Raw genomic sequence first — 209,799 nt, 5'->3', positions numbered from 1 at the left:
GAGGGAAACAATGGTAGAATAAGCTTCAATATCATTTTAAAAGAATTCAGTATGCTTTGTTGAATAAACTGCCAGTGTGATTCAGTGGAACTTTGATCACTTACTGGCCTACCATCAATTTCACCATGATTTACCTTGGCAATATGAAGTATGAAACATTTCCTCATTGACAGCTTCAGTAAATCACCTTTAATTCACCTTTCCTTTTGTAGTAGGGCCAAATATTTCCTTTTCTTTAATAAACATACTTGATGATAAAGAGAAAACATTCCCATTAATCCTGCAGTTATTATCTGGACTGTTTATATTTCAAAATAAAAATTGAAAAAGGTGCCCAAAGCCTTTACAGAAAGCCTGAGTGCTGTTGCCTTTTGTACAGTCCTAAGGTACAAAACCTCATTGTAAGAGATGTAAAACCTAAAAGGGGGGATTGTTCTCCAAAGAAGCCTATGGAGTACATTTCAAATACTTTCATACATTTTTCAGCAAGTTATTTTTATACCAGAGTTTATCATGAAAGCTAATTAAAAAGGCAAAATACCACCATCTATGAATATGATTTAAATTCTACATGATTTTCTGAAAAGAAATACTTTATACTGTATTTTATACTTAAAATTACTTTGTTTGAAATATCTTCTATGAACCTATGAAAGTTTAGAAGTGTGCTGCAGAAATCTGATACTAAGACTTTGCGCTGGTTGCAAAGATATTAACATGGCTATGAACAGCCAGACTTAAATGATATCTTGCATGGTTTGTTTTGTAGGTAATTTTTTTTTGATTCGCATTCATCCATTCCCTCAGGTTATGAACTGGAGTTGTACCTGCAGCATGCTAACCAGTGCCAGCAGAAACAGCATTAGGCTGCCAGAATCTACATACAGTAGCTGTTATGCTTTAGTATACATTTCTGTTCTGAACAACTTGGAGAATTAAAAAAATATATATATACAACTCAGGGAATTACATTTCAGAGAGCTGCTTGGGAGACTGAAAATAATATTCTCTGAAAGACAACTCCCGAAAGCCTTTGTTTCAGGGAGTAGCACCTCAGTGCTGAACAGCAACAATGACATGAAACAGTATTATAGGACATTTTTAAAAGCCTGTGAACTACTCTTGGCAAGTAGTATAAATTTATATGATAGTGTTTTAATTTAGCTGTAAGACAAGCTAAAAGGAGAGCCCACAAGTATGCACACCTCAGCAATATTTATAAGCACCATGTGACACATGCAATATGGAAGACAAAGACCTTTTATGCTAAGTTAAGAGGCCAGAACAATTTTCAAGTTATGTGATAATGCATTAAAAAAGTAACTGTTTTGTGTCTGATACAGCGCACATGCAGTAATGCTGTGAAAACAAATCAAATTCATAGATTTTGGCCTGTATGCCAAAGACTTTTTTATCAGTAAGAAAAAGCCATTGGGCCTCCTAAGGGGCTGTTCTCCTAAGATCTGTTTTTCCAGAAATGGTAGGCTGAGCACACTTGTATTACCTGTAGAAGGCATTTCTAAAGAGTTACATTTTTTGAGGCTTATCTCAAAGCTTGTTTATTTTAGCTTTGTTAAAGTGTTGATCAGCAAGGCCTACACGTAAATCCCACTTTTCTGGCTATTTTAAACTGCTAGAGTGTGTATGACTGAAATTTTGCAACCCTTGAATTTGATCAAAGCATAAATGCCATTTAGAAGTTTGAGCAAAAGCTCAGTTTTACATAGAAAAGCAGAATGGTGTAGGTAAGGTGTTCCTGGACTACCCCATCTCACTTAAGTATTCATAACTGAAATAGCTGAATATATGGGATTTAAAACTAGGCACACAGATTGATCTCCCTGAGAAAGAGCTTTTAAGTGTTCTGATATACACTAAAAACAACCTTTGTTTTCCACTGACCCTGACATGGACATAAACGTGACCAATATTGAAGCAGTTGGCAACGGTTCCAAGAGCAGAAAAGGGTACTTACATGGCTTCATGAGTACACTTTTAATTGTCTCCTAAAGATAAGGAAAATAGTACAGCATAGGACTGTAACTATTTGCATTGTGCAAGCTTATGTATTAATCACCACATAAAAATTATTTTTATTAAAATATAATTTTTAAAATAAAATATTAATTGCTCCTTTAAAAAAATGCCAGAGGTTGCATATGCATTATCTATTAGAAGTAGATATTGCTGCATAGCGTCCTTGGAAAGGCTACATTTTTCTCAGGCACTAGTGAAAATAAAGAAAAGATGCAACCTGTAGCCATTATAGGATGCTGCTATACATCTGTTTAGAGTTAGCCATTAATTAGCTTTAGCTTAATGTTAGAAAAGTTGTTACAAATTGAGTGAACACAAGTCACCAACTGGAAAACTTGAAAAAAATTAAAAAATCTAGAGGGGACAACAGCATTAGCTGTTGGACCAGGAGAATGGTTGTCACACAGAGCAATCATCTGGATAACTGCTATGTAAAATGTTACATTAAAAATGGTAAAAATCAGTAAAAAAATCTGTTTAAATAGATGGGCCGAAGTCTGTTCTCTTGGTAAGCCTGGAGAAGCTGAGCCCCTAGTTTAAGCTGCGGTAGCAGTACCTCAAAAGAGCATCTTCCTCCTCTTTTACAGATAGGTAAGAGAGTGCAGAAAAGTTTGGCTGAAGCAACAGATTTTCAGTGCTTACATTGCTGCTGTGTATTGAAGCCACATAGCATGAATTTACATATAGACATCACAGCTTGAAGACGACAGTCATGGCTAAGCAATGCTGCCAGTCATTTTGGTACCCTGCCACTGCTGAACAAAAATTGCAGTCTGACTCACAAGTCAGGAAACACCTGGACTAAAGCCAGGGTTGTGAAAATGGCACCTGAAGGCCGTGCCGGGATCAGCTGGGGGAGCCATTTGCTTAAGGAAAGCATTCATCTTTTTAACTTAATCCCTGTCCTCCCGAGTCACACCGTACATGGTATCACACGATGAGAGAGGGGGGAAGCTCTTGAGGAATCGCCGCTAAATATAAAGCGGATGTTGCAGGCGTTTTCTTGCTAAGCTCTCACAGAGCCAGACGTGAAGGCGCGAGCGTGAAGTTAACGGCCACCTTTGTTCAAACCACCGCATACGCCGCCACTTTCTGCACGAGGCCGCGGCCCGTCTCCGCGGTGACGGGGGCGGGGCCGAGCGGGGCCTCCCGCGCGCACGCGCCGTAGGCCCCTCCCCGCCCTCGCCCAACCCAGGGCGCTGGGGGAGCCCTTGTGCAGCAAAGCACGCCGGGAACTGTAGTCTTCCCCCGCCCGTGCCATGATGCGGGGGGGCGGGGCTAGCGGTTCCGGGTTCCCTCGCGGGCCGGAGCGGCCGTCGCCGCGGCGGGAGGAGCCATGGCCGGCGCCGAGCGGAAGAAGCACGTTCGGTTCGCCGGCCCGGGGGAGGCGGGCGCTGCTCCGGGGCCGGCGGCGCCGCGCCTCCTCAACGCCCCCGACGCGTCGCGCGCGGAGGTGGCCGTGGTCGGCGGCAGCTGGCGCAGCGGTCGCGGCAGGGAAGGAGCAGCCCTGCGGTGGTGCATCTCCGGGGCGCTGTGCGCCGCCTTCCTGGGGCTGGTGAGCGCGGCGGGCGGCGGGAGGGGAGCGCTCCTTGGCGCCGCGAGCTCGCCGCCCCTGCGCCCTCCCTCCGGCCGGGGAGGGCCCCGGGCCGGCTGCCACCCGGCGCTTCCTCGCCCGGTCTCCGCCGCCGGTTGCCCCCCGCCTTGCCTGTGACGCTCGCCGCTCCGGTTTGTCCCTCGAGCGCTCGGCCCGCCCCTCGGTCCGGCGGGCGGCCGCGCCCGGCCGTTTAACTGCTAATGCGGCGCCCGCCGGGCTCCCTTGGCCGCTGCTGGGCCGGGCCGTTTAACTGCCGCGCGCGTCTCCCGCGGCGGTGGCGGCCGGCCGTTTAACCGCCGCTGCGGTGCGAGCCGGCAGCGCCGCCCCCCCGGGGGCTGCCTCAGCCCGGCTGCGGGGCCGCCGCCGGGCCCCCAGAGCCCAAGCGCTCGCACGTTATTTGTAGACAGGACCGAGAAAGCTTCCGGCTGCTTAAACATCACGCGCGAAATAAACCCCTTTACAATGTTTTCCAGGGTATGAGTATTGCTGTCCTCGGACCTACCTTTCAAAATTTGGCCGACAACGTGAATAAAAACGTCAGTGACATTTACTATATTTTCGTGGGTCGCTCGCTGGGCTACCTTGGCGGGTCAGTGCTTGGAGGGGTTCTCTTTGACTGCATGAACGCACATCTTCTCTTAGGTAAGTGTGTGGAAAAGAATAGATGTCTCTGAATACACGCTTTGCCCCCTTCCCCCATGAATCTTGATGTATTTTAAAGCACTGTTTTAAATTATGCTGCAGCGATTTGATGGTATGATCACTGGCTATGAAACATTATTTGATGGGAAACTTTTACCTGCTGTTAAAGAATTCTAGACAGTTAATTCTAGACAGTTTCGGTCCAATATTCTTTAACAGTCCTCCCTTTGTTTTTACTAAGCATTCTTGCTAATATATTAAACAGAGTTTCCAAAGTCTTTTGAGGCATACTAATATTCTCCATAATTTTATGTACAATATGACTGTAAATAATAGGCGTAACAAGGTTAAACTTAACACAACTACTACTGGGTGCAACATGGGATTATAAATCCCTGTTGCAGTTGGTGACCATCCCAAGAGAGTTTCCCACCAATGATGTTCTCTGTTCTTTATTACCCTTTCGAGTACATGATGTATTTCTTTTGTATCATGGTGGACAGTAATTAGAATTTTTTGTCTGTTATTCTGTATATGTTTTAACAATTGATATAAATCATCATATTGTAGTGTTTCTTTACCAAAGTAAGATTCATTCCAATGGGATTAGGCAATAAATCTTGACTTAATGCATAATTTGATTGTAACAATTGATAAGACGTAACAGGAGCTGAATAATTAAAATCGCATTCAATAATTGTAGTGAAGTTAAAAACACAAACATTTGAGTGATTACTGGTATCTACAGTAATGCTATCTGCTGATATAAAATCACAAAGGATTCTCATACAAACACATCCTTTTGCAATATATACAAGTACAGTTTCAGGGGTTTCATAGGGATGTATTTCAAAATGACAAACATTTTGTTCAGTGTCAAGACAAACATCTTGAACTTTGATAGTGTTACTCTCACAAATAAATCCTTCTTGTTCTCGTACAATGCATGTGTTAACATCTACAGTTTGCCATTTGTTTCCATTTCATTGGGCCCATACTCTATGTTCTAATGGATATAGTTCCATTTAGGTTCTAACTTGGATTTTCCTGAAAATACTTTAATTAAACTTCATCCCCAGGTTGTATATCGTGCACTTGTATTTCAGGCGGTGTGGATTAATACCATTGAGAATATTTTTTAAGATTTTTAAACCTATTTTGCATACCTAGGACATACTGGGTCAGCTGTTCATCCCCATCCAACAGGCTGGTCTTAGCTGGGATATAAGTCCCTGGTATGGCTAAATGTCTCCCGAAGATAATTTCTGCTGGTGTTAGTCCTATGGGTTGTCGCGGAGCATTTCAAACATCCCATAGAGCTAGGTTCAGTGCTTCTGGCCATTTTAGACTAGTGTGTGTGCATATTCTTCTTATCTTTTCTTTTAATGTTCTGTTCATTCTCTCCACCTGTCCTGAAGACTGTGGGTGATAAGGGGTATGTAGGTTCCTTTCTATTCCTGATGATTTATATAGTTGATCAATTATGTTTGCTGTAAAATGGGCACCCCTGTCTGACTCAATTGATTCTGGAACCCCATACCCGGGTATAATTTCTTTTAGTAAGGCTTTTGCTACCCCTCCTGAGTCGGCCTTCCTTGTTGGGAAAGCTGCTACCCAGCCTGATAACTGATCTACTATCACTAACAAGTGTTTGTACCCATTGACGGACGGCATATCCGTGTAATCTATTTGTAGCCTTTGAAAAGGGAAGTAAGCCCACGGTCGTTCCCCTAATTCTGAGCTTGGTTTGCTACTTGAGAACTTTTGGCAGGTCGGGCAGCTGTTGGTTATTCTTTTTGCAGCAGTGTAAATTCCTGAAGCTGCCCATACTTTTTGTTCCTGGTTAGCCACCGCCTCTGCTCCCCCATGAGCTTTATCGTGAAACCACCTAGCCACAGTAATTACTTTTTTTTTTTTTTTTGGTAACATTGGTTTTCCTCCAGTTGTCCATATTCCATCGTCATCTTGTTTTGCTTCCCACTTTTCCCACTGTTTCTTCTCTTCTGCTGAGCAGTCCTTTTCATACATGGTTTTGGGGTCTGTTAAATTTGGCCATTCGTTCTGGTTCCCCATTGGAATTGCAACCATACATTCCTTCAGAGGTTGTCGGCCTGCAGCCTTTGTGGTGGCATCAGCTAAAGCATTCCCTTTACTAATTTCTGTGGTGTCCTTAGTATGGACTGGGCAGTGTATTACAGCAGTGTTCTTGGGAAGTTCAAGCGCCTTTAACAATTCTTGCGCTTCTTGTCTGTTAGCAATCATTTTCCCAGCAGATGTAAAAAAGTCCTCTTTCCTTCCACAGCATTCCTGTGGAATGCTTCCATCCCCTTATGTTCATGTACATACAAATTGAAGGGTTTTGTATAATCTGGGAGCCCGAGAGCAGGTGCAGATGCCAAAGCTCCTTTTAGGGTTTTAAAAGCTTGTTCTCTCTGGGGGCCCCATGCAACGGTTTCTGCCTCTTCGTTCCTTGTTGCCTTTGTCGGGGGGTTTTGTTAATTCTCCCAGTCTACGGATCCATGGTCTGCAAACTCCCACAGCTCCAAGGAATCCTTGTAACTGTTTCTTTGTTATTGGAGGGGGGAGTTTTATTATAGCATTTACTCTTTCTGGGTCTACTAGTCGTTGCCCTTCTCTCAAAATGAATCCTAAGCATTTTACTTCCTTTTGACACAGCTGGAGTTTAGACAGAGATGCACGGTGACCTTTTTCTGCTAAAGCAGTACATAGATGCACAGTGTCTATTGTACAGGCATTTTCATCCCTACTTGTTATCAGCAAATCATCTGCATATTGCATGAGAGCTGATTTACCTGGTAATTCTACATTTTTTAAATCATTTCCTAATATTTGTGAGAAAATTGTAGGAAACCCTGTGAACCCTTGGGGAAGGCATGTCCACATTAATTGTTGTCCTTTCCGTGTAAAGGCGAATAAGGGTTGACTACTTTCATCAAGTGAGATACTAAAGAAAGCAGCAGTTAGATCAATTACAGTAAAACATTTTGCCCAATGTGGTATTTGTAAAAGTACTGTGGAAGGATCAGGCACCACTGGGTGAGGAGTCACCACATGGTGATTAATTGCCCGCAAATCTTGTACAAAGCGGTATTCTGGATCTCCATCTTTGTCTAGTTTGTTCTTTTTTACAGGGAGTATGGGAGTATTATATGGCAAAATGCATACTTTTAGACAGATATCTGACCCAAGGGGTTCTATCTGCTTTTGTATGCTTTTTTTGGCTCCTTGGGGAATAGGATACTGTTTTATAGCTGGTGGTGCTCCTCCCTTTGTTTTTATGAGTACGGATTGAGCTGAGACTAACAATACAACATCAGTATCAGTTTTACTCCATAGCTTTGTTGGCACAGATTTTAATGCTTTTGGTACTTTTACTCTGGGGTTTGGGCTTTCAGTGATTACACTCATTCCCATAATTATTAGATCCATTCCTTCAGGTGATAAGCGTAATTCTACATCTAGGGCTTGCAAAAGATCTCTTCCTAGCAAATGTGTTGGAGATTCTTCAGCTAATACACTTTTGTTCCCTATTGTTACCAACAGAGGTTTACTTAACCTCTTTTCCCCTCCTCCTGTGACTCCATGTATTAGAACCTTATCTTTAGTTTTGGATCCTTTTGGGGTAAAATTTAAAAGAGATAACATGGCTTCTGTATCTACTGAAAATTCAACCTCTTGGCCTTCCACTTTGCCCACTATATGTCCTTTCTGGTCTGAAGGAATTCCCCACATACAAAAAAATTCCCGACCCTACTGCCTCCTCAAGATCGTCAGGGCTCCCTTCCTCCTGTCATTGTGAGTGGTCATCTCCTCGGACTAACTCTTCGCATTGGTAGTTCCCTTCTCTAGTCAGATCTCGCAGCCAAAGGGGACATTCCTGCTGTAGATGTCCTAAATCCCCACAATAATAACACTCTCTCCCTTCGCTTCCCCCTGTCCTTCTTCCTTTGTTTCCTGGCCTCGGCCTGAACCCCGGGCTTGACCTTCCTCTTCCTTGACCCCTAGCTTTCACTTGCAAGTTTCTTGCTAAAGCTGCTGCCAGCAGATTAGCTTCTTGTTCTTTTGCTCTTTCTTTCTTTTACTTGCTCAGCTTTCTGTTTTTTCTCTTGTACATCATATACAAATACTGCTACACTTAAAATCTTCTGTAAAGTCTCTCCTTGCCAATTTGGCATATGTTCTTTAAAATACTTTCGTATATCCGGGGCTGCTTGATCTATAAAAACACTAATTGCAAATGCATCATTGAAGTTCTGTGGGGTCATTCCCCCATATTTTAGCAGGACTTGCCGAAGCTGTCCCCAGAAGTCACTGGGGTGTTCATCTAGTCACTGTCTACATTCTTGTACTTTAGTCCAATTTACTCCTAAATTGCTGCATGCCCTAATTGCTTCTATTAAATTTTGAAGTCCTGTTTGGCACGTGGCTCTATCTATCTCCTGCATTATTATAATCCGGATTTGGATCATTTGCTGGTCAGGGGTTTCTGTTTCCCCTCACTTGTGCTAGTTCTGCATCTTTATTGATTATTTTATCCCGTTCATCTGGTTGCAATAATTCTCTCAAAAGAATTTGGGTATCTCCCCAACTCGGGTTATACCCTGTACATATGTTGGAAAATAATTGAGCACATTGCTCAACATCCTCCCTTAACCTTGGCATTTTGCTTCCCCACAAGGCTAAATTGCTAGGATTCCCAGGTTGATCAGTAAATACCATGTAATACAGCAGGAGGGGGATTGGCTCCGCTCATTCCCCCTTGCTGTAAAGCAGCAGGATTAGGCAACACGTTAGAGACCATAGGATAGATTCCAGCAGCTGGTAAAGTAGAGGTAGATGGTAAAGGAGGAGAAGGAACAGCAGATAGATCATCAGGCATATAAGGCAGGGCAGATAGGGGGTATTAGCATCTGCTAGCGCTAGCGTCACCTTTGGCAGGGTCTCTCTCTCTTTCTCTGGGAACTGCGCTCACACCATCCGAGTCTTTGACCACTAGGACTGCTGTCCCTTTGCAGTGGGTGGCTTTATCAGCTGACGGGTGCCCCCTTCGGTTCCCAGGTTACATGCACTCACACTAGTCACGATACCTGGTACCCCTTACAGTGCGCTTTGTTGCGAATGGCCAATCCTCCTGACATAATGTAACTGCGTGCTTTTTTGACAAGACAACTGTACCATTGATCTTTTTCCAATTTTCCAGTACCTTGGCTAAGAGCGCCCCCTTCTTTATGCCAGGTACATTTCCTGTCGTTTATAGTCTATGTGTGCCTTATGCTGGTCAGGCTGCGTCCCCTTTGAAAAAGCTGCAGCAGGGGAGAGACTCCAACTCACCCCTATATTTTCTACTGAGAGGAACTCGAACCCCCTCTAAAGCTTTCACTGAATCTGCTCAGGCAATTTTAACACTTGCCCTTCCGCAGGCTTCCTCCTGCTCCAGAGGTCCCAGATGAACTCACCTGCTGCCAGCAGTTGGATGTTTGGAGGCGAGAAGATCCGGTGGTGGTGGCCTAGGGTCCCATCTGGGGTGCCAAACTGTTAAAGAAGTTTCTTGACCCTAGGTTTCCCGAAGCAGAGTTTCAGACACAGTGTCACAAACTGATTTACTGTAAGTGGTACAGCAGCAAATAACAGCTTGAGCTGGGTGCCTCTGGAGAGGGACCCCATTTGAACAAATCCCTGGGTAATTACACCCTTCCTGTCTAGTATCCATCCCATAGTTCAGAAATCAATCATAATAGTAGAGTTTAGGGTCTTCTAGCTCCCAGTTGGTCCTTTCTGTAGTTTCCAGGTGTATTCTTTACTACTTATCGCACTTCTGCATGTTTATCGATGGCTCTTTTACTCCCTTATCTTGTCCCTGGGAACCAGTCTTTGTGGTTACTTCTTTCTTGCTTAGTCATCTGGCTCTTCTACTCCCTTATCTTGTCCCCTGGGATCAGTCTTGTGGTCCCTTTGTTTCTTTCTTCTGTGTCCTAGGTTAAAGTCCATCTCCCTGCTGGTGCTCATTAATGCTAAACTGCTTATTTCTCTCTACAGTCATCCTCCCCTCCTTATCTCTCCGGCTTGAACCGGCTCTGGGGCCTTCTAGGTAAAAGTTCAACATATCTAGGGGAAAGTCCACAGCTTGTGGCCTAAGGGCTTCAGCAAATTTAGCTACTAACGCTAACTTAACGCTAATTTGCTAAGCCAGTTATGCTAAGCGATTAATTCTAGACAGCTTCAGTCCAATATTCTTTAACATCCGCATGCAGCTGAAAGCTACTGCAGTCATGCTGAGGTACTGTTCTGCACGGAAAACTGTACTGTAAAACTCTTCTTTGTTAAAGCTCAGCAGAAGTGTTCACCTTTGTGTACCTGGCAAAAGCAGAGAGATTCTGATTGAATTTAATTAGGACTCATTTAAAGTGAAAGATTTTAAAAATTATTTGTGATCTTGAGAGCTTGCTGCTCCATTGCTGCCTAGCCATGCAAATATTTATAGGAAACATGGTTTATGATCTTAATGTTTTTCTGGCCACATGTAACGTGGTTATTTTAAAATAACCATGTAATGTAAGTTATTTTTTTCCTGTACAAGCATAGGACTGTCCCAGTTCTGGTGAAGCTGGGCTACTGAGCAGTTAAATTGCTGACTGCCACACTTACAATCCAGAAACTAAATGCTCGTTTCGGAGTCACATTAAGAGGCTTTTTCAGGAAGAGATTCTCAGAACACACCTGAAATTCTGGAAGCCCATCTTTTTCCTTTCAGGGGCAGCATTGGCAACCAGTTTCTTTTAAAATATACCTAATAATGGCAGCACGTCCATTTGTGCCGTAAGTTAGCGGTTGAAGAAGATACTGGGATTCTTCCTATTCCTTCTCCTCCTATATCTTTCCTTGGGGAGATTCAAACATAACTCTGCCTCCCTTAAGGACAGTGCTGTAATCGCAAGATTGGTTTGGAGAATATGGGAAGGTTCATTTTTCATTGCTAGCATTTGAACTTAAATCTCTTCTTACCCTATATGCCTACGTTCTGTTATCATGAACAATCATGTCATGTAATGTCTGTCTCTTCTTTTCCTCTTCTTGTCTTCCCCTCCTTTGGTCAGTTCCTCTTGTTCTCGTTCTAAGATGTCCTTCAGCTTTATTTGTTCTCCCACCTGTTTTTTATTCCCCTGCTCCAGAACACCTATAAAGAATGTTCCCTTTAGCTTTCTGGTCTTTTTTGCACATCTGACATGGTCAGAATTGTCTGTCTCTGACATTTGAGATTTTACCTTGAATAATGACATTAATTCATCTGTGGAAATGAGTATTAACATGAAGTAGTTCAGTATTTTCTTAATCTGTCACATAGGATAGCTCTTTGTCAACAATGCTTGCAGAGTGTATTCCATCTTCTCAGGCGCTTCCAATTTGGTAGCACTTACATGAAAAATACAGTCTGAACTACTGAATCTTCTCCTATTTCTATACCTGAGGGCTGCTTATAAGGGATGCTCTTGCTCATGTGGTTAACATACCTCCCACCTTTTCTCTGTACAGTAGCAGAGTTTCAACAGTTGAAGAGTTGAAAACATAATCTTTCTTTGTCAGGAAGTTTATAAGTACCGATCTTCAGGTGAAGATCTGAAGTGGACACCTGGGAACTTACTGTGAAGTTATTTTTCAGCTCTGTGTGAGGCATCTGAGAAGCTGGATTTAGTGCACCCCATCCTTAGCTTTTCGCCTTGCAGTTCAGTATGCTAGCCGTTAAAATTGTTTTGAGGCATGTGTTTCAAGTATCTCACTAGGGTTCTAGGGTGCTGGGTTGCTTTTTGGGGGGGGGGGGGGAGGGAGATTAGCCTAAATTCTTAATTGCATCTATCTCTATTGATTTTTAGTATCTGCCAGAATTACGATTAAGCATTGATCTGAAAAATAATAGTCTAAACTAATACAAGCTTTCTAAAAATCTAACACTATATATTCAAGATATTACTTGTAGAATATTTTAACTGAAGGTGATCATAAACATAGAAGTTAACTGTTGAACTTCTTCCCAAATTTTTAATAATAATTTCCATCAGCTCTAAAATCTTTTTCAAATTGATATATTGTCTATTTAGTGAATAAAGCAAAACAAATACAGTCAATCAATTTCAGCTCACGTTATGGTCTGAAATACTGTAGTTATGTCTCTTGATAATCTAGAATTCATTTGGAATATGTCCCTCATGTGGGAACGGAATATCAAGGAAAACTAACATTTTTATATAGAGGTTGCTTATTGACCAAGGGGCAGTCACTTTAGAGGATTTTAAGAGTTTAATAATTTGGCTTCCTTTTAAATGGAGTCAAATTTAATGCTTTGCAGTTCTCAGAAGAAAAATTTTATATTGTTCAAAAACACTTTTATCTTCTTTTGTGATAAAGTATCTAAATCAGAATGTTGTACGGGATGTTATTCTACTTGCAAATAAAGCTTTAGCAAAATAGTGCAGTTTCATAAAGTATTTATGTTTCGATAAAACTAATTTTCCAAGTAAAAAATGGTTCTGTTGTGTGTGTGTATATGTGTGTATATATTTCTTTTTTTTCCTGACTGCTTCTGCTGATAATTAATTAAGGTAGTTGGGTTACATCACCTAGTAGGATCATCTGCAACTTTAAGAATTACTAATGTATTTTTGTATTTTGTGGTTTACTGTATGTTTTGTATTTAAAATGGAAGCTGTAATATAAGGTGTGTGTGGTTTTTTTGTTTGTTTTTATTTTTTATTTTTATAGCATTATCCATGCTTGCAACAACGATTGGTCTTTATGGCATACCTTGGTGTAAGAAATCCCTGCTGTTAACTGTCTTGATGTCAGTTATTGGAAGTTCCATGGGAATTCTAGACACAGGTAAGTGACCTTTCAATCCATTAGTTCCTTCAGTGAACTGAGTGAAAACTTACCAATAACAATTTTGGTGAGCTTGAAGTATTTCATTTGGCACATCTTGAACTAAAAGAGGGGAGCTGTTGTATCTGGCCAGGATTCTTGGTGGTTTATTCTGCTCCTGAGACTTCCAGAGTCTGTGTCTCTGTAACAGACCTACTTGGTTTTGGGGCTTGGGGCAAGCTGGCTTGGGAAGCTGGGTATCTCTTGGCTTCCTGTAGAAGACCAATATGCACTTCAGGAGGCAGTTATAGGCTTAAGGGAAGTGCCATGTGCTGATGGCTCTTAAAACAGTGTTTTCTTAGAATTACGCATCTATAAGAAGCTAGCTGTTCCTGTTCATTAGTGCTAGATGGAACAGTTTGTCCTGAGCAAGCCCTGATGTTTGAGAGAGGAAGATGCTCACAGCTGCTGTATCGGAGAGTTGGCTACTTCAACCTGGCCAGGCAGCATTTTGAGATTCACACCAGACGTTTACTGCTATAGCTCACTGACAGCACATATCATTGATCTCTTTGAATTAAGGGTGCTGGATGCCTTTGGCCAGCATCACTTAAGTGTTTGGGAGTCCAAATTTATTCTGTGACCCCAAATTGCATGTGCACACTGCTGGAGACAGCCCCGATAAAACACCTTTCTTCAAAACCTGTTCAAAACCAATTTCTTAGTAGAGGCTCCTTATTGGAGGAACATGTACTGATGCAGATATGAAGCAAATGTCATATAGGTGCAGTCAGGAAGGTCAATTATATTAGAGGTACAAAAAATTCTCATACAAATTAGGTTAGTTCATGGGGTATGGCTTAGGAAAGGTGAGTTAGTGGTAGGGCTGTAGCAGGCAGTTTGGGTCAGGAGGCAAGGCCATGGCAAGAGACATAAGCATGAATAGGAGATGCCTGGGCAACACTGGTATGCTTGCAGATGGAGGTCAGGATACAATCAAAAATAGGCTGGTGATGGACTGTCCTGAATTTTGAGTAGGAGGTGGTGGTAAAGTTGCAACAAGAAGCCAGTCCCTTGGCATCCTTCCTGTGCTGTGCCAGCAGTGTGCCAACTTTTCTGGCTTGCTGAGGAAGCCTGTGTTTACTTACTAGTGAATATGATAGTTCTGTATCTGGCTGACCTGCTCTGGGGAAGGCTTATTTCTGAGTAATAATTGGCTAATGTACTGGCCTTCCCATCCAAACACCTGTGAAAGAAGCCAAGCCAGGGATTTGTTTCAGTGGCTTGGCTGATAGGCAACACAGTGGAATGATGGCTTTGCATGTGAACTGTCTGTCATAATTCTGTGGTGTTTGAGAGAGCTCTGTAACATTAAAGAGAGCATGACATCGGATCCAGTAGTGAAAAAGATGGTTTGCCATGGCACAGATTATGCTAAATAACCTGAATGCAGAGGCGTATTTGCTGCCCCTGGTAGGATCATATATATGGTACTTGGTTTAAAAATTCTTTATATGGGAAAATCCTGTGGGTTTATTGTAAAAATTCTTTGAGTGGGTTCTGCCTGAAAGCCAGACCTTTTGGACAGGGATACTTCCCAGCCTAAGCAACAGTAGTGGGAGAAGCTAAAGGCAAGGCAGCAGAATGGAAATGAATTAATCTGGAAGAACATTAGTGATGAGTGACAAGGGTTGCTGTACTGTAGCACAGGAATTTGATTACTGTTCTTATTTTCCCACATTCCTCTTGAGCTATTTAAAAATGTCTCTCAGATCTTATTGTCTAGCATTGTTGTTGAGCTGAGGGTACTGTAGTTTGGCCTCTGCAGCAATATTATGGTACACCTTTCTGCTTCTGGAAATGCCACAAGTCATCTGAACGCAGCTGGGGTAGTCCCTGCCCATCGGAATCAAGTGATTCTTGATGTTTCCTTGGATGTTGTTTAATGAGAGCTCTGATTCTTAGGATTCTGCATTGTTGTTTTGAACTGATAGAAATGAGAAGCAGTTAGATTTGCTGTTTCGAAAAAAGGCTGAGAAATGCTACAAATTACAGGTGAGTGCGACTGATGATCTGGGAAGACAGTAGTAGTGTTACTGGAGACTGCTGGATGTGCTGAAGAATCTTCAGTTTAAACCCTCTGGAAGAGGAAAGAGAGCTGGGGAATGGCTGGCCAAGCCAGCTACGGCTATACTGGGGCATAAACAGATAAATTGTCAAACAGGATAATTAAGTACAGCCGTTGTTCCTGGACTGAGCTACTTTCTGGCTCTTTTATTTTGACTGCTGTGAATACCCTCCTAAAACTCAACTATGCATGCAGGTTTAAGGTGCTTACATGCAGAATTTTAGTTAACCGCAATTTTTGCACATTGTATTTGCTAAAGCTGGGATTATTGCAAATTAAATACATATAAACTGGGTCACAAAAGGTTGTGCTGGCAGACTGATTAGCAACATATTCAATTTGTGTGTTTTTTGTTGTTGTTTTTGGTTATTTTTTAAAGCAATATCTCGTTTCAGACTGAAATGAATGAATTCTCCTCTCTCCAATCTGCAGGTGGCAATATACTTGCATTGAATACATGGGGAACAGAAGCTGGACCACATATGCAGGCCTTACACTTCAGTTTTGCAGTAGGTGCGTTTGTGGCTCCAATTCTGGCCAAAATGGCATTGGGAGGCTCCGTATCTAAAGACCTTCCAGTAGATGAAAAGACAAACCAGTCTGTCTTGAAGTCTGTGCCAACAGCATCAACTACATCAGCACTGAAACACCATCTCAGTGCAGATTTTTTGTGGTCCTATGTTGTTATAGGGACGTGTCTTCTGTTTGTTTCTTTCTTCTTTTTTATTTTGTATTCAAGGAGCAGCTCAGCTCAAGACAAATCAAAGGCTTCTTTGCAAAAACATGTAACTGCCAAATACCACTATGCCCTTATTTTTCTCCTTTTCATATTCTTCTTCTGCTACGTGGGAGCAGAGGTCACTTATGGCTCTTACATATTTACTTATGCAAAGGTCTTTGCTGAGATGAAAGAAAATGAAGCGGCTGCTTTGAATTCTCTCTTCTGGGGCTCATTTGCTGCTTGCAGAGGAGTGGCAATATGTTGTGCTGCTTGCTTATACCCCGGTACTCTGATCGTGTTGAGTATCGCAGGCTCTGCTGTCTCCTCTTTGTGCCTGGCGTTCTTTGCGAAATACCCGGTTTCACTCTGGGCCGGAACGGCTGTATATGGAGCTTCAATGGCTACCATCTTTCCCAGTGGCATTTCCTGGATAGAACAGTACACTATCATACAAGGAAAATCTGCCTCTTTATTTGTGGTCGGTGCTGCTCTGGGTGAGATGTGTATTCCTGCAGTGGTTGGGTACCTTCAAGGGAAGTTTCACCATATTCCTGTGATTATGTATACTGCATTGGGAGCTTCTGCAATGACAGTGATACTGTTTCCTGTGATGTACAAATTAGCCAGCTCTCCTGGTGAGAATGATTTGAAAGACATGAGTGAGAGTGAAGACCGGAAAGCTTTGTTGTCAAGCTCTGGACTTAACGAAGATGAAGAGGATGAGGAGGATGCAGGTGAATGGAATGAAGCAGACTTTGAGGTAATAGAAATGAATGATACACTGAGAAACTCTGTGATAGAGACCTCCCGTAAGATACCAGGAGACTCTCCAGCCAAAGTCTCTCTCCAGCCACATTCAGATGATGTATTGGGTGGTTCTCTAGTGGTTGCTGGTAGCTCCCCTGGCATAAAAAATGTGAATGTTGACCGGGAGAAGAATGACTGAAGTTTAAAAACAAAAAAACAAAAAAACCCCAACCCCCCCCCCGACTTTTTCTAAAAGGGAAAAGCAATTGAATTGTAGCTGTTCTTGTAAAGTGGTTCAAGAATCTTTTTACAGTGGTGCAGAATTATGTGTTTCCACTTCTGTTTATCCAGTCCTTTCTCCTCTTTCATTTCCAGTCTGCAGCTATGTCTTGGAGTGGGAAAGTCCATGGTGAAGTGGTTGGGGTAATATGTGATTAAAATTTATAGATGATACTGAAAATGTTAAAATGTAAGAGATGTTTTCTAAATGGGAGGCATGCATTTAAGTAAGTGATGCTGTAATATGAGCTAACTTGGAAAAAAGGGGACTGTTCAGACCACTTGCTTTTTTGGGTGTGGATGAAGTGTGCAGTTCTGAGGTGCTTGGTCATAAAATGTTCTCATCAGAAATGAGAAAAATCTATTATCTGTGATTCTGAACTTTCTTACCTCATGGGAGAAGAATGTTCCTACTGCACTGAAAGTTTGTGTGTGATATACATAGACCAGGAAATGAGGTTAAATGCCAGGTGATGTCCAGTGGCTGTAAACTGGATATCCTGCTGGCAGACTGTAGAATTTCTGGTTCTGTTACAAAGACAAAAAGTATTAAGGATTAATTCTTAAGAGTAGAACCCTGCTTCTGCATCATTTAAAAGCAGTGTATGGGAAGGGGGACAAAATTGGTCATATTAGTCTGCTATAATGCTCAAATCTGATTTACTGGTTAACCAGTGATAACAAATCTAACTAGTCTAAAGTATTTGTGATTGATTGTCTTAATTACTGCACTATCACTGAAATCACCAAATGTATTAAGATGGTAAAATTATATATAAATAGATAACAATCTATGATATTGACCTAGGAACTTAGTATTTTTAAGCAAATTGCTCAAATTAAAATTACAACTTTTCGGGCTTCCTGTGCTAAGACTTTCATATAGGGATGCGTTAAAATGAAAATTTGAAAATGAGAGAGAACTCTTGACGAGACAATCCTTTCAGCCCGCACTGTACCTTGTCGTGTCCTGTACGACGTGGATTGGTGCCATTTGCTTTTTGTTTCTTTGGAGAATGACTTACAGGCAGATTCTTCCCAAAGGAGAAGCAGTGGTTTATATTTGTGGTTTGATTGCTACTAGCCAGGAGGAACGCAGAAGGACCGATCATGTCAGTGAGCCCTCCCCAGTAAGAGTAAAAAAGAAACTGCTAATCGCAAAATCTGAATTTGAAATAAGTGTTGCAGTTTGTCTACTTGAAAACCAAAACTGTTAGGTTCGTATTCTTAAAGATGAGAATATGCTAATGTTTTGTTTTCTTCTTTGCACTTTTCTTAGTACTTTTCTTGCTAAAAGAGCTTTAATTTACTAACAAAATAGCTTTAAATGTAACAACACAGAATCTTAGCTGTTTAGTGTATTTTCAGGTCATGGGATTTTTTTTTTGTTCTCTATCTTGTCCTATGAGTGGTCAACCTAGAACATAATGACTTCTTGCTGTCTTCTGAGAAGTTAATAAGCAGGAATCAACTTGCAGTGAAAAGTTTCATACTTTTTTTTTTTTTTTTTTTTTTTTGCATCTTGCAATGTTGAAGGGCCTCCCTCTCTCTCTCTGCTGTTGGTATTTAAATGCCATCGTATATTTGCCTGTTTTTAATGGGTGTGTGCATGCATATGTGCACTTCTGTGGCATCTTTGCCAATGATGTCATGCATGACTCTGCACTTACTTAAAAACAGTTTTGTTTCACTTGCTACATAAGGGTTCTCTTTGCTTAAAGCAATGCTTTTAAATATCAAACCAAATCCTGTTTTAGCTACATTTAATCAACAGGAGTAAGTCTGTACAGACTTTTGTGTTGACTTAGTCTTCGATAATAATAAATGAAATGGCATGGCTGAGATGATAGATACTGTCTTAAATGAGTGTAGATTAAGACTGCCTTGCTTGAAGTTTTTCTTTTTCCCTTTTTTCCTCTTCCTCCACTTTGTAATATGCTTTATATTTAGAAACTAGGGAGTGTTCTCTGATGGTATGGACATATCCTGCTGGGGAGGGGAGAGGGGACGTGACAAGTGCTTCTACTCTGCTTTTATGGGATTTCCCTCTCCCCAAGGGATGTCACATATTGTCCTTTGGAAAAAAAACATGAGTTCAGTACAGGACAAACACAAAAAGATAGAGAAATGGTTCTGAGCCAGCTCTGCTGCTGTAATTACAATCCATATGCTTTATCTGAACAGAGAGAGAGGCCTAACAACAGGACACCAAGAATTTTCTAGTTCGAATATTTACCAAAAATACTTGTAAGGGCTTTGGCTGGATTTCTGTCTATCTAAAGTAGAAGGAACTGGAACTAGCAATTTCAAAGTAGAGCTATGGTGACTTCTTTTGTTGCAGAGACTCTTGAGTGATTTTTATAGTTCCCTTATACCTGAGATCATGTTGCCAAAAGAAAATTATCCACCTGGCAACCAGGAAGATTTTTTAAAAATCCCCAATTCCTACTCTACTTCTTTTGAATGAAATGCCCAGTGGGAATGTAGTGCAAGTAAGTATTCTCAGGGATAGCTAGGAAGTGTTACATAATCAAGTAGTAAAATGGGAAATGAAATTAAAAAGCCCTGTAGAGAAATGTGCTCTAACCTCCTTGAACATAATATACAGGAATGTGCTTATTTGTGTTTGCCTAATGTCTTCTCAACAAATATAAAAATACTGTGCAAAACAGACTTTACAGGTTGTATTAATTGATGCATGAGGCACTTACTTAAATTCATAACTGGAACATTACTATTCTTTTTCCTTAAAATCATGAGTAGTAGAAATGGAGCAACTGTCTGGCATGCTAAGGTAAGAGTTCTTCTCTTTTACAGCAATTAAAGGCGCTAAAAAATAGTGACAGGAAGACCCAGTAGAACTTGATTAGGTAAATCATCTTGAACAGCATTGTATGGAATTATATTTAAGGCTACTCAGAAGCTTTTGTCTGGATGACTTCTAAATTTTGAGTTGTCTTGGCCAGCGTGCTTGAAACTGTAATGTCTTAATCATTTCTGGCCTCAAACTGGAAATGGAATACATTTTTATCACTTGTTTTTCTTACCCTTAAAGCATGCTTTTAATGTCAAGGGGTTGTCCCTTAATGAAAATTATATATTTTAAACAATTTAAGACATTTCCAATGAAGAGTCTAGTTCATAGTTCTAGTTCATAGCAGTTAGACAGCCTTGATGTTCAAAGTAAGGCTGTAACTGCTAGAGTTACTGGATTTGGGTGTTCCTCAAGGCTTCTTTTAGAAAATGAATGTTAGTTTTAATGTTTAAATTTTGACAGTAAACTGTTTATTGGCATATACAGTTGCAGTGAGGACCTATTTACAGTGCCTTTTAAGTTAAAGATCCTCTATGAAACTTAAACACTTAGTTTAAACTAAGTGTTTAGGGTTGGAATTACTCGAGTAAACTTACCTTCCTATTGCCTTGATTATGCTAGAAAAACATCAATACAGAAAGTCATCTATGTGTTGAGGACGAGACTTGTGATCAATGGGGTAGATACCTGAATTCAGGTAAGATTCATGTTTTTGTCTATAAAAACAGGAATGGGTTTAACATGCCCATTTACTTGCCCATTTACTCAAGTGTTAAAGGTAACCTTTTACAGTTAAGTGTCATTTATTTATTTATTATCCCTGAAGCACTGCCAAATGCTGGACTGTACTACAAGCACTGAGGAGGCAGTCCTGGCATTTGCACTTTTATTCTATAAATGATCTTACAATGCTGGAATGCAGAAGTTGGCAACATTTGGTGCCTTGATGGTTTTTAATTACCTTGCATAAAGCTCATAGCAATTGGTGCATGTCCTATTGTATATTAATAGTTTTTATTCTGCTTGGTGTGGGTTTACATTGTACTGTATAATGTGAAATTTAATAGACTGACTTGTTTCTTGAATGTAATAAATTCTTAATTGGAAAAGGCGCTTCAGTTCCTTTTTCTAAATAAAGTTTTGTTCTATTTTTGAAGGCTATTCTGGATATCTCAATTTAACACTTACTGCTGCTTAGACTAATGATAGTAAAAATAACTCCTTTCTGTTCCATTTGGGGAGGCCTCCAAGAATTGATAACCTAGGTTTTAGACCATGAAGTGTATGCTGGAAGCTGAATTGCAAGTTCTTAAATCTTATTTGACCCATCTTGTTTATGCTACTAACTATTGGTGTGCCAAAGGAGGGAGACAAAGCCTGACTGCAAATGTGAGTGCAAAAAAAAAAAGTCATATAGATTTTTACCATATCATTTTATTCAACTTTAATATGGTTTCCATTATTAACTTCTAAAACAAAATGATTTCCAGTTTAGAAAACAATGCACTGACCACATAATTCCTTTTCCATTTTATACAGTTATACAAATATTCTAAATACACATTTTGTCAACATGGTGGCAAATAAGATTTAACTGTACAGTACATAAGGAAAGAAAATATTTTAAGCATATTTAGAAGCAATAGAAATGCCTATACAAAACAAGCAAAAATGGAATAAAATTTTATATTTAAAGTATTGCAACAGTCCCACAGGTTTGTAACAAAAAATGTCTTTGCACAGTTCCTCACAATGCCCCCATTAATAGCTAAAGCAAGACAGCAATTTTTAGAAAATAATGTTTCAAAATGCTACACATGATACTACTGTTTGCACAGTCTGATCAAAATAACAATCTACTTGGAATCAAGCAAAACTTAGAAGGAGATATACCAACCAACTTTAAAATTATCTGTATAAAAGTCATTGCACATTATTTTACTCAGTTGTTTGAAAAGTAAAAAAGTGTATTTACAAAATATTTCGCAGACAAAATTATAAAGTGAATGGATAATATATAAGTAACACGTCTTGATACTGACAGTCCAAGAACACACACTAATGGTTTTATCGTTTCAAGAGGTTTTCAGTGCTCCTTCCTCTGGGAAGTAAACTTGACTTCTACTTTGAAATGGATTTACAAGATGTTACACATAGCTATTTCAACATCAGCATTATAAAACAGTATGTTAGAAATGAGAAAGAAAAAAGGAATTTGTACATCTTAAAAAGTGAGCTATTCATAGATCAACAAATGCATTTTTTAATTTAGTTATGATAAATGTTCATTATTCTTCAGATAATAAACCCAACAGTTAGAATGGAAATCCTGGACTAGATGAGAATTGAAAAAGCACCATGCACAATCATCTTAGTGTGGTAAACACTGAGAAAAAATAGCACCTGGAATCCTGTAACACAGATCATTTAAAACTGGTCAAGTAGCTGGCGGAGATAGGGTGCCTTTGATAATTCTCTGCTTACTCTGGATAGCTTGAAAAGTACTGGGCAGTTCAGAGAGACGCACTGGATCTGTCGATCAAAGCAGCCTGTACAGTTCTTGCATATCTAGATCATATATTAAAAAAAAGCAAAATGTTATTTTTAACATAAATAAGGTTAACATAATTCAGTTATCATAAATAAGTCACAGAGGACTACTGCGTCCTTGAAGGTTTACCAACAGAAGAGGTGCAGCCCCACAGGCAGCCAGCCAAGCTTCTCCCTAGCCCAGAGGAACCCGGAGCAGCTCCCTTCTCCTCCGCTCCAGCCTCCCTCCTGCCAACGCCGGCGCCTGGCAGGCAGGCGTCACCTACCATGAACTGGGCAGAGAGCAATGGCTTGACTGCAGTCCTACCACTTACGTTCTACTCATGTGTGGTGGCACTTGGGGAAAAATGCTAAATAAATGAGTGGATTTAAATGGGACAGTTTTTACATTTATGATAAAATTGATCCTATATAAATGTTTCCTAGTGAAAAAAGGCATAATCCATTACTCTGCAGTTACTCTCCATGTAAGATAGAGACTTAATAAAAATGTTCCAATTTCAAGAAAAGCTTCAATTAGAGTTTGCACTTTCCTAGTCAAAGTTAATCAATCCCAAGACAGAAATGTATAGGCAAGCAGGTTACACTGGTTTTCTTGTTCATGAAACTACTTAGTATTGACTATCTACTTGAAAGTGCTTTTGATATGAGATACCTGACTGAAAAAAGTAACAGCAGGCACAGTTTCTCCAAATGTAGCTATATAGTCCAATTAGTTAACAGAAGTCCCTGCTTTGCTCTTTTATTTTTAATCTTTTCCAGTATCTGCTTGTCCCAACAGTTTTTCCAAGATCTCATAACCGTTTCCAACCACATTCCTGTTTTTTTGTAACACCCAAGTTTTGACCTCCCCTGCTGCACTCAGTTGTGCAGTTTCAACAACTCCAAGTCAAAATTGTATCAATGAATCCCCTAATTCCTTTAGAATTAATTCTGTTTTTCCTTGTTAGATTAATTGAGTACCAGCAAGCCTCAGCCAGAACTGTATCAGGATTAAACCACTGAAGAACTGAAATGCAAACTAACACTAGCTGTAGAGGAACAGCCACTGTCACTCAGACCTCACACACTGCACTGGTAACCTGCCCTCTGACCTGAAACTGTAACAACAGGAACAGGATTTAAATTGGATTTGTTCTAGATCTGTAATCACTAGAAGAACCTCAGAAATCACAGTCTGCCCTAGCTCTTTCTAAAGAGATTGTAGCTGGTTTAAATGCAATGGAACCAAACTATATAGTACTCGAGATGCTTTTTAAGTTCAATTTGTGTGTAGTGAGGAAGTCTATAGCCTTATTATAGGGCAAATAATCTTTAAGCCAAGCTTTGAATTACTGTATGATTCAGTGGCACTTAGCTGGCATATCAGTTTTCTGCTGGCTCTGGCATGTTTATAATTTAAGACAGCCAAGAATTTAAGCTATGAAGGATATATAGATCTTCACATGCTCTTACGCAGGGGCTGAGTAATCATATACTGACTAAAATTGGATGCCGGGCCTTGCTGATCTGTTGCATTTTGAAGAGACAAGAGAATGTTGTGATCAAAACCACTAATCCTTTCATGGCGCTGGACCAATCTGCCAGATTTTGCTAAATTCCAGAACAAAAACAATGTAGAAGGTTTAGAGCACCACAGGAAACTGCAGAGCATGCATCGCTTTTCTCTACTGCCATTTACAGTGGAGGTGAGAGCAAATATAATGAAATAGAGCAAGAAAATAAAGTCCAAATCTCAGTAATATAATATTTATGAATTGTGAATTATAGTGGTTTTCTAGCAACACAGCCCCATGGGAACATAGCTAATCAATGCCCAGACTACACGAACATTTATATTCCTGCAATTCAGGCAAGTCTTCAAAATGTTTCAGTGCTAGTGGTAAAATCAACTTTAACAAAAATACTTACTAATTATAAAATACTACAGCACAAAAGGTGAGGCTGTGCATATGCTTCTGCTAGGGGAGGCTTTGTGCCTTGCTTTAATATATTCACGAGCACAGCTGGCTACCCTGCTACCCTCTTAATTGACTTCTAGCTCAAGGGAAAAAAACAATTTGGAAAATTTCTATCAAGAGGAATTGGAACAAAAAACAATTAGTTTCCTGGGACAAACATGTTTTGCTACTACTAAACTAGAACATCATTACTTATTTTAATACAACAAAGGTGGAATTTTTCAATGCAGTTTTATAACTTCCCATCATTGTCATTATATAAAGGAACCTACAAAGCCTATAAGACACTTTTAAAGGAGAAAAAAAAAAAAAGAGAAAAGCTTCTTTTGTTGTGATTTTTTTCTCCCTTTGGTTTCAATGTTATGCAAAGCCAAGGTGGATAACAGCTGCTAGGCTGCCTTTAAGAGCAATACAGGTATGGGAAAAATGAATGAGTTATAACAAGTTTCACACCAGGACTGTGCTTCCTATTTCTGTTGAGGGTATTCAGTAACAGACTGCTTTGAAATTCCAGCCTCTCTCTGTATCCTCAGCTGACAGACATCTGCCAACGCTTTCATCATACCTTGACCAGCTGTTCTTGCTTATGCTCCAGCTCTCGGATTTCTTGGTTGAGAATCACTGCCACATGCTGTGGTTGGCTTCTGCATTTATTACAGATCCCATGCTGGGTCAGTTCATCACACACGGGACAGTGTAAGGTTGTGAAATACTGGGAGATTGTGCCTTTTCGGCCTTCCAGCTCACTGTGGGCAGCAGAAGCAGTTTTTTGAATCTGTTGAAAAAAAGAGGTGAGCAACTTTAAGAGAGCAGCTTGCTTTACTGCTAGATTACATAGCTGATTTTTTTAAAAGGAATATGAAAGGCTAAAATAGCCTGCAGGGCATGGGTTTATTCAGGAATCACTAATATGAATTGCATTGGTCTGAAGAGCACAGCGCTTGCCCTGACATGATGGGCTGAACTGAGCCCACCCACGGACTGCAACCTATTTCACAGTAAAGCTCACCAGGAGAGAGAAGCAACTGGAAGTCACATGCTGAAGTCCTGCCCTCATCTCACAAGCTCTGCTTCCTGCTGGTGTTATTTTGGTAGGTGCTGATCCACTTCACATCCCAAGATGCCCCTGGCTGCACCTCCCCAGCTGCCTCTGAATCCTGCCTCCCCTCCCAGAGTTTCCGTGGTCACAGAGCTGCCGCCCGTCGTTTTGCGGCTCCCCAATCTCCTGGGGCCAAGCTCCACGACTGCCCCCCACCCAGGGAGATTCTTCCTCCGCACTCACTTCAGGTCCTGCGTGATTTTTGTTTTATGCTGCTCCTTGCTCCCTGTCCCCCTGGCCTCCCATTCCAACACCCAGTCGCTGCACTCTGCACGGCCGCCTCGAAGCCCCCAGAAGTGCCCTGGCCTCACAAGCCAGGACTGTTTTTGCCTTATTCAAGCAGTTTGTTGGAGGTACTTAAAGTGACTGTTCACAGTGCAATCGGAAAGGTACAGGAAAGAAGCAGAATTGAAATAAATTGGGGCTATATTAAAAGCCTGCAGTGGGAAACATGATGCACCACCCTGCTGCTGAAGGGTAGTGTGTAGTTTAGTGTAGACATTAAACACATTAATCAAACTATACAATACACTGATTTTTCAATATCCATTTTGTCAGTGGGACTGCAAGCTAAAATCCAGTTAACTTTTCTCCTCCTGCATCTCATCAATGATTTTTTTAACTTCTGGAAATAGCCAGTTTAAAACTCCTGGTAATATTAATTAAAGTGTTCCTGCTGCTTGGGCATTGCTACCTTTTCTGTGAAAGATCTTTGGAATATCTTGGAAAAACAAGAGTTCTGGCATCTACTATAGACAGATTTAAAAGGTGACATAGCTAGATGGATGCATATATGAGTACTGCTAAAAATAAACAATTATAGCAAAATACGCTTTTGAACTGTGGAAGGGGTCAGAAAACAGAAAATGACAATGTGGCTAAGACCAACCCTGAGCAGACTGGTTAGCAGGAAAAAAAAAAAATTTAGTAAATGAAGAAATCACCCAAAAGATCTAATGGTTAAGTCTGCGTGTCTGGACATCAAACCAGTCCCTTGTAAAATAAATAACCTTTGCTGTTACCTCACATAAACTTCATATAAAAAGTATGATACAACCAAACCCTATATAGATACATTGTGTTTGTAATATATTTGTTTTTAAACACACTTACCCTTGGCAATTCGTGATACCAGCTGAAGACATCTATGCCAATAAGTGAGAATACCCTAGCCAACGGTGGCAGGATTTGTTTGGTAATATAGTAAGTGGCGTTCAGCCGCAGGTTGGGATCCTGCAGGACTTCAATGGGCCGTCGCACCAGCTGGATCAGAGGCAGTCCAGGCATCCCATACACAATGACATAGGGTACTCGCTCCCCAACTCGCGGTTCAGAGCGACGGTCGTAGGCAAGCATTCTCCTGTTTAAAAATAGCTTTTATAATGCATCCAGAGATAAACTACAAGCAAGGAAAACACCTGCGCAATTTCTGATATCTGATCATATTAGCAGATCTCCAGAAGAGTGAAGTTGGCCCCTATTATGAAGCAAAGGAACAAGCTGTGTTAATCTGGCTCACAATCAGACCCAGATTTTAGAACCTGGAACAAGAGCCCTACAGCTACATCCCATTTCAGGTCGCTTGGCTTTGCATGCAGGCTGCTTTCTGGTTACCTCTTCCTTAAAGGAGTATCTTAATAAAGAGCAGCTGCAGTACTAAAGTGAGCTCAGGTGCCCAGAAAGCAAAGGACTCTATTCAATTAGAAGCAGAGATCAATCTAGAACATCACTTTTATTTTATTAGAAAAAATAGAGCGTAATTTGAAGATGTTTTGTATTAAGCAAGGTGAAACCAGCAAAATGTGCCAGCTCATATTATCTGTTAGTGATAAATAACAACAAAAAATACTAATAGGATGAAATATTTACTCTATGTTACATTTTTAAAAATGAAAAGTTATGCCTGATAACGTATTTCACAGCACTAATGCGATGGACATCGCTATTATTATTTTTTCTCTAAAACGTCTAGTACCCATGAGCAATGGGTAACCATGGAGAGTCAAGCCCTTGAACATAACCAAAAATGTAGATAACAGCAGGGAACGCTTTGTCACCCTGTCCTGACAAGAGGTCTTATTCTTGATCATGTGTGGCTCTTTCCAGCATTAAGAAACTGCTTCCAGGGCTGTTTGATTTGCGTGGTTTCTCTTCACTTGCTGCGGTAGTTTCTGAAGATGACATTGCATTGGTATCTCTAACTCGGCAGTACACAGGTCAAGAGAAAAACCTATGGTTAGCACTTCTTACTCTCAATACCTTGTGATTTCCAGGGCTGGCACGCAGGACCCGGGTTTGTAAGCAGAACTCCCTCGGTACTCTTTTGCAAAGATGAAGTCTTGCATGCTGGCTTTTCCTTCTAATAACTTCATGCATTGATTCTGAACGTACTGTTTGATCTGACTTATGTCACGAGTTTCAAAGAGCAGCTTGATAGAACACTCAAGTATCTTTAAAACCAAAGGAGAAAGGTGAGCAAAACATGTGCATTTAACTCAAAATCAGTAATTCCATATAATTCAGTGAATTATATGGAAATATTTATATGCTGTTTAGAAAAAACTATCAAATTTGAACTAGCACGTCAATATGACACCACTCAATTCTCTTCCACTCAAAGACATTCATAAACACATTACTGGAACAACTTATTCTCAGTTTGACACAAATAGGACTCTCCAGTTCACATATTCTCCTCTCATAGTAGTTTGTTTTCTAAGGAAAGAGTTATGTATTATTAACAGTAACTTATAAATATAAGGATTAATATATCTGGGATAGTGGACAATATTAAAGAAATCAATGCAATCCCAATTTCGATCAAGTCAGCTTTCTGATATTTCATATCTTACATGACATTATCCATGCCCAAGCTTAGAGGCTGTTTCAATTTCTCTCCAGAGTAAGAAAGAAAACAGTTTTTCCTGTCATTTAAAGTGTTTTGCCATGATTTTCTGGCCATGTCAACAAAAAAATAGAAATTAAAAAGAAGAAGTAAATCCTCCTAAGTGCGTACTTTTCTTACTGGGATAAATTTGTTTTGATTTGATTAACAAGAGCCTTTTTAATGTGCCTCACTTGTACTTATTACTGTGTAAAGTGGACTTGATAAAGGATAGTGTTCTCATGAACTTACGTGGGGCTGAGATAAGGGTTCTGGGCACTCTGATAAGATTTCTGCAGGTTTTTAGAGGCTGAAAGATAAGCTCATAAGGTGGAAACTGCAAGGCCTTGTAATGCTGTGCATGATCTGCAATTTGTCTTTCAAACTACTTGCCAGAAAAAATAAACAAAATCTTAGACAACTCTCAAGGGCTAGAAACTTTGAGAAAGCACAAATATACAATGAAATAACAGCATACTATATTTTTACTCAGGAAGAAATGCATGAGTATTTTACCTTGGAAACAGCAGGACAGGAGTCTCTTCGGACTGTCTCTATGCCTTTTGCGTCAAATACTGGATCCTTTTGGTCCAGTGTTTCATACATGTAACCCACATACCTCTTTTTAGTTTGCAGGACACATGGCAAGTAGACCTGGAATGTTTAAAAAGAAGATAGCCCAATCTAACATGTGCTGGGAATATAAGGTGGCTCTGAACACAGAGAGTTTTATGAAGAATACTTTGGTTTTTTTTTTTTTTAAATTATTAAAACCAATAAAATAGTTCAAAGTAACGTTAAAGGATAGCTGAAGAAGTGGGGATTCAGCAGTGTTCTGTTCTTAAATCACTTTATTTTACTTAGCTGTAAAGGATAAGCAACTCAAAGCTCAGATTAGAAGTGACACACAGGGTAATTCATTTTAAGTATCCTTACTTTTCTGGACTGCAGCTGTCAGCATTTTTAATGTAACTGCATTCTCCCACTCTTAAAAGAAAAGTTCATTTTAAGCATTAGAAAAGAAAAAATTTTCTCATCAGTAGCGGTGGCTTTTGAACCTCCTATTTTCAAACAATCTAATTATGGGGTGCCTAAAATCAGTTAGTATCTTGATTTGGGGAAAGCACGTTCTTTAGATGCCTGTGCTTGGAGAACAGTTTCCTCACGAAAGGCCGTTAGAGCCACGCTCTCTCGTTTGTTCTCTCCAACCTCTTATTTCATTCTTGGTTGTGTCAGCATTCCTTGGCCAGCTTTAAAAGCAAGAATGAGGAACAGTCCCTTTCCAGTATTACTGGGATAATGCCACATCTTGCCGGGTCTCATGGGAAGCAGCAAGGTCAGACTCCCTCTGGCAGAAGAGGGCCCTGAAAGTAGCTGTCTCACTTCTTGAGTGGATGCTCCAGCTCTGAGACCACATATACAAGGCGGTTTCCTCATCCTGTGTTAGGAAGCCACCCTAGGAGAGGACTCAATTTTCTGACCACAGGTGGATAAGGGCACTTGAAAGGAAGCACTCAGACATGTACTGAAGTGTATCTTTGTGCTTGGTATTGTTTCTGACTAATAACTCCTTCAGCTTAATGACATAATTACCTAAGAGAAGTGGGAAGGGTCCCTGTACATTAGTGAGGAAAGGTAGCTGCATCTTCCACAAGCATCCTGACTTTTCTTGCTATTATTTTTCCACTGTGTTCTCAGTGAAAATGGGCAGATTGCTTATGAATTATGATTCAACAACTGTTGAGTCAGGTATGTACTTTGGAATGCCTAGAGCATCTGAACTGATTGCTAATGATTTTCCAATGATAAACTTCCATCAAAATTATTATCACATTGCCTTGCTCTTCTATAAAGGTCTTGATGTCATTCATACTTGTTCCAAAAACCTATTGGATGAGTATTTATGGTTTTTCATTTTATATGTATATGTATCACATGGACATATCCTGAAGTGTGCTAAGGTTTGCTGAAGAATAAACATCAGGCTAGTGATTAATGCATTGACACCACTCCAAGGGATAGAGTATGTTTTATCTACAAAATTGCACACATTTGTTTGATTTGTATATATACAATACAAAACAGAGAGACAGATCCAAAACTTGATGAGTAGGGAATTTCAGATTGCCTGGTGCTGCCAGGGCAAGGGCCCCGAGGCATCCTGACGTGGAAGTGAGAATACTTCTTTCTGTTCATTCTGCGACACTCCTCTGACAGGGCCATTAAGGCACTAAGAAGGAGCTGGCAATATGCCTGCAGAAACAGTAAAGCACATGACTGTTGTATATCATTTACTAAGTCAGTGTCCGGAAAAATCTTTCATCTTCACATTTGTTTAGGACAACAACGTTTTCATCCAACAAATTTAAAGTAAAATATTTTCCTTTTACCTTTTCAAACTTCAGTTTTACCGGTTTGGGGTTTGTTGCTGTTACAGCCTCAGCAATTTCTTGACCAATCTTAAAAGACTGCTCCTTAGTGGCTCCTTTCAACAGTACAAACATGCTAAAAGAAATTAGACGTAAGAAATAAGAACAAATCCGTTCAGCATCGTTCCTGAAATTTTAAGGTACAGTTTCCTGATGACAAAGAAAAGACACATACTGCTATCAGTTCTGTTCCCTTCCTGTATGAAAGGCCAAAAACCTGAGAAACTACAGTGTTCACCATGAGATCAGGAGAGCCAAAGGCACAGTGAACACCGTGGCTCTCTGGCAAGGCAACTGTGACCATTCCAGTCACTGAAAAATTTCAGGGTTTGCATCTTACTAGAACGAGAACCTGCTCAGGAGAGAACTGCAGAGATCTGGGTACACGGCTTCTTTCTTCCAGCAGGGGCAGTGATTGATTTTTCTCGCTTTCTCCATCAGGTGTCTTTTTTTTTTTTTCTTATGAAACTGCTATGAATTTAGTATCTTTGAAACTTCAAGTGTCTCATCAAATTTATCTAAAATTGGCCACTGGATTCACAAGTTATTAAGAAGGATCAAGCAGACAGAGAACTCGTATTCATTCATCAGCTTTGTTTCCCACAACTGAAAGTGAGGCAAGATCAGAGACGGATATGCATGCAGCATGGCTATTATTAAGATCAGTGATTGACTAAGAAAGGGAAGATATATTAATATAATGTATTTTAGGCATTCAAATCTCATCTTTGTATGCTTTGGTGGCTGCTTCTGAACTGATCCACTTTTGAAGCTTAAAATAGTGCAGTCCTCTAAGTATTAACATGCAATGTCTACTAAATTATAAATATTCTACTTTCCAAAATAAAAATGGTATAAGAAACAGGCACAAAAATTGTTGTTCAGTAAAGAAGCCTAAAGAAGTCTTCACACACGAAAACAATATGATTTTTTTCTCTCTTCCTGTTTCTCATAATTTAAAAGGAAAGAAGATCCTCAGAGCACTTTCTTAGAGTCCTAAAAGGAACTCCAGGAAAATAAATGTAATTTACTTTGCATTATTCTGCAAGACAGTAAGCAGCATCCCAAAGAGGGACCTTGTACTCTGTTCAATATCACTTGTCCGGTTTCAAAAACCTATGACTAATAATTCTGGGGTAATGAAAACCACACAACTCAATTCCTGATGATTCCTGTCTTTCAAGACAACTGACAAGCTAAAATGCATCTTATATGAACAGCACAGAGCAGCATAGTGCCAAATGAGAAAATACATTATTAAACAGACGGAAAGAACAGCAATCTGATTTCTTAGCAGAGGAAGTTGAAAAGCTAATACTGCATTAGGCCAAGCAGCCTGGTTAATGTTATTGTGCTGAACCTCAGCACCCCATGAACAAGAAATTAATTAGATAAAAATGCTGAACTGAGTGCTGTCAAAATTTCACATAAGAAAAATCTTCTTCCTACTTGCTCTAAATTATCACAGTGCTTCTGACTGGTAAATTTGTTTCCATATTGTGTATTTTTCCTTACTGTAAGCCAATCAATCAGAGACGTACTAGACTTACTAAGGATATACACAATGATGATGTTCCTTGACTGCAGAATAATTACAAAGTGCAATCTGTTTTGAAGTAACATAGCAATATTCCACACGGGAGCAGTATTATGTGCGGATCACAGAAGTGCCCACTCTGATCTGGCCGCCGTCACATGGGGAACCTGCCAGCAGAGCTCTGACCTTCCCAGCAGCAGAGCCGCATTTTGAGGGCCCGGAGGGACTGGAAACAGCCCTCTGAGCCCAGGATCAACAGCTGGAGAGCTGCCGTCCCACTCGCACTTTCCCCAGGGAACGGCTTCACAGACCAAAAAGAGGAAGTCTGGATCCAGCCTGGATAACTTGGGGTAACTTCGTAATAGGTCTTAGCTATGCATTTATTACAAGAGGAAATCCCCCATCCCACCTAGTAAGACAAGAGAAAAATATATCTAGACGACCTACTACAGTTTTAAAGCATCACAAGCAGCAGACTGCTGATTACCTGTCAGTATCACCATACACAACGTGAGCACCCCATTTTTTTGTATCATTCACCAGTTTTATAGCACGCTCCAATGTTTCTCTGGCTTTGTGGACAATGCTATCTCCGAGCTGCAAAGATAAAGATAAACTGTAGGTTTTTATTCTACTGCTAAAATCACTACTGGCTCTTAGTAAACATGGCTTAACCCTGGCTTGATCTATGAAAAAATCACTGTTTTGAGACAATGTAATCTATTTCATGGTTTAAAAGAATTACAAAAAAAAGTTTGTTTACATTATCCAAAAATAGTCAAGAATTAAGGAAAGAGCAATCAAAAATTAAGGGAATTAGAATAAAAGAAAACTTGGTTTAGACTTCTTCAGCCATGAAAAATATAAGCAGCAAGAGAAGATTGATTAGGATTGTCTTCTCTAGTTTTTGGATTCTGCTGATTCCTTCTTTTATAACAAGTAGAAAACAACTACAATATTTAGTTTACTTCCACTATTAGAACTCTAATCCAAACTTTGGAGAGAGTTCTAAAAAATGCTAACTCTAAATAATCTTTTCTGGGAAGAAGAAGAAGAATTACTTTTTTTTTTTTTTTTTAAAGGATCACAAATAAATCCCAAGTTGCTGATTTTCAGTACTACAAATAAAGCCCATGCTTTTATGAGGGCATTTAGATTAAATACATTTCAAATAATAACACTGTGTTATCTGATTACACTTAATTAATAGCTTCCTTTCCACACTCTTCCCTACATTTTTATCTGCAACCCTTACCTCAATGCATGGCATTCTTCCAGAAAAATTAGCAGCAGTATAACCAAATGTAACATTAGCTATAAATTTAAGACCCAACTGACGGGCTTCGAGCATGCGAGTTATAGCTTTGTCATGCTTATAAGCCTTCATTGACTGCTTCACCATTATCCTTGTCTTCAAGATTTCTTCTAGCATTCTTGGCAGCACACCCTTTCTTACTGAAGGCTGCCAAAAAAAGGAACAAAGAACAAAATTATGTTAAAAAGCCCAACCTAAACAGTTAAGAGTAGAAGCAAAACTCAGAACTGTTAGATAATCACCGATAAGAACATAAATTAATTAGCAAGGTGCCCTAAGCACCAATGTTGTGGCTCTTCACAAAGATATTAAAAGCAACCTGGAATTCAGGCAAAGCTCTTAAGGACAGGGTAAAGAATTTTTTGTTGTTTTAACCAGCCCTGCCAATGTAATATGTTTAGATAACTGCATTAATTACAATGGGACTTCAATATTTAACACTATTAAATCTCCCCGTGTTAAATACTGAAGGAATACCATCTTTTAAAAATTCCGCAAGCATTCTTTACCTAAAGTTTTTGTTTTACATTAAATATATTTGGTGGTGGCTGGCTGATTACTTGCAAGAGCTCCAGGCCATGTTTATTAATTCATTAGAAATCAGCTAGCAGTACCCATAACATAAAAGGAGAACAATAGATGGCAAGTCAGGGAGTTTCCTCTCCCAAACCACGGCTCTTTTTCTAGCAAAGCAGTCTGCTAATCAGCTGTAGAAGAATGAAGTGTTACACACAGATAATTACTGTTTGATCCCCAAACTGTGCAAGTAAAATACAGTTTAACTATAGATGAAATGAACCCTCAGTATAAATGAAAGCATAAAGATGACATTTTATTTCCTGAACTGCCAGAAGTTCAGCGCTCTGAAGAATATCAACAAACACTGGGAAATGAGAGACTGAACTCCACCCCCCCCCGCCAACCCTTCTGTCTGTTCTTAACGCAGCAAAATGCCACAGCACACTAACATCATTACCTTGACGAAAGCCACTCCACTGGGTGACACCGTGATATCGTGCCTGATCTGGTATAGTAAGTCAGGAGGTACTCTGAGAGATGAACAGCCAAATTTGAACTCATCATATCTAATAAAGAAAAGAATTAAATATGGAGATGATTCATCCACTTACAGCCCAATCAAGCAAAAGCATCAGCTCCCATTAAAATACTGATAATGCCAACAGGAATGGAATCAAAATTACTATCTCCAGTAGAAACAAACATACTGTCACTTACAATTTCTTAGCTACATGCAAAATGCTCTAGTAAATGTGAATAAAGCAGTAATACATGGCTAAATTCCACAGAAAGTAATTTATCTGTTCAGTTCTGTGTTATTGATTATTTCCAAATGCCGAGTTAGTGATGCAGCACACAATCATACCATAATCCAACAGGGAAACCAGGTATGTTTACCGAGTAACCCATTACATATAGTCTCTTCCTAAGCATTCAGAATTTCAAGTCAGAAACTTGAAAATCTGATGGTGACACCTAGCAATCATTGCATGCATCTTCCAATTCTTCCACGTATTGTTTATAAAGGTAATTATAATGAGCAGTGAGATTTTTGTTCTTTTTTTCAATTAAAAAAACTACCATTATGTAATAAGACGTGCTACACAGAATAACCCAGTCTAGCTTTTTGTTTTGAATAGTTAAGACAAGAGTGAACCAAAACTCTTAGAAGAGAAAAACAACAATTTATTAACATATAGTGGAATAATACCAGTCCAGCTTGGAAAATGTGTAGTGGATTTATACAACTTTTAACTTAGTTTGAAGCAGTATTAAAAATTAATATCACTACAGTGATGGAAGATGCATACACTCATCCATGCACACACAAAGCACATGCATACAGAGTTCAACTTTTTAACAGAACAGAACATGGGATTCCTAGCGCTATATTTAAAAACATACATATATTGGCATATATATATACACACACATATATGTGTGATTCTGCACATGGCATATCTTTAGCATCTCTGTTTTGTAACAAAAAAATGGCACTATTAATCTATGTCCACTGTTTCCAATGTCAACTGAGGGTTCTCACTATCTTTAGGTAAGATATTCAAGTCTCTACAGAATCAGTCTGCAAGAAAAGAAAAATAACTTACTTTCCCAAGTTTTCAACGTGTCCCAGGCAGGTTGAAAAACAGTAGTTGTATGCTATCACAATAGAAGGATATAATGACTGGAAATCTAGTACAAGAACGGCATTGCTGTAAAAACGGGATTCTGGCTCCATTATTAAGGGAACACATTGTGGGGCTTTCATATGAGCTCGCTGCTGGATACTGGGTGTCACAGGAATAAAATTCATTGGCTTTGCAATACGCAGCATCATAGACTCCACACGATACTGCAAAACAGTTTGGATATAGTCATTCTAATCGCCATTTAAAAAATGAAGAATAAATGTTGGTGTATTAAAACTGAAGGAATATACACTTATATTTTCCTGAATTTAAAGCTCAGACAACTAGTCTTCCAAAATACATAGCCATATTCTCTTACTTTTAATGTATACTCTCCGTCACATACAATGGAACTGTTCCTTGCCTTTCTGCATCATTTAGCCCTAATTATTGAAAATCTAGTACTTCTGCTTTATACCTGTGTGCAAAATAAACATCCAGGTCAGTATATAATGTGCAACAAGACATATTGCTACACTACAGCCAGTGAATGAGTATTTGCTGAACCAAGGTTTTGCAGAAGAATGAAAAAAATGAGGTATAGCATGTAGTTACTTTGCTTACCATTTTCCATAGGAATTTACACTGAAATTTATGTCAACATTTAAGAAAAAAGAGAAATGACATGTGAGTCGCAGAAGTTACTAATTGTGCCCTCCAAGTTTTTGGTCATGTGAGGTTACCAGAATGTACTTGGCAGCAACAGAAAAAAAGGAAGAATTTAAGTCCATTTCAAAAGTCTCCTTCATTCCATTGGGTATCACGCTCACTCCCCGATGATGCCACAGTTAGTAGAGGAAGGATAAAATAACACAAAGATAAGTACTTTATCTTGCTCAAGACATCACAAAATGTCACACAGGGAGGTAGCCACATTTTTCAATGTTTCTAGTCAGGCTTTAAAAGCACTTGCAGCCAGAGACTCACTGTTCCTACTCATGATAAAAAACACAACAGCTAGAAATTATACACATAGATGACAAAGGACTGAAGATCCTGAAACACCAAAGAACAATCCTACATAAGCCTAAAACACACTGCAGAGCAACTAAGTCACTATTCAAAAGCACTACATATTCAGTCATTGCACTGAATGGGTTAGGCATCGTTTCATTAACTTTGATGTTGTAACTGAATTTACAGAACCAAAAGTTGTAACAAGACACTGCCATCTTACGAACAACTAACGCAGGCCGGGGTGTGAGCACCGGCAGAGCTGCAAGTGCAGCCCTGCAGTACCGTAAGCTGCTGCTGCCTCCTTGACTCCAGCTGCCCGCTCTTGCCAGCCCTGTGTGCCAGGGATGAGCTCAGGAGGGCGAGGAGCCGGTCAGGGAGTGCATCTGGGCAAGAGCTAATCTCTGTTCTCTAGTTTTTAGCAACATCAAGTTCTTCAACCATGTGACTAAGAATCCAAGTGGCTACCACTATTCCACATTAGACTGGTTTAGGCTGCTATGGAGTTGCATCCCAAGACAGCTTAATCAAGAAAAATAATAGAAAATTGCCTGGGTGAATAGAAAATAATAATAGAAAAATCACCTTGAAAAAGTTTTGAAAAACTTAATAGAAAATACAAAAAAAGGAAAAAGAAGGAAAAAAAATCAGTTAAAATATCTGAAAACCTCTCTTAGTACTATTCCATTTTAACATCTTTTTCAGGAAAGGAGAATAGGAATGTCTTCAAAAAGGCAGTGATCATTCTTCTGAGTGCAAAAAAATTATTTGAGGTGACTGGGAGTTGTTGCAACTGCCATTTTGGTGGTCTTTAAAAGTTCAATGAAAAAAAACGTACGTGCACAGAAGGGAAAAGAACAGTCATGATAGAAATGCAGCTTGTTTCTGTTGCTCACTCCCACTCGCAGTCATTTGAGGAAATGACAGGCAGAACAGAGTCTTCCCGGGCTGCAATCACCACACTTCAAGCAGCTCTATGTTGGCAGGACGCCAGTCCCACCCTCCCGCTGTCCCTAACTGAGAATTTCTCTTCCCTCGTTCCGACAGTGGTACTTTTCCGGTAACATGGTAAGCCAGTTCAGGGAGCTCACCTGGCCTAAAGCTATTCAGCTCCCCACCGTGCCACCCCCTAAAAAGAAAGAAAGGGCTTACATGAAGCCAGGAAAGCAGGCTAGTTAGTCTAGTCTTTCAGAACTGGCGCAAGAAAAACCTTTTGCAATTACTGGAGTCTCCTGGGGTCCCGAAGAAAGAGTAGCGTAAACCTCACTCCGCCCTGTCCCCTTTACTTCTGATAAGAAAATATATAGAATATATATTCTCTATAAGAAGAGAGTCTCTCCTAAGAGTCTCTATAAGAATCTAAAATGGGTGACAGAGAAATACCACATTTTCTCATTGTCTTACAGAGCAAGGCTGCCTGACTGCTGGTGCATTAGTTTTGGCCCTTTCTTTTGCTTACCGAAGATGTGTTTTGGCACAGTGCTGTGGTGGCACCAACAGGCTTTTTTGTTTGTTTTTGCTGACTTTCATAAAGAATTATTACGAGACACACCAACCTGAACAAGCTACTATGTAAGATGCAGAGCAGTTCCCCAGAAATGTTTCCTTGGCCTTAACAGAACAGTTAACACATGCACATAACGAAGACCTTCTTGTCTTAGGGTAACATCTCAGCCAGATGTCTGCTTCACTGGAAATGTCAGTTAAAACATATTCTATATAGCTTTGCATATCATTGATGAAAATAGTTTCAACTTTCCCAAACATACTTGATTGTATTTCTCAATGTTAAAAAAAGAGTTCATTTTCAGGCTCTGATGAAGTGTGAAAAATATCAACCCAAAAGGAAAATTCAGTGCTCCTGAAGAGACTTACTGGAATGTCTACATTTGGGGCACTCTTAGTAATTTTTGACTGATATACCTCTGAGACAAATTATTCAGTAAATTATTACTGCTTTTGAATTGTCTGACCTTATTTAATTTCAATATCGTGTTATGCAGAACTGTCCTCTGTGACCTTACAAAAATACATATACTGACTGAAAATATACTGAAGGACTAAAACATTTTGTAAAGACTATTTTGCTTTTGGGAAGTGTAAGGAAAACGAAATCTTACCTGGGAGCCTCTTGTTAATACATGTAAGAACTGAATGCCAAAAAGTCTTGCCATTTCACTTGTTCTGCCAATCAAATCCAGTGTTTCTAACAACTGGAGATTCCCACGGACCCGGCTAATATAATGATCAACCATTTTCCATCTGTGAAAGCAAACACCTAGTTATAAACAGTCAGAAGAATGCTGCTCTTTCTCCTAAGAAAAATATATTTTTATGATAGCTTGTTACAGACCAGCAAACAAAATTTCCCACAGAACATTTTCATATGGTTCTTTCAAAAATGTGACATACATAAACACACACTTACATGCTCTAAGGCAGACACAAAATGTGACTTACTGTTTTCCTTACTGCCGTAAAGGATTAGTAAAATAGAATCTGGAGTTTTTCTTCACCTGATTAAATGTTTCTTTAATTGAGCAGACTTTTGTGGAAACAATCTTCCATATTAAAAAAAAAAAAGCTGAACATAAATTCATAATCTCAACACTAAATTAAATTTCCATCTATGCAAGAAGTATTTAAGTTTTAAAGAAATTATTGTATGTCATGATCAGTACTCTCACAGTATTATGAATTGTTCATACCACACAATACCAAAATGCTCCAAGGAAGACTAAAGCTCAGTGTGAGACATGCTGTGCGTGAGCGCGTGTGTGTAACATCTTGTATACTGTTTTGTACTATACTTAAAGCTTAGCTTTGTTGCTTGGTAGGAAATAAAATGGAAACCCGACAGTTCATTAGAAGCCCTTCTGATGAATTATATACAAAATAATGTACAGAACTTACAGAACTCAAAAATAGTAGTTCTATTCGAATACCTTGAAACCGTAACTCAAAAATCGATTTGTTTTTGTATATTTTAAATGGAAAAATAGAAGAATGATACAATGTTGAGGGTGTAACTATACAATAGAATGCAGCAGAACAGACAAGCTCGTCTAGACTGTTGCATCTAGACTGTTCCAATGCCTGAGCTAAATTCTATGTTGATTTTAGCCTATATCTATCCAATGTTAAGAATCTTGCCTTAAAAAAAACACACCCAAACCCCCCAAACCCAAAACCCTCTTAAGAATGATCAACAGATCACTACCTGTAGACATCTGTTTTGTTATCAAACCAGTCAGACAGAACTCGAAAAGTAAATAAAGGAAAACGCTGATGAAGGACATGAAAGCCCACATTTTCAAAAGTATAGTTCGTTAAATCCACCTAGAAAAAAAACAAAGGATGTGGTAAAAATCTGTAATATCTTTCACAGTCAAGGAAAGCTATGCTTTTAAATTTTTTTAGCAATTAATTTATGCCTTTTTAAAATTAATATTCTTTTTTGAAGTTTATAAGTCCATAACTATTTACAAGTCAGGAAAGAATATCCCTCATCAATTGAAAAGAGTATGTGGAATTACATAAGCAGGTTCTTCTTCACTGTGAGAGTGCCTGAACACTGGAACGGGTTGCCCAGAGAGGTGGTGGAGTCTCCATCCTTGGAGATATTCAAAACCCGACTGGACAGGGTCCTGGGTAACCTGCTCTAGCTGACCCTGCTGGAGCAGGGTGGTTGGACCAGGTGATCTCCAGAGGCCCCTTCCAACCCAACTACTTTGTGATAGGTTACCAAGACGAAATCTGAATTTGGTCAGAACAAAGTTTGTTAGGACTGAATCAGTTAAAGATTAAATGTAAGGTCATGAACAGCAAAACAATGAGCAGGTCTGACAGCTCAAAATAAGTTCAAGTGTTTAATTAGAAGAAGCACCATACTAGCTGCCTTGCTGAAGCAGGTAAGCTGTTCAAGACCAACACAGAAGTGAAAAGGGCTACTATTAAGAAACATTACTGAAAGACAAGCGCTTCAGTATTTTACATTTTAGTGATATATAAAATCCATGTCTCACAAAGTAGCAGACAGCTCTATTTGGGAAATAAGAGTGTATGAATAAAGAATAAAATCTACATAAATTACATGAAAAATTCAACTAAAAATCTACAATAATTAAAGAAAAAAAATCAGGTACATTAAATTGGTTTTAAACTTTACCTCATTTCTCATCATTCTCCAAATATTTAGGACAATTCTCCCAACAATATTTATTTCACTCATTGTATCCGACCCATACTCATCTAGCTCAGCTGCAAATCTGTTCTCTTTCTTATCATCTAAAGACATTAAAAGAGAATATATTTAGACAAGTTATAGTACAGTCAACATCAGATCAAGCTATCCCTTTGACAATTTGAGGTCTCTAGAAAAATAAGAATTCCTAAGGGCTATTACTGATTGTACAAGATTATTTGTTTACCAGTGCCCACAAAATCTCTAAATAAAGTTCCCCCATGTTGTCACTCTCTTGCATATCCCTCTGAAGATAACTCTTACTCTGGTTTCACTGAAGTTGTGTCCATGGCAATATATTCTCACAGGGAATGTATTGGTTAAGCGATGCTGAATGTTCCTTGAGAGCTAGCTGCACGCACATTAGCGCACAACACACAGGAAGAAAAAAAAAAAAGAAAGTGAAAAGTGATCTCTGCCCCAGAGAGACTCAGGGCTTTACTTGCGATGATCTTACACAACCAGAACCAGGTCCTGAGAGAGAAAACTCAGTGCCTTTTATACTGTGAAACCACCACAGTGGGAGCAGGTAGACAGAGATCTGCACAGCGCAAAAGGAGAGAGAAGGAAATAGGAAGGAACAAATGCAGAGGCAGAAGTAGTACTCTGATTCTTTCTGCAAGACACTGGTGACTACAGCACAGGAAAGAGACCCTCTTTTTGATGCTTTGAAATACAACAACAGCACAAAAGAGACAGTCTTTTTGCTGTGTGTTTCTTAAAACTGTCTTTTTTCAGTGAACCTATGGCTTTGGAATTTTTTCCTGGGTTTAGATAGATATTTTTAAAGTGCATAGCACAGTTTAAAATTCAGTATCAAAAAAATAGTGTGTTTTCATATAGCTATCGAGGTGCTTTTAGGGCTACCTCCACAAACTATCACCTCCAGTCTTGTTCCTTCTTATTAATTTAAGAAAAGAGAAAGCATTTTGAGACAACTTTCCCACAAATCTAAATTCATACCCCATTTTTCAAATATTTGTTGTGTTCTCTGTCTGACCTCATTTATCAAATATCCTTGTACAGCATCCTACTAACAAAAAACAGATAACATTTTGGGTAGAGAGTATACAAGTGTTGATACACAATGCTGTGCAATAATGATCAGAACTGGGCAACTAGTTCCTCAGATGGCCACAAAGCATATTTACCCTTGATGACAAAAGTGAAAATTCTCTGAAATTCTGCAAGGCTGCTATAAAACAACATAATACAGACCAGCATCTTTATTCTGATCTTTCAAATGTGTATCATATCTAAATACAGTTAAAAAATTTCCTATTCCTTATTGACTCATCTTATCAATAAGTCACAGAGCCATAACAAAATTTAGCAGGCCTTTCATACTTTATCAAAATACATGCGATCTTTTTAACTTCCGTATTGTTTCAGATTTTTAAGCAGAAAAAATCCTCTATGTGTTTGAATGGAGAAGAATCCCACAAGCAGCAAGTTTTTCTTCTGCTCATTTTACATGCTTGACCTTCTGCAAAAGTGAGGACTTCCCCCCCCCCCACAAATTTTTTTCTACTGGTAGCAGAAATTGTCCTATTTTGTTCATGTCCACTTACTTTCCCCAATGTCATCCTGGTTCTGCTCTTTCGATTTGTCTAGGAGATTCCCTGCACTTCTGCAGTCCGCTTCGTGTCTTGCTGGTAAAGACAGCTACTTAAGTGTGCAGCAGCCACAGAAGAGAGCTGCTGCCCTGATGAGTGAGAGACTGCACACAATGAGTTACAAAAGCCTACACTGTTCTGCAACTGATGTGGGATATATGTCCAAAGCCTCTTTGGAAACAAAGTACTGAGAAGCAGAACTGGACGTTCTTCCCATCTTTCTGGTGTGTGAGATGAAATAAAAAAAAGTATCCTCTCATCCTCTGTTACCCACTCCCTAACTTTGAGCTGTGATGTAAAGGAGGAAACAGGAGGCCACAGTGCACACACAAAAAAATGCCACTCGCACAGGCACAGTACTCACTTCTCTTGTGGTGTGTCCTAATGACTTATGAATAGTTCACTTCTAAATGGCAGAGGGAGCACCAGACTCAGCCAATAAAGCAAAACCAGAGAGAAGTCCAGCTTTCCTTTGTTAGGTTGAAATCACAGGGAAGGGAAGGAAAAGTACCTTCCATCTTTATTTCAATAGGAGGAAAGAGGAGCATGCTGCTTGAAGGAGCAGGAGTTTCCTGTTCTGAAAATACAGCATGTGAAGAAGGGAGGGAAATATGAAGCATAGGGGTTGGAAAAGCAAGAGGAACACAGATGGGGTCAAAACCATGGACAAGGAAGCCACAAAGCAACAGAGAACACAACACTTGTATGTTTATGGTCACACATGCAAGATCACATTTATGGCACAGCATTTTCAGAAGGATCTCATCAGTGTGAACATCTCCTTATCTTTCCCCTGCTGTTCAGTCAAAAAAGAATAGTTACTTACCTTACAATAACACTAGTTCTTGGAAATATGTTATTGTTATGTATTCCACTTCTGGGTGTATATCTACCACCTAGAACTTGTGTATTATGAATACCATGTGGAGACCATGCCTATGTCCTGCATGCCCTCTTTAAACTTCATAGCCAAAGACATTAAGGGTTATAATCCTCCATTCCTCCACTAAAACTGAATCCGGGTTGCATGGGACTCCGTATTTTTTAGGGAAGGAAGACTGACTGTGAAATACATAGGGACATCACCTCTAAGAACCATAAAGTTATGAGAGAGAGAGAGGGGTAACTTTTCTTCTTGGAGGAACTGCCCATGTGTATCCCACTTCTAGTAACTCAAAAACAGCTTTGATAATGGAGGCGGGTACCGAGAGCTTTGCTGATACAGCTGCTGGTTCTGCATCAACTGCAGTGCAGACATGGCTGTCCTGCAAGTCAAGAGCTGTGACTCAGCCTTGGAAATGAAGGCAGAAAGATATTAGTTAGCTGTCCTGAACTGGAGAGATTATCTGTTGAGTCAGACTTCTTCAGTAGGGCAGTACACTTTTGCGATCTTCAGAGGTTTAGGAAACCTTTCAATATAATCCTTACCATTCCTCTAACCAATGACTGCACATCTTGAAGGGTAAGAGGTCAAAAATTTTTCTGAACCTTCTTCATCTGAAGACTATACCCAAGGGCATTATTATTGCAACCAGTGCACCACCTCAATTTGAGCCATCAAGGGAATTTAATGACAAGGTTCATGCAATTAGCTATTCTTCCTGCAGAACAAATTTGAGATCTTTGTGCTGAAGAGGGAAACTTGTGACCTTGGCTGGCCAATCCATAATTAAACTATAACATGTTCTTGCCTTTATGAATTAAGCATTTAAAAATTCACTGACACCCAGTGGCTGACAACTTTCAACTGAAGATATTATTTTTTTAATATGTTCTCTTGTCCCTGTGTATTGCTTTGGATGGTATCTATTAGTTAGAACCTTTCTAAACAGGTCACAGGTATCAGAGGTATCAACAGATTTTGAAGGTATCAAAAAATTGAACAAATATTCAACCTCAAGAAAGAAGCAAGTAAACTCAGCAGAATGTTTAAGCCATGAAGGTAAGGGTCCTGCCACAGCTCTAGATGAGTCTAAAACTTTAATTTCCAACCCTGAAGCTACCAGAAATTACTGAATGAGTGGAGAATTTTATGCACTTTGTGAGAATACTCCTATTCTAACTTGACAGGGATTTTCAAAATTATTATTAAGAGTTAACAGAAGACCAAGAAGTTGTAAAACTTAAGAAAACGAAAAGAGCTGGAACAAGATGGAATCACTCACAGAACATATTTGATATCCATCTTTTCTAAAACACCATGCTCTCCTAGCCAGGCAGATATTTTTCTTCCAAGAGTTTACCTCCTCTTGAAGCCATGTACACTTTAAGCGTTCATACTCCCTTGTGGCAACGAGCTCAACAGTTCAGTAACCCGGGGTGAAGCATCCACTCCAGTTCTGAATCTGCCATTTGCTAATTTAATTGGATGCCTTCTGGTTTTTGTATTGGAAAAGACCATGAACAATCAATCGCTATTTCCCTTAATATCCCCGAAGATTTTATAGGCTTCTATCTTCCTTTCTCAGTTTTGTCATTTCTGGAGTCCTAACTTATTTAGTCACTAGCCACCTTTGGATTACCCTTCTCATCTTTCCCAGTTCTCTTATATCCATTTTGATTGGGGAGAGGTGAGGAAGAGGCCAGTACTGCAGTATTTAAGGTGCAGACACACTACAGATTCATACATACAAATTCTGCTTTCTCTCTTCCTTTCTCCATAATTCCTAACATTTCATTTGCTTGTTCAGTCATTACTGAACAAGAGGATCAAGTTTTTAATAGGACAATCACAGGCAAGCACTTCTTATGCCATGGCTACATAGTTCCTGTACAGATCTTCAGCAAGAGCCCTGTCAAAAGCTGCTTGGGCGTGGGGGGGGGGGGGATTTTGATTTTTAAAATCAAATCTCCCTCATCCACTTCTTTTCTGATAATAATAATAATGAGAGACAGTTCTGCACTTTACAAAAGCGATGCTGACTCTTCTCAAGTGTATCGCATTTATACAGCAGTTCACTAATTCCACTCTTCAGCATTATAGTTTCTATTAATTTGCTAAGTACAGACATCAGCTTGCCATTCTCCTGGATAACTTTCCTCAAGTTTGCAAGGAAAAACAGATCTTTTCCTGAATGTTGGAGGAAAGCATTCAACAGTCAGGTCAGGAATGTTTCCCCCTAGTACCAGAACAGCTATTTAGGCAGAGTTTTTATTACAGGGTTGCTGACCAGGAAGAACACTGCTCAGAAACATTTTTACGTCCTCATACCCCAGTCACAGAAACTGTCTATTATGATTATGGTAGGTACCTTGAATAACATATCTGCATATGACTGAAGCCAAGGAGAAGGAAGAGAAGGTTTTGTAGCAGGAGAACCTCCAGGAATTCAAAACTTTCTGTAATTTATTTGTTCTATGGAATTACAATTAGAAGTAACACTGAAAAAATGCACAATGCACAGAAAACAGAATTGTTTGTCAGTGATGGTAACAAGATAGCACTGGGGAGCAGTTTCAGCAGCTCTACTTAAGCTTTCTGCTTTGGGATATTGGCATGCAAGATGGAGGCCTGGAAGAAACACACACACAACTATTCAAAATGAGTCTAGATTCATGGATACAGGACATACCCAGAAGTGGAATACACAAGGAATTTCAAAATTCAGAAAACAGTGAAAACCAGTACCACACTGGAATTTCAATTTTTTTTTTTTGTAATTATACCTGTAACAGTGTAACAGCAACAACAGCATTCCATACCAAAAATTACCCTGCATTTATTTTAATTTACTTGCATATTTCAACTCATTTCCGTTGGAACTGAACTGAAGCCCTATGCAGTAACTTACCTGGCACACGAGAAATCATCTGGCATAAACCAACATTTAGTGCAGCAGCCCTCTGTAAGAGATAACCCCAGGAACGCATCTGGACTTCATAGCCTAGCAAAATGTCTGGGTCATATCTGGAGAGGGGGAAAAAGGAAAATGAGCTTCATATTATTTAAGAAAACATTTTCCATGAGCAGAGCATAAACAGAATTTCATTCTAGTCATGGTGATTTTAACCAAAAAAAAAAAAGCCACAGTGAATTTCTATGAAAGCAGCATCTGGTCTAGGAGACAATATTTAAAACACAGACAACTCTCTTGCAAACTTGTAGGATTTTCTATAACGTACAACCGAAACATTCTTTAGAAAGAGTATTTTCATTGGGAAAGCAATCAATTTTTTTATACTGTTATTTCTGTCTTTAGAAATAAAGAACAATATCTGGATCTAATCAGCTTTTAGATATGCTATATTGATCATAACTACAGCCTGACTACTGGCACAAGACAGATTTGCAATAAAATATAGTCCAGTAGCTTCAAACTTTGTTGTACTATTTTTGCTTATAAAATAGAAAAGTTCACCTTCGAGGAAAGCGTTTCCATGCTTTTACTGTTGCTGCCTGAGCAACAGCCCTGTGAGAAAAGACGCAGTTTGCTACTAAGATAACTGAATACTTTGCAAATACCAATGTGTCATGCATACTGCAATGTAGTTTATTATAATAATTATAATCAGAGGACATTTCTGGTCCTAAATGGTAACTCTTCTTATTGAGAAAGTTACAATTTGCAGTTGAGTAATTTGTCAAAAATGAAACATGGATAAAAGCAACCATAATTACTCGTTCTATTTAAATTCCTCTAGTTTTAAGATAACAACTTCTTTCTATAAGATGCACAAGAAAAGCTCATTTTATGCTATACCTCATGCCAGGTGGAAAATTTGATTGGGTCAGGTATAAGACACAGAAAAGGCAGTTTTCTGACACAGTCACTGCCTATCTTCCAACTCAGGCCTCAGAGAAGAGCTGACCAGACAGGACAAGCAAGGTGACTTTGAAGTCAACGCTCAGGTAGGAGTTAGCTTGGAGGAGCCTGTATCACCCACCCTTCGAGTAGGCATTATTAAAAACAGAAGTCATGGCCTAGGAAGCTGGTCACTTGCAGGATAAGAGGCTAAGAATTTTCTTGGGCTGTGCAGAAAGCGATTGACCAAAGCAACATCGTATTTCTATTATCAACGACCTGGATGAAGGGACAGAGTGCACCCTCAGCAAGTTTGCTGATGATACAAAACTGGGAGTGACTGATAAACCAGAAGGCTGTGCTGCCATTCAGAGAGACCCGGACAGGCTGGAGACCTGGGTGGAGAGAAACCTCATGAAGTTCAACAAAGGGAAGGGCAGGGTCCTGCACCTAGGGAGGAATAACCCCATGCACCAGTACAGGTTGGGGGTTGACCTGCTGGAAAGCAGCTCTGCTGAGAAGGACCTGGGAGTGCTGGTGGACAACAGGTTGACCATGAGCCAGCAACGTGCCCTTGTGGCAAAGAAGGCCAATGGTATCCTGGGCTGCATTAGGCAGAACATTGCCAGCAGGTCAAGGGAAGTGATCCTCCCCCTCTACTCAGCCCTGGTGAGGCCACATCTGGAGTACTGTGTCCAGTTCTGGGCTCCCCAGTACAAGAGGGATGTGGCACTACTGGAGCAAGTCCAGCGAAGGGCTACACAGATGATTAGGGGACTGGAGCATCTCTCTTATGAGGAAAGGCTGAGAGAGCTGGGCCTGTTTAGCCTGGAGAAGAGAAGGCTGAGAGGAAATCTTATGGATGTATAAAAATATCTAAAGGGAGGGTCTCAAGAGGATGGGGCCAGACTATTTTCAGTGGTGCCGAGCGACAGGATGTGAGGCAACAGACACAAACTGAAACACAGGAAGTTCCATCTGAACATGAGGAAAAACTTCTTTACTGTAAGGGTGACAGCACTGGAACAGGTTGCCCAGAGAGGTGGTGGAGTCTCCTTCTCTGGAGATATTCAAAACACGCCTGGATGCAATCCTGTGCAACGTGCTCTAGGTGACCCTGCTTGAGCAGTGGGGTTGGACTAGATGATCTCCAGAGGTCCCTTCCAACCTCAACCATCCTGTGATTCTGCGATTAATTTTATACCACAAAAAGAAAGGTGGCTTTACTGGGAAGGATAGCTGCATCTTTCAATGCAGCTCAGTCAGGGGGTTTTGAGTCCCAGCAGGCAGGATTCAGTGCAACTGAATGACTACACGGCAGTCCTCAGGAGGTAGAAGACAACAACCTGAGGGTCCTGTGCCACAGACAATGTCCAACCCCGCAACAAGATGCACGCTTGCAGACCTTGGGTTTTGGGAAAAGCAGGCAAGGGCGTCAGCTTATGGGCAGGATCGCCATACCTTTTGATCCTTAAACAGATCAAAAAATGCCAACATTCGTTGACTGTGAGATATAGGAGAACACTCTATCCTCAAATCCTAAGTTAAAGTTATATCATAGACATGACAAATGATGCTTCAGACTTTCATTTAATGGGAAGGTGTCTTCCTTGCTTGTGTGTCCTGGCCAAAGGTATTTGACAACTTAAAGTCGCAACTACTCTAAGAATAGTTTCAAAAAAAAGGTTCTCTGCACTTCTGCCACGGACACTAAATTTTTGTTAAAAATAAGAGAAAAAGTATCATCTGACTTTTTATTCAGCAGGGCTAAGTCTTTATTACAATTTGGGATTTTGCATCAGCTAGCGTAAGTTACAAAATCCATATTACGACCTATTTCCACCTGTGAAGGGATGGCTTTAATACAATTTTTGGCTAAAGCAAAAGATATAAAGTAATTTTTAAATTTATAGCATTATAGAGATATTAAAAGACTAGACCTTTGAATTTGGGGGCTATTTTGCTATTTGCTGTTCAGGTCAAATGAATGGTTCTTTGCTTCTGGACACAGCAAACTGATCAGGAGTGAAGGAAACAGTTACTCATTTCTGAACTCTATTCTACCCATAGCAACTGGTACAAAAACAAAGCTGCCTGGAACTTTTTACGAACAAATGAATAAAGCTAGCCTGCAGTTCCTTGCAGCAACAGAACCACGATGTCAAAAAGGGTTATCACCACTTGCTGCTCCGGAAAATACAAAATGATTGCCAATTAGGGTTCCAAAATTATGAATAGTCTCCATCTAAGCTTTGAAATAAAAAGGAATTATGTAATGGTTTAAATAGTCATAAAATAAACTTGAAAAATTAACACATTTTCACATTAATTCTTGCAACTAGACTATTCTGGTACTAGCATATTGCAAAATGTTACTGATTATTCAAAATGAAGGAAAACATTACAGAAACAGAAATTTATGTTCCTATTTGAAAACTGGTTTCATATGGAAATGGAAAACACTTGTAGATTTTATGCAGAGCAAGACATTATGCAGACAGGTGCCATGACAGATGTGTATTTGAATGAGAAACTTGTGAATAACTGCTTACATGGTGCAGAAAACAGTATTCATTATGCCATGGGTGGCTTGCTCTTTTAAGTCGTTACCAAATAGATCCCATCATACTGTTGGAAGCAGCAAGTTGCCAGAAGTACACTAGCAATTACCATCTGTGATGAAGGAAAGTTGCTTTGTATTTTTTTCCTTGCAGAAGAGGAGCATTACCTACCTCACTCCTTACTTAACCAAATTTTAGTGGGCTATTGTATTATTCTTGCAAATATTTCTGTTTGTATTGCACCTGAATACAACATTTCACCACTTCTCAAGTTAATCTTTCTATTCACTTTTAAGCTAATGGATAAAAAGACCTCTATATCATCTGCATATAATCTTAAGACTTGTTTCTCGTCTGCTTCAGATGGGAAGAAGTTTTATAAGTCTAGACATAAAAACACTAATTTTTTATGATGCTTTCAGATGCACGCCTTTTTGTGAGAATCAACTGTTGAGCTTAACTTAAATTATGTATCTTAAACAATTCTTATGTAAATCTACATTTAGGTTTCAAAGTTTACCACTCAAAAGATGGAAAGTGGAATATGCTAGTTCTGAACTCAGAATCCTGCTTGTACAGGTCATTTAAGGACTGCCTATAATGGCAAGTTACTGAATCATATAGCATCGCTTTACAGTGCATTACTTGTTCTGCTTTTCCTTCCAGCTAGACACTGCATGTACATTAAGGGAAGGGTTTCATTTCAACTAATTTAGGCATCTCAAGGTTTATAAGCTGGTCTCATCAATGGAGGAAAAAAAGGCCCTTTCAGGTGAACCATCCATATGCTTTAGCCTCCTTTTGCAGAATGAGATGTTATTCTTTCCATTTAATATAAATGGAGATCAGAGTTACTACTTAGACAATGAAATGTAGATGTCTAAATTTCAGTCAGACAGCTCTCATACAAAGTTATCTACATGGAAAATCAAGGTAGAGTAGCTAGTAAATGGTAAGTCAGACCCCAGTGTATTGCCCACAACTTCCCAGTAAACACAGACCCTTAGTTTCCATGATTCAGTTTCCCATTTGGAAAACTTGGATCCAAGTGGTATCTTTCCAAAGGCATGAATAATGATAAACACACCACCACCAACTGAGCTGCTCAGATACTGCAGTAACAGTTTCACGTATATGTATTTTGTTTGTGTATCTGTATACATTCAAAATGTATATGCAAAAAAGACTAGAATTAGTATTAACAAATTTATGGATACTTACATATTTCCTATCCTAACTGCTTAACTTTATAATCAAAATAACAATTTTTATTAAAGTGTTTGCATGTATCTCCGAATTATCTTTGGAGGAAAAAACAAAACAAATGGTATTATATACAAGTAGAACGCCTTTCTATCAAATATCTGCAATGTTTGGACCCCAAACTCCTGCATTACAGTGCTCAGGTCTACCTTATGCAGCAGGATTAACAGACCTAGCAGGTCTCTTACACATAGCATGAGGCACACAACTGTTTCCTGCTTCTCATTTCCTCGCAGACCAACTTTGTCTCAATTTATGCAGCAGAAGTGCCCTCTCCTCCAGCATGACCCCATGTACCAGGCTGCACAAACTGGCCAGCGTGTCATCTCTTGAGGCCTCCTGTGGTATACTTTTTGCTATTAGAGAAGAAGAGATGTCTGGAGCTAAAAGATGACATTATTCCAAATGGCAGTAAGAACAGGTAGGCCCAAGGTTTAACTCGTGTGGGGAGAGTTCAGCCCAGGTCTTTTTCTCTTTCTCTCTCTCTTCCATCAGGTGGTGGGAAAAGCCCATTTCATGTGGTACCACAAAGAAGACAGGCTGTGAGCTGAAGAGGGGACAAGTTTTATATTTTTCATCCTCTCTTTTTATAACTTTATACAGTATACTATCCAGCTGGTTTTCATCATCAGTTAAGCTATCTTATTAAAATAAATTGTGATGAGACCAGCTTCTACACCTGCAAGAAACTAGTACATTGTAACACTGATATTCAAAAGCTGTTGGCTAGGACTAACATGACAGGATAAGAGGTGTGCCTGCCAGCATAGAGCACTCTCGTCTGTTAAAAGGATGGGCACTGATACTGTTTTGCATGCTGTTGCCAGTCTCTCCGCAAAGATGAAGAGCAGCATTTATACTGGCAGGATTTAAAGACGACAGCATTAGCATTCAACTCATACATACTGCAGAGAGAAGAAATATGATTATTTTCCTTTCTAGCTAAGTTGTATGTGCCATTACACCACCTCCTCCTCTTTCTTGTTTGATAAGAAAGATTTGATTTCATGAATGGACAGTAAAGCTCACAATAATGCCTTCCCTTCTATCATGCGTCTGCTTTTCCTGATCGCTATTTCTCTTCCAGCTAAAATTAAGAGAAATGGGGGGAAAAAATTAGGCTAGACCTATGACACAGACAAAAGCAGTAACTGTGCATGGCAGCAGAATACTTGGTGACTCAAGTACATAACTGAAATCTCTGAAAACATTTTTTCCAGTTTGCTTTGGACAATAAAAATCCATGAAGTTGATACAGGACATTAAGTAGAGATTTCTACAGGAAAACTCCTCAGAAGATGATACTAGCCTGAGAAAAGAAGGTTAGATTAAGACATCTCTATTTTAAATTGGAAACGCTGCTAGAACATTTACAGAAGAACAAATATAGCACTGCGTATCTAATATAAAAATTTGGTTAGCACCATGCTTTACAAGAAAAACATTATATAACATATTTAAATGTTAAGTATTTAAAAACAATTAAATTACAAATGATTTACCCCCAAAGACTTTTAAAAATCTTATACCTTTATACTGTGGTGTTAGACTTTTACCAGAAACTACTTCCATGGGGACAAAGAGCAGTGGGTGGCTGTCGAGTCTCATGCAACAGTGAATCTACTAGGTTTTTGCAAGCCCATTCTGTTTTCAAATCCTCTGCGTGTCACAGAGATGGGGACTGTGCAATCCCACATGAATTCCCCAAATCTCCTCTCATGCTTGCAGGACCAGCTTTTTTCTGCTGTCTAGTGGTATTTACACTTACAGAAGAGGGGGATAACTTGCCCTAAAACTGAAGAGGCCCAGACATTTAATTTCTCTTTCATGGGAATCCACTGCTCCATCAGGCTTGGGTAACTCTAGTTTTCCTGCTTTTTTTGAATCTCCAAGACAAATGCTTTTCTGTAGCTGTTTTCCCTTCTTCCTCCTCCTCCAACAGCCAGCTTTCCTATCTTCTGTACTGACTGGTTGATGGAGCTATGTGAATGTATTTACCCATTCTTCTGCTTTTATGTTCAGACAGAAAGATAGTTCTGTTTTATTTTGTTTTCAGGTAGACAGATTCTTCCAGCTTTTCTCCAGCTCACTGCAGCTGACTCCTCCTGGTAAAGAGAAGGTCTGTTCAGGGACCTAAACAGACTTCTGGCAGCATGAGAGAATCCTGTAGGACAGCTCCATATCAAGAAAAAGTGAATCTCCCCTGTGGCAACTCTGAAGAGTTTACAGTTCCTGCATTCGTAGATCGTCCTCACTGGCTGCAAAAGATGGCAAGGAGGTTGTTTTTCAGCTGATTTACACGAGTTTTGAGCTCAAGTCCTATTTTCTTGTTTACAGCCAAGTGGACCGCTCACCAAAGAAGGGAAAACTAGACTTGTGTAGTGCAGCGTCCTCTCAAACTCCAAGACAGCTGTCCATGTACCAAGGAGAAACTTAATAATTGTGCTTTTCTTTGTTCCAAATCCATGCTGTTTACTCTTTAGTTCCTCTGAGAATTTAACTCTTCCCTGTCTCCTCCAAACTCACCTCTTTGTTTCAGACTGTTCTCTACCTCTCAGTCCTCAAGCAGCTCAATATTTCCCTTTAGAATCAAAGAGAATTCTAAAATACCCTTTAAACTGCAGTGCTTTCTTTTAGCTGCCTCTACACATATTTTGGTACCCACATTTATGAGTGCTCTCATTTCACAGCTGAATCACTCTCACTAACAATCTCCTAGAAATAAAGGTGCTTATTGCCCTTACTATTTGTACAAATCTGGTAGTTTTCAGCATAAATGAAATCACAGATCATGATCCAAGAGAACAGTTCTGTTGTTCTACAGACCTCAAGATGACTTATTTTCATTTGCCAATTGCCCCAAGTTAATTGGAGACAATGTCTATTAATTTCAAGAATAACTTTTAAGCTAGTATTTACTTTATGGGCATCTAGGAAAACCATGTTTATCTTATCATGGTCATTCAGATTTAGCACTGTCTGGACAACTTCACAGTGGAGGCATAACTGGATCCAACTTCAGTTCATCACTTCCACTGAACTTTCTGGAGCAATACTGGTCTTCAACGAAGACAGAAAAGAGTAACTTTAACTCCACTATGAAAACTCTGATTTGGAAAGCACTCTTCATTGATACAGGGCTAATGGTATAGCCTGCAAATAAACCATTAGAAAGCATTAAAGCCTATTGATTTATAGGTATAGATCTATAGTTCTACTTTGCTTCAACATCTCTGTTTCTCAGTATCAACCAGTATGCTGTAAAGATTATTAGTGTAGATACCCTGGGTCATTTGTTCAAAGGCAATAAACTTGCAGATTTCTGATTGAAAAGAGACTGTTGAGCTAAGAATCTCACCTCAAACTAAAAGTGATACATTTTCCAAGAAACACCTTCTCCTCTTCTCACCTGTGTGCTGGGAACAAAGGTCAAGACTTCTCTAACATGCTCCTCCAGAATTTACAGCTATTGACAAAAAGTGACAGAAACAAGCATTTCTTGCTTTCTATAACCAAAACAGAATGAAAGCAAAAGCCTACACAGAGAGATCTGAACTTGAAACAAATTAATATATTCCGTAATGTCAGTAAGAATTAGGCCAGTGCTAAGAGAATGACTAGAAATGGGAACTGATACAAGAAATCTTCAATTGGACTGCATGAAACAATTTCCCACAGCTGATAACAAGTGTACCAACAAGCTGATGAAGTCTGTTCCTGGTACCGACAATCAAGATTGAATAGATATTCTGTCATTCACCTTGCTAGGTATCTGCAATTACGCTCTTCCACCCTTCCCTCCAACATCCAAAGAGGCCAGAAACATAAACCTAAAGCAAGCTGTGGTCATGCTGAACATGCTACTTGGTCCCAAGAACCTACTATCCTCCAGCCTGATGCATATATCAATATGCAAAACACCAATATGGTCCTCTACTGATAAATTAAAGTGTTTCTGAGTATTGTTTCATGGACCCTGAGTAGTAATACTTCTTAAACAGGCCTGATTGTTTTCTTTCTCTAATCTAGCAGACCTACTATTAAGTGGACCTACCAGAACAACTAGAGTACCTAGCTTATGACAGAGAATACAGTAAAAGCCCCACCTCCCTCCTGCCACCCCAATGCTAAAAACAGCAACAAAAGGTTGTTTTAAAAAGAACTCCTGATGCTGAAAGTTTTCATTAAAGTTCCTTGTTTACTCTGGGAAATATATTGTTTCTCAATCTTCTAGTTCATTTTCCACTTAGGAAGATTTTTGCAGTCAACTACTTTTTATCAAGTATTATCTTGCTTTTTCTTTCAGTTAAACCTGTTCTGAATCTAGACCCTTATTTTGCACCCAAGAAACAAAAAACAGCTTTCATTTAATCCAGAAAAAAATTATTCTCGTCTTGCCCTAGGCTACACAAAATAAGGTGGAAAAAAGCTGCAAACTGTAGATGTGGTCCAAGCTTTAAAAATACATCTGCAGAGAGTTCACTAGAAGTCTGATCCCTTATGTGATATTGCATAGATGGGAGAAGGAAGTAGACTAGGAAGAACTGTAAGCAGCAGTAGTTCCCTTCCCAATGAAGGGATCAAATCTGTTATCTTCTAAGAATAAAAGTTACCTAACTGAATCTTTGAAGATAAAGTTGTTGAGTCCAAAAGGCATGCTAGCACACTGTTGAAAGAGAAGATCTCTTAAGAGGAGACTTGTCAGTCAGCAGCCTGGTGGTTGGTACATTCCATCTTGAAGTACTACAAAACTGGCATGCTTTTTTTCATCCAGTAATGCCTTCAGACGTAGACTTCTGGTGTTCTTCAGTGACAAACACACATTCTAACTGCTGAGTTCTCTCGCATGCTCTTTACATACTGTCCCTTTAAAAACAACAACAACAACAAAAAAAACTTCCTCCCAACTGCTGGAGGATTCTTAATTTATTGACAGCTTTTTATTGTCAGGAATTTTCCTAAGTTTGATGGAGCATTAGATTTCCACAAAAGAGAAAAATAAAATTAGCTTCCTTACCTGAATTTTGTCTTCTCTGAACAGGGATCTGCTGCTCTTTCAGGACCCACCCTGTGTTGGTTGCATTCAGCAACTCTTTTTGTATTCTGGCTTCTTGGGGTTGGTCAATGTCTTTCTCATCAGAAGTTTTCTGCTTGGAGAGAGAGAGAATTGCAAATGTACTCTGCCTAGTACACTTTTTTTCTGAGCCTGTATTCCAGCAGGGTGATTCATAGTTTAAATCTGGTTATTTTTCCTTGTAATTTTATGGCTTCGCACATTTGTCAGTAGGCCCTGAAGAGACGTCTGCAGTTCCACACACTCACCAGCAGAAAGGGATACCAAACAGGTCTCCCAGCCTTGGCGGAGATGGGGAAAACCAGAAGTTTTCCAATCTGATGGAGCAGGGAGTTTCCATTCAGAGAAGACAAAACTAAGGAAGGAAACTAATTTTCACCTACTTGTTACTGTAATCTGTCCATACAAGTTTCAGTATGAAGTAGGTTTTTCTGGGCTTGCTTGCAAAGTCCCTAGAAAACTTCTTCCCATTTGAGGGGGGTTCTAAAGCTCTAAGCACTGTTAATATCTCCTACACTGAGGGTTTGAGAGAGAGATGTGTAATGAATTCTAGGATTAATGGAAAAGGTTATATGTTAAAGAAGATTACTTATATGGCTGATTAGTTTCAAGACTGTAATTCAGCTGCTTAAGAGGATCTGATTGTGCTTGCTGTCAGAGAAAAGGAAAAGCAGAAAATATTTTTATTCAAGAGACCATCATGCTTGTCCATTCTAGAAATAAGCCTTTGAGGGAAACAACAACAACAAAAAACAGTATTTGAGAGAATGGCAAGGGTTGAAGGAACTAAATCTGCTGTACCAAGCCTGAAAAATAAAAGCAGAACGTACAGATATGCTACCTTTTTACAATATTCACTACTTCCTGGAAAAGAGTTCTTTCATCAGTAGTGTAACTGACTTCTAGTCCTGTAACTCCAGATCTTGTGAGCAAGGGGGCTTGGTCTCTGCTCCCTAGAAAATAAGTAAAACAAATCATTAAATTTTAGAAGGAATTTCATTACTTTGGTCAACACCATTGCTTTAGAATAAAACATACAAATGAAAAAAAATTGTATAGAATACATCCTATTTTTATCTTTAACATTAATTATTAATACAATTAATCCCATGGAATTATTTTGTTCCTACTGGGTGGAAGAGTTACTTCCTTTCACTTTGTAAAACTATACCACAGTGGTAATCTTGCAGAAATTCCCACTGACTCAAAAGAGAAATGTCACCATTTTATATATTAAAGAATCCAGCTATGAGAGAATTAATTTTGAGGAAGAAATATTAAAGGACTATATGATATCTCAAACAATGTTCTTGTGCAAAATATATATTTTAATCACCAAACTAAAATAGTGCTTTGCCAAATAACATAGAATAGTTTTCTTTTTCAGTACACTTACTAAAAACACTGCTAAGCCACTAATAGAAATGGAAAATTAACCCAGTCAAATATAAAGACTTATTTAGACAGGAAGGTTAATACACAGCTTTCAGCACACTACCAACTCTGCACACTTAGTGTGCAGTAAGAGTGTCTACATTGATAATGTATGTATAATAGCTAAATTCACATGCATGCAGGAACTGAGCATTTGCCTTTCTGTATAAAGAAACCCTTTAGATGAAGTATAGTGTGCAACACAAATACTTTGTTTTTTAATTTTCTTTATACAACAGATTGTAATATCTCTGATTAAGGTAACAATCTGTGGTTTTTACAAGGCATTCCACTTTGACACATTCTTAGCATCTTCATAATTAAAAAAGTGTGCTTTCAGAAATAGATGTTAAAATGAGTACTGTAACTTACAAAGCAATAATAATACAAAAAGGGAAAAAGGTGTATCTCAATGCCAAGTCACTCCACAGGGAACCCAACAAGTTCTAACCAAGAAAATATTAACAGCACATATCAATTAAAGCAAGAAATGTCACAATAGCATGTAAACAGCATTTTATTGCACTAACAAAGCCAGATCAGAACCTTCGTTTTTTTCAATATATTATTGGACCTCTTTACAAAAAGCTTTCTTGATAATTTATCATAGTGGCACACACCTAAGGAGCCATAAAATTCTATACTGTGACAAATCTTAGTAAGGTAATGGAGGTATTCTTTAAAAAAAGATAGTAACAAGCATATACCAGAATAAATTTTATTGAAAATAAATAGGGACTTAGCCTAACATCATAAAATATCTACAATACTTTGAAAAATAAACTGGTAAAAGAAGGAGCTGTTGCTTTGATGCTAAATTTGTTTTTGATAGGTTTTTGTCCATGCTTTTTAATTTTAGACAGTATTTTGTGGTTTAGTACACATTCGCAATGCCAAAGAAACCTTAAAATAAAGACAATTTTTTTTTTTTTTTTTACTAGCCTAAACCAGTGGTACTCAACCTTTAACAGCTGGAGAGCCACTTCTTTGTTAAATGGAGTTGTAGAGCACCATAAAAAAATCAAGTATCAACAGTGTGATTTTTTTTTCCCATCATGACACTTCAATGTGTGATGATGCTGCCTCATCATCATCACATATTGATACATCACGACATGACACATTAGCATCCCCTCTCCCAGCAGCATTCTGTCTTCAACCCCTTCTGGCTGCTAGGAAGAAGGAGTGGGGAGGAGGGGTGGAAGGGCAAAAGGGCGAGTTTTTCCCCATTCTGCCCCACGGCTGCTGGGTTGGAGGTGATCTCTACTCTTACCTGTGGGGGGATCCCAGCAGCTCCTTTTCTTTCCCCCTATGGGAGGGGGAACTTCAGCGACTCCCACACTGCTGGTCCATTTGCTCAGTGCTCCCCGCGCTGCCTGATAGAGTGGAGCGCCGATCAGATGCCTACATTGCGAGAGCCGCCTGTAGGGCCATGAAGAGCCACATCCGGCTCTAGAGCCACAGGTTGAGTATCACTGGTCTAAACAAAGCCAAAAAGGTACAATAGAATAAGGGCCCCTGTTTAGATCCTGAAAGGATCAGATAAAACCACAAAAATAACCCTTAAGTAAAATATAAAACATACTGTCTTGCTTTAACATTTTCTACTTGTAGCTATCCAGCAGCTTGAGCAGGAAACTAAGGCAGGTTTTCCTCTTTATACTTTTAGAACACTGCAGGAGCTTGTCCACAAATACGCAAACATAGATATTTTCCACAGGCGTATAATATTTGTGGTTTACAGCCCATGCAATGGTTCTTAGGAAGATATAAGCAGGAAAACTCTATGTTTAATATGGCCATTCATCCAACAGTCAACAAGACAAAATTAAATGAGCTAAATAGTAATACACATACTCGATTATATTTTGCTTGCTACTGTTTGATTATTATGAAATAAGCATTTTTGTAAAGTACATAAAGAAAAAAAGAAATAGGAACCTTGGCTTGAGAGTATCCTGTCTCTATCAATCACTATAGCACCAATGATTTCCTTTTTATCAGTATTTGGCAGTGCTGTGTCTGATGAGATGCAATAGAATAAAGCACAGATAGGATCAAACTCTGGGTCTGGCTCCAAATCGCGTCTGGTTCGAGCATGTAACTCCATACTGATGAGGGTAAGGTGTTGGACCTACCAATAAACAAATACAATAAATTAGTATGTTTTGGAGCTTTCTTCAAACAAATTTCAGAGGAGATTATTAATGCAAACAAACTCATTGCAGACAAGGGCATGATATATTTATATGGTCATCTTATACTATAACCAACACACCTGAAAAATTAAGAGAAGTGATTAAACATGTATCTCTCTCACTTTTTCCATAAAAAGCGCTTTTTTGCACAAAAAGATTAATCACTAAATGCTTTTTTATACTCAATTATTAAAATTCAGTATTTCTTTCTGAGTTTTATCAAAATCAGAAAATACAAATAAATAGAAATACTAAATTTTAACAAATATTAAATTCTTACAGCATTTTCAAAGAGCTTTGCATATTGTGCTGAATTCAGTTTCCACATTGATGAGAAAAGAAGTATCACTGTCAGTCTTTTTATTTTCCTTTTCCTCCCTCCCCCAAGATATGGAAACAAGCATGAAGAGCTTAAGTCACTTATGAAAAGATATGGAGAAAACCTATCTTTCCCTTCACTGTCATTAATGAACTTCCATATTATTCTGACATACATTTTTGCAGAATGGTTTGCATTAAGAAAATGCTTGTTACTGTTTTTTTTTCTTTTTAAAACAGTCTTCAAAATAGCATATCATACTGTTTTGACACTATGTTGTTGCTCTGCTGTCTTGAGTAATATGGTTGACAAACTGGACTACTGAGTACCTGAGGGGGTTACAATGGAAAGTAAAGAGTTATAAAAAAATTTCTGAGTAAGCTACCATGGGGGCAGACTGATTTCCTCTAGATTTGCATCCTGAATCACTACAAAAATCATAAAATTTTACTATCAAACCGTATCTTCATTCCCTACAGTATCATTAGTTCCTTGAGACTTCTCCTATGTCATTTACTCAGCACATAAAACTTCTGTCTCCCCATCTCATCTATAAGCGGGTCAGGAGCTAACCCCAAGCCACGGATGCGATGACTGCCTGCGAGTGCACACCTGCTAGCTGGCCAGTTGGCAGCCAAACACAGCAGGACTGTATTCACACTGCATCCCTTCCTCCAGCACTGATTTTGATCCCTCTTCTCAAACCAACCACTGATCTACATGAAAGATGAAGAAACACTCTTTCAGACATCTACCGTTCTGTTAAATGTGGTAGAAAGTGGCCAACAGGTTCAGAAGGTAACATGTAGAGATATGGAGAGGGGCTGATGGAATGATGCCAGAATCCTCATTTCTTAAGGAAATGATCCATAAAAGTTATGATCAACTAATTTTCTCAGTAATGTTTTTATACAAAAGTTATTATTTCTTCCTTCTGACTTCAACCTTTCCCTTAGCTGTATATATTTTTGTAAAATGAGGTTGACCACCTTCTCAACAAAATTATTGTGAAATTTAGCTCAATACTAACAAATAAAGGCACTTGGAGATTAAGCTGAAACTAGCACAGCAACTACTTCGAGTTGCAGACATCACGCACTGACTAATTTAAGCCAGGGAAGGACTCAGGAGAATAAGATTTTTTAATTCTGCTGTTGCAAAACAGGTCTGATAAGCTATCATATAATAACATCTAACAGTCATACAATAACATGTAACAGTAAGTTACCTCATGCAAAGATTTTGCTTCTTGCAGGTTTTGCACACTGACTTTAAAACCATAAGTGTTATTTAAAGATGGTCCTTCAATTTGAGAAGTCTCTTTCTTTGGAGCACCAAGGGCAGCAAACTGATTCTATTGAAGAAAAATACACACAGTAAAGTATTGAAAAAATCTACAGGTTGCTAAATTCAAATGCAATAATGTAAAAATTAAATACAAATTTATCAAAAATGTAAATGCTATACTATAATTACAAAAAGGAGGTTTTCACTATCTCCTCATGCCATTTTTCAGCAGGAAGACAACAGTTGTATCATTCTCCCTTTCAGGAATAATTTTAATGAAACCTCATGGTAAAGCAAGAGGCAGTTTGAAATACTGATATTCAATTTTTGTAAAAATTCACATTGGCTTTCTTAGAAGCCTGAGGACGGAGGAACCAGTAAGTCTCTATTCCCTCTTGAGCCTGTTTCAGATAGCACTTTTTAAAGGTACTTAATTAAGGGTACGCTTAAGTACTAGTTGAATTGGGTGATCCAAGTACGTTAAGAAACAAACAAACAAACAAACAACCTCCCCTGCCAAAACCTACAGGTCAGACCAGTGATACACCTAGCACAGTAGGCTGTCTTCAGTAACAGGAGGAGAAATGTTATTTAAGGAAATCACGCAAGTGTGATATTTCATGCGATCCATTCCCTTTCTACTCTGCCAGCATACCAGTGCCATTATCGCATCACTGCCTATTAATTTTCCAGAAAATGCTTGAACAATGTCTGAAAAGTAATACATACATATATCTATACATACACATATGCATACATATGCACACATAAATACACACATGTGTGTATATGAAAAAACACCACAGAAGAAAACTGCCCATCTTTCAGAATTCTAAAAACAAAGTTCCAAAATAAGTATGTGTTAAAGGTACCTAATTAACCCAAGGTGGAGATTATTTTATTTAGAAATAGAACGGAAACTTACAAGTAATGTAATAAAAACACATTTGTATATTAAATCTTTATTTACCTTCATTTGTGTGGTTAGAAGCACTCTTCGAAGACCATCAGCATTATTTCCTCTCTTATGACTCAATTTCTGGGTTTTTGGTTCTGTAAACATACAGTAGTGCAAAGCTATTTAGCTCCCCTAATATTGTCCAGACATTAAACAATAAGCTGGAAACAGCCAGAGGCTTTTGGCTAACATTGCAAATGCAAACTATTCTCTGCCCAATTCAAAGCACAACTATGATGTAATAACATGGTGCTTAGACACATTTAGGAATGTATAGTACAAGGTCAGTAAGATACTGAACCTCACATGATTACCTTGAGCACTGCAATGTTATTTACGCTCTACATTGAAACTATGTTTGGAAAAAAACTAAGCAATTAACCAACAAAGTTTTAAAAAAACCTCCAAACCAAAAATACTGTACATTTTAAATTACGTTTTTAACCAGCACTTCAGAATTCAGACACTAGACACCATCAGGAACACAAGCATGTTCTGCTTCTGGACTTAGTTTCATAATTAGTTACTTTAACAATAATTTGTAGGCCTTTTCCTTACCAAAACCAGTTTTAAGCCCATTTTTATGTGGATGTCGGCATTTTTTCATTATGTCAAAAGAAACATAACATCCTTCCTTATCATTTTCAGGAAAATTTTCTGTGTATCAAGCTTACTTAATGCACTTACCTGTTGTTAAAGGAGTAAAACCAAGTACTTCAGGTACTTCATCTTGATTTTTATTCTGCATGATGGGTGTACTATGTAGGCAGATGGATTCTGATTTTCCATGATCTTCACCAACCGGAAACGGAGATGTGTCAAAGGGCATCCTAATGTTTTCTTGGGTGGATGGAGAGTTCTGTGCACTTCCAACAGGTGCCACGTCATTTTCTTCCACAGAAGACAAAATAACATCCTGACTTTTCCAGTCTGCATCTTCTAAACCGGACTGCTTAGGATCTGGAGATGCTACTTGCTGCCAAGGAGGAAGCACCGGCGAATCTGGTGAACTGTAACTGACATAATAATCTTCCTCTTCCTCCTCCTTATCATGTTCTAGTGTCGAAGTAGTAAGCATCTTGCTTTCAGATGGAGTTTTATTGGGTTCTGGGTCACTTCTAGTATTTATAGAAGTTCCTACAGTGCTTATAGGTTTATCACAGGTTTCCTTGATTTGTGTTGCTGTGGGACCTACCACTGAAGCAGGAGAATCTTTCGTAGGCACAAAAGGTCTTTCGTCTTCCAGGCTAGATAAATTTAAATTTTTAGCTGCTTTTACTACTTCTATAGACTGCTCTTCAGACAACACTGTAGAGCTGAAATTCTCGGCTGCTTTTTCCAGCTCAGCAGGATGATTCTTAGGCAATTTCTTGAAATGCTCATACTCTTCTTTGGCATGAAGCCACATCTGAACCTGCTGTTGGCTTGGAGCACACTTGCATGGCATTATGACTATTTTTTTGTCTTCACTAGTTTTATGGCTATTAGTTTCTCTTTTGTTAGCAGTAGAGTGACCATAACGGGGAGGAGACACTGGTCTAGGATTTTCTGTCATTGCTGAAAACGCAGTCTTCCAGAGTCGTAGACCTTCTAATGAGAAGTCTCCCTCAAACTCAAGCAGGTCATTTGGAAGTCTAGTTTCTACTGTGAGAAGCCGTCCTCCAATCTCCCTGTAAAGAAAATAGTTTAAATAATTGTTTCACTCCAAACTGCATTGCAGGCAGTCCTCAAGATGATATACAGATAAGAGTCCTGGTAACTAGTTTTCTCGCAGTGCAATTCATGTGGCCAGTATCTTTTTTTTTTTAAATAAAGCAAGAAGGCAGACTCCCAGTTATCACAATAGTATCAACCAATAAAAACAACTGTGAATGAAAACGGATGCGTGAAAGTACAGTAATTTTGGACTTCAAATTTATGTGCATGAGACTGAATCTTTCATGCATGTGTGCTACATTATAGCATAAAATTGTTTACAGGAATAAATTAAATTTAATATAATCACAAGCACATGTAGACAGAAATGCCTTTAATATACTACCTTGGCTTTTCTGGAGCATCGGAAGGATTGCTGCAAAATGGTTCCTGATAAACTGTTTCTGCAAGATCATGATCCAGCAAAGTTGCCATGATTTCTTCACGACTGGGTGGGGACATGAGAGGCTTAAGAATGTGAGCAGTACGAGGTGTAAAACTTCCATTCTTCAACTGTGAGGGAGAACTGGTTGATCTTGGTGAACTATCTGGAGTTGGAGTTAATGCTTCGTTATTTCTTGAAACATATAATTCTAAATCCTCAGAAATTGCATCTATAAGTTCACCATCAGGAGAAGACAATATGGATGTAAAAGAGGTATTAACTGAATCAAGTGGTTGACAGGGTTCAAAAGTGGTTTCTTTTCTAATGTGGCTTTGAATCCAGTCTGAATTGGTTGGCTGAGGAAGGTTAAGAAATCTCTCTTTATTTACTGTATTTCTATTTAATTTGAATTTTTCATTTAAACAGACCTCTGCCTCTTGTGTACAAGAGGTATCTACAGAGTTTGATCTAGAAGTTGAAGGATGAACATTTTTCCTCCACTGGCTATGGCAGTGGTTCTCATTATTATCCAGTGAGGTTTTCTCAAAAAGCTCAGGGCTCAGAGAACCAGATCTCATCCACTTGCTTGCACTTGAAGCACGCTGCTTTTCTTCTTCAGATTTTTGGTCATTGTGACATAGAAACTCATTTTCTGTTGTTTGCCCAGAACCAAGATCTTGAACTGCGTCACTCAAGAACTTCTGGGGCAAATTTTGATCTGCTGGGACAAACTGGCTTGCAGAATAAAAACTGCAAAATCCAGTTTGCCCTATAGTATTAATATCAAAGTTGTAATTGTGGTCTGGAGACAAGCTATCTTCAAGTGAGTAACAGCTTTCAAAACCGGGGTCTGAAAAAAAAATGGGGCTGTCATCAGACACAGAGTGATCAATATGACCACTCATCTGCTGACTTAAAGACTCCTTTTTGGAAAGTTTTGGTGCTTTTTCTTTAGGTTTTGTATTCCTAGGAGCACGAGATTTCCTTGGTGATGTGACTGATCGTGATCTTTTGATTGCTTTATTCTGTTCAAGAGGGCAAGGTGTGCTCCTACTCAGCTGTGTTTTAACTGATAATGGTTCCTGTGTCACAATTGCATTCTGAGCTTTCTGCTGCCTCTTCTGGAGTAACTCCTTCAGAACAGCTAGGCCAGACTGGCCTTCACTGAAAGCTGATGGGGTCACTATAGTCCTGTTTTTATACTGGGAGATGGGTTTTGGTTGCATGGTTGTTTCCGACAGAGGTCTTTGTTTTACTGTTTCAGGTTTAAAATGTGACATATCCAAAATAAATCCTCTCTGTTTTTGTTCCCAACTTAACTGTTTCACTGGACTCTTCAAAGAGGTTACAAAACAGTTCTTAGGCAACTGAAGTGGCCCAGGGCTTTCCTCAGATGACTTAAGCATAGAAGAATAAGGATCAGAATGCTTGGATGCTTCTGGTAAACACAAAATCTGCTGTTGATTACTGTCTTTACAATGCAAATAGTTAGTGGCATGCAATTGATCCATCTTTGTTGTGTCCAAAGGGTCACGAGTTTCATTTAATTTTTCAACTGGTGGTAAATATTTGTTCTGCAAATTTTTAATCTCGTCCACTTTTGCAGAGGTCTTATCTTTAGACATACGCACATTCTGTGTTACCTGAGTTGAGTGACTGGATGGGTCAAATATATTTTGAATAAGAGCAGAATCCTTCATTCTAAATAAAGCGCTTTGAGTCCTGGGCCTTTGAGAGCTCATTTTTGTTACTTCCCTTCCAGATGCCACAGGAGTAGACGTCAGAGATGAAAGAGGGTCTTCTCGTGGAGTAGATAAGCACTGTATATCTATAGCCTTATCAATTTCCATCAATGAATGAAAACAGCCTGATGAATTACCTTGGGTATCAGGTGCTGGAGGGAGCTGCGCTGATGGTAGATATCCTGTTGAATAACCAGGAAGAGGACCATCTTTCCGATTATGAAGTGGCTGTGAGGTGCCAGAGTTGTAAGAAATCTCAGGCATATCTTGATGTTTGAGCACAAACTTAACTTCCGCAGCAGAGCGAGTATTTCCTTTTTCATCTTTAAATACCATGCGCTTTCTCGATGACACTTTTTCAGATGTTTTTTGTCTTTGTTTTGTTCTGGGTTTCTTCTTTCCATCATCTGCTGTTTTGTCAGCCTGATTCATCTTTTTCTTTTTCTTGGTAGACACAGTGGGGCTAGCAAATTTCTTTTTACATTTCTTAACCTGAGTTTTTGCTCGACTATTTTTTCCAACATTAGAATTAACAGTCTTGCTGTTGTACGTATTAGGGCCCTTACTAAGTAAAGCTTCTCTGTCCAGGCTGGTCAAAATTTCCTCAGCTTTTGGATCAGTGGGAGACCAGCAGCGAGGTGGAGATGCATTTACTGGGCTTGTGCTTCTCTCAGAAAGAAAACCTAATTTAGACATAACATCACTATAGTTATAGTCACAGTCTTCAGCTTCAGCATTATATGATGGTGATGGAGGAGAAAGAATTGTATGAGTCCTTTTCCTAAAAGATAAAGTTCTTTTAATATTTTTACTACCTGTTTTTTGTGGTTTTCCAGCTTTTTTCTTGGCTGACTTATGTTTTGCTTTCCTTTTGTGACTTTTCTTTGGTGTTAGTGGATAAATAGGATATTTGGTTGCAGGAGAGTCAGGAACTTTTGGCCAAAAGTCCTTTAAAGGTGCAAGCTTTTTATATAAGTTCATCTTTTCCTCTGTGAGTACTACTCTTTCCTCACTAGAATCTACTTTCCCTAGTTTAACAAGCATATTTTTTCTCCCTCTAAATCTATTGATGATAATATATTTAATAATAACAGGTGGCAATTTTTTAGACAATTTTCTACGTTTTCGAGACTTCTGAGATCCATCCAAACTTTCAATACTTTCTATGGGCTGAGGTAGATTAATTTTTGAGTTGTGTGCGACAAAGCTTGATTCACTGTCTTCAGTCTCATAAGTTACCTTCCGTTTAGTTCGTAGCGTGTATTTATTCCCACATAACCCAAATGACTGCTCAGTTTCAAGGGATCCATCTCCAAACTGGCAGTCAGTACAATTAGCAGTACTTGTAGGCATTTTGTTTTCAAAAGCCTCAAGAGGAACTTGAACTAAGTCACTAGGTAAAGCACTATCCTTATCAGGAATGTTACTACAAGCATTACCTTGTGTATAGCAGCTTTCCTTCATCGATGCAACATCATTTACACTTGCAGGTTCCTGATGATTTATAAAACTGAGTTTCTTTTTATTCAGCTTCAACCTGGACTGTTTGTTGCCTTGCTGTAATTTATATGTCACGGGAGCTAATTTTTGTGGTCGACTGAGACAATTAGAAAGAACAACACTAGGAAAGAACATATAATGTGCTGCCTGTTGACTGAGGCTTGGTTTTTCTGCCTTATGCTCCTGAAATTCTTCATACCTAATTTTAAGCTTATTAAGGCCACCTTCATCAGTGTTATTTTCAAGTGAATGTACCATAGTTCGACTGCCTCCTGAACAAGACACCAACTCACAGTTTTCTGTAACTGTTGCTGGAAAAAAACTATTTATACTTGCACTGCTGGATTTTTCATTTACTTCAGAGGATATTTTTCCTTTGGAGTGGCTCAAATCAGAAAAGTTAAATGAGTTTTTACTCAACATGCTGTCACCAATGTGGCGACCCATATGCATAAAAGAGGCATCCTTTTCAACCTTTCTGATGCTAGTATACTTTCTACTAGGTATCTGTCTGCTCACTGATGAAATATCATCTTCATACTCAAAAATATTATTTTCACATGAAGGAACCGGGAGAATATCTTTCTTGTTACTTTCTTTGAGTGAATTTTCTGCATGGGTACTATTGCTGAATGACGTCGGGTACTTTGCTGTGTAAGTGCTTTCCTTTGTAAGAGAATGGACTGAAAGTTCAGGTCTTGCTTCTGTGTTTGGTTGCGAAAGCTCTTCTACTAAGTCTTCATTGTTCAACACGTGGTTAGAAAGGGCACTTGTGTGTTTACACTGAAAAGTAATTTTAGCAGAAGATGGGGGTTCTAGCGTAGCAGCATCTTTGTGAAAGATTGAGGTCTTTACAGACATTTTGCTTGTTGCAATGACGGAGGAGTGAGTTCGAGAACTTTCATTATTCAAGGGATTGTCTGAAATGGAAGACAAGCAATTTTACTCTAGTTTTCCCTTAAAAAATAATCCAAGTCATTAACCATTTTAGTGATATTCTTATGAAGGTCATCCCACACAAAGAAGAAACAAACCTCTCCTAAATTACATTCCATTTATGATCATGACAACTACAAACCCTAAGTACATGAGTTGCCTTATCAAAATCACATCATTAGTCTCAAAGCCATTCTGTCAGTTACTCATAAAGAGTAGACTTGCATACATTTGCCAAAGATTTCATGCTGGCTTTCTGAAAGAAGGCTTCTAAGTTCACTTTTAGATAACCAAATACAAACAGACCAATTTTTAGAAAAAGCTAGTATCCTGCTTTGTCCCTGAGAAGTATGCATACTCACTGGCTCTGGAAAACAAGGAACCTGTTCAGATGACTCCGTTTCTCTATGCAGAAAAGGCACTGCACATAAAGCTAAAGTATGATCTTAAAACAAAACAAGTACTTTGTATTAACTCTCCTGTGTGCTAAGCGTAAGGTAGTTTGCTGCACTTTTAAAGCACAGCAAACCACCACCCATTCAGGTGTTTATGTAAGAAGCTAGCACCATTTAGTTACCATAGCATAAATTCATATCCATGCATTGACATTTCCACATAGATCTGCCAGGAGCATATGCTGTGATAGCTATCTTGTACAGACTCATCACATGATACATGGGATGCTTTCTCCCTTTCATTGATAAGGTCATATTTTCCTCACATTTACTGTAGGGTAAGGGTGTGCACACAGGTGGCAGTTAACAAATTTACAACTGCTCTTCAGTAACCATGTGCTTGTTCATAACCACAATAAACAAGTAATTTGAAGGAGTTTTTTACTCTTCAGAGATCCAGTCACCACAATGTCCTGGCATATAGCAGTTCATTCATGTGTCCATACCTTTAGCTGAAATGTTGAAGGGGGAGAGAAGCTACAAAATGTGATGTGCGAGTTGGAAGCATGTGCTGCACACTGTTGTACTAGATGGGGTATCCTTTAGGCTTTTTTTTCTAACCTAAACCAATTCTGGGATCATCTTAGATTCATATTGCCTTCAGTTTAGCAATTTTTTTACTCCCTGGTGATAAAAATAAAAGAAAGTCTCAATCTTTTCCTAACAATACTTTCTAGTGCACACATGAGGTCAATGAGCTGTGAAACACAACTGGGAGATGCAGCCTATGATTCTTTGAGGGTAGTAGGTGTCCACACAAAGGAGGAAGATTAACCGAAGAGCAAGAAAATGGGAGTTCAATTAAACAACAAGGAACACTTGAAAGACACCTGACTATTCAGATATGAAACCTAGAAAAATACTTAGAGTAAGCAGGTCAGATGTTAGGGACACAGAGATTTGTGTGTGTATGAGCATTTTGGATTTAGATGAACTGGACTGAGATCTACTACTTTTGAATTTACAATATTTCCTATTGTAAGAAGCTGATGTAGTACAAGTTATTTTATGTCTGATTAACTGGACAGTAAAACTTACTTTAAGCTGACATTCTTTTTCTCTTGCATGTGAATATTTCAAACAGTTAAAATATTTTAAAATTTAAACAATAGTCTCATTAGCCAAAAGCACCCATTTTTATATTAAGTTACAAAGTACTGCAAATAAAGAAATTACAACTGTGTATTTCACTAAACCAGATCATGCAAGTAGTACATCAAGTCACGTACCAACCCTACCATTATACCCATAAAAGCAAAGGAAAAAAGCACAGTACTATGCTTTAAAAAATGAATGTGAAAGAATGGCTGTGATTGTCTACATAATAAGACCATACGTCTCACTTTCCCCAGTACAGAATTGCTTATAGATATATTAAGATGTATACATTTATATATTAATATGTGTTCGTTTGTTATTTTTATCAAATAGCTTCAGGAGCTGTTAATTAATACAGAACTTTCGTAAAGGATTACATTCCTACCCATAAGAGCAAATACAATAACAGGAAATTATGTACTTTCAGAACACATATAAGTTTTTACACTATCCAGTTTGTACTATGGATTAAAAAAAGAAGTTTCTGCACAAAGTGATGTTAACCACAAATTTCAAATTTTAAAGTCAATGAAGTTGGACTAATTTGCTGTTTCAAAAACAAAGAGGAATAATTACTGTTGATTAGACTAAGAACAAAAATGAGCCTAATATTGAGAAAACTCCAGATACAGATAAATGTTTTTTCCCCCCAAGATCCATATATTTTTCACTATTTCTCTCAACAGAATTTTATAAAGGTGAAAATAGGTAGCTTGTATAATTAAACAGATAATATCTATGTATTTGTCTAATCTCAAAGTATGTATTCTATTAACTACAGTTATTTCAAGAGAAGACAACAGGTTATAAAGAGAAGGCAAGAGATACCTCAACAGATTAAATTACTTTTTTAATAGATATTGAATGACAGTTTCTTCTGCATCAGCCTTGCCACTGCGCAGTTTTAACTCATGCAATCCCAAGATGTGAACATGCAATCCACTGAATGAAGCACATGCTTAAACAAAGGCTCACTGTATTTTTAGCATGGGTGGCAAATACTTGCAAAACAAAATTAATCATCTAGATTTACACAATTAATACATTCACTATTTATAATGAAATCCTAGGAGAATAAATGATCCTACAGAATCATTAATTTCAACACCATATTTGCAATGCAAATATTTTAATACAGTAACAGAAAAATACTTCTGCCATAAAGTTAACTTTACCTTTTTCATAAAAGTAATTAAACAATGCCCTCTTTTGGACTCTTACAATAGGAAAAGCAATTTTGGTAATCTGTAGAGGGCAGGGAAATTAAAATATTGTTGGTTTATATGGAAGATATTTTGGGCCTGCTACTGCAATCTGTTGAGAGCACTTCCTTCCAATTAAGACAGGAATCGAAGATGACGAGCCCTTTCCAAAATTAGTAAATTGATCTGAAAATTAACTGTGACCCAAGTAGTAATTCAACTTCCAAAGCTGTTTTACTATTTACTTACCACCATTTTCATCTGCAGTCCCATCTAACTGAGGTATAGAGAGATTAGTTAGGAGCATATTGTTACCACTCCATTCCATTTCTTCCTCTGAAGATGAATCCTCTTCCGTTGAGCTTCGATGCATATTTTTGCCTGCTGACCTAGAGAAAACAATGGAACTAATTAATGCAGAATACATCTATTGGAAAATACCTATAACCACAGGGAACCTCAAAATCAGAGAGGCCTGGTGCTACATGGTTGTGTAATTTGAGGGAGCAGAGGGGAATCAAAATATTTCTCACTGAGAAGCTCAAAATATTATTCAATGTTGTTATTTTAAGAGGCAAAGGTAGTCTTTTTAAAATTTGTAGATAAGATCAGTAGTATCCAATAGTTTAAGAAGTTAGAAGGTGTTTAGATACTTATTTTTGTTTCAGTTTTACTGAAAATTAATTGCATTGCTTGAGAGTGCTTGAAATTTGATGGCTATGCAACATGCTTTCAATTTAGTTCTTTGAAAATGAATGTTAACTTTTTTTTTTTTAAAGGAACCTTTACTGTATTGTAACAATTCTCTCCCAGCAGGCTTAACTAAAATACAATCACAGAAACTGAAGGTTTGTTTCAATCCCTCCTCGATCATTCTGAAGAAGCTCCTATTGCTAACTTCTAAGCCACCCTATGTTAACTGTTTTGCTCTGCCATTTTTACAGCCATAAATCTGCTAAAAGAAACAGAAAAAACTGAAAATTTCATCAAACTTTAAGGTGGCATGGATATATTGGGTGGAGGGGGAGAGGAGAAATAGAAAGGCCTAAATCCCAAGTCTATCCCACAAATTACAACTCTAGAAGCCCTGAGGAATTGGATTTCTTTTTATTTGAAATAAAGTGTGAGGTAAACATGATTCTTCATAGAAACAAACTATTCTGTGGCTCTAAGAGAGAAGTCCAGACAAATATTCAGGAATTTAATATATTTTTTAAAGATACAAAAATCCCTTATCCTAGTAAAGAAATTTTCAAACTGTTGTGTAGTTCAGTGTATCAGTATGTTATTGTGCAGTACCTTAAAAAGTGTAAATACAAAGGATATGAAGTCACAGGAACGAAAAAACAAAAGCCCAGACCTGGAGATCCTACTTTTGAAGAACAAACATCTCTTATCTGTGGAGTTTAACTAGACACGGATTATACGTATCATAACAACACAGACATCTGAATGCTCTCAGCACAGATCCAGCTTGGATCCAGCCATGCTTATTAATTCAGGAACAATAGGCTCAAATATGACTATGTTATTTCCAGCCTAACTCAAGTCTGGAAGCAGCATGGCTTGGAAGTGGGACCTAACTAACAAGCCCAGCTGGGTCCACAGTGGCCACAAGCTAAGTCAGCTTGGTCCTCCCTTTTCTGTATTCCCAAAATACAAAACACGGGGGAGTACTGTGCAAAGACATTCAGGAGTATATGCATATGGATAACAAACTGGGGAGCGGGGAACACTCAATACTCTGGAGGGCAGGGCTGCTGTTCAGAGGGACCTCAACAGCCTGGGGCAGGAGCCTTGTGAACTTCAACAAAGGCAAATCCAAAGTCCTACCTATGGGATGGAATAACCTGATGAACTGGTCCAGGTGGAGGGCTAGTTGGCTAGTAGCTTCGTAGAAAAGCACGCGGGAGCTCTGGTGGGCAACAAGTTGAACCTGAGTCAGCAGCGTGCCCTTGCAGCAAAAAAGGCCAATTGCATCCCAGGCTGTGCTAGCAAGGGTGTAGCCAATTTCAGCAGTTGTGAGGCTTCATCTGGAGTACTGTGTTAGTTTTGGGCTCTCCACTACAAGATATACATTTACGAACTGGAGCAAGTCCAACAGAGTCACCAAGATAACTGAGGGCTGGTGCACATAATGTGTATGGAGAAGCTAAGAGAACTGGGTTTGTTCACTCTTGAGAAGAAGCTAAGGTGAGATCTTACTGCTATTTTCAACTATCCAATATGTAGGAATAAAGAAGACAGAGCCAGCTTTGGAGGTGCATGGTAATGTGAGGAGAGTCAATGGACACAATTTTCAACAGAAGAAACTAGATATAAAGGAAAAATTCTTTGCCACAAAGGTGGTCAAACACTGGAACAGGTGACCCAGAGAACTTGTGGAATCTCTATCCTTGGAGATATTCAAACCTCGACCAGACAAGGCCCTGAGCTATCCAAAAAAGCTGCTTTGACCAGGGCTGCTTTGACCATTGGACTGGATGACCTGCAGGTGTCTCTTTCACCCTGAATTATACTATGATCCTGAGCATGAAGCAAATCTTTGTCAACTTTGGTAAGCCCAGTAACACTTGCGCTGTCTTTTGCAGAGGGCAGCCTGGACCTCTCTGCACTCAAGCCCATCACTCGAGATTCCAGGAAGACTTGTCTCTAACACAGCATGATACCTCCATATGAGTGATTATTCAAGAACCAATTCAAGCCTAGATGGGCTTTTAGCTCCAGTTCAGTGCAAATCAAACCCCAGATGTTTAATTCAGTCACTACAGCTTATTACTCCAGCACCGTATACTATTTGAGATAATGGAAAGCTAGGAAATTCCCAATAACAAAAAAGTGATAGTATGGATATTGCAGGATGCATTAGGAAGCAATACAAATTGCGAGTCTGAGCAGAATCAGATTGGATCTATTGTCAGTCTCAAACTGGCTCTTTACGCATGAACAGCATTGGGTGGAGGCTAGAAATAACCATGCTCTCTTCTGAAGTTAGTCCAAATTCTGCAGAGATCACAGTGATGCAAAGCTTGTAATTCCCTCCAAACATGAGCTGACTCCATGTGGAAGCACCTGGTATGTACATTCTCCCCAGTGCTTTCTGCCTGTGACAAAATGTAGGCATACATGAGCTAGTTATACCTGAACCAACTCATCATGTCTGATGAGTTTTTAAATTGGATTCTTTATTGCATAAAAACTGTTAACTGCTTCAGGATCTTACTTGACTCCAGAAGTTGCACAGTCATGCTCATGGAGAATTGTGCCTGAACTAATAAATTCTGCAAGATCTAAGTTGGTTCTACACAGAAACTGCCATTAAACTGAAGCTTAATGTTAAGTGTTTTAGATGAAAATTTCCAACTTCTGTAGAAATGGTACAATACTTTCAGAGTACTGTGAGGGGAAAAAATAAAGAAAATCAAAGGTTGGATAGGAAAAGGGTCTTTACAGATTAAGTATTTCTAAGGAGGCCACCTTTCTGTATGGCTTCAGGAAAGAAAAATTCTGAATATTTCTGTGCCTCTCTTCCTTTCTGAATCAAGAGTATATTTACAATGTCTGAAGTAAGGAAAATAAATATGTTATGTGTGTTAAGTTCCTCACATCTCTCAGATGGAATTCTAAATACTGGAAGGTCTGTCCAAAGCATGGGTGACAGGAAACCGAATACGACTTCTTTCAATGCCTCTCAGTGCAGATTTGACAAAAGGTCATTACGACCTGAGAAGGTGTTCCAAGAATCTTAGCCTTAAAATATTCAAGCTGCTGACCTTTAGCAGTCCAGCAGAGTGAGCAGTATTCATGTTTTGATTTAAGCCTTGAGCATGGAGACAAAAGGGTGCAGTTATCAGACTTCTGGGCCAGTCTTCACAAAAATATTTCTTAAACATTCACTTCAGTGAAAATTATAGACACGTGAGATGTACCAGATACATCTTATGTTTGTATCATATCCAAGGTATGACTTTAAAGGCAATTTACAACTAAAATTTTCATATCTGGACTTGTAGAAAAAAAGCTACTCGATTTTTCTCAAACAGCAAACTAGAAGCTTAGGTCTAGTCAAACCTAAACACTTCATCCATATTTGCATGTAATACTGATGATTCACAGCACCAGCTGAACAGCTGTGTTCTATCCCAGATATGCAGGGATTTTTCCAGTGTTTTCAACAGAGATCCCTCTATAGTTCACAGAGATCATAACTCACTTGAAGATGGGGGCAGGGAGGGGGCTGAGGGGAAGGATCTGGCGGGTAAAAAAAAAAAAAAAAAAAAACACTTTAAAAACAGAAAAACACATATATACCTTCTTTTTGGCCCAGGCTCTTCAATGCTACTGTCCCACCTTTGGGACATTAACAAGCTAAGTTCCATTTCTTCCTTCTCACACTGTGGCTCATTTTCTTCATCATCACTGTTCTGAGAATTTCTACAGCTTCCAAGAGAACAATGGTGAGAGACTGTTCTGTGATGTCCCATCTGATACCCATCATTCTCCAGTCCAGCTAACAGATCAATCAGGGCCTCATCAGCACTACTGTCCGCTGCAGAGAAAGCCCACACAAACAGAATCTGTATTTTGTTTTACTTGTAAATGACTAGTTATAGTCGCTCATTAAACAACTACTCAACATTTTAAAATCTACTGGTTTGTTACTGTCCAAAGCAAGGTAGGCTCCAGAAACACAGCTCTCTTCATACCTGTCTTATTTTTCCAGTTTTATGATTTATGTTATCTTCTCCAGCTGTTTAACTAGAATCTTGACCACTTGTTTTTTCATTTCCGCCCTCCTGCTCCGAGTTAGCGGAAGCTCTTCTCTCTCTCCACCCTCCTACTACCTCCTCACATTCAGCAATGCCTCACTACTTTCCTCTTTTATTTCAGCACGAGTGCCAATTTCTGAACTATCACTGCTTTCTCTTGCTTTCTCCATTTCAAGGGCTACATTAACCTTGTTGAACACTTCTCTCTATATCACTTTCAGTCACTGCATCTTGTGAAAGATGATGCTGATTTTTACCAACTGGTTCTTCTTTCTTCCTGTCCATTAGTTTAATGCTTTATTTCTTCACCTCCCTTTTCTTGTCACTATAACCTATTCCCTTCCCAAGTTCCTCTAATTTCCACACTGAAAGTTTATCTGATTTCACTCCTCTCTTAAATCCTATTTTTAATTTCCTTTATTTGACCCAAACTGTAAACTGACTCATGCACTTGTCTTCTCAGTCTTCACTCTATTTCTGATCCCTCTATTGAAGTCATAATGATTTCTTGCTCTCTTCCCGCTTACCTGCTCATCATCTGACCTGATTACCAATTTATTATTGCCAGTCTACCAGGCATTTTTGATACTTCTCTCTCTCCTCCTCTTCTGGCTGAAGAACTACAATCTCTACTCTCCTTCCTCAGGAAATATCATATGATTTACAATGATCCTGAGAATCATATAAAGTAAGTCTCAACATCTCTGTGAGGAAGGTATTTTCCATACTTTACAAAAGCTTCACAAGACACCACACCACTCTTCAGAACAGAAACCATCCCCACTGCCAGAGTTCTAAAGTAACCCACGTTCAACTCCACTGTCTCTTATTGTCTTCTTTGCCCTTTGTGAGGTCCATCATTAATCCTCAGCCTTTACTTCCAATTAATATAATCCTTGTTCCTTTTTTCCTTTTGGCCAAAGTACTGCGTCCCATGGCCCCGCTGACACTAGGACCCTACCAAGGCATAGTAAAGACTCATCTATGCCATGAGAAGCTACTAAAAGAGAAAGCACAAAAGACCCCAAGAGGCAGCATGTTACTTATGGTCACACAAGACACCAGTAAAAAGTAGCCATCTGATTAAGAAAAACAAACAAACAAACAACCACACACACAATAAATAGTAAAATCTCCATTTGATTTCCTAATCACTGGACAAAATAGCGTCTTTTAACAGTTCTGCTCTGTTCAGTGATTCAAACACAGTAGTAAGACTTATGTATATTTTTTTAACCACTTCTCATCCTCTCAATATAAACTTCTCTCTCCAAAAATTAATGTCTGCATTTGCTAGCTACCACATACCTTCTTTACCTATAGTCCTCTACATCCAAATCCTTGCCTGTAAGACTATCATACCAAAATCTTGTCTACTTTCTGCAAAATAAAACATCACTGGAAAATACTCTTTTAATTTTATTCCATCCATTCCTTCTTTCTATGCAAGAAAAGGAAGCTACCAGAGGACTTTGGCTACCTTTGCCAATAAACATACTCGCACTGTACATGTATCAAAAGCACTGGCAGCTAGGGTTTGTCAGGCTTCCCGCCACCCCCATACAAACTTTCTAGCATCAGTTTGAGAGCACACTAATCTTATACTTTCTTTTATTTACATAATGATGTATATATAGGGATGGCATGAACTATGTTCATTTCACCTTTTCTGAAGTATTTTAACTATTTTCTACCACAAGCAACTTTTCATGCTATCATGTTATTTTATTGTTTTTCTTTTTCTCATGCCATGGTCTTTCGCCCTTGCTTTAATAGTTTCATTCTTCTGGTTTCTTTGCCTTCAACCATTCTTTTGTATTCATACATTTTGGGAAATATTTCTGCTACTGCAATTTGCCTCTCATTATCAGCTTACTATCCCCTGGTATCTCCAGAGAGTTGGACATCTAAAGATAGTCTAAAAGCATGTTCTTTATCACGACTATGAGAAAGACACAGCAACTGCAAGAGCATCATGGATAGGCAGCCAAAATGCTGTTTATTCTGATAGTTTTAGTCCTATAACCCTAGGAGTACAAGGAAGAGCTATACCCAGAAAATATTGCATTGAGCTGACCTGGCAAGATGTACCTGCTTAGTGGATCGGTAAAGCATAGTTGCCTCTACAAACGTACTCTTCTGGTGACATGATTAGAAAATATAAGAGTTTTTTCTCCCACAGGGATGAAGTCTTAGTCTGCTTTACACACCCCCTGAGGTGAAGTACTTATTTTCATGACTGGTAACATAAGTGAACACAAGAGTGTGGAACAGTAAAATAGCCCAGAAGAAAAAACAAATCCCAGTCATACTCACTAAAAACTGTAGTCTGATTCAGTCTTTGAGACAAAGGCTGAAAGCTCTGACTATTCTCCACAATGTTTAAAATTGCTTCTTCATTAATAAGTGCTTCCTCTTCTTTATCAGTATGCATCCTATTAGATTCTTCAAAAGAAGACAGAAAGCAAAAGGATAGAACTTGTAAGAGTCACAGACATCAATACATTATGAAAGCAAGCCACTTAAAAATGGATTTTATTATTCAAGTATGTTTCCATTATTTACTATAGCAATTTTCAAAAGGCTTACTCTAACAACTATGAAAATAAAAGCAGAATAACATTTCAGTGTTAACATTTCATAACTGACAGCCAAATTTTCCTTGGCTTACTTCTGCTAATAGTTTAAACAGCCAAAGCATGACATAGGTTTATGCCTAAACAATTATGCTGTTAAAAATACTCACCTTTATTCATCTTTTTATCTTTATGCACTTCTACGATATTAGCTGGCGTACATGGAAAGGCTTCAGGAGAAAGTACCTCGGAATGTAGTGTTAGCTCAGCAGAGAACTCCTCTGATCCATTACTGTAGTCCACTGATCCTGACAACGTTCTAGTTAATTGAAAACCAATTTTAAAATGCGTATTTAAGGTTAGCACAGAATACTACAGTTTATGGCAAACGGCTAAACACTTACACAGAGAAGTCATTTTGCTTGAGGATTTCTTTAAGTCGCTTCTGAAAAAATTTTTCACTCTCTGTTGCTGGCACAAATCCACGGTCTTTAAAGTTTAAAAAATATTTGTTACTCAGTTTTACTTAAACTACCAACATAAAAAGAGAAAGATACGTATCACAGCCAAAATTACTAATTATATTAACAAATAGTTCAAACTAGAAGTGTCCCTTAATTTTAAGTGCCAAATTTGAGGGCTGATTTTTTCAAGTGTATTTAAAACCTTACAATATTTCACATATTCCTGTTGATATCATTTGCAATTGCAAGTATCAGGAGCATCTCCAAATCACATTGTAATTACATCAAGGTTAGCATCAAGAAAAAGAAAATTCAGTTAGAAAACAATTTTGAAAATTCTGGCTCTGAATAGCATTATGCAGAGACACAGGAAAAGAGCACAGTCAGAATGCAGTCTGCCTTAACCAGGAACCTGTCTCCTCCCTCTTGCAGTCCTCAGGTTTACCTGCCAAATATTGTCCACCTTTTAAAAGGAAGATGGCCTTGGTTCTACAGACAAGAGTCTTGTTCATTACGCAGTCAATTCATAGAGAAGAGTCCTCCCTTTGCAATGAATTTTAAATAAAAATACAGGGATTTGTTCATCTTTTTATAATTTTCACCTAACATCACTTTAGTTAAAATTTCACAGAAATTCAAAGAAATTGGCCTTGTGCATAATCTACCATGAAAAGATTCAGGATAGGGGATTTAATTTTACCAGTGTTTAAACATTTAAATATCTTCCATCATAAAGCATGCAATCTTAATTCTCAGTATCATTCATTCTTCCTATAATGCTTTGCAGCTTGCTGAATCAAGATGTTTTTAGGCAAGGTTTTATGTTCTTAAATTTGCAATACACATACTGGGCAATCAGTAAGCTTAGAACTGCAAAATAATACATTTAAAAAGCCCTGAAACTTGACACATCAGTTTCAATTTTGTCTCCTGCTTGCTTTTTGTTCAAAGCTTTTGATAAACAACTGCACAATATTTTTTACCTTGTGAATCAGGTGGCTTAATCTGAGAAGATTCAGCTTTCTCTCTCCGTCGTTGCTTTTCATCTTCCCATATAGCTTGCAAACCAGGGTTCCTGCCAATCTGGGCTGAAATATGCAATAATACATGAAGAGAAGTTTGTCATTTTGACAAAATGTGTACTTTACAAACCCCCCCCCCAAAAAACCTGACACACTTTTTCATCTAACACCTTTTGTAACTCTAACTTCTTATTTTTATTGCAATTCTTGCCTTACTTGAGGATTCAGTGTTATATAAAAGTTCTGGTGCAAGTCTCCTATTTTTTTTTTGCATCTTTGGCTTTTGCTGGTTTTCTCATGAAGTGTGTGCATATGCATACACACACACACTTACATAAATAAATAAATAAATATTAAAGTGGAATGAGTGCCAAAAGAAGCCAAAGTTATCTCAAAGATCAGTAAGCAACAACTCATTATGCCGATATTTCACTTACTCTTCTTATAGGTCTAAAGCCTTCTGTTATGCATTAACAAGAATCTTTTTCTATTGCTCTGATAACAGGCTATTCTCATAATCTGGTTTCTTCCAGTGTTCATGTAATTCATTTTTGTATTTTATAACTTTGTAGATTAATAGATCGTTTCAACACTGAAATCTGGACTGACGCTTTACTAAGTTGAGCTGTTAAAAAAAATGTATATAACAACACAGTCCCTGTCCTAAAATGTTTTACATGGGAAATTATCAACACTTTACCTTCAATATCCAGTTGATTTAAAATATCAGCAGCTACCGCATCCACCTCCAATTCACAGGTACTCTGTGGCTCAACATCCTTCAATATTAGAGAGCTATGACAACATAAATACCATAAGTTAATGTTACCATTATGTTCCTTTTGAAACATGCATATCATCACTCTTTTCTAATTGGACTAGCATCTAAAATACATTGCGAGAAGGGGGAATATTACATTAATTCAGAATTACCAGTTCTCACGATTACCTACAAGTTCTTAAATTAATGGCCATATTCAAGTCTAATTAAATGAGAAATTTGTATCTCTGATTTAAAGGGACTGGGCTTTTGTAGGGAGAAGAGGACGAAATGGTAAATAACTCTAAATACTATGGTAATTATAATAATAAACTCCTCCTCAAATACAATACGAAATGTTCCACAGATCTTTCCACCAACAGGACCATCTGCATTCATATAATTTAGCATCAAGAAAAACTAGCAGCATGGATTTTCCTTCTTCATTCACAGTTCCAAACAATGCAAAATAGTTAAAACTTCCTACTAAGAAAAGTGAAGCAAAAAATGTTTTATTTTTCAGAAACTACACTTTTGGGAGGGCAGAGAGGAAAGTGGGGAAGGGTCTGGTGAATATAAACATGCTATTAGCATCCCAAACACAATAGCAGAACTAAGGGTAACTGGCTTGGCAAAGTCTTCACATATTAGAAACAGATTCAAGCTTATTGCATGATGATCTGGTCAACTTTCTGCTGTCTCTTTTCTGTAACAGAGCTGCTAAGATCAGCGGCCCGTCCCCCTGTCGCTGTCAGCAAACTACTTTTAAGGAGTCCATGGAGGAAGCTAAGAAACAGAAGTCCTCTCTCAGGTTTAAGCAGAAGTCTGTTTCCCCTTGAACATTTTTAGGGAAACACTGAAAATTTCCTCACAGCTTCCCAGAGTTAAAGTACACTAGTCCTGAGGACCCTCTGTCTAGGTCAAATATCTGCTGACTTACAACACCTGCTTGTATGAAGTTCCCTGACAGACACACACACGAGTGAAGAACTCATCCTGTCAAAGCTGCTGGATAGCAGCGACAGGCCCAGGTGACTCCTGTTTATTTTTAGGTAGGTTTTGTAGGTTCTAGTCTGATAACGCTGGCAAGTATTGTACCTAAAAGCCTTAAATCAAGGATTCCTTGGCACTAATGGCTTTGGACATTTGCCCACTTCATAACAGAATCACTCTAAACTAGATTAAAAGAAAAAAAAAATCAGCCCCTGGCTTAGTACAGTAAGCTAATTATAGCAGCAAGTTAATAATTCAGAGACTTGCCAGGAGCAAGACAGGACACGGCTGGGGTAAATGCTCTTCTGGAGAAGCAGTACAGTAGTAAAGTGCAAGCGAATACTGAACAGTGAGTTCAGTTACCAAGAGACCTTGGCATAGTTCTCAAATGCTTATTGAAATAAGGAACCACTACTGCCATTTACTCATCCAAAATGCTGCTTACGTTACATACATAACTTTTGAATAATATCTTGCATATCACATCCCGGGCATCCAGCATTGAACTTGTATGATACAGCAAGTGGTTTTCCAAAGTCAAGAAATACCAAATCAGTGGCACTGGCTTGGTCAAACCAGAGATTTTTGTGTCACTTGCAGCAAGGAATTGGCAGATGCATATTAGAATCTTTCTCTAAAACTGATTCTGGATATACACAAGCCAGGATAATGGGTCTAAACAGACATCCTCACCACTAATAACACTACAATATACTATAAATACTATAATATAATAATGCAATTATCTAGTTAATACAACTATATAGCAGCCCTACAATTTTTGTGTTCTCAAACAACATTTGACTGTGTTGTCTCCTTTTGCTTTTTCTTCAAAGACCAGCCAACAACCTAAGAAGTATATGAGGAAAAGATTGGGAGCAATTCATCAGATATCCAAACTTGATACAAAGGAAGAACAAAGACTTTAAAATTTCGGTACCGACAGGTAGAAAAAAAATGAAACATTGCTGAGAGTAGCAGTCAAATGGTGAAATACAGTAAGTAAAAGTTTAGTATTAAACAATTCACAGTGCATTCAAGCATCTCAGCTTGAACTCCAGAAGACTGGACAATAAAGTGCAGGGACTACAGAATAAATTTTAAAGGAAATAAAGTAGGAAGGTAATCTGAAAGTGGGATAAACTGCAGTATGGGTTTGATATAGAATCTGTGTAGATTTGGAATAAAGTCAAGTTCAGAAAGGAAGAGTTTAGTTTTGTTGCTTTGCAGTGACACGTAGCTCCTACAGCACATGGAAGACAGTCGTGCTAGAACACTTTTAATAAAATAATTCATTTTCTATACAAAGGAACATATAACACTATCAAATACAAAACAGCTTAAGCTGGAGGAGATGTAAACTAGTATCTAAATTCTTAAAGCATGTAAAGAGCTGGCTAAAGGTGAAATTTCCATAGGTTATAAAAGAACAAAAGACTGCAGGGTTGATGGAAACTTCTTAGAATTGAATACAGACCAGCTTTGGGGACTGAGTTTATTTCACATCTCATTAATATTATTTGCAGGAAATGCAGTAGTGTATTAATGAAATGTGCTGATAAGGCAAAGCTGGTAGCCATACTGGATACACGGCCAGATCATAACATCATAAAATGAAAGCTGGATAACTGAGAACTAGAATAACAGAAACAGGATGAAGTTTAAAACAGGATCCTACATGAACTTATAAGGATTTCTGAATGAAAGATCATCACTTGGAAAAAAAAGGAAGAGGAGAAACATCTTGTATTAAATAAACCTAAAATGACTATGAGCCAAAGCAACACAGCAAATGAGACTGTAAAGCATACTAGACAAAGTAGTTTTTGGTAAAAAGTGAACTGCCAGTATCACTGCATAAGGTACCAGAGAGAACTTGTTCGCTGTATTATGTACAATTCAGACTTTACATTCAAGACAGAAAGTCCTACTGGCACAAGCACAGAAGAGGAATACTAGGGAAATGGACAGTTTTGATAGTAACCGCGTTACAGCCAACATCCCACTGCCGCAATGCGCGTGCGTGCAGGAGACAGGGGAATGGCACGAGTGAGATGTTGCTCCCCTGACTGTAAGTTTAACAGCAGTGACGTGGGGGAAAGAAGGCTTTTGGGTACAGCCATAAGCACGAGGGCCTGGAGAGAGGACACCTACTGCTCCTGCGGTGCTGTGCTCATCCCCTTCCAAGTTTGAGGGCCAGAAAGTGCTACTTCCCTTTCTTTTTATCAGCCTTCTCCAGATCTGCATAAACTAATACCAGATAATCCTGGTCTAACTTATGTCAAAAGAAAAGAAAAAAAGAAAAAAAAACATGCAAGACAAAACAAAATACTAAGTAACTTGGCTGACATAATCCCAGCCAAATAAAGGCTGAAATGGACTATGAATGAAGTATGCAGCAAATAAGGACAAGTAACAGCCCAAGAAAAAAATGGATATGAACTGACCATGAAATATAATCAGAGGACAACCATCAGATGAATGCTGTTTCAAAAACTCCTTAAAGTAGGAGTAGTAGAATCAGAAAAAGCTAATTTGTTTTATGATAAAACTGATTAGTTTATGAATGGTATTTTATGACATGGTTAGTCCAATGACCCTACCCATTTCAATCCTTATTTCACTGTTTAGTCATAATAGAGCAGAAAAACAGCAAGGAAAATACAGAGGCTACACTGGATAATCAAGCTTTTATACACTAGAAAAACCTGAAGCAAAGGCACTTGCTTCCTGCTGGGGAAGTGAATGATCCCAGCACATAATGCTAGCAGCATGGCATGCAGAGCCTTATAAGTGATTCAGAGAAGAGTGGCAGGATCTACACAAAAACTGAGAAGACTGCTAGATGTTTTTTACTATTTACAGGACCTGTTAAACATCAGAAAAGTAGCTTAGCAGATGAACTTGCTATGGTAAATTATGTAGATCTAGGTAGCACCAGCTATTTTCTGTACCCCTTTCACCATTTTTATCTGGCAAATACACAAATATATTCCTATTATAAATTACAAACTGGCAGAAGAGGGACATGAAAATTCTAAGTTGAGATTCTTATGTAGCTGCTACTATTCAAAAAAAACTGGAGTACTTTGATAACATGCTATTCACGTTAGTCAAGGGCAATTAAAAAAGCTGTAAGCTGCTATGTAAATATTCTCTGTAACTATTAACTTGTTTAACTTCTCATCAGAAGTCAGTAACTAGAAAGATATTTTTTCAAAAAACAGAAAATTGAATTTGATGTATGCATTCCTAAGGTTATATGCCAGTTAGATTTTTACAACCACATACTAGAAACACAAAGTCTCAGATGACCAAAACCATATGAAGAAACAAAGTAATGATTGCCTATATCATATTAGCTTTTTTTTTTTTTTTTTTTAATATAAGGGTCCCACATCACACTTCAAATGAGAGACTGGAATCCTGTAGTATATATAAGTTGCTGCTAATAAGAAAATACAGGATGCTTAAAAAAAAAATTAGGCATGCTGACCTTGGTATTTCATCTTCTTCCCACCGAATAAAAGACACACTGTTTGAATTTTCTGGCAAATGATTTTTATGACATCCACTTCCACCTGATGTATCACCTAGGAAGAAAAATAGTAAGAAAATGAATGCATTAGCTATGCTCCAATATTTTTTTACATGTATAATAATATAATTGCACCTACTATTTAGTACTAGAAGTCCAAATGCTTCTAAAGAATAAATAATACTGCATGACCTAGGCTTCAAAAAGTAATATGCTATCATTTAGGTGATTTAACTTTCTTAAATATAGACACATATAAAAAGAAAAATATATTCCTAGCACTCTGGCAATATTAGAATTAAATTTGCTGTGGTCTAGTCATGGCTTAACCTAAATTCCATCTTTTCCTTTTTGAGCAAGTTTCAAAGGAAAGCACATGTAGTCCGACATAAACTTAGGGATTCCCAAGTGTCTGCTTCCTCAGATCAGATCCCAACGGAAATCGTCAGCCAAACAAAGCACTAAGTTCTACTTAGCACTTTTCTCCTTTCTTATCCCTGAACTGAGAGCAAATACACAATATATCCCAGACAACAGCGACAGCAGCAGTAAGTGGAACCTGCGATGAAAGTAGATGCTGTCTGACTTGCAAAGAAAGAAAGGACTGTAGAAGTTTGCTCAGGGGTCTCGGTTTAAGGAAGTGTGCTCCCTGCGGCTTCCTTTTGAATCTTAACTCTTCAAATGAAGGGAAGACAAAATACACAGGATGCGGCACAAGGAAAAAGAAAAGCCTGTCAAGGGAGGAGAGGAGGGCGGAAGACTTAGAAAATTACTCAGTTTCCTACTTTCATACAAAAGACCACCTTGAACATTGAATTTTCTCCATCATTTTTGGTTTGTCACATACCAGTAATTTTTTGTATTAGATTTACCTTTCAGCAACAGCAAAGGCTTTTGTATTTGTTAAAACCATACTAATCATTGACTTCAATTGTCAGAGATTGTTCATAAATATTTATAAAGAACATACATTTGTAGTCTATACTTTTAAAAGCAAGTTTCACAATGGAGTCTTGAACACACGCATAGCCAAATGTCCACTGCTTGGAATAACAGGGATTGGGTTATCTCACATAGCAGAAATAATATAGGTACTACAGAAGTCACTGGGAAATACAATGCCAAAATGCCTTAGAAGCACTTAGAAACAATCAAAATTCAGCAGGCTTATTAAAATTGTTCTTGTTCACCCCTGCTGCACCCAGACTAGCTCCTGCAAATGCTGCCCCTACATCAGACTCCCAAGTGTGCTGACCCACAGCTACACTCAACTACTAAATAATTATTAAAAATGTAGCACTGAAGTGTAGTGTAAAGACATCTCCATGTTTATGCAGGAGCTAGCTCAAATTCAGTCAAACCTATGCTAAAATGGTCTGTGCACTGCAATTCCTAAGCAGGAATTCCAGAAAGAAGATACAAATTATCTCATGTGGCTTTGCAATAATCCAGCTCAAACCTTACACAGCTTAATGTCCGTGATGTTCAGAAGTGACTACTTGTCCTTGGGCAGAGCAGGTTCAGGAGGAAATGCAGCCATGTTTTCACCATGGGGCATCTCAGCTAATTCACCACATTAAAATGCAAGCTGACTCTACACAGGGACATCTCTTGTTTTTTTTCCATCTGCAGCTTGGCTGTTCTAAGAGTTGACTAATCAACTCTTAGCTTAGAGCGGATGGCTCTTCTACATTCGGGGCTGTTGTGCAAGGACTGGGCTCTTGACAGCATTGCCTCTATCGTGTTGTGCAGGGTACAAACCGTCCTTTGCACAGCTTCTGCGCCAGGAATGGTAGATAGTGTTCCTATGCCTGGGGACAGCAACAGAGTGAGGCAGGCTACTTACACAGCTGCAATGTGGACCCTGACACCAAATGGCATTAATCTTGCTAGGAGCACTGCTGCTCTTATGTGATCAAGCCAAGACAAGGTAGTTTGCCAACTTCTTGCTTTTATCCTATTGGATTTCCCCCTATAAGAACACTTAAAGACCAGCGGTCTCAGCCCATGCTCTTCTTCCATCCCCTTCTTCCCGCTTAAGTTCTACATCTTTGATATCAATGGCTTACGTCTTGCTTTCTTCTCCTTTTCAAATGATAGAGTTTAAAAAAATGATGGAAAAAGAATGGGAACAGCTGTTCGTTACAATCAGATGGTACTTCTCTAGGAGGCCACTTTGGGGTGTTTGGAAAGCTACAGATACCTGAACATACTTCCTCAGGACTGAAGATCCTGAAGCCTGAGCTTGTTTCTTCCTACAGTTCTGACAGCAGCACAAAGTGTGGCCTATTGCTGAGTATGGAGAGCTTCCAAATGTCTTCTGAATGTTTTTCTAGAGATTAGAATCAGATATGAAACCCCATGCACTAACCTATTGCTGTCTAAATATATACATGTAAAAAACATGTGGAAAAATAAGTCATTGTGATTCTTATTTGCTGTTTTTACAGAAAGATATTTTACCAGTTCTTTTAAATTCTTGCTTTGTTTATCTATCAGAACAATTATGATTTAACTAAACAGTACTGATTTTTCTTTTACATTCAAAATGTCAAACCAATTTTTCAAAATGAAAATTAAAAATACCTCCTTTGCTCAGACATTTATACTTCAAATTTTAGCCTGGAGCAAGTACAGTAGTACAAATGGAAGCATTTTAATTAAAATGTTATTTGTCAGAGGACCGTAACATAATCTAGCCATAATTTTGTCGAGGCATTGGAGCAGCAAAAAATGAATTATAATTGATTTAGGGTTCAAAAACAAATGTCAAAAAATGTAAAACAACACTATTCACATATCTCTCACGTAAATTCTTCAGCTAAATATCAACTATTCTAAAAATACAAAATTCCTCTAACTTCTGAGAGAGGTGCATATGTCCTGTGAAAATGGTCAAACCCATGCTACTGACAGAACACGTGGTGTTTGACATGTAGCACCTCAGTTCAGGAAGCAGGTTATTCCTCAATCCCAATACACAGGCACAAAGAGGAACAATGATGGAAAGCTACACGTGGACTTGGATGCAGAAGGCAAACTGTAAGGGAACAGCACAATACCCACGCAGCCACAAAACAATCGTTTGGTCTTAAGAAATAAACACCTTACTTTTTTTCCTTGCCTTTCTGAATTTGACAGCAGCCAGGTTTATTAAATTCATTCCATATAAGTTGTAGTCTATAAAGAGTTGAAGGAGGTAGGGAATATGGGCTTCATGAGGCTGGTAAGATTTGTTCATTATGGCTCCACCTTGCAGAAGCTCACATACCCTAAAATTAAAGACAAATTAGAGCATAAGACAAAAATGTTTCCAGTACAATAATATTTAGAAATGTTGGTTTTGATTTTATTGAAACAAATATGTAATGTCTTAAATACTGCCTCAGTTGTATTTTTAACTTGTTAAGAACTTTGTTTCCACAATAGCGGATCCACAAAAAAGATTTCTGCTAATAGTAATTCAATATATAGGTGTTAATTACAAAGGAGTGTAAATCCTCCAGCTTAAAAAATAATCTCTGAAGAAAAATGGTACCATGTAGTATTACTGCAACTCATTCAAAGCCATCAAGATCCATCAAAATCTTTCTACAGAACAACTGTGGCAGTGGTATGCCTGCAGACCAGTAATAACTTTGCAAGTCACTCCAGGTCTCTTTGATATATATGTAAAGAAGTCAAACACAGTTTTAAAGGTACATACTGTACATACAGAAGCAGTATTTTAACCGCCTACAGGAAGCATGACAAATCTGATTGTTTAAACATCTGTACATTAAAAAAAAAACCAAAACTGCAGGTATTTGGATAATTATAAATTGGCATGATAAATGTGTTTGAAAGTAGTACGATATCTACAACTCAATGAAATGCACTAAGCGTGTCTAAATACAACAAAATGTTGTTCAAAAATAAGTTGTACAAAAAAATTAAAGGAATAAACCATACGAAATGCCATTCCTTATTTGGATAGAAGTAATTCAAACATGAGAAGCTCCAAAGTGAAATTTCAAACAATTGTCACTCAGTTATACATTCATATATCCCATATTAGGCAAAAATTTAACACCATGCAGAATTTTACTAGTCTAGAACGAAAACCAGACAATCCTATCTTATGACCATGTATAAGCTTTTTTTTAAAAAAAAACAGTTAGGGTAGGTAATATTACACACTCAAGGGATTTAAATTCATCTTTGATGAATAATTCTTAAGAATTCCTCCTTATTTATTCCTGAATTTATTGCAATTAATGTGCCGTAAAGTTGAAACCAACAGTGCTTTCACTGAATACAACATTTCTCTATTGGACAATAATTTTGCTGCTTCTATTGTTAAAATGTACATCAATCTTTCTTCAAAACTTTCTTTTTCATTCAAGATACAAGGAAATCAGCCAGAGTCCTGATCCAGAGTCAGTATCACCATGTCCTTACCTTTTTACCATTGCAGGATTGTAAAGATAAATCTTCATAAACTGTCTCTCCTTTTCATGGTAACCATAGAAAGGCCTGGAGAGAAAGAAGTAAAAGCAAGAAGCTAGCCAGTTATGCAGCGGAGTTTATTCAACTACAGTTCACCATAAAAATTATTAAAAGTGGGGGGGAGGGATGGAACTCCACATATCCAGGAGAAAATTGCCACGTGTCAGGCCAAAAACCATTATAATCCAAATGTATTTCTTAAAAATAAACTTTCATTCCATTTCAAAACTTAAATGTCCCTTGTGCAAATGCCAATTCTTTACAGACATGTTCTGTGGAAGCTTAACCCATCATCTTTAAACATTATTAACACATTGCACGTTTCTAAACAGGCAGTTCCTATAAGATACTGACTCAGTGGGGTCAGAGTTGGTACACGTACACATACGTGAAGCTGGGGAGGAAGGAAGGGAGCAATGGAAAAACGAATGCAGAAGACTGCAAGGGTACTCAGGACTAGAGTGCAATAGAAATTTCAGACTAACACTTTTGGCTAGGTGGCTTCAGCAACAATCTTACATAGTAGATCACAAGCTTGCCAGAGATAGATGACTATGTAATGAGAGACAGTAAATATTGTTTAGAAGCTGCCACTCATTTTTGACATGACCAATTTGAAATATTTTTTTCATTTTATTTGGAGAAATGCCATGCAGTCAAATCAAAGGGGAGCACTACATTACTATATAATACTAAATACACTATATACTAATATAGTGTATATACTATACAATACTAAACATGAAAAGAATAAGCCCTGTACGTATCAAACTATCAAAAAAACCACAACCCCCCCCCCCAAACCCAGAAGGCTTACATTCTGTTTCTCAGTTTCCCCACATGTAAACACATTGAAGACATACCATAATAAAAGTACTTTTATTAAATTTATTAGTACTGGACTGCTTCAAAAAAATAGCGTTCAGCTCTTCCGATGAATGCTATAAGAAAGTCCTTGAGGAAATTAATTTTGCTGATCAGGTGTAAAACAGTATATCAGTTGTGTAATATAAATAACTGGACAACGAGAATAGCTTAAGACAGAATAGCTGCCCCTTTTCGGTGATTACTAGTTGTCTTGTGGACCAAGTAAGACACGGATCCTGAAGAAAATATGATCTGAGAATGCAGTTAAATAATATATATCATAATGAAACGTCAAGACTAAAATGAAGTTGCACAGGCAACATTAATTCTGGTATTACTTGGCTGAATTACTGACTTTTTAACTTTAATAATATTATTCTAACATACTTATAATACAGCATGCTAAGGAAACAGGCCATAATTCAACACAGTGAATGAATGTAAGAAGCCTACAGTTTGCAGTAGTCATGACTGTGAAGTCAGCAAAAGTTCAGGAAGGCATACTTTTAAATGTTACCTCTACAAAATAAAATCAAATCTCTTTGTAAAAAATAGTATAAAAAAGGCTACCGTGAAACTTAACTGTCAAATCTAAAAATGAAGTTCAGTAATAAGAGGGATTTCAGTCCTAAATTAAATGCAAATTTCAACAGAACTGCACAGCTACTGCGTTAACACTGCTCTCCTTAGTATGTGTATAAAGGCACACGGTTGATGCCTCTAAAAGCTAGACTGAACTGTTTTAAAAATTGTTTACGACATTAAAACTAAGCTATGTTGAAATAACAAACTTAACATAGCGGTTATAATGAAAAGGAGGAGAACAGATCTGCTTGTACGGTGAAGCAATCTTTGCTTCTTTACTATAAACTTAATGACAGAGTTATAACGACTCAATATGCTGCAGGTAGGTAAATTAAAAGTTATCTAAAAATGTCAGCATTTGCATGGCAAATGATCCATATTCATGTTGACATGGCAGCAAGGGGAGTAAGATTTGCAACACTTTCAAGGTTAAATATGGATGCCTACTTTAACATCACAATGCAAAAGGACAGCATATTTTATCTCTTTTTATTCCTTGACCTCCACTACATTTGGAAGTTAATGCAACAAAAGTCCTATTCTGCTTGGCAAACACATCTATTACATAACAATTTTCCTATTAATTTAGAAGGGCAAGGATAAAATAATCTCCAAGATTTAAAGAAAAATCTACCTTTCTCACCACAGAGACATATAACATCTATGACCAGAATTTGACTTGAAGCTGAAGAAAGAGAAGAGAGAGATTTCTGTCACTACATAATCCTGTCTATCCAGCCAAGTAAAAGATGAAGATGTAGTACAATTTCTGTTAGGTGCTTTCCCATTAGCCTTTTACGCAAACAAACAAAATATATGAAACTCTCTTTTCTAGGCCTCTTTGAGGCAGTGTGCACCTGACTTTCTGTAGCCACTGCTCTGAAGCTCTTGGGTAAGAGAGGTGAAACAGAGGTAGATTTTCCTACTCTATGTCTGCTTTCTCTCTGATTGCCTTCAGCAGTTTACTCTGCCCAGCTTTCATTGTTGGATTACTCCTCCACAATTCTCTTCTTCAGCCACAGTTGAATGAGATGAATACCTATACTACTATTCATTTAGTTCTCACAGAAATAACAAAAATAAGAAATACTGTGGGTCAGCTTTCCCACTATTGCAAAAATGGAAAGTTCAGATTAAAAATAAAAAAGAATATTGCAGCCACTTTGTTGGTAGTATCTAGAAGACAGCACTACAACTGGCTGCAACAGAACGGACATATTTTGTCTTCCTAAACTTAGAAGTTAGAAAGGACATGTTTTTCAAAAATGCATACAAAAAAATAGTTAAAAGGTATTGTTGCACACTGCTGAAAGTTAGTATTTTCATTGCTTTGATATGAAGCTGAAAAATTCAATGCATGTATAGACTATGTTCCTCCAGGACAGCTTCCTATTATTCACCATGATTTGATATATTTTTCAGTCCTTGGTTATGCAAGTCAAATATGGATTGAGAGAATCCTTAAAGTGTTAATATCCCATAATAATATACAATTCCAGGAGCAGCAGAAAGCTACACCAAATAGAAACACAACAGTCAGCTTGACAGATAAATAAATGAATATTTAAAAGCCACTACTTCATTGTCTGTGCTGCTAGGAGAATCGGATGGATAAACACAACCTGACGCTCTCTATGATGTACTTCCTAAAGGGGCCATCCTAGATAGTAAGGCGGGGGGAAGGGAGGAGAAAGGGAAAAAGGAGACCTAGAGGCTGGCTCCTGCATGACCCAAGGAACCTAGAATAAATCAGACAGGTAGAAAATGCTGGCTGGAGAGCAGTACCTTAATAGAAGAGGCAGAAAAAGCTAACAGGAAAAGATTTGGAAAAAAGTAGCAGGATTCAAGTTTAGAAAGAATGGTGGCATCAAGCATTTTGGAGGAAAAGTGTTAATTATGTTAAGTCACAGTGAATGAGAAAAGGTACTTAGTAGCTGCACAAACCTGTATGAATTTTTATTCATAAAAATTCATTCAGGGGGTAAGGGGGGAAAAGAAGCTCCACAACCACCCAAATCCTTACCAGGTACTTCTGAATAGAGCAATCACAAAAACATTTCAAAGCACATAACCAAAAAATCTTACCATGTTATACTTACATTCCAGATACTAACGACACTTTGAAAACATGTTGGACAGTAGAAGATGGATTGCCTAAAGCCACATTAAGTGCTCTGTCAATGCTGAATGCCACTTGATGAAGATAGTGTTCTGGATGCTGTCCAAAACCATCATACGGTACATAGAGGTAAGGAAAGATACCATGTAAGTGGAGACAAGTCTTCTGACCTAAAAAGAAAAGGTAAACGTTTTTTTAAAAGATGTAGTCATTAAAAAATTAAAGTTCCTGGAAAAAAAATCAAATCTAATCAATGCAAACAAAAAACTCAAGTTTGATCAGGCAGAGGAAGATTCATTTAAGGATGTAGATGTTTACATGTTAGATGTCTACATATGACTACTGCACGCTTCCTTCACAGTATAATCAAAGGGACAATTCCCCCAGACATCCAAAAGAGGTTAGATGGATCACATGCTACAAGAACTCACCTATTCATTAACTATAAAGACGGTGAGGGGTGACTGATTTAGTTGTAGGCATCTGCAGTTAGGCAAGATGAATCCTACTCCTGATAGCTTAAAATAAAGGACAACAAAGCACTGCAAGTCTATGGGTATGCAATTTCTGCCTGTTAAACTATGGGCACCTTCTCACAATTATGGAAAAAAAAGGCAATATAGTTTATTCTTCTTTCACAATATCAACCGAGAGTTTGTAACAGCAGAGCAAATATTACTTCCCAGCTTTTTAGATTACTAAGTAAAAATTGTTTATAAATAGTTAAAGGGCAGCTGAACTTTTGAAGCTCAGCAATACCATGATAAAATTTTAGCACTCTAACTAGCATGCAAGAAAAAAAGCTAGATATAAAACACAGAAAATTACTTCCAGTCTTACAAAGGAAAAAAAAAAAGCAATCAGAACAAGTGAAAAAATATACTCAATACATTTCATAATATCAATGCAGCTATCTGAAAAAAAAAAAACTTTGAGTCATGGTGCTACTAATAACAATTGGAGTATTTCCCGAAGATTTTCTACATAATAAAAATCTGTAAAACTTCCATTCTACACCTTTGTTCTCTAAAAGTTGATGTTTTCAATAATCTTTATCAAATTCAAAATAACTAATACACAGATTCAATCAGTAAAGTTGTTTTGTAAAGATCTAAATAACAAGAAATGTTAAACTCTGTTAAAAAAAAAAAAGTGATAAGCACCTGACCTTGAAAAAAAAAAAAATCCTGAAAAGCTTAATTTATTTTGTAATTTAGATACCTTTGTCCACCTCCAACTTCAGAGATTAAAAAAGCTTTATGGGTCTGAGTTTCCCTGCAGAATTTAGAAAAAATTCCTAACATTTACAGTTGCGTAGCTGTTACACAAGATTCTGTACACATCTAATGCTTGTCCCCTGCTCATGGACGAAATGAGCTAAGTGTGGGTACATCAAAAAGCTTTTTTCTTTATCTCTGTATTTTCCATTAAGACTCGTAATTTTCATACAATATAGTTTGATTTCCTCCAGCATGGAGGCAACAGAAACACTTTACTGTGATACACTTCTCAAATTTAACACAGTACTGATGGCCCTGTTTATTTTTCAGTCTTCAAATCCCTGAAAAAAACATGGAGTCAAAAAAATCAGAGCAAATTATGCAGTTCAGTTCTGATTAGCACCGAAGATGTTCAAGTTCAGCATAACTTCAAAAGTAACAGACCAGATTAAGTTCTGGTTCAAGAAAAATGAAAATGGTTTTCCACTAGTTTGATTCCCCATGCATAACTTAACAGTGAATTAAATACAGCTACAATTTAAGTTATCATTTCTGGTTTGCTTTTATTTCCTCAGTACATTAAAATGTACTCCATTCTGTTCATGAGCTTTTTCCTTATTTTTCTGTTGTTTTAAATTATTTCAGTTATGACTGTTTATCTAAGACAATGCATTCAAGAGCTGTAACAGAAGTCAGTCAGTCTGTCTGTCTGTCTCATTTGCTTCTGCTCACTTGTATGCCTTCTTCCAAAAAGAATTATGTAAAAACTACCAAATTACTTTAATCGTTCTGAAGACTACTGCAGCACGGAGAGCCGATGCAAGCTTTCTTTGGTTTTCGTAATGAGTAAGAGAGCAGCAGCTTGTATCCTCGGCTCTTGCAGTAGCCACCCTTGGGTTACAGTCCCACGGAAGTGTCCTGCAGGACAACATACCGCCTTACTGCTAAAACAGCACTGCTGCTTCTGCCAACAGCTTGTTCCAACTCACTTCTGAGTGCAAAATTTCTGATTTCAGTATGATCACCGTCACATCTTTCTTACTGGTTTCATTTCTGCTGCAAGTGAAAGTTATCCATTGTAACTATGCCCTGCTAAACCATTATAGCTTAGACACTGCAAGACAAAAAAATCCCAGTAATTCTATCAGTTGACTGGTCTCCTTCAATAAAAGGACTATTTTACTGCTTGTCTATACTATTTCACCCTTTTGATACTGCACAGAAATTACAATAGATGACAACATAGCTCACCTACAGAAGCTGCACTGGCCGGTAAGCCCACAGCATTAAACAATAAAGAGACTGGTTTACATATAAAGCATGCAGCGAGGAAGAAGAAGAAAAATGGCAAAAAAGACATTTTTACTCTCTCTGAAAAAAATTCTTTTCTTTTTTTTTAAAAGTCACACAGCATGTAAAACATGATGATGGACATTCCCTGCCACTTTCTCTAAACCTTAGATTTTTATCATCTTTTCTAGAGGTAAGACACAAGCCCCAGTGTGTATGCCAATTCAGTTCTCCTTTCCTGCCAGAGGCCAACGAAGACCAAGATCGGCTGCTGGCACGGGCACTTCCATTACAAGAGCAGCTCACAGCCACTGTCCTCTCCCCCTCCACATACTCCCTTCTCCCAGGATCCCATGCTGATGTTTTCATCCCTGCTGGGACGTTACAGGAGAGAAAGGCACAAATACAACCTACTTGGTGGCCAGGGGGGCTTCTACCTTCCTCTCCCTTTGCAACAAAGTGCTCCCAGCGTCCCGTGGCATGAGCTCTCCGTTCCCCCCTTGCCCAGCAGCAGAGACGCCCGGGGCACAACAGCCATGCGGGGAGATGGACAGAGCATGGGCGAGCTGCGGACAACCACTGCCATCGCCTCGTGCCCTGGCTTCGTGACTGGTGCATCCAGGAACCGGTTGGGAACTGGCTGGTTCCCAACTACGCACCAGAACAGGACAGACACCTACAATTCAGTCACAGACTCGAGAGATGAGTAACAACTTGGGGAGTTTACTGAGCTGGGCTAGGCTTGAATCCATGACCTCGAGATGAAAAGCACACAATTTATAAACCGATAACAACGAAAAACCCAAACAACAACAAGTCTTCCATAATCCGGACAGTTTCCCAGTTCAGGGGTTGTTTTTGTTTCCAGTATCAGGGAGTCAAGCTAGTATGTATTTAGCTCTGGTCAGGTTATGATTAGTGTGTTATAAGGGTCTGGATTTAGTTCCAGTTTAAAATGTGCTTTAATGATCAATTTGAATTGCTTCCATCTTCAGTGAGATGCATTTTAAGATGAAGAAAATTTAAAGTTCGCACTTTTTCTTTATGCCCATTTTCCTACAGTTTGTGTCTTGTTTTAAATGAACAACTTTTAAAAATACAGCAGCACTGGACTTTTTTGGGCATCAATTTAAGGCATGGGAAAGTTGGGGTGGTTTTTTTTGGCTTGTTGTTGCCTGAATTCTGAGATTGATTTTTGGCAGTTGATGCAGATGAAATATGACATATGACTTTGCCAGTGGTTTAATGATTTCTTTCTTTTAATTGATATGTGACTCATCTGTAATTAAATCAATAACTGATCCAGTGCATTTTGGGCCTTTCCTCTTACCTTTTAAATATTTAATGCATTTTAAGAAGTTAAATTTCATCATTTCATTTTTAGATGCATATCTGTCCACACTGCTTGTAGGACTTCAGTGTTTTCAACTTTGGATTAAAGCAAATCCATTCTGTACATGTCTTAGGTAAAATTTACCTTGACCTTGTCCTCTTTAGAAAATAAGAGTCGGATCTACAAACATGTGCATGATTGGGGGTGTGTGTGTGTGGAAATGTTCAAGCAGATTTTCTTCATTTTGTTTTTTAATTGAAACCAGCAACCATTAAGCAAAAGGGAAAGACTTACTAGCATTCTAATCAATCTAGGTAGCAAAGTCTTTTATTAATATTTTAAAATCCTTCACATGAGCAGGCTCCATGCATTTACAGTGATTTCAACATTTTATTCTACTCCTGTCAGGGCAAACCTACGTCCTGACAGAAATCTCTAAACTTCTAAAAATTGTTCAAAAATATCTCAAATTGAATGCAACTATGGAAAAACAAGGAACAAAGCCTTAAATTGCTAAGTCTATATTAGATCTGTATCTACATATAACAATTTTCTGGTTACAACCAATGAATGTTGGTTTATCTGCTGCTTTACAGATATACTGCACTTCATGCAGGCTTCTTCAGCAAGTCTTCAACTGCCAGCTGCATCAGGTGGCTTGAACAGCTTGTTTCTCTCAAGTTTACACCCTGGGTCTCAGCACAAATATAAATTCAGCTTCTTCTATCACAGAAATCAAATCACTCCAACTTCTGACTTTCTTCTCAGAAGAATTTACTTTTGGGGGAGAAAAAAAATGCTCATCTTCCCTGTAACCCAAGTTTGTTGTTCTGCCCTTCAGTTTCCTGATGTCCATTACTACCTACACTGCTTTTCTATATTAGCTCAATTATTTGTGTGTGTATGTTTGAAGTTAGTGAGTAGACATAGTTTTTCTGACGGGCTGAATTTTCATCCTCCTTAATTTTACAAAGCAAATGGAACCTAACTGAATCACTATCTTCAATCACCCTTCCCCTTCCTCTTGCCATTACAATAACTGCCCTGTACCAGCAGTTTTCTAGCCATGACTGTTTAAAGGTTTTAGGGAGACGTGATCTCTTCACTAGGCTGAATTAAGTAGAAGAAAGCGGACAAGATGTTGGGTGACAGGTTCTCAATCAAGGCTACATTCTGAAACTTTTAAAGTTTTTTTAGTTGCAGTCATGTATCATTTATTGTCTTCTTGTGAAGTGAAAACAAGGTCATAAAATTCATTTTAAAAACTTTTTTTCCCCTTATTTTAAGTAATAGTCATAAGCTTGATTTTTAAGCTCATTTTCAGGTTCTACAGATAGGACAAAATAGCGCCACAAGTTCAGGACTAATTAAAACAAGTTACCAATTCAGAACAGCTCTCACATTTGATTCTTTGAAAAAAGCAAGACAGAACAGATGGGGGCACAGGATAGACAGTGGCAAGTTCTGCTGTTTTACAAGCATACTCCTAATGCTTCTCTTTGTAGTAATAAGACAACACCATCTCTGAGAATAATTTTGCATATTGCATTAAAGCTGGATGTTTAATAGTTTCCCAGAGCTTGTGAAAATTTTGCAGTATCAAAATTCTTCCCATTCCTCATGGGGATGAACATACGACTGCTCAGAAATTAAAAAGAACATTCAGAACACATACCAGATCATTCAATATTCTAGTTATTAAGGCGTAAGCTGGGATATGGAAACAAAAACCCATGTGATTTTCAACTTTTTTAATTTGCAGATCCCAAAGAGCTCTCTACTGCATATGCAGGTCTCCAGCCTTGTAACACGAGGCTTACTTTTCACGGTTAGCTTTCATGAATTTCTTATAACAGCAAAATGAAAGAATGCATCTTGAAAACCATTGTGCTGGACTGTAGCTCAAGTTTCTGCTGCAGACAAGGTAGTACAGGGACGTTAACTGGGACATCCCAAACACTAGCCACTTTTCTGGCATGTTCTCTGCTCTGCCTTCACCATGAAACTCCAGAGTGTGCATTCACTGCTCAAACTAACACGAATTCCTGCCCCTGCAAAGTGTTCATGACTTCACATTGGTCAATGGTAAAATTTCACAGAAAAATTCCTAGTTTAAATACTACAAATACATGTTGCTTATTAATCCCCCTTCCCCATAATAGGCAAAGTGCATCATCTTGTACTTTATCTGGGAAAGAGTTCACATGCAGATCGCAAAATACCTAAGGGCAGTGCTTTAATGAACCAGGACATAAATATTACAGACAAAGAGACAGAGCAACTTCACTGGCTGTTAGGAATAGCAAGCACTGCTTTGGCCCTCGGCTGGAGGTAGGGTCACTGTGACGGCTACTGAATGGGCTCCCCAAAGTGTTTATTCTTTCAACAGAGAACGCTTCTCTTCAGCTGGACCTGGCCTGTACTATTTATACTCACTCTTCTCCACGTTGGCACACCATTAGGCACCCAGGTAAGGCAGCTGCAAGGCCATTAAAGAGCAAACAGGACAGAGGCCCAGAGTTGGGATCGCACGCAAGCGCTTACACCTGTGACGCGCGCCTCCAGAGTCCGTAACAGCACAGCACATTTCTGCTGGGGGCCGGGCATGTTCTTCTTCCTTCAGATATTTATCAGAGCTTCATGTAGTGTCCAGAAGTGAGAGAAAATGCTCAACGGATGCTAGGACAAGTCTATTTTCCAAGGTGAACTTTGTGTTTCCTAAAAGTCAACCCCATCAGTTTCCTCATCAATATTTAAATACAATCTATATACACATTCACAATGTTGAAGTCATTATCTATGATGAATTCTGCCCATTCTCAAACTATTTCAGGACAAGAAATTTCTTATATTAGTCACATATTATGTACTTTAAATAATAAAATAGTAGGAATAAAAGGGAAAAGAGAAACTAAAAAAATATGAACTAAAAAAATAATATGGCAAAGGAAAGTACGAAATAAACAGCTTTATATGGAAGTAAGTTTCCTGCCCCCCCCTATTGTGGGGGAAGTCATTTATTAGTAGCATGTGAACTGAGTGTGTACTGATCTGTGTAGTGGTAGCAGACCCATTACTTTCTGTACCAGGTCACCAACAAATCTGAGTATCTCAAAGTCAATCCAAAGTAGAGATATGGGGAAAAAAAAGATATTTTTTTTTCCCCCAGATTTAACTAACAGAAAATGAATAATTGTCTAAACCTCTACAGTGTTCAATTTTTTATGTATGTTCAGGAAGAAATTCAAGTTTTAGTGGGATCTACGATTTGCCTGAATGCCTACTGAGGCTAAACTCCCTCCTTCTCCCCCTAGTTTGATATTGTAACTGCACCCAGACAGGAATTTCTGGCAAATATCTAGATCTATCCCTCCATGAATTTTATACATCCAGATATTTGTTACCTGTAAGTTGTCAAACAAAATCAGTTCTGATCTTTTTACATGAATAGGTATGAACTCTTGTTCTTTTTGGTAACAGTTAAAAAAACCCTTCACTTTAAGGGTTGCCAAACAAGACAGAAAAAATGACCTCAAATTTTAGCTAAATTATATTCACCACAAAACAAAATTACAAAGCGTCAGGATAAATAAAGCTACTGTTAAGATGACAACCTAAACTCACTGTATATACACTCAGGATCCTTCCAAGTTATGCAAGTCAATTCATTAATAATGCTTTTATAGCTAACACTTGATTACTCAAGTTAAATTTAAAAACTGATACATCCATTTCATTTGCAGTTATTTAACAGTTTTTGCTGAACTGAAATATCCTTTTATAGTTCAATTTAAAAAAAAAAAAAAAAAAGATGTACCAAAGAAAGCTTCCTTCTATTTCCTTCTGTCCCCTTTCCCTGCACTACCTTTACATGCAAAAAAACAAAACAAAAAACACCATAGCATTCAAATAACTGAAGAGTCAAATTACCACCTAACTCCGGGGAAACCTTATAAAACTTACACACTGAGTTACTTTTTATTTTTCTTTCTGCCAAGAAAGCAAGCAAGCCACTGCTGATCTAAGGCTCCTGTTAAGCTAGCAGCTGTCAAATTACATGGGTTTATGCAACTATTCACTTTGATCCTTGCTAGTATTAACTCATTTACCATGATATTTGATTACACTACAATTTTTATTTACAGCCCATATTACTAAATATCCTTCCCTACTAGTCTAAGAACAGAGTCATTTGCTTCCGTCATTTAAGTAAAAGCATCAAATTGCACCAAATGTTGTGGTGTTAAGAGTCTGAAGCCCAGACTGCAGTAATAACAACCACAGTTTGCACTAAGCCATTACAGATTCTAGTGGATTCCTTCCAACAGAGCCACAAGAAGAAAACAGATCTACCCATGAGGACCTCGGACCACACAGACTCATCAATTAACATAAATAAATTAAAAGCTTCACTTGGGATAAGGTTAAGAAATACCAATTTTATGTTTCTGCTTCTTTTCAGAGGTACAGACAGAAGCAAATTCGTACACTGCAACAGCAACCCCCTACAGTGACCAGCAGATGTTATTTCTAGGTCTACTCATCAGTTGCTTTACATTTACAGAAGCATGGAAAGCAGTACTCTAGAGCGGCTTCTGCAGAGAAGAAATAAAGTTCATACTAGCGCTCTCCTCAGAATTTCCTGATGCAAAACTGGATGCCTGGTAGCGATTCCCAGAGGTTTCGGCTGGGACACTTACCTTTCCTTACTTAGAGAAGCGCTTCGTGGATCTACCGTGCACGTGCATCATAACCATTCTGTATGTGAGCAGCACATATGATGCCCCTATTAACAAAACAAACGCCGTGCGCATGTAAATGCTGTGGGATATCAGCCAGGCAGAGGCTGCTGCCCAATTTCGCTAGCCCAGTCTTGCCTAAAGATTTGGGTCTGCACTGGTTGAGTTATCTGCAGGTCACAGATGAAGCAGCCCAGTATATGACTTTTAGGGGTTGTTGAGTAAATATATAGAAATCTATAGGTAAGGCTGCAACTTATTTACAAGATGTTTTCAGGCCCAAATAGCACCGAATGAAGTGCTGAATGAATATGAAAAGTGCTGCTGAAACATAGAAAAAGAGGTAATACACAAAACGGTGAGATATTATAGGATAGCCAGCTTGCAAGCTGACTAGTTCCTATAAGAAGAAGAAGACGACCAACAGCCAGACTAATGATGAAGCAATACTTCAAAAATAATATGGATTTAATGGCTTATAGAAAGAAAACTCCCCCCATCAGCCCACACTTGCAAAAAGGAGCTGCATGAATATTACTAAGGTATTAAAATCAAATAGACCATTTTGCACACTTGAAACCCACAAGACAGAGACTAAGAAAGCAGGCCTGCTGATTTTTGAAAACGGTTGCCAGGTGCATTACTATTAGCAACATGTACCAAGCATAATCCCTGCCCTACTTCATCGTTTCAAACATTCGAAGAAAGAAATGTATAGCAAGCCACAGACAAAAAATTCAATACAGTGAGAATTGAAGCCAATATGACAGAGGAACTGCAAAGTTACTTAACTCTGCTTCTTAATAAAAAGCAAGAACTGATGTTTTCTGATCATGAGAATGCTCAGCCGTACAAGATGATCTGGTATAGACAAAATTAAGATACAATCCATAGAAATATATATCACAGTACAACAAGCTACAGAACGTAAGGATTATTATTGCACTGTCCTCAGAGAACTTTTTCATCATTTGAAAATAAAATTGATTTTTGCTTACAACTGCTAAAAACATCTCTGAGCTGAGATCAATTTAGACCAATTTCAGTCCAAAATAAAAACGTGAAATGGCATCGTACAGTTCAGGAATAGAGTTTGCAAGCACATTCCTGTACTTTAAACTACACAAACCTAAGGATTCACCACAGCTCTTACATGAAGTCTGTGTATATGCTGGGGGAGGAGAAGACAGAAGTCCGTCTGTTCTGGATTTAATCCCACACATATGGGACTAAATGTTGGCTCATACTCCAGGAATGGGAGAGCTGATGCACTTACTGCCTCCAGTTATCTCCTCCAAAAGACTTCCACTCTCACAGCAGAAACGTCTGAACATAACATGCAGATGATCCTAAATCACTGCTGTTTATAGCCAAGAAAATTAAAGTAAACTGGAATCTACTGGGTCCATAAGTCAATACTGAGGAATCTGCAAACAAAAATTGACGCTTTCTCTAGGCATTTAAGAGCCTTCTTTCAATACACGATTGGCTCATTCTTTTCCCTTTAAAATACATCATGAGCAGAAAGGGGTGTCAGAGTTTCCATTTCAGCCTGGTGGCTAGAGGCTCCCAAAAGAAATTCTACACTAGGTTCTAGGGTCTATTCTACCTATGAGTAGCCAAACCCACAGCCTTCCCATTAGAGACTGACTGAACCATAGGGCTCCAGGCAAAGCTGTTCAGCCTGGAATTTGTGCTACCCCGCAGAAAGGAATGCAAGACTCCTACAGTAAGAATAAGAGCCTGAGTCTGCAACTCAGGGACATTTCAGCCTCTGTTCTCAGTATTGTTCAGACATTAGATAGGATGATTCTAAAATATTAAGTTACTGCACCTGAGATTTCTAATAATGAATCAGAGTACGTCTTACAGGTGTGATACAATTTAAATTTTTTTATACATGTTACTCAAAGCCATTTAGCTCCCAGCCTATAGTTCTTAATTTACAAACCGACTATGCAACTCTCACAGACTGAAATTAAATGTGAGAAACTGGAAATATTTCAAACAGACATTATCTTATTTTATATCTAGAAAACTAAGTCTAGATGAAGTATGGCTTTAGAAAAAAAAATCTTAATACTGGTCTAGATGCAAGCACATTTTGCCATGATATTTCTTCCACAGAATGAGATGATGCCATTATAATAAGCAAAGCAAATCCATGGGGAAAAACTGCACTGAATACATTCCTATATTAAATGAGCTTTAAAAAAAAAAAGATGGGAGAAGGAGGGCTTTTTGTAAGCTTGCAGTGTACTAAAAGTACTTTAAGTGCAGTTTTGTAAAGTGGCAGGACTAATTAAACACAGATTATATTAGTGGAAGAATACATTTGAATGTACCAAGCTTGCCATCGCAGGATGCAGAAAAATCTAGACAGTAATAAGGGATTTGCTTCCTTTAATGGTAAAACAAAGTTGCATGAGAAACCAGAAGACATGACACTTACATCTTTAAGAGATTACTAGGTATTTTCAAATAATTATTGAACTAGCTCCAGATTAAAAAAAAAAAAAAGATCTGGAAAACAAACTGTAAATGATGATGACTGCAAAGAGTTGGGAGAAGTAACAATCCTGTTGGAAAAAAATAATTCTAAAAAATGAAAATTTACAAGTTATATAAATATTAGAACCTAATTCCAAAGCGCAATTTCTTTCCCACAAAAAGTTGCCATACCACATACAACTGCACTTAGTATTTCTCTAGGAAAAGTCTTCAAAGTGTAACATGAAGTTGTAACAGAAGTATTTACTCCAACCTGACTGCTAGGTAGACACAAACATGAGCGTTTCCTCCCCAAAATATATGGTGCTTTAAATTTCAGCCATCTCACTCACTGGAGTGGGCTTGTCAAGACACAGATCATGGCATATCACTCAAAACTGAGCTATTAAAAATGGACAGGATTCAACTACTTTACATTGCTAATACAGCCTATGAAATGAAAGTCACCAATCTTTGCCTCTCTCAGAAAACAAATTAATCACATATATGAATTCAGAAAAACGTATGGCAATATTGTGATGAAGACAAATCCCTTCCCTAGTGTAACTTGCTAATATCTTTCCCTCTTAAAATGTTTGCTACATCATTCAAAAAAATATAGCCTCATCTTCTAATGTCAGAGAGTTTTTAAATAGTGTATTACATTTGTGTAACTTCAGTGACAAAAGGGAAAACTCTTAACCTTTCCCCAAAGAGACCTGAATCAAGTCAGGTTTTCTTTCTTGAGGTGTGAGAAGAAAGGGAAGAGCACCCATACTGTAGTCTTAAATACTAGATACTGAAGAAAGAAAAAATAAAGGATCTCGAATGAGCGAGATATCCTCAAAACAAAATCGAGACCAGAGCCTGAAGATCGCATTTTATATATAGTAGTATAGTAGTACATATTTGTGCCAAGACTTTCAGTTTTTCCCTGGCACATATGAAAACACTTATTTCAGTAACATTCGTAGTAAAAGGGACAGAAAAATAGTTTTTAATTAAATTTGTTTGAATTTAAATGAAGCATTTGGCTAGAGACTTGCCACACTATTTATAATTCTTCAGTCAGTAACTACCCCTTGCAACATGTAATACCTCTATTCTCATGAAAAGAATGAGAAAATAAAAGCAAGCTTGTCCTTTAGGAAAATGAGGGTCTGTGATTCATTACAACTAGATTATTCCTCACTCTTCATGTAAAGATCCTTAGAGAGGGAGAAGGGCTGGGTTTTCTATTTGCAAATTAAAATTAAAAATCTCTCTACTGCTGGGTGCACACTGAAGTAATAGCTAGCCTAGAATCAAGAGAGATGAGTTCAATTCCCACCTAGGGAGACTTCATGTGTGGCCTAGGGCAAGTTACCTACCACAGATGATGCACTTTGTCATTGTGAATGGATGTAACAGCACTTTCATACCTGAAAAATCTTCTAAAAAGATAAATATACGAGAAGAACACTCTAAGGCAAAAAGATGGGTTCTAGGAGTACACAAACTCTAGGAAGCTGTAGGACAAAATGTTTGAATGAGCAGCAGTGTCTGAGACAGGATACTGCCAAATGTCTGCCTCAGCAAGCCATCATGAAAGGAAAGCAAACTTTCACGAACAACCTGGAGGCCCAGACTCTCACTACTGAATATATTCTTAAAATAATAGACTCCTCTGCATTGTTTTTTTTTACCTCACACTCACTCCTGAAATTATTTCTGGCTTTCTTCAATGATTACTTTTGCATAAGCAAAATCAAAACAGCTGGACTGTATGAAAAATATACAACCTCATTCTTCCAGCTGTGGAATGGCTTGATGTGGCAAGCAAAGTAAATCAACAGATGTGTTCTTCCACTTGAAATATGAGGGGAAAGGAAGATGAGAGAGGAGAAGCAGAATATTCAGGTGTAAAACTAAAATACAAAAAAAAAAAATCCAAACATGTGAGATGCCTAAATACACAGTTAAAAGAAAAAAAAAAGGAAATAATTAGTATGCAGACAATTTCTCTATATATTCAAAAAGAAAGGTCAAAAATCTGGAATAAGCATCACATACTTTAATGGGCTCCTAAAAGCAGATAAAGAGGTCTCACAAAATTAGATTAAAATGCAATGTATCACTGTTTGGAGGAATGGGGATACAGGACCCCCCCTCCAAACCCAGAATTATAATGAAGTTTTTGTGCTTTTGAAAGCAACACAAAGATCATCTCTCCAGAATCACAGATCTCTGGACAGTTTCTAAACTTGAGCAAGAAGTCCACAAGCTTCCTTGAATCCACTGTCTTTTCAAAAGATGAATTCCCCTGAAGTTCTCTGCCAAAGAGGTCGGGTTCCAGGGTCCAAAAGTCTGAGAACCCCAGAATAGATGTTTTTACCAGGCAGAGGTTCAGGTACTGCCAAGTGCAACAGTAAACAAATTTACACTGAGAGCACTCATTTTTACAGAGCACTTAAGTACGTATTTTAGTTGTCACATCTCCAACCGACATCCATTCAATTAATTTTCTCTGAGGCAGTTTTCTGTATCAAACATAAGTTGTTTTAATCATTTGATGCATGAAACTGAAGAGACCACCTGGATCACCAAGTCTTGTCTTCTCCAGTCTAGGAAGCCATGCAATCACACAAAACAGAAGTCCATTAGATACTTTACACTGAGATATCTACAAGAGAAATAATCTTTGAAGCCTTTCAGGCCACAGTACAAATGGGCATTACTGTCGGTGAAAAATATCAACTGTTAGCCCCCAAAGCAAGGCAACTATCTTTGTCTTAGTCAGGATTTTTAATATTGTATTTTGTTATTTCAATCTGGAAATACACAGAGGCTCACCTATTCCTTTCTTGTTAATAACAAGCAAATCCAAAGCATAAAACTAGAAACAGTATATTTAACTTGTCAACTCAGTGAAGCTGTTCTGATGATCTTTATAAAACTACCTCCAACTACCTTGAATTACGAGGATCTTTCCTGAATCCCTACAGTGATGTTAGAAAACAATCTGGTCTCCAATTTTGGAAGTTCAACTGATAAACCTAACAGTTTATAGGAGATAAAGATACATCATCAGAATGGAATAGCTGTTACCTACAGTTACCACCAAGCAAAGAAACTGCAAGTCTTCAAGACTCATCCATATATTGAATACCGTAATGAGTGTACAGCATGCCAATCACAACCCCCTTCCTTTCCTCACAGACAAAACCAGCAGAAAGATGTGTGCTTAACTGGTAGAAAACAGATGTTTTGTCACCTAGACAGCTAGCTAGAAAACAAATACATATATATAAAAACAAAAATATGTAAATACATATGTATATATTCACACACACACTCTACTCTGTACTCTAAATTGCAGGCAAAAAACTTGACATTAACTGTGATAAAGTCAGCAGTGTTTTTGTCAGTCTTACCCTCTATAGACACTTTTCAGAAATGCGGAATATTTATAGGTTTAACAACACTGTCAAACTTGTGTAATCCCAGAGAAATGATACACCATAGAGTATAGACACATTTATGAGTCAAATTCATTTACATTAGCATAAATAAAGGATGTCTCATTCTGTTCATTCTCTCTTCCCATATTATTCTAACAGAAGTAACTAATCTTACGAATATTTCTTGGAGATTTTTTAAATTGCATTAAGATTTTCCATTCTCAGCTAACTGCCTCATGTCAACTCATTCTTCTAGCTGATGAGAACTAGGTAACTTGCTCCACAGAAATCAAATGTCCTTCTTAGGATACCCATAGGCAAACTTGAGACACATGATACTCCCTATTACACATAGCCTTTAAGGAAATACAAAAGGGTTTAAGAACTTCTTTTATGTTCTAAGCCTACTATTTTTGGACACGGAGCAACTTAAGGAGCAATTATTTATGTTAGACACCTTATCATAAATTCCTAAATAAGCTTCTGAAAGAGTTACACAGTGTGTGACAGTAATTGTAGGGAACTTAACTTCATGATCTAGAAAGGGAACCATGTTTTTAATATCCTACTAACTCTGGTTAAAAGAAATGAGCTCCTGATCATCAGTATCTGGAGTAGGCAAACTATTTGAGTGTTTGAAATAGGTAACTAAGAAAAGCAGTCTTACTGCTAGTAGACTTATCCCTGCTACACAGCTGTCTACAACTTCACCTGAAAATTTCAGAGGCTGTTAAAATTCAAAGTCTCCAATTTAAACCCATACTCACCACAGTGGGAGTTTCAGTAGATCCATATTAACAACAAACAAACAAACCCCCACAACCACACAACTGTACAACCTTTCAATGCCACATATAACCACAAACTTTCTGTAAATTAGTTATATTGCTATAACTTACACTGTTAAATTATATTAATATATAGTAACTGGGCAATTTTACACCATAAAGGTATTTAATGTGGGAGAAACTATTATCCTTTAGGAGCAACTATTTTAAAAATACAATGAAAGATATGCCTGCTCATGAGTTTTCCAAGAAAGACTATATACCAAGGTGCAAAATATTCAAGACATTGAAAAAAAAGCTACAGTGAGCTGAGAGGGTGACAAAATGCTCTAATCCATTGTAGCTTTTCAAAAAGATGCTATAAAATGAGATTGCACATACCTCAAATACTTTTTTTTTTTTTAATTTTCCCTAAGCCTCCTGGTTATATGACCCTACAACCAGTTACATAGGGGAAATGGCTGTCAGCTGATACTGCTACATCAGCCTTCGGTTTGCTATGAATCAATCCCCAACCAAATTCAATTCCATACAGCCGTTACAGAGGGAGCAACCCCACAGATGATTTACAGAAGCTGTCTTCTTGAAAGCTGGTGGTTTGAATCTTGATTCTTCTTACAGAAGTGTAAATCCTGCAATTCAATAGTTTGTACCACAAAGGAGAAAAAAAAAAAATAGTAAGATTCTCTCCTACTCCCCCCTTTTTCCTCGGGTCATTTTTAATCTCTTTGCTCTAGTTTAGCAGCTGCTCAATGACTGTTACGCTCATCTTCAACAGATATTCAGGATTAACTATTGTAAAATATATTCTGAAGCTTAGGTGAGAGGATTGTTCAAGTGTAAGAGAAATAATCGTTTTAAACAGTAGAAATAAAAGCAACATTAGAAAAAAAATCAAGTTAAAATTAGGGTTTTTTTCAGTATGTTTATTTTTTGTATTGATGAAAGATTTCTCTTTCTCCTTTACCCTACAATAACTTGGTGTACAGAAATCACACTACGGTAAAATTTCTCCTTTTGCTTGCCATCCAGTTATTAGATAGCCCACTTGTTAGTCAAAAGACACATGACGGTAATAATAAGAAAAAGAAAGTCACACAAGGAAAAAAAGCCCTAAAAAAAAATCAAAAATATATGAAACAGGTTCTTTTCAGACTTACTTTCTTCCCACTGATTTATCCATGGTATTTTGGAAGAATCTCTATTTTATCTTTCTGCCTTCTGCTATGACCACAGTCATCAGAACTCCACCACACCCTCAGCTGCGGTTTCTAACAAGCTGTTTTTTCATTACAGGTAAACAAAAACCTTAACATCCACTAAAGTCAATAGATGCTAAATGCATGTACAGCATCTGTCACTCTTCAAATATAATCTTTTTATGCTTTCTTCTGTTCTTTTATATATTACAAAATATGTAAATGAATGCTCTTTCAGTAATACAGCTGGCGTTACTATTTTATTCTGCACATTTTGCAATACTATTAAGTATCTTACTTCCTATTTTGGTTTCTTTTGTAATATGCTACTTCACTTCCTCATCTGGAATTAGGCATCCATCTCTCTCTTTTCATCTTCTGTAAAGTCTGCTGTCTCTTGGCAGCACTTGAAGGGTTTCATGGCTTTTTGCCTGCTCTAGCCTTCCTTTGTGCAAAGAATGCCCAGTCTTTGTAGCACTCTTATCTTCGACTCATTTCAGGCATTACTTGATAACGTACACACTGTTCTAGTTCGTCACATAGAAAAAGGCCTTGCAATTCTAATTATCTCAGTGCTACAGCAAAAATTTTAAATGTTTTAACACTGTACAGAAAGCATGTATCCAAAGCTTGCTTGCCTTATACAGATCATTTCATATGGTTGCCTTGTATTTACTCAGTGACCTTCAGAGTGTCTGTGAAGACTATATAGACTGCACGTTTCATTTGCCAAGATTTCAATTTGCTACTTACAGCAATGCCTCTATTCTTTAAAAAATACTTTTAAGAAGTGTTATTCAGAAATATCTGTCATAGGTGTAACATCACCCAACCCAGATATTACTGTTTTTCAGGGTTGCCTCTCTGGCTATTAGATTTTAAATTACTGAAATCCTCTACATAGCACGACTCAAATTACCGATTACCTTTCTGCACAGAAGACAAAAGCTCTCCCTCACATATAATTAAGAAGAACAAGGGGAGCAAGACAGCTAGCAATCTAGCTTCACATTTTAAACTAATCCAATAAATGCTCGCAGAGAATACTTTATACCAGGTTCCCACTTTTGCTTGGTTCAGATTTCTACACCCCCCACCAATACATTTTTCCAACTCAGTGACAGGAGTGATATGTAGACAGTATGTTAAAACACTGACACTTTTTAATCAGCCTTGATGAAAATGACTTCTTCATATTTGACCTTAAAAAATTTAAGACCAAAACTAAAACATTATCAAAAGTTACAGAAGTGTGACAAACTTCTTCCAGCACTGATATGCTGTCAGAAAGGACATTTAATTTTCATTAACAGCCCATAGCTTTTTATATAAAATGTAATTCTGTTAATGCTTTAAGAGATGTCCTGTTCTTTTAAGACTCAGGATACCAAGCTTTAGAAGTTATTATCATGTTCCCCCCCCACCCTCCCCCCCTCAAGTCTTTGAAAGGTCCATAGAAAACTGAAACCGGAGGCAGAGACTGACTAGACTATACATATTTGGGGTATATCAGCATCATTCAAGTTCTTGAATGGTCACTGTGGAATAAACTCATGCGCTTGGCTAGCTCACTAGAAAGTGCATTCAAATCTTAATAGCACAGATGCATCCGCACCTACTGAAAGATCCTTGTTATTGCTATAATCACTGACAGTTTAACAGTCTGTGTACCCACACATTTACGATAGCAACTACATGGATAATCAGACTACTTTTAAGCACTACTATATAAGGAAACCGTTCACGTATTTAGCTTTCTTTCATATAGCATCTTGTTCAGAGAAAAATTAATGGGGAAAAGCCTGGATAACTATAGGAACAACTAGAAAAGAGAAGCTATACTTTGTGACCCACTGACACACTACAGATTACTAATAAAATGCTCTATAAATTATTTTGAAAATGCTGATTTGCAAAGATTCTAGTCTTTGGATAAGACTCTCTTTCTAACAAGTCAGCATAAGAAAAGAAATCTGCTTGGATTTCTAATTTTAACATGTATGGCATGTTATATTTTAAGTCAAACAAGTTTTCATGTGTTGTAGTTCTTAAAATCACAAGTCATCAAAATTACTGGGACAACCGGACTTTTTTCTGAACTGCATTTTTCTCATACCATCATTAGTGACTGAAAAACACCACATAACAGATTCTAGGGCCAGTGAAATTAAAAAAAAAATTAAAGTATCATGGTATCAAAGTAACATCAACTTTCGATGCTTGATTTATCTGTTCTCAAAATATGTGATTATAGCACTCAAATACACTTAAAAGTATTTCTTAAAGAATAAAAGCACAAAACAACCTAAAAGAGTTTTAATGTCTACCACTGTACAAAAATACAGTTAAAGACCTCTCCTTCTAAAGAACATTTTTGTTCCGTAAGCAGTCCCACAGAAGTTAACAATGCAGAAAGACAAGCACACACAGAAATTTTTTCAGAATTAAGGACATCGTGTTGCAACAGGATGATGTCAAATTTAGCCACATGATTTTTACACCAGAGTGCTGAAGTTTAGCTTTCTGCTCAAAATTTACCATACATAAAGTGACCAACCATATGTATGTAGCTACTCCAGTCCGTAACACATTTAATGAAGTCTAAAACTAAACAAAGCCAAATACGGCCACCTTGCCAGTACATACTTGAAGTAAAACTTTCCCTTTAAAAACAAAATCTGAGAAATAATGGGGATTTCTTCTGTGGTCTTGCCTATGCGCATTAATAAAGCGTATACTAAGAGCAGAATAACTGCAACCAAATACCAAGACACCCCCTTCCTTGGTTTGCGATAGCCCTACTGCTGGTATCCTGCTAGCATAGAAAGAGAAATGTAAAAAACTGCATGTGGTTGGGGGCAAAAAAAATCTCAGAGAGAAAACAGGAAACAGGAGTCCGAGGATGACAAGAAAAATAGACAAGTGCAGTCTGGCAGATTATAACCAGTGATATCAAACCAAATTCAACTGGCAACTCAAACAGCCAATTTTTTGACAGAAATGTTAGTCAGTGCCAGAACTAAAGGGCGCGCGCGTGTGTGTGTGTATGTGTGTACAAGCTACAGTTTAATTGTTCAGCTGACTGACTCTTTCACAGAGCCTTCGCTTCCCAGGAGAGACCGGGTCTGGAACTAGGTCAGAACCACGCGCTGAAGGAATTACCTGCATAACACCCCTCTCACTTGTCACAGCAGTTAGACATCTGTGCAAACAAAGCAGGCACCAACAAGTACAGAAAGACTGATTTTACGGTTGAGGCAGATGAATATCATTCTGAAAAGCAGATACTATTGCTGCCTTTCTCTTGGAATTTTTATTGTGAGGCTGAGTAAGTCATAAGTAGAAAAAGGCACAAGCAGCCTTTTTACACTCTAAGATATTTAGAAAATGATTTAGAAAACGAAGTACAGAAGCGTTTGCATGATTAAATTAATTATTAAGCACTGTAATATCATAAAAACTGAAAGCTTAATGCTTTAGTGCTGAGACCCCCACAAAATTAAAAGATTTGAAGTCTAGTATCTTCATTTTGGAATCTCAGTTCTTCCTGCACAAGATGGAGATAATACCATTACCTCAGCTCCGACTTGCAGATAACTTCACAAAAATTTGTAAATATGCCAATATTACCAGAAAAAGCCCTCAAAGTGAGTAATGTTTTACTTGGGATAAGTTTTTGACTGTGGATAATAAATAAGATTATGCCTACCAGCTGAGTAATTGGATAACAAGTCACTAAGCACCATGCACCATAATTGGTAGACAGAATGTGGAAAAACAGCATTTGATCACATTACTGAAAATGATCCTAATGCTTTCACACAAGGGAAAAGATTTCTGGCATTCCTTCAACCCTGATGTTCTTCTAACAAAGAATTTGTACGCAACACACTGGTAAACAGAGATTACAGGACTCCTAGACCTCCTACAGAAGATGAGGGAGAGACAAGGCAGAAAAAGAAAAAGCTCATTTAAAATATAATTTGATAACTCTGACAGTGAAAAATCAACTTGAATAGGCCAGTAGTTGCCACTGGACAAACCCTGCTGAGCTAGTTCAAGCGCTAAAGTAGTTTGCTCCTTCCTCAGCACGTAGAGGACTAAAAGTCTTTATTATCAGAATTTCTCTTGGTATTTCCAAAGGTCCATGCCTAGGTATAGCTGATCTTTAAGGGTAAGCTACCAGGCTAATTTAGTAAAAATATAGATAAAAAGTTTAAAGCAGCAAGCTGATTAATGGCAAGCCATTAAATAATGGAAGAGTTTGAAACAGGTAAAAGCTGCATGTGTTCAAGTTCAAAGCATGAATTTATTGAAGTTCAAGATTGCTGAAGTCATAAAATTCTTACAGAAAACAGGGCTACGTTACTAGAACATACAGAAAGCAGCTAGCACGAATGGCAGCATGACAAGCATGCCTCGCCAGGGTCAGGATGCACATTTTATTTCCGAGAACAACTGCCTACATATCACAAACCGACTGACACTAAGCTCAGCTTCAGCACAGCTGACATCCATTTAGCCTTCTCAGTCAGTTAGGGCAGGCCAGGAAGAGGGAACCAGGCGCATTACAAACTGCATTGGGTTCAGCTGTTCCTGTGCGTTATCCTTCATTGTGAATCCATACTTCCCGATGCAATTCCAGCTCTCAAAGAGCAACATAACAGCAGGAAGCACCTCCTTGCTGGAATGGATATTACACTAGATTCCTGTATGAACTTTAATCTGAAAACAATTTTGTAACAGCAATACTTGGAGAAGTACTGCTTTGGCATCTGCATGCATCAACTTCAGCAAGCATATCAGAAGGGGAAAACAATTAATGCAGTTGCTTGCAAATACTACAGTGGGATGGCTAAGGATTTACTGCTCATACCAACACATCAAAAGGCACATTATAAAGATATGTAGATTCATTTGAGTTAAAAAGGTAAAATACTTGCTCTTTGGTTACTTCTTCCAAATTGAAATGTCAAATTTATTCAAAATATGGCCTCTGACTATACTGCTGAAATACTAAGCATATTCTAAGTTATTAAATTTTCAAGTAAATTTTTAAAGAGACGTAGTAAAGCATCATTTGAACCTAGTAAAATGTCCACTTAGACCTTTGATTTTTCAAATGATGGTAAGCTTTGACTGGAAAACACCTCAGAATGTTCAAGATACTATTTTTTCCCCTCTCCTTTTAACATTAACAACATTAAGGAAGAAATGGAATAACACACAGGTATACAAAGCCAAAGTACTAAACCTGCTATCTCTCCTCAATACTTTTTTTTTGCCCTTTTATTCCTCTAGGAGTCATGAGGAAAGGAAAAAAAGCAAAGTACAGCAGAAGGAAAGAAAAAACAAACAACAAAGTTTCTGTGCTCCAAGAATTTCAACACAAAATACCCTCCCAGTGTTTACACAGAGAGAAGACATGACATAAAAAGATCACTTGTTAGAAAAAGCAGTTTGGCTGCATATTAGGGACTATAATCAGATGAAAATTAAGCTGCCTGGGCTATCTGCTCTCCTTGCCCCCTTTCTGTCCTCCTCTTTTGAGACTGTACAAGCATTTGGACATTTGCACTATGAACTGAACTGGAAAACCAATCTGGCTGAAAATTCATCCTAAAAAAAGATTACTTTTTCAACAGATCACTTCCCCAAATCCAGCACACCATAGCTGCACAAATTATTGTGCCAGCACAAACAGAGAAAAAGCTGCACAGGGAATGAAAGTGCAGTTGTGGGCAGTTCTTGCTTCATACTATATCAACACCAGCTTACAGACAGCTCAAGAAGCTTTCAAACTGCAACCTAACTGTTAGTTACTTTAAAAGCAAAGGAAAGCACTCCTACACTGCCACATTCATAAAAGCAGCAAGGAACAGTTAGACCACAGCTATACACCTTTTATGCTGTGTCTATGATTTCACCAAGAGAGAGATAAAAAGCAGGATTTTCTGCAAATACAAAGAACTGCTAAAATGCCAGTTAACTAACTGCTATAAAATATTTGATCAAACCATCTTATTCGAGGTCAGTCTTTCATTAGCAATTCACAGAAAACTTTTAAATCTGTTTTAAAAACAATAACAAACTCCAGACATCCCTTCTTGCTTTTAAAGCAAGCTGGTCAGCCAGCATCTTACAATAGTTTTGGTAAAGATACTGACAAAGCAAGTAACTTCCAAAGACAAATCAAAAGAAAACACAGAAAGAACCCCTTTCCAAGACAGGAATCCTATTATTCTTATCACTTATAAACAGCATAAGATGACTTGAGGTTCACGGGGGGAAAAAAAGAGCTAAATAATGCAGAGTGTAAAGGAAAATAATGTCTAGATAAGCAGTGCAATTATATCAAAGGTAGTGTAACTGGACTGGAGTTAGCACACCAGCTATTGAATGGGAAACTCATGTTTTTACCTTAAAATAATTGCATGTGTGATTCTGTTCACAATCAAGAAATATACCAGTAAAGCTTTATATATTTTGCAGTTTTTTATCAGATAATATAAACAGAAAAAATATGTTACCCATATGAAATCATGTGTTCATACTCTAAGGCTAGAGGATCATAACATACCAGAAACGAACAAACTCAGTACAGTTTAAAGTACATGACATTAAAACAGATTTACTGAACAAACGCCTATGTGTCTGAAAATAGTCACAACTCCCAAACTGATTTAAAAAAAAAGAGAAAAAGAAATCAAATGTGACAAAAATTTCATACAGCAGAAGTTTGTTTTTTTCAAAATGAGCCAATGCAGCTTTTGGAAGTGTCCTGTATTTCTAAAGAGCTACACAACGAAAACAAACATGCAAGAAAGTTCTGAAGTAAAGCACAGCAAAGAAGTTGGCTCTGAATCGGAGATTCTGTGGCTCTAATCCGGCTATTCCAACATCTTTACACAAACGAAGCAGTGCCCCCCTAGAGACAGTATGGCACACTTTAGTTCCTGGGGCAGAACTCTAATCTATTAAATCACTTTAAAAAAGTGAGACAAAAAAAAAAGATAGTATCTCCAACACAGGATTCATAGCACACCCACCACAATTCGTAGCTAGGCACGCAAAAGAATGCCAGTTTACTTGAACATTTAGAAAAAAAGTAAGCCTATTGTTAGGAGAAAAACTTTTAACAAGTACTGATGATAGAAATCAACATTGTGGCCTGCCATGTGACCAGGCTTACATTTTTGCTTCAGAGAAATTTGAGGTTAACCAACTAGTAATTAACATCTGCACTCAACTGGAAGACACATAGCTCTAGGGATGTGTATTACAAAACATGCTATTTTCTTAAGTCTCTTTATTCTACTTTAAAAAATTTGCTTAGCAGTCTAATTTGCAGCTCATTGCTTATAAAAAAATTTGTGCAGACAAGCCCCCAGTGTACACAATAACCATGCATAAATATAACTTTCCTTTTTCCAATGGAAACACGCCTACAAAGGATCGTCTAACTTCAAATGCAACTAACACAGAATAATTTTTAAAACTTTCCTTGTTTCAAATTTGTTACTTTGGCAACAGTTCTTGCAAAAATAAGCAGACAAAACAATATATTGATAAAATCACTCTTTGCACAGTTATCACACTGTGCATAAACCAGATGATCTGTCTAGTTACCTGCCTGCACTTTTAGACCACATGCACACTGTCTAGATGTGTGAGGTTTTTTATTTGCAATTCCCTTTCATTTCACTCTTTGTACTCGAATCCAAAAATCTATCACATGCTTTGTACTACTGTTCACTCCATAAAGGTATTTCTTTACTGTTGCCCCCCCCCAGGGGGGGGAGTATATTCATTTTCATCTGTCTAATGGTCAACAGAGCTGTACTGTTTATAGAGAGCTATCAGTTAAAGCAGCTTAAAGACCCCTACCACTCGTGTTTGCCCTGGGAGGAAAAAGGGAAAGATAAGTGTTGAGAAAGAAGTCTAGGGCAGTAGGAACAGCCCCATCATTTCTAACAGCCAGCACATTATGCCTGCTTACTCCAACGAGCTAGATGGATCTTTTCTCGTTCCAGCAGCCCACCTTTGCTTGTGAGCATGGAATTCATCCAGTCTGGCAAGTTGAGCATTACACTCCCTCTGCAGTCACAGGGGCCAACGGCCACCTCCAGTGGCCAATTCACCCTACTTTAAGGCAGCGGGTGCACAGACAACACCTCGCCAGTGTCCCAGAGGCACTGGCAGCTATATCGAGAACAGCTAGAAAGCTGAACAGCAATATAAACATGATAACCCCTCCCCTCCGCAATGTAACCTTGGAAATTAGCAGGCATGTTACATGCATATAACAAGTCTGGAAGAACTGGGGGAAATTTCTTCCAGGTTTTTGCCACCAGCCGTATTTTCTAACAAACTTCAATGCTTTCTACCACGTTCTAATGTCACTTTGTCACTTCTACACTATAGTTATCAGACATGATACTGAACCATGTTTAGTCCAATTATCATCCAAGCTAAAACTTTACACTAAGATACATGAGGAGACAGAGACTGAGCACCACCCCTTTTGTCATACTACCATGTCTCTGTGAAGTTGAGGAAAAACGACACTTTCATAAGCACAAAGAGAATCACCTTGTGATTTTTAATTTGTGAAATTTTAAATTAAATTATAAATTTCAATGCCCTTCTAAAGAAGAAAGTTCTCAACAGTCACTGCCTCCTGTAAGTTTTCTAGGAGAACACTCTGCTTAAAGAATCAAAGCCACAGCAATGTCTAATCAGAAACAAACACAACTTACATTGCCAAGCAAACCATAAAGTGATTTTATGCTATAAAGCTTGATGATGAATACAATTAATAGTGCTTGGCAGTTTGCCTCTAAAGAATACAATGTCCTCCCAGCTAAGCCCAATTTTTAGATCTCTCTTTTGTCCCTCCCAAAATAAAGATTTGGCCTAGCTTTACAACTTAGGGGTTTCTGTGAGGTGCCTGAACCCAAGTGAAGACTGCTGACAGAAGTGCAACAATATGCAAGTTATCGATAGCTACACCAGTCAGAGAGCAACCATCATTTGGCAAATTTCTCCTTTATCCCTTGGGTTTCAACCAGGAACAGTATTCGCTCAAGCAGTTTCTTCAGTGAAGGCTACCTAACTTCAGAGATGACAAATGAAGCCAGTCCAGAATGGGCTTGACCCTCCTATAAGTGGTGTGGGTCCTGGAGTAAACACGATGCCATCATGCCGTGCACGACCAGAATTCTCTCCCCATTCCACTTGGGACTTCTCCAATGATTCATTCTGGGTCATGTTTCATTAACATGCGTGGTGTAAAGTACATCTGAGTAACAAATCTCTGATGGCAAGGGGTGAGCTTCTTTCAGTAGATAGGTCCAACTATTTAGAAGCCCTTGTTCCTGGAACAATACTGATCGGTATTTTGCAATGACTTCTCAGACTCTCAATGAGAGGAAAGGGCAATGACAGTGCCAGAAAGGTCTCCTGGTGCAAAAAATCAAGAATGATGCCAGTCAGACACTTCTGTTGCCAGAAATAAAGACATTTGTCCAGAAATAAAGATAACTGCTTAAAATAATCCTGTGATGCTGTATTTTGCATTAGTACACTTGATACTGAAGGGCTGAACACTAACAGGAACAAGTATGTAATTGCTTAAAAAAGAACAGCAAAAGCTTTCTATTTCCATTTTATGCAACAGAGAATCAGATCAGCTCTGGCCTGACGCTGTACTCTCCTGCAGCTATTTTGAAGTGTTACTTCTGTATGTAAGAAGTCCAAATAAAAATAGATCAGGTGTGCCAAACTACATTTCTGTTTACTAAAATACTGGTTTTATTAAGCTGAAGCACTTACATGATATTTTCTGTAGGTCTAACCAGATCAAACACTGCCTGAGAAGCATCTCATGTGTCTGTTGCCTCCTTTAGGAAAAGGATTTGCTCACGCAGGGGGAACAAGGAATTAGTATATGCCAAAGTGCAAAAAGCATCAGGAATATTTATCCTTAATGGATACATAGTGAATCCCAGCTATTTAACTCAAACATTTCTGTCTTTACACATGGCCAAAATGCCACTATATATATACTTCTCTAATTGGAAAAGGAGAAAGAATCAAGGGCTAAATAAATTCTGTCCACATCACATCTACTCTTAAAACTAAGAGCTGAATTAGTTACTAAGAGTAAGATATGCAGAGATAATAGGATTCTCTCTTACAACCAGGAATAAAACACAGCAGGTTGAAGCCACTTGCCCTTTATGCCCTCAGTTACACAGTATGATAGCACTCACACTACAGGCATCTCTTCTTAGGTTGCTAGCAGTCAAAAGAATTCAATCCTGCACACGCTGAATTATTAATCAGAAGCACTTCTAAGAAAAAATCTCAAAAATTGGTGTACTGAGCTGAAGTTTACTCAAATTTTGCATTTAACAGCTACTTTTGGAAGACAAAACATGCTCCCCTGCTCCATTACGCTCCCCTCCCCCAATAATAAGAGACCCTGACTACCCAAGGACACGTTCCATGGAATGCTACACATAGCTTCTGTCTCTTAATTCCACTGTGACAGTGCCCACGGTGACAGTAGCACCAGGTGAAGACATTGCAAATGACTGCTCAAGTGCTTTGAAAGCATGGGCATGTTGTTTTGCGTGTCAATCCTGAAAGCATGGGCACATTCACAAACTATAGCAGGTTAAACTAGCACATAAATTTTCAACATATTAGCTGCTCCTGCGATGGCAGATTGCATAGCTGTTACTACAGAGTAACACCATCAGACTGAGGCTGCAAAGCTAGTAAGCTCTCTCACGAGCTCTCAGATGCAAAAAGCATGATCCTGCTCATATTAAGAGCAGACTGCCCACAGCATACATCTGCACTCCCAATACTTGGAGCCAGCTGTTTAGATACAACTCAGATGAGTAAAAGCCAGGAAGCTATGAGATAACACAAGGAGGCTCATTAGGAAATTTGATCTCAAATCCTATTTCACAAGCCTCTGACTAGTAAGTATTCCACATTGCTGAGACAGCACTAGAAGCAGCACTTCCTATCCCCAGGCAACTCTAGATTGATACGGCACTGTGTCATATGAATACTGCATTGAGATTTAACATATTGTTTAAGTCACGGAGGAGAATTTGATCATTTTAATTGCCTTCCAGAATATCACAGATGTAGAAGTTAACCTGGTCACACCTCTACTGAATCCTTTAGCTTGTGTGGCAAAAGCAGCTGTTTCAGACAGACCAATGTCTAACTTTAAGGGAAGAGGAGGCTATCACTTTCCTTGAACAGGCAGTTCCTAATCTTTTAAACTCTCCTCTCAAAAAAACCTCTTCTGTGTTCAAATCTTTGTTGAATCTTTTGTTCAAATTTGTCTAGCTTGACTTCCAGATGTTTTCCATGGTTTACTTCACTACAGTAAAAACTTCCGACCACTTCTCTCCAAGCTCCTGGTACAATCTAATGAATATATATCTATATATATGTCTCCTTTTAGAGGAGGAAAAAAATTTTTGAGCCCTCTTTTGAGCCTTCTATATTTTTCCAGCATCATTTAAAATACATTGGCACAAGAGTCAGATACAGTGCTCACATCTGTTTCACGAATGCTACCCTCAACCTACTCAGCAGTCTCCTGTAATTAATGCAATGAAAAACAACATGGGCTCTTTCAGTATCACACTGGAAGTTCACTCAGCTGCTTGTCTGCAATGTCCCGAAACTCCTTTTCAGAGTCACCGCTTCCTATACCATAGGCACTGCTTGTATTTCTTGTTCTTATGTATAACATCGCACTTTGAATATCCAAACTTTATCAAGTGATCTGCGTAACCATGTATGACTGCTGTGCTATTTGTGGGAAGTTAAATTTGCCATCCTCAAATTCTTCCAACAGTATTTTATGTTATCAGCAATATTGTATGTTATCGATACAAACTATTCTACACAGTAAATTTGCATTAAAATACTTAATTAAAAATAAATATAACCAGTAGTTTCTCACAGGAAACATGAAAAATATTTATGTTCCTTAAGGAACATAAATATTATGTTATTTATGTTCCAAAGTTAAGCTTTTTTGAAAAAGAAACTCCAGTGCTTATTCTAAAACCATGTATCACTAAAAGAAAAAAAAAAAAGCATACAATATCAGATAATGTGCTGAGTTATCAGAAAACTGCTACCTTGAATTCTATACAGTGAGTGTTTTTAAAGTCACCAAGCAGCTCTTCTGTCCTGTATTCTCAACAAAATACTTTAAAAAGCCACCCATAAACCAAAAATGTATAACAATACCCAAAATATACGTGCAAAGCATGCAAGCATTAACATTTTTTCTATAGAGCTCAAAAGAACAGTTAAACTGAATGTAAAATGTATTTAAAAAGCAGATGATTATTTTTCTATCATATATATAATCATGTTAGTTTATCTACGCGTGCGTGCGCATGTGTGTGTGTATTATATATACATATCTGTTCAAATAAGGAGTACTGCAGTGGAAATGTCTGCATTCTAAAATTTTGCTACAGGAATAAAAGCATTGTCAAATTGAGACTTTTTATATTTGTGTTGAAGTAGTCCTAGTTTAAAATTCTTTGGTGCTCCTCGTAATCACCAAACCTGACAACTGTAAATCTGCCAAAAGGATTCTCTGCATGTTAAGTGAGCTGCTAAATGCCAACAATCAACTGGAACTTAATCTGAACTATGCAAATTCTACTAAGTGTTGGCTGTTTGCCTTTGTTCCGTGATTGAAGATTTGATCACTTACTGACTTAATAGTATAGTTCTTAGAAGTCCGTAATGCTGGAGTGCAACAGCTGTAGTATGTCAGCATGAGCAACTACAGTGCATCTGTTAGCTGTACTGAATTTTTCCCTTAATTTCACCTGGTTAAAACCATGGTCCTTTATCCAACTAGTAAATTGTGTCCTTATATTTTTATGGGCTTACAGATTATATCAGTGCTATTCATTAATCACATTTCTGAAAAGACCAATTCATGTGAATTAAAATATAATCAACACAACCCTGAGTCTTAAACGATTGAAATAAGTGCTGCATAGTACCATTTGACTTTTTCACAAAATAGGTACCCCCCCCCCCAAAAAAAATCATCAACTAAATACCATAAAACTATTAAACCTTTTTGATAGGGTCATATTAAGAGACAGCTGTAAACGCAAATTTTTTCCATTTAAGCAACTTTCAAACAAACCCCTTCCCTTTAAAGTAAACCTATGAAGGATTAAATTTAAAAGCATAACAACTTATACTGAGGCTTAAATTTGCTGTAATACATTAACTTAATTTCAATTAAATGCTTTTAAAAGTTAAGGAACACACCTCCAATGCAAATGTTTTTCAAGAAAATCAAAGTGGCCTAGAATTACAGGCTTTTCTAAACCCAGCTTGTGACAGTTAACAGTCTCTCTCAAATAGATGCAGAGCAAATATCTTCACTTTAGTTTATTCAAATAGCTTGGCTCAATGATATTCATTCAAAACTGAGTAAGAGCTGTTTTAGCTCCAAATTTAAGAATAATAAAAAAAATACATAAGTGACTACATTTAAAAAAAAAATTAAACACAATAACCAGACTAATTTCAAATATTTCAAAAAACAAAGAGCAAAGTATTTGAAATGAAAACTAGTTGAATAAACTTACTTTAATCTAGTTAAATTTAATGCAATTCTTCTACTACATGACAGATTCATGGAACAGTTGAGGTTGGGAGGCACCTCCAGACATCATCCAGTCCAATCCTTCCCGCTCAAAGCGGGGTCAGCTAGAGCAGCTTGCTCAGGGCCTTATCCAGCCAGATTTTGAATATCTCAAAGAATGGAGGTATAAGGTATAATTTTATTAAATATATTCTAGTTTTTTAAATTGGACTTCAGTTTCTATTCAAAGGTATTTTGACAAGAGTTTAAGCCATCTAATCACAATTAAACTTAATTCCATCAACAAAGATAAATAAGAGAGAAAGCAGTTGAGGTAGTTTTTCTTCAAGGAAATAAATGTCACTAAACTTCACCCATGAACATATGCACCCCCTAAAATTGAAGTGTCATGATCTAACACTAATTTTATCAGCATGCCTAAACTTTGACAATACTTACTTCCAAAAAGCCATGCCAATTTAACAATTTGCCACTGTTTAGTTTTAATATTAGCATACATATGTTCTTTTGTTCATTTTATTTTCTCTCTCAGCCTGTCTGGGTTCTGCATTTTTCAAAATGCGAATAAGATGCATATAAATATGGTACTACTGTCTAGAGCTTGATGAATAGTGAAAGAGTAAAGTACTCTGACATTTTAAAACATCACTGTTGGCACTGAAATTGGCACAGTTTAAGAATAGGTTAGTTCATACCTCTGAGCTATTGTTTCAAGCTCTCTGACAGCTCAAGCAGACAGTATTTTATTAGTTTTATTTGGTTTGAGTGTTGAATGTTTCCTTGCAATAACAGTTACAGAACTGGTTCTCATTTGAAAACAAAGATACAGCAGAAAACAAGTTGGAGGTCTACCCATGTTCCCAAGATACTCTTGTGTCCACTGGGATTGCTGCTGATATTCCAGGAAATTTGGCTTTACAAAAAATCCTGCTTAAATCTAAAAAGATGAGGAACAGGATACTTTGTACAAAATTGCATACACAGTTCCTCTAAAAGAACATCATCAATTCAGGCTTTGAAAAATTTATGCCTACCGATTACCATGTTCAGAAAAGGAAGTCATATGCAAGACCTATGCAAGTTTAACATTTTAAATATTACTATGTTTAGCCTTTGAGTTGAACAGATCACCAAAAGCAACAGGAATGCTTTAAAAAGAAGGCAAGTGAACTTGCATTTCCCAGTGCACTAATAATAATAATAATAATAAAATCTATGAGTTGGATCAAAGTAAGTCCTCAATTTTTATCTGAAATCTATTTAAAAGCTATACATTCTAGTAATAGGATGGAGGACATCCCTCATTTAAGATACCCATAAGACTTCATTAAGCTCCTTGCTACAACCTGAAATAACAGCATCCAAACAAAATCCAGATGCCTCACTGCTTAATCAAAGGTCCACGTGGACTAAACGGGTTCCTGTATAAAAAACAGAGGTGGGGGGACCTGGGGTGGGGGAAGAATCTAAGAGTTTTAGAGCTAAGTGATAGGTAAAAGGAGGGCTAAAGGAGGGAGCAATGAGACAAAAACTGAAAAAAAAAAATCCCCATTCAACTCCCAGGACATTGTACATTTTTTGTAAGTAAATAGGATAAAATCTCCTTATCATAATAACGGAGCTAAAACTTGGGGCTAAAAATACAGGTTAACAATGAGATGTAGTTTTACATATTTTGAGTATACCTTGCGATGAAACTATTACAAAGCAAACATTTTAAATCAGTGTGTTTCATACTGGTTGGTTTTTTTTCAGTGGCTCTATTGTTTTTTTACTCAAGGGCTTACAAAAACAGAAGCGTTAAGGTTTTTTTCCTCCTCAGCTGATGGCAGAATACACATATGGTAATCTTCCCAAACCACTGTATTCCCATGGTACAACTACTGGAACAGTAGAAGCTAGCACTGAAAGAAAACAAAGAGGACTAGAAGCTACTGAACATATTTTCAAAGAAGTGACTGCCTTCATCTCTTTGGAAATAGCTTTTGATTTATTCACATTTGTGTTTAGATACCCTTGCAGCTGTTTACCCCATGGAGAGCTCCAAGATTAGCAACTGAATCCAAAGACCCAGATTAACCTTGTAAAGCAACACCGAGTGTTTCTGCATCCTCAATGTTTTTTCATTCATCTATTTACCTCTAGTATATTCCAGTTGTTCACACCAAGATCCTCCAAGAACCTTTCCCAGAGCCTAGTATCTGCTTATCTGCCTTTCAAAAAGAACTGCAGTAAGAGGACTGGAAGACTACAAGCCCTCAAGCAGTTTTTCTGTATCCTCATGGTAAGCTTGAGTAGGAGATGTGCTTCAATTCTAACCTGCAACTCTCCCAAAATTCAGTGAACTCTGACCAAATTTCAAAGCACATGCAGGGCCTCATTCAAGCCTAGAAAGTGTCCAAGAACACCAATTTGGGATGCAGTGACAGAACACAAATATTCTCATTCTCGCATTTCAGATTTGGATGTATTTGTATTTTATTTCCAGTATCAGTGTTATCAGTTTTGTTTTGCAAGATGAAACTCTTTTGCTGTCCAGGCTCCTGGTCCTGCTGGGAACAGCTAAAAAGGGTTTAATTCAATACTGAGAAGCTGCAGACAATAATGATGCCATTATTTACAATGGGTTTAAGAAACAATTGACACACTTAACATGTTTAGGCACCCAGAACAAAAAATCTGAAAGTAATGATAGCAAAGACAAAGTCCAGGACAACGAAGGAAAGAAGGGGTATCTTTTTTTATTCATAACTCTACATTATTGTATTTTCACCTTTTGGTCTAGACTCATACTATTATGATCAAATTACCAGTTCACTGTGCCAATTTACAAATTAGAACTTTTCTTCCACTACATTTTATATTTTTATAGGTATTTGAAGCATTTTCCCAAGTCTCACAGGAAATCGATGGAAAAACCAAAAACCACACTCTAGCATCTTGACCATCAGACTGCTCTTCAACTCTTACTCTTCAGGTGGACAGCCAGGCACTTGAACAAGTGGAGGGAACACAGACCATAACCAGGAATAAACATGTGTGTTTTAAAAGAAGTATTTTTTGCAGAGTTGAGACTAGCAGTTAACTGCTGATTTTAAATCCTTATCAATTATCTTAAATTAAAATAAATCAAGAATGCCATCTAAAGCAAAAAACAGACCAATTGGACCATCTCACACAGAGGGTAACTACTACATGGTATTAATGAGTGGTGGCTGCAGACTGGGAAAACAACCTGAAAACCTTGCATTGAGAGGAGGTAATAGTAAGTCTTCTGAAGCCAATTATTAGAACTTCAGGGGCTCTAGCCCTTTAAGAGATAAGCACTACTTTATTTCTAGGAAAAGCAGAAAAGAATTGTCATTAAAAATACCAAAAGATTGAGAACTAAAAGCTGTTTGTCAGGCTGTTTATTTTTTCTTGTCTTTGGCAAGAAGGTTATTCACCAGGGCAACCAGGGCTGTTTCTGCACTGTCTTGTTCTAAAATGAAAGTTTCAGCAAAAAATGCAAATTCTACTTATCACTATATATCACTAATTTCTTCAGAAAAACTTTAAGAAAAAATTATGTTTCTAATTCTTTGATGACAAAGGCAGACTTCCAAATAAGGATAATTTCAATCCTACGCCTGTAGAAAAATTGCTCCTCTGCCTTTACTGTTGCTATTCATAGATCTCTAAGCAGCTACTAGTCCAGACCAGATGACCGTAACAAATTTAAACACTTCTGGCAAAGGCGTGTTTATTATTTTCCAATATGACTGTCTGCCAAGTTTCCCTGTCCAGGATTTTTTTTTTTTTTTTTTTTTTTTTTTTTAAAGAAAGGAACTGCACAAGCCAAACCGTGTCAGGGACTATCCTTCAAAGAATTTATTTATAAAGTGAAAGTGTACTAGCATGCATGCAGACTTATATTTGAAAATGGTTCAAAAACATCAGAAGAGAGCAAAAGCTTAAACCTTCAGAGAGCAAAATGCTGTGCTATGAGTCCTTTTTAAATCATTTATCAGTAAAGAATACTCAAGAAGCTTTATTAACACACATGATGAAAAAGCACGTACTTCAATGAAATAGGCTGGAATTGATGAACACAGCCATCTTAACTTATAGTTCCCTTCAAAATACAACTTTTAATTACACCCTTTGTTGTAAGACTTTTCAGTGCATATTCCACAATGTCTGTTTCCACTCTACTGCTCATTAGTTCAGCTTTACAGATCTGCACACAGAATTATGGCATCAAGTCACATATCTTTTGAGGAACTGTTAGAAACATTGAGGCGTATTATTAACATATAAATTATCTTAAATAATGATCTTGCAACTGAGATACCTAAAGGCGAGAAGTGGAATGAATTCCACTTCAAGGCCTTCTATGACCTTGTACAAGTCATTCAATCCCTGCATTTTGATGCTACATCAAAATTATATAATACCAAATTAAAAATTACTTAAGTTTTTAAGTACAAAATCTTTCTGAATGCTGTGTATATAGCTACTGACAGAAATGCACAGTCATACAGGAGACTATCAAAGTCTATATATGAGAGATATACTCAAAAAATCTTTGAGATGTAGTATTTAAAGAAAAAAGACGTAATCAGATGTTTTTGCAAAGGTTTTGCACATGATTCTCAGCCTTCAATCTGAACATAATCCTTAAAAGCCAGGTTGAAGGCATTCTTCCCCTGCAAGATTTCAATCCAGTTTATAGTAACTGTAATTAGTAACAGTAGAAGGTAATGACCAAACAACACATGTATTGCTTAAAAGGCCAATGGTTTGATATGGCAGGTGTTTTGATTTATCTTGCTATAATAAAAAGGTTTTCAGGTCTTGATGCATAAAATTCTCTTTGGGACATGAACTGGGAAGGGGGCGACACAAAACCACAAGTTATGACTGCAAGAAAAGCAGAAATTACTTAAAATTTGTGGTCATAAGGAAGTAAAAACTCAACCTTATACACAAAGCACAAAAGTTTTCCCACAGCAATGGATAGGTAACACAAAACTTTAATTGTGATGTTTTTAAACACATTAATCCTGTTATTGTGGCTGCTAATGTTCAATATCAGGGGATCAAGATCTCTGTTAACAACAGACAATTACAGAACACAGATACTTGTTTCCCCACTGGAAAAAGGGCAGCTTATTTCTAAATAAATATTAACCTTCTTTCAACCCTTATAAAGCATAAATATTCTATTTTTTTAAATGCATTTTCCTTTTTCCCACCTTTCACCTAATGGAAATTGCAAGTTTTAATTGCTTATATAATTCCTTTCATATCAGTTTACTTCTCAATTTTGGAAAAGGTAGAATTGTGTTTGTTTTCTGTACTACAGTTGCTCCATTTTAATCAGGTCTTTTACTAACAGTAGAAAATGTCTGATTTTTACAGGTTTCTTAACTGGTTGAGCAAATTCCAATATAAAACTGCAAAAATTCCAACCATTACAAACCCTCTTTAAAGTAAAGCCTTTTGTCTATGATTGGGCCTTTGCAGAAATACCACTAAGCCTCATGAGAGAACGTTTTTAGAAGTCTTTTTAGACTAAATAGTTAAACATACAGCTTGGCAATGAGAAACAGTGATGTCCAGTTGCAACTGAGCGGATTTTAAAATGTGTATGAAGTTCCTGAATGGAAAAAGAGCTCTTGACCTCACTGTGCAACTACAAAAACAGCCAAACAACAACAATTTTCACTACAGATGTGACCTGTGCTTTACTAATCCAGAGCTAAACTTCAAACAACTCACAAAATCAGCAACTACCTCAGATCAGATTTACTTCTAAGTTAGAGAAGAGCATACACAGAAGCTATTTGCCAGAAAAACAACACTTCAAGCAGTTGGTGCCTTACCCTTTTACACGGCTAGCCTCCAATATCAACTTGCAGATTTCCTTGTTCTAAATGCTGGCAGCTACTAAAACGTGTTGATGAACAAAACACTTTTCTCCTTGTAAAATATGTAATGCGCCATGGTGGTGGATTCTGTTGGTCAACTCAAAAACCATCAAAAAATAGAAAAGTGAATCAGGTTAAGACAGACTACTTCCTTACACACAAGGGAAACACATTCTTTCAATTCCAGTCCTAGCTTGCACATAATAACACCAGAGAATACAATCTTCCTTTATATTGTGTATTAATAATCACAATACCTTAAATACTCAAATTATAGAGTGCTTAAAGCACAGTACTTCAGCAAAACAACTGTTGTAATGAGAGGCTGTAAAACAGCTGCTGTACTTCAGAACATGTAATTCCATTTTCTTTCATAAAGGGAGTTTTAAGACATCACCTAGATAGAACTACATTTAATAAAATCTTTCCCTCACATTTCTTTTAAAATAGAGAGCAATACAAGCACCACAAGGAGGAAAGAAAAATCCTGTTTTTAAAAATAATTGATCAGTATTGTAAAAGTAATCATAGAGTCAAATACAATTGGGGTTTCCAGTGTTCCAGTTGGGGGGGGGGGGGAAGGGGGAAGGGGGAAGAGAACTTCCAAAGTCAGAGTGAAGGTCCAGCACACTGTCACTGTGAAAACCTGAAAAGCATGCCTCCAAGGAGCACTGGCAGCTGTAAGTAAGCAAAGGAACATCAGTACAACAGTTACAGAATTTTCCAACTACATATTAATTGCAAAAAAGTGAAGCCTTAAAACGGTGTTAAGTTTTAAAATCCGAAACCTTTGTCAAAAATCACACTGCAGGATAGTGTAATAGCTATATTAACTTCTATTCTGTCATGAAGACTGTAGTTCTTGAAGGTTGCTGATGAAACATACGATTTACAAGTCTTAAAGAGCCAGGTTTATATTCTGAATAGTAGAGTATATTCCACTCCATCCTATCTAGACACAGTAAGGAACGGCTGGTATCTATAACAGATCAATTACATGTATTTGAAGAAGCCTGGAAACCGTTTCTAACAACGGAGAAGGAAAAAGGCTTAGACAGCTTCAAGAACACCAGATAGAACTGACCTCTAATTCCTTGTGCTTTATTTTTCCCCTTGGTCCTTTTCTCTTCATGTATTTCTCTCCCCATAATCTTCATGGGGAGGTATTACATCTAGTAGTAACCTGTTTTACTGTTTCATTAAACTGAAACAGAGCAGAATTCTTCTGAAGAGCTTCTGCAGTATGCAATATTTAAGAACACACAACGGGTAAAAATCATTTACCTTTTTAATCACCCATTACAACATCAAAAATAATAAAAGACTCAAAATAGACAGCAAAAGCTTATTTTCAGCTCTAGAACAGTCAAAACTTCAGCTATACTGTACTAACATGAAGAACCAATTATTTGATGGCAACAGACTGAGCCTACCTCCATTAAAAGCAATCCCCCCATCAAAACTCCTTGGCTCAGCAAATATACTACATCAATCTCTCCCTTCCCCCATCCTGACTAAATGGCTTCTAAGCTGAATGACTTCTAAATGACTTCCGAGTTGAAAAGCACTAATAACTGCCCTCTGTATTTGTCCAAATGCAAGTCAAAATAAATTTGGATGACTTCAGAAAGCAAAATTTATGCAGAGTTACTGTTACTACATCAAACTCTTGGATTAAGAAATTCCAGTTCAATATAGCACATCATAAAACATTTAAAATTATTAACTAAATATAAAAGAAAGAATGCAAGCTACTAGATTTGAAAGCTTGTCAGAAATAATCTAGCTTAGAGTCACTCACACAGATTCAACTGTATGATCAAGCCTGAAGCTTTAACTGATGGTTGCTGCAAAGAAAGCAGCTGTAAAAAGTCAGTTCTGTACTACCAAGTTTTAAACACTACCTGTGCTTCCCCTAACCCTCATAACAAATTATCTTCAGATGTTAAAAATACTACACTACAATCTTACTGACCTGATGTTCTCCAAAATGGATTTATTAAAATCTCAAAAGGAACTAAAAGACAGTCATTGACAATTCTGCCTATATTTATCAATTCTGTAATACCAGAAGTTTTATCCATAATGAGAAGACAGTATTTAGATATTCCCACTTATACGATTAATCAACTTTTTCCTCCAAAAAAAGTCTCCTTCAGCTGAGAAAACACTTGCAAAGGAATCTGAGACACATACAAGCACAAGATTAAAAAAAAGCATGAATGTCACAGGACCCCTACAGTCAAATGCACCTCCAGTGCTGACCTAGTCCCTACCATGCTCTTACCCCTTCTTTAAGTCTGTTCTTAGAATGAAATGTTTTTCAGAAGAGTTAAAAAGTCCTGCAGAAGGCTCACAAACGGTAACAAGACACTATGCTGGCACATGTAGGGAGTTTAGGAACATCAGCAGCCTCCTGGGCTACATTAGAAAGAGAACTGTCTGCAGGTTGAGGGAGGTGATCCTTCCCCTCTGCTCAGCACCGGTGAGTCCACACCTGGAATGCTGGGTCCGGTGCTGGGCTCCCCAGCACAAGAAAACCTGGACCTGTTGGAGCAAGTCCAGCGAAAGACCATAAGATGACTAAGGGACTGGAGCATCTCTTGTAAGAAGAGAGGCTGAAAAGAGGTCCGAGACTGTCCAGCTTCAGGAAGAGAAGGCTCAGGTGGGATGTTATCAGTGAGCATGAAAACCTGATGGGAGGGTGTAAAGAGGATGGGGCCAGACTCTTCTCAGTGGTACCCACTGACAGGATGAGAGGCAATGGGCACAAACTGAAATCTGGGAAATTCCACTTGAACACAAGAAAATACTTCTCCGCTGTGAGGACAGTTGAGCACTGGAACAGGTTATCCAGAGAGGTGGTGGAATCTCTGTCCTTAGAGATGTTCAAAAGTTGTCTGGACAGGGTCCTGGGCAGCCTGCTCTAGCTGACCCTGCTTGAGCAGGGGGGGGTTGGACCAGCTGATCCTCCAGAGATGCCTTCCAACCGCAACTATAGATTCTGTGATTTGTCCGCTTTGAAACAGAGAACATAATATGCAAAATGTAAATTCTTCTGCTCACTTGAGCCTCCTTCATCCAAGCTAAGAAAATAAAAGTGTAACTTCTAAAAACATTCTCTGGCATTTGGTAAAGCTATAGTTAAGGTTAACTGCTACAGTGCTGAATTAATTCACAACATAATTACTGTAGCAGCTATTAGAATATGGGGAATTGGATTGTTGCATCTTCAAGAAAATACCTCAATCACTTGAGCTGTCCAATTTACTAGAGCATACTGTATATCACAAGATGCTCTCCCCTCTTTACCTTTTATCAGTCATGCACAAGAAGTATCCTTACCCAAGGACCTCAAGGTTCTCTGACCAACTCCACTCTGTTCCACTGTTATTTTTCCATCAGCATTTTATCTCCACAATATTGTTTTCAAATGCATAAGCTTCAGCCACTGACTATGAATGTTCTGCTATCAAAATACCAAGTCTCTGAGGGTGCTATACATAAGAAATGCAATCACTCATCCTTTAGAAGCTATGGAATTCAAACATTCAGTGAAATTAAATGGTCTAAAAGTCCGCTCCATAAGCTAGATTATTAATCAAATTAAATGTATCATTGCTAATGGTTTGCATAAGAGAATTACATTCTGAAAAAGCCAGAGACCAGAGTTGGATAGAATAAGGTGTTGCTAAGGTTTTTTTTTTTTTCCTCTCTCCAATGACGCAAGCTTACACAAAACAAGTATGATTTTTATGGAGGCAAGTGAAGAACATGACATAGGAACAAGCATCTGAAAGTCAATTTACACTAAAGGAGAGATGATCGCTTGAAAAAGTGTTTCTCATTCAATTTTTTTTAAAACCTGACACATCCTACATACCTACATACATACCTACATTATATAGGCCTGCCTATCTTTCTCTTCCCAAAAGATATTTTCTTGAGCATTTATTACATTACAGAGTCAGACTGCAAGTCTGGCTTTCTATTCTATTTTTACTGATACACTAAGAGGATGAACACCAGAAACTCAGAATTTGTTTTATTTGCATTTTCACATCTCTTACCCTAAAAGCAATAAACCAAATTTTCAAGAAAGCAAGCAACACAAATTGCAAAGTACTTATGAGAATATTATAGTTCACTAATTTCTACACATTTTGAAGAGCTCTCAGTACTAGGTACATTGTTTTCTTTCTCTTCTCCCATTGCACAGAGCACTAAACCTTACATAACACCTCATCTACTTTCAGCCACAAGTCTAGAGATAAGAAATTCCAGGGGATGAATCAGTCCCAAGAGCCAAAGCAACTAAAACCAAGAGGGAACAACCTCAGATAACTGGTCCCTGTTGCTGCAACTTAAACATCAATATTTTCTATGGCCCTGGCTCTCAGCATTCTCCTTCTTCCAACCCCCCACCTCCTTCACCTCACATGCTCTACATATTCCTTTCCTTCCACAGCCTTACTTTCAACACATCCTCCCCTTCTCCTGTTTTTCCATTCAGGCAATCCCTCCTACAAAATTCCACTTCAAAATAAGAAGTCTAATAATATTGCCATGCCATCTGTTTTCACAACACATCACACCTTCTACACCTCTTAACATTTCATTTATACAGAACATAATTTCTTTGGAGTGAGGACTATTCACCATTATCTGCAAACTGCCTAGAACAACTGGGTTCTGTTCTCAAGTCTTTCATCTTTATTATAGCAGTGGTTAAAAACAATGATTTATTTCCTTGATTAGGTTTCCAACTGTTGGCACAAGAACACAAGCTCACCAAAACCTGACATGCTGGCACAATCTGTAAATGCTTAATAGAACTTTATTCTGTGCTTCCCATCGATTTTTTTTTTTTTTTTAATATGCAATCAAACTTGAAACAGGAATCCAGACTGCAAATATACTAGGATCTTCTTTACATGGGATTGAAAGGTTTACAAACCAGTCTAGCGTATGTGACTCCACAAATTCTTTAAAAAAACGTACATAAAAAACATAATACAAAGAATGGCCTGAATTACCAGGGCAAGTTAAATTAGTTTATGCACAACATATACGCACAACCATTTTTCTGAAGTAAGAAAAACAAGAGACAATTTAAAACTACATTTCTGATATAGAACAATATTTTTCAGTCTAATGTTGACTTACATTCAGTTTGGTTTTTTTTTAATCATTCCCATGTTTTGTGTTCAAGCAAAACACTCCACCAAAAAAAAACAGAAAAAGATTTATTATTTTACATTGTCATACTATACTTGAGATAGCTACACATAACGGGTATGGTTTTTAAACACTATAAAACAAACCTTGCCTGAATCAGGAATGAAATAGAAATGTGTGTTCTTTCACCCAGACGATAATATAATAAAGGAAGAGGCCACAACAAAACACACACCAGAGAGCTCTGAACTACATCTAACAGATATGCAATGGGGGGATAAATTAAGATTAAGTTAGAGGAAGAAGCCTGCAACAAGGAAATATGGAAGTGAGTCACTAGTGGTGTACCCCAAGGGTTGATACTGGGGCCAATACTATTTACCATCTTCAGTGATGACCTGATGAAGGGACAGATGCACCCGCAGCAAGTTTGCAGATGATTCAAAATTGTGAGGAGTGGTTGACAGACCAGGTGGTCATAGTGCCATTCAGAGGGACCTCTATAGGCTGGAGAAACGTAAATGTTGCTCAGAGAGGTCGTGGAGACTCCATCCTTGAAGACATTCAAAACTGACTGGACAAAGTCCTGAGCAGCCTGCTCCAGTTGACCCTGCTTTGAGTGGGGGGGAGGCTGTTGGACTAGATGAACCCCAGAAGGTCCTTCCAACCTCAATGATTCTGTGATTCTATGAACATTAATTTGAGTTTTAAAAAACAAAAACAAACACTACCCACTTCTGTTGTAGGACATGGAGAAACAGCTAATGCTCAGAGCAGAACTAGGTTGTTTATTCTTCACCTACTACTACTATTTAGGGTTAACAGTAAAGATAGTAAAGACTCAGTTCTATAAAGCTAATTCAAACAGTGCAAAAAGTAAAATATTTGATATCAAGTATTTATAAAAATATTTTCAGTTTATTTCAACTCAGTAAATGGCCTGTAATCTCTTCTAATTCACTACGGATAGTAAAATAGGCTTCACTGCTTATAAATTTGAATTCCACACAACCATTTGCTTAACAGACAATAAATAAAAACAAAACATACAAGAACATGAAGGAAGATTCATTTGCAATGAAAGTGTGTTATAACATCTTAGCTAGGTTAAATAGGGAATTTCTTAAAGGGACGTGTAAAAGGTGCTATATTGAGAACTCCAGAAAATAACCACCTCATCTGGTTACTAAATATAATAGGGATGACAGCAATAAAAATTTGTTCATTACAGCTCTGAAGGTAGCACTTTCAAAAATGAGGGCTGAATTGGTTTCCAATTCCCACTGCTTAATAGCATCCATGTTATGCAGAAACCCACCCAGGTAGTTTCAAATACAAAATGAAAGACTCATTATGCATCTCATTATACAAAACTCTGAAAACTTGTATTGTATACCACCCCTGAGGAGTAATGCCAAGTATCATGGATTAGGTACAACGTTCCACAGCCCTTTCAGTATTCGCACCGAGTACTGCATGTTGATATTGCACCTAAAATAGGACATAGAGCCTTGTTGCAGTAAACACTGGTTTAGTCAGCAAACAGCACAGAGGTGCATCTTGAATGTAAATAAGAAGTGGTTGCTCCTGCTTTTCTGAAATTTTGGGGAAAAAGCCTGTTACTGAGGGACAAACCCAAACTAGCAGTGGTATCTGTAGTGAATACTCTTTTTTTTCTTCTTCTTTCCAAATCTCAATCAGTTTTCACTAACACTGCCAAAATCTTTCAGTTACTTTTACAGTGGTAGGGTAACCAACCTACAGCCAGCTACCCGGCACACTTTGCACAGCCTTTGGGTGCAAGTTTGTTTACCTGGACACATGAACAGGCTGCACAGAGCACCTGGATATTCACTGCTGACAAAATAACTCTCAGTAATCTGTGAAAGCATGAGCATCTACATCAAGGTCATACGTGAACTCATGAACACGCAGTCACCATGAGGGGCTGTATCTATGTGCACAGGGAAAGATGTTACTGGAATCGCTGTCTACATGCTGACCACAGGACAGAGAAGGTCTGGAGCACAGAGACATCATATGGTTTCCTAATGAGCCACATGTGCTCCCCTCCCCTCCCCCCCCCCATCAGCAAGTGTGGCAGTACATTAAAAAAAAAGCCTTCTATATACCTTAAAACTTCTCCATAATAAAACACAGCCATTGAAAGATAAGAACCTTAACATACATAAATGAAGTTCATGCAGAAAAACACTGGCACTTTAGACAGTCCATATATCTAGTACCAATTTTTTTTTTCTTTTTTTGTAATTTTGACTCTTGCATATTTTGGGCTCTGTCTTCATATTCACAAAGCTACTGTAGCACTGCCAGAAAAATACTGCCTGTTTGCAAACTCATATATTTGATTCTTCCACTGCATTCCTCAAAATTATTGTTTTCACCAAAATATATATAGGCATCATGAATAACAGTGTAATTACAGCCTAACTATATAGATTTCATGGTAGATCTTTCCACCCAGTCCCTGTACTCTGTTAATCAAGTCTGGGCTTTAATGTTTCACTATTGCTACTTCAACTATAACTTTGCTCAATACATAAAGGAACCACTATTTTATTATTTACATTAATTTAATAATGGGCAGAGTGGTATCACAGAAAACCTCTCTCTGATTTGAGACAATAATATCTTCATTGTACTAACAGTTCTGCTACTGATATGATGTGGGACCCTAAGCGAGTCCATTCTTTCCTTTATACAGGTATACCTTACTATCTGTCAAGTATGTGTTCCTGAAAGGTGAAATAATTCAACAGTTAGTGAAACAATTTTTCCCACAGAATTAATGTAGTACAGAGGAGATAGGTACTGTGTATTTAAATTGTGTGCATTTCTTAACTCCCTGTACACAAGACATGGCAGATGGAAAGCAAGAAGCAAGTTCATCAACTGTCATCTCAACATCCAATGACAGATGAGGTGAAAGAGATGAGGTGGAGCAAAGGTTGCTAAAAAAATAATAAAAAAAAAATAAAAAAAAATTGACTGCTTACTGGCCTGAGATTTTGATCAGCAGGTCTCCTGTAACACGAGACCGAAACCTCTAAGTCTCTAGTGACCCTGTCTGATCATTCTGAAAGATCTCAGCTGTTCCTCTATAACACTGGACATCCAATGTAAATCTTTCAGTGTGAGTGTTCTTGTCGCCTCTTTCCAAAAGATTACATTTCCATCGTGGTCATCATCCTTCTCAGAGGCCCACTGAACACCAAGGTCAACCAAGTCAAACAAGGCTAAAGGACAAAAACAGGGTAACGACAACAGTTAGCAGCAGAACAGTTAAATGGTCAACCCTGGAACTCTGAAACAAGAGACTGAGGACAAACGGATAGCAGGGTGTTACTGTACAGTCATTTCCTTCTTCCAGGAATTTATCTCATCTACTTAGACTGCAAAAATTACTATGCAGGCACTGTTTCTCACTGCGTGTTTACACATTGCCTAATCCTGCCAAGCTCAGTTGTGATATCCATGTGCTACTCTTGTAATAGTAATAGAGACAACTATTTTCAGACTGACGCATTATTTTGAGGAGGTTCATTTTACAGACTGAGAAAGAAAATATTTCAGCAAACAGCCAAAAAGAAACCATAAGAAGTTGGCAACAGAACTGGATATAATATCTCAGATAGATAAGGTATTAGTCTACTACCAGATGCACCGATCATAAAAGTTAGTTCCAAGTTACATATTAGACCCAATTAAGATGCAGCTACTTTGTGAAACACTTTGAAGTCTACAGCTGATGGAGCTCTAAGCATATCATGTTTGTTATATATATTAAAAAATTGAATTATGAAAGCAGAAACAGATTCAAAGGATTGACCAAGAGGTACTCTACAGGAGGAAACAGAACAATGGTTATGAAACCAGTATGTCTGGATTCCAGTTAAAACACTGAATTTGTCATAGTATTTTAGGGTTTACTTGAAAGAACAGAATTAAAGTAAGCAGTATATACACAGATAACTAAATTTGCTTCTTAATGAATGAGTTTCATGTCTGCAGAACAGAATTTCATAATATATTCAGGCAGCCTCTCACTGCTCTAACAACCCAGTGGTCCATCTATACAAAGCATGTAACAAATGCCTCAAAAAAGTAGAAGGCTGTTCCAAAAAAAAAAAAAAAAAAAACCCTAGAAAACTTTCTTTTTAAAAATCAAGGAAAGTTACTAGGTAATGATCTCCAACCACATCACTGACAAAACCTGAACACTGAAAGCCATCTCAGAATAAATACAGTATCTCAAATCCCTCATTCCTACTCCATCTACGTTCACATCTTGTAGGAGCTATAAACCTCTGGAGAACAGCAAGACAAATGGCCATGAGGCTATTTTTCAAATACTTCTTCAGAAGTATGAGAAGCCTGCCAGTACAAGACGCAGAAATGGCATGCTGGATGCAGAGCTACAATGCACAATGTTGAAAATCTTCTAGGCCATGTTGCAGTCCACAGAATAACACCTATCAATACTTGTACATTAGCTTTTTTGGGGGTGGGGGGGGGTGGAGGGGAATAGGGAAGGGGGAGGCATGAGCCTCACCACAGTGGCCTTATCAACTATTTTGCATCCTCATACCCTTACTATGAAGCCACAGAAGAGATTTAAAGACTGTTAATGAGAAGTGCCCACTTCTGGGAAATGGGAAGTAGTGGCAACTGGAATGATGCTTGGATGTAAGCACTGGGGTAACAAATTGAGAAGGCTATGAGGAATGATCATCGTGGGACAAAGCGTCTGGAATGGTAGCGAGAATAAGAGGAGGAAAAAAAGAATAATCATGAACTGAGTGTAGGAAGCAGCAAATTCCTGTGATGAGCTCATTCCTTCTCAAGTGAGAAGCCAGGGAGGAGAGAAAGAGCTGCAGTGGTACTGGGATGGGATCAGATATACAGCCAGGTCAGTGAAGGGGGAAAAAGGGGAGGGAAGTACAGAAGAAAGAAGATAAGCAGGCCTCCTCACTGAGTCATACCAGAGCTACTGCCACTGGAAGGAAGCCAGATCCAAGCTGGAGCAGTTGCCTCTGCTTTCCCTCCCCCTCCCTCGGAAAACCAAGGAGAAGTGAAGCCACCAAACTCAGTTCAAACATTCACCTGAAATGCATTCAGGTTTTGCCAACAGTCAACCACTCCTCTGAACTAAGCTTAGTCTCAGAAGAACTCAGGGTCAAAAGCATACAAAAGTAACTTTAAAACATCCTCTTCTTTGGCTGAGTTTTGTGCTGAAGTAAAATTTATTCTTGAATCAGCGATAATATAAAATACAAAAGCCTTCCAAAGAGACAAATATATATACTGGCAATTGAGGACAGCAGAGTTATATTATTCCTCAAATTACACACTTTTTCTTAGGTAAATTCCTAATCTGCCTTCTCAAGAGACTCTTCTGTCAACTGAGCAGACATTTCTCAGCTAAAATCCTTCAATGTAATTTTAAATGTTTATCTATTTTTGTGTGTCAGCCTCAAACCCTGCCCCAATCAGAATTCTGTATTTTTTATATTTTAAAATGGGTAGTTGAAATATTTGTTATCATAAATCAACATTGCATATGATTTATGACTTGACGTGTCCTCAGCTACTCGTCCTCTGTGTTGTAAGGGAAGTGATACCTGTATTATTAGCAACCTCAGCTCATTTATTAGTGCCTCTCCTAACATGACATGCAATCTCACCTTAATTTCTTTATGGACAGATTTAGAGTTTGGTTCTGTCTTCCTGCAGCTGAATGAATATTTGACAGAAATGTCTGACTAAGCATTCACACACTTTTTTGAAGTAGTTAGGTAAGTCTTGAGAAAAACACCAAGACCTGAAATGGTCAAAAGCTAGCAGGAAGTAAATCACAACTTTGACACCTTCCTATACCACAACTTAGTGACAAGAATGACAATTTAGGAATAACGAATTAAGCCAAAGACCATATGTTAACAGAAAATTCAATTTTCATTATGCTTTCATTGTAATAAACAGGTATTGCAATTTCTCAAAGGTTTTTATAAGAAGCAGTTACAAGAACTGCTAGCTGGTAGAAAAGAAATACTGCCTGAGAAGATAATGAAATTTTGTTTCATAGTTCAGCCTTACCTAGTGAATTAAAACCTAATGTTTTTAAATATAAGAAGCAATATTACGAGACTCCTTTAGAGATACAAAGACTGCTACATCAAATAATACGTATGATCTTATACAACAAAGCATGAATTAATACTGCTTCCATCGTATGACAACCATGTCAGTGCTGCAGCACTTCTGGCAAGTCAGCTTCAAATACCAAACTGCTGAAATGGAATGAAATAGCCAGACCAGCTAAGATACATTCAAACAGAAATTCTAGTAGTGTTTCACGCCACCTTTGTTATTGTAGTCAGGTTTTTACTCTTGATATTTCACAGAACAGAAAATAGAAAACAAGCTACTGCCTTTGGGCTTAAACAAAATTTTGACTCCTTGCCTTTCAAACTCTTACTTAGGCAAAGATGTAGGACACCAAAACATGACTCGCGTGGTCTTGCCAAACAGAACGAGATTTCTTCTTTGAAAGACCTAAAGTTGTAAAACCTTATTACCAACACAGTCCATTCTAAGAGGCAGACGAACTTGCAAGATTTCTTTTTAAAGGGAAATCTGGTTTTACCTCCCCCAATCACCATACCAAAAATCATTTTAGTTTTATATATAGCACAGACAAACCTTTACAAATTAATTGTTAGGTTGTCTAACACGGGACTATTAAAACAAAACAAAACAAAAAAACCTCAAAGATAAGAATACTGGAAACCTTTGTCATTCATATACCTCCCTGAACACAATACTCCCTTACGGAGAGAAAGAATAGCTAGCTGCCTTCAGAACCAATGTCCACAGCTGGTACTAGACACAAGACACAGTGCTGCTAGATACTTCACTTTCTGAATATCTGCATAAGCAACTTTCATATACCAATCAATCTCCCTTCACTCAGCAGGTGGAATTTGGAGTCCGCTCTGAACCCAACTGCCAATTAGCTGCACAGCATGGACACACTGTTTTAAACATACTAAGATTCAGGCAGAACTAATCACACTGAACGTGCAAGCAGCCTATACAGGCACAGTTGTTTGTTGTCACACAGGCAGTGTTGCAACTGAACACCTTTCCTGCAGGCAAGACATACACATTAAACCCAATCAGAAGCACTCATCCCTATCCAGGCCAGCTCAAGTGAATAAAAACACCACATTACCCATAAGCCAGTCAGTAAATACGTACTATTGTTTTATATGGTATATCAGAAGTTGGTTTTACTATTCCTTTTTCCTAAAGGAAATGTCAATATAGGTATAAATGGTTATACTTTATTTTACATTTCAACTCTCAAATAAATAACTGGATAGCCTCTCTCTGAAATCATGTACATTACTTTTGACAATGACTGCTTACTTCAAACACCTCTGAAAAGATAGGATTATATTTGTTTCCTTTAAAAAAAAAAAAGAGGCACAGAGAAGTAATATGAAGTTCTTGAAGCTCATTAGCAAACATTATTAAAAGGATTGAAAGGAAAAAAGCTCTTAAAAAGTTTAACAAGGAAATAAACAGAAGATAACCAAGTCACACTTCCTATGCAGACTGCAGTAAAGTGTCTTCTTCAACCAAAATGAATTAGAAACACTTCTATTATGCAAACTAACATTAAAGTTCATGGTTTGGGAAACCAAGGATTTCCTACTGTGTTCCTAATAGCTGAACAACTAAACTACGTTATTGTTTACTTTATGATGTCACATTCATGATATGGCATAGCCTAAACATTTTAAGAAAATAAGCCTTAATGAGTTAACCACACACACACAAAGCCTACTACCTGCCAGACGACCTCAGGCTCTGCATTTTTTAATAATGAAATAGTTACTCATGCCATTACATAAATATTACTACATAATATCTCCTTTGTATGCAAAATGAGAACTACAATAAAATAGGTCCCACTATTTCAATATTTTTATCTATTAATCCCACTCATCCACTTAGCAACTTGGGGCTGCAGATGCATCAGATCACAGCAGCTTTAATAGCTCACATTCCTCTGTGCCTAAAGAGGAAGCAGACAGATAATTCTAAAAAACAAAATGAAAAACCTTCTTTCCTAGATAACTGGGTGAGGGGAAAAGATGTCATTATTGTGCTTTTTTATTATGTGGTTTCTGTCCTGACTAACATTTAACATATACAACCAATACCTCATTCTCAACATGTAAGTCAATAAAATATGCAGAAACACCTTAATTCCCAAAGTCAGTATTATACAACATAAGGATCATTGCTTATGCTCCCTTAACACGTCTAATAGCTCAAAGAGCAGGCCTTTTTTCAACTTTGGTTAACGCATGTGAAGCCTACGATAAATATTAATTCTCCTAAATATTAGATTTCTGAACAGAAGGCTGGTGGCTGGAAATACGTTTGAGACGTAGGAGACCATAACAAGGAGCCCGCAGGAGAAGCAGCAGCCGGATGATACGTTGGGAAGTCTCAGGGGGCAACATGTGGCCAGCGGTTAGGACGTTCCCTTCTGCAGTGCAGCACCAGTGCCTATTGGTTTTGGCAGCGTGTAACACACTAGCACGAGATCAAACGCGCAGGGGGAAAATAAATAAATAAATAAATAAATAAAATGAGAAGCCCCAAGCCCCCACTTCGCAAGTCCTGCAAAGTCTCACTGGCGACGGCGGTCGGCGCCCCCCCCCCCGCAGGCGCGCACCTCCCGCGCCGCCACTCGCGCCGCGCCGCGCCGCCCGTCCATGTTGAAGCGCCGCGCTGTCGCCCGCCGCGGCGGCCGCCCCTCCGCCCGCCAGGCCCCGCCGGCCCCGCGCCGCGCACAAAGCCGCTCCGCCCGGCCCCGCACCTGCGGCGCGGCCCCCCCCCCACCGGTAACGGGGCGGCGGGGCGGGGGGGGGAGGGGGGGCGCCGCCGGGCTGGCCCCGCGGGGACGCCCGGGGCAGGCACCGGCCGCCGCCACCCCGCGGCGCCGCCTGGGCCCGCCGCTGGCAGGTGAGACGCGCCGCGGCGGGGGGGGGCCGCGACCGCGACCCAGCCACAAAGAGCAGGAGCGGCGGCGGCGGCCGGGCCCGGCGCGGCGGCAGCACCGGCAGCGCGGCGGGGCCTCGGCGGGCAGGAGGGGGGGCCTCACCTGCAGGGGTGGCGCCGAAGACTCTCACGACGGGCACCCGCTTGGCCGGGGCCTCTCGGAAGTGGGACTGGCAGGGGTCCAGGCCGGGCAGCGGGCTGCCCATGTAGTAGTCCGCAGTCACGATCCTCACTGAGAACATGTTGTTCGCCGCCGCCGAGACACGCACTGAGCGAGCGAGCGCGCGCGCGCGCGGAGCCCGCACGGCTCCCCCCGCCGCAGCGAGCGAGCGCAGCCCCCCGCCTGCCTCTCCTCGCCCGCCCGCCCGCGCACGCGCGCCCCCCCCCCGCAGGCAGGCGCGCGCACGGAGCCTCGCGCACAGCCCCGCGCGCGCCCTCCCCTCTGCTTTGCTCCGCTCCGCTCCCCCCGCCGCCGCCGGGCGCGCGCACAGCCGGGGCCGCCCGGGGGGGCTCTAGAGCCCGGCGGGCCGCGAGCGCCGCAGGGGCAGCGCCGGCCCGTCCTCCCTCAGCACTACGGACACCACGGCGGCGGCGGCTGCCCGGCTCCGGGCTGTAGCTGTTGTTGCCATGATGATGATGTCACGGACGCAACCATTGGGGGGAGTGGGGGGAGGACGGGCCATGGTTTGGGGGGAAGCGAGGGAGAGAGGTGTCTTATCCCCCCCCCCCACCAGTCCGGCTCAGCAGACGTGCGTAAGGCTTCGGAGGTTTTTTTTCTCCCCCAAATTATTATTCTCCCCCCCCACCCTTTTCTTCCCTGGGTGGCAAGAAGCGGGGGGTGGGGCGGGGGGAGCTCGATGATTCGGTGATCGGCCGCCGAGGTCGGGGCGAGGCTGCGGAATTCCGAGCCGCGGATTGGACAGGCCGGGGGTGGGGGGAGGACGAGGGAACGCCGCCGGGCCAGGATTGGGTTAAGCTGGGTCGGCCGCCATTTTGGATGCTGAGCCGTCTCGCTGCGGGAAGGTGAGTCTCCGCACGCTGCGGGAGTTAAAAAAAAAAATGCGGAAGGAAAGGGCAGCGAATGGAGCGAGGAGGGAGACGGGGAAGCCTCTTGCAGTCGTTACTCACGGGGCCGCGGGGGGGGGGGGGGGCGGCGGCGCTGCTCAGGTAACGCTTGCGCCGTCGCCTGCGCCCCCTTCGGTTGTAACGGTCGCTGCGCGCGGTGGGCGGGCGAGGGGGGGAGGGGGAGCGAGGCGCGGCCTGCGGAAGGGCGGCGGCGGTTGGTGCTGTTGCCGAACGTGCGGGTGGCGGCGGGGAGGGGCCAGGCGCGCTGCGGCGGAGCGGCAGGGGCTGGGCCGCGGCCTGCTCGCAGCCTCTCCGCCGCCCCCCTCCGGGCGGCTCGGCCCCGCGTTAGCGGCCCCCCCGCGGCCGCCTCGCAGCGTGCCCCGCCGTCCCATTCCGCCCTTTTCGCTCTCCCCATGGCCCCCGGTCGCCGCTGTTCTTTCTTTCCTCCCCGCCCCCACTCCGCGGCTGCCCGTTACCTTCCTGCGACCCGAGAATAAAGGTCGGGCAATGAGCTGCCTGGGCTGTTACCCCGCCTGGGGGGGGGGGGGGGGCGGCAGGGGGGGGCGGCAGCGGCTTCCCTTCCTACCTCAGCAGCGAGGCCGCAGCCTCAGGCCCTCTCTAGCTGGGGGAGCACCCCGAGCCTGGGGCTAAACGCCCTCTTTCTTGTACCCCAGCAGAAGTGAGGAAAACAGCTTGGAGGTCAGCGTTAATCGCGAAGAAATGAGCTATTGCTAGTCCTGAAATCTACGAATCTCCCCCCCACACACCCCCGCCAATTTGCTAAAAATAACGAGGATTTAGGGTTCTCTTATTTGGTCCCCGGGCGTTTAGGATGAGTTTGCTTCACGTTTTCAGGCTTTCCAGTGCAGGTTTTCGCTGAAAAAGATAACAAAATCCTTGCACTGAGATTGCTCTTGCAGTCTCTTTGTCTCGGAGCTGGGGTTTTAGGGAAAAAAAAAAAAGAAAAAACACCACATATCGAAAGAGTTTGCGATGTGGACGCTTGTAAAAAGGCTGAGTGTATAAATATATACTTAGCATGTTTTTGTTACTTATGCGTGCAAGACTGGATGATATGAGGCAAACGTACAAATCTATAAAATCTGACAGAAGTCCAATATGTAAAACATATGTTTCACATTTCACTTATATATGTTTTGGTTTTAGATTTAAACAAAAGACAGGTCAGGCAGTTGCTATCCTTCATTTTTTCATTGTAATGAACAGGAAGCTTGCCTTTTCTACTCTTTTTCTATGTAAGCTGTTTATTTTCTCTAGCTCATTTCTGTTTCACTTAAACTCATTTTTATGCAAACGAAAGAAAAGTCAAACTACCTAGCTATCAAGAAAGTGTACATCATATAAGTAATTAGTTGAAACAGGATTGAAACCTAAACTATTTTCATTGTATTTAAAGAATAACTGAGCTACCATTTTAATTTTTTTGGCAGATATTTACATTTGTAAGGCTAATATTTGGAACACCTTTGGAACTAAAAGAATACTTTCTTAAAGAGTACTTAAATTTTACAAAGGCTCATAAATCACTAGTAGGTTACTGATTTGGTTACTACGTTACCAGATAGCATCTCTGACTCTTGCTATGTGAATACATTTTTTACTGCATTTTAAATAATACATTTCCCTCAGTTTCCATGAGACTTAGGTATGGACACTGTTCTGTTCTCGTGTTACTTCCTTCCATGCTCTGCTGTCTTTCTGGTCACTTGATTGTCTAGCTTCCGGAGGTTTTGTCTCCCCACCACTTGGGTTACTTCACTGAACATCTTTAGGCACTGGCAAATCTGCTCTTGCCCTTCCTGCATAAATTTAAGATACCACAACATCAGCTGTCCACCCCTGTGCTAGGGGATACCAGTCTGCTACTATATTCTGTTGTCACGGTCATAGGCAGCAGAGTATAATGTGTGACTGCATCTCAGCTTGCTGGAATATAATCCAAGGTCCAATCAAACAATCCAATAACCCACAACAGGATAGTGTAGGTAGCTGGAATAACTAACTTTTTAGAAGCACAAAACAAGATTCATTAAAGCAGGTGATTCATAGTCTTCTATTTCCTTACAAAAATTTTATTTAATTTATGAAAGCAGAGAGGACTGTGTTTTGAATTAGGAAGAACTACAGTGAAAGGAAGACAGCAGGACTGAGACAAGAATAGTTGATACCTAATGTAGAGGCAGTTTTCTGTTCATATGAGCTTATTCATCCAAATCCTTAAAATGTTGAAAGGTACCTTCAGAAAAATTAAGCGACTTTCCTGTTTGATGTAAATAGGTTGATCCAAATGGAAGTCTTTTAGCCATGCAGACATCTCTCAACTAGTAATCTATATGGAACTCCCATGCTTTCTGAGCTGCATCTTTTCAGTTTCCCTTCATTTTTTACAGATTGAGAGCACACTTCTACTTTTTGTATTCTTTTTGCAATCAAGTGAAGAAGTTAGCCTCCAGGATCACGCCAAGGTAAGAATATAATTTCAGATAAGGTTTGAATCAGTGCTGTCACTGAAGTCTCCTGCCCTCCTCATGCCAGTGGAAGCATTTGAATAGTTGCAACTGGTCTGGATAAAAGTGGTCCAGGTAAAAAAATTGGGGTTGGTTTTAACCTAGATAAGGTCCCTGATCTATCTCATCATGTAGGTGTGTGTGCCTGTGAATGCCTGTGCTTGCACAGAGGAGGAGGCAGTGCAGGGGGTGAGTTTGAGCAGCAGGAGGAAAAAGAGAATGGTTCTTCCAGCATTGTAGGCTTGTGGTAGCTTAAATTGATCACAAGTTTAGGGTGCTGAAGTCTTAAAAAGCACTGATAGTATTGTCAGTTTAGCCTTTACAGTAGGTGACAGACATAGTCTTTTTCTGGGTTCTTCTGCGTTAAGCTTGCGTGTCAGAGTTTGCCTTTAACACATATTATATTTGTTGTGCATACACGCACGTGTGTTTATGTGTCTATTAAATATAAAAATTGTTGTAGTTTATCCTTCATTACCTGAAAATGCTGATATCCATGGGGAGTTAATTGCAAAAGGAAACATCACAGTTAGAGAGCACTACCACCTATTTTCCCTGGTGTCTCCAAACTCTGTATGTATTCTCTCTAAGGTTTTATCCAGTTTTCTGATCTAAAGCAAGTCACCCCCTTTCTCTGCTCCTCCAGTTGCTAAGCAGCAGCTGTTCTCCCCATTAGCCAGCCATGGATTTGCATGAAAATAATCAAACTTGAATATATAACTGCTTCTAATCATGCACAGTTAAACAGCTGTACAGTAAAATTTTGAGTATTAATAGTATTAGCTATCCTCATGACTAATTACCAACTTAAAAGTTAGAATTTTCCTATGGAGTAAAATCAATATAGTGCCTTTTTTTTTTTTTTTTTTTTTAACAAAAGGCAGATCAGGCTTTTCTTTCTCTTAATCCATATTATGTACCTACTTAAACTGGTCTCAAAATGATATATTCAGTTCCCCCAAAATTATAAGTGCAAATCTGAACAAAGAAACAACCAACAACTGCACATGGTGGGGCATCAGAGAAGAGCCTGCTTTTTAAATCTCTAATTATAGTAGCAAAAATTCAAAAGAATTTGGTGATAAAAGATCAGACTGTAATGCAGCAGGAACAGTTTCAGTATCTTACCTTCAGAAGTGACTTATGTTCCCATTGATTTCCAGGATGTTCTACATTTCTAAGGTCTATACTGTGAAACCTTGGAGTGCTCTGTCTATGGGGATGCCCTGGGTGTACCCCAACTGCATGTCAGAATGAGAGCTAAGTGTGGGCCGTGTATTCCAGAGTGTTGATTTTTCAGGTTACAAAAACCTGAATTCTGTAAGGAGAAAACCTGGGCACATGGATCAGAAGTAGCATGTGGTACATCCAGTTGGTATCCCAATCTGGCCAGTCATACTGTCTGTATTGTAGAGTAAGTGTATTCTGCAGTGTGCACCACAGACTGAGTGAATAGAAGAGAATCTTCAGACTACAGTACATATTTGGTGCCGTGCAATATAGTCTCAGCCTACCAAACCTGTACGTACTTTACCACATATTAGAAGCCATAGTCTCATGTTAGGCTCTGAGAATCCTTAAACACTCAATGCAAAAAAATAGTCCTCTAGGTCCACAAAAGTGAGTACGTTGAATGAGGAGTTGCCTATGAAATACTGAGAAAGAAAGTATGACCTAAATATTTCCCTGTCCAAGGGAGTAAGTGTTGAATATTGGACTGAAGCTGCCTAGAGTTAATCACTTAGCGTTAGTAGCTGAATTTGCTGAAGCCTTAAGGCCGCAAGCTGTGAACTTTCACCTAGATCTGTTGAACTTTTACCTAGTTAAGTAAAAGAAGGCCCCAGAGCCAGTTCAAGACGGAAGATAAGGGGCAGCCGTGGAGATAAGAAAAGAAATGGCCCGCCTAGAGACAATGAAGGGACCCAATGAAGAACAGGAAGACCTCAGACCTTAATATTACTATTGGTTCTGAACTATTGTGTGAAGGGTGGGGAACTTAGATTATAAGGGTATAATTGCCCAGGAATTTCTTTGTTTGGAGTCCCTCTCCGGAGGCACCAAGCTTGAGCTGTTACTTGCCGCTGTACCACTTACAGTAAATTAGTTTGTGATACTCCACGTCTGAGACTCTGCTTCGGGAAACCTAGGGTCAAGAAACTTCCTTAACGTAAGGCTTATGTCTTCTCTCAGGTTTCTCAGTTTGGAGTCCTTTCCTAGAGTTAGGTATCTAAGCCAAGTAAGTCAAAAGGCTTATTTCCAAATCTTATTTGGAAGATAAAGAAACAGGGGAAAATATCTGTTTCTTCCAAGTCAGGCAGATCTGGGATTTGAAGAGAGATAAGCATTTCACATATGAGCACCTTAACAATAGGTTAATGGATGCACTTATGCATCCCTGCAAATTTTAATTTCTGGTTGTCTTTCATGTTCTAAGAATGCTTATTAGACTGGACATCACATGCAGGGTAAACAGGAAAATTCCTCATCTGAGAGTCCTGACAAATCTTGCTTATACGCCAGATAGTTTGGCCCATTTATGCTGGAATTCAAGGTAGCAGTGTGCATGCCCACCATACCAGTGGAAAATCAAGTACTGTATGGACATTATCAGATAAAAATCTAGGCACAGCATGTGAACAACAGTGAATTGAGCAACCCCAAGGATACCACACTGGCTTAAAGTGGCACTTAGGCTGCTGAATTCATTTGTGGAACTAACTCTGCTTTGGAAATACCACTTAAGATCCTAATTCATGAGGTTGAATTTATTTTTGTTTTTCCTCTTGCCTCTTTCCTCCCTCCATGGATAGATGCAGGCTAGGCAATTGGCTCTGAGGCTTAATGCAGTTAGGCTCAACCAGAGCTAAGGCAATAACATGTTTAAATCAATGGCCTTAAAGCAAGAATGTCTTGCCACTAGAAATCTGATGGGAAGACTAACCTAGGTCTCAGTTGTGAAAATATTAAATATCAAAGCAATCTCGGCAAAGATTCTTGATAAACCTATTGGGGCAAGAATGGTGCTGCATGATTGGAAAATAACAAATGTGTTTGAAGGGGAGCCAAAGGAATTGTTACAGGCAACTATTGCAGTATGCAGAACTTAGGAAAAAATTAAAACGTAGAATAAGCAAAGACATAGAAGTAAAAATAAAAATTCATTTTTTGATGTAGCAAAGGTGGATTATGTAGGGCTAATTGAGTATTTTTATTTGATAAAATAATTGATTTTATTGATAAAGGAAATGAATTAGATTTAATCTGTACTTCAGAAAAGGATTCAGGACAGTGCCATATGAGAAAATGGGGTAAGATGCATAAGGTGAAGAATTGCTGATGGGAAATGACAGTGGATTGTGTTGAAAGAGGAGACTGTAAAGCTGAAAGGAGGCTACAATAGAGTCCACTAGTTTTATTTAATGTATTTAGGGTAGTCTTATTTAGTATATAATTTAAATTTGCTGGTAACCTTAAGTTTGGAGGCACTTGTCTACAGAGAACAGGCATATCATATGAAAAGAATTGCCTGCCTTGGATTGGAATAATAGAAATGTCATGACATCTTATACATGAAATGCAAGATTTTGCACGTTAGAATTGGTAAAAACTTTCTGCTCTCAACTGGAATGTTGCTAGTCAGAAATGACAGAAGAAAAGATCTGGGAGTCAGCCAGAGTACAATGAGTCTACCCCTGTATTTGGGTCTAAAAGCTAAGTGCAATCCTAAAATGCATCCAGTGAATGATTTCTATCAGAGCTAGTGACATATTGGTGTGACTGTACAAGACATTGGTGGTATCTCATTTGGACTATTTTCTAAGCCATCAAGAGGGATGAATTTAAACTAGAACAGGTGCAGAGTAGGATTATGAAAATAATCAGGGATATGAAGAGCCTGTTTTATAAAGAAGATAAAAATCACTTGGCTTCCTCTAGCGAAACAAAACCTGAGAGAGAATATAAGTGATCTTTGTAAGTATATTTGTAAGTTTGGAGTATGCAAGAAAAAAAGCCATTGAAATCAAAAAACAGTGTTGACATAGAATGATTAGATATAAACTGGTCATAAGAAATTTAAGCAGGAAATTAACTGGCCATGGGAAAAGGGTTTCTAACCAATGGAGGAGTGAATTTCTTCTCTCAATGAGAATAACAGGGCAAAACATCTTAGCAAGTTTTAATATGGAGGTTGATCAGGTTATGAAAAAGGTTATATAATGATGTTTGCTCATTACTGCACATGACTGCACCCGATGATCAAGATTCTAGAAAAATGACCTGTAGTTCACAGAACACTTCAATAGAGGATTCCTCTAATTGATGCGGACAATTTAGCCATTAGGATAATGTAGGTTTCATCATTATAGTACAAAACACAGCACACATTGTATACCATGGATATAGTATAGCTTCCCATTTCAGAAAATGTTGATGGCAGCACAAAATACAATCATTGCAACACATTATATTGTGACCTGATGTATATATTCATATCTATAAGTGAGTTGTGTATACAAATTCACATATATAATACAAAAATATCTTTGAGCATTTTTGTTTCCTGGATTGTATTTGTATTTAGCAGCTTACATTTCAAACAGAAGTTTTAACTGAAAGTGTAGTGATTCAAGAGTAACAATTTCTTTTTCAACATTTTCAGGTCTTGCCTTTGCCTCCCATGAAAAAAACCTACCAGTGAACGTGCATGCAGAAAACACATAAGTATTCAACAAAAAAAATCACCTCAAATGTAAAAATGAATAAAGAATTACACATGTAAAAATGCAGAAACATACCACTTTATTTTAATTGAGAAACAATCTATTTAGTTGAACAGCATGTGCATAATACAGGAAAGTGGACAGTAAACCTTTAATGTTAATTCTAGTGATAAGGTCAGTTTCCTGATCTGTTCTTTGCTCTCAGATTTCTGCATGGTGAGAAGGGGTTTGAGGTTCCTATATGCTAGGAGAATGACCTATTGTTGAGAATGAAATATTTGTATGATTGTGTAACAAATTAATGAAATTTACTGTTGAAAGACCACACACACAATTAGGGAATAGCTAACTGTATAGTGATAAGTGATGTTTAGTGGCTGGCTATATGGCAATGAGAAGTTGATAGATGAAATTTGATTAAGATGAACTGATTAAATCTTAGATAATTGAGTAGTGCTAGAGCTGTTTTATGAGTGACATTGCTGAATCAGAGTGATAAAAAATAAGTCTGTGATGCTTGGGTCTAATGACTGTGTAAAGTTGGGTATGGACATAAAAGAAAATTGTGTGTAACGATATATTACATTTGAACATTGTTTGTGGGAATGGTACATTTGGCAGTGAGAGTTACTAGCAAGTAGTAGAGTATAAGGAGAAAAACAGTTGAGTGGATTGTTCTTGTTGTAAAAATAGTAAAAGTAATTGGTTTATTTTTACAAAAAAGCTGCCAGTTGAACCTGTATGTGGTTGATCCTTCTATCATCTTCCCAGGAGAAAGGTGGTGTGATTGGGTGGGGTTTTACTAACGTAAAATATATATAATTTATGTGTACATGTATGTATATGTGTACATATCCCTGCCAAACTCTGAAAATTTCTATTCCATACAATGGGGCTCAGGTAAATGATTTTAAGAATTATTTTTAAATAGGCAAACAGAGCATTTTTTTTTCATACTCTTGTTTTTAAAAATAGTTGAAGCATTTAGTTGGAACTCTCCATTGAGAAAGATGTCCAGTGCAGAGAGAGGCCAAATGGTACAAATAGTAAGTAACTAAAAAGAAGATTTAATAATGGAAAATTTTCAAGTACCTTAAATACCAAGAGCCCTATTAGCCTGCTATAATTGTAGGCAAATGTACATGCATGTGTTGTTATTAGTTGAATTTTTGTTGTTTTAAAATGCAAAATGTGTTTCTGTGAATGAATCACAAAAATGATGAAGCTGGATGGTGAGTGGTGAAATCCATTTAATTTTAGATACTGTATTTTTTTTTTTTTTGCCGACATACAGCCTGGCTTATGGGAGGTATTCCCCATTCATGCATCAGACAAAGTGAAAGATGCCTCAGTCCAATATGTAGATCGCAAAGAGCCGTCTGTTGTCCAAAAAGACATAGAAGGAGTGTGACCATCAGAGTAAACTTAAAATGTTTTTAAGATTAAATTAGAGATGGCAAAGATCAATTAAGTGTGTTGTCCATTTCTGTCAGTATTGGTCTCTGTAATATATGAATGCATACATTATGCTGCAGTTCCAAATATCTACTACTTTTTTTCTATTAGAAAGATTACCTATAGTTTAGAACTCAGTATATGTTTCTTATTTGCTAAATCTTCCCTTTCCTAATTATGTATATAACTTCTGTCACCTCAGATAATTTTTTTTTGCTTCTTGGTGTTTGTTCCTTTCAAATATATTTCCAGAACAAGCTGAATGTTATTAAAAAATAGTATTTTGGACTTCTTACTTGCTTACCTTGGTCTGCACTTGTTTAGGTTTGTAACCTTTCTTTTGAGTGAGTCTTTTCAGCTCCCAGGTAGTTTCTGTTACTTTTGTCTGAATTCCATCCAATTTGCTGAGACCTTTCTGGTAATATGCCCAGAACTCATGGTGACTTCCAGGTGTGGTTATAACAGAGTGTGGATGAAGGATTTATGGTTTATGTCCAGATGGAGTCTTTTGTTTTAATCATCCATGTGACCTGCATGTGTAGGATGGAATGAATTACTTGAGGGTGTGAATGTTTGGTTCACCGAGAAGTTTGAAAGGCTTATTTGGTTGTCCACAAAGAAAACGTTCTCCAGTCTGCCCTAGGGCTGTGTATAGAGAAACTATTACCTTCCTGCTCCAGGTTACAGTATTTCCAAGTATGCAAGTCAAAACTGAATTAGTCTTTTTGTTAGTGCCCTGTTACAAATTTATTTGTAGTTTCTGCTTGCTTGTTATCCTTAGATCCTTTACAAGTATTGTGCCTTCTGGGCTTTTCCCTCCTATTGAATATATTCCAGAATGTATTCCAGAATATTTCTCTCAGTCCTTTCCGTAATAGTACCTTGCTTTTTCCAGCGCTCAATTTCATTTTACTGTTTTCTGCCTGTGTTTTAACCACACTAAGGTACTTTGAGACATATCAATGTCCTCAAAGTTGTCCACATCGTGGCCTCTCAATGAAGATGTCAATTAAAACAAGACTCAACAATTCTTATGGCAACACACATATATAGATACGCTCCCGTTCGCACATTATCCTAGGATTCTTTAATTTGTTGTCAGTTTACACAGTTTTATCTTGAGCCCTACAATATTCAGTGTTTTCCTTAGACTTACACAGTTCTTACACAGTCCTTGCTTGTCCTTTAATCTCTCAATCTGGGTATTTACTGGGTATTTGATATTTAGCCAGAAATTGGTAACATTTTATTTTAGTGTGACATCTGTCAGTTAAACACAGTTGCACTTCTTATTCTTTCCAAGATCAAAGCAGACCTAAATTTAAAGTTGTAAATGTAAGTATTTATGCTAATTAATAATACTGTAAATATTTCTGTAAGGTCACTTCACAGAATCTCAGTGCAATGCACAAAGAAAACAAGCCCTTCAGACATTGCTAGGCTAATGGCACTTGTGGGGAAAAAATGCAATGCAAACAGAGTAGCATACAGGTATGGTATGGTCCAGAGTATGGTCTTTCTAGATATTTATTGCCTATGTAAATACTTTTCCCTGTACTTGATTGAGATAGATGTATGTATATATGTGTGTGTGTGTGTGTGTATATATCTAGATATACATATATATAAACTGTTTTGGTCTATACCAATTCCAGTAATATCTACTAAATGATGACCCTGAAAATACAGGCCCCATCAACATGCAGATCTACCTCACCAATTTTGGAGTCTTGCAAATAATACTTATTTTCTTACCAATGTATTGATGATTATATATCTCAAGGCATGAGATAGATATAGTTGGAGATACAAACTTAGGGAGAATACACATTTATATAAAAGATCTGCTAATCTAATGTGATCTGTTAATTAAAGTTAGGAAAGACTGAGAGGAAAGACACCATGATTCTGTTCAAGATTCCTGGGAGGAAAGTTTTGTGTATTGGTTATGGACTTCTAATCAAGTATAGAAATCAGATACTTTCACTCTGAAAGCTGTGCAGTTAAGTGATTGAGACTTGATTCTGTTATAATATGGTCTGTGTTTCCTGCTGTCTCTTGAGTAATCTTGCAGCTGCCTTAGTTACAAAATCAGTGATAGCTGTTTTCCTCCAGAAGCAGGAACACGATAATTTGGCTAAAAAGATTAAAGAACGGCCTGTGAAAAAAATCCATAAAGTAACACACACTCTGCCATATTTCTGTCTCCCCACCCCCTGCACCTTCACCTTCTCTTTTCCTGTGTTACTTTTTAGGATATTCTATGTAGATACTATTGTGAGTAGCTGTGCTTCTCAGGACAGAACTCTGGGGTTTTGACCCATTTGTTTTTTTATTGTACTGTGCTAACACACAGGGAAAAGTAGGAAATGATTATGCGGTAAAAATGACTTAGAAATCGTCTCTTAGATTGTTCACAGAGGGAAGAGAGCCTTCCAAGAAGTGATCACATTCTCACACTCAGCTTTAAAAACATTCTTTATCTTTAAAAGGAAACAGAACAGAATCAGTCAGTAAATCAAATGTAGTTGTGATCTTGTCTGCAAAACCATACCATTATAAAATAAGGCTTTACAGTTGGATATTTGAAACAAGAATTGTCAATGCAGAGACCTCTTGTGCTTAGAGAAAAAGTTGATATGTCTTTTATGAGAGAAAAGAATACCTTTTGTGCATCCCTGGGTTGTTTTCCTTTATCGTTCTCTAAAGATAGCAGTTATGGTGACTATTCTGGGTAGATCTTTAGGTAAAAAGCAAAAAGACTGTATTTATTATGTACTGTAATGAATATGCCCTTAAAAATCTCAATAATTTTTTTTTATATCTATTTGTTTAGAAAAGAAAGTTGAATTTCTTACCAAAAATCTCCACCTTTTCTTTGATGTTGGCAAAAAGGTGTTTAAAGAGTACATGTTCTAGTTGCAACTTTTTAAATCTGTTCTGTGATAAAAAATTCACTATCAGTAAATTGAGAGTCTTTCTATTGCTCCAGCACCTGATTTTTAGTCAGTTCCCTGGTTTCTTCTTTTCCTACCTGGCATAGCATTGCTTTTTGTGTAGAATACTTCAGAAATTAGTTATTATAAACAAAACAAATCAACAGCATCCATGTTTCTAAAGTTTATTCAGAATAGCTTTATCTTTTATAATACTTCAAAAGTATTATATATTATATACTTTTAAAGTTTAAAAATTCCATTTAGAAGTAAATTTTGCTCAGGTAAGGAGAAAATACAGCAGTAGTTGCCCAAAGGCGATGAAGTGCTCTACCTGGAAACAGACCCTTTTTTTCCTTGTCTTCTGACAGAAGAGATGAATGAGCATGTCAGAGGCACAACATTGCTGTAGGTATCTGTTTATGTATTATATATTATAGATATGTAAATATCTATTTTTCTGTCCCTAATAAAAGCAAAACATCTTTATTTTAACTGTCTATAAAATGAGAACATTGTTAGTAAAAAGGTTTAAAAAATCCAAATTATTTGACATTAATTGTACTGTGACAGTAGAATTCATAATTTTTGCATACTGTATATTACATCTATACTGTGAAATAAAAAAGGGATCACTGTGTCTCCTTGTGTCCAAATGCTGTCCCCAGAGCAGTGTGGGAACATCATTTTGGACAGCACTAGTTGTAACAGGCCACAGCTGTGCCAGGAAGCGCGCTATCAGTTTGGTAGTGTGGGTGATGATCAGTCCAGTGTTCAAGCTTATCGCTTGGTACCATTTTATTAAACAGTATATTCACAGCAATGGGTTTTTTTTAAAGGTGCCTATTTACCAAACAGAAATGAAAGAAATCAGTGAAACGAAATACCCATAAAAGTCTTGTTCTGAGTTCTTCAAACACATTAATTAGTCTTCATAATATCCTAGAAAGTGAGTAGTAAGGGTGCTTGCTGGGGAGTCCTTATTCCCTGCTCTCAGTACTATGTATGCATGCTACATAATTACCATTTAATGAAAAAGTATAAGCAGCCTTAGGAGGAGAGGGAGTATGGCTTCTGCTTCCTTAGTCTCCTTAACCTCGAAGTCTTCCATTCCTGAGCAATGATTTGACAGCATCTCAAGCTGGAGGTAAGGGATGCTTCATATGCCACCACCTGCTGATTGGGGCACTCCTCTAGGAGGCAGGAGAGGCTGGTTGAAAGTCCTTAAAGGAATGGAGGGTCTAGAATCCAATCTACCCTTTCCTCTTCAGCTGCTGTTGAATAATGCAATGTCCTAACTGCTGTGCAGCTATGTAAGAGTACACAACAAAGATGTGTCCCAAAGAAGGAGGATATCTCCCTAACTTCTGCCAACACTTGGTTCTAGAAAAGCTCTTAACTAGCAGATGTAAATTTGAGCCTGAAGACAGACCTATATCTCACCGAGGATGTAGCAGCAATAAGTGGCTTTTTGTAACATGCTTTCTCAGCTGTCATAAGCATGTCTCTGGTTACAGCTAGTAAGAATACAGGAGTTCATGTGCATTTCTGTTGCTAGGTACAAATTCTGCTGGGAGAACTACTCTCTAGCTTCATACTTTGGTCCTTCTCCCATCTTCGTTGTGCAGGTAGAATGCTACTAAGTGAGAACAGCAGGATTCTGTTCTGCATGGGTGTAAGTGAATATGCAAAGGATAAAGTTCTAAAAAAACAGGTCAGTAGGTTTTATATCTGATTAGGCCTCTAATCCTGCAAACCACTAGTAGTTTTGTGTTATGATGTGTTCATTTTGTCTTAAGTGGGACTGCTCATTTGAGTGAAGTTATGGGTGTAATTACATGCAGGATCAGATCTGGGCAATCACATTTTAGCTTATTATTCGTACTGAAGCACTGTTACAAATTAGATACATCTGATGTTACCCCTTGCCCAGACAGGGTAAAGGAGTATCTGAAACTGAATATGTTTATATTTAATGGCTTGCACTCCATTTCCATGCCTGTCCAAACCAAGCCCTTACAAAGACATGTCATACAGAGTATTTTAACTGTTAGATTAAGAGAGTCATAAGGCATAGATTTTCAATGCAGAAGGTCATGAGGCTGCAAGTTTTGCTGGGTATGTGCTGTATTTGCATAGACAGATATTCAGACAGTTAATGGCAGTGCAGAATGCTTTAATGGTTTTCATTTGCATCAAGCTGTTCTCACCTCTTAGTGACATAATGGATTAAAAAAAAGTCTTTTTGTTTGCTCTTCATGAAAGTTACCAATGATTAAGTGGTGCTGAGGGAACAGACTCATGTTCTCATTTAAAAAAAAAACAACAAAACTGTCCATCAAAACTGATTTCAAAGTGACCTACTTCATTTTGATTTTAAAAGGCACTTGAATAATTTTCTTTTAAAGTTATGCACATTTCCTAATTCATTCCTAACTCAAAATACAGAAATAATTGTTATGTGAGACACAAAATACTCATCATTTGTTAGGATACTCCTATATGCTTAAACCAATATTTCTTTCTAGTGGATTCAGCAGTCACTTTTATTATTAAAAATTATGTCCAGAATGTAGTTGCAAGCAAATTGATACTTTTTGCACTATACTATGGTGTCAGACAATGGTGTTTTATAAGAAAGCCCATACCAGATGCTTGCTAGAGGAACCTTGTCATGACTCTCCTTAAGGAGTTTCCCCTAAGTTTTATTCTTAGGTGTAGAGTCTCCATATGGATGGTTTCTTCAAACCTTGCCTGGAACATGGCATATTCTTGTAAGGGTATGGAGACTTCCAAACTATGTCTTGGCCCCTTGCAGCTCAGCATCAGCTTCTTGGGCTTCTCTGCCACCCATCTGCTCAAAAAGCCCTCTTGAAAGGGGCTCAAAGAAAGTTAGCACAGTCTCTAGCTACCTTATATTTTTAGGCATTTTCTGAAAGGCTTCATGTGTACTTTAGTTTCCTTCCATGTTACCTTGAAAAAAATCTGCATGGGCTCCACAGCATTTTGAAAATAAAGCTCTGTTCTTAGAAACATTTGTGTCAGAATGCTCATGTTTAAATTTTTATTCCTAATTTATAGGTGTACACAGTCCATCATAATTCCACCGGTTTGTTTAACTTTGGCACTTCAGTGCGCTAAAGTCAGTATTTTTCAATTATATTTTCCTAAATGTACTAGAATTTCAGCTTTGTGTGCCATATTGAGAAGCACAGCCAAGGCACTGCTTATCCTGAATACCCAGATTTCAGTAGTCTCCATTTAGGGTACAAGGAGTTTTAATATTCTTGACAGCAGCTAGGATAAACAGGCCTTCAAGTACTTGGTCTTTTATTTTCAGTTAATAACTTCTGTTCTTTCCAGTTTCTATCCTCCTGCCTTTGAGATAAGTTATCTTGAGTACTTTTTGTAGCATTCAACTTTTCTCTCTCGAGCTTTATATTTTTTAAATCAAGATGCAGAATTGAACTTCATATTTTTGGAAAATTAATTGGGTATTTGGGAACACAAAATATGCAGATTCAGACCTGCCGAATCCACAATTTTTGTGGCCCTTCTGTTTTGGATTGGCTTTGTAATTTGTTCAGTGTTTGACTGGGGGCTAATTAAATTCCTGAGTTTAGAATGAGAATTTAGTAGTTCGTCCTTTCCTTCACTGATTTGGATTCCTGTACTACTACAATTAATTTTCTTTTAAATCTCCCTTTTTGTTTTCAGTGTGGTATAAAGGACCAGTCAACAGCCTGCATATAGGGGCAGTGAAGGGAAATTTCCATCTGCAATCGGTCTCCCCCAGTGCGGGAGAAGTGTTGGATATCATTGCATGTACAATAAAAATGTCTGAATTCATTGATCACTGTCTGACCAGCAAGCATAACAATCCTGTAGCAATTTATTGCAAGTTGGAAGGGGGAGGGATTCAAGATTGTCTAAGAAGAAATCTGTGCATGTAGGGATATGACTCTTTATTTTCGGGTTAAGAATAAAACACCTATTTGGTGGTGTGCATATTTTAAATGTATATTAAGATGCAAAGTTTATTCACATGTGGAAATAAGATCCATTACTGACAGCCTACTTTAGTACATGTAGATAAAAATGTATTCTAGATATACTAGCAGTATAGGTGTGTGTGTGTTTGCCACTGATGATGACTGTGATCATCTTAATCTTGTTTTTCAATTGTGCACTTACATGCAACGCATGGAAGTATAACTTTTTTAAATATATATCACTAAAGAGATACGGCAGGAACAAACCCTAAAAGTGAAGCATTATAGCTGATTCTGACATAGAACTACAGCAATTCTAACTGTTCTTGCTGTAGTGGGAAAACTTTGTTCAAAAACAAAAATGTTCTTATGTTTTTAATTGAATGGCAGAAAATTACTACCGTGTGGTCATCCCTGCTAAGAGATTCTTCAAAACCAACATTTTCCATTTTTCCTTGTTTATTTTTTTGGCTAGTAGTTGCCTCTGTGAACTGGTTTTATAAACTATGAATCTAAGATGTTTTCTTGAGAATTTGATCCAGATGTAATTACTGTTTCAATAAATATCTTTTAAGTATTTGATGTGAAGGTTTGGGGGGTTTGGGTTTTGTTCCTTTTTTTTATAAACATCCTGGTTAGCTTATAAGCAGCGGGCTTCATGCTGTTTAAAAGTCCAGGAAAGTCAATAGCATTTCAGCAGGGATTCATGTGGCCCTTGGGTTTTGGACTGTATTGTATTGCAAGCTCCTAAAATAAGCCTCTTTGGAAAGCTACAGGCTTCCCATCTTTTTGTCTGGAAAAGTTATAAAATAGAACAGACAGGCTTTTCACTGAGCTGCTGAGAATGCAATTCTGGCTATGCAATCAGGACTAAATAAGGAGCAAGATCGGCACTAAAAATAGAAACGGAGGTTGATCCAACTGCAGCATGAATTATAATCCTTGCACAGCAAAGGGTTGTTAGGTTCAACTGAGGACACTCTGTTACAGAGAATCAAATAATCTTTCTTCTGCTCCTAAAAAGCCATCATATCCTAGCTGCTCTAACCAGATTGCTACCAGTCAGCAGAACTATTAATTATTCCTGCAAATTATTTAACATGTTATTTGAGATACAGAATTTTTTTAGAGAGAGGATTATATTTACCACATAGTAAGGGGAAAATATGGGTTCGTTTTAAGTTAAATGTGTTTGGAGAACACGGGGAAAATGGCACAATCGGATTTACTGCACTTTCATCATGGCTGAATAAATACATTCTCATCACTCCTTGGAGCTTTAAGCCACGGTGCCTGCCGACGTTGCGGGGCTCCCAGCAGGCATGCTCAGCTGATTTGGGTGTCTGGCCAGGCCTGTTACCTTGTCACAGACTGGGCAGTTCAGAGTACGTGCTTCAAGGGAAGTTACTCTGCTTGTTGCAGGAACAAAGTACAGAACAGTATAGACCGTTCCTGCCCACCGTCCTACCCTACCCTTTGCCGGTAGCATAATTCAGAAAATACTTATGTTATTTGTCCTTTTCCTTTCATGTACTGCATGCCTCATAAGCTTAAGCCCAGAACTTGTTGCTGCTTATTTATTGTGTTAGGAACACTTAGGTATTAAATATTGAGATTACATGAGCACAGCCAGCTACAGCTATGTACTGCGTGCTTTTTGGACCTGCTTGTTTATCTCTTCAGGCAGTGATTTAGCAAGCTGGGGCGATTTTTTTTTTTACTCCAGTCTTAAAGATAAGAGATTGTGTAGCAGCTTTAGATAATTCATTGTATATTTTCAATTTCTTTAGAAACATTTATATATGAAAATTAACAAAACTAGTATACACCAAATCAGTCTTATCAATCTCTGCTACTACTTAAATAAAATGTTAAAATAATTTTATAAATTTTTATTTACAGTGCACTGCAGAATTTGCTCCTGAAAATGCACAATGTTTATTTACTTGGTCTGGTTAATTACAGGAGCAGCTCAGGCGAATTTGTAAACAGGTAGTGGAGGAGAAATATTTGGGCCTTTTGATGCTGGGGAAGGCATAGACGGCAGTGGGAATTTGTGGAGTAGGACCAAAAGGCAGAGATCGTCAGATTTACACAGGCCAAGGCCAAGGCAAATATAATATACAGTGTCAGTGAGTCACAAATCAGTCGTTTGGTTGCATTTTCCTTCCTCACTTCCTCCCCACCATAATATCAACTCTCATGTTCCCTATTTCCAGACTCTTATCCCAGCACCCGTGTCTCTCTCCTCTCTTCCACTTCCCATACTGAGTGTGCAGCTTAGCAGAAGCTGAGAGCAGCTGCCTCGCAGAAGGGCAGGCTGATCAACACCATCTCGCTGATGGGGAGGCAGCAGCCTCCAGCTCCAGCTGAGTTCAGAGGTCATTTTTATTTTTTTGTCTTTGTATTATTCTCACTATTTGTGCTTATATTATTTGAAGAGCTGTATTTCCTGGGGAGGGCAGGAAGGGAGCTGCATGTTTTCCAGGAGACACAGTAAAGGGATGATGACTGATAATTGCAGTGAATGTTGGACAGTGAAACGTGTATCATTATGTTTTGGTTGCATTCAAAACTTACACTGGTGAATTGTTCCATTTACTGACTTCAGCTAAATCTTTATAAGACTCTATAGGGCTTTCCAGTAGTTTAACTATGGGCTATGCACCCCCAGCTTTTGTATAGCTTTAGCTATTACTATTTGGAGCAAACATTTGGTATAATAAAAGCAACATAAGTCTACAGTGTAGATACAGTAATATTAGTGGAGTTACTGAAATAAGCTATATACTTATTTCAGCTTTACACTTAAAAAAAAATCACACCTTCTCGAACAAAAAATTTTAAAATTATATATGCAAAGAGGAAAATCATTTTAATAACATTTTACTTACTGAAAGTTGTACAAAGAGGAAATGATATAACTTGAACTAGTGGCTTATATGAACGTTGTATCAGTTTACGAGTCCATATCTTCTATTACATCCATTTTTCAGTTATAGAAACCAGAACATATACAATTTTTAATGAACACTTGAGTCTAGTCTATTTTAAAAGGGACTTCATTACTTTAAACAACTAGCAGTACGCTTCTAAACTGTATTAAAAGGGTACTGTGTTAAAAGGTACTGTTAAATGTCAGAAAGATTTACATTATTTCCTTATAACCAGTTTCAAAATTTACTTAAACAGGTGTAATTTTAGCATTAAAAGAAAGCCTTAGTTCTGGAATGTATGGGGTTTTTTTGTCTCAAATTGTAACACCACTGGGTTTATGCTTACAGTCGTCGTTGCAATTCCTTTACTCTTTTTCTAGATATGTACATTTATGGATTATGACAGGGAAGAGCCACCAGGCAACTACATTTATTACTTCTTTCCTCCTATTTTAAATCTTAATCACAAGATTCTTCCTCATGTCTTTTTTAACCCTATGAAGATCATGGACAGCAGCTAAAGATCTTTGACAAACAGCTTTGTTGTGTTTCGTTTTTCAAAAAAAATGTAATTTTTAGTAACTTCTATCATACAAAAATTACTCAAAATTCCACTACTACTAGATCAGGAAACTGGGGGTGAAGTTTACAGTGTAACGGAAATATTTTACTATTAATTTACTATTTATTATTAATTTTGAATGTAATAAAAACATAGACTAATTCTGCAGGTTCTTACACGTGCAGCATGAATGAATTCAATTCAAATATGAGAATTTTTTTCTTAAAGAGAAATTGTTTGTTTTTGTCAGAGCCCTTTCTGAGTACAAGGGGAGGTCACAGCTGTTCTCTTTATTCACATGTAATCTCATAAAACAAACAACATATATATGGGGCATAAGAGTTTAGCACTTGGAACATAAGGATTTGTATATGACTTTGAAAGCAGTAAATAACAAATTACGCTTTACCTTTGTCCTACTGCCCTTCAGCCTGAGTTGTTGGTAAAGATTTGTGTTGGAATTGAGGTTTTCATGTGTTGCATTGTTTGGAAAATAAAACTTATCTCTGCAAAAACGAGATAGCAAGGTCCAAGTTTACATTCTTAGCCTTAGTTCTAATTGCCCTAAGTCTTCTAGATTTACATAATTACCACATTTACATAATCTCTTAAGACCTTTCTCTGCACTCTCTGATGAGAGTAGACCTGAAGCCATGCCGAAGATCACACTTACCCCATTTTATACTGCAAGCACACAGCACTGGCCTCAGAGGCGGGCAGATTGCCCTTTCTGTAGAGCATGCTGGCATCTGGGTACCTGAGTGAGCTTGGTGGGATAGCACGCAAGCACACGAATGCTCACAGGCAGTCTTTTGATGGTCCTTGCTGCTGTAGTGTATCTGCAGCAGATAGGGCCTGGATGAGGGGGCACAGAACCTACCATGTACATCTGGTCCAAAGGACTTTTTATTCCACTGTAGTTTAGACATGGTTCTGGTGCTCTCATTTACCGTGAGAGATGGAGTTTCCAAATACTGAGGATTAAAAAAAAACCCAAAACACATTGCTCAGTTTCTTACAAGTTAAAGAGGGAAGATTAGCTGAATGACTTACAAATACTAATCAATTCATCCCTCTAATTTTTTTTCTTGATGGATTTCTTTCTTGTGAGCTACAGAAACCCATCAATTTGCAGATTGTCAGAGGGAAATTTGCTTTTGAGACAGACATTGAACTTCCCTTTGACTTCCTCAAACCACAAGACTCTACCTCTCATTTTGTTCTAAAAATGCCATCAATTCAGTGGAATTATCCTTGCTAGACTGAAACACTAGAAAGCAGACAAATGCTTTAGTGTAGAATAGGTGGTTGCTGTTCTGTTAAATGATAGTAACAAAGATGAATTTCCTTTAGGAAATGAGTAACTCACAGGATGTGGGTTAGATCTTGACACCACACAAGTCATGATAGAAGGTTATCATCATCTGATAGTTTTTGGATGGCCTCTTTACAGTTCAGTCAGACTTGTAAACCAGTTTGCAGTTAGCAAATATTTACAGCAACAGAAAAGCCATCATGATTGTTAGCCATCTCCTTAGATGGCTTCATGTCAATAGTGCGAAAGCATTGCTTGATTCTCTGTGCCAGGAAGAGATTAAATTATGGCACTGGCATACAGTCGTCTTTTCCATGTTGTGCTTAGTCTGCGGAATGGCTGAGTAAAAGATTTCAGTAGACACTTCTTTTCAAAACACAGGAAATCAAAAAGATTTGAAGGCATCCTCTCTAAATAGAGTTATGCTGAGTGGATATATTCACAACACAGGTTAACAAGAAGATGGTTTCCCCATTCCAGGGATAGCTGTTTCCCTTTATGCTTACCTATCAATCCTTCTAATTCCCAGATTACTTGGCAAAATCAAACAAGACTCAGCAAAATTATCTTTTAAATCTCCACTTGCCAAAAGAGTTCTGGTTTCCAGATATCATGAATAGGATATCTTATGGACTTCTCTGCATTTGGATTTCTCGCTGCAGAACAAAGAAGGATTTGATATCTGAATTTGAAGTTCTTCCCTCTCATAGCCTATATGCTGGGTGACTGTTAAGTATAGGAAGATCCTGCTTTTCACATGATCTTGATCAATGGTAAGAAAACCTCTCTATGGCAAATTTAATTGGCAAAGAAGATGAGACTTTCTTCCTAGAGCTATGAATTATCTTGAATACCTGTGAGGAATTGCTACATGACATTTTAAACTGTCTTCTGGTTTTAGAACAGAGTAGCCAGTCCTGAAAGGTTGAAAGAAGTTGAACTTGCAGCAGTCTATAGTCAGTGGCTTTTCCCACCTCACTGAACTGTGGTCCTTGAGGGGTCCAACCAAGGAAAGTCTGCCAGTTTTCCCAGCTCAGACTGGAACCTGTTTCTAGACCCATCAGCTCCCAGGAGTCCTTATCGTTGTCAACAGTGATATGCTTTACGCTCTTGTCCGCTAGGATGAGCTTCTGGAGGCTGTTACTTCAGTGAGAAGAGTAAGGGGAGAAGCACAGCTGATCCCTGTCCTCTAAGTGGGTACTTAATGATATCCTCTAATTTCTGCCAATGATGGTTATGGAGTTCCATCTGAAACAGAAGATTCATCTGTCCATATTCTTCCCTCAAACCATATGTTCTAAGAGACAGAGTCATCTCTCCACACCAGGGATGTAACGGGTACCCTGGTATTTTGCCTACAAAAGGTGAAGCCTTTTAGGTTAACCCCTTTACTTTTCCTTCCTAGTTATGTTCCAGAGTATAAGTCTGTTCTAAGATTGTTAAGGCAATTTCAGGTAAACCATGAGATCACACTTTGTAAGAGCAGCATCTGCGTTGACAATTTCACCAAGAAAATTATTTATCTCACACATCTACTGCCCAGCTACCTGAAGCTCTGTCTTCCCAATTCAGCAGATATTACATAGTGTATATAAGAACTCTTGATGGGATACCACATAAAGCAATGTTCCAGCTGTGATCTCCCAAGACTCTTGGAGTCTACCATGGAAGAAATTAATGATCGCTTTGGAATACAGATACGTATTGCGTACAGGTAACTGCCAGGAGGAGAACAGAAAGTTAGTTACTTATCAGTAATTGATCAGTGCTGTATATGTGCATATCCCACACAGCTCCCTGTTCTCTTTCTGTTCTAGTCCCGCACACTTGGGGTTCTCATACAGATAAGGTGCACCGTGCCTGCTATTGCCCAAATAGAAATCTCAAGGAGCTTCAAGGCTTACATGTGCTGTGTGGGTATGTTAGGCCCCAAAATCCCATAAGCACATGTGCAACCCCAGCAGATGTGCATATACACCTTTGAAGAACTCCTGTTGCTCTATCATAAGTAACTTTTCATTGTCTGAGACATAAACACTTTTCTACAGGTTCTTTGTGCAATTAAAGTCATAATGAATATCTGATAGCATAAGGATGCTCAATCATACAAAGGATAAAGTGATTTTAAAACCCGCACACGAAGCAACAATAAGAGCACATGAGCAAAACACATTTGGAATACAGCAAGTTATTACTTTAAGATACTATTCTTAAATTCAAAATGTTAAAACCTTCTAAAGAAATTCAACATCAATAAATAGCTTGTTTTAAACCTGTGTCTGCACAGGAAAGCATATAATTCTACTGTCATATAAAACATCTAAGAACCAAGCAAAATTATCTACACACATTGCCAGGCAAACAGTTACAAGTCATAGGGATGAAGGCAAACCATTACTAAAAGCAAAAATATGGACCAATCCACTTAGAAACAAAAATTGGCAAGAACACATCACATCTGCACTCCAGGAATTCCATACATTTCCAAATTACAGCCAAGCAAAACACAGGTAAACATCTGTCTGTAATCTGCATAGTTGCAGGGTCTCTCTTCTGCCAATTCATCCCTTTAATAATCATTCCTGGGCAGTCATATCATTCTCATACCTTATATACAGTGGCTTGAACTTATTCATTGTCTCATAAATAACAGTAAACAAAACTGAGGACTAGATGGTGCAAAGCCTGATAGGAAAAAAAAAAACATTTAAGAGACTATAAAAAAAAAGGTAGAATAAACTGGGAAGATTAGAGCAGAGCGGAAGGGGAACAAAAGGATAAGCTTTGAGGAAAGAGTCAATGCCAATAAATATAAAACCCTACTCTCAAGAAAGAAGAATAAAACACAGATGGAAATGGGAGGGTATGTTTATCCAAACCCATTATAGGAAAGCAAGCTGATTGTTCCTCTTTTGTTCTTCACAGTGCCTTGATACTACTTCTGTATAGAATCATACATTGTAATTGTTGAGAGAAAGGTACCTAGAATCTAAATAGTCTTTTAAAAACAAGCATATGCTATATAAAGAGTAGAGAACCACAGAGATAGGAAATAAATTTGGGGGATCACTTTTAAAGAATTCACAGCCCTTCTGATAGGGATCAAATTCAGACCTGATCCTCCAATTTAGTTAAAGAAGCTACAACTGTCATCAGAAAGTCTGTTTTCTTGTAAATCAAACTCCAGTCTTACCTTTACCCTTTTGTTGCAGTGGAAGACCAGCATGTACATATGAACACAGAATTATTTTATTTTCTGTAATGATCAAACCCAAATGTTATTTTACCTTTGCCAGCTTTGTGTAGGGTGAGGTGCCATCTTGCATATTTATTTTCCTGGAGTGATTCCCAGAAGTATGCTATGCTTTTTCCTGCTCATGTCTCCCTAGCTTTATTTATGAGTTGTGTACACCAGATTTTCAGTCCCTGGAGACAGGCCTACGCAGGAAATCTGTAGACAATATTTAATACATATGAGAGTAATAAAAAAGCAGCTTCTGAATGATACTCCAATTGATCTAATTCAAGATTTCGAAGTAGATCATGGATAGGTTAGTGTCCATGTTTTAAACCAAGAACAGCTTTATCTGTTTTGTTATATGGGAGGAAGAAACAAAGTAAAGATTAGTAAGTTTGGAAGAAATTTTACTTAACACACACTGATGCTCTTCAGCTGCTAAATATTTAAAACCGGAAGTCCCACAATACACCTTTCAGAAAGAATTATGTGGTACTAGAGGTGTGAAAAATTAAATATCTTAGCCTAATTTTCTATTCAGGAAAACACAGTCTCAGTAAGCTTCACATTTTCAAAAATCTCCCTCAGTCCTTGTGCCCCTATTTGATGGATTCAGTTTCTAACAAATGGGCACACAGATTTAGCAGCAAAAAAATATACTGGCTTTTTCCTTTGTAGCTGTATATTAGAACTATGAGTAAATGATTTTTACCTGAATATTTTGGAGAGATGTTGAGCTATATAAAATGTTTCTATAACTGTTTTAGTGTAAAGTGATGGGAAAAATACTTTTATGTCCAACGTCTATACATAATCTGAAATACCAGACTAGCAAATGGAATTGAAGGGAACTCTTTGGGGAAGTATATTCAGTTCAAACTACCAAAATGTGATAGGGACAATGAGCCAACATTTCCAGGAGGCTACCTTGTCAAGTGGAAACAAAATAATTTAAAGGGCAAATTTTCACTGGGACTACAGAATTAAAATTAAATTCTTCTCTGATGACTGAGTCTAATAGCACTATCATAATATTGCAATTATTGATTATTACTGATTACATAGAAAATACGTTTTTAAAAATACTTTGTTTCTCACTATTAGATGTGTGAATTCCCACAGGCTGTAAAATAAATCAAGATAAAACTGTTCTTCTCACATGCCATCACAACTGGAGACAACGTTTTGCTGATGATAGCTGACTGGTATCGTGTTATCCCTTTGATTACACCTGTGTAATCCCATTAATTGAGAAATAACATCACCTGAAGAAACTTAATAGCTAATAATAGTGCACAGGAAAGCTGATATTCGAAGCGTGATGTAGATTTTTAAACCTTAGTTGTACTTATAAGTTGACTGCCTGAAAAAAAACATGCTTTTAACCATCCCCTAGGATTTCTGTGAGATGCCGCAAACATTGGACTATTCTTCAAAACAGAATTGAAAGATAAAGTATTGTGATGGATCAAGCCAGAGGGCAAGGCTTCCCCTCACCTCTCTCATGCTCTGATTCGTTTAACAAGTCAGTTCAATATTTATGTGTGTTCTTCATCTGGCAAATACTTCATCCTTAGGTCTCTTTATAACAGCTGCACTGGGTGTGATGAATCTATCGTCCCATGTAGCATGCATGCATGTTGATACTGTATTTCAAGGATACTCTTAGGCTTTCCTGAAGCCTAGCTTTAATGTTGATGGGAACTGTGAGCTGGATGCCCAGCCTCAGCTGGGAGGTTGCCTGCATACCCGCGCATGTCTAGTGTTTAATTCATTGGTATTCAGTGAGGTAGTTTAATACACCTCTCAGACAAGCAGTGAGGGGCTGCCTGTGTGTATGGGAAGCAAACAGACTGGGGAGCACACTGGAATGCCAGCCGTATCCAAGGTCATTCTCCTGAGCACTGTATAACTGCAGCCTTGTGGCCTGTACAAGCTTTCTAGCTGTGATGCACTAGCGATTGTGCATCCTCTGTGCAAGGCCGAGCACTCTTGCATTGTGCAGTGCGACTGCAGGGCATGAGGGAAGTGCAGGGGCTGTAAGTGCAGCAGGGGAATTAGTGCTGCCAGTTTGGTTCCACCACACGTCAGTGACAGACGTCAGACCTACTGGTGACGTGCAGGACAGAGAACTGCTAAGGTGACATGCGCTCTTGTCTCTTGTTCTTCCTGCCACCTGAACTTCCAAAGCAATTCCCTTTAAGATGATTCACCAAGTGACCATAATAAAATGGGTCACTGGTGGGATTACACAGAGTGAGCTAGCCCCAGAGGCTGGCTTTGCAGCCTTTGTCAACTCAGCTACTGCTCTGAAATGTCTGGGGTCTGGGCTAGGGGAATCCAGTATCAGCAGCTAAAAGGAAAGGCATCATCCATGCCCCCATCATCCCTTTGCAGAATTAAGGTTCCCAAGTAATCTCATTTACCTCCCTTAAAGCCTGCCAGTCATACATCTCTCCACGTGCTTGCTGACAGCAGTACCATGCCCAGCTAAAGTGCTTGTCCCTCTACCATGGCAGCCGAAAGTGCAGGCAGAGCTCCTAGTCCTTTTCTACATAGCAGAGCATGTGCAGCTGTTTTAATCAGGCACTGGACCAGTTCAACATGTATGTCCTGGTGCAAATGGCTGTTGCCCATGGTCTTTGCCAGGTAACTGGTCCCAGGAACTGTCTTGCAGGCACCCCATCTGTCACAGACTTGCCGTAGCTGTCCCCTGACTCAGGGCAATAGCACTGGCCTTGCAGAAGCAGCGTCATAAACTACACTGACCAACAAGGCTGGTACAAGCACGTCCCACACTGTGTCCCTGAGCCTGGGCGCCTTTTGCAAAGGCACCATAGCTTGTTGTACAGGGACAACTTGCTAGAGGGGGTTAAAGTAGAGAGTCTGTGCTGGGGAGAACTAGCAACAACGAGCCTTTAGCTGGAGGTGAAGACAGGGCATACAGATGTTGTTGTCCTATCCTGATCTTTGGTCCTAGAGCTATTGGCCAAAACTGTGGGAGATGCTCTTGAAAATTGCATGCTCTTTGACCTCTCTCACTGTTGCCAGTGAAATGAGGTTTGCCCTGTGGTGATTTGGCTTGACTTAGAATTTTATGTTTGAAACAAATCTGACTAGCTTGTGTTACTCATGAGTTTCTGCTCAGTTTTGTTTGGTTGGGTATTTTTTTGTTTCATTTTGTTTTTAATAGGAACGGAATCACTCAGAAGCACGAATAGACTTGTTTGCAAGTGGTTACATTTAGCTGTGATCTGCCTGCTCTGTTGGAGTGCTTGGTGAGTTGTAGGAGGAAAATTGCACTAGTTTGAACTGGATTTGGAAACAAGGATATTTTAATTTGGAACAGCAGAAAAAAAATTGTATAACACTGTTGTGTTATCCTGCGTAGGAGAAGAAGCCAATGAATTGCATGATTTTTCCGTCTTTGTAATCAGTTTGTTATGCACTCAGCAATGCCGTGGGATTCAGTATTTTATCTGCTGGGTTTCCCCTGGCAGCATCTGAAGAAGTTCATTATAAGTGTTTGTCACATGATCCACTTAATCAAACCACTGAAACTAAGAGGATAAGTCATTCTAACAAGACCCTTCAGAGCAGCCTTATAAACTACTTACTGATATACTCTTCCTTGGTTGGGATACAATGAGTTTCCTTGTATCTCAGTGTATGATACAGGAAGTTCATTATCCCCTGTCCAAATTCAGACATAAAGAAAGGAAGCAGGACTTACAAAGGAATGACAGATAATTTGCAAAGGATTTTAGTTAGCCACTCAAATCCCAGATGCAGTTAGACTGTAAGCTCTTCATAAGGACAGCCTCCTGTTTTTTGGTGTTATGCACAGAGTAGCTATCTAAATAGCTGGTTCCAATGTTGTAAAATACAGATGACACAGGAGAAATTATTTGCTTCTTTTGATTAGAGGTTAACTAATGGAAGCATGTGGAAAAAAAGAAGAGAAATTGGAACCAAAACTGTGCTTTTATCTGGGCTATAGTACAAATACTGCAGAGCCGATATCTGAGCTGTTGCAAAATGACTTGAAAGCCTGATAAATCCCAGTATGTGGTAAAGTTTGAAATATTTAGGCTCTCGCATGACAAGCTAGGAGCTTGCACACACACTGTTTGTGGCCTGTGTTTGCACCCTGTATGCCTGGTAAGGTAAAACGCATTTCCCTCTGATGTACCTAGGAACTACTGTGGTCGTAGGGAACAGGTAGGCTGAGGGCTGCTCTGCCTCCTTGAAGGCATCATCTCACTGAGCTCTGTCATGGGCAATGAGCAGGCACTCGCTGGATTTTCTCACAGATGCTATTTCACAGTCAGCTCCACAGTCAGTATCTCGTAACCCTTGTCTTGCTGCCATCTGCTGAGGAACGGTTTGGGTACCACCACATATGTAGGCTTGGACCAACCGTATTGCAGAAATGCCCTAGGTGGGTTTCCGGAGCACCAGCCTGCCTCCGTGCGTTAGCACTGCTCAGCTACATCTCTCCCTTCACAGCCCAAGCTCATGGGAAAGCAGTACCTACGGTCACGCCAGACCGAATGACGCTGCCCTGTGGGGATGCGTGGGCTGAGCCTTACGCAGGTTCTCCAGAGGAATGTTTTTGTGCACAGGAAACTGCCATTGCAGTAAGAAGCATCAGTCACAGCAAGGCGAGAGTATGTAAGACATGAAAAACATGGACATGTGCTTGACTGAGAAATACAGGCAACAGAAAGAGACAATCAAGCAGATTTGATGGGGGTTATGCTTTTTACCAGTGAAGCAGGTCTCAGAATTGGTGTCCAGATGCTGTTTTGAGGAAACAGCAAAACCTGTGTCGCCAGTGCCGAAGTCCAACCTGCCCAGAGCGTTGAAACCCAACCTGAGAGTTATTCCTGGGCACAGCCTGGAGTGAGAAAGTGGCCTGGACTGCATTAATCAATAAATGTGCGTGTTTGAGATTTACGGTTTTCATTCATTGTGTTACTGGAAAAGCTACATGATAATCCCTTGTCTTTGTTTTCATGTGCTTAATACTTGGCAGTCTTGTCCTAATAGAGCCATCAATCTCTTGACTGCTGATATACTCATATAGCAAATTTACACTGGTATGGCTGTATCCCCAGTAGGGGCTGTGCTGCTTTACTAGGTTGTTTACAAGTAATACAGTTATAACAGTACACAAAAGCCTGAAGGAAAATATCATTTGCTGTCTTTTTCCTCTTCCTTTTAAAGAAGCGTTGAAGAAAGCCTCAAAGATACTATTTCCAGGATACACTCCTTTAAAAAAAGTGGGAAAACACAGTCAGAATAAGCAGGTGGTGGTGGCGATTTTTTTTCAAATTAATTGCTAGCTATTTTAATCATTGCTTTTGCCCAGAGTCTATTACAAAACTGTTTTCTGCAGCTATAGAAGGGCCTCACTTTTGTGATACCCTGGGGCTTTCCCCCGTTTTTCCCACCTTAGGAGCCTGTTGCGGTACCACAGGGCGGACTTTGCCTGCCTCAGGTGCCAGCTGAGTCCCTCAAAGCCACCTGTCCCCAGCCGGATTTGGGCCACCCCTCTCCCCCTGCCACAGCAGCCGGTCCTGCTGGGATTCGCATCTGCTGGGCACGTCTGTATTTTGCCTGAAATTGCCCCAGTCCCTCCATCTGCCCCACGGGCCCTGTGGGTTTGGCTGCCAAAGTTGCTGCGTGCGGTGGGGAGGAGCCGCTGCTCACAGCAGCGGTGATGGCCGGCAGGTACGTGCGTTTTCATTTGTTTAGTCCTGTCCGCACCGGCTTTGGCTTTTCCTCCGCGGGCAGCACCCACCAGCTCCGTGCACTGCTGCCAGTGAAGCCGTCCTCACCCCCAAACGCTTCTGCCCAAAGGTCAGAGACAGTTCGTCACTGCCCGTGATGCTTTTGGCTTTTAATATACATGCAGCCCATGGTACTTCCCTCACTGATTGTAATAGCATTAGAAAAGATGGAAGAGGTGCGTGTTTAAAGGCCTGAAGTCTTGGAGAGGGTTTCATAAGCAGAAGTTTTTGTGAAATGTTCATTTACCTGCGCGGTGAGCGCTGGCTGCGGGGACCGTGGTAATAAGCTATTGGCACAGTTGAAACGGAAATGGCACAGTGGAGATTTCCAGCGATATTTATGTGCTCTGCGCCAGCCTTGAACGTGAGCAGACCTGTGTCCGGGAGCAGGGAGAAGGGGCAGTGACTGCCCATCAGCACTGCAAAGCCAGTATTATGGAAGTGCTTTCTTGCAACAACATCATGGTAAAGGATGGTAGAGAGAGATTGCCAAAAGCCGTGACCTTTGAGGCAGGATCTGCTTCCCAAACATGTGTTAAGTGGTGGCAGAGTCGCACAGGTGCGCACAGGGGAGCGCCTGTTAGTTTAAAGCCAGAGAATAACAGGAGGGATGTTTGCTTTGGGAGATAATGTGCACCTGTTCTGCGTGCCAAGCGCGAGCAAGCTCAGAGGGGCTTTCCTTCATTTCCGTGGCAGACCTTGTGCAGCGCGAGGTCCTACGGCTCTCCCCTTCCTCCCCTCTTCCCTTTTAAGACCAGGCACTTCCCTCAGCTTTACTAGCACCTCCAAACCTACGATGCAGAAACACGCTACATCACGGTGATTACGCCTTGTTCTCCATCAATTTGCCTCATTGTGTAGCTTCCCTGACTACGCCACTGCCGCGCACTGCCTCTACCGATACCCTTATGAAGATGCCCGGGTGTCCCTTGCCTGCAGCCTGAGCCAACTCTGCTCTCCGCCTTGCTGCTTGTCCTGGGGAAGTTGCAGGGGCTTCTGCTGCTTTTTTTCTTGTTAAATGGTGCCAAATGATGACAGTTAAAAAGCCTACCAGGAGAAAATCAATACTTTGGAGAGATACATGGGCAGCGTTTCACATCTTGCCTGCAAGGTTTTAGTGGATTAACTTTGTACCAGAACTGCCATACAGTTCCCCGGCTGGAGAGGCCAGTCTAACTTAGCTGTGGGATAAAAATATACAACCGTGGTTTTGTTGCGTAGGTGACTTGCATCAAAAGTCTTTACATGCATTAATGTAATCTGTAATCCATATCTTCATGCTACACTCATCTTGGCGTTACGTAGGTGACTATTTTGCTTCCTATTTTGTCTTCCCGCGGACAGCGTTATTTCCTTTCCCACTAGCCCCCACGTAAATGTAGTGGTGGCTGTGGGAGAAACCCCCAGCCCTGATGTAACAGTTCAGGCGATGCCTTTTGCCCCTGCAGGTACCTGCAGCTCGGTGCCTCCTGCCAGGCAGTAATGCCAGCCTGTGGGAGGTGTACTCACATACTTCCAGCTCCTTCCTCATTATTTACACATAAAGGTAATAACTGACTTTAGAGTTCATCTATAAATATTTTTTTAAGGGCTGCTCTTGCTAAATTTTTCCCCCTTGGCCACAAAGCTCTTATTTTCTGTAATTTCCTTGCTATATTTTCCCATAACCCTAATCTATTTTAACACCTAAGTGTTAATTTTGAAACAACCTGTGTATTTTCAGCCTCTTCTTCTCCCTTACCTGCTGTCATTCCTTTTTCACTTTCCTCTATCCCTACTTTTTTTTTTTTTTTCAAAAAACTGTTTTCCTCCTCCCCTCTCCCTCTTCACAGCTCCCACCATCTGTCTCTTTACAAATACAAAGCTTCAGGGGAAATGATTCACTAGGCTGCTAGCTCATTACTCACACTCTCAGCATCACGGTTTCTGTCCTTGTAGGATGCTCTAACTAATGTAAAGATCAATGAATCCTGGGAATTGTTATTCAATTAAAAAAAAAATGCCCCAGCAGTTAAATAGATTGGGCTCTTTGTACTTCCTAAACACCAATGCTTAATTTTTCTTCCTTGCTCTGCTGTCATCGTTTTTCAGAAAAGAATCATTGAAAGAGAAGAACAGAAATGATCACTGAACCATTTAATGCAACCTCCTGTATCACATGATGCAGGAATTACTTAATGAAATTCCCTGGCCCAAACCAAGCAAACCTCTGGTAAATCTGGAGCACATTTTTTTTAGGATGACAGCCAAAACGATGAAAGGAATCTACTACCCAGCTTTGCTAATCATTTTGAATGCTTAACTGCGCTCCCTAATATGCTGTTTTGTGAGCAGCAAAACTGACACTGCCTCGTTTCCTCCAGCTTTCTCTCCGCCACCCTTAGGCATGCTGCGCACCCCGAAAGCCCTCCCAGCTCTCTCCCGCCGCTCACCAGGGCGGGCAGGAGGCCGGGAGCACAGCAGCTAGCTGTAAATGCTGGTGGCCACCTGGCTGCCTGCTGCAAGAGATGGAGGCTAAATCACAACCGTCTCTCCCTCCGCAGCATCCAACTGCAGGTCTCTCTCTTTACCCAGGCAGTTATTTCCATGAAGCTTGGAGGCACTAAATATCTTTGAGCTTCTGCCTATCGCATTTGGTAGGAGGCGGCTAATGGGGTCAGAAGCCATTTGAGAGAGACTAACTGAAAACAAACTAGAAATATGAATGGGAAGCAACTCAACTTCTCATATCGTGGCCTTACTGCCAAATGACATCCCACATTTCCAGCCTTGAACTCCAACTCCTTTTGTGATCCCCAAAATATGTATGTGTCTAAAAGCTGTACGTTTCAAGTCCTGGAATTGTTTTGGGGTTGTAAAACACTTTAAAAGGCTTAAAGTACCTGAGATGACCATCCAGGGCTGGCAGATAGGCCATAGTGCCCCAGGAAGCTTGCATTTCCTAGAGCAGAAGCTGGAGGCTGAGCTGGATATTGTAGACCCTAAATGCCTATGTTTAGGCACCCGAATCCCACCCCTTTTGTCTTCACTTTGTTGACCTTTTAAGAAGGATTTCTGTCATCATTTCAGGCTTGTCACCATATCCTGGAAGGTTATTTTCTTAATTGGAAGCTTAGTTTTTCAATTTAGCACATGGAAAATGGACCCCCCCAAACCCCCAAAGTAAAGAGTAGGAAGCTTCACTGACTAATATAATTTAATTTGGCTTGTCAAGGAAGTGCCAGCATGGCAAGTATCAGCCTATTTCAATTGGTGATCTTCCCTCTTCAGAAAATGGAGTTGGAAGAAGCACAGTTAAGTATCACAATCACAATAGAATTATGAGAGTTGACAACACTGGATACACCATTCTCCCAAGTCTCTTAAATAGCTGTGACTCTTTATACAAAAGCCTGTTAAGGAAAATCTTGCCTGGCTATATTTGCAGCATGGACCTCATATTTCAACTCCATTTTTAGTTGTTTTGCAGGAGCACCACAAAGCATGTCCTATATCAACAAACCACATGAGCACAGCCTTCTTGGAAAGCTAAATATTTTGAATAATGCAAAAGGAATACCAACTTTTGGGTTAGTTTTTTTTTGGACTACTACTTTTTTTTTTAAATGAAGCTGTATTTGGGCCATTCTGTAACAAATAATAAAGTTGAAGAGGATCTTGGAAAGAGTCTGTGTTGAGTACGCATGAAGTACTCCAGGCCAGAGCAGGATATTCCTGTATGACTACTCTAAAGACTAAGGGCTGCAGAATTTTAAGCCAATAAGGATCAAGTGTTGTCTTGATAAGGTTAAAGCAGCTAACAGAACCCCAAACCTCACCAAAGTAGTGCTTGTGTTCTTTGTAAAAAAAAATCCAAATTTTAGTTGAGCTGGTGTTTTTGAGTCTTCCTGGTTGCCAACACCCCATGGCTCCCCAACGTCTTTGATTATTTTATTGTTCCATAATGCATACAAGTTGTAGAAGTCGATGTTATTTCTCTTAACAATCACTGTTTCCAAATGGCAATTGTTCTTTGACATGTTCTGTTTTAAATAAGGGATGAAGAGCAGTAACAAAGCTAAAGGCCCACTATAAAAGTACTGCAGCATTCCCCAGTCCTGACTGCACACACGTAGTAAGGCATTTAGCTGTCCTTTTGTGGACTCTTGCTGTAACATGCTGAAGGCGTTGGGGCTGTGCTGTATGTAAATCAAACTCCAGAGATTTCAGACCTGAGAGTCCTCTAATTGAATACAGTGTCTTTAAGCAAGACAGTCTAAGTAAAGTTTGCGTTACCCAACAGTTACCATTTCTTCATCATTCCCAGCAATAATAAAAACTGAGGCAACACATAAAGTAGCCTTAGAAAAGGTAAATATATTTAATAGTGCATACACAAATTAGCTGTTTGATAATAATGTACAAGGCAGGAATATCTGCAAAGAAACCCTGAGCAAAAAGGAGGATGTAATTTTTATTTTACACTTATTGCAACAATTTGTTTGCTATATTGACTAATAAAGGAATATGTTAAAAACAGATGTTAAAACAAAATAAAACTAGATATTTTTTCCAGTTGCAGCTTGTTTAAAAATCTAGAGAAAGGAGTTCTGCCCATCAGCTTCAGCAAGAAATGTTTAACATGGTGGAGAACAAGCTGAGCCTGAGTTACCCAGGACAACTAACTCCTTTAGCAGAAAGAGTGTCTTCTATCATCAAAAAGATCCATCTGGAAGAGTGTTGGCTCCCTGCCAAGGACAACCCTTTAACAACTGCTTGTCATGCACTTTAAGTAATAATGTTCATAACGGCACAACCTGGAGTGTTGGTAAAGGTCCTATTGGAGGGGCAACATATTCCTCCTCCCTCAGCAACCGCAAAAGGATGTTCTTCTTATTCTTTGGCCAATTATAAATGTGCGTGTTCTGCAGCCAGGTAGGCACGTGTTCCTGGAAAATGAGAAAAAAAATTGAAATTCCATAAATCCCACTGAATCTATACCAGAACCTTGCAGATTCCATTAAACTCTGCCAAGCAAGCATTCATTTTGTCTGTTCTAGACATTTCCTGTAACAAAAACAAGAAATTTTAATTTGGCTTCAAAATTGTATTTGGGTTCCTAAAGAAATGAACTTTTAGTATGATCTCACAGCTTGTCTGTCTCTCTTTCTCTCGCTGCCATCATGTTGGCTAATTTCAACCATGTTTCAAAGGAATTTGGATCTCAAAGACAGGCATCTAAAGGCTTGTGAAAATAAATACTGATGAGAGAAGGGAGACACTTCAGTGCCCCTATTAGGGAAAGGGTGTGACCTGTCTCCCCCATAGTAGCTGCTGAAGGCTCCTCACACACGTTCAGCCTTGAGACAAGACTCTAGGGAGGGAGCAGGGCCACGGGGAAGCATTTCTCCTCCCAGAAGCCTGTCTCCTCTCCCTTGTGCCTTCCTTCGCCAAGTGCGGTGCCCACTGGGCACCCCCTGAGCAGGAGGCTGAGGCTGGTGCTGAGCTTGAGGTGAGGCTGATGCACCTCCAGATCAATGGGGTCAAACACCCACTCCTCCCCATGTCCTGGAGAAGATGCAGCTGTTCAGAAGGACTTGCTAATGCCCGTGAACATAACGAATCTGGGACCGCTGTGGCATAGGACAGTGAGGGAGAGGAGCAGTCTGAAGGAAAGGAGTCTGCTCAGCTCCCATGTTCTCACAGCCTGGGGAGGTCTCCTTTCTGACAGCTGGGGTTTGTAGGGGAGAAGGGCTATATTCATACCACTAATAAAATAGAGTCAGAGACAGAGCCTTGGCCAAAACCAGCTGGTTCATGTCCACCATGGAGATGGAGATTTCTTGTGGAGTGCTCTTGTTGGAGAAGCCAGAACAAAGCCAGAAGTGAGCTATCAGGTGAGCAGCCAAGATGTCCAGCACTTGTTCCCTGGCCCTCTTGTTTAACAGGGCAATGTTTTCCCAAAGGTGACTCCATTTAGGAGAGGCGCAGTCTCTGTTGAGCCAGTGGAGCTAGCCAGGCGGATAGAGCACACAGCTGCTGGCATAACACCATGGCTCTGGCACCCCGCCAGGGGATGCTCTGGCATGGGCAGTGCGTTTCCTACCTGCCAGCAAACAACATAATGGCAGTCCAGATCTTTCATTCCCAAGCCCTGTGCCTTTCCAGTTGGCTCTCTTCTCAGGGGCCTGTACAGCTGCAGGATCTGGGCTGCTCGTTTCTGCTGCTCAGGGAGCTGGTTGTGTTAATTGGTGCCGCCACTTTGTTAGATTTACAGCATTGGTTTATAAGAAGGAGGAGGTGAGCACCCTAGGTATCCACAGTCTCTCACCTTCATAGCACATAGGGCTTTTGAACAAGCAGCTTGGTGAGTGGCAGAGCCATCTGAGCCTGGCTCTCCAGTTTCTCCAGTGGCCAAGAAGGCATGGGCTTTGGCAAAGGGGCTTCCCAAAGTGGAGGATTTAAAATGTTGCTCCTGCAGCATTTCTTTTGCTAGGAGCATGAATAAGATTTCTTGCCTCTGCCTGCATGTCTGTTTTCACTAATCTCATAGGAATGGATTTTAATCTTTGTGAACTTTACTCCTTTGACAAAGTTGTTTGAAATTGTCCAAGCGATTCAAAAGTTATTGGGAGAAGGAAAGGAACAGACAAATATGTTTGCATCCACATGCAAACACTTGCAGTCACACATACCCTTATTACATAAGAATTGTTTCTTTAATAAATCTTGTTAAGAGCCACAGAAGGAAACATGATAAAAATACAGCATGGGTTTACCAAACCAATTCTCTATCTGTCTTTGATAAGAAAATATGTTTTTTGGAGAAAGGAAATGCAGGAGACCCAATCTGTCTGGACTTCAGCAAAGCATTTGATGTGGGTCCCCTTGGGAAATGATTAGGTAAGCTAGAAAAGATGAAAGTTAGTGTGAGAAATGTGTAGCAGGCAAGGGGGTATCTTCTGACAGTGGTACTACACACCCAAACAGATGTGTCTGGGGGTTTCTTCCAGAACTTGTCCTGGAGCCAATTTTATTTACTATTTTCCTTAACGAAGTTGGTGCAAAAAAGCACCTGCATGCTAATTGAGTTTGGTGATCATTTTAAATTGAGGAGGTGTGCAGGCACAGGGGGTGTCTATAGTTGCTATTTTGACCCCAAAGGGGAGTGGAGAAAGTGATAAGGAGCCTTGGTAGAGCTGTGGCCTTTTTCTCACCACGTGGCACAGACTGTGGGTCATATCAGGTGGGAGTGACGGGAAAATGGTTCCAGCCCTTTTAATTCTTTTAAATCCAGATCCAGATCTGTAAATAGGGAGGAAATTCAGAACACCATATGGAAAGCATTTGATAACTTTCAGGATTGTAATAGGAATATGGCAGAGCGTGTTAGTGCAAAGGGCAGGGCTGTGTATTCAGGGCCCGTGTTTGCGGAGCGTGGTTTGAGCTAGTCGGGCTGCCTTGGCACAGACCCCGCTCACGTCATCCCTCCTGCTAGCTCAGCTGCGCCGGAGGAAACCTTCAGCAGAGGAGTGATAGCAAACATCTTGGGGCAATCACAGCTTAACAATGCTTCCCTCGTCACGTGACCAGATCAGGAGGATACATTGCCGTTGGCAGGCTGGATGCAAGCCTTGAACCAGGAAGACCCAGGTTTCCTTTATCAGTGTACAGTTTGAGGCTGGAAATGCCAGTTCCACTGTAATTGTGTGTCATGTTTTTTCCTCTCATTATTCAATTTCCTAATGAACACTCTTCAGATAACATAGATCCTTTTTCCCTGGGGGTCAACTTTCTTTTGAATACCAGCAGTGCTTTATCTTTCTTCAGATGAGATTAACACATCTAATATCCATGTCCCCAAATGAAACCTTCCAAACCTTACCCTGCACTTTTCCAGAGCAGCTACAGTAGTACTTGAACACATACAGAAAAGGCTAGCGTAAAAAAGACAAAAAACTTGCTTGCCTACATCATCCCATTTTATATATACATCATACTTTGCCTCCCTGGAATAGGTGTGAGTTTTGCAGGTACTGATACCTCATCTCCTCTGACTGCCTAAAGACTTTGTTACTGCAACCTGCCCAGGTCCCTCTGGGTCTGGTGCTCTCCTTCCATTCATGATATCCTCAGTTATATTATCATTAACCAGCCTGATGAAGGTTGACATTGTACTAAAAAGAAATGTGTGAAGAAAGAGAGCAAACCTTAGCAGCAATAGAAAATGCTCATCTGTGTAATTTAGATGAGAAAGGCACCTCTCAAAAAGCTGAAGGGAGACCAGCACTACACAGCAATCAGCAGGAAGGCTACTTGGAGACGGATGCTTTGATAAGAGCAGCTGAATAAACCAACCCTGGAAATTCCTTATAGATCACTGTCTGCGAACCACTGCTATATGCTAAATAGTCTTTTGATACACAAAGTTTAGCCAAAATTAACCTAAGTTTATTGTTCTTGTGTCTGCCACAAGGCCCAAAGAAGGCTATAGTGCCTGCTGTGCCATTTCTCTCTGCAACCCTGCATTGGTTTTAACGTTGTCAAATAGCCGCAGGCTGTAAGGTCTGTTTGCACAGTAGGTGCTCAAGGAGTCCCCAAAGTTAGGAGCAGTTCTGCCCTGTGCCCTCACTTGAGCTTAGACTGACTGAAAACACAGAACAGGTCACTGCCTTTGGTCTGCCCAATTCCCACCAGTGCCACCTCCAAGCTTTTAATACTTAACGCAAGTAACAGATCACCCTCCTTCACGCTGAGGTCATTCAGGAAGCTGAATGATATAAAATACCAGAGGTACCATTCATTCCAAAGAATCTTACATATTTTACAAAGCCAGGGACATGTTTTCAAGTTTCTGAACTGATATTAAATCAGTGCCTAAATAAAGAACTTCTTTGCACTAAGATCCATAAGCACTGTGGCACCTTGCAGCCCTACAAAACATTGATAGAGTTGCTTAAATGTTGATTTAGCTTCCAAACTCTGGGCACCCAAATAAATATAAAAAATCTTTCCATCCTCTTCCAAAATGCAGCTGTACCTAGGTGTAACATGACAGCTACCAAACAGTGCACACAGCATTTAACGGTGAAAAGTGAATATGAATATAATATATCCATTCTAAGTTTGGGGGAAGAATGCAATTACCCAGCAAAAAAATGAGGCCATTTAACTTTTCTGGCCTTGTAAAAATCCAAGAGATTCTCCCATTATGAGGAAGAAAGGTAAAAGGGATTCAATTGTATTACTTATTTTCAAATGAATCCACAAAACCAATAAGGAGGGTAGATGAAATTGCATGTCCTAAAAAACCTTATAGTTTGCCCTTGATGAGCTCATCAAAGTTCAAGCAATGGCACAGTACTTTAGTATTTATTGTCCTCTTTATTTTTATATTCTCAACCCACCCCCTTCCAGATCCTCACTTCACATCAGTCATAAATCTCCCCCCTCACACTCATCAATGTTACATCTGGACAAAATTATAAAAGGGTTAATATAAAAAACATGCTTGCTGGATAGATCGTCTCTCTCCATTTAAATTCTTTCAGTGCTCAAGACAATTTGTGTTTTAGTTATACACTCATCATCAAAAATACATTTATGTACCGGTATTTATATTATGGATGTTTTTTCCTTATTATTTGTACATAAAACTTTTTATGTAAAATGTAGCTTGGAATATTACTAGTGGGCTTTAAAGCACTGAGAAATTGAGGTTTTGGTCTTCAAGATTTCGTTTGGTGCACTGTGATCAAAATGATATATGCTTAATTATGTAACAAATATATATATGTTTGTATGTTACCTTTTTAGCATTTGGAAAAAGCACAGGGATGAATCTGAAGTTCATACTTCCTTGTTGTATAAACTCAATCTGCATCTAGAATAGAACAAATTGCCATATTTATTGTGATTAATGTTATGTTAATTTTTCTGAACATGCATCTCAATCCTATTCATAAAAACAGTCATTGCTTACTTAAACTGCTCTTCTGTTAAGTGATTTGATCTATTGCTGGTGGACTCTGGGTATCATTTTGTTTGGCCACTTATCTGATTCTTCTTTACTACAGAGAGGATACAGGAAAGATTTGTCAACATTTCTTGAGCATTTACAATTCTTCAGTATGAAACAATTGTGGTTTTAGCTGCAGTTGCAGTCCCATGAAATCCATCTAGAGTCAACGAAGCCTGATGCAACTAAGGCCCCTGTTCAGTCTCCAATGGGGTGAAAAATTTCAGCTGGAGGCCAGCACAGCGTCGGAGCCAGGACCCAGCCTGTCCCCACGTCCCAGAGACGCAGCCTGTATGCGCCACAGGCTTTGACAGGTCAGTGCAGAGTGCAGCGAGCTGCTGAGAGCTTGTGTGTTGACCACAGTTTCTGAGAAGTTTAGCTAAAGGATTAAACTGTGGGATTTGACAGGTTATGGGGTGACAAATGGGGCAAACTGAGAACCGAGGGAGAAATGATGAGTTTCACAGTTCTGTGGGCTCTTCTGGGCTAAATGTCCACCCTGGGGCTGACTGCAAAGAAAGGCCTCCGTGACCCCTGGACCCCTGCCACCCTGTGTCCGCAGGAGTCCCCTCCTCTGCAGCTCTCACCTTAGCTTTGCAATTCCATGTTTCAGCCAGCTTTATTGCTGCCCCCAAAAAAAGACCTCAGTTGCAGGATGGCTGAAGTGATGGGGACTAGTTTATAAGGAATAAAGTCAGGCAGCATTAGATAAGATTGTGCTATGGGCTATACGATGGGGCAACAAGAGCTCAGGAAGGTGAAGGGGGGAAAAAAACAGGATAATAAAGAATATGGAGGAATAAGATGAGCATGTTTAATAGGATTTTTCTTTCTTGAACCTCTTAGCAGATGTTAATGAGCATATGGAGCTGATGAGAGGGAGGATTAATGAATTCCAAAGGGGGGTGTTTAACTATGGGGATTAGTGAAAACAAAGCACAGAACCTGCCATTTGGAGACAGATTTGTCTTTTGAGAAGAAGAGACAAGAGTCTTTGTAAAACAGCAAATGCATGTCCTTGCTTACCATCCTGTGGATGTATTTAGTATGTAAGCCATGTTCATCCCTGTCCAGCTGGGATTCAGCCCCTTCCACATCCTGTTTGTATTTTGGACTGATTGCTATGATTATCATCACGGTCTTCTGTTAGAGAGAAAAGCACTTTTATGAAATTGGGAAGTGCAGTATGTTTGGTAGAGGCAGATCGGAAATCTGCCAGTTTGTGTTTTAAGTGATCTTTATGTTCTTGGCAAACATGAGAGGATCTCATTCATTCTGGCAGGAAATACAGGAGAACTTGTACACTCATTTTCCTCTTTATTTCTCAAGATCTCATGATATAGAATATCTAAATGTCAAAAGCTATATTAACAGCTACCAGTTTGCACTTGGAATCCCTCTAATAAAAAGCTATTTTTTATCGGTGTAAAGTGCATATGTACGTACACAGAAATCAGTATCTTCAAATTCAGATCTAAATGTTTTCCAACAGCTTATGTAAAAGTGCATCTATTTAACCCTTCATGGCTTTTACACACAAAGACACGAAAGGCAGTTGTCTGTGGAAACTACATCCAGAGCTTTCAGCAACAGGGGCAGGAACTGTTATTGCTGATCTCCTTACGTGCGAGGAGACAGACAGCTGTGTAGAGCCGCGGGTCATCAGGGATGGCCTGGGCTGGGTTTTGGGTAACCTGCCAGCTCTGTCCCACCTTGCCTTGGCCAGGCCAAAGGCAGTGCTCCTTGCCTTGCCGGTACAGCCAGGATCCCACCTGTGACCTGTTTAATCCAGGGCCCTGGCTGATCTCAGGTTTCCACAAAGGGGCCATCCTTCATATCTGGGAAATCTCTCTCCTCCTTAATGGTGGGCCAGTGAAGAGGTTCAGCAGATTAAAGCCTCCTGTTTGCGTTTACTTAGGACCTGTCTTTTATCTCTGCCACATCAGGCTGTGTAAGGCTTCCAAGTATGTGGCTTATAGTCAGCCTGGCACCTAATTAACTCTTTCCTTCTGTGCAATATCAAGGGAATTCGCCTCACCACAGGGTCAAAAACTGTGAGGAACCATTATCCCTTGCACTGACTTAACATACTGCAGAATTGCTTTTGCTTGTGCCTGACGTGCATGTAAGCACTTACAGATGTTGAGGATTTGCAGAGACATGCTCAGTTGCACACGTCCCCCTGCTTGTGTCCAAGTAGTTCCTCCTCACTTGCATGTGTAAAGGTTTTGAACTTAGAAACTGCCTCCACAGTCAATGGAGGAAGACAGGCATCTCCAGGGGGTCAGTCAGAGAAGGACCCGTCAGTATTTTAGATAGCAACATAGAAGCTACAGGTGAGAAGCAGGACAGACATTAACCACTATTACGCAGCTTGGGATGAAACACAGATATCTATTTGATGAACAACTTGTCCAATGGCAGCTTCAGGCTGAATGTAACAGCCACCTCTGGAATTTGGCAGGAAGGCCCAGATTAGCACTTCATTTCTTAAAGAAAGATTTTTGGGATCATACGAAGCAGAATTGAGTGAGATTTGGTTATACCTTCTATCACAGGCCTCTACCATTTCAGTAGGGACAGGGAAGGGCATATCTTGCATTTTGATTCTGCTCCCATTACTATTTGAATAATTTAACAATTTTCCTCAGGTCACTTCTGTCGGGGAACAAGGTTAAATTGTCTTTACATACATCACCTAGGTAGCGTTCCATCCACTTAATGATGTCAATGCCTCGTACCGTGTCCTCAAATATATCAATCTGCAAGAGAATGAAAGCCTGTGGTTAGCATCCTTTTGCCTTTTCTTCCCAGTTGGCAGCTCTGAAAAGGCTCCCAGATGCCAGCACTTTTCCCCAGTTTCTGACATTCATGCCTACTTCCCTTAGAAAAGAAACATCACACGCACACATACACATGTGCATGCGCATGCACAATTTCACCCCATTTCTCTGTGCTCCAGAATTGAGCAAGACAGGCACCACCCAAAGCCGGAGGCAGTCTGCTACACAAGTACCTCTAGGCTCCTGTGTAGCCAGCTGTTCTTGCCGTCCTGCCCTGACAGCTCTGACCCCCCCCAGGCATTTTTGCTGGTTGGAACAGGAGACAATTGCTGCTGGTAAACATTAGATATTCAACATTTACAAACTGGCTTTTTTGCTTCCATTAACGTCTCATGAAGGTGGACAGCTGCCCACCTCCTCTATTTGTATAGCTGACCCTGAATGGTTGCATCAGAAAATTTTCTGGCTGCAAGAGTATATACTGCATGTTGAATTTTAGCTTCATCTTGCACTAACTTTTCAGGGTGTATGGTGGGAAGTCAGCCAAGTCACTGATCCTGGAAGCAGCAAAGCAATCTTCAGTGAGATGAGAGAGGTGGTGGACCTCATAGGACTGAATATGACCAACACCACTCACTTCCCTGCACTGTCTGTAAGCCAAGAAACTGGCAGTCAGTGACCATGGCCAGTGGAGTAAGTATTAAATTCTCCAAGCTTTTGATAGAAGAGTCATGTTCCTGTTTCAAATCTTTGTTTTTTCTCTTTCCAAAAATAAAGAATATATTTGTTTCCCTGTTTTGGGGGCACTTTACTAGGTATATTATTCTGTAGCATTCTCCAAGAGTTGTCTGTCCAGCAAAGGTGCTCTTAATGAGCCTTCTAGTAATCTTCTACTCTGTACTTCTATGATGTTCATAGCTTTCTTATGGATTGGTCATCTGTAGTACAGAACTGCTAGAGAGAAGCATAATTTCAGGCTCTGGAAAAAGTCTTTGATTCAGGAAAATAAATAAGCATGTACTAAACTCCCACTGAGTCTCATTTGGTTTAATGATAGCCACTTGCTTAAATGCTTTCCTGAATTGAAGCCAAAGAATGAAGGTTGAGGGGTCAGATAGCATATGTGCTTGAAATAGGAAAATATGAATCAAGATTTTGATGAATGCTGAATCCTAGAGCCTCTGTGGATGGTTCCCTTAGAAAGGGCGGTTGTGATGAAGCAAACTCATAAGAAGTTAAATGAAAACCTGGACAGCTTATGGGATTAGACAGTAGGACATATATAGACCTTTTCAGGCCAGTGATTTTTGAATCCTTTTAAAAAGTATAATAAACCAAATGAAACCATGAGGTAGGCTGTTTCATTAAGCTGTGTGAAATACATTGGTTTTAGATCAGTTTTTAGTAGAAAGGTATTCATATCTGAAGAACCAGCAATGTAACAGCATCTCAGAAAAGAAGCTAGGATGGGATGATCACGAAAACTGACCTTCTTTTAATATTGCAGATCAAATATGAGGCACCATTAATGGAATAGCTCATGAAAACTCATACTATAGCCCATCTGGTAGCTGGTGTCACTAAATAGAATTTTCCAGGGTCATTATTAAAGCCCATTTCAAAGTATAAAATTCACTTAAAAATATATGCAACTGAAAAGTCAAATCATTTAAGTTATACCTTTTAAATCCAAAGTCCAGTTCATTCCATTTGTATCTTATTTAATCTCCAATGCAGCAATACACAGAAAAACATTTAACAGACTGTGTGTGCCCTCTGCTTTTTAAAAAAAGGTCTCTTTTCTCCTCTGGTTAAAAATCATTTTCTCCAGAAGGAATACTTACAGCAGTTTGAAATCCATTTACAAGCAGGAAGTTCACAAATTTCATGACCTCCACGGCTGTGTCCACAGAATAGGTTATAAAGACCTTGCCTAGGAGAGAGATTCGATATGAATATGTGATACATTAAAACAAGCAATGCAGAAAGCTAGACTTCCTTAACTCTCCTCTTCCACTGCACAGTGGGTCCTGCCCACATCTCTTTTGCTTATTTATGAAATGAATGTGGGGTAGCACAGTGGCTTGGGGGTGAACTCCCCTCCCTGTCCAGCAATCTAGATTTAAGCTCCTACTTCCTTGCTGCCAGCAAACACACCTGCAGAAGCTGAAGAGGGCAACGTTGCTCAGCTGCCCGCCCTGCCCCGCTGCCAGAGCTTACTTTTTCCCAGCCTGATGGCACAGGCAATACTGCCCTCGCCCCACGCTGGCACCACATGCACCAGCTGAAACCAGCACGACGTCCCCCTAAGCCTCACTCCCCAGGCCGAGAGCTGTGCTGGCCAAGGAGCCTTTACCCATCCTGTACTGCCTCCCCAGTACAGCAGCGGCAGCCTCCTGTGAGGCACAGGACAGGCAGCTGAGGACAACAGCATCTTCGACTGCTCCCACCATCCTGGAAGGAGTTTTCATACTCATTAAAGAATCATAGATTCATATGTCAGAAGAAGCCAGATGGTTAATCTAATCCAGCCAGCTGCATAACACAAACCACGCAAATTTATCCAGTAATTCCTGCATCTAGTTCACGCTAACTGATAAAGTAGGGCATATCCAAGAGTGCTATCAGGTGTCGCAACTCACTCTTCAGGATGGAAAGCTGCAGTGTGGGACTTTGAAAGGTGATGCGCAAAATGAAGAATAAAGGACAAATTAAAACCTGAGGAGAGATGTGGAGGGATCTCAGCAACAGTATATCTCACTCGCTAGCCAGCACAGCACTTAAAAGGAAGCCAGCTTTTCCAAAACCTAACTTTCCCGTAAGAGTTGAAGGGTGAGACTGTTTCAGAAAGGCTGTTGCCCCTTGCAGGAACAGCTTTTTGCTGCAACTGGTGCCAAGGGCCCTGGTGGCAGGGAGAGCAGCTCTGCCAGCGCCTGTGCTGCCCTCGGTGCACACCACGGGCTCCCTGCCAGCCTTCTCTGACCAGTTTAGGGAGAAACTGAGGTCAAGACTTGACATTTTTGTCTGGTTTGGGATGGACAGAAACACTTTATCCCAAGGGCTTTGTTTGTTATTAGTCTTTTACTGTAAGCTTCAGTGCCTCCTGCCTCAAAGGGACATACTGTTTAGCAAGGAGAACAATCTTAGCAGTATTTATTTTTTGTAAACAAAATAACAAGCAATTAATGACAATTATCTTTTCAGGATTCAAGGGAATAATTCCGTTCTGCCAAACATGAGCACCCACACCCTACAGATGTGATGACATTTCGTATTTTCTTTTCTTGTTGACTTTGTGTCTTGATGTTTTTGCACACTCACCCCCCCCGCCCCCTCCCCGAGCTTTCCCACCTAAAGCTGTCAGGCTGCTCTGTAAAATCTTGCGCAGAACAAATTTGCTAACCACTTACGCAACTCTTCGGGCAAATTGCTCGTCTTCAGAGTTCCCTTGGCTGCAGGGTTACTGAGAGGTCTTGGGACAGCAGCTGGAAGTGGAATATTGTCAGATGGACAACAGCACGCTTCATCTGGTCCACATGCTTTGGGGGGTAGCTGACCATTAGGTAGCTGGTTGTATAACTGGTTTCTAGAAAGAAAAGCAAGTGAGGATTTTAAAAATATTTTTTTACAGGTAAAATTCTGTTTTCTTTTTAAAAGCACATTAAGAACTTTATCTGTATATTAGCTAAGAAAGTTCTTGAAAAAATGCTTGGCTCGGCATTTATTTTTAGCTATTACAGCACCTTTTGAACTGAGCCCTCTTGCTACCTGGGCGATAGTCTACCGCAAGACACAATTTATTGCAGAAGCAACATTAGCCACAGGAAGTAAATGCATCTCAGAGCTGAAAGCTGCTCAGTTTGCAACAAGCAGAAGTGAAGAGCATTTCTGAGTGAGAAACAATGCTGTGCCATGAATGTGGTTACGCACATACTTGACCAGAGTAGCACCTGGGTAATCTGTTCCCACCATCTAAAAGGCGCTTCGTGGCAGCTCGGACATTCAAGGCATGACAACCCTCAAGATGTCCTGTGCTGCACAAGAGACATGGTTCAAGGAGGGAAGCTACTTTCTAGAGGAAAACGGGATACGGGGACTCCCATCTCCCACAGTGCACTCTGGCATGACTTGAAGTGTCTCCGGTTTTGGACAAAACTGCAAGGTTTGCTGAAGGGAAAAACCCTGATTTCTGGACCAGCAATAGCAGACCCAGTGGGGTTTTCTCATATTAGGGACCTACGCTGCGGACCTGCACTAACCTTGCATAATGTCTGCTCTACCTGTAAAACAAACAGAGAGAAAGGGATGATTTTAGGAAGCTTAGCAGTTGTGTTCTTAGTATACTTGGGGTTCGCAGTCTGAGCCAGTAAGAAGGGCAATTTATACAGACTTTTCAATGAGGTGTGATCTGAATCTGGTGGGCTGAATTGCTGGCTGAGCATTAGGTTTCTCTGAGAGCTTTTCGCCACAGAGCAGTGATATTTAGTCAATCAAGCCCACTCTCTTTTTTTCCTTTGCCTTTCTTAAATGACTGATGACAGTCTGGTCACAGCATGTTTTCTGTTGTCACATTAAGATTTGGCTTATTCATTTTGGTACAGATGTTTTCTGTTACAAAATACTCTACAGGCAAATATTACCAACATATAACTGCTGTTCCTGGAATCAGCATGCAAACAGCAGTAACTCAGCCACAGGACAGATCCTGGTTATTACGAATGTCTTTTGGAAGAGTAAAGTACCAGAAAAGCAACACACACCTCATCAAAGGCCACAAAATTACCCTGTGGTTAATTGGTGAACTTCCCCAGACTTCACCTTATACAACAAATATGTCAAAAATTAGGAGTCCATTTTTGAATTTTACTAATTCCAAGGATACCAACTATTCCTCAGTGTTTCTACGCTTTCAAACAAACTCTTTAATGCAACTCTCTCTACTGCAGCTACTGCCTTTTCTTCATGTTACTTCTGTGTTACAGCCCATTAAGTTTTCGGGGGCCACAGGAGCGCAATGTTTCTGTCAGCCGCCCCCTTATGTTGCTAGCTCTGCCTGTTGTCTCAGTTTTCTGCCAGGGCTGTGTCACTTGAGCGAACATTTTCAAACACAGATGCCTCTAAGTTTAGCACCTTTACAAATATTTTGGCACTTAAATAAAAATGGTCACCTTTTCAGATGTGCTAAATACCTGCAGCTTCAATTTGACTTCAGGCAGACTCCAGAGTCTGGAGAAAACCCTGCGTAGGTAATGATGTCTCCCATTTGTTAATGGTACGTTCTTAACGGAAAGGAGGTATGAGGCCTGGTAAATTAATCTTTGAAAAACAGGCAAAAAGCCCCAGACGAAAAGTGCTAGGCGTGAGGTGTTCTACTACTACCTGAGCAACCCTAGAAAATGCCGCAAAGTGCAATGTGGAGATACATCAGTGACAGGCAAGATTTTCTCCATTTTCCTCTGCACTATGGAAGAGCTAAAGAGGAAATCACTGAATGCCAAGGACTGAGGCGTCCGAGGTGGGTATGCCATAAAGCCGGAGACTGCAGCGAACCGCCGAACTGACCTTTGCTCTCAAAGAGGCCAGCTCTAAGGTTTCAGCTGAGATATTTTCAACCCCTCATCCCATTAACCTTTAAGCATTTATCTTTCTTAATGTGTGCATTTCAGGGCGTGCTGCAACAACATATCAGGTAACTGGCTTTGAAGTTCCTCAGGGTAAGGTCAGGCCCCTGCCGCATGTAAAATAGCAAATAAATAAAACTACCCAGTACTTTGCACATCCCCCGGCAAGCCAGGTATACTAACATTACAAAGTGTCAGAACTATTGGTTGAAAGGCCACAAAATATTATTATAGGAGCTTCCACTGCACACAACTCACTTGAAGCATACTCACGGGAATCGTGGATGAGCAGGGCAGGAGCCTGGCCTCTGGGGCAGCCTGTCTCCGGTGCCTTTAGGGGCACGAAGGTTAGGGTAATTCGGGATGGCTTGCTGGGCCGGACAGATAACTCTCATGCAAGGTCCAGGAATGGGAAGAAGCGGCTGAGATGTATGTGCAAAATGTTGGTAAGGACTTCTGCCATCTGGGAGGGTGAGACAATGAGAGCAACAACTATCATTGCAACCAATATATTTTTGCCTCAGTTTAGGTTTATCAGTTTCTAGGCATGTCCTCCTTTATTTCTAGGGAAACTGCAGCAGTTTTGAGGCATTTGCAGGGTGCTTAGCTTGAAAGAAGCAAGATTAAGGAAAGTTTTTACAGCCTGAAGTTTCCTATTTGCCTTTCACATACAATATGATTCAGCTTCCCGCTGCGGGTTGGACTGTTGGGACAACTGACAGTTAAATATTGAGGGCTGCTCTGTCCCTGCACTTAACATGCCTCGGTATATTTTTTTTAATTTCTTTTTGGCAATAACTTGAGAAAATGAATCATCCTAACATTCTCATGAAAGCAGATGAAAAAACCTGGAACGAATCAGTTTGCAACACTAAGGCTAAACAGACTGAGATTATTGTAAATGAAAAGAGAAAAAATAATCTCTTGGTTTGTTACTTCACCCTGTACGAATTTTCTGCCTAGCTGACCTTTTAAGGCCTTGCTGCTGGTCCTGCTGCCATCCAGGAGGCTGCAAGGGAAGCCCAAAGTGAGAATTTTGCTTAAGCAGTTCTGAAAAATCTTACTGTCATCGGCATTGTAATGCTGTTTAATAACTAATGTATGGTGGAACTGTTGCCACAAGCTGCAAGAGAAGGCAATCCAGCCTGCTGGTTTCCCAGACAGGAAAAACTGTTTTTTCAGTCTTTCTGCTTGCAGTTTTCACTAGGCAGCAGCTCTGCTCACTTGCAAGCTGTTGTGCAGAGCTCGAAGTCCAGACTGGCAGTGCTTACTAGCTCAAGCACTGCAGGATTATGGTGTTACGAGCTGGCTCCAAAAGCTGCAGTACTCAAATACTCTTTTTTTCCTAGACTGGTTTTTTTTTTTAAATCCTTTTAGCTACTTTGGGGTCATGCTTTGCTTTTCCTAGCAGCCATGAAGGCTACATTTTTTAAAAAAGAAATAAAAAGAAAAGAAAAGCTTGAATGAAACCATCCAACTACAGGAGGCAGTGCTTTAAAACCGACCCCACAACCCCACAACTACGAAGAGATTCCTGATGAAACTCTGAGAGTTGGCAACATCCTATTTGTTGAGATTGTTGTAGGAGATTTTTGTTTTCCTCCCTCTCAGCTATTTGTAACTGGACGGGTTGCAGGAGGCTGGGAGAACAAAGAATGAACATAAATATGGGTATTGATGGTGTTCCTCATGACCAGCTCTAGGAAAGCTGGCAGGGCTCTGGGAAGATTCAGTTTGGTTTAGGGGGTTTTAGGCTGGCTGCTTCTTTGGGATCTATCTGATGCTATAGTATTTTAATGCATGTAACCACTGTGGTCAGGTATGTGTGGTCGCAGGCATGAACAGCTCTCACACATACATGTCTGAAACAATGGTCCCTGGGCACACAGTGTTGCTCAGAGGATTGCTGTGATTTCAGATGTAGTTTACTCTTGTCTCGCAAGTAGCAGGTGTCCAGAGCCAGGTCAGAACCTACGGGCACAATCCGCGCTATTGCTATTGCCCGGGAGAGGCATGTTATAACATACTCACTGCCCAGCTTTGTTGTGGGTTGCGACCACAGAATAATGATTTGAAATACAAGGAGCTGCCAGGAGGTGATTTATGCTGCACCCGGCATGCGAGAAACAGGAGTATGGTTGCCAGCTTCTTGGTCCTGACCAAATCTGCTCCAGCCATCTGAGTTTATTTTATTCTTTTTGCCCTCTGGATATGGTTGAAACACTAGTGATTTTTCTAAAGAGAGCCTTTCAGAGTTCCTGCTTTAAAACAAAATGGTCTTATTTAGCCAACGTCCTATTTCTCACGACGCCTCCATGCAGAGGAGGTAAATAGTGGGGGGTATTGTGCAACCAACACTTCTTCTGCTTAAAGCTAAACCCAAACTGAAATGAGGAGGTATGAACAGACGAACAGAGGATGCGCTGTGAATGTTCAGCTGTCCTGGCTGATGGAAGTCCATCTGTAGCCCCTTCCCCAATATAAAGTCCCAAGATCAGAGGCGATGACTGAGGCTCTGATACTTTGTCTTATACCTAATCATAGCACTTTACTGGAATGACAAAACTCTTTAAACAGATGTAATATAAATATTGTGGAGTCAACAGAAGGTTAAAAAAAAGGCCATTAGAACAGGCCTGCAGCTTTTTATTACAAAGTGAGCCCAAAACTGGTTGGGGCCTCCTGAGTCTAATGTAATATGAATTATACTAAAACAATGATATTGCTGTTGAATGTTCAAAGCTCACTTCATGGCAGATAAAAATCTCAGCGACTGAAAAGGAATACTAATTAATAGCAGGCTGTAAACTGCTTCATAGTCTCCAAGAGCCAAAACACTCATATTGACTGAGTCACATCAGTGTTCAGTGATATGATCACCAGCAGCCAGCAGCTGAGAGGTGTCCATTTTAAGTAATGAGCTTTCATTTCAGCTAACAAGGGAGAAAATGTGGGTGATGGATGTCATGCTTTTTTTTCCAAGTAGAAATAAAATACATGGATTAGTTTGGTCATAATGCTGGTAGATAATATTTAAAGAGATCAAAGGTAGACATCCATCCTGATTTTGGCAGGAAATGCTCAACTTTTTCTTTGGAGATCCAAGTGGGAGCAAGAAAACCTATGAAAACAACAGGAATTAAATCAGTACAGGAGGCTGCTGAATGACTGATGCAAGGAGGAAGGAAATGACTTGAATATGAAATAACAGCAGGGAGAAGGCTATGTACACTCAGTGTGTGACTGACAAAGGTGAGTTTCTAGGCAAAAGCATTAGCCTTCCTCTGATGAGTAACTGCGAGCTCTTTAACTTTTTATCTGGCTCAGAGGTTCTGCATCAGCAAGGCTGGTGGCATAACCCTTAAATCTGGAAATATAAAAAAGGATTGCAAATAAATATTTAAAAATGCTAATAATTGCATTCTGTGAAGGAAGTACAGCAGGAAAATGCCAGCTTGGTGAATGATGGCTGTGACATCCCATGAAAACCTCACATGGGGGTGAGCTGTTTCACTTACATGGGTGCTGTGGGTGTTGCTCCACTGGGCAGCAGTGCCCAAAGCAGCCGTGAGCTTGTGACGAAATGTTGGGATGGGGCAAGCGCTGGCATAGAGGATACTGCTGATGCTCAGGTCCAAAAAACTCTCTGGAGATCAGGGGTCCTGGAAGGTCCTGAGGGTTCAGCACGGATACCAGAGGTAAGGGGGGCTCTAAGTGCCTGATGCCCATGACGTCTCGTGACTGGGAATTGTACCCCGTATCCACAGTCGCCAGTTCTGCCAGTGCTCTGTTTTCTGAGGGTTGCTGTGGCTCTAAACTCCCTTGGCTGCTGTCCTCGAGCAAATCCTCAGGAATGTCAGACAAACTCTTGCTCGATTTACTGGAATTGTGCCCCGTGTCAGCTGAAAGATGAGATCTCAAATGCCCACCTGATTTTTCCATAGCTAAAAGATGCGCCTTGGAAGGAACTATTCCAGATATTGATTCACCAGGGGAACAGAAGCTCCCATCTTCATTGGGATCTGTATATTTTGACCATAACCTGCCGTCCGGCTCCACGGCTGCTACATCGGACGGTGCAGGCTGGTGACGTGGTGGTGTTCTGTAGAGGCATGATGGTCCAGTGTCGGGTTGAGGCGTTTGAGCAGCTTGAGGTCCCTGGGGCGCCTCGTTCTCCATATGCTCACCAGAAGATTGCAAAGCCTCTTCCAAGGCATGTTCGACAAATGGGGACCACATCACAGATTCGTCCACTTCAACTGGTATGCTTCGACTCACAAAAGCGCCTGAAAAAGCAGGAGAAGAAACAATGCAGACTGACAGCCATGCAGACAAATGCATATCTTCAGCCATCACTCAACGAGTGTGAGCCAGAATACTGAAGAGCAGAGTATCAAAAAGCATTTATATTCTTTAAAAAGACAGGCAGAAAACAACAAGATAGGTCTGGTTGAATTTGGACGAAGCAAGAAAGTAGAGGGTCAGCTGGAGTGTGGGTAGCACAGAGTTATCATTTGGACTCACTGGAGATGGAGGCCATTTCCAGGTTTTGCAGTCACACTGGAAACGAGAGTCAGCTCCCTTACTGCAAGGCCAGAATTTTCTAGCAAACTGGAAAACAAGAGAAAGTACTCTTGTAAGCATAGTATGGTTTCACAGAGTCAATAATCCAAAAATAACTCTATCATCTCAGAGACTGAAAAAGAACACCGGTTAGAGCTCTGGAAATCACATTTTGCAGAACAGACACTTTTATGGGATTTCTGGTACTTACTGTTCCTGCTGAGACCGGGAAAAAAAGAATCACATGAACTGTCTCTCTTAGGTAATTTTCTGCACCTGACAAAAGAGCAGGCGATTTAGGTCTGGAAATTTGGTTCAGAGATACTCCAGAGAATACAATCACTTACAGTATTTTACTCCAGACTTTCTAATAATAGCTACGTATTAGATCTTCAGATATAAACTTCACCCCACACCTAGCTGAGTAATTTTAATTCCAAAGCTAGTTTCCAAACATTGTTGCTTATTTTATCAAACTAGTTCATCCATCCTTTTATTATATGGTTGTTGTTATTTTAAATTGTATAGAATTAAAAGACAATTTAGAGACTTGAGCTATTGTTTGGGTTTTTCCCTGTTTTCAGAATTGGCCTGGGCTCCAAACAGCAAAATCATCACTTCCTTTTGGGGGGGCCTTTCAGTAATTTTGGTCCAGCCAAATGATTCTTGATGGATGATGCCTCTACACCACCTTCATTCAGAATTATAGAAGCAATTATATGTGAATTATATACTGTTGCTGTAGCATTTTGGGGGATGAGAAGTGCAAACCTTGTTACATGATTACATAGAGCATTCTGTTTATCCTGTACCTAAAGACCTCTGGGAATACAATAAATCTCATTTCTCTTTGGTGTGACCCCCCTCCTGCTGGGCCTGCTGGATTGTGAGCAAGCAACTGAGCTCATGCGGGAACTGGGAGCAGGTCGGTCCCGAGCTGAAGCTCGTTTGCCCTGAGCTGCGAGGCCAAGCTTGTGAGTTGGGCATGGGGTGGCGATATGCTGACAAGGCTGTGCCACTTCCAGTACCTGAGCCCGTGGGTTCCCAGGTTGTGGCACAGAAAAGTATCAGCGCATTTGATGTTAGCTTGCTGATCTCCACACCCGGCTCCATCCTGCAGTATGGGGATACAGATCAGCTTGCTCTGAGCAGATTTTATCCCTTGCCTTGGGGTATGGAGAAAGAAATCTGGTGCTCATCTTTTCTCTAGCTGCTTTCCATCTATGAGATTGGAGAAGCCAAAATCCCAGGTATGAGAGTCATCTGAGAAGAATGACCAGAGCTGTAACTGTTGGAGAGTATGGAGGTGCCTCAAGGTTCCTCGGGTCTTAGTACTCTAATGGGGTAAAGTCACCAAAATCTGCCCAAAGCAGCCTCCCAGACAAAGACTTAAGGCCCTGTTTTCAGGGGCTCTGCAGCCAGTTTTCAAAGCTTATTACAGTCAGCTCTCACCCATGTGCTGGCAGTATCTCCCAGCAGTCTAACGTGGGTTTGGTGGATACAGATGCAGCGGGGAGGCTTCCTGCAGCGCCACCTCTGCCATCCCTGTGCTGCTCTCCTCAAGCCCAACACCTGGGGACCTCGGCGCAGGATGCCCAATAGATTGGCCCCATAAGGGTTCACCAGGGTCTGCCATGCTAAATCTATTTTAAAAAGCAACTCTGACATTTCTCCTTGGTGGCGAAGCACTTCTTGGTGGAGAAGCTCCCAAGCACTTCCATATTAGACATACATGTTTTATCCGGGCTTTGCCATTTTCCAGGCTGTTGCTGTTTCTGTGTATACCATCTACTGGGAAGTAAAATAAAAACTGTGCTTTGCTGCTGCTGGGCTGCAATGTAAATATTCCTCCTCTGTGTAATTTAAAACCCATCTGTGCAGAAGATTTAGCGTATACTCAAAATGCATATCCTGTGTTATAACAAGCATGTCCACAAGAAGAGTTACCCTGGGATAACTACAGTAGTACAAATATGCTGGTACATTTTCCCATGCAGCCATTAGTTGCACCGATGTAGCGCCCACGCTGCAGCTCTGACAGCTACACCCCTGCGAGCATGAATACAGGCTGTCGTGCCAACCTGGCTCCTTTGGTCACGAGCACCCCGGCTGAAAATCCTGACAGTCAGCTCGCCACTGTCATGCCTTTTTCCTGGTGGCCTGTAGCCCTTTTCCTTTAAGCCGCTTCCCTATGACCGGCCCTGCTAGCTGAGTCACTGCTCTGTGACGGGAATAACTGATGTTATTCCTGACGGGAAAGGGAAAACTTTGAGCTCTCATAATCAGCAGAGGGTTATGACGGGGACTCATGCTGAACTGTTCTTTGCAGCAGCGGCAAAATGTTATTTACCTGGGAACTTTGCTCAGATCACAGTTAAAATGATTACCGCGGTGTGGTCAGATGACTCACCTGGACAACACAGCATAAGGTCAAGTTTACACTGTTCAGGGGGTAAAGATGCTGAGTGGCCCCCTGCAAGACTTACAGAAGCACCTGAGAAGGTTAGGTATGAACCCCCGTGCAAGGCATCAGCCTTTTGCATATCTGCTCATCTAAACTGCTTTGCAAAGCTGACCCTTAGGTCACCTGGCCTCAAAGTGCTTGCTCAGACCTGCTTTGACTTGTGGCTATCTCTGCCCATTTGCTCGTGACTTGGCAAAACAGCATGCTTCAGTGAGAGAATGACGTGCACTAAAGCAGCATAAATCATGTTGCAAATTCCTATTGTCCCCCCACAACAGCTTCGGTGAATGGGCTCCTTGTGGCAAATTCGCACCAGTATTCCTACAGGGCAAACCCAGCTGTGGTGTGACCAGGTACACCTCCACCTCTTTAATAAAACATTTTGCCGGAGCATCCCACCATTAGGTATAATTGTTATCAAATATCTGAACGCAGCCTTTCGGAAACAAATCTGAAATGTCTGATATGTTCTGATATTTCTTTGATGGTCTCTGAAAGTAGTCAGATCCAAATGCTTGAAAATGCTTTGAATCCAGACCATCTACACTCAACAGCCTTTAGTTTAGCACCATGACTCATTTCCAGCAAGGAGAAGAAACAGATTTCTGTGCAGAAACCAAAAGCTCAGTCTAAAGCCCAGTGAAATAAATGGGAATCCTTCCATAGACTTAGGCAGATTTTGCATCAGGTGTCAGATGGGATTTAAAGGTTACTAAGCTCCTTTGGAGACTACAACCCCCAAAGTTTTTTTGCCTTTTTTTAGCCCCATTATTAACATGTGGGTATCTGTGAAATGTATCTTATGCAGACTACGTGAACCTAATGACAGGCACGACATAGGCAGAATAAGGCAGACTTATTCTCTCCGAGTTTATTTAGTGTATTTACTGTCCATTTTGGACAAGGGATTTCTGTTGAGATTTTAACTATTAAACTGTATTGCAAATGACCAGCTACCAAGCTCTCCAAATGGTTTACAGTATGATACTGTAAAAATTGTTTTTCCTGTGTTTGACCCTCTAAAAGGACAAATGCCTCTTTATCTCTTAAATCAACTTCATATTTACGACTGCCTTATCTCCTTCCTGTGGAACATGAGCTAAACATTATGAAAACTATTCCAAACATCTGAGCAATAATAATTCGATCAGACAGGAGAGAAATCTGATTCCATCACCTATGTTTTTGTCCTTCAAAGGCTTCTGGTTTTTTTTAGTATTAATTTGCTTAGACCCTGCGGCAGGATAGTTGGGCAGTGCAAGCTGTGCTCTGATACATACACACAGCCCCTGCTCCCAAGGGGCCAAGGTACCAGGCACCGAGGTGCGGACGGGTTTTAGTGTTAAAACAGACACATTGTTAGAAAGGAGGAAAAGTGACTTCATTGTCATCCTCTCTCAGTGGCTCTGGTTGAAGGAAGAAGCTGTTGCAGCAGCAGAGCTCTGTCTATAGATGTAGCCCAGAGGATAAGTTAATCCCAGGACACACTGGACACTTTTTGAGCAATGCTCGTGGCCATATTTGGATGGGAATGCCCAAGAGAAAATCCCCGTGCTGCTGGAAATGTTACAGATGATTCAGAAACATTTCTCCTCCCAAGCCAGTGCTTCAGGATGTTGTTTCTGCTCTGCTGAAGATCCCCAGCTTTTGGTAAAAGACCCAACACTGAGCCCATTATCCCAGTATTTTATGTGGCCTCATGGTGTAAAATATTTATTCAGTTTCCTTTGACTTTTCTATTTAACTTATCCTGAAAGTATAGTTAAGCATAGGCCAGAAAAATAACTTGTTTAGGTCCTCAGTGTTGAAGAATTAGGGTAAAGGAATGCTTCAGCATATTGAAATGTCCTCAGAAACCTGTATCCTGATCCTTTTTCTGGCACTGAGACCACTGAAGAATGTAGATTATGCCCAATCTCATTTCCAAAAACTCTACAATATCAAGTCATACCATCATATTGCCAGAACGCTCCAAGAATTTAATATCCCCCTGCACCTATGAAAATGCAGGAGATATTACTGATAACCAGCTTGAGCTTTTGCTTATATTTCTGCTTATAAGGTGAAGAGACCCTTCCTAAAGGAGTAGAGTAGCCAAGCCTGGACTGCTCTTGGAAGTGCCGAGGGACCTTTATTTAAACAGCCCATTCTCTTTCTCTTCCTTCCTCTGCCCATACATGCAGTTTTGTAACGCGCATTAATTTAGCAAATAACCTTGCCGGGCTGGTGCTCAGCAGGCTGTCTGGCAGACACCTAGCCGCTGGTGACTCAGCTCACTTGCAAGGCTTGCCAGGCTGAGAGAGGTTCTTCCATTTTGCCTGCCAGACAGTTTGAAGGGACGGCTGCCCAAACAGCATGCCCAGCCACGGATGGTCAGATCCTAACAGCGGTGTCATCCTCTTGCCCTACACAGAGCTGCCTTTGGCTGCTGCTGGGAAGCTTCAGGGGAGGGATTGAAGGGGGGGGGGGGGGGAAATGGGGAATGAATACTTTTCCAAGTCAACAGAGATGGCCCAAGCATCTGAGTTCAAAGCAAGGGTCCAGCTCCCCTAGCAAACATCCAGCAGAGGCTGTGGCTGGCGGGGGAGAGGAAGGGTGCTGGGTTCAGGCCCATCTTTGCAGTTTTCCTGCGGTCGATTGTGAAATCCTTCAGGCATTCCATCTATTTCCCAACATGAGGACTTGTCAAGATTCACTGTCTCAAAACACACACTATCTGCTTTTGATTAGAAAACTTCTGACAGGGAAGAAAAAGAAAAGAGAATCTGCACTCCCAGGCACTTCCAGAGAGAGGGAAAAATATCTTTAGTCTTTTGATTAAAGACGTATTTGTGCGCATTAGTAAAAAAGAGAACATTAGGATGAGAAAGGCACCTCAGCTTCCTTGCTGAACAGCACACAAGTGAAGGTTTTTTTATTTACAAATTATGGCGTTATTTCTGTAGTAGCATGGATACAGATTAAGGCAAAGCTGAGATCACAAGGGGTGGGGATGGACAGGAATTCCTTGATTTCCAAACAGTTCCTGTGTACTTTGGCTGAATCATTTAAGTTCTCTTGCACTGCAGATATCCATCTGTAAGATGGGAATAATTGGATGCAGAGTTTGCAAGCTGCTGTGAGGATGCACACACTGAAATTGCAACAAATACTGTTGTGATGGGGTCATGTAAGTATAGATAGGTGCACACGTACACTTATATAAGTCCAGCTCTTTCTACAGAAGTATTAGGCACAACTTTCTTGGAAAAAAAAAAAAAGGGGACAAATCCTTTTAGGAAGAGCAAGTGCAAATGTGGGAACTGTTTTGGGTCTATAACCTGAATAAGCACAGTGAAGGAAATACAAGCCAAACAGTTTCACTTCACCATGCAGAATTTTGGCTGCTCTCATCATGGATGCGTACCCTCTCCTTTGGGTACCTTCCACAGTGAAGACCAAGGCACTGTGTCATGTTCCTAGTCCCAGCTTTAAGCTCTCCGGGACAGGTAATGTTTATTTTTACAACTTCTGGAAAAAGTAAAAAAATAACATGAAGACAGCTTTCCTCTTCAACACTGACTATATGTTGGCTCTCACATATTTCCTGCAGCCATAGCACGGAAGTCTACATATGCCAGGAAACCAGGAGGACGCAATTTCAACCCTCCCTGAGGGACAAATCTCACGTTCTCTTTTGCAGCACTCATGTCACTTTGCTGGGCTATCAGTGGTGCAAAGGCTAGGGCAGAGCACATATTTTTAACCTTTTCAGTGTAGACTTCAAAATACGTATACCAGAAATTCTAGACAATAAATAGGAAGAAATTAGAAGTGCAACACCCTGAGCCAGGATCCAAACAGATATCTCAAATATAGGCAGAATTCCCAACTGGTTTTCTAATATTCACCAAAAAGGAAAATATCTGCAGTGATTTTAGATATCCACTTACAAGCATCTTAAAAATGCATTAGTTTTCCAGAAAGCGTTTCCCACCAATCTCTGATGCTGATAAAACCTCTGTATGCACTAAATAGCCCCAAAACTGGGATATGCCACATCCCTGGTGCATCCAAAAATCCTGACACACAAGCACGCTTCGTAGGCACAAATGCTGGGATAGCTGAGGAGGGCCGGAGCAGGGAACTGGCTGTATTGCTGGGGCGTCCCGACCCCAAAGCGCTGCCCGGGGCCGCTGCGACAGGAACAAACCGCCCCAGGAGCAGCGAAAGCCCCGTTTCCACTGGCTTTGGGCCTTATGTCGGACCCTCCGGTTCCTAACGAGGAAAAAGCTCTGCGCCGAAAGGGAAAAAAAAACAAAAAGCCCTGGAAAGGAGGGGGGCTCGGCAGCCGTTTGGAGGCCCGCGCCGCCCCGTGCCCCCATCTCGCGGCCCTGCGCCTCGCGCCGCTGGGCGGGACGGCCACCCTCACCCAAGATGGCGGCGCAGCCTGATGCCTGCCGGGGCCTGTGCGGGTGGCGGGAGCCTCCGGACGTGCCGGGAGCCGCCGGCGAGCTGGGGCCCACGGCGGCCCCATGGAAGGGCTGGGCCAGGTCGGGCCCGGCTTACAGGCATTTCCAGGCGGCTACGTAAGCGCGCGGGCCGGCGGTTCGACACCAGGCATGTCCGTGCCTGGGGTTTGCTCCCGAACTCGCCTGACGGTTTAAAAAAAAAAAAAGAAAAAAAAAAGGGGGGGTAAAAACCTGCAGTGAAATGGCTGAAACATGTTGTAACCATCTGTGAAACTCCGTCCGTCATTATATGGCGCGAGGGTGGGGGGAAAAAAGAGCGAGAAGGAAATTTGAGAGAACACCCCCCCCCCGCAGACCGAGAAACGAAAGTGGGTCACCAGCCAAGCGCGCACGGGGACCGAGAAAAGCAGCAGCTTCGACACCCCTTACCTCGAGGGCGGAAGGGGCTCGCACGGAGCTGCCCCAGGGAAGCGGAAGGGCTGGAGCGTCCCCGACGCGCTCCTTGGCTCTGCCTGCGCTTTCCTCCGCCGGGATTTGCTTCCCCCCCCCCCCCTCCTTTTACGACACCCTCTCCGCCTCTCCCAGGTGAGCGGTGGAGCAGGCTCGGCAGCAGGAAGAGGAAGGTGCAAACCGCAGCTCGAGGAGCGGAGAGCCTCCGGCCGCCCACGGAGCCGCCTGGGAGTGCAGCTCTCCCCTCTCCGTCCCCTCTGAGAGGAGAGGAGAGGAGGCCCGGTGGCTCCTGCTTGCATGCCACGGACGAAGAGCCGCAGGGGAAACCCAGCGCGATTCCTAAGCAATGTGCTTCACTGGAAAAACTCCTTCCCTTTTTTTTTTTTTTTTAATATTTACTGTCAGTCCCAAATGTTAAACTGTGATTCAGACTACCAAGGAAAATCACATGACGAGTGTGAAAGCTGTATAGAGAATGAAAACAATTTCTCCTCTGATTTTTCTTTTTTTTTTTTTACGTGAGGCTTTTAAACACTTGCAGGCGTCTTGCCACACTCCTGAGGAGGGCAAATGCGCTGCTGCGCAAGCTGAGATCCCTGCGCATTCGCCCGGCTCCTCAAACCCAAGTAACACCAGGGCGAACAGCACCGCGCCGGGGGTTCAGGCGACCCAGCATCTGCTGTGCCAGTGTGACGCTGCTCGCCACGACGCCGTCCCCCAGCGCTCTCGCTGGTCGGGGTTGCGCGTCCCCAGCTGCAAAGCCTTCCTGACCTCCTCGCGCCATCCATCTCCCTGCCAAGGGGCTCCCCCGAACCCAGGCCCACGTTTTCTTAATTTAACCCTAGCAGGAGCCTGTCTTAGGTCCTGGCTGCAACTTGCGCACAGCTCATGGCGATCCCCCTCCGTCTCGTCCTTCAGATATTTATAGGCTGCCATCGTGCGCTCCCTTAACACTTGAGCAGCCAGCCCGTATGTAGGGAGCCTCTTAAATCACCCCCCTGAAGTCGGTCGCTTCCATATTGCCCTTATTTCTCGCCCCTCGCTGTTAGCGCGGCCTTTCGAATCAGCTCGTGCTGCAAGCCCTCCGGCTGTAGCCCCAACGTGGCATTTTTGCACTGTGAAAACCCCGGCGGCCATGCGGGGTGGCACTTTTAGTGGGACCGCTTTCATCACAGGAAGGGGGCTTTGCTCCCAAAACTGGTCTTAGAAGTTGCGTGCCTGGTAAACACAGGGCAACGGCAAGGGAGGTGCTGGCCGCAGCAGGGCTGGGACGCAGTGCTGCGCTGGGCTCTCCGCTTCCTGGCCAGCTGCATCCCGGCGGGGACTGGCTCAGGGGAGCTTGGCCCAATGCTGTACCTACTCGCGTAGAAAGGACGGGAATTTGCTGCAAAAACTGTGGGAGGCTGGTTCCTGTCCTTGTCAAGGAAGGGAAAAACAGGAGGAAAGGCTCTCCGTGAGGAGCCCTGCCTGGTCTCCTCCGGCTTGGCCAGGGCGCCAGGGCGGGGGGAGGGAAATCGGGAGGGCTGAGGAGCAGGATGCTTGGAGCCGGCAGAGGCGGGGAGGAGACGGGTGCTGAAGAAGTTAGCTAGCGTATCAGCAGTGCATGCAGCAGAGCCAAGCGTAACACGGATCTGCATCATCACTTAGCCGGCGCGATGGACCGTGCAGGCAGAAGGGATGCTCATCCCCCGTCCTTGCAGCACGTGAAGCACCTCTCCTTCTCAAGGGCGAAAGCTGCAAAGTTGCTCCCACAAAGGGTGCTTTTTTTTTTTTTTTGCAGCCGGACTGCTGACCCTCCCAAACCGGCCCCCCGGGCTCCCCCATCTCACAGCGAGCTTGGGCAGATACTGCATCACGTTACTTACAAGCCACTAACAGACTTGGCGCCGAAAGCATCAAGCCAGCAGGGCTCCCCGGCCCCAGCCGCTGCGGCATTTCAGCAGCAAAGGTGTCGCGCGAGTCGGGAGCGGCGCTCGCGTGAGCCGGCACTGGGAGCTCTCGGATGACAGCCAGCAGCCGAAACAGCCAGGGGAGACGTCTCGCGAGGAGCTGACAGCTGCCTGCTGGCTGCCCGCAGCCTCTCTGACCCTGAGCGAGGGGAAATGGCAGCCAGCAGATGAAAACGATTCGCAGCTTCTTGTGGCCCCTTCATGGTTTCCCTTCTGTTACTATGGAAATGCACGCGGGCTGGCAGAAAGAAAGGTGTAAGCACACGCACACACAGAAACAAAGTGTAATGTATCTTTTTCCAAAAAAAAAAAAAAAAAGTGATTAAAGATTTTAAAGCAGTGCAAGGAGCAGTTACAAAGCCTCCCTATGCCTTCTCCAGCTTTTCTTTTCTTTTCTTTTTTAAAGGATCTTTGAAAACATTACTATTGCTTTTACAAATGCAGTTGTAGCTTGGGGCCTAATATCACATATGGCAGAGCTGCTTCTGAAGTCAGGGTACTGCAGTGAGACCATAATAATCCTGCCGGCTGTTCTTGCAGGATTGGGCCCAAAATATGAATTATTGATCTATGAAAAAAATACATCAGGTAAAAAAATTTGCCTTTCAGTTTAACTGTGACTTGCTGTCTGTATTCCCCCCGCCCAGTAGTATTTTATTCTTGCATAGGCTGCAACATCAGTACCTGTTATTATAGTAAGACCAGATGCTTCAGTTCCTACTCGGAGGTGCAGAAAAGGTGACAGCATCCTTCATGCATTCTCACCATGCAGCCAAGCAGGAATTTATACTCTTACAAATGAGAAACTAGTGCCCCTCAAAAGGAAGAGATAGGAGTTTTCATTAAATTACTGTGATATTTGGAAAAAATGGGTAAGCCTGTGAAGACACCAGCCTTTCTTACAGCCAAAGGCATGTCTTCTTTCCTTGCCAATATATATCAGTTCCCACCCACATGACTGCTCACGCATCACACCCTAAAGAGTCGTGAGGTATAAAAAATTAATTGGCCCAGGAGAGGGGACTAGAGCAAGGGCCTTTCTCATCTGCTCAGCATGGGGAGCACTGGCTGTTGGGTCACCTGCTCTCCTGCGCTTTTTCCTCCCCAGCCCCATGAATCTCACATACCCAGCTGCATGGGGACACAGTGTCGGCTGGAGGGGTGGCTGCGTCCAGCCTCACCTAGGGGCTTTCCCATGCAAGGTCTGGGCCCACGGGGGTCCGAACCCACTGCAAAGGGCAGGGGCTGCTCCTCAACTTCCTGCAACTGAGGAGCTGAGGTGCCTCCAGGGCCACCAGGTGGCCACAGGCACCTGCAGAGCTGCAAGCCCAGGACAGAGGCACATGCCAGATTAGAAGGCCACTGAGTAGCAGCTTCTGGGGAAAAAATGGGGCTCGAGGAAGGGAGTGTTGCCTAAGTCTGGGTTTGGAGCACCTGCCCAAGGATCCCAGCCCTAGGTCCCACCAAGCATCTTTGACTGAATTAGGACTAGATCCCTGAACTCCCAAATCCTCTTTGACCACAAATCCCACCTTCCTTTCCTAAGCAAACACAGAGACTTGCACTTGCATCTGCCACACGCCAGGGCCTTTCCCAGGGGCTCAATTACAGCCTTCTTGGGAAGGGATGGAGCCCCACTCAGGCAGGTGGAAAGTGTTTACTGGTTATTATGGGAGGAGGAGATGAGGGGGTGTCTGGCTCATCACCAGGCTGAGCTTCGTTAGCCTGGCAGCACTTCTCACCTGGGACAATGGCTGAACTGCTCCAGATGGGAGGATCTTGCCTGAGCTAAAAGGCCTCCAGCTACTTCCCCTGCTTGCTGACTTCCCTGCTGGTGGGAAGCTGGCAGCCTGCCTGGGAACAGTGTGCGGCAGCTGATGGCTCCGGCTGCAGCCTGTGGTGGCAAAAGGCTGCAAGGGGGTCCAAGGCTACACAGGAGTCAAAATCAGGGCCCTCGAACACATGCCTTGGCTGGTGGATGCCTTGCAGTTAGCGGCTGGCTGTAGCAGCTGGCAGAGCTGGGCAGATTTATTTCTTCGGTGAGGGTGTCATTATCTTTGGTGTTGCAGCTGATGTATGTAGGCAGGATGGGAGAGGGAAGGGAAAGCTGTTCTGATTTGTACCTGATGTTCCCGAAATTCAAATAAAACATTTGCATAGTTTTATAGTGCCTTGATCAGCTCCTGCTCCTGCCTGCAGGGAATTGCAGAGAGCCCCGGCGGAGCCTTGGGATTCAGTGGGAAGAGTCACCCCAGGGGGAGCTGCATCGAGAGCCTTGCTGGTGGGGTTTGTTTGTGAAGGATGCTCTGATGTGCAAGCATCTGGCGCCTCTCAGCTTTGTGTGGCAGGGTGGGCTTGCTTTCTGTCAAGGGCTATGAAAAGTCGTCTTTTGTTCTCCACTGTTTATACACCGGACAGCAGGCTAAGACCCCCAGTAAATGACAGCAACCACCAGCCTCCCCCCGCCCAAGGTAGCTGCAAGCCTGTGGGAGGAAAGAGGCTATGGCTGTGGTCACCAGCCAAGGGTCTTTGCTGGGTCTTGGTCCAGTGCGGCTCGTGGTGGCCAGCGTGCACACGACTGGTTAGAGAAATGGCAAAGCCACAGGCTGTTTGCTTCATCTGGCCACACAGAAATGCCCCTGGAAATTATGTTGCCTCGTTCAATGTTCAGTCTCCTGGGGTTATTTCTATTCTGACCGCATGTATGTATCTTTATTTGAAGTGGTATTTGTGGTGCAAAGGAAGGAGCACAGAGCAGCCTGGCTCCTCAGGACATGACGCCTGGGGAGCAGCGTGTGAAATCTGGCCTTCATGTGAGTGCTCCCAGATCCATAAATCATGCCTACAGACCTAAGGATATCAGCGGCCGCGACTGAAGTCTCTGTCCCCTCTTTAACTTGCCAGACCCCAGAAACCGGCAAGTACTTGGATTATTTCATCTCACTTG

General features: G+C 39.8%; 3 protein-coding genes and 1 long non-coding RNA gene across 15 annotated transcripts; 2 read left to right on the top strand and 2 right to left on the bottom strand.

The window, feature by feature from the left end:
* Positions 1 to 3,361: 3,361 nt before the first annotated feature.
* On the top strand, positions 3,362 to 20,942 carry MFSD4B (major facilitator superfamily domain containing 4B). The gene is made up of 4 exons (XM_067293847.1): positions 3,362 to 3,592; positions 4,105 to 4,273; positions 13,049 to 13,165; positions 15,705 to 20,942. The coding sequence occupies exons 1-4, from the start codon at positions 3,374 to 3,376 to the stop codon at positions 16,937 to 16,939; spliced, it is 1,740 nt and encodes a 579-aa protein (XP_067149948.1). The 5' UTR covers positions 3,362 to 3,373; the 3' UTR covers positions 16,940 to 20,942.
* A 308-nt stretch (positions 20,943 to 21,250) lies between these two features.
* On the bottom strand, positions 21,251 to 144,323 carry REV3L (REV3 like, DNA directed polymerase zeta catalytic subunit). Its single transcript, XM_067293846.1, has 32 exons — positions 144,135 to 144,323; positions 93,640 to 93,829; positions 90,041 to 90,115; positions 88,712 to 88,872; positions 85,559 to 85,655; positions 81,010 to 81,104; positions 80,271 to 80,375; positions 79,228 to 79,312; positions 78,994 to 79,142; positions 78,564 to 78,692; positions 75,790 to 76,027; positions 71,728 to 71,867; positions 64,507 to 68,707; positions 63,153 to 64,135; positions 62,478 to 62,560; positions 61,449 to 61,574; positions 59,645 to 59,837; positions 57,111 to 57,222; positions 46,421 to 46,536; positions 40,939 to 41,057; positions 39,991 to 40,109; positions 38,891 to 39,032; positions 35,736 to 35,980; positions 34,586 to 34,694; positions 33,550 to 33,756; positions 32,782 to 32,891; positions 30,719 to 30,833; positions 28,845 to 28,982; positions 27,704 to 27,894; positions 26,558 to 26,804; positions 24,911 to 25,120; positions 21,251 to 22,402 (listed from the first exon to the last, which is right to left on the bottom strand). The coding sequence occupies exons 1-32, from the start codon at positions 144,271 to 144,273 to the stop codon at positions 22,262 to 22,264; spliced, it is 9,510 nt and encodes a 3,169-aa protein (XP_067149947.1). The 5' UTR covers positions 144,274 to 144,323; the 3' UTR covers positions 21,251 to 22,261.
* A 613-nt stretch (positions 144,324 to 144,936) lies between these two features.
* LOC106489680 (uncharacterized) lies at positions 144,937 to 197,005 on the top strand. 8 transcript variants are annotated; one of them, XR_010883770.1, is made up of 7 exons: positions 144,937 to 145,054; positions 147,508 to 147,582; positions 152,285 to 152,374; positions 184,705 to 184,885; positions 187,878 to 188,047; positions 196,050 to 196,227; positions 196,920 to 196,984. It is a non-coding gene; the product is annotated as an uncharacterized lncRNA (long non-coding RNA). The 8 variants fall into 8 exon arrangements; XR_001293445.2 differs by lacking the exon at positions 196,050 to 196,227 and having other exon boundaries at positions 144,949 to 145,054; positions 196,920 to 197,005; XR_010883772.1 differs by lacking the exons at positions 184,705 to 184,885; positions 187,878 to 188,047; positions 196,050 to 196,227; positions 196,920 to 196,984 and adding exons at positions 153,321 to 153,391; positions 153,640 to 154,071 and having other exon boundaries at positions 144,953 to 145,054; positions 152,285 to 152,519.
* TRAF3IP2 (TRAF3 interacting protein 2) lies at positions 178,906 to 204,962 on the bottom strand. 5 transcript variants are annotated; one of them, XM_067293843.1, is made up of 10 exons: positions 204,883 to 204,962; positions 197,500 to 197,586; positions 196,494 to 197,261; positions 193,249 to 193,438; positions 190,765 to 190,940; positions 189,199 to 189,287; positions 187,265 to 187,333; positions 185,598 to 185,714; positions 184,362 to 184,436; positions 178,906 to 179,502 (listed from the first exon to the last, which is right to left on the bottom strand). In XM_067293843.1, the coding sequence occupies exons 2-10, from the start codon at positions 197,513 to 197,515 to the stop codon at positions 179,356 to 179,358; spliced, it is 1,647 nt and encodes a 548-aa protein (XP_067149944.1). In that variant the 5' UTR covers positions 197,516 to 197,586; positions 204,883 to 204,962; the 3' UTR covers positions 178,906 to 179,355. The 5 variants fall into 5 exon arrangements, 4 of the variants coding, with proteins under 4 accessions (XP_067149944.1, XP_067149945.1, XP_067149943.1 ...); XM_067293844.1 differs by lacking the exon at positions 197,500 to 197,586 and having other exon boundaries at positions 204,883 to 204,943; XM_067293842.1 differs by lacking the exon at positions 204,883 to 204,962 and having other exon boundaries at positions 196,494 to 199,362.
* Between the last annotated feature and the right edge of the window lie 4,837 nt (positions 204,963 to 209,799).

This window comes from Apteryx mantelli, chromosome 3 (assembly GCF_036417845.1).
Source record: "Apteryx mantelli isolate bAptMan1 chromosome 3, bAptMan1.hap1, whole genome shotgun sequence".
In the NCBI taxonomy this organism is placed as follows: Eukaryota; Metazoa; Chordata; class Aves; order Apterygiformes; family Apterygidae; genus Apteryx; species Apteryx mantelli.
Note: the sequence above shows the minus strand (reverse complement) of the source record. Positions and strands in the feature narration are given on the sequence as shown.

What these genes read in the sequence shown, in the direction of transcription:
- MFSD4B (XM_067293847.1), top strand. Translation starts at nt 3,374, where the DNA reads ATGGCCGGCGCCGAGCGGAAGAAGCACGTTCGGTTCGCCGGCCCGGGG. An exon ending in GCGCCGCCTTCCTGGGGCTG is followed by an intron (nt 3,593 to 4,104) that starts GTGAGCGCGGCG and finishes AATGTTTTCCAG; the next exon opens with GGTATGAGTATTGCTGTCCT. An exon ending in CATGGGAATTCTAGACACAG is followed by an intron (nt 13,166 to 15,704) that starts GTAAGTGACCTT and finishes TCCAATCTGCAG; the next exon opens with GTGGCAATATACTTGCATTG.
- REV3L (XM_067293846.1), bottom strand. Translation starts at nt 144,273, where the DNA reads ATGTTCTCAGTGAGGATCGTGACTGCGGACTACTACATGGGCAGCCCG. An exon ending in TATTAACAAGAGGCTCCCAG is followed by an intron (nt 35,981 to 38,890) that starts GTAAGATTTCGT and finishes ACTGTTTTGCAG; the next exon opens with TATCGTGTGGAGTCTATGAT. An exon ending in GGTATCACGAATTGCCAAGG is followed by an intron (nt 25,121 to 26,557) that starts GTAAGTGTGTTT and finishes TTTTTTCAACAG; the next exon opens with ATTCAAAAAACTGCTTCTGC.
- TRAF3IP2 (XM_067293842.1), bottom strand. Translation starts at nt 197,328, where the DNA reads ATGGCTGAAGATATGCATTTGTCTGCATGGCTGTCAGTCTGCATTGTT. An exon ending in GCAACACCCACAGCACCCAT is followed by an intron (nt 193,439 to 196,493) that starts GTAAGTGAAACA and finishes TCACCCTCCCAG; the next exon opens with ATGGCAGAAGTCCTTACCAA. An exon ending in TAAATGGATTTCAAACTGCT is followed by an intron (nt 187,334 to 189,198) that starts GTAAGTATTCCT and finishes ATTCTCTTGCAG; the next exon opens with ATTGATATATTTGAGGACAC.